Source organism: Manis javanica, chromosome 3, assembly GCF_040802235.1.
Source record: "Manis javanica isolate MJ-LG chromosome 3, MJ_LKY, whole genome shotgun sequence".
Lineage (NCBI taxonomy): Eukaryota > Metazoa > Chordata > Mammalia > Pholidota > Manidae > Manis > Manis javanica.
This window is the reverse complement of record NC_133158.1, coordinates 60,837,994-61,049,261: the sequence shown is the minus strand read 5'-3', so window position 1 is coordinate 61,049,261 and position 211,268 is coordinate 60,837,994. Positions and strand designations below refer to the sequence as shown.

Here is a 211,268-nt window from a genome sequence, read left to right as displayed (position 1 = left end):
GACCATCCTTGAAAAATGTTTTTTGAATGAATGAATGGGTGAATGACTATAATAGATTGTTATTGAGAAACACCATACAGTAAATACCAAGAAAATGAAGGAAGGACTACATGTAAGAGTTCAGGGGATAGCTGAACTGGAGAATGGAATATTCCACTGGCCAGACCTATCTTGCACACCTACTCCTGTGGATAAGAGTAATGTCCCCACAAGAAAGAAGAACCCACTCCTGTGGATAAGAGTAATGTCCTCACAAGAAAGAAGAATTCCGTTATAAGAATTTTTTAAAGGTGAAGGGCTGCACCAAAAGTACGGTTACCTTAGGCCACTATAGGCCTATTTAGTTAAAAAATTTCAGTAGGATATTTGCCACATCCATAAAGTAGCAGGAGGTGCAAGGCCAGTGCCCAAGGAAATCTGGAGCTATATCAAGAGAACAAGAGATTAGCCTCATGAAATGTATCACTAAGCCTGTAAGGATGAATGAAGAATCTGAGAAACAGAGTGTAACTGGAAAACAGAGAATTGAAATGTTGACTCCAACACTTTTAAGGATTGTAAAGAAGATGTGGAAATAGAAGAAAGAATAGTTCAAAAGAGTAAACTAGAGTATTATATCAATTTTTCTTAAAAAAGACTGCAAGATGATAGTATATTTATCATTAGGAAGTCATTAGAGTTCTCTATAACTGTGGAGAGTCAGAATTCAAAAGGTGAGGTCAGGTTGCAGAGCAGTTTTGAACAGATAAAAGAATAATTAAACTAAGGAAATCAGGGGTTAGAGGTAGGCAACAGTACACTAAGAAGATATGGGGATACTGATGTTTATCTTGGAAGAAAAACAGAAATGTCCTGACCCCAACAGCATCTTGGAGGAGAGTCTTGAGGTCAGTATGATGATCACTGTAGAAGCCAAGAGTTGGCACAGCAACAAGAATTCTAAGTGAAGATTTGCACTACTTGCTAATATAATGGAAACTTGAGCAGTAGTTTGGACTCTCCATCATGGACTAATTACTAATGGACAAAATACTAATTAAATTGAGATAGCCCACATGGGTATTTTGTACATTTGCAGGGACAGTGGTATTCTATGGGATTTTGGAAGAAACACACTAAAATATACCTCCAAAGTGAATGAGTCAAGAAATGCAAATTTTAGACACTGGCTGAAGCCTCATCAAGCGATCTAATGGATTTTTTTTTCCTTTGAAAAGTGGCCCAGGACCCAGTGAATCTGGGGACAAACGTGAGTGCTTTTGCCAGATGCCATTTAGAAGACTGTTTCCCTGCCCTGAACTTTAATGCTGAGGCCATAACCCATTGTTGTCAAAGGACAATTCATGAAAGAGACCTCATCATGCCTCTTAAAGAAACAACTTGTTTCCTTGTCAGAATTAGGACTACCTTGTTTTAAAGAAGAGGATGCACACTATGTTGACAGCCAAATGGTTTGCCAAACTTACCAAGCCTCATGGTGCAGGGCAAATGAGCCTCATGTCATGCCGAAGGAAGAGGGTATTAGAGATTCCAGACAGTCGATGAGGGACTTGCTGAAATTCTGTGCTGAAGGCAAAATAGTAACTGGGCATTTAGCTGACTTAATGACCTGACAAATCAGACAACGCCATGGTAAAGTTAAATCCTTGGGTAGGGATTTTAAGCCCTAAGTGTTAAGGCCTAGGGCAGGCATAGAAAAAACGAGGACCCTGTGGCATCTTTTATTCTATTTCTGTAACCATGGAAGACATGGATAACAGATAACTTAGACTCAGGGTCCTTCTCAACCAACACAGCCCTGTAGGTAGTCTCTACCTATTTGTAGGAATTGTTAACTCATTTAAAACTTATTTCCTTGCCCATGGATTGCTCCATGTGACAGATGCCTACTCTGCCTTCAAATGAGAAGATATTGGTCCTGAAAAGCACTTGGCTGTAGGAGGGGCTCTCAAGTCAGAGGAGGTTGCGGAGCATAACCGAGTCAGTGTGCACTTCTGAGGATGTCCCGGAAGTCGGGGATCCACTTTACCGTTCACCTGACTCTAGGAGGTACACTTCCATGCTTCATTATTCATGGCCCACTAAGAGTACCTGCTCTGAGCAGCCAGCAGCTGAGCCAACCTTTCCAGAATGAAATGCTAATGTGGCCAGGCCAGGTTGCCTGAAAGAGTCTGTGGTCCATTGCTTCTTGGCCTTGGCTTAGGACTGTTTCTGTTGTTGGAAAATACTTGGTTTTTGAGGGATGAAGCAAGACAGTATCTGTGAAAACTGTGTGAAAACTAGAAAGGCCTGCACTCATGTAGGGGATATGGGTAACGATGATTACTCAGAGATAAAAAGCAGAGCCTTGATTTTTTCCTTAGGCTTACAGTTTCTTAATTAATTAGCTCTTTTCAATAAGACTGGAGTATAATTTTTTCCCTTCTGGGAGGCCAAAGTAACAAGAAGATGTTCACCTTGACTGTGCTATCATTCTGTATGACACCCCTAACTTCACCCCAATGCATCCTACACACTTTTCAGAATGATCTAACTCTCACGCCACTGTCATGTCATCATGTCACCCAGCTTCTCAGAAACCTAAACTGATTCCCCTCTCTGTTGAAAATCTAAGCTCTATAGTCTGGCATTCAAAATCCTCCTTCAACTATCCTCCCCTACCACTCACCCACCAGCTGCCACCACCTTTCTAATCTCACCTCTTCTTTCTTGCATCACTTTGTAGAAGCAGGTACATTTGGATCTGGCAGTCCTCAAAAAGACAGTGCTCATCCAATCCTTGCATTTCATTTTTTGAGAAACTAAAACCCAGAGAGGTGAGGTGATATTCCAAAGGCCACACACAGCCCTCCCGTTATAGCCAAGACAACATGCTTTCCATTCCCTCAATTTGTTGCTCTGGTCCTAAGCCCTGGGACAGGATGAGCAGAACTGGTACCCAGGGAACAACGTGGCATGAGTTAAATAATGCATGAAGCAATACTGAGAATTGAAAACTCGGTGCTCTTACAACATGCTGTGTTTGTAGCAAATGACCTTTATGTATAATTTGCCACTCTCTTAATAGGGAATTCACTAAAGCTGGGAATTAATCAGCAAACTTTTGTTCTGCTGGGTTTGGGAGGGAAATTTGTGACAATTCCCTTCTATCTAAACAGAATGAATGGTTCAGGTCTAGAAATTATTAATAAGTATATCAGGGATTCCCAGGGAAATGGCCCATCGGGTTATTGTTTGCCAAGAATTTCCTCTGAATTGAAGCTAACACAGTCACTCCAAGGGTAGCTATACTAGGGACCCTGGTACAATGCCTCTGTTACAACTTGCCCATCTAGAAGCTAGGAAACCATATCTTCTTTAGAAGGTTTGTGCAGTAGAAAATAGGAGGTGGTTAGTGATTTAAACCCTACTGATTATCAAGAATGGCAGGAAGAGGAAAAAAGTGAAGGAAAAGCCTAGACTCTAAGAACACTGTTAAAATCAAAGGAAGTTTTATAAATGTTCAAATACATAATGTAGTTTAAAATGAGATTGATCAACTTTCCACATTTGCTTTGATGAGTAGATAAGAATATTCATAACTTGTGTACTAAGTATTTGAATATAAATTACTCCTTACAAAGTGTCTGCAAGTATTTTTTAATACATTTTCTATAGTATTTAAATTATCACCATGGAACTTACAAAAAGTATCTCACCTGATAATGTTTACAAATACACAGACTGTAGTACTTATTTGGATTATTTAAAATTCCAAATAAATAGAGCCTGAATTAATGAAGTTTTAATATACAGACAAGTCATACATTAGTCTGTGTCCAGGTAATGATTTAGTACTTCTCAGAATTTACTAATAAAAAAATCCCTATTGCACTAGGAACTGCTCATAACAAAGCTCAAAAGAGCAGGCTTTGTCCTCTACTCCACAAAATAGAAAATGGTCGATTGTTCTTATACAAATATGCACTCCCCCGACCACATGCACACACACACACGTCCTCAAGTAGTTGACTTTTCTTCAGGAAGATGCTTCATTTCATCCAGGGCTTCCCTTTTCCTGGCATATGGCAAAGGGGTAACAAGAGCTTCCATAACCTAGGGTAAAAAGCAAGGTATAGCTTGGTCTATATTTAGGGAACACTTTAGAGGTCATGTCAGACAATTTGAATGGGGCAAAGTGGTTTTGCTTTGCATTAGCAAGAGCTCAGTAAATGTTTATTAAATTGAATTTATTGACTATTGCAATGAGAACCCTTTGTAGCTGGAAAGGGCTATATAAATATAATGTATTAAAAATATAAAGATCAATATTAGGCAATCAGTCCCTCCTCACAGGTGGACTTTGGTTTCTTCTGTTTATTCTAACCTCTTCAGTAAACACCATTCCCCTGCTTGAGATCAGAGTCATTCTGCCTCCTTTCAATTCTTTATTCATACTACACCACCTCCCAAGAGCAAGGGGGTAAGGGCTATCCCTTCCTGCTTGTTCCTTTTTGCTCCAAACATAGACTAAAAATTCTTTTTCCTTGGCTTGGCATTTTGGGTGTGTTTTGATCCATTCCAGGATTTGTCTTCCTGACACACCAGATGCACAGCCTGTAGTTCTCTCTTACTTCTGGGTTACATGAGTAACCATCAGAATGCACATCAGAGAGGACTCAGATCCTCTGTCTTTGTCATGTCCAAGCCTTTCATACATGGACCCCCATATAACCTCCACCTGCAGGCCCCAGCCTGAGCCTGTGAGTCATTTCTCCCTAAGGACAGAACAGTATCAGCAGCCTCAGCCCCAACAGTCTGAAATTAAGCTTGCTGCCCATTATACAGTGCTAGGAATGAAGAATTGGGGCCTCTGAGGCTTTATCATCACAGCCTCTCCAATCTGTGTTGGCCTCAGCCATTCAACTGGGAAGCAGCAGGGTACAGTGGAAAGAGCAGCAGCTTGGAGCCAGGCAGTCCTGGAAGGTTAAAGTTAGTCTCCCTGTTCTGACCCTTAGCTGTGTGATCTTGGCCAAGTCAGTGACCTTTCTGAACTATTTGTTTCTTTATCCATAAAGAAGAGGTTGTCTCTAATGCCCATTCCCTACAGGGACTCTTGCTGATAACTATATTTAGGCTTTCTATTACATGATTTTCCAATTCAATACAAGTAGAGGCTTCCTTGTTAATTTTATATCTCAAATTATATTTCCCTGATAGGACGACAGAAACTTTACCTAATATAAAATCAATTATCTGCCTTTCTTTCTCTTTTCTGTTAAAAAATTTCTGGTTTCTTCAGACTCTTAAATTATACCTTTATATCCTTGCCACAATCGTATGAAGTAGATACTGTTATTGCCATTGTATAGATGAAGAAAATGAGATATGAAGATGTTAGCAACACAGCCAGGGTCACACATCTAGTAAGTAGAGTGGTATACAGCACAGACTGGAAAAGAAAGTTCTTAGTTAACCCAATAGGATATTCTTTTTCCTACTTCAAGTATTGGTCCTGTCTAATTCCATAAAATAATGAGTGATTTTATGCCCTGGGGTCACATTCATTTACTTGTTGAATATCTTCTGGGTGCAAAGCAATGACTATGGAGCACTATAAAAGGAAGAAGACGTGGCCCCTGCCCTCAAGAAAATCAGAAGCTAGAAGGGAGGCATACAGAAATAGTGAACTCTAATACAAGTAAAATACAGTAAGTTGCTTTAATAGCACTAGAAGCTATGTGTCACTGGGCCCAGAGGAGGGAACAACATATTTCTGTGGTATTCAGAAAGCTAGACTGAGAAGTTTATCGACTTTGAGCCTTGACGGATAAGAAGGATTTTGAGAGGCTGAGAAGTGAGAGAACAACATTCCAGGCAAGGAAACCACATGGGCAAATACGCACACTGAGTCACTATTGACTCACCAACCTCAGTGCAGGGCTTGTTCCTGGAATAGCAAAGAGTTTGGGATTTCTAAGCCTTAGGGTATCTGCAAGGAAGTCCTAATTTGGTAGATGATAGTAGAAAAGTGGAACCATACAATCTTGGAATTAAAAGGTCTCCTAAGGTCATCTAATCCAATAACCTATCCACTGCCTAAATCTGTTCTGAAACCCTCCTGCCAAATGGTAATCAAAGCTAGGTTCACAACAGATATGCTGTCTCTTAAGGCAGCTGATCCCATCACTTTCTGAAGTTATGTTATGTTATGTTATGTTATTTATTTATTTATTTATTCACTTATTATCTGTCAGACTAAAAGTGAACTTCTTTGAGGGTAGGGACTACCTTGCCTATCATGTATTCCCATGGTCAGCACAGAGTAGGCATACAATAAATATTTGTTGAAATGAATTGTCTCAGGAGACAATTCAGACATTTATAAAATTCTTAGGTGATTTCCACAAGATAGTCTTTTATTTTTATTTGTTGTTATTTTTTATTAAGGTATTATTGATATACACTTTTATGAAGGTTTCACATGAAAAAACAATGTGGTTACTACATTTACCCATATTATCAAGTCCCCACCCATACCCCAATGCAGTCACTGTCCATCAGTGTAGTAAGGTGTCACAGATTCACTATTTCCCTTCTCTGTGCTACACTTTTTTCCCCGTGACCCCTCACACCATGTGTACTAAACATAACACAGCTCAATCCCCATCTCCCTCCCTCCCCACGACTCCCTCTCCTACCCCTCCCCTTTGGTAACCGCAAGTCCCTTCTTGGAGTCTGTGAGTCTGCTGCTGTTTCGTTCCTTCAGTTTCACTTCGTTGTTCTACTCCATAAATGAGGGAAATCATTTGGCACTTGTCTTTCTCCGCCTGGCTTATTTCACTGAGCATAATATCCTCCAGCTCCATCCATGTTGTTGCAAATGGTAGGATTTGTTTCTCTCTTATGGCTTAATAGTATTGCATTGTGTATATATACCACCACTTCTTTATCCATCCATCTACTGATGGACACTTAGGTTGCTTCCATATGTTGACTATTGCAAATAGTGCTGTGATAAACAGAGGGGTGCATATGTATTGTTGAATCTGAGAACTTGTATTCTTTGGGTAAATTCCAGGGAGTGGGATTCCCAGGTATTTCTAATTTTAGTTTTTTGGGGAACCTCCATATTGCTTTCCACAATGGTTGAATTAGCTTACATTCCCATCAGCAGCATAGGAGGGTTCCCCTTTCTCCGCATCCTCGCCAGCATTTGTTGTTTGCAGTCTTTTCAATGCTGGCCATTCTTACTGGTGTGAGGTGGTATCTAATTGTTGTTTTAATTTGCATTTCCCTGATGATTAGTGATGTGGAGCATCATTTCATGTGCCTCTTGGCCATCAGAATTTCTTCCTTGGAGAACTGTCTGTTCATATCCTCTGCCCACTTTTTAATTGGGTTATTTACTTTTTGGGTGTTGAAGCGTGTGAGTTCTTTATATATTTTAGATATTAACCCCTTGTCAGATTTGTCATTTACAAATATATTTTCCAATACTGTAGGATGCCTTTTTGTTCTGTTGATAGTGTCCTTTACTGTACAGAAGCTTTTTAGTTTGATGTAGTCCCATGAGTTCACTTTTGCTTTTGTTTCCCTTGCTCGAGGAGATGCACTCAGGAAGAAGTTGTTCATGTTTATATTCAGGAGATTTTTGCCTATGTGGTCTTCTAAGAGTTTTATGGTTTCATAACTTACATTCAGGTCTTCGATCCATTTTGAGTTTACTTTTGTATATAGGGTTAAACAATAAGCCAGTTTTATTCTCTTGCATGTAGCTGTCCAGTTTTGCCAACACCAGTTGTTGAAAAGGCTATCATTTCCCAACTGTATGTCCATAGCTCCTTTATTGTATATTAATTGACCATATATGGTTGGGTTTATATCTGGGCTCTCTAGTCTGTTCGATTGGTCTATGATTCTGTTCTTGTGCCAGTACCAAATTGTCTTGATTACTGTGGCTTTGTAGTAGTGCTTGAAGTTGGGGAGCATAATCCCCCCCACTTTATTCTTCCTTCTCAGGATTGCTTTGGCTATTTGGGGTCTTTTGTGGTTCCATATGAATTTTAGAATGATTTTCTCTAGTTAGTTGAAGAATGCTTGTTGGTATTTTGATAGGGATTGCATTGAATCTGTAGATTGCCTTAGACAGGATGGCCATTTTGACAATATTAATTCTTCCTATTCATGAGCATGGGATGTGTTACCATTTATTGGTATCTTCTTCAGTTTCTCTCATGAGTGTCTTGTAGTTTTCAGAGTATAGGTCTTTCACTTCTTGGTTAGGTTTATTGCTAGGTATTTTATTCTTTTTGATGCAACTGTGAATGGAATTGTTTTCCTGATTTCTCTCTCTGCTAGTTCATTGTTAGTATATAGGAATGCAACAGATTTCTGTGTATTAACTTTGTATCCTGCAACTTTGCTGAATTCAGAAATTAGATCTAGTAGTTTTGGAGTGGAGTCTGTAGGGTTTTTTATGTACAATATCATGTCATCTGCAAACAGGGACACTTTAACTTCTTCCTTACCAATTTTTTTTCTTTATTTTCTTGTGTTGTCTAATTGCTGTGGCTAGGACTTCCAGAACTATGTTGAATACAAGTGGGGAGAGTGGGCATCCTTGTCTTGTTCCCTTGTCTTGTTAAAGGAAAAGCTTTCAGCTTCTCGCTGTTAAGTATGAAGTTGGCTGTGGGTTTCTCGTAATGGCCTTTATTATGTTGAGGTACTTTCCCTGTATACCCATTTTGTTGAGAGTTTTTATCATGAATGGATGTTAAATTTTGTCAAATGATTTTTCAGCATCTATGGAGATGATCATGTGTGTTTTGTCCTTCTTTTTGTTGATGTGGTAGATGATGTTGATGGATTTTCTAATATTGTACCATCCTTGCATTCCTGGCATAAATTCTACTTCATCACAGCGGATGATCTTTTTGATATATTTTTTAATTTGGTTTGCTAATATTTTGTTGAGTATTTTTGCATCTATGTTTATCAGGGATATTGGTCTTTAATTTTCTTTTTTTGTAGGGTCTTTGCCTGGTTTTGGTATTAGAGTGATGCTGGCCTCATAGAATGAGTTTGGAAATATTCCCTCTTCTACTTTTTGGAAAACTTTAAGGAGGATGTGTATCAGGTCGTCACCAAATGTTTGATAAAATTCAGCAGTGAAGCCATCTGATATGGTCCAGGGATTTTGTTCTTAGGTAGTTTTTTGATTACCAGTTCAATTTCATTGCTGGTAAAAGGTTCAGATTTCTGTTTCTTCCTGGGTCAGTCTTGGAAGGTTGTATTTTTCTAGAAAGTTGTCCATTCCTTCTAGGTTATCCAGTTTTTTAGCATGTAATTTTTCATAATATTCTCTAATAATTATTTGTATTTCTGTGGTGTCCATCAGGATTTTTCCTTTCTCATTTCTGATTCTGTTTATGTGTATAGACTCTCTTTTTTTCTTGATAAGTCTGGATAGGGGTTCTTTTACTTTGTTTATTTTCTTGAAGAACCAGTTCTTGCTTTCATTGATTCTTTCTACTGTTTTATTCTTCTCAATTTTATTTATGTGTGGTCTAATCCTTATTATGTGTCTAATCTCTCCTTCTACTGACTCTGGGCCTCATTTCTTCTTCCTTTTCCAGTTTCAATAATTGTGAATTTAGACTGTTCATATAGGATTGTTCTTCTTTCCTGAGGTAGGTCTGTATTTCAATATACTTCCCTCTTAGCACGACCTTTGCTGCATCCCACAGATTTTGGCACGTTGAATTATTGCTGTCATTTGTCTCCATATATTGCTTGATCTTTGCTTATTTTCTCAAAGAACCAGCTCTTGCTTTCATTGATACTTTCTATTATTTTATTCTTCTCAATTTTATTTATTTCTGCTCTAATCTTCATTAGGTCCCTCCTTCTACTGACTTTGGGCCTCATTTGTTCTTCTCTTCCTAGTTTCATTGTGATTTTAGACTGTTCATATGGCATTGTTCTTCTTTCCTGAGATAGGCCTGTATTGCAACATACTTTCCTCTTAGCACAGCCTTCGCTGCATCCCACATATTTTGTAGTGTTGAATTATTTTTGTCATTTGTCTCCATTTTTTTTTTTGTCATTGATTCATTGGTTATTGAGGTGCATGTTGTGAAGCCTCCATGTGTTTGTGGGATTTTTTGCTTTCTTTGCATAATTTATTTCTAGTTTCATACCTTTGTGGTCTGAGAAACTGGTTGGTACAATTTCAATCTTTTTGAATTTATTGAGGCTCTTTTTTGTGGCCTGGTATGATCTATTCTTGAAAATGTTGTAGGTGCACTTGAGAAGAATATGTGTTCTGCTGCTTTTGGGTGCAGAGGTCTGTAGATGTCTGTTAGATCCATTTGTTCTAATGTGTTTTTCATTGCCTCTGTCTCCTTACTTATTTTCTGTCTGGTTGATCTGTCCTTTGGAGTGAGTGGAGTGTTGAAGTCTCCTAGAATGAATGCATTGCATTCTATTTCCCCTTTTAATTCTGTTAGTATTTGTTTCACATATGTAGGTGCTCCTGTGTTGGGTACATAGATATTTATAATGGTTATATCTTCTTGTTGGATTGACCCCTTTATCATTATGTAATGTCCTTCTTTGTCTCTTGTGACTTTGTTTTGAAGTCTATTTTGTCTGATACAAGTAATGCAACTCCTGCTTTTTTCTCTCTATTAGTTGCATGAAATATCTTTTTCCGTCCCTTCCCTTTTAGTCAGCGTATGCCTTAGGGTTTAAAGTGAGTCTCTTGTAGGCAGCATACAGATGGGTCTTGTTTTTTTATCCATTCAGTGACTCTATGTCTTTTGACTGGTGCATTCAGACCATTTACATTTAGGGTGATTATCAGGAGGTATGCACTTACTGCCTGGGCAGGATTTAGATTTGTGATTACCAAAGGTTCAAGGGCAATTCCCTTACTATGTAATAGCCTAATGTAACTCATTTAGTATGTTATTATAAACACAACCTAAGTGTTCTTTTTTTCCCCCTCTTTTTTCTTCCTCCTCCATTCTTTATATATTAGGTATCATATCTGTACTCATTGTCTATCCCTTGACTGACTTTGGGGGTAGTTGATTTGATTTTGCATCTGCTTAGTAATTAATTGTTCTACTTTCTTTGCTGTGGTTTTATTTCCTCTGGTGACAGCTCTTTAGTCTTAGGAACACTTCCATCTATAGCAGTCCCTCCGAAATTCACTGTAGAGGGGTTTTGTGGGCAGTAAATTCTCTCAGCTTTTGCTTATCAGGAAATTGTTTAATCCCTCCTTCAAATTTAAATTATAATCTTTCCAGGTAGTGTATTCTTGGTTTGAGGCTTGCTATTTCATTGCATTAAATATATGATGTCTCTCCCTTCTGACCTGTAGGTTTTCTGGTGAGAAGTCTGATGATAGCCTGATGGGTTTTCCTTTATATGTGATCTTATTTCTCTCTCTGGCTGCTTTTAATCATCTGTCCTTATCCTTGATATTTGCCATTTTTAATTATTATATGTCTTGCTGTTTTCTTCCTTGGGTCTCTTGTGTTGGGAGATCTGTGCACCTCCATGGCCTGAATGGCCTTAGAGACTATCTCCTTCTCAAGATTGGGGAATTTTTCAGTAATTACCTCCTCAAAGACATTTTCTATCCCCTTTTCTCTCTCTTCTTCTTCTGGTACCCCTATGATGTGAATATTGTTCCAGCTGGATTGGTCACACAGTTCTCTCAATATTCTTTCATTCTTAAGAGATCCCTTTTTTCTCTCTGTGCCTCAACTTCTTTGCATTCCTCTTCTCTAATTTCTATTTCATTTGTCATCTCCTCCACCATATCTAATCTGCTTTTAAAACCTCCCATTATATGTTTCATTTCTGATACTGTGTTCTGTAATGATTGGATCTCTGACCAGAATTCATTCCTGAGTTCTTGAATATTTTTCTGTACCTCCATGAGCATGTTAATGATTTTTATTTTGAACTCTCTTTCAGGAAGATTCATGAGGTTGATTTCATTTGAATCTTTCTCTGGTGTATTCATAATTTTGCTTTGATCCAGGTTCCTTTGATGTTTCATATTTGTATATGGCGCCCTCTAGTGCCCAGAAGCTCTACTCTCTGGAGCTGCTCAGCCCGTGGAGCAATGTTGGGGGTCACAGGAGAGCAGTGTTGATGCCTGGGTGGAGAAAACAGCTGTTTCCTGATTCCTGGCTGCTGTGCCTGTTTCCATTGATAGAACCTGTGGGCCAAGCACACAGGTATAAGCCTCTGTGTTTTGCCTTTGTAGCTGCTGTAGGTGGGGCTTCCCTCTGGCTGGCCTAGTGCTCGAGTAGGGTTTGCCGGTTGGCAAGCCAGGTGGAGCTGGCCAGGAGGAAGGCGCAGTGGGCTGCATATCATGGAGGGGGACCTTGGAACTGAGTAGCTAGGCAGGGGGCTGGAGCACCTGAAGATCGTTAAAGTTCCCAACCTGCTGGGCAGAGTGCACCTGGACAATTTTGTCTACATGTCCTTTCTCCTGAGCGGTAAGCTCTGTGCAATTCTTCCCTCTTTAGCAGCCCTCTCGCTGTTAGGAAGTCTCTCAGACTGCCCACTTTTCTTTTGTCCCAGAGCAGCCAGATATGGATCCCTGTTTTCCACAAGTGGCTGGAATGTCAGTCTCTCCAGGCATTCTGTCTGTCTTAGCTTTCCAACCCCTCTAATCACAAGAGCACCATGAAATGTAGGTTTATGCTCCCAGAGCAGATCTCCAGAGCTAGGTGTTCAGCAGTCCCAAGCCTCCACTCCCTCCCACATTTGTTTCTCTTCCTCCTGTTGATGAGCTGGGGTGGGGGAAGGGCTTGGTTCCTGCCTGGTCATGGCTGTGGTATGTTTCCTTGTTCTGTGATGTTTATTCTTTTCTTCAGGTATATGCAGTCTGGTGCAGCCCTCTTTCCTGTTGCTCTTTCAGGATTAGTTATATTAATTATATTTTCATATTATATGCAGTTTTAGGAGGTAGCCTGTGTCTCACCTCTCATGCCACCATCTTTAATCCAGTCTGAGATAGTGTTTTACATATATGAAGACCACTATAATATTCAATTTGTATTTTCTCTAAGTTAAATAGCTCCAATTGAATGTCAATATTGGAATATCAGCAATATTGGAATATCAATAATTCCTCATTGAGATACAATTTTGGTGCCCTTCACTATTCTTTTTACTCTCTCGAATAAACTCAATTTTGTCTGTAGGTCTTTTAATGTGTTGTTGCAAGAACAGAGACAGAACTCCGACTTCGTGACACCCTCCAACTACAGAGGCCCCATAATCCCTCTTGTTAGAGGTCTTACAAGTGACCCAAGATGGTACTTTGTTGAGGTCCACTTCACACTGTTGCCTCCTGTTTCTCTAATTGTCAGCTAACCACCCATTACCTCACTCCCTCTACCCCCTGCTGTGCTCTAATGCTTGTTCACATCTCACCTCTCTTAACTAATACAGCTAGATTTTGAAAACCAAGCCCAAAGCCTTATTTTTAGGAGGCTATTACAATAACCCAGGACAAAAGACACAAGGTACTGTACTAGTGCAGCATGGCCAGAAAGGAAAGACAGAGAAACACACTTGAAGCATTATCAATTGGACTGGAAAACCACTGATTTAGTGATTGCTACCACACTTTGTTAAATGGCTGCTTCTCCCTTCAGACCTCTTATGGATTTTAAGGTGCAAAAGAAGCATTTGTTTAGGGACATTCTGAATTTGAAGGTCTGAGAACATCTAGAAGCAGTTAGACATTTTTTTTTTAGTACTTTGGATTTGGAGCACAAAGCTGAAATGTGGATTTGTGAGTCATCAGCAGAGATACTTGAAACTTTCCCCAGAGAATAAGAATGTTGATCATCTTAACCAAAAAAAAAACCACGGCTAAGAACAGAGCCCTTAACAATGGCCATGTGTGACTGGTATTTGGAGGAAGAATCTCTCCAAAAGAGAGAGGGGTGTATACAGATGATATGAGAAAAACTTGATGAGTTTAATGTTGCGTCAGCCAAAGCTGGACACTATTGTGGAAAGTAGATAAATCAGTCACATCAAATGCAGAAGAAAGCTCCTGGAGAACAAAAATTCTTAAGATGGTAATGAGTTAATCAATGAGGAAGTAGTCTGAGAACCTTGAAGAAAACAATCTCAGTGAATTTAGAGCCAGGTTGCAAGTGATTAATAAATAAATTAAGGAGTAAATTGTAGTAATGAAATCAAAGCAGTAAAAGTAGACTGCTACTTTGAAAGCTGTTTAACAATACATGTAAATCAAAAAGAAACAAATCCATATAAGGTTCATATGATCCACCTCTCTAAAATATGAAGTTAATTATCCTTTCACTGTAATTCCTAAATGACTCTAATATTAGGCACTTTATAGGCCTTATGACTCACCAGGTATTCAACAGATCTTAATATATAAAAGAGACAAATGGAAATAGATTTTTATGGACAGATTTCATTGAACCGAAATAAACCTATATATATCTTCTTGCTTTTTTTCCTTGGTTCCTTTTTAGGTGTCCAATTATTAGGTGCCCAGTAATTTTCTTTGGGACCAGTTCTCACCTAATTCTGCCTGGTGTGGTATGTGTGTGTGTGTGTGTGTGTGTGTGTGTGTGTGTGTGTGTGTGTGTTTGTAGTATGTTCTCATATTATTATTCTCAATGTCTAGAATCCAATAGAAATATACCAGGCATACAAAAAGGAAGAACATTTTAATTGATTGTAATAAGATAAATAAATTAATAAAAATTAACCCAGAACTGACATAGATTTTAGGATCATTGGATAAAAATATCAAATGGCATTTCATAGGTTTAAAAATAGTGGAGACATGGCGATTATAAAAATAGGGTCAAATCAAACTTTTAAAGATCAAAGTACAATGAAAAATACACTGGATTAACAGCTGACTAGAAATTGCAGATGAAAAGATTAGTGAATTTGAAGACAGAGCAATAAAAGCTTCCCAAAATTAAACAAAGAGAGAAGAGAATTGAAAAAAAATATGATGGCTCATCAGTGAGATGTAGGACAACTTCTCCATAATCGGTCATCCTGAAAGATTGAAGAGGAATGTACAGAAAAATATTTGAAGAAATAGTGGTCAAAAAGTTTCCAAATTTGATGAAAACCAGAAACTCACTGGTCCAAAAAGCTCGGCAAACCCTAAGTACACAGCACATGAAGAAAACTACATGAAGACACATAATAAATTTTTCAAAACCAGTGAGTGACAAAGAGAAAAACTGAAAAGAAGTCAGACATATAAAGAGAAACAAAGATAAGGATGACAGGAAATTTCTTGTTGGAGACAATACAAATAAAAGGACAATGTAACAATATCTTTAAGGTACTGAAAGAGGGGAAAAAAATATCTGCCATTCTAGAATTCTACATCAGGGAAAATATCTTTCAGAAACAAAGGTGGAATAAATACATTTTCAGATTACAAAAGCTGAAAGTTGAAAGAATTCAACATCAATATACCCTGATTATACAAAATAAGGGGATTTCTATTTCCACGTTTTCAATCCAGATGCTTTTTATTTCTTTTTCTTGTCTCTTTGCACTGGTTAGAAGTGCCAATAAAGTGTTGGATACAGAATGGACATTGTCTTTTTCTTGATCTTAAAGGAAAAGGCATCTTTGTAAAGAGTTCTTTTATCCATCTCTCTTTTGTTATTCATTTTGAATATACTCTCTCTTTCCTGACAGGATTGTACCAATTTTTTTTCCTTAGGTAAAGGGCAAATAAGAATCAGTGTAGAAATTACAGAAGACGGAATATGACTTGACACTAAAACAAAACAAAAAAACAAAAAATACTTTCTAATAGAAACCATCAAGAAATGGAAATGCTTGCCTTAGGACAAAATGCCTTTCTATAAGTTCCAGAGACCACATGCTATGAATAGTGTGGCAGGGATTTCTCTCTTAAAGGAGGAAGAAACTAGTTGACCCCTCCAGTTTCTTTATGGATGTGATGATTCTGTGATAATCTGAGACTATGAGATGTTGCCTCAAAGAGGAGAAATTATAAACAAACTATGTATTTGAAAGCTTATGTACAGTGCTACATATAGACAATCCAAAAATACCACAACTTTTTTCAAGCTTTTATTAATTTATTAAAACCAAAAATTTTTGTAGTTTTCTTCCTCAGCTTATTAATTAGATTCCACCCTTTTAAAAAAATACTTTACTTTTTTTAGAGCAGTTTTAGGTTACAGAAAAACTGAGAGGAAGGTACAAAGATACCCACAAACTCTCTATCCCTACACATGCATAGCCTGCCGCATTATTAACATCTCCCACCAGAGTGGCACATTGGCTACAACTGATGAGCCTACATCAACACATTATAATCACCCGAAATCTATAGTTTACATTAGGGTTCATCCCTAATGTGGTACAATCTATGAGTTTGGATATACCATTTTTTTATAATAGAAATATGTGATATTCAAATTGTGTTTAAAATGCCTTCTAGAAATCTTTTTCAGGGAATCTTTAGCAGCCAATTCACATAAATCCTCAATACTTCACATCTCAATAAAGAAGTTCCATTGCCAATAAGTATTGGTACCTGTTAGGATTTGTAGTGCTCACTAGAAGAAATTCTGATTGTTAAAAGAAATCCTGGATTGGATGAGACCATAAGAAAAGATGGTGCTGAGTGTGCTGGTGGCACGAGATTCTGAGGTTTGTTTATTTGCTTTGGTGCATGTCTCTCGGACCGCCTTCTATCAGTGGAAAAAGAACAAAAGCCTCTTCTCTTCCTGATTACACCACCAGGAAGGTCCAGGTGGCTGAAATGGTAATGCTTCAAGAGACAGAAACAGATACCTGCTCAGAGAGAAAACAGGTCAAACAACTACTTGAGAGCTGACCACTGGAAGGAAGAGCAACATAAACCAAAGCAATGATGTGAATGAGGTCTACAGAAGATTTGTATTGAGTGTCAAACTTACATCTGAGCTAACATTTGGCAATTATCACTAGTGGATGAAATTTAGGTGGAGTGGAACTCCATTTGTACCTAATTGTTCATATTCTGTCATTTAAAAATTAATACATAGAAAGGCATATAATTAAAAGTCAATCTACCCTTTACCTAATAGCTGTAACCTTCATCAGCTGAGCCTGGTACCCAGAGGCAACTATTGTTTCTAATTTCTGGGGTCTCCTTCCAGAGACAGTCTATGAAAACACAAGCTGGACTGGAGGCATAACTGCAACCTAATGGACACTATTCTGTTCCTCACATTTATCTTTTAACAGTATATCTTTAAGATGTTTCCTATTCATACATAGAATTCTGCTTTTTTTTTTACTTCAAACATACTTTTTTTTTTTTGAGAGGGCATCTCTCATATTTATTGATCAAATGGTTGTTAACAACAATAAAATTCAGTATAGGGGGGTCAATGCTCAATGTACAATCATTAATCCATCTCAAGCCTAATTCTCGTCAGTCTCCAATCTTCTGAAGCATAACGAACAAGTTCTTACATGGTGAACGAATTCTTACATAGTGAATAAATTCTTACATGGTGAACAATCACAGAAACTTTCGGTTTTGATCACACATTATGAACTATAAACAATCAGGTCAAATATGAATATTCGTTTGATTTTTGTACTTGATTTATATGCTGATCCCACATTTCTCCCTTTATTATTATTATTATTATTATTTTTAATAAAATGCTGAAGTGGTAGGTAGATGCAAGATAAAGGTAGAAAACATGGTTTAGTGCTCTAAGAGGGCAAATGTAGATGATCAGATGATCAGGTGTGTGCCTATGGACTAAGTATTAATCCAGGCTAGACAAGGGCAGCAAAACATCCATGGATGCAGAAGATTTCTCCAAAAGCAGGGGGGGTGAGGTTCTGAGCCTCACCTCTGTTGATCCCCAAATTCTCACCTGATGGCCCCCCTGCGACTGTGCTTGTCTTAGGTTGTTCCTCCCTTGAGGAATCTTCCCCGTCTCTGGCTAACCAGTCATCTTCTGGGCCATACAGGGAAATGTAAAGTTGGTAAGTTCAAAGAAGCCATATTGTTTGAAAAGGTTAGCTTTTTACTTCTTTGCAGATTTATGCCCTGTGGCTTCTATGCCCAGCACTTGTCTTGAGGTATCTTTACCACCTGGAGGAATTATGATACTCGGTAAATTCGATATGAGGCACGAATTCTATTTAAGGGTTGTAATTAGGAAGGAAGAAGAAAAGCTATGATGTAGCATATGGAAGGAAACATGGGAGGATTGATTATTTCTTTGACATATCTTCTTGTAGAGTACCTTAAGTATGTATAGGTTTTAAACTACTAATTTGCACACACATATTAACATAATAGGAATACGGTGACATAAACAAAGCAAATCTATAATTACCATCCATCTCCAGTGAAGCCAAGAAAACCATTTAGGCACCCTAGGCATTTGTGAAAATTTGTCTATGATATGATGGATATTGTCCAACTGTACTTGAACAGTCTGAGAGAAATCAGACAAAGAATTCTGCTTTTTTAACAGCAACATAGTTTTCCATACTGTGGAAGCACAACAATTTATTTGACTAGTCTGAAAATGATGAATGTTTAGATTGTTTCTAGTTTTTAGTAGAATTTTTCTGCAGCTTTAAAAAAAAGTATGCACTTTAATGATTACTTTCAATGGGTGTGGTCAATAAATAAATTACCTAGGAAATAGCATTTTATACCTCTCAAGTCAGCTAAGATATAAAGGTTTAAATCCTTTATTAAATAATCTATGGAAAAACAGGCACTCTGATCGATAGTAAGAATATAAATATATATATATTCTTACTACCGATATATATATATACACACTCTTATCCAAGTACCTTTGCAATTATTCTCAAATATAGCTGTTTATCAGAATTTCCTTAGAACTTTTTCTCAAAATACAGATGCTTGGGTCACATCCCTAGAGATTCTGAAGGCAGACTGAATAAAGGTCCCTACACCTAGGAGCGGGGTTGAAAGACCTGTTCTACCATCTTAACCCCAGGTTTGAATGTGCTTGTATTGGCAGCAGCTAACACTCCAGAATTAGTTATTAGGGGAAATGGCATTTATAGACCTTGCCTCATGAATTCAGCCTCTTAAGGTATGACATACCTTACTGTTCTTGTTATTACACACTTAAATAAATTTTTTATGGGAAAAAAAGCACAGAAGAGTTTATTATATTAACACAGCTATTTATGTCTCTTGATCCTTATTTACCATTGCAAAAGTATAATATATAATTATATATAATTTATATATATAAAACACCTGTGTACATATTAGTTTCTTCTTTCACTTAGCTCTGCTTCATATTCACATTTAGATACACAAATATAGATCACTAAGTTATTAATTTGGTAGTTACATGGTTATATTATTTTACCTTGTATTTTACAAAACTAGTCCTTGAATCAGGGCATTTGGGTTGTGCCCAGTTTCTCCCTGTTATAAATAGTACAGATATAGATACCATTATTCAAACAACTTTTTTTAAAAATTATTTATTTATGCATTACTAAAATAAGTTGTAAAACACAGGGAAAAACAGTTTTTATTTGCCTGTATTGCCTGACTATTCTATAGAAGGATTCTAAGTCACTGGATTCTAAGGAATAGACCAGTACACCTATTTTCCCATAGCTTCTCCAGCAAAGGGTTTTATTTATTTATTTATTTAAATCTGATAAGTATTATTTTATCTCATACCTGATAGCTTATTGAATGTATTTAAAAGGCATTATAGTAGATAAGGTCAACCTGGCACCAGACTGCCTGGGTTCAAATTCTTGGTCTGACAGGACTTTCAGTAAGTTACTTACTTTCTTTGTGCCTCAGTACTCGATGTTTAAAATGATGGTAGTAATGGCACCTATATTCAAGACATTGTGAAGACTATATGAGTTAAGTCCTAAACTCACAAAGCTCACAGACTAGCAGGGGACACAAGCAATTCTAATAGTGTATGGCAGGCATGTGATAAGGGAATACACTGAGATGAATGTTTTGAATATTTGATTTTTGCATTAGAGAAGCTACATAAATGTTCTAAATGTTGGTTTGAGGTTATCTTTCTTCTTGTGTGAATTATTTAGTCATAGCCATGTCCATGTGCCCATGGAATCTAAATATTTATTACATATAGGCATATCTATATTTTTCACTTAATAAAAGCAATGCTCATTCTGTTCCAGACATGCTAGCCTCTGCTGTTCTTTGAACAGCCAGCCCAGGGGTATGCTCCTTCCTCATAACCACTGATTTGCTGCTCCCTCTGCCTGGAAAGCCCTTTTCCCAATATCCACATGGTTTGTTCCCTCCCCCCTTTCAAATCTGTTCAAATGTCACCTTCTGTAGGAGGTCTTCCCTATCACACTATATAAAATTGTAACCAGGACTAGCTATTCTCTTTCCCTGATTTATTTATCTTCATTGTACATTTCACTAATACTCAGAAACACTTCTATACTAAGAGAACATTTATTTTCAGTCTCCACTATTAGAACATAAGGCCCATAGAGTCAGGAATTATCTGCTTTATTCTTTGCTGGATCCCCAATAGTCAAAATTGTGTCCAGCACTTAGTAGGTGCTCAATTAGTATTTGTTGACTAAATTGTCATTTATACAAAATTGATACCATAACATGCATATCATTCTGGAACTTACTTTGTCACTGAATGATACATCTTAGATATCTTTTCATGTTGGTACATATAGTTCTTTGTAATTCTTTTTAACTACTATAATTATTTATAGTATGAACCATAGTTTTAGTTTTTCATTAATAGACATTTGAGTCATATCCAATTTGTTGCTATCACAAACGGTGCCATAGTAAATAACATATCTACCTTCATGTCATTGTGGATTTTTTGTAGGATTTATTTGAGCATTGAGCTTTTGTCCATTGCATTTATTGCAATTATTTCTCTATTGCTTACTTTTTCATGTTCTGCATGTGGCAAAAGTTCAAACTAAATGAAAATACATCTTCCTTTTCATCCCCTGGTTCCCTTTGTTTCCATATCCCAGAGATCGTGCATCATTATGTGACTGAAGAAAAAGTTTCATGAAGCATACTTCCCCTTAGTATTCCATATGCGTTGATATCTTCTGTTCTATTCTACTCTATTCTATTCATGTCATTTCATCTCATGTCTTGAAAAAATTCTTGTGGAGATCCTCTAAATTGATTTCAAATCCCTGGTTCATTGAGACACCCTGTTTGAAAACTCTGCACTCTTCTCTCCTACCCCTTTGTTGAACTAGTCCACAGACACAGGCACATATTTAAAATCCCTATTTGGCAAGCTGGTAGCCTATTAGAATTGAAGACCTCTCTTGAACTCTAGCCCAATTAAGTAAGGTGAAATTCTTATTCATCTTTTCCCAAGAGTTGAGGCCCAGCCACCATAACTGCCAAGAGTAAACAGATGGTTTCAAACTAAGCCACTGCTACAGATGGCAACCACCTGACTTTGAATGTCACTGTCTGTGGCCCTGCCTTGTCTACCAGAGTGATATTAGCTCCACTCATACCCCACCTGCCTAGAAAAACAGGGATATCATTTTAAGACTTTTGGCTCAGTTCCATGCTGATACTTAAGGGAGGTCACTCTGTAAGATGAGAATAGTTTTCAGGCACTACTAGCACTTAAAGTTAGGAAGGGACAGGAACATATCTTTCACAGTTCTGCTTATTCAAATCCCTGCCCAACCTGGGTTTGCAGATGCAGAGGTAAAATGGGAAAATGCTGCTAGGATCCAGGTAGAGTTGGGGCTTTAGCTGAATGGACCAGAATTTAGGACAGAACTCTGGGCAAGCAGTAGGAGGTCAAGCACAGGTGGATAAACTGGGGTGTGCAGTAGTAGCACAGTGGACACCTGGGTTGCTAAGGCCCACCAGAGATTAATGAGAAGACTGTGTCTAAGCTGCACCAACTGGTGAGTCTAGTCTCCTGTATTGCTCAAGATCAGCTAGGAACAGGGTGACCCTAAGCATGTAGCTTAGGGGCATCCATGCCTAAAGTTGAGAATGCTGGGGCATGCAGGGACTCAGAGAAAAAAATCAAGATGAAAGACTCCTAAACTCCTACATTAAGTCCAGCTGAGAGCATAGCTCCTCTCTTTGGAGTTTGACCTCAGGACCTGTGAAGAGACCACTTTGGGTAAACAATTTAAAGGCAATTTGATATGACCAGGTTTTTAAGATTGGAGCAGATCAGATAAACAGATTTTTCTGTTAGGAAAAGAAGAAAACACTTCAGAAGAAACATGTTCTAATCCTGGAAAGGATTTTCTGAAGGGTGAGCTCATTCATTCACTCACCCAATTATTCATTCACTTATTATGTAGGACGCACTAATGGATGACTGCCTTCATTCACTCCTACACTGTCAGATGCACACACTCTCCTATTTTCTCTGTCTCTTTAGATGTCACAGTTGGAAGGACAAGTTTAAGATACCTGTACAATTTAAATATGGAGATTTCTTAGGCAACATTATTTTACGTTAGTGTCAGTGGGTCCCTGATGACCAATGAAAACTGCTTAAGAGATCAGTTCTACATGAGAGGTTCATTCATTGAGTTTTTCTCTGTCGGGAAGATGACTCACTATTCTGCAGACATAGTAACAAACTCCTGAAGAAGTAAAGTAGATTGTAGAAGGTGAAAATATTCAATACCTAAACCCTGATGTCAGCAGAGATGACTTTGTTTTTCAAGATTTAAGAACTATCTGGCCCCACACCCCATTTTCTGCCTACATTCTGATGAGGCAGCAGTGCCCTTTGCCATCCTGGGGCAGTTGGAGTCAAAGTCATAGTGTCATGGTCACTCGGCTCCGGTTTTGGTTTCTAACATCTCATTTTCATTTCACCTTTGGCAGCTCTAGTTTCCTGTATTCTGTCTGACCCAACATGGAGCTCAGCTCTCGCCTTGTCCTCTCTCCTTTTTTGCTGATACCTTCCTTCTCTTCTCCACCTCCCCAAATCTCACATGAGATGTTTGAGTGTGCAATAGAGTCCACTGAAGATGTGGGTTGAAACAGTTTTATACAGACATTAGGTATTGCTTACACTACATATCAGCTTCCTCTCCCGTTGGCTGGCAACAGATTACATGTGGTCATAGTCATTATACTATTTGAAAATATAAACATTTAGTACAGACAACTGCAAAGAGGAAAACAAAAATTGGTTCAGAATTTTACCAGGTTTTATCTATTAATGTAATACTCTATCTTGAAGATTTTTCTGTTACTTGTCTTTTTTAGGCTTGCCAGAATTATAGAGTACTCATTGGTACAGGAGACATGGTACTTTGACCTAATTCTTGGCAGTAGGCTCAGGGACAAAGGATCCTGAGCTGGAACCGACAGTGGGACCCAAAACACAAAATCATAAATCAGGAGGTGGCTGAGGCAAGGCTATGGAAAAATTAAAGGAGGAAAGCCCTGAGGAAAGGGTGGAATTAAAGGCAGTCCAGGGTCAGAATTCAAGACAACGATAGAAGATGTCCAGCACAAGAAAGAACAAGTCTGGGAATCAAGATCCAAGGGACACTCAGAGATCTGAGCAGGAAGAAGGGCTGTAAAGAGACCAGGGAGGAGAAGCAGAGTGGGTGTCACAGATCCAGATGGCATGCTCCAGAAAGTGCTTGCCATGGCAGAGCTCCTCTGGAGGCACTCATCGGCCTTCCTGTGGGTGGGCCTCTGCTGGGCCATACCGTCTCGGATTTTGCAGGCAGCCACTGGTGCCACATTCGATCAGGAAGCAGCTACTGTGGTTAGTGGAGTTCAGGACCTCCTGGCACTATGAAAGGATATTGGTAGACTCATAAAAGGACCAGGCAATCCAGGATTGTTAAGGGTGGTCACGAGGTCAGTCTGTACTCTCCAGACTATGGGGCCTAGATTAATGGTCAGGATGCCAAGAACAGCAGCTGTATTATAGACAGTTTGAGTGGACCTTTCTGTTACTTGCATCCAAAAGCACCCTAATTGTGTGTGTTTTTTAATGTATATAAATGTATAAAACAAATTCTGAATGGCTATAGAAACAAAATGTTAAAGGCTGTTATCATAAAGGAGATTAAGAGTAATTTTATTTTTTGTCTTATCTATATTCTTTTTTTTAGTTAAATAATGAACTTGTCATATCAGCCATAGTTCTTCAAGCAATTTAAGCTGATCAGCCCAATTTAAGTGAACTGATTGAAAGAATACTGGGAATTCACAAAACCACCTAGCAGTCTGTACAACCAAGTTTGGAAGGAGGACAGTAACCAGGGAACCCCAACCGCACCTGGAACCATTCTGCTAAGGACATTGCTGTGGTATCACTAACTCCTGGCCACCACAGCTCACCATGGTGGTGGCACTGGAGGCTATGGCACTGCCCATCTTCAAGTGCTAGAGACCAGTACTGCTGACCTGAAGCTCTTCTGCCTTCATCTGTCACCAAAATGGGTACTTGCCCCTTCATGACAATAGCATGTGCTTAAAGTCCAGGTAGTTCACATCTGTTTGACTGAGCTTAGGACCCTTACTTATGTGCAATGATAAAGGAGCTGGCAAGTGGAAAATCTGAAAGTGGAAAAGGCAAGATATGTTCCTGTCAAGACTTCTAGACAGGGAGTTCTGCAGATACAGAAAGGCAAAGTAAAATAAATAAATAAATAATAATAATAATAATAATTTATTTACTTTTGTAATACTTTTGAAAAAGTCATAAAGCAAAACAAAATGAAAAACCTGACCCATACCAGAGCAAATCAAAACAAACTAGACCAGAATAAAAGTCTAACATTGGTGTAAGCACTTTAAGAAAGATTACTCATTTTTTATACTAGGAAAAACAGATGCACGTGTAATAGACACATCTGAGGAAAAGCCAATGTTTATGAGTCATTTGAATTTATGTACCTCTTATCTATGAAGCACAGTTATTTCACATTTTCTGGTTTTTCAATGAAGAGTTTGATTCAGAATACCTGTCATTTCTTTCAATCTTTCTGATGAATGTATTGTTACTAGAAGCTACTTCTTTTAATGTACCAAGAAGTAAATTAGATAGAGTCTAATAATCTAGTAAATTAGGTATAGCCTGATGTTTTAAGCAGCTGAGCTTCCTGTAAGCATGGTTAATGGAATAACAAAGAGTGTTTTTCCACTCAGTTATATATTTTTTGCCATCAAAAATAGAATTTTTAAATTGTCAAGAATAATATGTACTCAATGATACATTTACTAGAATTAGTAATAACTGTATTTAAACAAGCAATTTAGAGAAATTTTCAAATAAGTCCAAAGACCTAGGTATAATTTAGCATATTTACCTTTATCTCCTTCAGATTTCCTCTCTTATATTTTCTGAATACAAGCACCAGAACAATATCTTTAAAATGCCAATCTCATCATGTTATTCACACGCACAAAATCTTTAATATCTGTCTGTGCTTTTAGGAAAAATCTAGACTCCTGAGCTGCCATTAATATTTTTCTTCAATGTGGCAGCGTTAAATCTGTCTTTCCAGCTTCATCTCCCACTGTTTCCCCCACATGAACCTCTAGTTAATGCCAAACGGGTGGCGGAACAAGCCTTATGCTTTCCTGCCACTGTACCCGTGTTCATATGACCTCTACACAAAAAGCTTTTACCAGCAATCCCTGCCCATTTCACTTTTATTTATCTTTAGAAACCAGGCTCATATCTCATGTTCCACGCAAAGACTTCTCTCTCAGCCAGGTGAGTCAATCCTTTGAATTCCTATAGCAAAGAAACATCCAGCTTTCCAGGGCTTAATGGCAGTATCAGGTTTTGAGGTGTGTCACCACTTGTTACCACTAATCATTAAAGCAGGAGACTGTACATTTTAAAATAGTTAACTGAAGCAATTTAAAGATTCTCTTCCACATTACCACCCCCTCCCCATCACTTGCTTCCTGATGGGCCTTCTGGGTGGGGAGGTACCCCCACAGCACTGGTGATTGCATGTAACTGGGGCTCCACCTAGAGTGTGTCCCACTGTGTGATTCAACGTGTGGCCTCATCATTCACTCAGCCTGTTGGTTAGCCAACACTCAGGGGGCATGTTGGAGAACCAGAGGCTTGTAAGACATTGAGAGGCCCGCACAGGATAAAGGGGTGGGGAGGAGCCTTGAGATGACTCTACATCTGTAATGGGCCTGCCAGTTACCTAGAGAGATGGGGTGGAGATGTTGGAGAAGGTGTTACAATTTGGGTGTACAGGCATGCAGGAGGTAACACCAGAGCTTTCAGAACAGGATGAGTGGAGAGTTGGTTGACATCACTTTGTAACAAAAAAAAACACCGTTTGAGAAAACACAAGAGACTACTCCCATCCCCTCGCCTGCTTAGGGGCTCCCAGAAATAGTTGGGTGGAATCTGAGAGTGGTCAGATTTCCCAAAATTGAAGGGGACAGCAGAACCAGAGAAATGCCATTTTTATCATTACTGTGACTCTTACTTCAGACAGGTGTGGCTTGGGACAACATGGGTTATGTTCAGATGTGTTTACTTGTCATTTTAAGGCAAACAGGAATGATGGAAAGATAAAAATAGTTGTATTTAGGTGAAAGAGTTATTGGTAATTTTTGTGGGTACAGCTCATTAAATACATACATAGTTTTATACTAAAACATAAAATTAATATTAAAAATATGAGAAAATGTTATTAAACTATTATCATAAAATTATATATAACATACATATGTCTATATATATATCTATATATCTATGTATACGCATACAGCCAAAGGCGCACATTGCTCACATTGGTCTGGGAACAATTTCTGACTGGACATTTCAACTGTCAGTGATAACTTCTATGCCAGGGATGATTGGCCCCTTCAGATTCTGTTAGGAAAAGCCAATAAGGTTGGAGACAAAGGAATAAAGGGTTCTATTAAGACCTGAATAGGGAAAAGAGAGGCAAGGAGCCACTTCCTGCACACCAGGGAAAAGTTAAAGAAGAAACTAAATGATACAAGCTCTCTAGACATCAAGGTCATCTCCCAGTAAGATTGGGTTGTAGACGGAACAGGTCTTCAGTTCCAATCCCAGCCCATTTTTATCTTCTTGGACTTCATTTCTTTCCATTTCTATTTTGTACCCTTATTAAAGTTTATGAAAGTATGTTTCATTTCTTTCCCTCAGTTCTATTTCTTGGAACTTTTTTTATCTCAGGAACTCATTCTCTGCCTGTTTCCTGAGTGCCAGTCTGGCTTTATTTTCAAGCCCTAAGTGGGGGACCCTGGCCCCCACATGATACTCTGAAGGCCATCAGGAGGTGCCTCCCCATTAAGCTGGCCATGAATACAATGGCTGCCCACTCCCCAGGTACGTCTATGAGAGAAAAGCTTTGACACAAACCCTGGCAATCTGTGCAGTTCAATGAATGACATGGCCTCCTTTCCCAGGTGGATTCAATTCCTATCATCCCAGAGAACATGTTCTGCTCTGAGCTGTAAGTCACAGGCCCCTGGAAGGCCTGGGAACAGTGTCCTGCCCCAATTAGAGAAAGCAGAGTATAGGTGAAGTCAGCCCCAGGCCAGGCCTTGCTGGGCCTACTGTCCATGGAGGGCCTCTGGCATTTAGGCAGGGGCCTCTTCAGACTTTATGAATATCACTCATATAGCCCTCCACAGGTTACACGACCCCCTCACTCCCAGCCCAAGTAGCTTGCTAATTCTCAGACTTCCCTGATGCTATTACTAAGAAAACCTCACCTGGACTGCAGTGGTTCTTCAGAGCCTATGAAAAACCCCTTTATTTCGTCTTTACCTGCTCTATACCCTACCCCAGGCGACCACAGGTGTCATGGCCTGGTTAATGTCAAAGAATCTTCTGAGAACCTAACCGATGGAGTCCAGGTTTCAACCAGTGGAAAGCTGGGACTTTATAGTTAACTCCCAGTATCCTGAAGAAGTATCAGGGCTGTTTAATGCCCTAACATTGCCAGTTAATGGGCTTTCTGTCAAACACTTAAAGCATGTGGAATTTGACCAATCCCACTGTGACCCTGACTTTTGGGACTAGATAGAGCATCCTGGAGTTTACAGAGACACTATACCACTATGAAATACTGTGGCCTTAACTTCACTGGAGATCAGTCTTCTCATACTGTAACATGAATGTGAAGCATCTGATGATTTTATAAAAATGTAGATTTTGATTCTGTGGGCCTGAGATTCTGCATTCCAGCAAGTACCCAGGTAGCACTAATACTGATGGTCTGAGGACCACACTTTGAGTAGCAAGACTCTGAAGGAAGAAGCACATATGGAAAACATTCTAAGACATAATTCTGATTATGTCCTCCTATGGACACAATTTTCTCACAGCTGGAAAGGAAGTCACCTTTAAGACAAATGGAAATGGCCTTCATTCACTTGACCTTTGTAATCTCCTCCCGGACAGATGACATTTCTTTGAGAGCAAGCAGAGATAAGGGAAATGATTAGTGTCTAAGAGGAGCTGAGATGTATCAGTATTTCCACCCCACTGCACATATACCCCTCAAATACTCCCCTGTCCTATTCCCTCCTCCCCCCATCTAGGGACACGGAACCTGATGCAGCTCTTCAGGTGCTAGGACAGGGCAGAGGGATGATGGGAAATTGCTCAGTGACTGGATAACAGTGAGCCCTGGACAGCTGAGATTTTCAGAGAAGGTAACAGGGTTCTCTGCTCTTCACTCTCTACCTGCCATCCAGGTGATAGTTGGCAGATTGCTGGTTGGGCACTGTAGGGATCAGAAAGAAAGAAAGAAACCCTTATCCCTACTCTGTGGACACTTGCCGACTAGTAAGGAAGAGACATGTGGGCAAGTAACAATGGAGCCATGTATTCTTCAGTACTCTTATGACAAATATCTGTTTTGAACATACATGTTGAGAGGATGGGGTTAAGGCTTGGGAAAGGGCTTAGAAAAGGCAGCACTGAAGGGTGGCACAGGAGCTAGGGCTTTTCCAGGTGGAGAAAACAGATTCCTGACGGACTTCCTTGAGAGAAAGGCTGGAGAGAGAGCAGCTGCAAGAGGAGTCCCCAGGACCAAGGTTTTCCAGAGCATGTGACATAAGGAAGGTGACTGTAAGCGAAGGCTCTTGCTTCATATTAGATAAATATTTGGTCAGAAGGAGCTCCTACTAAGGTATGACAGTTTTCTCTTTTAACTTTTAATGTAAAAGCGCTTTTGCAAGTACTTCTAGTAAAGTTAAAGGTAGACAAGAAAGAGTTGATTGCTGTAATGGAAGAGGGTGTATATGAGCTTCATTGCACCAGAAAGACATCAAAGTCAGATCACAGTGCCCCAGGGACAGGCCTGTTGTCTGGGGCCAGATGCAACAGTGGAAAGGGGCATAATTGCCATCTAGTGGCCTAAACCCACAGGTATGAGCTACATTCTAGGTATCTAGTTTCTCTCTCTCTTTTCTTTTGCACTTAAAAAAAACTATTAAGGTATAATTAACATGCAATATTATATTAGTTTCAGGTCTACAACAGTGATTTGACATTTGTATACATTGAGAAATGGTCACAATAAGTCATCTGTCATCTGATGAAGTTAATACAGTGTTACTGACTATATATGATGCTGTATATTACATCCCCCTTGACTTAACTTTATAACTGAAATTTTGTGCTTCTTAATCCTCTTAATTCATTTTGCTCTCTACTCACCAAATTCTCTCTCCTCTAGCAACCACCAATCTGTTCTCTGTATCTATAAGTTCAGGTTTCATTTTATTTTGTTTTGCTTTTTAGATTCCACATGTAAGTGAAATTATGCAATATTTATCTTTCTCTGACTTATTTCATTTAGCATAATAATCTCAAGGTCCATTCGTTTTGTCATGAATGGCAAGATTTCATCCCTTTTTATGACTGGGTAATATTCCATTTATATATGTTCCACATCTTCTTTATCCATTCATCTACTGATGAATACTTAGGTTGTCTCCATATGTTGGTAAATAATGCTGCAATGAATATAGGGGTGCATATATCTCTTTTAGTTGGCCTTTTCATTTTTTTCAGATAGATAACCAGTAGTGGAATTGCTGGATCATATGGTAGTTCTATTTATAATTTTTTTGAGAGACCACCATACCACAGCGGCTGCACCAACTGACATTCCCACCCACAGTGTAGGAGGGTTCCTTTTCTCCACATCCTTGCCAACACTTGTTATTTCTTGTCTTTTGGATAGTGGCCATTCTAACTGGTGGGAGGTGATACCTCAATGTGGCTTTGATTTGCATTTCCCTGATCTTTAGTGATGTGGAGCAGCTTTTCATGTGTTTTGGCCATCTGTATGGCTTCTTTAGGAAAACATCTATTTGGATCCTCTACCCATTTTAAAATCAGACTTTTTTGTTTTTTTGTTACTGAGTTGTATGGTTCTGGATGTTAACCCAAATTGAATATAAGATTTGCAAATGTATTTTCCCACTCAGTAGGTTGCCTTTTCATTTTGCTGATGTTTTCCTTCTCTGTGCAGAAGGTTTTAACTTGATGTCATCCCATTGGGTTGTTTTGCTTTTGTTTCCCTTGCCTTTGGAGTTACATCCAAAAAAACATCACTAACACTGAATGTCATGAAGCCAACCACCTATGTCTTCTTCTAGGAGTTTTATGGTTTACTACAGTCTTCAGTATAGTCTGTTCAGGAATGGAGTCATCTTGGTCTATACAAGTTATTTAGTATAACCTCCTCTGTCCTCTTCCAGGTCCTAGCCCCCTATTGGAGAACATGGATCCAACTATGAAAATATCAAACTGGCATTATTACACAGGAAATTAATTTATATTCAAGTATAAAGAATTTCTCATAAAATGTCAGTGACTGATGCTGCCCCTGGGTCTAATTTCACAGAGGACAGGAATTGATGGAGGAACTATGGAGAGCAGGAAGAGCAGGGGTGGGAGTGGGGGAACGGGTTGTCCCTGAGAGAAGAAACAAATACAGGAAGAGGTGGTTGGAGCAGTAGCTGCTTTTGATTTTACTTGTTTACCTTCTCCTGGGAAGAGGCAAATAGAAGCTGCTCATGATATTATTTTTAGAGCTATTTTCAAACAGAGAGCCTAGAAAGGGCGGTAGTGCTGTTTGGCTATGAAGAATGTTTAGCATGCCTAGTTTCCTTACAGAAGGACTTTGCTCTTTAGCATACCAGCATGTTATATTAAACACTTCAAAGAAAGAAATCCCATGTCAGTGACCCCTGAATGATGTCGGATGGCACTTCTGGCACCCTGAGGGTGGCATGGTCTTCTTCTGCCAGTTGAGGGTGGTCTGTTTCCCTGTTTTCCCACAGGACTCCACTTCTCCAGGATTCCTTGCTATTTGCCAAATTCTTTAATTACTTAGGGAGAGCTGAAGGCTCCTTTTGGACTGTGAAGAAGTATTTTCAGATGAGGGGGCTGACATGTAGCAAGGCAGAGCCATTACAAAGCAGGTAAGAGAGAGAATTAGAAATGAGGCCAGGGCAGATATGCCAGGGAGGCAGAAGGGGCAGGGACCAGGGATTTCACGGTCAGACAGACCCAGTTCTCATCCTGACTTCTTATGAGCTGTGTGACAATTAGGTAAGTTAGCTCATCTCTCTGGCCTCAGTTTCCTCTTGTATAAAATGTTGTTATGAGATATAAAGGAGATAAAGAATGTAAGGCACAGAGTCTGGCATCTGGTAGGTGCTTAGACATTTCCTTTCAATGCCTACTCTCAAATCCCTCTTCTAATTACCCCACTGTTTTCGTCATGTTGCCCCACTTCCTGCTGGAAGGGCCCTTCCTCTTGGCCTCCAGTGTTGCTCAAAGACCTCTCTCTTCTAGAATGGGCTCTCATTTCGTGCAAAACAAAACCACAGTGTGAATATGTCGAGAATGAAGCGTCTGAGTGCCTCACATGGGAGGCCTTCTCATTTCAGAATGCCCTGGGCTCCCTCCCAGGCTCAGGGCCCCGGCCCAAAATCCAGGGGTTGGGGGCTCGGGCTGGTGCTGCTCCAAGTCTGAGAGAGAGGTGCCCTTTCCCTGGGCACTAATTCTTTGGTGCTTCTCTCCAAAGGGGCTCTTCTCACCTTCTGGGTGTTAAGACCTCACAGTTCTAAGTTGAATGTCTAGGCCTGAGGGGAAATGTCCTAGAGAGATTCTTAGCTGCTTTTAGCTTGGGTTGGGATTAGTCATATTTGGTTAAGGTAAAGGCCTCTGTCTGTTTTTGTTTTTGTTTTTGGTAAACTATACATAACATGAAATCTACCATTTTAACCATTTTTAAGTGTAAAAATTCAGCGGCAGTAATACTTATATTGCTGTGCAACCAGCACCACTATCCATCTCCAGAACTTTTTCATCATACCAAACTGAAATTCCAAACCTATTAAATAATAACTCCCCATTACCTTTCCCCCCAACCTCTGGTGACAATACTCTACCCTCTGTGTCTGAATTCGACTATTCTACATACTTCCTCACACAATATTTGTCCCTTTGTGTCTGTACAGGCTTATTTTAAAGGAAAAAAATTATGTATTACAGATTTACTCTAACAATTATTCTGATACTGCACTTGTGCACAAGCAGACACACACGTGTGAAAGTTGGTATAGAATCCTAGGCTTATAGCTGTATTTACAGCTTAGACAACTAGAAAATCAAACTATCAAACTAAACCTAAAAAATCCCCCAAATCCTACATGATTAAATTTAATGTGAGAGATCATATTTTGCTAAAATAAAACCCCAAAGTTGTTAAATAATAGGAAGAATTTTGGTTCTGGTTCTATATTTCATTTTTGTTTGCATTTTCACTTCAAATATTTTAAAGCAGAGAATAACCATTTGCATAAGTATATTACAGAAAATGTCACTAGTAATGAAAAAAGCATGATTTTGATAATGCAGGATAATCAGACAATACACTTAGCCATAACATGCCAGCAAGCAATTCTTGAAGACCAATTTTAATGAGGTGTTACTAGATAATAATGTAAAATTAACTTTTCTTAGAGATAAGATAAACGTTGTAATGTTATTGAAATCTAAATTAAAGGGAGTTTCTAATCTAATTCTTACTAAAGTTGGGAACAGAAAAATCTTTTATTATAATTATCTATTATTAAACTTGTTACTAATAAACTGTTGCAAGTTGGTACACACAAAGACAAGCTCTGAGCAGTAGAATCTAAATATGAAGTCACCTGCTATGGCTAGGTCCTCTTAACCAGCATGCTTATTAAAACTGTTTCAATTATCTAGTGCTATGAAACAAGCCATCCCAAAATTAATGGCATAAAACAACATTTATTTCTCTCGCAGATTATGATTTGGGCAGGCCTTGCTAGGGACAGCTTGTCTATGCTCCACTAGGACTTAATTGGGGTGGCTTAAAGAATGAGGACTGGAGTCATCTAAACTAGAGGTCAGTCAACTGTTTCTGTAAAAGACCAGATAGAAAATTATTTTTGTCTTTGCAGACTGTATGCTTTCTGTGGTAACTATGAAACTCCGCCGTTTCAGCCTAGAAGAAGTAATAGACAAATCAATGTGTACAGTTGCTGCACAAGACCTCTGTCCAGAGCTCCCTTTGGAAACTGTAGTTCAAGGAGTCAGTCTTGGCATCTCTGCATCTCTCCCTCAGAGACACTGCTAACAGTCCTCACTTGTTTTTAACTATTTCTAGCTGCTCTGTGGCTCTCCGGCAGCCTCTTCACAGCAGTATCTGGAATTCTCATTGACCTGTCTTAATTTTGTGGGCCATCTTCCAAAGTCTCTCCTAGGGTTTTGCTTGGTGTCCGGCCTGGAGGACTGGACACGTGCTGCAGTCTGCCAGCTGGTAGGAGAGAAAGCCGGGAAACCGTCCTGCTTACCCTTTGACTTCCCTTTCCTGAAGATCGAAACAAATAGATCTTAAGCATGCTGCCCACTCTGACAAAGCCTCACTGAGCTCTTCATCAATGCTTCCATTTTAAAAATGGAAGAGGAAGTAGATGAATGAATGGATAAAGAAGATGTGGTACATATACACGGGGGAATATTACTCAGCCATAGAAGAAAACAAATCCTACCATTTGCAACACCATGGATGGAGCTAGAGGGTATTATGCTCAGTGAAATAAGCCAGGTGGAGAAAGACAAGTACCAGATGATTTCACTCATCTGTGGAGCATATGAACAAAGCAAAAACTGAAGGAACAAAATAGCAGCAGACTCACAGAACCCAGGAATGGACTAACAGTTACCAAAGGGAAAGGGACTGAGGAGCATGGGGGGGCGGGGGGCGGCAGGGAGGGAGAGGGGAATAAAGGGCATTACAATTAGCACACATAATGTAGGGGGGAACATGGGGAAGGCAGTATAGCACAAAGAAGACAAGTAGTGACTCTGTGGCATCTTACTATGCTGATGGACAGTGAGTGTAATGGGGTATGTAGTGGGGACTTGATAATGGGGGGAATCTAGTAACCACAATGCTGCTCATGTAATTGTATATTAATGATACCAAAAAAATAAAATGGAAGAGGACATGGAAAGCATGTCTTCAGGTATGGAACTCCCCCAGTCAGAGATTCCATATCTGAAGTCTCTAGGGATTAATACAAGTACATGAGTCAGTGAATGTCGGACAGGATGGCAGTAATAGCCCACACCTCTCATACCCACGGTGCTTCTTTCTGAGCTGTTGGATGTTGAGCTTTTGAGCTTTTCACAGTTGGTCCAGGGATAGAGGGGAGAGGGCTCAGCTGGTGTTGGGCTTTGAAGACATTTATTGCACAGCTGTAGGGGAAGTAGTGGCATACCCTAAAGGTGGGGAGGCACTTGGTTAAAAGCTATTGTGCTGTTTCTATTGCATTTGATAACTGTGGGCCACCGTTTTCTCCAGTATATCCTGGTGTCTCTATCTTAAGATGTTTTTCCTCTTTCCTGCTGTTTATTCCCCTCCTGAGAGCCAAACCTTTTCCCTGACTCATGCAATTCCTGTAGAGATAATTCTGATGTCAGAAGCAGAGGCCACTGATTCGAGAGAAGGAAAGCAATGACTGCTTAGAAACAAGTCTCCTCTCATCATGCAAATACCCCTAATTAAGAAATCCAGAGACAGATTCTATGTCATGGAAACATAATTTCCTTTGACTCAGAGTTCCAGGAATTGCTGCAGGCTATCAACCTCACTTGATTTCCTGGGTTAAACGGCTTCATCCTTTGCCCTGAGTTTCCTTGAACAAAAGTGAATTCAATCTAACATCTGTGGAATATTTTCCATGTGCCAGTGTGGTCCTAGTGACTTGAGAAATAAATTTGAACAAGAGTTCCTGCCCTCAAGGAGCTTACAATTCAGTAAAATAATCTTTAAGCAGCAAACCCTTAAATGGTATGTTGATCCAGAAAGAAAGGTAAAAGCCCTTTGAACATTGTTATGGGTTGAATCACGGTCCAATGAAATTCATTATGATGAAGTCTAACCCTGAATCTCATATGTGGCCTTATTTGGAGATAGGGTCTTTACAGAAGGAAGTAAGGTAAAGTGAGGTTATGAGGGTATACACAAGGGAGACAGGCCTGGGGCAGCCCCCTCCCAGCCCTCAGAAAGAGTCGATCCTGCTGACATCTTGACTTCAGAGTAGTAGTCTCCAGAACTGTGAGACAACTCATTTCTCTTGTTTAAGATACTCAGTCTGTGGTACTTTGTTATGATGTAGCAAAATAGTATAGATGCTCAGTGGCTCTGTTTTGCTGTTGTACAGTCTGGTGGTGAAAACCCTGGGTAGATGTAAATTAGATATTTATAGAGTTTGCATACTGGACATCTGATAAATTCATTCATCCATTTATTCATTCATTCCCCATCTGTTTACCCTGGCTTATTTGCCATCTTTTAATTTATATTTGTAGATATTTGTTTTTTATATATCTTTATTTTTTATGTTTTAGCCTTTGTTTACTTGTTCACTGTTTCTGCACCTGCTTCATGATAGATGTGTAATGCATATTTGTTGAATAAGAATTCATCTTTCCTTGTTCCCTTCCCTCTCTCCATTCAATATTTAAGCACCCTTAAGTGTACTGTGTCCACAGCATTCCATGTTCATTTTGGGAGAGAGACGAAGCAGACCCATGTGCGGGCTGCATTCCACTGCCACATAGTGGGTGGGTGCATGGCAGACGGGTGTTGTAGTGTAGCTTGCAGAGGGAAGGTGCAGTAGGATGAGGTGCGCAGGAAAAGGCCTGTGGAGGGACTGACACTTGAGATGATAAAAGGGAAAGGAGAGCATACAGGGGAGTACAGGATGTTCACAGTCTGCCTGCCTTTTCTAACACCTGGCGGCTATGTTTAGGGAGGAATGAGTGCTCCAGGCCAGGGGCGGGCAACACATGGGGAGGGAGACTATGGACCGAACTCAGGAGCTTCATTCTGGCATCCCAGAGGTCACAGCTAAAGCCCAGGGGCCCTCAGCTCAGGCTGCACATGAAAACCACCATAGGAACTTTAAAAAATGTGATGTCAAGACCCTACCTTGATTCAGGATGTCCTGGAAACTGCAGGCAGGTCTTCAGAGGGAAAAAATTCTTTTAGGATGTGAACTGCCAGCAGTGGGTTCTGACCACAAGACCCAGTCGTGAGACTCCTGAGGTTCCAGTGTGACAGGGGTAACTGCTGGAAAGAAAACACCTGGCTGCATTCCACTGGTATGGCCTCCTTTCCCCGAATGTAAAAGTGCCTGCTTGTGATATCAGAAGAATGTGTTGACAGATCTGTATCCTGTTTCAGACTCTACTGTAGTTTATGGTGGGACCAGAGGCGACAGCCGCAGAATTAACTCAGTCTCCCGCTTTTTAGGACCCTCTGACTTCCTGTAGGTGTTCATAGATAAGAACCATCCAGAGAAAGCGTTTTCGTTTTTGCTGGTTTTTATGTTTGTTTAGAAGATGTTGAGGAAATTGAGTCCAGAGTTTTAAGGGTCTTGCTACTTGGGCCCTGTCAGTTTCAGTTTAATGCCTTCCAGCATTATTTATAAGGTCCTGTCATAATGCTTGGCATATAGTGGACTCTCAACCAATGAGACTGCCAAAATGCTATACTTCAAGTACAGTCTGAAAAGAATACTGCCAACTTCCTTTCTATTTGCTCCAGGTACTCTTGGTACAAACAGAAAGGTAGGAGCAAAGAGGGAGTTGACCAGTCTTCAAAATAAACCTGGCAATATTGATTGAGATCTAGGAGGCATCAGGCACTGTGCAAGATACTGTGGATTTGCAGTGACAAATTAGACATGGGTTTTGCCCTCTAGTCCCTGATAATCTAGCTGGAGAGGCAAGAAATGAGCATGTGAAAAGTTAACAGTAAGGGATTTTTTATAAAAGCCCAAGATAATAGCATCTTGTCAGGCTGCATTTCAGGAGTACATGATTTATTGCCAAATTAGTTTTGAGACCATTTGGGAGTGGTCAGAAGAAAGCAAGTTTGCTTCTGGCTGGGGCAGTCAGAATGAGGGGGAGAGGGGCTGGTGTGAAATGAACATGAGAGCTGGAGGTTAAGAACTGGCGGCGGGCCCTGGCCGCACGTGAGTAACAGGGTACCTGTTCAGCAGGAGCAAAGAGAAGAGTTTTAGGCAAGTTGAGAATGCAGGAGGATGGAGCTCCATAACGAAGGGCCTCGAACCCTAAACCAGGGTGAGATTTCACCCTGCAGGAAGTGGAAGCAATATAAGCTTTTCAGCAAAGTAGAGATGACTTGAAGAGCTCCCATGGCCCTGATTCAATCTCAGCAACCAACCGTCGTCTGCACTAGCTGCTGCAGGGTCTTCCAAAGCCCAGCATCTTCCTCCTGTGCCACTTAAAGGGTGTGACACTTGAGGAAAACTTTGCAGCTTGGAGGCCTGGCTATGGGCATAAACAAGGGACTTGCTTGTTTTCAGTATCATGTGTACTTGGCATTGAACTTACTGAATGGGGCGAGAGTGACTAGGTAGCTTTAGAAAGCTCCTGTCCAGCTTCCAGGACACTGTTCACTGACTCTGCATTGGAGTTTTGCTAAAGGCATACAGAACCAGACCAGCTTGCTTTTCCTAAGGAAACCTTGGTGTCCTAGAAAAACCTCAGCCTGGGTCCCGACTCTGCGGGGTTGAAATTCCTTCTGTCTTCTGGTGCCACGCATGTAACACATGCTGTGGAACCAGTTTCTGGGAGTCCAAAAGAGCTCTGGAATCAAGTCAGATTTCAGTTCAAACTTGGTCTGCCTGCCTCTAACCAGTTGTGTGACTGTGGGCAAATTACCTAACCTCTTCCAGTTTGTTTCCTCATTTGTAAAACAGAAACAGTAAGTACTTTGCTGGTGGGTTATAAGTCTTACTGGAGACACAAGTATTATGTAGCACATAGTAGGTCTCCTATATATTTTTCTATTACAAAGTGCATAATATTTCTATAAAGGAAATTAGCTGTGTCTTTTGGCTCTACCCTAGAAATACCAGATTTCCTGACTTTCCAGCTGTACCTTTGCTTCTAGACCTGCCCTAATATTGAGCCCTTATAGGTGGCATGCTCCCCACAGTGAGCCTGATCTAGAAGGGGTTCAGGGAGAGAATTCTGTGGCCCAAGAAGTAAGCTGAACCTAAAGACCATTCTCACTTTGCCAGATCTATTCAGAAGACCCTTCCCTCAGGAACAAGTTGGACACAAAGAAAGGGGATGCTGGTATCAAGCAAGAAAGCATAAAGATTTCTAAATGTAAATCTGTGTTGCCCAAACAACTTTCTAAGACAGATACTCATATGATGTTGACTATGTACCAGCTATAAATTAACCACTTTACAAATATTAACTCATTTATCCCTCAAAGCAACTATATGTAATAGGTGTTATTACCCCAGTTTACAGCTGGAGAAACTCAGCCACATAGAACTTATACAACTTACTGAAAGTCACACAAGAACATGGATGACCTTGTTGCTCTGGCATTGCAGAGGGAAAATCATTGTACAAAAATCAGTGGAGAAGGGAACCCATCTGAAATGCCTTCTTTTGATGAAGGGTTTGGGTATCATCACAAGGGATTTCAACCTAGGTGAATCAACAACACTCTCATTCCTGGTGAGGTGCCTGAGCCCTGCTTCTCAGGGAACCTCGTTCTAGTGAGTGGCCTCACTGGGGTCCCCTTGAGACAGTTCTGGCTAGGCCACTCTTTTCTTGATTTATTTCTTTTAACAAACATCTGCTGAGCATCAACCATGCACCTGGCCTAGTGCTAGGAGCTGGGGACACCAAGGTAATTATAACAAGTTGTAGGCTCAAGAAACTCCCAGTCCAGAGGGGAAAGCCGAGAAATGAACCAGCAGTCACTTTCACGGAAGGAAGGGCTCTGCAAGGCATTCCTTCCTTTCTTCACAGAGCTGAGCCTCACTTTCTCTCAGCCTGGAACCAGAGCCGCACAGTTACTTACAAGACAGGCAGCAGCCGCAGTCTGTGCCCTGACAAAGCTGAGCGGGACGCCTGTGTCCCTTGCCTTCCTCCCTCCCTCACCTCATCGCCCCCATCTCTGTTTCTTGGATGTCTTGCACTCCTTCCCCTTTCTTAACCCTGCCCTTCTGCTTCTCTTGTCCTGTCCAGGGCTCTCCCCAGCACTTACTTGCTGAGTCTCCGTGTCTTGCTAGTATGTTTAAACAACCCAAGGTAAGTCAAAGAATGAGAACAGTTGGGAAACACCCAACCAGATCATGTCAGGCTCATAATGGGTTATTTTGTGTCATGACTCTGGCATTTCCTGTCTCCTTGTGACCTCAACAGTGACCTGAACATTGCAAGACATCTCCTTACTCAAAGGCAGTTTGGTAGGGGATGTTAACAGTTCAGGGAGAAAGGTATCAGAGGTGAGAATGAGCAAGGTCTGAGGACAAAGAGCAACATCTCTCCTGCTGCCAGCTCCTGAATGCCATCTCTGTGTCAGACCTCCTGTTACACAGCCCAGATGGCGTTACTGGGAAAAGTACAGAAGCCAGAGGGAACAGAGAAACTGCCTTGCTGGGTCTCCAAGAAGGGGGACTCAGGAAGGTGATGCTGAGAAAGGTAACTGCCCAGTTAATACTGCTAATGCTCAGCTACAAGCATGGGGAGTCAGCATCTTTAAGAGAAGACCTTTATCACAGTAACTTACTTTCTTCCATTAACTCCATCACTCCACCCCACCTCTTCAGAATTCAATTACTTCTGGGTCATGCAGTGATGTTTTTTGCTCTTCAATCACTGGAAACCAGATGGCTCTGCATTCCTTTGTGCTGCTTTGCTAGTTCTTTGCCTTTGTTTCCTTGTCTTCCTTTGTTTCTTCCACTTAGCTGGCCAGAAATCTGTCCACCACACATTTGTGGGGTTTATACTTTGTGCAAAGCTCTCTGGTAGATACTTGAGAGGACAGAGAGATGCAAAAGACACACCCAGTGCTTTCAGGGGCCTGCAATATGTACAGGAGACACATCTAAGTATAATAGAATAAATACATAGAGTGGAACTTGTTGATTTTTTACCATTTTAGAAGTGATATGGTTCTTTAAAAACAAGCTTTCTGCATCTGACACTTTTTTCTTTTCTGTGGGCTCCAGAAAGGCTAAGTTGATCCTTTGAAGAAAGAAAGTTTGGCATAGGCCAGAAGACAGGGACAGGATGGACACCTCCAACTCCAAGATTTCAATCAGCAGGGTAGCACATGCTTGGGTCAGACTCAGGCCTGACTCCATGCCAGACCTCAGGCCCAGCAGCGACATGCACAGCCCAGAGACAGCAGCAGATGCAATTCTTACTTCTCCAGTTTGCACAAGTTACTGTCCTTTTGTCAAGAGCATAATAATCAAAAGCATGCCAAAGTGATGGCACAGTCATCCCTTCAGGATTTTCATCCCTGGATTAGCTGGTCTTGGGTAAAAGATCTAGGGAATGAGCTGGGAAGGAGTGGGAATGGGGGTGGTGTGGAGCATAAAGTAAACGGTAGATTTGGAGACAGTATTTTGGAGCAGACTATTGTGGTGTTTGGCACATCATTTTGAATGAAATGATAAAGAACGAAAATTCAGGGTAGATTCTCCAGCTTTTCAATTGAGTTTATCTAGGGTTACAAATTCATTCTAGGTAAAATGGATAATAGAATCCTCTATATAACTGAGTTCAAAACATGGACCCCAAAATATCCTTTATTTGACCAGAGGATCAGTCAATTTTATTTGGGGGTGCTTAGGAAAGATGGAAGCGAGAATGCATGCTCCACCTGAATCTTGAGGGACCACTAATTCATAAGGTGCATGAAGTAGAGAAAGAAATTCTAGACGGAAGAGGGATGGAAATGTGGAAGGGTTGATGGTGGGATTGAGGGTATAGGAACGGAGAGGGCGTGAGATTCAGAGCCTGCATGGTCCACATTCAGGACAGCCGTAACATACCAGCAGGAAAGGAGCTGAAGGAGGCAAAGGCTAACCACAGGACCCTCAGCAGTTGAACAGAGTCCAGGATCTCCACCCACTGGGGCAGGTGTTTCTGGGATAAGAAGCTGCACAGGGAGACCACAGAAGAATCTCTCACAAATGCAAGTCTGATAGAAAACACACTTGGAACCTGACTTGATGGCTGCTGTGTGTCGCCTCCTTTGGGTGGTTCAGCCTCCGTCCCCTCCTTCCCAGCACGAGACTAATTTCTGAAGAGACTTGCCTTGGGAGCCATTTCTCTTTTATTAAGGTGTCACTCGGACAGCATACAAACAGTGCAAGCAGAAACTGCAAACCCCCACACAGAATAAATTATGACATTGTATTTAAAAGTAAACGACAGAAGAAGCTATGCTACCAGTAGGGCCTCCCAGTCCAGTGTCTGGAGATTCAGGAGGTGTTGGCAGCCCTTGAGAGTCCATAAGAAATCTTCTGTGGATATTTGGAGCCAGATGCCCCCCGACAAGCTTATCAATCGAGGCCCAAACTCCTGCACACAAACTCGGACACACACTGATGCACACGTGGGGAGCAGGGGCGGGGGGTGGCCTGTAAACAACCCGCCCAGCAGCAAGCCAAGCAGCCTGGCTGTGCTTTCTCTGTGACTCTGGAGGCAGACAATTCCCTGGCTCTCCTGGGAGATGCAGGTAGGCCCCTGAGGCAGTGAGGCAGGGAAAACCAGTTTTGTTAGCCTGCACTGCAGGGTGAGCACATTGCAGCTCTCCTACACTACCCTTTGCTTTACTGGCTGTGGGCAAGCCCTCCTGGGCCACTCTCCAGTAGTGTGATGTTGGGGAAGGCACCTCTTCTCTAAGCCTCATATTCCCCAGAGTCCTCTTGCTCCCCATCTGTAAAAATGGGAACAAGAGTATCTCCTTTACAGGGCTGTCATAAAGAATTACTCAAATTTGATATTACCAAGTACCATGCCAGACTCTAGGGAAATGTTCAAAACTTGTTTCTTTTCCTGCCTTTTTCTCTCCCATTTCTTTCTTCCTTCCTGTTTCTCTATCTTCTATTTCTGGGTTATGCAGCCATTGGTGGTCATGTAATCGTAATGATGCCCAAAGACCCTCTAGTCGTCCCCAACCTCCACAGAGATGCCGGTGCCTGCTTTCCTGGGACGAAACTGCAGTAGCAGTGGAGCCAAAGGAGTGGGCCACAGGACAGTCTGCACCTCAGATGCCCTCCGAGCCCAGGAGAGAGAAGTCGTGGAGACCTGATAATCTCGGATGGTAGCGAGGTGCCGTACTGATGGGAAGACACAAACACCCAACAGTGGCACAGAGGCAGCTCTGAGCTGAGTCTGGCCAGAAGCTGGGACTTGGGGTGGTGCTTTTTACAACCTTCCGCAGAAACAAAACTGTCCCCTGCCAAGAGTGGGACACTCAGGGATGTAGGAGAGTTATCCTCCTAGCAGGTCTTGCCTACCAAAAGGCCAGCTCGGGTCAGGGCCCACAGGTCTGGTTCTGTAGCAATTTCCCTTCCATCCTTCTATCAGTCCGTCCACTCAGCCATCCACCTGGTATACACGAGAGTTTTGTAGAATGGATGACCAGGACAGAAAACTCTCTGTGCTCATTTAGCACCTTTTATCCGAAGGATTATCTCTGGTGGTCACTCAGCTGGAGTCTTTTCCAGGAATGCTGTGAGGTAGTAACAAGACAGGCAATACCCCTCTTTTGACAGACCAGGAAGTGCTCAAGCGAGCATAGCTGAAACATGGTACGGGCAGGTTAAACACAGGGCACTGGTCTGCTCCCCGAAGGCCAGGACAGGCCTTCCTCCTGTAGGGTCCATGTGGCTTGTCCTGTACTGACCTCTACATCCAGACCTGCTCTGTTGCTTTTCATACCAATGTGGGTTTCAAGTCATCTTTGAAGTTCACAATAGGCTTTGAGTGGGCCCACAGCTTCTCCCAGGAAGCCAGACCCCCAGCAGGCTCGGGGTCTGAGTCTGAGGAGCCACTATCGCTGGAATCAGAGGAACTCTGGAAGCAGATTTCACAGTAGGGCCGGTGGCAATGGCAGAAGAACTCATCTGAGCTGCTGGACTCAGTTTCAAGGTAGCTGCATGGACAGTACAGGGAGGGGCAGCCTGGGGGCCCTGAGGCCTGCTGCTCAGGCAGGTCTGGTGAGGCTCTGGACAGGTGTGAGACAGAGGGACACTGTGCCTGGCCAGGACCAGAAGGCTGGTGAGGAAAGGCTGCACAGTTCCCTCCGGCCCCTTGGGGCTCTGTCTGGCTTTGTTTGCTGCCCTCCAGGGTACGTGGCTTGCCTTGAGAGTCTGGGAGTAGTAAAGACTTCCTGGAAGAGGGTCTTGGTACCCTGGAATCAGAAGTTTGGGGATCCAGGCAAGGGCTGTCCTGATTCTGTGCATTTAGCCTACTGTGTGCCCCAGAAACAGTCCTATTGGCCCGGTGCCCCACATACGAGGGCACAGAGCCCTGGAAGTGTGAGCGAGCTCGCTGCGCTGCCCGCCTCCTTCTCACCATGTATGGGCTAAAGCCCAGCTCCTTGGAGAGCGGCACCTTCTGGGTACTGGAGGCAGCACTGTGCTTCCAGAGCTGGTGGGGGCAAGATGGGGAGGAGGAGAGGGCAGCCTCCGGGCCCACACCCAGATCTTGTAAGACTTCTTGAAGCTTCTCCCTGATCACTGAATTGACCCTTGACAGCCGCTTCGGGGGCTCCTCTGAGTTCTCCCCCTGCCCCTGTCTCTGGGGAACAGGGCCCATTCCACCTGCTGTGAGACTCTGGCAGGGTGCCATGGGTACCTGGTCTCTTCTTTCTGTACCGTGGCTTTGCTTAGCTTGTGGCTTCTGGCTGCAGCCCAAATTTAAATGATCAGAAAAGTCTTTTGAACAAGAAATTTTCTCCTTGTGCCCTGTGGAGGAGCTGGCATCCTTCACAGGCCCCTCCTGGGTTTGTACACTTGAGGAGGGCACTGAGGTACTCTGGGAGTCCTGGGCGGCCACACTGGTGTAATTCTGAGAGTCAGAGGGGCATTCCAAAGGCCCTGGAGCTGCTGGTCCATGGGCAGAGGCTACAGCCAGGTCGTGCTTGCTCCAGGCAGAGGCGGGCAGGACAGCCGCCCCTGGGAAGTCATAGGTGCACTCAGTTGACATCAGCCTCACTAGCTTCTCTTTGGCATTGTTTACTTGTTCCTGCAGGCTTTCAATCATAGCATTTTTCTGTAAAATAAAAGCAAAGCCATCAACAAAAGATGCCACTGAGGGTTTTCACACTGTCTCCCATGGTGGAGAAAGTGAGGCTTCAGAAGACCTTGGTTATTTTTTGAATGCCAGTTCCTCTGTCTAGTAGCTGGTGATCTTAGGCTCTGCAGAGGTATCTCTGTGAGGGCAAATCTCTTGAGCTGGTGTGAGTAAAGGGTTTAGCACAGTAATTGACACCTAGTGCTCAGTAAAGGTTAGCCATGATTTATTGTTGGATGACCTAAGTGCCCCTTTATGTCCCCAGACTGTGTGGCATTGTCTGTGACACGGAGGTCAGAAGAGGCAAAGTATAGCTGTTTGCTGGCTGCTGCAGCTCCCTCTCACCTTTCCTCCGGGCTGGGAAGCTCAGCTCATTCTGCAGAATGCCAGTCCGAATAATATTTAGGATGGCCCGACTCTGGACTTAGCACACTTTTGCAAAATACAGATAAATTTGTGGGGACAAATGAATGAGGAAGCAAGTATTTTGCCTCTTGTTAAACAGACTAGAAAATGGGAAGAGCAGAGAGAAGGATGGAGATTCCTACAAGACTGGAGGCAGCAGCAAGGGTGGGAGGGGGTGGCAATGAGAATCTCAGGTTGGTGCTATCACCCGCCTTGGCTGGGCCTCGGAGATAGGAGGCCAGAGCTACTATTGGCACTATCTGCTGTCCACATCTCCTCAAAAGGGCAGGCACCTGAATTACCCATCAGTGGTGCAGTAGCTGGTTCTCTCACTCAGACCTCGTGTCCACCTTCTGGAATTTCTGACACTCGAAAGGCAGTACAGCGAGGAAGAGAGCGGCTGGTCTTGGGGCAGATGACACACAGCTGAGGGTTTGGGGAAGGTCATAACACGAGCATTGTGTTCTAGAAGGTGCTTGTCCAAATACCCAAATGCTGCCTCTTTGTTGCCATCCTCCTTAGAGGCTGAGATGAGCATTTGGACATCCATTTATTATGCCCTAGAAATAAAAGGATGTTCCCCTTCTTTAGGATATCTGATACAAGTTGCCTGTGGACTGAACCTCTGGCTTCTGCTCAAGTTGATATGGGAGAATTGCCCAGAAGTAAACCCTCAAGGGAGCTGCAACTCAAGTAAACTAGTCCCTCAATAGTCTTCTGGCAGCAACTCCAAGGCAGATCTACTGCTCCCTACTTACAAGCAGGAAGGTGCATTTTCTGGTCATTAGTACTCCCAGCTTATTCCTGGTTTAGTCTCCTTTTATCATCAGGAGAGAGCCCAGGACTAGTGAGTAAGTGCTGAATAAGCGGAAAGGCCAGGCAGCTGAGCACCTACCTGCCTGTCCTCCCTCTTCCCTGCTGGCAGAGCAGTCAGGCTGGGTGCTGCCGGGAACTGTGCATGACTCAAGGACTCCCCGGAGCAGGGTGGATGAGTGACAGGGACACATTCACTCAGGCTCTTTGTGGTATCTGGGTTGTGCCAACTATCCCTTTGAGGCGCTCACGGGGTGACTGCAGGCTGCACAGGCAGGCCCCAGCCGTCTTGCTCCCGAAGCCCACCGTGCACATTCGCAGGCTGGCTTCAGGGGGCTCTACTGCCTCAGACTGAGGAGTAAGGACAACTACCCCAGCAATCAAACTCTGGGGGCTGCCTCTTTGTGCCTTATCCACGAATTCCTCTGGGTACACGAAAACAGGATAAACATCAAATTGGGATGAATTTTCTGCCCCCAGCAAACCCGATAGCTGAAGCTCGCTGGCTACAGATTTAGAAAAGTCAGCCTAAACACGAAATTTCCCTTCCTTCAGAAAAGGAAGCAGGGCTCTGTTTTCACATGGCTGCATACTAATTAGAGGCGTGGCATGGGGCACTGCCACTGTGAGACCAAAATCTGGCCTACTAGGGCAGCTGCATTCAAATGAGTTTATTAATCATTGCATTTGATACATCTGGGGTGCAAAATATCCACAGGTGTGATTCATAAGGTGCAGGCCGTAAGGAGAAGTGGAATCACCCTCTTGTTCCTGTGGTTCCGGGAAGAGAAGAGGAGCATGTCCTCTGCTGCAGAGAGGAAGAGGCAGGGTGTCCTGTCTCTGGAAAAGTGCCACCTGCCGGCCTCCATGCAGCCTGGGAAGCCAGTGATAGATGCTGCCCCAAATGACCTCTGGGGGACCCCAGCCATAGGGGCCATGAGAAGGTAGACTGCCCAGATCATGGGAAAGTCAGAGGAGAGCCCCAGGGTGGCAGAGCGCCTGTGTAGGTGGGAACTGCATCCGAGAAGCTGGAGCTGGGGTTTGCATACACATGGAGGCAGGAGAGGTACTCATGTTTATCTACAGGGTAGTGTTGGAGTTGGGGGTTCAGACACGGGAACCCCTCTAGGCCTGCCACAGGGCACTCGGACGAGCTGCTGGTTCTCAGGCCTGTTCTCAGAAAGATGTTCCAGATGGAGGGTGTTGGGTGGAGGCCAGCATTTTACGACCTATGCACCTGCTCCCTCTTAGGCTCTTCCTGTGTAGACTCAAGGCATCTTTTCAGATAAAGCAGATTCAGTCACTGCATGGGAAACAGGGTAGCATGGTGGAAGTACAAAACTCACATCCCAGGTTACCATAAGGGGAAAGAATCAGGCCACTTGGCTGTTCCAACATTAGTTGACTGTGAATAAGAATCATGCTGGCTGTTCTCACCAAGTTTCTGGGCTTCTCTTTAGCTGGGGAAAAAGTGCTTCTTTGAAGACTTCACAGAATATCAAAGGCAATGCTACTCCCTTACCAGACAGGAAGAAAGTAGACTTTGAAATAAGATCCTGAAAGTTTCGTAAACAGTAAGGCAATGGAGAAGTATTACTCTGATGGATAAAAGAGGTCCAGAACTGAGGGTGTGGCGTGAGACAAGAGGGGCCTGGACAGGGCACCTGAGGAGGTTAGCCCCTTCGCTGGCTGTGTTCCTTAGGTCCCCGTCACACCATCCTCTCAAATAGGGACCACGCATACCCACGTGTCAGTTCAGTTACAAAAGAGCATAGTTTTCTAAGTAGCACCTACTCAGGTATGTTCTTTACTGAAAAAATAAGGAATATAATTTAGTGTGAAACATCTAATTCCTCTGGTCCCCGTGCCTCCTTCCTGAGGCAGGGCAGCCCCAGCTTGTCCATGTGCTTTCTTCAAGCCCACACCACACTGCCCGATTTTGGGAGAAGTGCCAACTCTGGCTCAAGAATAGAAGAAAGAAAGGCTGGGGGGTGCCTGGCCCCACTTTGGTGCTACTATGATATCCAGAGGCCCTATTCAACCTTCCTCCCCAACCGTAGATACTTCACTTCTTGACTTTCTGGGTTAATAGGGATGATAAAGATTTCTAGTTAGAACCTGGAAAAGACAGTCAGGGGCCCCAAAAGATATTGGAAATGAGGACAATATATTATGTAAAGAAACATACAGAAGAAGCTAGCATCCACTACCACTCAGGGCTTTTACAAGGCTGTTTCCCCTGCTTGCAGTGCCTTTCCCTGCACTCTTTGCCTGGCCAATTTGTACTTAACCTTAAGCTCTCAGCTCAGAGAGTCTTTTCTGACACTCTAAATTAGGTTTCCTTGCCTTCACCACTCATTATCCTCTCTTATCACTCTGATTTTTTCTTCATAATTCTTAACACAATTTATAATTATTTGTTTACTTGACCAATGTCTATTTCTTCCACTGGACTGTGAGCTTCATGATGGTATGGACTATACTTTTTTGTTCATCAGCACTTAGCACAATGCCTGGCACACATATGTGCAATGAATGAATGAAGTGGGCGAGGGCCAGCAATGGGAGGGCCACTGGGGAGAGGCTGAGGTTTTATCTGCGGCTAAGGGAAGGTGGAGTGGCTAGGAGGTGGGGGATGAGAGGAGAAGAAAGAATGTTAACAATGAGACATCTGGGGCCACTAACGTGTGATGTGTGACGTGTGACTGGAGCTCTTTACAAAGAAACCCCCAGGCAGGGGTCGAGCTTACTTCTGTGAGGAGTCTTTCCATGGAGTTTTTCTCTCCTCTAGCGTGACAATTCTGTTCCTCACCATACTGGGTATGGAAGCTTTTGCTGGGAGTGCTGAAATATTTGGCCATGCGCCTGATTGTTTGGTTTTCCTCTTCAAATGCCTTCCATTGCTTCAGCTGTTAGATAAAAGAACACATGTTATTTATTTAATTACACACCCAGAAACACTCTCTCACTCCTTCTCAAAAACACCAAGGAATGACAGTGTCACTGATCCACATATGTACAAACTATTCTCTCCTCAAATGTCATTTGCTCAGGAAAGTTCATAGTTCATAGACGGTAACGGCAGAAGGCATAGAGAATGTTAAGGTTACATCATTCTAAAAATGCCAAAGGAAGAAGATGACAGGTAGATAAAATAAAAGACTCTCAGCTTAATCCCTCTACCTACCTATTTTGGACTGGTCAAAGAAAACTAGAGTGGAAGTGTACATCGAAAGCCATATTCTCAAGCCAGAGTGTAGGAGATATGACAGGGATAAGCAATCCACACACTGTATATTTCAAATGAAACTGTTTTTAGTTGTATGTAGCTGCTCTTAATTTTTCTCATTTGTTGAGTAATGGTTTACATATTGCTATGGAAAACCCAGTTCCTTGATGGTGGTGTTCTAATCTACGTCAAGAATCAAGGCTCGAACAGATAGAGAACCACAATGTCAGTAAAAAATCAGTCAAAATGATCGCATGTGAGATCGGAGACCTGACCATCTTTTTCCTTGACAAATGAGGAAAGAGTCAGGAGTACGACTTGTCGAGGCCCACACAGCTAGTGCACAGCAGAGCCACAGCTGCACCCAGGGCACCATGCCACACCACATGTCGTCAGCACAGCTGATGGGGAGAGAGAAGGGCAGGGGGCAGGGCTGTCCTAGGGAAAGCTTTTCAGGAGAAGCTGGTTTTGAGAAAAAAAATTCCATGGAAGCACGGGCTGGTTTACTTTAACAGGGACAGAAGTGAGCACAGAACATTCACAGACGGGCATGTTCCCGAGTCTTCAGGATACTGTCTCTACAGGGCGAATGCCAGTGACATGAATGTCCGGGGAGGCCACGGTGCAGAAGTCTTCTCTTGTCCCTTAGGAATTCTAATAATTAGAAGTCCTAGTGGTGTACGCTGGCTACTCTGGCACTCTGGCTCCAGAACTGATGCTGAGGTATCTTGTGGGGACCCTCACAGGGTCTTGGGATTTCCTTGCCATCTCATCAAACAGCTACTAAGCTGTGATATGGAATGTAACCCACATAGGGTGAATCTCAGATAGGATTCTAAATGACCCCACCCATTTCAACCCCATATTCTCACCCAAGTCCTCTTGAGTCCTTCATTGACCTGACCTCTCTGAGCTCTGTAGAAGCATGAGTCCTTGGCAATATCAGGAGTCTGTGAGACCTGTACTGGGTCAGGCACAGGGACTTCCCCTCTCAGACGCCCTTCTTGAAGGCCCCTCGCCAGAGTGCCAACAGCACCCCACCGCACTTAGCACCACAGGGTCCTCTATGGCCCTGGGTGGATGGGGCAGACCTCTAGTGTTGTTCTCTTAGCACGGACCCGACCCTCATGTTGTTGGAGTATCGCTGTGCCCACGTAGGGCCCCTCATTTCCTTAGCAATGCAGTTTTTTCTTTATTCCCTCTGCATGGCTACTGGAGGGATTGGTCAGCACTGGTGTAAGGGCACCTGCAGGTTTTGGTCTCTCTCACTCTAATCTTGCCAAGTGGAGCTAGGGTACCCCTTGACTAAATCTCCCTCCCCCGCCCTAACTTCCCATTTGTCAAGATCCTGGTCCTTGAGCCTTGACCCCTGGTCCCTAACCTTTCTGGAATACAGCTGTAAATGACCCTCAGGTCACAATTTCGGACCTCTGCAGGGCACTTCGTCCAGAAGGACAAGCATATTCTTGCTTTCTCAGCCTCTGGGCTATGTGGGGTGGTGGGCTGAATAATGGCCCCCAAAGATGCTCCCTTCCATCCCTAAACTTGTGAATATGTTACCTTATGTGGCAAAAGGGATTTTGTAAGTGTTACTGAGTTAAGGATTTTGAGATGGGGAGAATATTCTGGATTGTCTATGTGGGCCCAGTGTAATCACAAGGCTTTATAAGAGGGAGACTGGAAGGTTGGAGTCAGAAAGAGATGTGACCGTGGAATTAGAGATCAGAAAGAGAGATTTGAAGGTGCCACACTGCTGTTCTGAAGACAGAGTAAGTGGCTGTGAGTCAAAAATGGAGGATACTCATGGAATCTGGAAAAAGCATGGAAAAGGATTCTTGCTCCCCTAGAGCCTTCAGAAGGAACAGAGACCAACTAACAGCCTGACCTTATCAAATAAGACCCGTGTCAGACTTCTAACCTCTGGAACTGTAAGATAATAATAAATCTATATTGTTTAAGCCATTCAATTTGTGGTAAACTTTATAGTAGCAATAGGAAATAGTGGGTTTAAATCTCAAGTCTTTACCAGGATATCCCCGAGGCCTTTGGAAGTTCACCCTCTGTGCCTCTCTTACCTCCTGCCACTCTCCCTTTGTTTCAGTTTGTGCTTCCAGAAGTTGCAAAGACCTGTAGTGCTCTGAACATACACCATTCTCTTTTACACCGCTCTGCTGATGCTCGTGGTGATTCCCCATCTGAAATCCACCCATTGCCCTTCATCAACCTGCTCAATGAACTCACTCCTCCTTCAAGACTGGGCCCAAGGACTCCTTTTCCTGAGTAAGTGTCACCGAGTTCCCAGACGGACTGAGCACCCCTTCCTCAGCAACGTGTAACGCGCCTTCCTCAAACACTTACCACATGTATTACTATTCCTTTCATCTGCTCCCAAACAGACTTCGAGGTGGGGCCATGGGTTTAACTGCATGCTCCCAGCAGTTAATAAGTGGATGAATGAATACATGAACAAATGTTACATTCTGGTATAAACATGTAGGCATTTCCTGAAGGCCTGCGTAGCAAGCTGCTGGATCCATGTGCCTCTTCAGCAATCCTGCATGTCACCCAGCTATCCAGTGCCGCCCAGCTGCCCTGGGGATCCTGTGCCTTTGCCTTCAGAAGCCCCTCCCATCACTGTGCAGCCGGAAGGTTCAGTAGCAGAAGACAGCCCACCTCCCTGTTCCTTCCCCTCCCTTCCCCTCTCATGGAGCTCTCCAAATCCAAGTTTTCTCAGTGGTCCTACTCTTCTGGGGATACACAGTACAGGTCTCCAGGGAGAATCTTTCCCTTACCAAAGGGCACGGAGCCAGAGGGGAAAATCAATTCAGGGGTGCCTAAAAAACTGACAAACCTCTGTCACTTTTATATTTTGAAAAATAATTTGCCTCCTAAACCTAAAATACAATCAACTATACAATATATTTTTTAGTATTAGATCATGGTCAGTTTAAAGAGGCGAAAAAGCAGGAGACAGAAAACAGAAGAAGAAAGGTAGACTAAGAGACAGGAAGCTCAAGGCAGCTAGGAGGAAAAGGGGGATTGAGACAGCGGGAAAGAGAAAGGCCAACACTGCCCGTCTGCCCATCTGCCCATCTGCCCAGTTCTGGATCCCCTAATTATTCCATTTCTGCCCTGCTTCCACAAACCAAGTGCTCATTGCTTAGCAAGCCTGGAAGTCAGATTTTAAGCTGAACTTCATTTCATCCTGCATTTTGATGCCTTTATGCAGATGGGAGCGTGCCTAGATATCACCACTGATGGTTCAAACACCAAGGATGGGGAGTCATGCCTCTGAGGCTTAGGATGCAAGGGGGACAGAGCCAAGTGTGAAGAGAGGAGATATAAGTAGGACCACATCATGGAGGCTGGTGATTCACTCAGTTTTCAGACAGACATCTTGTTTCCGATCAGGAAGGCTTTCCTCTGATTGCTCCTTGGTGATTTCTTTTGTCCCATATTACCTTGTTCCATTTCAGAGACTCCTTAATTAGCTCTAAATTATATCCCTAGATCTGTTCTCCATACTTTCTTGTCTAGTCTCTCATTTTTTATGTCTCCTTGAATTAATTCACTAATTCAGGAATTTGCCATGTTTAATTGCCTATTCAGTGCTTCTACAGGGACATTGAATTTAACATAATATTTTTCACCCTTATTCAATATTTCATGATCTGTGATTATGTCCTTTCCATGATGAGTCACTTTAGCAGAAGAGAGGCAATATCCCTTGAATCCTATTGACAAGATAAATCAGGTATCTTTTAAAAAACTTCTATTTTACTTCAGAGGAAGGCAGCTTCTCCAAATCTTCAGAACTTTGTGGGCCTCTTCTTGTGGACTGCAGAAACTCTTCATAGGCCCTTTCTCCCTGAATTTATAGTTTTACATGGGAAGACCTATAGTTTCTTAGTATAGTAAATATACTCTCTTGGCTTTTCCCTCATGGTCACAAGATGGTTGCCATCTCTCCAGACATCACAAAATTCACAGTTAGTAAAAAGGTAGAAGAGGTGATGCCAGCCACATCATTAGCTTTTTCAGGAAAGCAAAAGCTTTCTCAGAACTTCCCAGAAAACCTTTAGTGTTCAAAACTGTGTCACATGGGCACCCCTAACTATAACGGAGGCTGACAAGGCAAGTATTTGGCTCTTTCAGCCTATCTAGTGGAGGCAAGCCAGGAAGAGCAAGGTTGGCAATGGCTTGATGGGTCAGCAATCAACAATGTTGGCCCCAGGGTCTAAATAGGTGGACTACTTGAAGGCTCTCCACCAAATCCACTTCCCCATCTCCCAGGGAGGGGCAGCCCTTTGCTGCTACATCCCAGACAAATAAGCCTCAGCTTTCATGGCTTCTTTAAATCCAGTTCTTACAATTGTATGATTCAGCAAAGATTCCTCTAGTTTCTAGCCCAGATGCAATACCCAGCATTGGGTCTTTGTGTTCCTGCCACAGATTTGTCCATATTTGTTTATTCTGTTGGGTATTTTAATGAGCATTTATGAAAAGGAAAAACAGGTAAAGGGCCTATGCCTGTGTCACACTGTGCCCCCAAAGTGAACTCCTCCTGTTCCTCAGCCAACACTTTTAATTACTGATTAGCCCCCTCTATTCGTAGTCAACCAGAAGCCGCAATGGGATCAGGATGGGATCTTGGGGGAGCAGTAGGAAGAGGGAGGCCTTGCGGGGGAGAAAAAGTGAACTAGAAGGGAAATAGGACAAGTGCCTAATGTGGACATCTGTGGTTCAGTGGTAGCCTCTGGCACACCATGAATAATTTAATATCACTTTCCTTTCAGAGCCTATGGATTCCTCTGCCTTCCCTCTGACTCCTTTTCTTTTACTTTGCTTTCTGGGTATTTCTAGTACTTTCCTCTCACATTTATTTTTTTATTGTCCATACTACAAAACATATTTTTATTAAGGTTTTATGTCTCTTTATTGGAAAAGGAGAGAAATGTTCTATACTTTCCTCTGATAAAAGAAAGGAAACACCAGGGTATAGGAAAAGCATTTTAAACTACATGAAGTTCCCTATGAGTTCTTCCCTGTGGATTTGCAATCCCAAATAGGAAAGAAATAAAGGTTCCTCATTCCCAGGCTAGTGAAGGACATTTCTGAGGGGCAGCCCACCAGGGAGGAAAATGGGCTGCTGCTTGGCCACTCAGCCTGCCCCCCTTACTGACCAGGAGCACAGCTGTCCTTTCTTAGGAAAGCGACAAGGGAAGAAAAGAGGGAGCCGGTTCACTAGGAACCTACCTTCCTTCGGACTCTCCAATAAATACTACCCAAAAGTCTTCGTGAAAACATGAGCAAATATTTATCATGCCCAGTGAAGCCCCTGGAGTGAGGAAGAGGATGGGCTCCATCAAATTCTCCCTGGGGCATACCTGGGGAATGAAGATGAAGCAGTTGATTGTGGTTGTGCAAACAAAGATGCCTCCAGACGTGAGTCCAAAGACCAGGTTGGGCCAGGTGTGCAAGTATCTAGTAACCACAAAAAGAAGCCCAGCAGCCAGCACCACGAGGTTGACCCCAACCATGATGGTTAAAGACTGATTCACAGGAGGGGAGCTGACGTGGTCCGTCAGGCCAGCCAGGTAGGCACCATACAGCAGCAGCAGGCCCTGGAGGCAAGAAGAGAACGAGAAGTGAAGTAACAGGTTGGAGTCAAAGAGCAGTAGGGATGGGGCCAATTTCCTCACCTGTAAAATAGGGACAAAAACACTGACCTTAAAGAATTTGCTAAGATGGTGCATGGGAGGCCCTTGGGGTGCCCCCTTATACCTGGGATGTGCTTAAGGAACGTTATTTTCCTCTCTTTTCCTGAGAATTAGTTTATGGCAGGTCAACAAATCGGCCATCAGACAGAACTTTGCCGGGATGAGGGACAGGATGGTGTGGATGGGTGGGAGCCCTGCAGAAAGGGCTGCCAGGCAGTGGGCACACGGGCTGGGGGCGGTGAGCGCTACTGCCGCTGTTGTGTGGCTTTGCGCAGCACAGACCTGAGGGGCACGTGGAAGCTGAAACAGTCTGAAGATGGGCTCTTTCTTCTAAGTTTCCCAAAGGCACCACCTGCTTGCCAAGCCCTGCACCTGCAAGACTGCCTCTGTCTAGAAGGGATGCCTTTTTCTGATTTACACAGAGGACCTCTACAGACTGGCTGTGGCTCTGTGCCAGAGGTTGTTTATGGAAGACAGAAAAAGAGGAGAACAAAGGCAGGCTGGGTCCTGGGCAAGACTGGGGCTGGGCACGGGCAGCAAAGGCTCCATCCACACCCTCCACCCTCTTTGTGACTCTCCCTGCCCCCATCGTCAGGAACCCACAGCTCTATTCTTCCCTTTTTCCCGTGAATATAAACCTGCTCTCAGATATCTATTGTACAACAGAGAACTTGACTCCCAGCACCTTAGAGGGCTGCTCTCCTAGAAGAAGCTGCATTTAAACAGTAATCAAAGCTTTAACCAGTAATATAAAATATATAGATTGAACATAAATTTGCCTGATTCTGTGCAAAGTGTCATGTTAGGTGTAGGGCAGGCAATGGTGCAAAAAGGAGTAAGCCATGGTCCTGGCTTTCATAGAGCTCAGTTTGCTAGGGAAATGCAAGGCACACAAGTGTCCATGTTGTATGACAGAATGTGAAGATGCCATAAGGGATGAGGTGGAGGTAGGGGGCATGGGGACTCAGAGGGAGAACTGATAATCAAAGTAAATATAAGCAGGGTACCTGCCAGTACATAACCTAGCTCCACCTGCAGGGATGGTCCTAAAGATTATTTTTTGGAGGACTGGCTGTGCCTACAGTGAAGGAATCAGCACAACAGAGATGTCTTCTGGGTGCTGCTAATGCCCAGTGTCCCAAAAGAGGCCTGAGGACCAAACATGGCCACCCCAAGATCTTCAATGACTAGAAGACACATAAGTCAGGCCAGTGGGACCTGACTTTTGGGTAACTGATGCTATCAGGTGGCATTTGGCAGAATATTGGATGATTAGTAATTTAATAGAGGTAAATGAAATTAATTCTATGATTTTTAAATGTTCAAATATGATCCTATTAAAATGTTTTCACTCCATTAAAGTCCTTTTCAAAAGGGGATTGAGCATGAATAAAGCCTTTATGTATCCAGGACTCGTGTTTGAGTGACACATATCCAATATGTGTATGTCATTCACCTTCACTGCTGAGCAGTGTGGGATGGGGGTACTTGACAGGCTCAGGCAGGGGGTCCTTGAACTGAATGTGGAGATTTGGGTTCTCTTCATGACTGCATGTTGCCCAGGGAGCCGACAGGGGTCTGGCTCAGGCAGTTTCCTGAAACTCGGTACTCTTTTCCCCTTTTCTTTCTTTGTCCTTCAGAAAGATATTACAGTGAAATAAAATGGGAATGGTTTTATATAAGAGGCAGTGGTGAAAATAAATCAAGTTGAGCTGCAGAGTGAGCTGCCGCAGGGTTAGTGCTGAGTCTCTGTTCTGGGAGGACATGCTCTCCTGCAGGGACCAGACGAGCCACAGAGGCACTTTCCAGAGCTGTCCAGGGCACCAGGGGAAGATTAATACTAACAATAGCTAACATTTTATCGAGCTCTTCCTATGGGCCAGGAGTGGTTGAAATTCTAAACATGCACTAACATGCATTGAAATTCAGAACAGTTCTGAGAGGATGTTATCATCACCTCTATTTTACATGTGTGGGAACTTAAGCTCAGATAAGTTAGATGAGGCTCAGAGTCAGCTAGGAACTCACTTAATCAGAGTTCAAACCCTGCTATATTTGGAAGCTCATTTTCTTAACTATTAGCAAGAAACTAGAGATCAAGAGCTGCTCATTTTCTAGTGTTTCTATTTAAGCATATTTCTACTAAGCTGCACATAGTTAAACAGCAGCAGTTCCCTGTCCCAGTCCTGTGCCTCCCCAGGCCAATTCTCAGAGCAATCACTTGAACACTTTCCTAGTAGTGAAGTGAGTAAAGTTTACCTTTAAAGACCATGTATTTCTTTTCTTTCTTTTTTTAATTAAAGTATCACTGATATACAATCTTATGATGGTTTCACATAAACAACATTGTGGTTTCAATATTCACCCTTATCAAGTCCTCACTCCCTCTATTGCGATAGACACCATGTATTTCTACAAAAACTTCTCTTCTGCTAGCAATCAGTTAACCAGGCCTTTTTGTCCTTATAGTCAACAAGGAACCTCTTGCCACACAGGGCTTGACCTGTTCATTGAAATAAGCCTGCCCTACACCCCTCATAGCCAGATTCTCTGTCCCACAAAGATGAGAACCAGCTAATAGGATACTTGGTTCTAAGAACTTGCCTTGGTGTTCTGGATAGGTATCCTATGCCCTCTGGAAATAATCCTACTTTTGCCATCTAACAGAGACAGATGAAGCTAATAAAGAGAGATTCTGGGTAGTATGGGGACACTCTGAGGCAGCCAGAACTACTCAAAGCACACCCTGATGTGGCCATCTGTCTTAGGGCCAGCCTTGCTTCCAGCCAGAGCCAGAAAGATTAGTGAATGGAAGGCAGCAGGATGCCCTGACCCAAATCTAAAGACACAAGATATAATAAAGGCACTTAAGGGAACAAATTAAGCTGGAGAGACTGGCTCCTCATAATTCCCCGTGCAGGGAGTTAGGAAGGAAACTGGTATTGCCAAATCAATTAAAAAACCAGACCAAGAAATGGGAGAAACAGTGGGTGAATTACACATGATTTGCGGGAGGACTAAATGAGAGAGTCCAAAGAGTTGGGAATGTGATTCTCAAAACAAAAAAAAGTAGAGAAATAATAAGGGTCACGCCTTTGAGATTTATGCATCAACACAGGTCTCCTCTGACTTCAAGATTCTTTGCCGATACCACCTCATTAATTCCAGTAACTCCCTCTTCATATCCATCTTGTTGGCGACAGATAAACTGTATCTCAAGGAGATGTAGTTACCAACCTTGCACACCAAAATAAGAGCAATCCAGACATCAGCATACCGGGAGGCACAGAAGTGTGTGCTGGTCAGAGAGCAGGACACATCTCTCCCTGCCACCTAGAAGGGACACAGAGTTAGGACTGAGTGCTCCTGTGATTACCAGGAACTCACAGCAGATCTTGTGCACATCCATCCAGAGGAGCATGAACACCTCTACAGCACTTGTAACTTCCCCCTTCACAGGTAAAAATTGTAACATTTAATTGACTTCATTAGAATCTAAATGAGAGTGGCTCTGAGTTGAAGAAAAAGATGATAAAGCTGGCTGGTATGTGGACATTGGGTAGTGGCAGGGCTTATTCCTCAGTTATGCGTTTTGTGGTCATAGTGATTTAAATTAGTGTGTCAGCAAAATTACAAATTATTTCACAGCATGTTTCTGCTATTTGTTAGCAGGTGAAGCTGTAAATATTCAATCTGCAATGTCAAGATTCCACTGCATTCCTTGGCCCTTTGTGAGGCTGGAGACAAAAAAATATAATACTTTATATTCACTGAACACTATGTACAGGGCACAGGTGAGTCCTTTAACTGCCTTGTTTCACTTAATCTTTACCACAGCCCTATGAAATTGGTAATAATATTATCTCCATTTTACCAGTAGAAGAAATAGGGACTTAGGCTAAATGACTTTCCCAAGGCAACATGGCTGATACGTGGTAGGGCTGAGAGGTTGACTGACTCTAAAGACCACCTCAAAATACTACCTTTACCTCTCAACACTTAGGGAAAAGCAACTTCCTGTAGCTGAAAATACTCATTATTGACAATCTGGAAGCAAAGATAATTGTCAGGCGGATTCTAGTGTGCTGACATCTCAGGGGATGCTCTTGGAAAGGGACAGTACAAGGGGCTGCGCACCCTACAGACAAAGGGGAAGGTATTCACAACAGCCACAGCTCCTGGCACTCCCTCCTCTTTGGGTTGTTGATCTCTTGTTGGGGAAATGACCACACAGTGAATACTGCTGGGAGAGTAAGCCCCATTACACACAGAAACCAGTTGAGGAACCATATTCTCCAAGGGTTGGGCCCCTCACCGTCATACTGACACTGAGAATCTGGAGGCACTGGATGGGATCAGTCAGCACCCACGTCATGAGCAGGATCACATCAGCTATCACAAGGGCTGCCACCAACCCCAGTAGCTGCAGGTCTTTGATTATCTGCAAAAGAATCAAGGTTACAATTTTCCTTTGCTTGCTGGCTCTGTTACACAGAGGTTAGAGTGTCCTATGTGCTCTGAACTAAAGGCTCCAGAATAAGCCCTCCCAGTGCACTTCAAATCTGGCCATCAAAAATGAAACAACACTAAACATGTGCAATGATTTCTATGTTTGTATCATCATCACAATGAAACATTTCCATTTGTTTATCTTTTCCTTGTCTTACCTTTTTCCACAGAGTCAAGGGGTCTTATAAAATAAACACACTATTATTTCCAGATATGTTTATACAAGCACATAGAGATATGGAAGTTTTCACAAAAAACTGTTAACAACCATTAACCTGAATGGTGGGATTGAGAGATAAGGGTGGTGGAGGAGAGATGACTAGCAATTTATCTGTACATATATGAAGCATTTGACAATATAAATAGGATGTGTTACTTCCATGAGTCCAAAAATAAATAAAGAAACATGTTCTGTGACAGGATAAAAACTTAAAAAATATTAGGGAAAAGAGAAAATAAGGAGAAATATGATGAAAGCTCAGCTGAGGAGAGTACATAGCATTCATGAATTGAGGCATAAATGTAGATCTGAGTTTTTGAAAACCAATGAAAAGAAGGAAGCACAACTGGTTATATAATTCATGATGCGTGTAAGATAAAAACAAGTTAGTTGCTTAATCAAAGTGCTCAAAAACAGTAATGATGAGAAAAAGCTTCAAATCAACCAACAAAAAGAAAGACACAAAGTGAGTAGAAACAAAGATAAGGAGGAAAACTGATTTCTCATCAGATAGAAGGCCAAGTAAGAAAACAGTAGAGGAAATCTTCAAAATACTGAAGGAAGAAAAGAAAACCTCAACTTAGAATTCCATATCCAGCAAAAATATCTTTCAAACACAAAGGTGAAATAAAGGCTTTTTCAGATAAACAAAAGCATAAGGAATTCTATTGTACAAGAATTAGCACATCTGCATGACAATGTTAGATATCCTTGAAACAAAAGGAAAATGATAGAAACATGGAGTTATACAAGGAAATTAAGAGCTCTGGAAATGTTAGTTTCACAGAAAACTATATGATCGATTTTTATTATTTAAATATCTTTAAAATTTAACTGATTGTTTAAATAAAAATAGCAACAATTATATGGAAATTATAATGTACTTAAAAGTAAAAACAGTAACACAAAGATTGGGAAGGGAAAGATGGAAGCATACTATTGTAAGGTAACTATACTACATGTGAATGCCAATCATACAATTATACACAAACTTTACCAGGAATTGAAGAGGAGGGAATACTTCCCAATTCATTCTACAAGGCCAGCATTACTAAAACTAGAAAAAGATATTCAAGAAAAATAAAACAAAAAAAAACTACAGAGCAACATCCCTTAAAAACATAAATGCCACGTTATAAGCAAAATTTTATGAAAGTGAATCCAACAATATAAGGAGAGGATAATACAACATGACCAACTGGAGTTTGTCCTAGGAATGCAAGGTTAGTTACATCCTAAAATCATTTGATGTAATTCACCATGTGAACAAACTAAAAGAGAAAAAACATGATCAACAGACACAGAAAAAGCACTTGAAAAAACCCAACATCAATTCTTCATAAAAAACCCTCAGCAAAATAATTATATAAAGGAACTTCTCAACTAGATAACGTGCACCTACAGTAAAACTACAGTTAACATCATACTTAGTTTTGAAGGACTTAATGTGTTCCCTATAAGATCAAGAAAAACTAAAGAATGTCTTCTCTCAGTGCTTCTGTTCAACACTGTACTCGTGCTTCTAGCCAGTGCCATCATACAAGAGACTGTCTTTATTCACAGATGACATGATCATTTATGCACAAAATCTGACGGAATCTACAAAAAAGCTTCTAGAACCAAAAAGTAATTTAGCAAGGTTGCAGCATACAAGATCAACACAAAAAAATTGATTATATTTCCACATACTAGCAACAAAAAATTGAAAAGTGAAATAAAAAGTCATAACATGTATAATAGCATAAAAATAAAATACTTAGGAATAAATCTGATAAAAGGTGTGAAGGACCTACAATGAAAACTAAAAAAATTGCTGGGAGACATTAGAAAAGGCCTAAATAAATGAAGAAATACACTGTGTTCATGAATTAAAAGACAAAACATTGTTAAGAAGTCAATGGTCTAAATTTGATCTATGGACTCAATCTCAATAAAAATCCCAGGAGAAATCGCAGAAGTTGGCAACCTCATTAAAAAAATTCAAAGGACCTAGATTAGCCAAACAACATTAAAACAGAAGAAAAAAATTAGAGAACTAACACTCCTAATTCAAGACTTAATATAAACCTATAATAATCAAGATAATATGGTATTGATATCAAAATAAGCAAATACATCATGAGACAGAATAGAGTCCAGAAACAGATCCATACATATATGGACAAGTGATTTTCAGCAAAGGTGCAAAGGTAATGCAGTGAAGAAAGGACAGACTTTTCAACAAATGGTGCTGGAACAACTGGATATCCATATGTAAAAATATGAACTTTGAACCATATATCACATCATATTCCAAAATTAACTCAAAATGGATCATAGGCTTAAATATAAAAACTAAAACTCTAAAATTTCTAGAAGTAAACCCAGAAGAAAAACCTTTTGGGGCAAAAAGACATATGCACCTTATGTTTATTGCAGCACTTTTTACAATAGCCAAGATATGAAAGCAACCTAAGTGTCCATCAGTAGATGAATGGATAAAGAAGAGGTGGAACATATACACAATGGAATACTATTCGGCCATAAGAAAGAAACAAATCCTACCATTTGCAACCACATGGATGGAGCTGGAGGACATTATGCTCAGTGAAATAAGCCAGGCAGAGAAAGACAAGTGCCAAGCGATTTCCCTCATTTGTAGAGTATGACAATGAAGCAAAACTGAAGGAACAAAATAGCAGCAGACTCAGAGAATCCAAGAAGGAACAAGTGGTCACCAAATGGGGAGGGGTGTGAGAGGGTAGGTCGGGAGGGAGGGAGAAGGGGATTAAGGGGTATCATGTTTAGTACACATGGTGTGGGGGGGTCATGGGGAAAACAGTGTAGCACAGAGAAAACACATAGTGGATCTGTGGCATCTTGCTGCACTGATGGACAGTGACTACATTGGGGTATGGGTGGGGACTTGATAATATGGGTAAATGTAGTAACCACATTGATTGTCTTTTCATGTGAAACCTTCACAAGAGTGTATACCAATTATGTCTTAATAAAAAAATATTTAAAAAACCCATTTGGGGCATTAGGTTAGGCAAAAGTTTCTTAGATCTGATACAAAAAACATGATCTATAAAAGAATAAATTGGTAAATTGGACTTCATTCAAATTAGAAATGTCTTCTCTTTGAAAGACACTCTTAAGCAAATGAAAAGAAAAGGCACAAACCAGAAGAAAATCTTTGCAAATCATATATCTGATGAAGGATTTGTGTCCAGAATACAATAACTCTCAAAACTCAATAATAAAAAGCCAAACAACTAAATCAAAAAAAAAATGGGCGAAAGATTTGAGCAGATACTTCACCAAAGATACACGGATGTCAAAATATGCATGAGAAAAGATGCTCAGCATTGTGTCAGAGAAATGCAAATTAAACCACAATGAGACACTACTACATATTCTTATTAGAATGGTGAAGAAAAAGACCAACCTAGTCAAATGCTGGAAAGGATGTGGAGGAAAAGGAATCTCATACAATGCTGGTGGGAATATAATATGGTACAACCACTCAACCACTTTGGAAAACAGGCAATTATCTTAAAAAGTGAAAAATACACCTACCATAGGATCCAACCATTCTACTCTTAGGTTTGTATCCAGGAGAAACGAAGGTATATACCTGCACAAAGACTTCTACATGAATATTCACGCAGTTTTATTATTAATAGCCCCAAACTGGAAACAAACCCAAACATCCATCAACCATTGAACAGATAAATGAACTACAGCATGTCTACATATTGGAATATTACTCAGCAAAAACGAGAAAAGAACCATTGATGTATGCAACAGTATGGAAAAATCTCAAAAAATAATTATGCCAAGTAAAAGAAGACAGCTTTAAAAAAATAGTACCTACTACATTATTCCATGTATATAAAACTCTGGAAAAGCAAACCAATTTATAGTGACAGAAAATAGATCAATGGTTGCCTGGAGACAGGGATGGAGGGACGTAAGGGTTGGACAGGAGAGAGAGAGAACAATGGTGCATGAGGAAAATTTGTGGATGATATACCACTTTTCGTGGGTGAATTCATACGCCAAAACTTATCAAATCATACACTTTAAATATGTGCAGTTCATTGCATGTCAATTATGCCTCAGTAAAGCTACTTTTAAAGAAGAAATCAGTGTTCCAGAGGAAGGGTTGAACTTCTTGCCCTTTAGGCAATCTTTTTCATATGTATGGTTACTTACAGCTGAGCTTTTGATAAATATTCACCATGATTAAATAACATTTGCTAAGAACAACAACAACAGCAATCATTCCAGAGAAGTAAACTCCAACTGTCTGGGCAGGGTCATAGCCGCAGAATCTGATGATTGGGCTTTGAGGCTTGGGCAGCTCCACCAGGCAAATGATAAAATGGGGAATGTGGTTAAGATGACGTCTGGTGTCAGGGACATGTAGGTGACCTGGCTGCCACAGAGCTTCTGACTGATTTTATGTGCTGAATGGGCATCCTCTTCCCTGCTCACTGTGCCAGGCCCATCCTTCTTAGTGCAGAGCATGGTCTTCCACATGAAAAAGAACTGGGCTAGTGAAGGAAAGCTCTGCTTACTTGCTACAGCTTCTCTGCAATCACCCTCCCTCCCTCCACTTGCAGCCTACGCCAGTGCCAAGCAACAGTCTCTCTGGACATCTTGTTCTTCCTTGTACTGGTGCCAGATATTGGCCAGCTCACACATATCTAGAGCAGTAGAGGTGTATAGGAAGCGGACCCTTTGTTCAAAGACCCCTTTCCGAACAGCACTGATGTAAGCCTTCCAGGCTTGGGGGCCGATAAGGCCACATGCCTCCAGGGTTTGAAATGAGGAGCATGAACTCCAGGTTGTCATAAAAAGGCCAGACCCAGTAATCTAGCACAAGCTGGTCTAGCTTTTAAGTAACAGTGAAGGTGCTCTCCACCATCAAGCGGTGCGTACTTGTTGCATACTCACCACTCTCTTGTCCGGGACCCTCTGGGTAAACACCTTGTAGAGTCGCCAGCTCTTTCCCAGAATAGGGCCAAACACAAGGGAAGTCCCAATGCATAGCATGGACAATCTGATCTATGGGTGGAAAGGGGCAGAAGCAAGAGGCATGAGAGAAACCTTTGTCATTCTCCACATACATTCTGATCTGCAAAGCCTCAGTCTATAGAGGTGGGAGGCAGAAGGTGGACCAGGGATTGCCTCTGAAAGCGTCCATACTAATTAAGATAAAGGTAATCGCCACCCCAGGAACAGCTGACTTAAAAAGTTATCAAAAGCTGGGCATATATTTAAAACAAAATTTTAAGACTTCACCTACCTGAATGATAGTTTCCAGTGAGCTTCTCACTACAGCATCTCGATCTTGAGTCCCAAAGAGGTAAACACTACTGTAAGTCAGACAGCTGCCCAGTAAGGTCACAATATTCAGATTGGGACTGGACATCTTCACAATCCTAGAGGGAATCAGGAAGAAAGACACTTACAGTCATGGTGCTTTGCCCTGGCAATGGACAGAGTTTCCCCACCAGCAGAATCTCCAGTGTAAACTCAAGAGTGAAGGGTCACTGGCAAGAAACTATTTTAAGGCTCTGTAAAAAATGTTATGACGTATTTAAGTCAATTTTTTTAAGTTTACTATATGTTTTATTTTTATTTTTATTTTTTATTTATTTTTTTGAGAGGGCATCTCTCATATTTATTGATCAAATGGTTGTTAACAACAATAAAATTCTGTATAGGGGACTCAATGCACAATCATTAATCAACCCAAGCCTAATTCTCAACAGTCTCCAATCTTCTGAAGCATAACGAACAAGTTCTTACATGGTGAACAAGTTCTTACATGGTGAACAGTGCAAGGGCAGTCATATCACAGAAACTTTCGGTTTCGATCATACATCATGAACTATAAACAATCAGGTCAAATATTATTCATTTGATTTTTATACTTGATTTATATGTGAATCCCACATTTCTCCCTTATTATTATTATTATTATTATTATTATTATTTTTTTTAATAAAATGCTGAAGTGGTAGGTAGATGCAAGATAAAGGTAGAAAACATAATTTAGTGTATTTAAGCCTATTTTTAAAAGGAATCAAATTCTGGCACTTCTTGTTTGTATAACTCCAAGTCTTTTAAAAGAAGGCCATCTTCTAAAAACAGGTGGTATCAGAGAAGAATTAGGATTTTTTCCATGAAATTTATGGTTGCTTAGAGACTGCTCTATGCAGCCTAGTGAATAAATAACTAGCAGGTAGATACCTCAAGAAATATAGTTTGGAGCCTTTATTTGATATGTAAAATTATTTTCCTCTCTCTGTTTGACCAAGAGAGAAACAGGAAGTAAGGACGGAAAGGGGAAACTAAGGAAAGGACTTTTGTCAAGCAGTTTTAAATGACCTTATAGCGCAATTCAAAGATTAGAAGGAGGTGTGGACACTCAGGGTCTCAGACAAACCCTGGGCACCAACAGCGTCTCAGGACAAGGTGGAAATGTGTGAATTGGTTAATATGAGGGGAAAACTGGGCTTACTCTGGATAGTGACCAAAAACAATTAAGAAGAAATGTAATTGTATTTAAGAGTTTTAGTCTAGAGTGTATTCTACCTAAATGCACTATTTATACTAATAGTCATTTGATAACTATACTTAGTTATACTTTTATTTTTAAGTAATAACCGAGGGGGTAAAGCATTCTTATCTATGTACCTGGATTTCCTGGCTGACCACCTTAAAGGCCAGAGCCAGGGCAAACCGGGTACTTAGCGCAGCTTATTTTAATGACAGGCAAAGCACCCTGGAGGCATTGAACAGTTTGGCAGTACTAGACTGCAAACATCCTAACCACCATCAGCCCAGCTTGATTACCTCGTGGCTGGCAGCATAATTACGACCCCCCCCCCCCCACACACACACAAGCACACCAAACCACTGGCCCAGGACTCAGGCCCCAAGTATATAGGCCTATGAATCCAGCTGGGCTTTTAGCTTGTTTTGGAGCAAAAACCTTGATTTTTTTCCTTCCTCTTAAAGTGAGAACAACTTTAATGTATTCCCCTTGTAAAATGGGGATAATAATAGTACATCCCTCCAGTCAAAGAGTTGTGAGGATTCAACAAGAGAATATAGCAAAGGATGTGGCACAGAGCCCGTCACATAGTAAGCATGTTGCCAACATTAGCTGATGATACTATTAATCTTGCCATCTTTCTGCTTTAGAAACCTAAGAATCACCTTTTCCTTCTCCTGTTCCTTCATCATCTCTACCAAGTCAACTGCCAATTTTTTTTACTTATTTCAAAATCTCTCTGAGTTGTCCCTCACTCTCCATTCCTGCTCCTACTACATTCATACAAGATACAGTTATGTTAGAAGCTATGGAACCAGAGTCAGACAGAAATCTGGGCTCTGCCAATCACCACTGTGTAACTCTGGGCCAGTCATTTAAATACTCTAGGTTCCTGTTTCATTATCTGTGAAATGAAGATGATATTATCTTTCTGTAACCACCCCACAGGTTATTGCAAAGACCAAATGGGGTGTGTGCCAAAACTCTTTGAAAACTCTAAGGTGATGCAAAAAGATTAATTTTTAGATTTTTAATGTAAACTTCAGTCCTAACACCATTTTTTGTCCTAATGCATCCTGTATATCACTTTCCTTTCAGGCTTTTTCTTAAAATTCCACCTTCATAACTTAACAAGAAAGCTACATGCATAAAGAACAATTTTGTTTATCTTAAGTCTCCTGCATCCAAATTTAAGAGCTAGCCCTATCCTACCCATCCATGTATTCATTCAGGTTTGCCTCCTCAGTCACCATGTCTTCAAATTGTGGACTTAGGGAGAGAGAGATTTCCTAGTTTCGTTATCTCTTCCCATAAGAAGAGGAAATATGTGTTGCATATTGAGTACTGAAATAAGAACAACGCCAACCAGCAGCTTCACAGTGATTTAAGAAAAGCACTACATTAGAGAGACCAGTGCTGATGCTCACTTAGAAAAGAGGGCACCACTGACCTGGGACTGGCCACTTGGGGCAGTCAGAAGCTTGGGGAGTGGTACAATTGGGTAGACTCCTGCAAGACCAGTAACGCAGGCTGTTCTCCCCATGGCCTCTCACAAGCTCCTGGGCACAAGTCATGAGGATGTGATGAAGATTCCTCAGGAAGCCACAGCCCGCTTGCACAGCTACACATCTGTGTTGTCTAGAGCACTGATGGGTGGGTTTCTTAATTCTTCTCTGGACCCATTTTATTTGAACACCACTGTATGATCAGAGCCCTTTATGTAATTCAGTACTGCATGAAATCCTGATTTAGAATTCTACCCCCTCCTGACTTAGTTAGGAGGAACTTAATTTAGTTTTTGACAGAATATATTACATAGTACTCGCATCTCAGAAGTTGATGCAAATTCGTTTTTCAAATGGACAAGTTGTGTTATGGATTTATATAGGTATATTTCAACATTTTTCATTAAAAATTCTACTGAAGAGGCGGAGCCAAGATGGCAGCGTGAGTAGAGCAGTGGAAATCTCCTCCCAAAAACACATAGAGCTATAAAAATATAACAAAGAAAAATCTTCCTAAAATAGAGACCACAGGACACAGGACAACATCCAGACCACATCCACACCTTCAAGAACCCAGTGCTTTGCGAAGGGGGTAAGATACAAGCCCCGGCCCGGCGGGACCCAAGCGCCCCTCCCCCCAGCTCCCAGTGGGTGGAAAGAAACCGGAGAAGTTTTTTTTTTTTTTTTTTTTTTGGCAAGTGCTTTTTGGAAGCCTTAAAGGGACAGGGACCCCGTTGCTAGGGAGGCAGGGTGGTGGGACCAGTGAGCGGGTGGCTGGGACCGGCACTTGAGGATGGAGGAAATCGCGCGTTTTTCCCCTTTTTTTTTCCTCTTTTTGGCGAGTGCTTTTTGGAAGCCTTAAAGGGACAGGGACCCCGGTGCTAGGGAGGCAGGGCGGCGGGACTGGTGAGCGGGTCCCTGGGACCGGCACCTGAGGACAAAGAATATCCCGCATTTTTCCCTGCGGGATCGGTGGGTGGGTGCCTGAGACCGGCACTTGAGGATGGAGGAAATCGCGTGTTTTTCCTCTTTTTTTTTTCTCTTGTTGGCGAGTGCTTTTTGGAAGCCTTAAAGGGACAGGGACCCCAGTGCTAGGGAGGCAGGGTGGTGGGACTGCTGAGCGGGTGCCTGGGACTGGCACCTGCGGACAAAGAATATCCCGCGTTTTTCCCTGCGGGACCGGTGGGCGGGTGCCTGAGACCGGCACCTGAGGACGGAGGAAATCGCGCGTTTTTCCCTTTTTTTTCTCTTTTTGGCGAGTGCTTTTTGGAAGCCTTGAAGGGACAGGGACCCTGGTGCTAGGGAGGCAGGGCAGCAGGACCTGTGAGCGGGTGGGTGTTTGGGACCGGCGCCTGAGGAAAAAAAAAAAAAATTACGTGCTTTTTCCTTTTTTTTTTTTTTTTTTTTCTGTTCCTTCTCTCATTGTTGCTGTTGTTGTTTTGGTTTGGAGAGTGCTTTTTGGAAGTCTTAAAGGGGCAGGGAAGGTCACTTAGACCAGAGGCAGGGAATCTGGGGATCGCTGGGCACTCTAACCCCCTGGGCAGCAGGGAGCACAGAGGCCCCTTACGGAGATAAACAGCCTCCCAGCCGCTCCCCCTCCAACGGGGCTCCACCATTTTGGAGGAGCAGCCCCAGCCAGGCCATGCCCACAGCAACAGTGGAGATAAACCCCATAGCAAACGGGGAGGAAGCAGAAGCCCTGTCTGCACACAGCTGCCCAGCATAAGCCACTAGAGGTCGCTATTCTCCCAGGTGAGGAAGGCCACAAACCAACAAGAAGGGAAGCTCTTCCAGCGGTCACTTGTACCAGCTCTGCACACTATCTCTATCACCATGAAAAAGCAAAACTACAGGCAGACAAAGATCACAGAGACAACACCTGAGAAGGAGACAGACCTAACCAGTCCTCCTGAAAAAGAATTCAAAATAAAAATCATGAACATGCTGACAGAGATGCAGAGAAAAATGCAAGAGCAATGGGAGGAGATGCAGAGAAAAATGCAAGAGCAGTGGGATGAAGTCCGGAGGGAGATCACAGATGTCAGGAAGGAGATCACAGAAGTGAAACAATCCCTGGAAGGATTTATAAGCAGAATGGATAAGATGCAAGAGGCCATTGAAGGAATAGAAGCCAGAGAACAGGAACGTATAGAAGCTGACATAGAGAGAGATAAAAGGATCTCCAGGAATGAAACAACACTAAGAGAACTATGTGACCAAGCCAAAAGGAATAATATTCGTATTATAGGGATACCAGAAGAAGAAGAAAGATGAAAAGGGATAGAAAGTCTCTTTGAAGAAATAATTGCTGAAAACTTCCCCAAACTGGGGGAGGAAATATTCGAACAGACCATGGAATTACACAGAACCCCCAACAAAAAGGATCCAAGGAGGACAACACCAAGACACATAGTAATTAAAATGGCAAGGATCAAGGACAAGGAAAGAGTTTTAAAGGCAGCTAGAGAGAAAAAGGTCACCTATAAAGGAAAACCCATCAGGCTAACATCAGACTTCTCGACAGAAACCCTGCAGGCCAGAAGAGAATGGCATGATATACTTAATGCAATGAAACAGAAGGGCCTTGAACCAAGGATACTGTATCCAGCACGACTATCATTTAAATATGATGGTAGAATTAAACAATTCCCAGACAAGCAAAAGCTGAGGGAATTTGCTTCCCACAAACCACCTCTACAGGGCATCCTACAGGGACTGCTCTAAATGGGAGCACCCCTAAAAAGAGCACAGAACAAAACACACAACATATGAAGAATGTAGGAGGAGGAATAAGAAGGGAGAGAAGAAAAGAATCTCCAGACAGTGTATATAACAGCTCAATAAGCGAGCTAAGTTAGGCAGTAAGATACTAAAGAAGCTAACCTTGAACCTTTGGTAACCACGAATCTAAAGCCTGCAATGGCAATAAGTACATATCTCTCAATAGTCACCCTAAATGTAAATGGACTTAATGCACCAATCAAAAGACACAGAGTAATAGAATGGATAAAAAAGCAAGACCCATCTATATGCTGCTTACAAGAAACTCACCTTAAACCCAAAGATAAGCATAGACTAAAAGTCAAGGGATGGAATAACATATTTCAGGCAAACAACAGTGAGAAGAAAGCAGGGGTTGCAGTACTAATATCAGACAAAATAGACTTCAAAACAAAGAAAGTAACAAGAGATAAAGAAGGACACAACATAATGATAAAGGGCTCAGTCCAACAAGAGGATATAATCATTCTAAATATATATGCACCCAATACAGAAGCACCAGCATATGTGAAGCAAATACTAACAGAACTAAAGAGGGAAATAGACTGCAATGCATTCATTTTAGGAGACTTCAACACACCACTCACCCCAAAGGATAGATCCACCGGGCAGAAAATAAGTAAGGACACAGAGGCACTGAACAACACCCTAGAACAGATGGAACTAATAGACATCTATAGAACTCTACATCCAAAAGCAACAGGATATACATTCTTCTCAAGGGCACATGGAACATTCTCCAGAATAGACCACATACTAGCTCACAAAAAGAGCCTCAGTAAACTCCAAAATATTGTAATTCTACCAACCAATTTTTCAGACCACAAAGGTATAAAAGTAGAAATAAATTCTACAAAGAAAACAAAAAGGCTCACAAACACATGGAGGCTTAACAACATGCTACTAAATTATCAATGGATCAATGATCAAATCAAAATAGAGATCAAGGAATATATAGAAACAAATGACAACAACAACACTAAGCCCCAACTTCTGTGGGACGCAGCGAAAGCAGTCTTAAGAGGAAAGTATATAGCGATCCAGGCACACTTGAAGAAGGAAGAACAATCCCAAATGAATAGTCTAACATCACAATTATCGAAACTGGAAAAAGAAGAACAAATGAGGCCTAAAGTCAGCAGAAGGAGGGACATAATAAAGATCAGAGAAGAAATAAACAAAATTGAGAAGAATAAAACAATAGCAAAAATCAATGAAAACAAGAGATGGTTCTTTGAGAAAATAAACAAAATAGATAAGCCTCTAGCCCAACTTATTAAGAGAAAAAGAGAATCAACACAAATCAACATAATCAGAAATGAGAATGGAAAAATCACGACAGACTCCACAGAAATACAAAGAATTATTAAAGACTACTATGAAAACCTATATGCCAAGAAGCTGTAAAACCTAGAAGAAATGGACAACTTCCTAGAAAAATACAACCTCCCAAGACTGACCAAGGAAGAAACACAAAAGTTAAACAAACCAATTACGAGCAAAGAAATTGAAACGGTAATCAAAAAACTATGCAAGAACAAAACCCCAGGGCCGGACGGATTTACCTCGGAATTTTATCAGACACACAGAGAAGACATAATACCCATTCTCCTTAAAGTGTTCCAAAAAATAGAAGAAGAGGGAATACTCCCAAACTCATTCTATGAAGCCAACATCACCCTAATACCAAAACCAGGCAAAGATCCCACCAAAAAAGAAAATTACAGACTCATATCCCTGATGAATGTAGATGCAAAAATACTCAATAAAATATTAGCAAACAGAATTCAACAGTATATTAAAAGGATCATACACCATGACCAAGTGGGATTCATCCCAGGGATGCAAGGATGGTACAACATTCGAAAATCCATCAACATCATCCACCACATCAACAAAAAGAAAGACAAAAACCACATGATCATCTCCATAGATGCTGAAAAAGCATTTGACAAAATTCAACATCCATTCATGATAAAAACTCTCAGCAAAATGGGAATAGAGGGCAAGTACCTCAACATAATAAAGGCCATATATGATAAACCCACAGCCAGCATTATACTGAACAGCGAGAAGCTGAAAGCATTTCCTCTGAGATCGGGAACCAGACAGGGATGCCCACTCTCCCCACTGTTATTTAACATAGTACTGGAGGTCCTAGCCACGGCAATCAGACAAAACAAAGAAATACAAGGAATCCAGATTGGTAAAGAAGAAGCTAAACTGTCACTATTTGCAGATGATATGATACTGTACATAAAAAACCCTAAAGACTCCACTCCAAAACTACTAGAACTGATATCGGAATACAGCAAAGTTGCAGGATACAAAATTAACACACAGAAATCTGTAGCGTTCCTATACACTAACAATGAATCAATAGAAAGAGAAATCAGGAAAACAATTCCATTCACCATTGCATCAAAAAGAATAAAATACCTAGGAATAAACCTAACCAAAGAAGTGAAAGACTTATACTCTGAAAACTACAAGTCACTCTTAAGAGAAATTAAAGGGGACACTAATAAATGGAAACTCATCCCATGCTCATGGCTAGGAAGAATTAATATCGTCAAAATGGTCATCCTGCCCAAAGCAATATACAGATTTGATGCAATCCCTCTCAAATTACCAGCAACATTCTTCAATGAATTGGAACAAATAATTCAAAAATTCATATGGAAACACCAAAGACCCCGAATAGCCAAAGCAATCCTGAAGAAGAAGAATAAAGTAGGGGGGATCTCACTCCCCAACTTCAAGCTCTACTACAAAGCCATAGTAATCAAGATAATTTGGTACTGGCACAAGAACAGAGTCACAGACCAGTGGAACAGATTAGAGACTCCAGACATTAACGCAAACATATATGGTCAATTAATATTTGATAAAGGAGCCATGGACATACAATGGCAAAATGACAGTCTCTTCAACAGATGGTGTTGGCAAAACTGGACAGCTACATGTAGGAGAATGAAACTGGACCATTGTCTAACCCCATATACAAAGGTAAACTCAAAATGGATCAAAGGCCTAAATGTAAGTCATGAAACCATTAAACTCTTGGAAAAAAACATAGGCAAAAACCTCTTAGACATAAACATGAGTGACCTCTTCTTGAACATATCTTCCCGGGCAAGGAAAACAACAGCAAAAATGAGCAAGTGGGACTACATTAAGCTGAAAAGCTTCTGTACAGCGAAAGACACCATCAATAGAACAAAAAGGAACCCTACAGTATGGGAGAATATATTTGAAAATGACAGATCCGATAAAGGCTTGACGTCCAGAATATATAAAGAGCTCACATGCCTCAACAAACAAAAAACAAATAACCCAATTAAAAAATGGGCAGAGGAACTGAACAGACAGTTCTCTAAAAAAGAAATACAGATGGCCAAGAGACACATGAAAAGATGCTCCACATCGCTAATTATCAGAGAAATGTAAATTAAAACTACAATGAGGTATCACCTCACACCAGTAAGGATAGCTGCCATCCAAAAGACAAACAACAACAAATGTTGGCGAGGCTGTGGAGAAAGGGGAACCCTCCTACACTGCTGGTGGGAATGTAAATTAGTTCAACCATTGTGGAAAGCAGTATGGAGGTTCATCAAAATGCTCAAAACAGACCTACCATTTGTCCCAGGAATTCAACTCCTAGGAATTTACCCTAAGAACGCAGCAATCAAGTTTGAGAAAGACAGATGCACCCCTATGTTTATCGCAGCACTATTTACAATAGCCAAGAATTGGAAGCAACCTAAATGTCCATCGGTAGATGAATGGATAAAGAAGATGTGGTACATATACACAATGGAATACTACTCAGCCATAAGAAGTGGAAAAATCCAACCATTTGCAGCAACATGGATGGAGCTGGAGAGTATTATGCTCAGTGAAATAAGCCAAGCGGAGAAGGAGAAATACCAAATGATTTCACTCATCTGAGGAGTATAGGAACAAAGGAAAAACTGAAGGAACAAAACAGCAGCGGAATTAGAGAACCCAAAAATGGACTAACAGGTACCAAAGGGAAAGGAACTGGGGAGGATGGGTGGGCAGGGAGGGATAAGGGGGGGGAAGAATAAGGGGGGTATTAAGATTAGCATACATAGGGGGGAGGGATAAAGGGGAGGGTGGGCTGCACAACACAGAGAGGACAAGTAGTGACTCTACAACATTTTGCTAAACTGATGGACAGTAACCGTAATGTGGTTGTTAGGGGGGACCTGATATAGGGGAGACCATAATAAACATAGTATTCTTCATGTAAGTATAGATTAAAAATTTTAAAAAAAAAAGAAAGAAAGAAAGAAAAGGGGGATTACTCCTTGATAGGATAAAACTGTTGGTAAATCAAAGATCAACGCATGCTTTAAATATCCTTAATGTTGATCACTTAAAGGGTGTCAGATGATCAGCTATGGAGGTACTCTTTTCTGATAATATTCCTTTCTCTTAAAAAAAAAAAAAGCACTTACTGTGTGCTGACCTCCAATGAGTTCTGCACAGTGGTATAGAGGGCATGTCAAAGTGTGGGCAAAGGGTCTGTTTGTTTCTATGCAGAAGATCAAGGCCTAGCTTGGATACCCAGAAAATGAACTAAGATACGATATGAGCAGGAGCTTCCGGCATCAGCACTCTCTGGAGGACTTGTGCCGGGGGATGATCATCAAAAAGCCTCCACAGGGATCTGGACGATGCTGCGGTTGTGGCTGCATCCAGCCCACCATCTCCTGGACTTGCCATAGGAATGAGGAGGGAGATGTCTAGGCTGGCATGTGCATACAGTGAGACAACGAATTTGACCGGATCTGTACTGTTGGAACTCAACCAGGAGGTGGGAGGGGTGCAAGGTGTAGCACTCCAAAATCTTATGACTATAGACTATCTACGGTTAAAAGAACATATGGGATGTGAACAGATCCCAGAAATGGGCTGCTTTAATTTGTCTGATTTCTCTCAGACTGTTCAAGTACAGTTGGACAATATCCATCATATCATAGACAAATTTTCAAAATTGCCTAGGGTGCCTAAATGGTTTTCTTGGCTTCATTGGAGATGGATGGTAATTATAGATTTGCTTTGTTTATGTCACCATATTCCTATTATGTTAATATGTGTGTGCAAATTAGTAGTTTAAAACCTATACATACTTAAGGTACTCTACAAGAAGATATGTCAAAGAAATAATAAATCCTCCCATGTTTCCTTCCATATGCTACATCTATAGCTTTTCTTCTTTCTTCCTAATTATAACCCTTAAATAGAATTCATGCCTCATATCGAATTTACTGATCCTCATAATTCCTCCAGGTGGTAAAGATACCTCGAGACAAGTGCTGGGCATAGAAGCCACAGGGCATAAATCTGCAAAGAAGTAAAAAGCTAACCTTTTCAAACAATATGGCTTCTCTCTCACTTACCAACTTTACATTTCCCTGTATGGCCCCGGAAGATGACTGGTTAGCCAGAGACAGGTAAGATTCCTCAAGGGAGGAACAACCTAAGACAGGCACAGTCGCAGCGGGGCCATCAGGTGAGAATTTGGGGATCAACAGAGGTGAGGCTCAGAACCTCACCCCCCCTGCTTTGAGAGAAATCTGCAACCGTGGATGTTTTGCTGCCCTTGTCTAGCCTGGATTAATACTTAGTCCATAGGCACACACCTGATCATCTGATCATCTACATTTGCCCTCTTACAGCACTAAACTATGTTTTCTACCTTTATCTTGCATCTACCTACCACTTCAGCATTTTATTAAAAATAAAAATAATAATAATAATAATAAAGGGAGAAATGTGGGATCCACATATAAATCAAGTACAAAAATCAAACAAATATTCATATTTGACCTGATTGTTTATAGGTCCTAATGCGTGATCAAAACCGAAAGTTTCTGTGATGAATGCCCTTGTACTGTTCACCATGTAAGAACTTATTCACTATGTAAGAATTCGTTCACCATGTAAGAACTTGTTCGTTATGCTTCAGAAGATTGGAGACTGACGAGAATTAGGCTTGAGATGGATTAATGATTGTACATTGAGCATTGACCCCCCTATACTGAATTTTATTGTTGTTAACAACCATTTGATCAATAAATATGAGAGATGCCCTCTCAAGAAAAAAAAAAAATTCTACTGAAAACTTGCTTCAGAAAAAAAGTGAATGGAAGATGATTTACCTGTTTTGTCTGGCCAAGTTAACACCTGTGAAGTCACTGAAAGGTGAATCATCTCCTATTCAGCAGATTAATTATGCACGTCTAGGGGATGTCTTTGCTACTTTGATAGGAATTAAACCACCAAAGTCATTTACATTTTTTCAATGAGCTAAAAAATGAAACAATGTATGCTGAATATTTTAATCAACCACAAACATAATTTCCACAAAGCAAGATTTAAATATTTTATACTTAATTATACATAGCCAATCCCCTCTAGATTACTTATTTTGAATCTTTTCATTTGAATCTGTTACATTTATGAAGACATAAAGGTTTCAACAGGGTTACTGATAGAAACAAGGTGGGATTTATTTTTTTTAAGGGATTATATGGCTGCCTCACTACCTTTTTCTCTTCACTTATTGATTGCCAATATAAGATAAGAGCTTTCTTAATTTTTCTGTTCTCAAGTAAGGTCTCAATACATGCACATAAATATCTATCTATATCTGTACAAACCCAGATTATCATTTCAACAGTCTTCCATGAGTTCAGATGCTTCAGTGACATCCACCAGCTCATAGGCATGATGCTTTTAAAATTTTTACCAAATAGCAGTTTCTGAACTTTGGGGTTTATTAAACTTGGAATTGAGGAGGACTGAATGGCCATCCTATTTCTTCTTCATTATGGTTCAGGAGTGAGTTTGAAAATACAGGTTGTAAAAGGAGCTGAGGGTACTTCTTGGCTTGCTACGGCTATCAGAAAATTTTCCTAAAATGTCACAGGGTCATGCTTTCCAAAATGCTACATGAGTTGATATGAATGTTATCATTGAGCTTTAAACATATCTAAAACCAAATATGAATGTCTTTCCAAAAGGCTTTTTAACAAAACAATTAAGATTAAATTGTGAAAATATGTTGAATTTCTTCCACTGTTTCTGACCCATGCTACAATGGGATTATAAATCAATTTTATTGGGCTTTATCTTAATGTCTGGTATGTTTCAGCAAATGTGATCATTTTGCTATCATGCTTCTTTCCAGCACTTTAAGTTCAAAATCTGAACCCAATTCAAATTCTGCATACCTCAAAGTAATATTTGCATGACCTCTAACCATATACATCCAAACTTTATATTGTAAGGGTGAGAGCAGCCTGGCCATGTTCTGTCACCTCCAGCTTGGGCCATCATCCTAAGAGATTCCATTAACCTTTCAACCTCCAGAATTCTAAATTCTTTCATCAAAACGATTTCACTTTATTCTACTTCCAGACACCCATTCCCAGGGCCACACCTGGTCTCATGATCAAATTGTTTTACTTCAGAATTTTAAACACCAGTATCTCACTCTTCTATCTCAGTGAACCAAAATTTAACTTCTAGTCTTCCCCCTCAACCTGTTCTTCCCACATTCTTCTCCAGTTCAGATAATGGCATTTCTATTGCTTGGACCAAAAATCTTGGAGTCATCCATAACTCTTGCTCACCACCTACCTCTGCCATAAGGTTCTATTGGTTTTATCCTTGAAAGACATGCAGAATTCCACCACCTCAGCTGCCACCACCCTGATCACAGTCTGCCTTTGCATTTCTCATTGGGATTATTGCAAAAGCCTCCTAACTGGTCTCCCTGCCCCTACTTTAGACTCTCCCTAAGTCTATTCTCAGTAAAGCAGCAATAGCAGCCCATTAAAAGTAATCAGATCATGACAATTCTCTGCTCTAAACCTTGCAATGGCTTCCCATCTCACTCAGAGGAAAAGTCAAAATCTTTAGGGTCTACGAGGTCTATGTATTTGGCCCCCATTATCTCTATACCTCATTTCCTGTTTTTGCCCCTTGTGCACTCCACACAGTCCTCCTTGCTGTTCCTTGAAAACACCAGGCACTCATGCATTTCAAGGCTTTGAATGGGCGATTCTCCTTGCCTAGAATATGTTGATTCACATATTTGCGTGGTTCATTCCCTCTCTCCCTTCATGTCTTTGTTGAAATGTCACCCTCTCACCCCCAGAGCTGTGATAACACCATTTAAAGTCACACTCCTTCCCCGGAATTCCAAATCCTTCTTATGCTGGTCTTTCCTCTCCATCTCCATTCCACCACCATAGTACTTACTACCTTCTAACATATTACAGAATTTACATATTTATTGTTTACTGTCTTCCCCTTCCAATTATAACAGTTAATTATGTATTTCCAGCACTAGAACACAACCTCAAATATTGAAAGCATTCAGTAAATACCTGATGAATGAATGAGTCTCCTACCCTTCAGGCCTCTCATATGCTTATTTCTAACACACTTGCTCACTGCCTACAGATCTCCAGTTCCTTGGTTCTTTAGCTTTCTCACAATCTATCAGTGTATCTTCTTTCCTCTACTCAATTTTAAACCTCTGGTTGGTCATCTGAACAATTCTCTCAACACCTAGTTCTCTTTCCAAACAAGCTGCATCTATCTGAAAAACTCACATCAAAATTACAATCCATTGTCTGCTTTTACATTTAGGCAGCTGAGAACTGGGGGAGAAAATTATACAACCTTTCAGATTGTTGCTACCAAAATCAATGGACTCCAACAGCCATCAGCCAAGCTTAATGAGCCACTAGTCAATATTTTTATTTAATCTATGGGGTGTTTCTTAACATTTTCTTTTTAAGTGACTCACCTCATACGATTAAAAAAAATAAGAGCACTTACCTGCCTGGCCAATGCCCTCAGTCTAGGTTTGCTGCCCTGCTCTATGTCTTCATAACACCCACAGCATATGTTTGTCAATACAATTGTCATGTTATATTACCAGCTTTTCTTGTTTTTCCTACTAGACAGTTTCTACTCCTCAAAAACCAGGCTATTTCTTATTCATCTGTATCTCAGTTCCTAGCACAGTCTTTGGAAGATGGCAAGTGTTCCATAATCGCTTGTTGAATGAATGAATACATTTGTTAATGGACATGGAAGGCCTTTTGTTTCTTCCTTTCTTTGTTCGCTTCCCTAATCTCTCTTTTCCTTAGCAATTGCTCTCCTCTGTTAGGTGGAAGAAGGAGGCTCTCATCCTTCCAGAAGTGTGCCAAATGGCTCTAAAGTGGCAGAGGTCCTTGACAGAGAGCCAAGTGCTGGCTCAATGTCTATGTGTTAAGACAAGGGGCTCATTCTGGGTAATGGCAGTAATTTTAGGGGGATCCCCTTTGTCCCCCCTGGAATGGCTGAGAAGTCCCTGGCATCACTGAACACAAAGCAGCGAAGATATTTTGGGTGCAGTGGGCTTCCACGGACACTGGGCCCTGACCACTTGGCACATGTCCAGATCCCAAACCCACACTGAAAAGCCTTACTATCTGGGTGAGCCCCTCCTTGACGTCCCCTCTCCACATGTGCTGAGTCTAAAAATAAATGAAAGAGAGGATCCTCACAGGGTGCTTGTGAAGCTTTTTGCTTTACCACTGTCTTTGTTTCTAGGAAAGTACAGCATCTTGGGAATATGTATATTGACATATGCATACACACGTGTTTACTTGTCTCCAGTGAAATCAGGCCACTTGAAAGATTCTTTCCCATTGCTGAATTCTTCCTGGGAATTTCCCCAAGAAGTGCTTTTGTCCAATATGTCTCTGACATCATGTGTCGAGGGCTATGTAGGCCCAGTGATATGATGACAGCCCTTGTCAAGCAGTTGATGGATGAGACCTCATCTTCATGACCACATGGATTACAGAATCTCAGCTGACATCTGCTGAGAAGTTAGCAACATACTTCCCATTCCTTGGCTTCAGAAACCTGCTCATCTTGGACTGATTTGCTGCTTACAACTAGGCTAGAACACATGCCTTCTCACTGCATCTTTGCAGCCAGTAAATTGTTTTGCCATGAGCTAAAACACTCAGCCCTGCTTCTTGTCCTGAGTGAGCCTTTTCTCTCTAAATTCACCTGATTTCCTGCAGTCATAAGAGCTGGTGTATCTTTGTTTTCTATGGAGAGAGCAAGCTCCCTATCTACTATTCTCTCAGGTCAGGCCTACAGCCACTGAAGCCAGAGAGGAACTGGAAGAACAAAGATATTGTGGCTGCAGAACAGCTAAATGACTAGCAGCGGTTGGATCTGATAAAATATAAGGTCCCTTCCAGCTCTCCCTTCTCAAATTACTCCAGAGGCAAGTGTCTTTTCCTTGCAACTGGCTTATTAATAAGCCGGTCACGCTTTGTATTTCTGCCTTTCTACCTTAGGCAGGAACAACAGGCTGACCTGGTTACCAGAGACATGCATTAGAATCTACATCCCAATCAGTCAACCAATCATAAAAATATTTAGCTATTAAGTGCAAAAGAAAACTTGCTAAATATCCTGCCCCAAAATTCCCTTTAGCAGATGACCTCAGTATTTCCATGTTTTATTAGTTTATTATCTTTTTAATGATCATCCTGTCAAACATTAACTCAACATTTCTAAATATCTACTTGTCAAGGTGTTAAGAAGAGCTGGAGGCATATGAGTTGTAATTTCTGTCCTCAGCTCATCAGAATACCACCTCCCTTGGAAAGAAAATTTCCCTTTTCTATCATTCCTTCATTTAAAATAGAATAAAATTTTAATTTAATATTAGCAGCTGTTTTCTCAGTATCCCTGGGCCATTTAACAAGATCTATATATATGAATGTATGATTATAGATATCTGTACAGGCACATAAATTTCCTGTGTACAGATTTCAGAATGCATAGCTCTCCTAGACTATAAAACAGGCGTTAAGGATCGATTTAAAACTGCAGTCTTACAAATACTTTTAAAGCTGAAATGTGTAAATTTAGATATGACTAAATGCTTCATTATACCAGCTCATGTGAGGGACACACTGATAGATTCAAGATAAGCTGGTGATAAGGAGGAAGAAAAGCTCCAAGGGTACCCTTGCTGGAAAGGAACTTGTGGGGCTTTAATTGGGAGTATTATGGCCATACTCTACATTGATTTTTATAAAACTAGTTTCCAAATAAATTTCTGCCATGTCTCATGCAATTGTAATATATTTTAAATGCCAGGGAGAAAAACAGTAGAAACACAAAAAATCATCTTCTCTCATATAACTTCAGACCCTGGAGTGTAAGCATGTGCTGTAATTTATGAAGCAACGATTTCAGCTTCCTTTCTCCCCTTAGCTGTGGGAAATGGCCATGAGCACTCCTAGCAGGTGGCTTGCAGCATGTCCCAAAGGGCAGGGCAGATGCCCTGATCCTGAGTAGAGCATAAAGCACGAGCACAATTGGCCACACGCAATATCTGATCACAAGGGGCCCCATGTAAACCAGATTATCATCCACTGGGTGACATGTAAATTGATCTCTCAGGAGCACCAAAGAGTCACCTGCCTTCCTGGGGTGGTTTCCTTTCCCTCTGCCCCTTCTTTCTTGCCCTCAGGTTTATGGCAGGGGAACTCTGGGCCTTGGTGGGTCTGAGAGTAATCCTGAACAACTGCAGCTGCTGCAGTCATTCCCCCTGGGTCAGGGTCTGGGAACCATGAGGCTGGGACTGGGTTTTACTTGGCTGTATCCCCATCACCTTCTACAGGGCTCTGAACCTAGTGGAGACTCTCTAAATGTTGTTATCCTGGATAAATCATTAGGTTTAGAAAACTCTTAGAGGTCCCGTAGTTGGAAGAAATAAATAGGAGACAGACTGCAAGCAGGGCATGCTCCCCCCAACTCTGTCCCTGCAAATTGCCTAGCACAGGATTTGCATGTCAGGGTTCTCAAGAGCACAGCTTAAACCAGTGATGGAACCCAGCTTCCTCATTTTCAGATGAGGAGCCCTGCATGCAGTTTTGTAGCCAGTTAGGGACCATGCCAGGATTGCTTACCCAGTGTCCTGACCCCTGGTTCCCTCTGGTGTGCTTTCACTTCCTCCCTAGTCTAACCTACCCCCGACCCCTCATGGGACCCTGTGTGCATCCTACTGATCAGCAGACTTCTGCTAGGGGCTTCCCATCCTGGTTTCCAGCATACAGCTGTAGCAGTGAGGGGCCAAGGGTTTTCGCCTTCCTCCTCTGCTGAGGCCTCACACGGCTGCCCTTTACCATCAAGAGGAGACAGACAGGAAGTCCTGAGTCCCCTGAAGTGCCTTCTGCTGGGCTTTGCCTGCTCCTTCCAATTCCAATTGCTGGCCAGGAACTTGGATCTTAGCAGGGTTCCCTTTATGACTCTTGGCTTTACCTACTAGCTGGAACCCCAGACTGAATTCTTGCTACAACTGGTTTTGGTCTTTTAGTTTCCATCATTGTACAGTGTCTCCAAGTCTTGGCCCCAGCAATGGCCTGGAGCTGGCTGGCCTGGAAGTGGCTGCCCTAGTCTGTGGCAGGAGTTGTACATTCTGTCCTGTAATCTAATGGGAAAGGAACAACTGTTAGATAATCAGTGTGTGTGTTTAAGCAGCTTTCACGGATTAGTACTGAGTTATCAAGATAAAGTGGAAAAAGCTTGGGTTTTGAAATCAGGCTGACCAGGCTGACTAGCTGTGTATGACGTGTGATTTGCTGACCCTGTGGAGGTGCTTTCTTCATCGGAAAATGCAGAAAACAATGTTTATCATCCTGAGTGCTATAAAAGTTAGAGATAATGTATCTAGAGTAAAAAGCACTGAAGAGGCCTCTAATAGAAAGTAACAACTATCAAGCTAAATTGTCTGTAGTTACATATATAGGGACTAAATGTTTATTTGATGATGAGTTTGAAATACTGAAGGATCCTGAAGTACCTTGGAATCAGCAAAAATTACATTATAGTCAGAATCATCTGAGTGTATATTTTTTCTACTGCTTAGAATATCAGTAATGATTTGGATTAATAATAAAATGAGTAACCAACACTCATTATATATTTAATATGTGCCAGGCAGTTGCTAAGTGCTCTACATATATTATCTAATTCAATCTTCACGGCATTCTGAGATAGTGTCATTTTTTTAAAATAGGGAAATAGGATTCAGCAGAGCTCAAGAAAGGGATCAAATCACATGACTAGTAAATGGTGGAGCTGGGATTTAAGAGGGAGTTTGATTCCAGAGCCTGGGTTCTCATGACATTTAATCTCTCACTGTTCACACTGTTAACTTCTGTGAACATCGTCAAGGAGGAAGCCTTATCTCCCTCTGTTTTCCCACCTGGGCCTACTGAGGCAAGGTTTTCCTCCCACTCTCCAAGTGTGGGAAAACTGTGCAGAGGAAGCTCTCCCCTCGCTCTCTGCCCCAGCACTCTCTCCTCCCCACACAAGCAGGTCGGACTGGAAAGAGAACAGACCTGGGCTAAGTTCTACCAGTTGGTCTCCAAGGCAGGAGATGGCTGCTCTTCTGTCCTCCTTTCCCAATTCCAGCAGGCACTGAGCTCTCCTCCATTTCCTGGGCCCCGCTTTAGCATTATGTCAAGTAGCATTTCCTAATTTAGCTTTCACCAGAAATCCCTGTGCTTTCTTTTTCTCAAAAAACTTTATTTTGAAATTACTTAAGACTCATAACAAGTTGCAAAACAGAGAGTTTTGTTTGCCCCTCGCCCAGCTTTCTCCAAAGGTAACAGCTTACATAACTAGAGTACATTATCAAAACCAGGAAAGTAACACTGATGCAGTACTATTAATTCAGCTTTAGACCATACTCAAATCTCACCAGTTTTTACATGTACTTGTTTTGTGGGTGAGTGTTTAGTTCTATGAAATTTATCACATGTAAAGATTAATGTAACTTATCACCATAATCAGATACTGAACTGCTCCATCCATGCAAACAAAAGAAAACCTCCTTCAAACTACCTCTTTATAGTCACACCCTTCCCCCAACTGTAACCCCTGGCAACTTCTGATCTGTTCTTCATCACTATAAATTCATCTCTTGAGAATGTAATATAAAAGAATCATACAATATGTAACTTCTTGAGATTGGCTTTTTTTCACTCAGCATAATGCTCTTGAGATTCATCCAAGTTGTTGCATGTATTTACAGCTTGCTGCTTTTTATTGTTGGGGAGTATACCATTATATAGATATATCACAGTTTGTTTATCCATTTACCTGTTGAAGGATGTTTGGGTTGATTCTATTTTTTTGATTATTACAAATAAAGCTGCTGTAAACCTTTGCATACAGGTTTTCGTGTGACCCTAAGTTTTCATTTCTCTAGGGTAAATACTGAATTACACAGTGAGCATACGTTTGATTCTGTACAAATCTTCTAAACCAGTTCCCTGTGTAGTGGTACCATTTTACACACCCACCAGCAATGTATGAGACATCCATTTTCTCTATATCTGACACTTGTCAGTACGTGTGATTTGGGTTCGTGTGGGACATGTCAGCCTTCAAGAGTAGAAACCTTGGACATCATTTGATTATCAGTCCTGTGTGTTTGCATACACTCTACCTGGACCAAATCCTGGAGGGGAGGGGAGGATGTTTTAGGTTCTGAAATCTTATCAAGATCTCCCATTTGCCAGACACTGCAGTATTTCCTAATGCTAGGAAATAAACAAAAATATTATATTTGACTTTGAGGACTCAATATGTAGCAGAGGAGATGAATAAGTGAATAGGTAAATGTGATTATGAAACAATGGAGAAAGCAATATAGGTATATGCAAACTGCTAGGGATATTGATAAAAGAAACTGTGCCTTTGAACAGTGGTTCTTAAATTGTATAATTGATAAGAATCACCTGAAGAGCTTGTTAAGTCACAGATCTGGTCATCATCTTCTCGAGTTTCAGATTCTGGTAGGGTAGGGCCCCAAGAATCTGTACTTCTAACTAGTTCCCTCATAATACTGATGCTGTCAGTCCAGGGCCCACATTTTGACAGATAAGAGTTAGTCTTAGAGGATGAATAGGAGTTTATCAGATGAAAAATAAGAAAAGTCATGAAACAAAGAAGTGGAAAATGAAGGCATGGTGATAAAAGTGCATGGTATGCTCAAGGAGTGGGCACTACATGTATGACAAGAGCACAACTTAGTTTAAAGGAAGAACTTGTAGATTAGGGCCAAATTACAGAAGATCTTAAATGCTCACCTAAGGAGCTGTGTAGGCAGCAGAAGTCTATGATTGTCAAAAAAAAAAAAAAAAATGCTGACAATAGTCAAATTGGAAATGTGCAAGACCAGTTAGGGGCTACTGCTGTGATTCAGAGGAAAAGTAGATCTGGTTGCACTTGGGGAATGGAGATGGACAATAGAAACAGGTCTGAGATACATTTCAGAGGTTAATATCTAAGAGTTGGTGACTAACTGCATGTATAGGGGGATGAAGGAATGCAGAATGAGGAATGGATGGATGGTAGTGCTATGAACTAAGACAGGAAATACACAGAGGAAGAGAAAGATTAGTGGTAAGATATGAGTCTGGTATTGGTCAACAAATCTGAATTGACTGAGCAATACCCCTCTGATGATACCAATTATGAAGTTAGAAAATGAGATTTGAAAGGGGCAGGGTTTGAGGATCTGTTGTAGAAGGGATTAAGACCACAGAGGTATCAGATTCAGAACAATAAATTCTGTACTCCCCATCCCCACTACCACCCCCCAAAAATGGGTGGGTATATGTGTAAGAAGTGAGTCAAGGATGGAACCAGGATGATACCAACATTAAATGGTTAGGAGGAGTGCAGAGGCCAAAGTGGCTGGTAGGAAGCAGAAAGGCAGGACCAGACACCCAAGTATGGTAAAGTTAAGAAAAGAGAGGTTTTCAAAAAGGAGGAACAGAGGAGATGGTTAAGTATTTAATGGCTTGGGGCTAAACAGGATAGAGTCTAAAAAGAGATCAGTTCATTTAAAGACGTTGGCAAGGGTCATTCCAGCTGAATCAAGCCATGGGGTGAAGAAGGAATTGGAGTCGAGGAAGTAGAGCTGACTAGTGAAGGCCACCCTTTTAAAAGTCTTGGCGGTAACAGGAGGTTAGAGGGCTGGGCAGCAGCTGCGGGGAGAGGTATGACCAAGGGGAAAAAATTCCTCCAGAGGCCTTCAAAAGTTTCAAGAGGAACGCCAACAGTTTCTAGTGATTGATAAGTATTTTTTTGTCTACCTGACAAAACACAGAAAATTATTTGATCACAACACTGATCTATTCTTAGGGGGCAATCTGAGTGTGGTAATGACTCTGGTATCTTTCTCAATAAATTCAGGGGCATATAATTAGTTTAATCTTATTGTCTCTTGGTTGCTGAGCACTCCCTGTGCCCCATTATTAGCAACAAAACATCCCACTGTTATTCTAGGTTTTTCCTTTTAATAGATTTAAATAATCCTTTTATGTTTTGGACTCTCTTCAAAGGTACTTCTCAAAGTCTTTTTTCCTATTTTGTACGTAATCTGACAAACTCTGTGGGCTCCCTGCTCTCCTCTGGGAAGCTTTTTAAATTCTTTGAGAAATGTCATTTTCCCTGCACTGAGGCTGTCCCATTTTTAAGGGTTTGAGTTTAAAAACTTTTATTCTCTCCTTTCCCTATGCTTCTAATAAAGTCTTGTAAAATAGTTTCATCTTCTCATGACTTTCAAAAGAATACCTTTCAATTTTCTCCATACTTTCCTGTTAAAAAAAGAATACCTTTCAATTTTCTCCATACTTTCCTGTTGAACAATGAATAACAGACAAATTTTCTGGGCTTCTGAATTTAATTGATCACGATTACTCACATTTACTGGCTCCCCACGGTTACCTCCCAAGACTAGCTCCTAGTCACTTAGCAAGAACCAGCCCGGACATTTTCTCTAATTGTCGGTGCTTTGAAACTTCCTGCTACAGGAAAGTTCATCCTATCAAAAATCCTTATGAAAAAGCCACCTCTAAACCCTTAATCTGATTAGGCTTTTTACAATTCACATTCAGTTCAGTTTTTAACACCTGGCATAATTTCAGAGTTTCCAAATCTTTAACACTTCCATATTGGCATCATCAGCTTGGTCATCTAGTCTATAGTGCTGGTTATAAACATTAGTTACAAAAAAATTGCTGCTGGTGTTCTGCCCCCAGATATTCTGATTTAACTGTTCTATGGTGAAGCCTGAGTATCAGGATTTTTAAAAGCTCCCTAGGAGACTCTAATTTGAAACAAGTTTGAGAAATCACTGCTTTAAGTACATTCCCAAGACAACCTAATTTTTAAAAATTGTCAAAGGATTTGAATAGACATTTCTGTAAAGAAGATATACAAATAACCAACAAGGACATGAAAAGATGCTCAACATTATTAGGCATCAGGGACATGCAAATCCAAACCATGATGATTTGAGTAAAGTCAAAAACCACAAAACCACTTTATATTTTGTTATAGTTTCCTTTTGCACATGAATAATTGACTATTATGGGAATAAAAAAGACAGATAATAAGTGTTGGCAATGATGTGGAGAAATTGAAACCCTCATACATTGATGGGGAGATTGTAAAAAAGGTACAGCTGCTTTAGGAAACAGCTCAGCACTTATTTAAATACAGTCACCATATTACTCAAAAATTCCATTCCTAGGTATATATCCAAGATAAAGAAAAACACATGTCCACACGAAAGCTTGTAGATGAATGTTAATAGCAGCATAAATCATTCATAATAGCCAAGATAGTAGAAACCAAGTATCTATCAACTGATGAATGGAAAAACAGAAGTGAAACAACCATACAACAGAACATTACTCAGCCATAAAAAGGAATGGAGTACTGCTTCCTACTATAATGTGGATGAACCCTGTAATCATTATGCTATGATTATGCTAAATGAAAGAAGCCAGACACAAAGGGTCACATGTTATATGATTCCATTTATATGTATTGTCCAAATTAGGCAAATCTATAGAGACAGAAAGTAGACTAGCAGTTGCCAGAGGCAAGGGCAAGGGGGAAAGAGAAGAGACTAACGGGAATGAGGTTTCTCCAGAGTAATGAAAATTTTCTGGACTTAGTGGTGATGATTGCCCAACTCTGAATCTACTAAAATCCACTGGATTGTACACTTTAAAAAGCTGAACTTCATGACACATGAGTTGTACTGTTGTCTTTTATATCTGAGAAATTCTTACCCATGGAGATTTGAGCAAGACTCCCTTTTCCAGTAACATCTCTATTTTATTATTGTTTGTTGTATGTCTCACATAAAATGAGGCCACCTTCTCCCTTTTCTTCTGAAAATCTAAAGTCCAGATAAAGTCTCACAGTATACCAGAATGAAACATCTGGCTTTGGTCATATGAGGAAAATATAAACATTTTAGAGAAGGAAAACTGGAATGAGGATAGAGCATTCTACAGCCTGGATGGGGGGGCAATGGGGATGTAATCAACACTCAATGAGTCACCAAGAGACCCTGAGTACAGCAGAATGAAATCCTGGAATGTTTGAAAGAGAGGAATAGCACTTAAAGGTTCAGATATGCAAATTTAGGATGTGAGAAACACAGTAACACCATTACAAAGCAAGTAGTGATTTAAGAATGATCATTATCCACCAAGAAATGATGTAGACAATAAAACAGTTTTAAAGAAATGGTCCCATGATAGATTACTTGAATAAAAAGAGCTACTACCAATAGGAGGTTCTGTTTCTCTATAAAATTTAGAAAGTTATTAACTGTGGTAAAATACAATAAAATTATATATAATAATATAAACATGACCATCTTAACCATTTTTAACTGTACAATTCACTAGTGTTAATTATTTTCACATTGTTGTACAACCAATCTCTAAAACCTTTTCATCCAGGAAATGTGAGACTAAATACTTATTAAACAATTAACTGAACATTAACTGAAACTCTGTACCCATTAAACAATTCCTATTTCCCCCTCCCCCAGTCCCTGGCAATCACCATCCTATTTTCTATTTCTATGAGTTTGACTATGCTAGATACCTCATGTGAGTGGATTCATACTCATCTTTTGTAACTGGCTTATTTCACTTAACATAATGTCTTCAAGGTTCATTCATGCTATAGCACGTGTCAGAATTTCCTTCCTTTTTAAGGTTGAATAATATCTCATTGTATGTATAATACCACATTTTGTTTATCCATTTATTCGTCAATGGATACTTGCTTTGCTTGTTTTTCTTTTTTTCTTGAGTTGGTCCAACCATGAAAGTTGACATTCAGAGAATGTACCTGTCTTCTCCTAATCAAGTGCTTGGTATCACTATCAAAAACAGAGACTGCCAGAATCGGGGCTCAAAAAGTAGCTGAAGAGGTTAGAACAAAAGAGTTTAAATTCCGGAGTCTTGGCAGACTCATCAGATTAAGACACGCAAGCCAGGTGCTGGGAGCAGGGAAGTAAGAACAAGCACTGGTGACTTAGAGATTGACATGCATGGATGTCTAAAACCGGAGCTCACTCTGAAGTAGAAAAACTCAGCAAGTGTCCACAAAGACGTCTTTGAGTGAGGACCAAGCAGGATCAGGGAGTGCAGAAAATTAGCAGAGGTCCCAATGAGTAAGGGGTGGTACCAGGAAGGCCCAGGCTGGTGTAGATAGCTAAAGCCAATGTCTAGGATTCTGGTAGGCAGTGAGCTACCAGAAAGGAATGAACAGACTCTGAACAGGGCTGGCTGCTCCCCTTCAGCCTCTGCCTCAGGTCATGCTGACCTGATAAAGAAGAAGGAAAATGAAAATAGACCAGACCCAGCAAATTTATACTGGATTTTGGAGCTGAGTCCTAGCATCCAAGAGGGTGTGGCTACTTGATTTCCATCCAGGCTGGTATCAATAAGGCCAGGGGCTGGACCTGGTGAGACTGCACTTATATCTACAGAGTACAGATGTTTGGGCCCCAGAAAGCATTGGTTATGGTCTGAAGGCTGCAATGGGGCCTGCTATAATATAAATTCAGTACTAATTTAGAACACTTATTTTCTTGTGGCCAAAGCCAAAGTATGTCCAGTTTCTGCGGGTGGGACTAAACTGACAGGTTGGGAGTTAAGGGGGGCCAGCTGCAAAAAGAAGAAGGGTACAGAGGTTAGAATACAGTTCTTTACAATACTAGGACACTGTTCCAGTGTGAAATTTCTCAGGGTGAGAAATAACTGTTCAGATGTTGCATAAATAGTATTACTGGTTTGTTTTTCTTTTCTTTTTCTTCTTCTTTTAAAGAGCTCAGAGTATTGCAGGTACAGATGGATAGGGAAAAAACATGTTTCTACAAAATTATATTCACAGATAAGCTGCCCTAATTTTCCAGTTCTTCTGTTGCTGTGGTATGTTTTCTAGCAAACAAAACACACTAATAAATCTATCAGAGGCAGAAAGGCAGTGGGGGACAGCTGCAGCCACAGCATCCAGGAGTGACAGTGATTAATTCCTACATCTGTTCAGGCAGACAGAAACAAAGGTCACTGTGCATAGATTAACATCCTGATCACCACCTCCTCCCGACACGCACATGCACATGCACACATGTACGCAAGAATCTTCTTTCACCATTGATAATGGCAAAATTCAAAACGCCTGAAAAATGTTTACTAAACATTTTTAAACATTTACTAAACAAGCTCTTTAGTGGGAGTGAGATACAGTAAAAAACTAATTAATGCCAGGTTACTGTCTAATCTTCTTAGCATCCAAATTAAGTGAAATTTTGATCTCAGCTACATTTATGAAAGCCAAGGGAACAGAAAATTTAAGAATAAATCTTGATTGAGTGATTTGATCAAAGAAAGAAAGACTATTACGGTGAAGCAGTTGAATACATGTGGACATTTAGTATTACATAAAGAAGGCATTTGGAAGCTGAAGCTGTCCTTCAATAGCCCTCTGAGGACATTGTCACTTCCTATTCAATGCCTCTTACAATTGCAGATCCCTGACAGGTTGGCTTTTTTCTTTTTTAATAAACTTGAGCTAAGAAAGCTATTTTTTTCAATGCACAAATTATAAATATTTGGCTCAGTGAATTATCACAAAGATATCTACGTAACTATCACCCAAGTCAAGAAAGAGAACATTACACCACCTCAAAATCTCCACTCATAATTATCATTATTACTACCCTTTCCTTCCTCCCTAAAGGTACACCCTTATCTTGACTTTTAACACTATAGTTATGGCTGGTTTTGAACTTTATATAGGAAGAATCATATAGTACATGCTCTTTTGTGGCTGGTTTTTTAATTTTATGTTTGTGAAAGTCTCCCTTGTTGTGTGGGACCCTAACTTGTTCTTTTTTATTGTTGTATAGAAATCCACCCCAAGACTATATCATAGTTTAATTTATTTATTCCTTCTACTACTGAAGGACATTTGGGGTGATTACAAATAATGCTATGAATATTCTTTATACAATTCTTGGTATAAATGTGCATATACTTTTCCTGGGTATAATTTAGAAGTGGATTTACTGGCTCACAGGATGTATGTTGTTAATTTGAGATGATATGCCAAATTATTTTTCAAAGTGGTTGTATCAATCTGCACTCTCACAGTGAGTAGAAGAGAGTTTCATAGCTTCACATCTTTATTTTAACATTATCTTTGAAAATTTAGGCCACTTGCTGTGTATCTTATACTCTTCCCCAGCATAGGCAACCACTAATCTACTTTCTATCTCTATTGATTTATCTATTCCAGACATTTCATATAAATGGAATCATATAATACATGGTCTTTTGTGACTGGCTCCTTTCACTTAACTTAATGTTTTGAAGGTTCATCCATGTTGTAGCATGAATCAGGATTTCATTCTTCTTTTATTGCTAAATAATGTTTTAATGTATGGATATATCATTTCATTTATCCATTCATCAGCTTATGGACATTTGGATTGTTTCTGCTTTTGGGCTATTATGAATAATGCTATGAACATTCATGTATGCTTTTTTTGTGTGTACGTGGGCATATGTTTTCATTTTCTTCGCGTTTAATTACCGGGTAATATGGTAACTCTATGTATAACATTTGGAAGAACTGCCAAATTGTTTTCCATACCATTTAACATTCCTACCAGCAGTGTACGAGGTTCCAATTTCTCCGCATCTTCAAAAATGCTTGTTATTCTTTTTTATTCTAGCCATCCTAGGGTGTATAAAGTGGCAACTCATTGTGGTTTTGATTTGCACTTCCTTTGTGGCTAAAGGTGTCATTTTTCATGTGCTTATTGACCACTGTGTATCTTCTTTGGAGACAGGGCTATGTAGATTCTTCATTTTAGAAGTGGGTTATTTGTCTTTTTAATATCAAGCTGTAAGCATTCTTTATATATCCTAGATACAAGTCCTTTATTAGATATATGATTTGAAAATACTGTCTCCCATTTTGTGCGTTCTTCAAAGCACAAAAGTTTTTAATTTTGAAGACATCCCATGTATTTTTCTTTTTTGCTGCTTGTGTTTTTGGTGTCACTCAAGTCCTCTTGATAAAGAGAAATTATTTTTTTACTATTATCAATGTTGCTATAAAAAGTCTTATGTGATTCACCTTTGCATTATAGTAAGTCTATCAATTCGATCATCTAGTGTCCATGATATAAAAACTTCAGAAAATAATATTAAAATAGCTTTGTTTCTACTGATATACTGGCATGTATCCTCTTTGGATGTTTCCTTTTCATCTTTTTAGGAAACTCAGAGATACATTTTAAAACTTTTATTGAAGAAAAATATTCATGAAAAAAGTGAATATAAGTGTACAATTCATTAAATTAAAAAAAATGACACACCTGTGCAACCAGCAATGTAAGTCAAGAAATGAACATTACCAGCATTCCAGAGCCTTTCTGTTGCTCCCTTCTGTCACTATATCCCCCCCATATTCCATATCAACCTCTAGGATAACTACTATCCTGACATCTAACATCATTAGATTTGCCTGTTTCTGTACTTCATATAAGTAATACCATATAAAGTATAATCTTTACACCTAGCTTCTTTTATTCAACATTATTTTGTGAGAATTATCCATATTGTTGTATGCACTTGTAGCCTGTTTATTCTCATGGTGTGTGGTAGCCAATCATTAAATAAACCATGATGTATTTAGATATTAAACTTTTGATGGACAGTTGGGTAGTTTCTAGTTTATAAATAGTGCTGCTCAGAACATTCTAGTAAATGTATTTCAGTAAATATATGTATGCAATTTTTGTTAGAATTGCTGAGACATAGGGCATGAATATGTTCAGGTGTAGCAGATTCTGCTGAACAGTTTTTTAAAAAATGACTGCAACAGTGTACACTTCCACACAATCCATGAGAATTCCAGGTGCTCCCAATCCTTCCCAATATTTGGTTTTGTCAGTCTTCTTTTTATTGTAAACATTCAAGTGAGTATGAGTGTTATTTCATTGTTTTTACTTTGCATTTCTCTGGTGACTAATGATGTTGAACACTTTCTCATTTATTTATTGACTATCTGGCTATATTCTTTTGTAATGCAGCTATTCTTATAATTTTTGCCCATTATTAAAAAAAAATGTGTTCTCTGAGTTTTTCTTTTCAATTTATAGCCCTTTACTCTGGATAAAAATCCTGTGATGACACATGCATGTGAATATATTAACCCACACTATGGCTCTCTTTGTGGTATCTTTTGGTGAAGAGATGTTCTCAATATTTACAAAAAGCATTTAACAATCTTATCTTTTATGCATAGTGCTTTCGTGTTCTTTTTAAGACATGTTTTCCTGCTGCAAGTTCATGAAGATATTCTTCTATATTATCTTCCCGAAGCATTATTGTTTGGCATTTGCACTTAGATTTGCAGTTAACCTACAGATGATTTTGTTGAGGTAGGATTCAAGTTGCATTTTTTTTCTCCATGTGGATAGCCAGCTGACCCAGCACAATTTATTGTAACATGTCCATACGTGGTTGGCTCTGTTTCTAGATTGTCTTTATTCTGCTCCAGTGGTCTATTTGTCTATCCTTGCTCCAGTCGCATAATTAGCATCTCACTACATGACTGACTATAAAGTAGTGAATTCCTCAGGCTCAGGTTCCTTTCCTTTAATGGGAGACCCCTGTGTGTACAAGCCTCCATCATGGGCCAGGCATCATCCTCATGAGACCTGAAGGCATGGGAATCAGCACAAACCCAACAGGAAGCTCTGACTATGGGCTTTTGCCATGAGTAATGAAGTACTTTGTCTCTAAACCAAGAATCTCGTATCTTTTGCTAGCATCAGTAAAACAGTAACAGGTTAACTTACCTTGCAAGTATGGCAAAATCTCATACCCTATCCAATTCTTACTATTAAGATCTCTTAATTTCCCAGACAGTAAAATCCCAGATATAAGGGATTATTATTATTGTGCTATTTAGGATTTTGTGAACTAAAAATATGTAAATAACAAGTAGCTTCTATAATCATTAATTCAAGTGAGAGAAATAAGCTCTCAGAAGAAAAGATAATCTCTGTTGATTAGAAAAGCTAATCAAGTTTAGCTTCATGACTTTGTCCTTATTTTATGCATTACAGAGAAGGCACCAGGAGAACTTCCATTTGGCCTTGAAATACCTGCTTTGCTCCAAGAGTTAAGTTACTATGGTCCTTATTAAGCTGCTTGAGGAATCTAGAAAAAAAAAGAATGCATTCTCCTATGTCCATCACTAATATCTAACACAGTTACCAGATGGGTGTTTGGTCACCTAGCAGGGCCCTTTGGAGGTCACCAGATATGGTATATTTTTTTCCCTCATAAGAACCCTCTCAGAAAAATAAGAATGTTTGTAGACTACATTTTTAAATAGCTTTAATGAGTATAACTGACATGCAATAAACTGCACATATTTAAGGTGCATGATTTGGCAAGTTTTGACGTATGTTTACACCTGTAAAATACCACAATCAAGGTAATGAATATATCCATTACCTCCAAAAGTTTCCACGTGTCCCTTGGTAATTCCTTTCTGCCCCTCTGTACCATCCCCCATCCACCTGTAGGCAACCACTCATCCAATTTCTGTCACTACAGATCAGTAAACAACAGATTTGTTTAATCTTCTAGAATTTTGGATAATTGGAATTATATGTATATAATCTTTTTTGGCTGGCTTCCTTCACTCAGCAGGGTTATTCTGAGATTCATCCATGTTCCAAGTATCAATACAGTCGACCCTTGAACATGTGTTCCACATGAGTTTACTTACATATGATTTGTTTTTCAATAAATATATTGAAAAAATTGTCAGAGATTTGTGACAATTTGAAGAAACATGTTCCTTTCTCCAGCTTACTTTATGTAAGAACACAGTTTGTAATATATATAACATACAAAATATGTGTTAATTGACTTTATGTTCTTGGTAAGGCTTCTGGTCAACAGTAAGCTATTAGTAGTTCAGTTTTGGGGGAGTCAAATGTCATATGCAGATTTTCCACTGGTTGTTCAAGTTCATATCCAATTGGACCAGCACCATTTGTTGAAGACTGACTGTCCCTTATCCATTGAATTACCTTTGCACCTTTGTTCAGAAGCACTTTCCCATATAAATGAACCAGTTTGTTCAAGGGTCAACTATCATTCATTCCTTTTAATGATGAGTAGTATTTTATTGTATGGATTAGTTTATCCATTCACCTATTGATGGATATTTGTGTTATTTCCTGTTTTGGGTTATTAAAATAAAACTTACGAACATTGGTGTACAAATTTTTGTACAGACATATAGTTTCGTTTCTCTTGAGTAAAAACTAAAGAGCAGAATGGATGGATCATATATGTTTTCCAAAGTGGTTGTACCATATTACATTCCTACCAGTAGTGTATGTAAAACTTGATTTGGTCAGTTTTTTTAGCCATTCTAATAGTTGTGTAGTGGCATTTAATTGTGGTTTTAATTGGCATTTTCTTACAGACAAATGGTGTTGACACTCTTGCCATATGTTTATTTGCCATATCCATATATCTTCTTTGGTGAAGAGTCTGTTCAAATCTTTCATTCATTTTTTTATTAGATTGTTTTCTTAATTATTGAGATCTTCTGGGTGTTCTGCATATATTCTGGATATAAGTTCATCAGATACATGATTTACAAATAATTTCTTCCAGTCTTCAGATTTCATTTTCTTAATATTCTCCTTAGAAGAAAAGATGTTTTTAATTTTGACTAAGTCCAATTTATCAATTTTTTTTATGGTTTGTGCACTTGTGTGTTCACCTTTGCTTATTCCAAGGTCACAAAATGTTTCTCATATTTTAAGAATTTTGCAGTTTTAGATTTTAAAGTTAGGTTTATGATCTATTTTGAGTTAATTTCTGGATATGGTTCAAGATATAGCTCAAAGTTCATTTTTGTATGTGAATATCCAATTGGACCAGCACCATTTGTTGAAGACTGACTGTCCCTTATCCATTGAATTACCTTTGCACCTTTGTTGAGAAACACTTTCTCATATAAATGTGAGTTTGTTTCTGGATTCTGTTCTATTCTCTTGATGTATATCTCTCTCTCTACCCAACACCAAACTGTCTTCATTACTACAGATTTATAGTGAGTCTTGAAATCAGGTGCTCCTAGTCCTTCAACTTTATTCTTTTTAAAGTTTTTTTGGCTATTCTAAGTCCTTCATATTTTCTTTTCTTTTTTTAATGAAGTATTGTTGATATACAATCTTATATTGGTTTCAAATAAACAACAGAGTGGTTCCAGAGTTACTCATATAATTAAATCATCACCCCCACTAGTGCAGTTACTATCTGTCAACATAGGAAGATGTTAAAGAATCACTGAATATATTCTCCATGCTGTACTACTATTCCCATGGCCAACTTATGATTGAGAATTTTTGTGCTCCTTTATCCTCCTCACCCTTCCACCCACTTACCCAAACCTCTCCCCCATGGTTACCACTAGTCCCTTGTCAGTGTCTATGAGTCTACTGCTGTTTTGTTCATTCTGTTTTGCTTTGTTTTTACATTCCACAAATAAGTGAAATCATATGGTATTTGTGTTTTTCTGTCTGGTTTATTTCACTGTGCATACATTGTTGCAAATGGCAGGATTTCTTTTTTTATGGCTGAATAATATTCCATTGTGTATATGTATCACATCTTCTTTATCCATTCATCTATTAATGGACACTTAGGTTACTTTCACATCTTGGCCACTGTAAAGAATGTGGTAGTAAACATAGGGGTGCATAAATCTTTTTTAATCGGGGATTTTGTTTTCTTCAGGTAAATTCCTAGGAGTGGAATTACTGGGTCAAACAGTATTGCTATTTTTTAGTTTTTTGAGGAATGTCCATACTGCTTTTCACAGTGGCTACACCAATTGACATTCCTACCAACAGTAGAGGAGGGTTCCCATTTCTCCACATCCTTGTCAACAGTTGTTATTTCTTGTCTTTTGCATAGTAGCCATTCTAACTGCTGTGAGGTGATATCTCTTTGTGGTTCTGATTTGCATTTCCCTGGTGATTAGTGTTGTGGAGTATCTTTTCATGTGCCTGTTGGCCATCTGTTTTTCTTCTTTGGAGAAATGTCTGTTCAGGTCTTCCACCTGTTTTTTAATTGGGTTATTTGTTTTTCTGGTGTTGAAGTGAATGAGTTCTTTATATATTTTGGTTGTTAACTCCTTATTGGATAAATTGTTTACAAGTATATTCTCCCATACTGTGGGTTGCCTTTTTCTTCCACTGGTGGTGTCCTTTGCTCTTCAGAAGTTTTTTAGTTTGATGTAGTCCCACTTGTTCATTTTTTATTTTGTTTCCCTTGCCTGAAGAGATGCATCCAGGAAAAAAATTACTCATACTTATGTTCAAGAGATTTTTCTCTATGTTTTCTTTTAAGAGTTTTATGGTTTCATGTCTTACATTCAGCTCTTTGATCCATTTCAGTCTACTTTTGTGTATGGAGGTAGACAGTAATCCATTTTCATTCGCTTACATGTCGAAAAACCTAGAGACCATCAAAAACTATTAGAGCTAGTAACTGGATTCAGCAAAGCTGCAGAATACAATGTTCCCAATACCAGTTATTGAAGAGGCTGTCTTTTCCCCATTGTATATTCATGACTCCTTTATCATATATTAGTTGACATGTATGTGTGAGTTTATAGCTTGGCTATCTATTCTGTTCCATTGATCTATGCGTCTGTTCTTGTGTCAGTACCATACTGTTTTGATTACTATAGCTTTATAATATAGCTTGAAGTCGGGGAGTAAATACCCCCAGTTTTGTTCATCTTTCTCAGGATGGCTTTGGCTATTTGGGGTCTTTTTGGTTCCATGTGAATTTTAGAAGTATTTGTTTTAGTTCACCGAAAAATGCTGTTGGTATTTTGATAGGGATTGCACTGAATCTGTAAATTGCTTTGGGCAGGATGGCCATTTTGACAATTCTTTCTATCCATGAGCATGGGATAGATTTCCATTTATTTGTGTTTTCTTTCTCTCATGAGTATCTTGTAATTTTCAGAGTACAGATCTTTCACCTCCTGCGTTAGATTTATTCTTAGAAATCTTATTCTTTCTGATGCAATTGTAAATGGAATTTTTCCTCATTTCTTTTTCTGCTAGTTTGTTGTTAGTATATAGGAATGGAAGAGATTTCTGTGTATTAATTTTGTATCCTGCAACTTTGCTGAATCCAGTTACTAGCTCTAATAGTTTTTGGTTGACTCTTTAGGTTTTTCTATGTATAATATCATGTCATATGCAAATAGTGATGATTTAACATCTTCAATTTGGATGCCTTTTATCTCTGTCTTGTTGAATTGCCATGGCTAAGGTCCTTCATATTTTCATATGAACTTTAAAACCAACTTGTCAATGTATAAACAAAAAATGACAGCTGGAATTGTGACTGTAATTGGGCTCAGTCTATAGATCAATTAACAATAATGAACAATATTGAGTCTTCCAACCCACAAATGCAATGTCTTCCCAGTTACTTAGGATTTGTTTAACTTCTTTCAGCAATGTTTTAGTTTTCATCATACAGTTGTTTCACATTGTTTGATTAGCAATGTTTTATAGTTTTCAGTGTACAAGTATTTCAGATTGTTAGATTTAATCCTAAATATTTCATACATTTGGTGCCACTGTAAATGCTATTGATTTTAATTTCACTTTTCAATTGTCTGTTTTTAGTATACAGAAATACGGCTGAGTTTTGTATATTGATCTTGTAACCTGAAACCTTGGTAAACTCATTTATGAGTTCCAGTAGTTTTTTTTTAAAGAATAGAATCCATTGAATTTTCTACCTGGGCAATCAAGTCACCTGAGGGCAAATCATTTTAAGTTCTTCTTTTCTAAACTTAGGTGCACTGGTTGAAATATCTAGTGTTGAATAAAAGTGGTGAGAGCAGACATCTTGCCTTCTTTCAATCTTAATGGGAAAGCAATCAGTCTTTTACCATTAAAAATGGTTAGTTATAGGTTTTTTCATAGATGCACTTTGTTAGGTTGAAGAATTTCTCTTCTATTCCAAGTTTGTTGAGACTTTAATAGGAATGGATATTGAATCTTTTTAAATGCTTTTTTCTATTAAGATGATTATTTTTTTTTAGTTGGTAAATATGGTGAATTATATTGCTTAATCTTTTGATGTTAAACCAACCTTGCATTTTAGGGTAAACTTTACTTTGTCATGATGCATTATTCTCTTGATATTTGGTTGGACTCAATTTGTTAAAATTTTGTTTAGAATTCTGGATTCATAAGGGATATTAGCTTATAGTTTTTTTTCTTCTAATATCTTTGTTTTGATATTGGGATAATACTGCTCTCATAGAATGAGTTAGGAAATACTCCATCATTTTCAGTGTTTTAGAAGATTTTTTGTAAAATTGATACTATTTCTACAATAATACAGGCACAGATTAGCTGAGTGTCTCTGGTTCAGGGTCTCTCACAAGAACGCAATCAAAGGATCAACTGTGGCTGAGCCTCCAAGACTCAGCAGGGGGAAAATCTGCTTCCAAGCTCATTCGCATTGCTGTTAAGCAAGCCTCAGAAGATCTATTTTCAAGTTCATTGACATGGCTGTTAGAAAGTCTTAGGTCCCTCCTGGATGCACAGTGGAATTGGTTCCTTGCCATGTGGGCCGCTCCAAAAGGTAGCTTATAACATGGTAGATGGCTTCCCTCAGAGTGAGCAAGGGAAAGCATGAGAGAGATCCAAGATGGAAGATATGATCTTTTTGTAACCTTAGCCCAAAAGTGGCATCTCATTAGTGTGAATATTAAGAGGTAGGAATCACTGAAGAACATGTTAGAGACTGCCTACCACAATTGTTCTTAACATTACTTTATTATCCTTCTATTGTCATAATCTTAGCTGATGTCACTACTCTCTTCCTTATTTGGATAATTACATCTTCTCTCTTTTTTCTCCTGATCACTTGAGCTAGAGGTTGGTCAATTTTATTGATCTTCGTAAAGAACTTTGGTTTCACTGCTTTGTTTTGTTTTTTTTTTTATTTTATCAATTGCCACTCTGATTCTTATTATATCCTTTCTTCTGCTTGCTTTGGGACTCATTTGCTCTTTTTTCTGTTTTGTAAAGTGGATCTCCTTTTTTTTCTAATATGGATGTTAGTGCAATAATTTCTCCCTAAGTACTGCTTTAATGACATCCAACAAATGTGGTATGTTGTATTTTCATTTCATACAGTTAAAAATACTTTCTGGTTTCTCTTTTGATTTTTTTCTTGACCATAAGTTATTTTAAAGTATTCTATTTAGTTTATAAATATTTTAGGTTTTTCCAGAGATCTTTCTGTTACAGATTTCTAATTTAATTCCATTATGGTCAGAGAATATGACTTGAACCCTTAATGAGACTTTTACTATGGTCCGGAATATGATCTACATTGATAAATGTTCCATGTGTATTTGAAAAGAATGTGTATTCTACTGGCGTTGGGTGTAGGATTATATAAATGTCAACTGGGTCAAATTCGTTGATAATACTGTTCAAGCCTTCTCTATCTCTACTGATTCTTTTGCAGATTACATTTTAAAACTTTATCAAAAATGGAATATATGTGGCGGGAGCCAAGATGGCGGCGTGAGTAGAGCAGTGGAAATCTCCTCCCAAAAACACATAGAGCTATGAAAATATAACAAAGAAAAATCTTCCTAAAATAGAGACCACAGGACACAGGACAACATCCAGACCACATCCACACCTGCAAGAACCCAGCGCCTTGTGAAGGGGGTAAGATACAAGCCCCAGCCCGGCGGGACCCGAGCGCCCCTCCCCCCGGCTCCCGGCGGGTGGAGAGAAACCGGAGCAGTTTTTTTTTTTGGCGAGCGCTTTTTGGAAGCCTTAGAGGGACGGGCCCCCGTTGCTGGGGAGGCAGGGTGGCGGGACCGGTGAGGAGGTGCCTGGGAACGGCGCCGGAGGACAAAGAATATCCCGCGTTTCTCCCTGCGAGACCTGGGGGCGGGTGCCTGAGACCAGTGCCTGAGGACGGAGGAGGTCGCGCGTTTTTCCCCTTTTTTTTTTTTTCTCTTTTTGGCAAGCGCTTTTTGGAAGCCTTGAAGGGACGGGGACCCCAGTGCTAGGGAGGCACGGTGGCGGGACTGGTGAGCGGGTGGCTGGGACCGGCGCCTGAGGACAAAGAATATCCCCCGTTTTTCCCTGCGGGACCGGTGGGCGGGTGCCTGAGACCGGCACTTGAGGACAGAGGAAATCGCGCGTTTTTCCCCTTTTTTTTTCTCTTTTCTGCGAGTGCTTTTTGGAAGCCTAAAAGGGACAGGGACCCCGGTGCTAGGGAGGCAGGGCGGCGGGACTGGTGAGCGGGTGCCTGGGACCGGCACCTGAGGACAAAGAATATCCCGCATTTTTCCCTGTGGGACCGGTGGGTGGGTGCCTGAGACCAGCACCTGAGGACGGAAGAAATCGCGCGTTTTTCCCCTTTTTTTTCTTTCTTTTTGCCAAGTGCTTTTTGGAAGCCTTGAAGGGACAGGGACCCCGGTGCTAGGGAGGCAGGGCGGCGGGACTGGTGAGCGGGTGCGTGGGACCAGTGCCTGAGGACCAAGAATATTGAGCGTTCCTTCCCTGCGGGACCGGTGGGTGGGTGCTTTTTGGAAGCCTTGAAAGGACAGGGACCCTGGTGCTAGGGAGACAGGGCAGCAGGACCAGTGCACGGGTGCCTGGGACCGGCACCTGAGGAAAAAAAAAAAAAAAAATCGCGTGTTTTTTCTTTTTTTTTCCTTTCTGTTCCCTCTCTCATTGTTGCTGTTGTTGTTTTGGTTTGGAGAGTGCTTTTTGGAAATCTTAAAGGGGCAGGACAGGTCACTTAGACCAGAAGCAGGGAATCTGGGGATCTCTGGGCACTCTAACCCCCTGGGCAGCAGGGAGCACAGAGGCCCCTTACGGAGATAAATAGTCTCCTGGCTGCTCCCCCTCTAACGGGGCTCCACCATTTTGGAGGAACAGCCCCAGCCAGGCCAAGCCCACAGCAACAGTGGAGATAAACCCCAAAGCAACTGGGCAGGAAGCAGAAGCCCTGTCTGCGCACAGCTGCCCAGCACAAGCCACTAGAGGTCGCTATTCTCCCAGGAAAAGGCTACAAACCAACAAGAAGGGAAGCTCTTCCAGCGGTCACTTGTACCAGCTCTGCAGACTATCTCTATCACCATGAAAAGGCAAAACTACAGGCAGACAAAGATCACAGAGACAACACCTGAGAAGGAGACAGACCTAACTAGTCCTCCTGAAAAAGAATTCAAAATAAAAATCATGAACATGCTGACAGAGATGCAGAAAAAAATGCAAGAGCAATGGGATGAGATGCAGAGAAAAATGCAAGAGCAGTGGGATGAGATGCAGAGAAAAATGCAAGAGCAGTGGGATGAAGTCCGGAAGGAGATCACAGATGTCAGGAAAGAGATCACAGAAGTGAAACAATCCCTGGAAGGATTTATAAGCAGAATGGATAAGATGCAAGAGGCCATTGAAGGAATAGAAGCCAGAGAACAGGAACGTATAGAAGCTGACATAGAGAGAGATAAAAGGATCTCCAGGAATGAAACAACACTAAGAGAAATATGTGACCAATACAAAAGGAAAAACATTCGTATTATAGGGATACCAGAAGAGGAAGAAAGAGGAAAAGGGATAGAAAGTGTCTTTGAAGAAATAATTGCTGAAAACTTCCCCAAACTGGGGGAGGAAATAATCGAACAGACCATGGAATTATACAGAACCCCCAACAGAAAGGATCCAAGGAGGACAACACCAAGACACATAATAATTAAAATGGCAAGGATCAAGGACAAGGAAAGAGTTTTAAAGGCAGCTAGAGAGAAAAAGGTCACCTATAAAGGAAAACCAATCAGGCTAACATCAGACTTCTCAACAGAAACCCTACAGGCCAGAAGAGAATGGCATGATATACTTAATGCAATGAAACAGAAGGGCCTTGAACCAAGGATACTGTATCCAGCACGACTATCATTTAAATATGATGGTGGGATCAAACAATTCCCAGACAAGCAAAAGCTGAGGGAATTTGCTTCCCACAAACCACCTCTACAGGGCATCCTACAGGGACTGCTCTAGATGGGAGCACCCCTAAAAAGAGCACAGAACAAAACACACAACATATGAAGAAGGGAGGAGGAGGAATAAGAAGGGAGAGAAGAAAAGACTCTCCAGACAGTGTATATAACAGCTCAATAAGCGAGCTAAGTTAGGCAGTAAGATACTAAAGAAGCTAACCTTGAACCTTTGGTAACCACGAATCTAAAGCCTGCAATGGCAATAAGTACATATCTTTCAATAGTCACCCTAAATGTAAATGGACTTAATGCACCAATCAAAAGACATAGAGTAATAGAATGGATAAAAAAGCAAGACCCATCTATATGCTGCTTACAAGAAACTCACCTTAAACCCAAAGATAAGCATAGACTAAAAGTCAAGGGATGGAAAAACATATTTCAGGCAAACAACAGTGAGAAGAAAGCAGGGGTTGCAGTACTAATATCAGACAAAATAGACTTCAAAACAAAGAAAGTAACAAGAGATAAAGAAGGCCACTACATAATGATAAAGGGCTTAGTCCAACAAGAGGATATAACCATTCTAAATATATATGCACCCAATACAGGAGCACCAGCATATGTGAAGCAAATACTAACAGAACTAAAGAGGGAAATAGACTGCAATGCATTCATTGTAGGAGACTTCAACACACCACTCACCCCAAAGGATAGATCCACCGGGCAGAAAATAAGTAAAGACACACAGGCACTGAACAACACACTAGAACAGATGGACCTAATAGACATCTATAGAACTTTACATCCAAAAGCAACAGGATATACATTCTTCTCAAGTGCACATGGAACATTTTCCAGAATAGACCACATACTAGCTCACAAAAAGAGCCTCAGTAAATTCCACAATATTGAAATTCTACCAACCAATTTTTCAGACCACAAAGGTATGAAAGTAGAAATAAATTCTACAAAGAAAACAAAAAGGCTCACAAACACATGGAGGCTTAACAACATGCTACTAAATAATCAATGGATCAATGAACAAATCAAAATAGAGATCAAGGAATATATAGAAACAAATGACAACAACAACACTAAGCCCCAACTTCTGTGGGATGCAGCGAAAGCAGTCTTAAGAGGAAAGTATATAGCAATCCAGGCACACTTGAAGAAGGAAGAACAATCCCAAATGAATAGTCTAACATCACAATTATTAAAACTGGAAAAAGAAGAACAAATGAGGCCTAAAGTCAGCAGAAGGAGGGACATAATAAAGATCAGAGAAGAAATAAACAAAATTGAGAAGAATAAAACAATAGCAAAAATCAACGAAACCAAGAGCTGGTTCTTTGAGAAAATAAACAAAATAGATAAGCCTCTAGCCCAACTTATTAAGAGAAAAAGAGAGTCAACACAAATCAACATAATCAGAAATGAGAATGGAAAAATCACGACAGACTCCACAGAAATACAAAGAATTATTAAAGACTACTATGAAAACCTATATGCCAACAAGCTGGAAAACCTAGAAGAAATGGACAACTTCCTAGAAAAATACAACCTCCCAAGACTGACCAAGGAAGAAACACAAAAGTTAAACAAACCAATTACAAGCAAAGAAATTGAAACAGTAATCAAAAAACTACCCAAGAACAAAACCCCGGGGCCGGACGGATTTACCTCGGAATTTTATCAGACACACAGAGAAGACATAATACCCATTCTCCTTAAAGTGTTCCACAAAATAGAAGAAGAGGGAATACTCCCAAACTCATTCTATGAAGCCAACATCACCCTAATACCAAAACCAGGCAAAGACCCCACCAAAAAAGAAAATTACAGACCAATATCCCTGATGAACGTAGATGCAAAAATACTCAATAAAATATTAGCAAACAGAATTCAACAGTATATCAAAAGGATCATACACCATGACCAAGTGGGGTTCATCCCAGGGATGCAAGGATGGTACAACATTCGAAAATCCATCAACATCATCCACCACATCAACAAAAAGAAAGACAAAAACCACATGATCATCTCCATAGATGCTGAAAAAGCATTTGACAAAATTCAACATCCATTCATGATAAAAACTCTCAGCAAAATGGGAATAGAGGGCAAGTACCTCAACATAATAAAGGCCATATATGATAAACCCACAGCCAGCATTATACTGAACAGCGAGAAGCTGAAAGCATTTCCACTGAGATCGGGAACCAGACAGGGATGCCCACTCTCCCCACTGTTATTTAACATAGTACTGGAGGTCCTAGCCACGGCAATCAGACAAAACAAAGAAATACAAGGAATCCAGATTGGTAAAGAAGAAGTTAAACTGTCACTATTTGCAGATGATATGATACTGTACATAAAAAACCCTAAAGACTCCACTCCAAAACTACTAGAACTGATATCGGAATACAGCAAAGTTGCAGGATACAAAATCAACACACAGAAATCTGTAGCTTTCCTATACACTAACAACGAATCAATAGAAAGAGAAATCAGGAAAACAATTCCATTCACCATTGCATCAAAAAGAATAAAATACCTAGGAATAAACCTAACCAAGGAAGTGAAAGACTTATACTCTGAAAACTACAAGTCACTCTTAAGAGAAATTAAAGGGGACACTAATAAATGGAAACTCATCCCATGCTCATGGCTAGGAAGAATTAATATCGTCAAAATGGCCATCCTGCCGAAAGCAATATACAAATTTGATGCAATCCCTCTCAAATTACCAGCAACATTCTTCAATGAATTGGAACAAATAATTCAAAAATTCATATGGAAACACCAAAGACCCCGAATAGCCAAAGCAATCCTGAAAAAGAAGAATAAAGTAGGGGGGATCTCACTCCCCAACTTCAAGCTCTACTACAAAGCCATAGTAATCAAGACAATTTGGTACTGGCACAAGAACAGAGCCACAGACCAGTGGAACAGATTAGAGACCCCAGAAATTAACCCAAACATATATGGTCAATTAATATTTGATAAAGGAGCCATGGACATACAATGGCAAAATGACAGTCTCTTCAACAGATGGTGCTGGCAAAACTGGACAGCTACATGTAGGAGAATGAAACTGGACCATTGTCTAACCCCATATACAAAGGTAAACTCAAAATGGATCAAAGACCTGAATGTAAGTCACGAAACCATTAAACTCTTGGAAAAAAACATAGGCAAAAACCTCTTAGACATAAACATGAGTGATCTCTTCTTGAACATATCTCCCCGGGCAAGGAAAACAACAGCAAAAATGAGCAAGTGGGACTACATTAAGCTGAAAAGCTTCTGTACAGCGAAAGACACCATCAATAGAACAAAAAGGAACCCTACAGTATGGGAGAATATATTTGAAAATGACAGATCTGATAAAGGCTTGACGTCCAGAATATATAAAGAGCTCACACGCCTCAACAAACAAAAAACAAATAACCCAATTAAAAAATGGGCAGAGGAACTGAACAGACAGTTCTCCAAAAAAGAAATACAGATGGCCAAGAGACACATGAAAAGATGCTCCACATCGCTAATTATCAGAGAAATGCAAATTAAAACTACAATGAGGTATCACCTCACACCAGTAAGGATAGCTGCCATCCAAAAGACAAACAACAACAAATGTTGGCGAGGCTGTGGAGAAAGGGGAACCCTCCTACACTGCTGGTGGGAATGTAAATTAGTTCAACCATTGTGGAAAGCAGTATGGAGGTGCATCAAAATGCTCAAAACAGACCTACCATTTGACCCAGGAATTCCACTCCTAGGAATTTACCCTAAGAACGCAGCAATCAAGTTTGAGAAAGACAGATGCACTCCTATGTTTATCGCAGCACTATTTACAATAGCCAAGAATTGGAAGCAACCTAAATGTCCATCTGTAGATGAATGGATAAAGAAGATGTGGTACATATACACAATGGAATACTACTCAGCCATAAGAAGTGGAAAAATCCAACCATTTGCAGCAACATGGATGGAGCTGGAGAGTATTATGCTCAGTGAAATAAGCCAAGCGGAGAAAGAGAAATACCAAATGATTTCACTCATCTGAGGAGTATAGGAACAAAGGAAAAACTGAAGGAACAAAACAGCAGCAGAATTACAGAACCCAAAAATGGACTAACAGGTACCAAAGGGAAAGGAACTGGGGAGGATGGGTGGGCAGGGAGGGATAAGGGGGGGGAAGAAGAAGGGGGGTATTAAGATTAGCATGCATGGGGGGGAGGGAGAAAGGGGAGGGTGGGCTGCACAACACAGAGAGGACAAGTAGTGACTCTACAACATTTTGCTAAGCTGATGGACAGTAACCGTAATGTGGTTGTTAGGGGGGACCTGATATAGGGGAGAGCATAGTAAACATAGTATTCTTCAGGTAAGTGTAGATTAAAAATTTAAAAAAAAAAAAAGAAAGAAAGAAAGAAAAGGGGGATTACTCCTTAACAGGATAAAACTATTGGTAAATCAAAGATCAACGCATGCTTTAAATATCCTTAATGTTGATCACTTAAAGGGTGTCAGATGATCAGCTATGGAGGTACTCTTTTCTGATAATATTCCTTTCTCTTAATTAAAAAAAAAGCACTTACTGTGTGCTGACCTCCAATGAGTTCTGCACAGTGGTATAGAGGGCATGTCAAAGTGTGGGCAAAGGGTCTGTTTGTTTCTACGCAGAAGATCAAGGCCTAGCTTGGATACCCAGAAAATGAACTAAGATACGATATGAGGAGGAGCTTCCGGCATCAGCACTCTCTGGAGGACTCGTGCCGGGGGATGATCATCAAAAAGCCTCCACAGGGATCCGGACGATGCTGCGGTTGTGGCTGCATCCAGCCCACCATCTCCTGGACTTGCCATAAGAAGGAGGAGGGAGATGTCTAGGCTGGCATGTGCATACAGTGAGACAACGAATTTGACTGGATCTGTACTGTTGGAACTCAACCAGGAGTTGGGAGGGGTGCAAGTTGTAGCACCCCAAAATCTCATGACTATAGACTATCTATGGTTAAAAGAACATATGGGATGTGAACAGATCCCAGAAATGGGCTGCTTTAATTTGTCTGATGGTTCAAGTACAGTTGGAAAATATCCATCATATCATAGATAAATTTTCACAAATGCCTAGGGTGCCTAAATGGTTTTCTTGGCTTCACTGGAGATGGCTGGTAATTATAGATTTGCTTTGTTTATGTCACCGTATTCCTATTATGTCAATATGTGTGTGCAAATTAGTTAGTAGTTTAAAACCTATACATACTTAAGGTACTATACAAGAAGATATGTCAAAGAAATAATCAATCCTCCCAAGTTTCCTTCATATGCTACATCTATAGCTTTTCTTCTTCCTTCCTAATTACAAACTTTAAATAGAATTCGTGCCTCATATCGAATTTACCGAGTATCATAATTCCTCCAGGTGGTAAAGATACCTCGAGACAAGTGCTGGGCATAGAAGCCACAGGGCATAAATCTGCAAAGAAGTAAAAAGCTAACCTTTGCAAACAATATGGCTTCTCTCTCACTTACCAACTTTACATTTCCCTGTATGGCCCCGGAAGATGACTGGTTAGCCAGAGACGGGTAAGATTCCTCAAGGGAGGAACAACCTAAGACAGGCACAGTCGCAGGGGGGCCATCAGGTGAGAATTTGGGGATCAACAGAGGTGAGGCTCAGAACCTCACCCCCCCTGCTTTGAGAGAAATCTTCTGCATCCGTGGATGTCTTGCTGCCCTTGTCTAGCCTGGATTAATACTTAGTCCATAGGCACACACCTGATCATCTGATCATCTACATTTGCCTTCTTACAGCACTAAACTATGTTTTCTACCTTTATCTTGCATCTACCTACCACTTCAGCATTTTATTAAAAATAAAAATAATAATAATAATAGGAGAAATGTGGGATCAACATATAAATCAAGTACAAAAATCAAATGAATATTCATATTTGACCTGATGGTTTATAGGTCATATTGCATGATCAAAACCGAAAGTTTCTGTGATGACTGCCCTTGTACTGTTCACCAGGTAAGAATTTATTCACTCTGTAAGAATTCGTTCACCATGTAAGAACTTGTTCGTTATGCTTCAGAAGATTGGAGACTGACGAGAATTAGGCTTGAGATGGATTAATGATTGTACATTGAGCATTGACCCCCCTATACTGAATTTTATTGTTGTTAACAACCATTTGATCAATAAATATGAGAGATGCCCTCTCAAAAAAAAAAAAAAAAAAAAAAAAAAAAATCAAATGAATATTCATATTTGACCTGATGGTTTATAGGTCATATTGCATGATCAAAACCGAAAGTTTCTGTGATGAATGCCCTTGTACTGTTCACCATGTAAGAATTTATTCACTCTGTAAGAATTCGTTCACCATGTAAGAACTTGTTCGTTATGCTTCAGAAGATTGGAGACTGATGAGAATTAGGCTTGAGATGGATTAATGATTGTACATTGAGCATTGACCCCCCTATACTGAATTTTATTGTTGTTAACAACCATTTGATCAATAAATATGAGAGATGCCCTCTCAAAAAAAAAAAAAAAAAAAAAAAAAAACATAAAAAAAAAAAAAAAAAAAAAAAAAATGGAATATATGTAATTGAACATTACTGCATTATTTTTTTTATTAGAATATTTTTCTTCCTCTGGCACACACACATGTACATACACACACACAATAAAAAATTTAGAGATTGCAGAACTGGAATGAAATGCATCATCTAATTGTGATGTTGAAACTCTGAGCACATTTTATTATTTAAAAAGCATTTTTGAAATTACATTATTTTATCTTTCCTTTTCTAAACTTGTATGCTACTTAATTGCAAAATGAGTTTTTGTCCATAGTGCTGCTTAATATTTCCTTCTTTATGCCATGTCATGTTCCCACTGCAAGCAAGACAGGCAGCAAAATCTTTAATAGAATGTGAATATAGGTGTTTCTACTATAATACTGTATACAGGTGTTCCTGTTTTAACAGGTTATAAAAATGCTTTGAAAATCTTGCATTCTATAAAATTGTGTAAAAAATAATGGGTTATGGAAAAAATAGTATGGGGCCATAACAGTAGAGACATATTTAACTTTGAACCAGGGTACTAATAAAAATAATTATCCCAATTAAAATACTAGCACTCAGCAAATATCCATTACTATTTGTACTCAGGATCACAGATGGATTTTGCAGTGTTAATTCTACAAGATATAGTTCTCAAGGGCATTCACCTCCAATAATAAAATTGTCATCAAAATTAAAAATCTTCTCTGGATCTGTGCTTCAACTATCAGTTTTTTTTAAATACAAGAGAAATGTCTTCTTTGCTTTATCATCTAGTCATACAGCTTCATCAGAGAGCTTCATGTCGCAGGAAGGACACCAGTTCTTCAAGCCATTAAACCAACTACAAATTGTACTGACATAGTATCTTTAGTTTAAGTTTTCCTTCTTTAACTATAAGAAAGCTTGTGCCTGAATACTTTAAACGATTGATTTGCTGGGGAAAATACGACATATGAACCAATGATATTATTTTCTTATTTTCCAATCAGATATGAATTTGTATTATAGAAATATAGTGCAGCTGAAAATACTATATGTACTCCATAGTTTTATAATCTTGAAATGCATGATTTTCTTTGTCATTTTCTTGACAGTGGGATTTAAATATTCTTCTTCACAGGATAACTAAAGCATATTTACTGAGCACCTTTTATGTTCCAGAGTCTGTTCTAAATGCTAGAGACAGTGGTGAGCATGACAGACAAGGTCCCTGTGTTCAAAGACTTTACTTTATGGTGGGGGATACAGACAATAATCAGGTAAACTGATAAATATGGTAATATCAGAGAGTTATACTTACTATAAAGAAAATAAAATGGTTATGGTATATGGTATGACATGTGGGGATTAGGTGACCATTCTGTAGTGAGGCTACTTTAGATAGGGTGATCAGGGAAAGCTTGTCTGTATAGGTGACATTTGAGCCAAGATATAACACAAGAGGGTACTAGTCACAGGAAGATCTGGAGAGGACTGTCATTCAGTAGAAACAGTAAGTGAACAATTGATCAAAGGCCTTGAAATGGGTGTGAGCTTAGCGTATTTGAGGAACAGAATGGAAAGTAGCAGGGGCAGCTTCTGGGATATATGCAGGATGGAGTGCCACACACCACTGCCACACTGAGGTTGATCCAGGAGGTCAAGTCACTGCTGCCTAACAATTCCACGTCCTCCACCTCAAATCGCCAATGGCACCCCAAAATGCCTGCTAGACAAATCCAAATGACTGACCCTTATCTGACAGCCAAACCTAGACAATGGAGCACCACACACTTGATTACCAGAAAATATAAGGCTGGAGTGAGGCCAGACGAGTTACGCCTCTTTGGGGGAGTTGCTGAAATCTGATGGGACTCCATCCAGAAGTCAGCTGTGGGCCAGAGAGAGAGGGCTGGAGTGGGGCTGTCTGGAGGCAGCCTGAGGGCACAAAATGTTGGAGTGGGAGACATGTGGTGGGCCTTGAGCGAAAGGATGAATAACAGTAAAGGCAGGATTCTGCAAGTCCTTTCCAATAAAAGGTCTTCATTTTGTTCCTTTTGCCAGCCCCGGGAGCCCTCAATACTTATCTTGATGAGCTAGAGATTCTCCAACCAGCCAGTATTATCTAGCAGAACTAGCCAGGTAGTAGGGCCACACTATTTTTACAGAAATTATTTGAATTTTATTTTAACACTGCCTCCAGACTGGCTTAAATTGTACCATCCATAAACTTTAATGTTACTTTGGAATATATTGTTTTACATTCTGTTTTTAATACAAATACCTCATCTTCTCAGAAGAATCAAACTCTCCTTTATGAAGAGTGTCTCATCCACTCTCCTCTTTGGGTGTCCTTGAGGTACTTAGCACAATAGCAGGCTAGATCTTTCTCCTTCTCAAGAAGAAATTATACTGCAAGGCCAGGACTATTTCAGGGGGTAAGTTCTCACATAGCTTAATGCCACATAGGACACTAGCTTTGCTGATACCACCTAGCAGCTCTTGGTGCCAAACTGATACTAACATTCTGAGTTTCATGATTCAGGCTATAAGAGACAAACTAGGCATGGGCTGCTTACCTGTTCTTCCTGAAGCGAATTGTGAAGCCAAGAAAGAAGGCTATCAGAAGAAGTCCACAGCTGTGAAAAGTCCACACAATACCCAAAAGGACAGGAGATAATGAAGAAATGGTCTTACTGCTGTGATGGGAAGAGGTCTGAGAACAGAATAAAGAGAAGCTGTTAGGAATGAAGGCTCTTCTACAGATCAGACACGAACTGGTCCATCATCATCAAAGCCGGGAAATACATGTCCTGTGCGAGCATTTCCTCCCCCTCTTCTTCCGCCTCCTTCACCTCCCCACCACCATCACCACCACCACCATGTACCTCTGAGCAGCCCTGACCCACCATGGCTGCTCACTTACAATTGTGGTCCTGCAGAGATCATGAAGCGATCTCCGATCTAGCTCCTGGCCAGAAAAACCATCACACAATTCAGAGCAGTTTATTTCAGGCTCCATGTCATCACATGCTCTTCTTGGTGTGTGCTTATTCACAGTCTTGGTTACCCTCTGTTCGGTAACCAGCAGCTCCTTGACTAAAACACAAGAGCAATTCAAATCTTTTCTTCAGAGGCACCATTTTGGAGCTGTCTCCTGCCTCAGAATCTGGGATGAACAACCCGTTTGTATGGAAGCAAAGGGTTATTTCACTAGGCTTCTTCATCAGATACCCTCTGGCTTTCCTTGTGTTCTGCCACCGAGTCACACCATGTGAGTCGAGGGGGCATCTTAGCAATCATTAGGGTACATGAAGTGATGGTTCGGGCTTGCCACCAGATGGCAGTCACTGCTCCAAGCACTCATGCAGGTCCCTAAGGAACAGAAAACAATTAAACCTGGTAACACACATAAACACAAACATATATATACATATATTCTAATGGTTTATTACAGTGGTTTAAAAATATCTTGTACATTATAATTACATATAGTTGTATTTTTGTTAAATATAGCTATATGCTTTATTACCTATAACAAAGTTTTAAAATAGAATATATACTAAATGAATATATTTTTAAACCTTTATAATAAACAATACTTAAAAATAAAGCCAAAACTCATCGAATAGTTTATAGATATAAAGCTCTACAGTCTCTCTTCATAACCCTTTCACAGTCCAGCACTACTACAAAAACTTTAGTTTACATATGTAAGGAGCATGTTCCTTTTATACCTACTAGGAAATCCCCTGACCTTCCAAGATTTTTCCACACTACTCATGACTTAAGCTCTATCAGTTCCTTCATGGCAGTGGGCTCAGGAGCCCCATGCTATCTGCATGCAAAGTCTGTCAGTCACATGAACACTTGTTCACTCAGTGAGCAGAGGAACATTCTATGTCCAGTCAGCTGGGGTCACAGAAGTACACACAACCCTTTTGTCAAGAGTTTTTTGTTTGTTTTGAAGCTGTAGACTACTACAGGTGAGACATTGAAGTAGACATTATCTCCCTATTACTCGGGTAATAGGGAGAGAAACTGAGGAGATCTGGGAATTCCCAGAGTGAGTGGCCAGAGGATGGTGTTATTTCTCTCAGAAGATGCTTGCAATATGAATACTGCAATCTTAAAAGAAGTTCTACCTTGCAGAACAAAAGTAGAAATGCAGAAAAGCTCAAATTAGCCCCAGCATAAAAGGTAGACATGTCTGTAATTTTTTTTTTTGAGTAAGCCATCCCTTAATAGAGAAAACAGATTGGAAATTTTACTAGTAGGAATTTAAAAGATGCCACTTCTACTTTGTGTTTTTGAAACAGCTTAGAAGTTTTCTTCTAGCATGGAGGAAAATGGAAGAGAAAAATATCAGTTATTATTATTTCAACAACCACTGAACACCGGACTAGTGTTTAAGCCAGAATAATAGTGACAGGTGTAGAATGCCATCTTTGGATTCTGCATGTTTAGACATAAACAATATAACACCAGGTGCTGCCCATTCATTGGCCTCTCATATGCTCCTGAATTATTTACCAGGCTCATTACAATGAAACCCCAAGAAAACTAAAAGCCACTGTCACCTATCAATACATTTAAATTCATGTGCAGTTTAGTCAGATTACTGAATGAAAAATTAAGAAACATAAAAACATGACTGCATCCTAATTAAGTTGAAGTTTCACTTGCAGAAAAGAAAATCTTTTTCTTGTTTTAAGAGTAGGCCCCTATGTCTCTTCTCTCACACAGCGATATTAGAAGCCACAGGGAGGAAATTCAACATGATGGACTGGAAGACATATTTTTCCTGTATTGCCCTCTAATCACACTGCCAAATAGCATATTTATATTTGAACTGTAAAAAGTCCATGTTTTTGTATCTTTAATTCATGTAGAAGAACAAATCAATGTATGTGTGTGTATAAAACCTCATTTCATTATCACAACAGTGTCATGTGAGGTAAACATCACCATTTTCAAAAAAGGAAACTGAAGAGCAGAGAAGTGGAGAACCTTGCTCTAAATAATGTAAAGGTAGGACTTGAATCCAGGAATTTTAATTCCAAGGTCAATGTTCTTCTAGTATATTTCAAAAAAATGGGGCAGACAATCTGGACTGATCTCTCCCAAGAAGACACCAAATGGACTGGTAGGTTTCTTCATGTTTAGTGCCCAGAAATTCATTTCTTTGGGTTCCCTGGAGTGTGGGACACAATAGTGTATCTGTACCAGTAGTTCTCAGTGGGGCAATTTTGCACCTCCAGAGAGCATCTGGCAATATCTGGAGACATTGAGGAGGGTGTTCCGGACATTTAGTAGGTAGAGGCCAGGGAGGCTGCTGAACAGCCTGCAAATAACAGGACATTCTAAATAACAAAGAATTATCCAGCCTGAAATGTCAATAATGCTGCTTGAGAAACTCTGGTCAGAATTGTGGATCCTAGAAGGGCTAAGTCCAAATCATCTTTGGGAGATTCTGTGAACATGGTGGGGTTGTCCATCTGAATATAAACTCCCTGGGGGATAAATTTCCGAGTATGTGCCAAAGGTCCCCTTGTCCGGACTGAACTCACTGGCATGGAGCTCTAAATGCTAGCCCTGCTTCTTCCACAGATATCCAGCATAGGCATTTTATATACCACGATACTTGGCTCCCCCATGGGACAGGCATGTGACTACAATGTTAGCACACATTCACAGAGGTTCAGTTCACACCTAAGAAGCTGATGAAACAGTAAATGGTTTAGTCATTGAGAGGAGAATGATTTCAAAAGTGTCAAGTGATTGGGAAAGTGGGTGGGGAGAAGTGTGTCAGAGAAGGTAATGGTGAGGCATCTAAGCACAAAATAGATACAGAATCCAAGGCGCAAAGAGGAGGTCTGCCAGGTCCCTCAAAGAGCAGATTCTGTCCCCCGACCCCCTGTACACACAGTGCCCCTGGAGATAAACTGTCTAGACCACTGACAGTAGCAGACCCAAGACCATGCAGAGTGGGACTTAAAGTTCATTTGACAGAGACTACAGAATCCAGCCCAGTTATTAGGATCAGGAAAAAACCTATTGCATCAGCTACACTGTTTCCAAGTACAAGATGGTCTTTCACTGGTTATGACTCTCAACAGTCCATATCTTTCTGCAACATCTCCCTATTCTTCCACACATTATTTCTGCCATTGAAAAACTAGTCCTATAACTAGCATCTTTTTAATAGTTGTTTTGCCCTTGGTAGAACTTCTGCTTCTGTTCATGAAAAATTAACTGCTATAGGAATTACCGTCCCATTCTAAACTACTTGAAAACCAGATAAAACCTATGAAAAAACGTTTTACAGACATTGGATAACAGTTATTATAGGACTGTGGAAATGAGGTGAACCCTATAATCGACTGATATATATAAAATGGGATACATATAAATAAATAGTATTTCAATTATTATAACTGACCCCTAGTTACTGTCTAGAGGCAGTTGCCAGAAAACAGAATAAGGAAGAAAACCTAAACAGTGTCTAGAAGTCTTGTTGAGGTATACAGAACAGACTGGAGTTAGGGATATTGAAGGAGACAAAATTTGTGAGGCAGAGTATGGAAAAAAGGGAGATACAACAAGAGAGAATGATTTGGAAATCTGCAGGGGATGCCCTCAATCTTTTCCTGAGTACTGATCTAGGTATGAGTGAAAGGAAACAATATGAAGTAGAAAAAACAACCACTAGCAGCCAGTAGGTGAACAATTCCTGGAGTTTACACAAGGCTGGGAATAGTTTGTGTTCTCACCAGCCAGAGTGGAGAGATCTCATAACTTGATAGAATTCTCCAAAATATCAATATATTATAGTGAAACTAAATGAACCCTATACTAGAAACTAGTCTGGACCTGCCCTAATAATGCTTAAAAGAAAGCCTCAAAAGGATCAAATTATTTTACAAGAAACTCAGCTGCATTCCAGAACACAATGCAACACCTTTTCAAAGAATACAAGATCCAACACTCAATAACATAAAATTCAAATGTGCATCATCCAATAAAAAATTACCAGGTGAGCAAAGAGGCAAAAGATATTACCTATGACCATATAGTTTTAAAAATTCAATAAAAAAATACAAAAATGATATATGTAGCACACAAGGACCTTAAAACAACTATCATAAATATACTCAAAGATCCAAATAGAACATGAACAAAATAAGGAGACAGATGATAGAAAAAAGACCCAAATATAATTCTAGGCATATTCTGTATATGCTGTATATTCAAGTATATTCTGAAATTTAATATCTAGGCATATTCTGTATATGCTATATATTCAAGTATTTCTGAAATTTAAAACACACTAGACTGGAGACTGCAAAAACAAAGTATCAGTTAACTTAAAGACAAAGAACAAAAATTATCCAAAATGAGACAAAATGATTGGTAAAAATGGACATAATAGCCTCAGAGACTGTGGCACAACAGCAAATGCTCTAACATATGTGTAACTGGAGTAATGGAAAAAAGGGGGAAAACAGAAAAAAATTTGAAATAAATTACCAAAATTTTTTCAATTTGATGAGAAACATAAGCCTACAGTTCCAAGAAACTAAAGCAACCCCAGGCAGCATAAACATTATAACACACACATACACACCATGGTACATCATAATGAAATTACAGAAAACTAGTGATAAAGCTAAAGTATTAGATCCAGCCAGATTATGTAGAGAAACAACAGTAAGATTTACAGCAGATTTCTCATTTGAAATCATGTGAGAAGAGAATGGAAGAACACTTAAAGTGCTGGAAAAAAAAAAAGTCAACCCAGAATACAATATCCAGTGAAAATGGCAAATTCTGAGAGACATGTACTACAAGAAATGTTAGAAAAAAGTTCTTTGGGCAGAAGAAAATGATACCGCACAGAAATCTGGATCTATACAAAGGAATAAAGGGTGCTGGAAATGGCAAATATGTGGGTAAAGGTAAGATAATTGTTTTTGTTATTTTTTTAAAGTTATGCTTATAAGCACATACCTATTGGAAAAATAGACATATGGAATTCCCCTTTATACCTATATCACCTATGTCCTTTCATTTTCAAACACAACTGCCTTGGTTCATATTCATATTCTCATTGCCAGTCCAGTTGTTGCCTGAATTACCAACAATAAAGCTGAATCATAAAAGCTTCCAGAGCCATGAAGTGATGAGATGAACATGTTAGGGGATGATGCATATACATTAATGCAGAACTTCATAGTTACACATTTCCTTTTCCCCAAAAACTCTGTTGCTGCTAATATTCATTCACTTAACTAAAAATTTCTGAGCAATAATAATGTGACAGGCACTGTTCTAGGCATCTGGAATACACAGATGAACAAAACAAAAGATCCTTGCCTTTACAGAATTTGTATTATGATGGGGGGAGTCACACAATAATCAGTGGGCATAATACATAAGTAAATTAAACAGTATTTTGAAGGTGTTAAGGACCATGGAAGAAAAAGTAGATCAGGGCAAGAACATTTGGGAATGCCACAGGGGGAGTGAAGCAGTTTTAAATGAGGTTGTCATATGACCCAGCAATTCCACTTTTGGGAGTTAACCCAAAGATACTAGGCTAAGTGAAATAAGCCAGGCAGAGGAAGACAAATACCATGTGATTTCACTTATATGTGGAATCTTAAGAACAAGACAAATGAACAAAACAGAAAGAGACTCTTAGACACAAAGAAGAGACTGAGTGTTGCCATAGAAAAGGGGTAAGGGAGGGTGAAGGTGTTAAAGAGGAACAAAATCCCAATTACGGTATAAATTAGCCACCAGGATGAAAGCACAACAAAGGGAATATAGTGAATAATACGGCAACATCATTTCATATTGAAAATAGTAACAACACTTATTGGGGTGAGAATTTCATAGATAACTGTCGAATCACCATGTGGTACACCTGAAACCAATATAATATTGTATATCACTTCAGTAAAGATAAAAAGGAACAAAGTGAAAAAATATTTGTTGGATAATTAATAAAGGCTCACTGTGAAATAACAGGATGTAAATAAATAAGATTGCCAAGTTTGGTCATATAAAACTAAAAAATGAAGGGCTAATTCTATAGTGAAAATTATAATAGTTTTCAACATTAACGTATCTGTTGATATTGCAGGGGATGAGTGGTATTGATGATAAAAGAATGCCTCTAGTCAGAGTCACCTGAAAATGACCAGTTAAGTCAAACTAAATTGAGGGAGAATTTACTTCTTCACTTCTCTTCAGCAATTTCTTACATTTCAGGTGACCTTCATGGAATATTTAGAGCTCTCTGTTTGCGCCCAGGTCTACCATCTAGAGAACCTGTCCATGCATGTGTTCATCTCAACTTTCCCTCTTTGACCTAATTCTATTAGATGTTCACATTTCAGTGATTCCTGAGAGTTTAGCTTTGTTACCTTGGTGTGCAGCTGTTACTTAAAATTGTTTTATAATTCAAAGGTAGTTTTGAAACTCAAAAAAGTACAAAGAAGAAAATAACCCAGAATTAAGCATTAACCCCTTGGCATATTCACTTCAGATAACCCTTCCCACTCACCAGTACCATCCCTCCAAGAAAAATCACCCTACTGTTTTAGCATAAACAATGTTTGGTTTTTAAAAGTTAGGAATATCTCAATGTTTAAAAAAGAATGAAAAAATATCTATATACTGGTATGATTTACAGGGCATATTGTTTAAAAAAAAGCAAAATGCAACTTATGCATATAGTATGCTGCCTTTTGTGTAGGAAAGGAGAGGAAATTCATATAGGTCATTGGTTTATTTTCAAAAAGAAACAGTGGAAGAATAAAAGCATTACTTATCAGAGGAGGAAAAGAACAAGGGGGAGAGGACAGGGAGGCAAAATAGACCTCTCAGTGTTTATAGTTTTGACTCTGAAACCGTGTAAATATTTTACTTGTTTTAAAAACAAAATCCAATCAGAAAGAGGAAAATCAATCTCTAAAAATTAAAAACAAATTAAATTTAACTATATCAAGTTGATGGTATAACCACATAGAAAGGAATTATTTTAAGTGGCAGTAATTTGATTATGCATCCTAAGGAGAAAAAATAGCCACAAAAAAATCTTAAATGGCAATACCTGGATATTGTTCCTATTTTATATATATGGAAACACACACATATTTATATATGCATATAACTGCTAGATAAAGCAAATGAGTAATTATATTCATATCACTGGGAACTGAGATACTAAAGTAAGACAAAAGAAATGCACATATAAAATAAAATAAGTAAAAACCTTTCAAACTTTAATTTAAAAGGGAAATACCAGTATGGACTCAATTAATTTTTTTTCTCAAAACATTCATTATTTCCTACTCTGTTAACTGAGCTTGGAAGTAATTATGACTCAGTTACAATAAACACTCCAAGAGCCAAGGTCTCCCAAACCATTTCACACTTAAAAGAACCAGGCTTCTTTAGCAAAATAGCCAACTTAAGTTAGGGAGCTGGAAATATACAAGATGAACCTGGGATATCTTGCCATACTAGAAAATAAAAAAGTTTTCAGAGAAATACAGAATCATGTCCAAAGGATACAGGAGTCAGCTGGCTCCCAATGGCCAACGACAGGATAATCTGAGCATCAAAAATAAGAATACAATGCACTGAAACACATATGGCACATAGAAAGCATGCAATAAATGCTTTTTGAATGAATGAATAGATTTAGCCTTGTAAGCATTAATAGCATATTGTTGAGGATGTGGTCTACAGTACTGACTTAGTGGCTCCTCCTTGAGTACTCCTGGTATAAATTTGTCTTCCTCTCAAATACCACGAAATGTTAACCTTTTTCTAGAACATTTTTATGTCACGAATAGTATGTTTCTCTCTTTTGTGGCCACTGGGAAGTTCAGAATCCAATGTGTGGCTCACTTACAGCAACTGTGCAGTGTTAAGTATCTCTGGCTCCCTTCATTATCCTATGCCTATTTTCCTTTTGTCCTGATTTCTTCACCTCTTTATTTTTCATCCCATTATATGTTTTATATTAAATGCAGAAGATGGGACGATTGGAGTAATGGGGATGTTTCTACCCATTGTGAGCAAACAGGTATTATTTGAAGTACCTCAGCCTCAGGTTGCTCACTAAGTGAGATTAAGAAAGAACCACATACAAATGAATAAAAAATATGTCTAGTCAAACCACCACCACAAACAGCATTGTACTAGATGTTTACTAAGGTTCTTCTGGCACCAATGTTGTCTGAGGTATCAGGTCTCCATTAACTATGTTAGTGTAGGCAGCAGATACACAGATAATTATAAACAGCAGGGAATGTAAAATGCATTTTTCATTGCCTTTCAATGCATTGTGTTGTGTTCTGGTAAATTTGCAAGCATCCTAAATATGGGTCACTTACAGTGAATCTCACTTCTGTTCCCTGAGCATACACTATTCTTTGTGGGAAGAGCAGGCAGAGGGGATTCAGGCCCCCCTAAAAGACCACCTGTCATATAGATCCTCAACACAAGATAATGGCTCACAGTTGTAAATACTCCCTAAGGGGGCATGAGCATGAAATAAGGGTGGGAAAGTATTGCGTATATAGGAGCAGATAGTTCAGTCAGGGAAAATAGGTGAAGTCGCAGAATGGTGGGGCTGAAAGCAACCTTAGATATCATAAAATCTAATCTGTTCATTTTATGGGTAAGGAAACAGCCCCACAGAGGCTGAGGTTCAGGATCACACAGTAAGTAACAGGAGCAGAGTTCACTGCTTTTTTAATATTACTTTAAAGGACCTTTAAAGGAAGTATGGTTGGCCTTTCACACATTTGGGACAGAGGCCTGGACCTGAGGAAACAGGCAGGGTCATGGGGTAACAGCTCCAGGGTTGTAGGTAAGCAGTCTGTGGAGGAGGTCCAAGAAAGAAAAGGAACACAGTGGAAAGGGAACAAATACTCCTTTGGGAGACTACAAATTTTGGAACTTACACATTTTCTCCCAAACAATATAAAGTGGACTGAATTAATCTGCTTCTCATAACCTCACATTTGCCTTATAGAAGAGGGAGAGATGATGAAAGTTCTCTTCAAAGCCTTTGACATACCTCCAATTAAATTTTCAACATACTTGTATAGTTTCTGAATAATCATCCAAGGACCCTGCGGCAGGGTCTTTCCTCACACAAGGCATCTTGACTCACCAGAGGGAAAAGCAGGGGAAGGGAGAGGCTGCTCCAAAAACATCCCTCTATTTTAAAAGCAGAACAGAAACACTGAGTGTCCCTTGGCAGGGGTGGGAGGTAGTTGGGGTTGGAGGAAGGAGAGGGGACTTGATTCACCCACTTAGTTTAGTAGATCTCAGAGAAAAGAAGGCTTCAGGATCCTTGCGCTTTGTATGAATCCTTGAACTGTACCACCATTCTTTCCTAATCTCTGTGTTCCACAGCCTCTCCCCTCCTGAGCTTGCCAGCCCACAGTTAGTGATCTTTCCACAATCTGGAGAACATGTTTGCTCGACATTATAGAAGGCTATACCCAAGTTTTACTGTCATAATCCTTATAACTTTCTTCCACTAAAACCAGATTTCTCCCTTTGCTATACAGTGCTTAAATTTTTCTCGCTGCTTGGCAGAATCATGGTGAATCAGACTGACTACTGAATTGGGTTCCCCACAGGACCTGGGAAACAGTGCTCTAAGTAGTAAGTTTACTGTCAACAGTAGCTCAGCTGAGTACAGGGCACATTCCAGGGCCCCGGGGCCAATCAGCACCCCATCCCAGTGCTTGGAGTTCAGCTTCACTTAACCAATTTGAGGAACCCTGGGTACAACAAGCGGCACTGAAATGGACACAGCCAAAGCTGAATATAAGTTTTAGCTCCAACATTTTCTTTCTGTGGCACCTTAGGTTAGTCACTTACTTTCTCCAATTCTCACTGCCTCCTCAATGAAATGAGGATAATATGATCTACACCTCATAGGTTTTGCTGGTGATTAAATCATATGATGAACAGGATGTGTGCAAGTGCAAATGTAACTAATGCGTACTAGATTGTCAATAAATACCAGCTTCTTTAATTTCCATGATATTGAAGGCTCATCTATACAGAAGACATGGGGCACATAACTGAGGTTATGCATCTTATTTCTCTAAATTTCCTAGCAGAATCCCAAGTTCTGAACCATTAATGTATCTTCTAACACAAAGAGCAATTATCTGTGTACTGTACTTAAAATCAGATTTTGTAAGAATAATGAATTATAGATCCACAATGGTTAGAGACCATGTTCATTAATCCAATAATCAACTATTATGTACTAGTCACTGTGCTAAAAGCTAGAGATGCAGCAGGGAACAAGCCAACATGGTCTTGCTCTAGCACCCAGCATAGTGCATGGTACATAGTAGGTAATCAATACATATTTGTTGAACCCAGAGAGATTAGAAAGCATTATATAGTATGGGAGTCCGAGACTTCTACGAACAATCCTCAGGACCATACAGATATTCCTATAACCCAGGAGAAGCAGGTTTGATTCATGAAGGAGGGCTGGACATCCCCTTGACTACAGTGGGAGCATCTCCTGCTCTAAGAGCCCTGCCCTGCAGGGTTTTGCTGACTCTGTACTCTCAGGTGTAAGCTGGCACAACCACAAGAACTGGGCTGTGAGTCACTACTGCCTTATAGACAGATCTCAGAGACCTATTAATATTCCATACTATTGCCAGGAACTGTAGTTAGGAATTTAAAAAACAATAGCACCAATATACAAAACCCTCACCAACTTCCCAGAGTTGCACTTTTACATAAAAGCACTTAGGTACTATTATGCAAATTATACATGCATGATTTCCATAAAAACCAGTCACAAATGTCAATTAGCACTCATTTATATGCAATAAAATTCTCATTTGAAAATTATTGAGAGCCAAAAATGAATTCCACTTGACTGCCCTCCTTTAATGAGAACTGCTGTGGAGCGCTCTATGCCATTACTCATCAGTGAAACAGTAAGGTGTCAGGACAAATCAAGCTTCAGGCAACAGAAGGACCAGAGAGAATGATCATTTGAAGGTTTCAGTGGCTGGTTTTAAACAGCTTATTTTATGTTCTACAGCTGAGACCTCTGCCCTATTGGATACTCAGAGCACAGGCTGAGTGAATTCATTCATCTTGCAAACAGAGCTACGGTGATATTCAGCACTCCTTTAAAGGATGCTTGTGAGGTTTCCACAACTGGAAAAAGGTAAATAAAATTTCTCAGGTTCAGTCTGTTCAGGAGACTGAATGTTCTACTCCTCAAAGGAAGCAGAAATCCAAAGCCCTTGGAATTACTGGGGCTCATCCCTGAAAAGCCTGGTTTGCTCAGAATTTTTATGAGCAAACTTAACATGCTGTGTCCCTGAATTCCAGTTTCAGTTGGACACTGGCTTTCTTCAAACTGTTGTTCAGCATTGCTGTGCAACCCAAGACACCTTTGTGAAAGCAATTTGGGCTCTGTGAGGATAAAGAGATGAAAAATGTAAGTTATCAACACTAGACTGTTTATTCTGTACCCACGTCCTTAACTAATGGTCCTAAACTTGGCCTGGAAGCAGAGGGTAGAGAATAGGGTTTCCTAAGTAGAGTTTAACCCAGTGATTATCACACTTCAGGGCACATCATAATCACCTGGAATGCTCCTTAAAAAAAGCTAATTGCTGGCCCTCACCTCCAGGCTTTCTGATACACCAGGGCCTGAGAATTTGCATTTGTATTAAGTTCCCAGGTGATGCTGTACTTAATGATCTGGGAATCATACCATGAAAACCCCAGTCCAGCTAAAGGAACCAAACATAGGGCTTTCATCAGAGTTTAAACCACACAAACTCTTGGAGTAACTTTTGTCACTCCAAGCTGCTGTGATGAACCTCAAGTACACATGTATAGATCAAGGCATTTGACTCTTTCATTAGAAATTAATTTCTGAGAAGCATTACCCAGAAATTAAAACAGCATTCAACTTTTTCATTCTTCATACCATGATTCTTAATACTTTTTGGACATGAGGTACTGATGAAAGCTATGGACCCTCTTCTGAAAAAACAAACAAGTATATAATATTTTATCCAGAGTGGGATCACAAGCTATCCATCAACCACGCTCCCCCTCAACCACCCTACAAACACCAGTCATCCCAAGTGAAAAGGATCATTTCAAACCACAACTCACCTGAAGCCAGGGATAAAAAGAAATTTCAATTATTATTCTTTATATTGTTATCATAAGTTAAACATTTCTTTGTGGCTACCCACATATAAAGCATGGGGTATTAAGATACTAAAGGTTATGCCAAACTCTGTATCAATTAGAACATTTTAACAATCACTTTTTAAAACTATTCACTTTTTAATATGTTTATTCTTTAGTGTGTCTCACCTGAAAGGGACTGCCCCCAGGCAAGTTCACTCTGGATTCAGTGAGATGGAATAACAATGGAATGTTAGGGGCAAAAGGGTTTATACCAAGCTTTATTCCAACAGTGGCAGGTCAGCAGGTCAAGTGCTGGAATCCCGTCTGCCTCTGAGGTGTTCGCAACCAGTTCTGTCTGCCTCTGGGCAGAACACTGGGCGGAGCTCTTTATATAGTAACACCATCAATAATGGCTGATTGCCAAGGGTGTGGAAGCAGTTGCCTAGTAGTAGGCCAATTACATGATCAAATAGTTCAGGGTCAGGTGAGGATCCTGGTCATTGGAACTTTCATTTTACCTACAAGGGCAATAATCTTTGTATTTTAATTGGAACAGTATATTTGTTCTTAGGATCATCACTGACAGAAATGAGTTAAAAATCTATTATGTCACTATTTATCTAACCTGTTTTAGTTCCTTTTCTTATATTATTTACTCTCTCATTTTCCTATGTTTTCTCTTTTTTAAAAACAGCTCTCTTGAGGTATATATTCCATACAATATGTGGCACATATTTAAAGTGCCGTATTTCCTATGTGTTTCAGTCCCAAGCAAGTTCACTATGGATTCAATGAAACCAAGGAATGACAATGGAATATTCTTGGGCTGAAAGGGTTTATACCCAACTTTATTCCCACAGTTACAGGTCAATCACTAGAACCCCACTCAGAGCAAGTCTGCATGCAGCGAGCCAGTCTCTGCCTCTGGGCCTCTCTGCCTGCACAGCCATCTCAGTCTCTGTCCTTGGCGCTGCCAACACTCCATTCTGCTCTCCTGAAGCCTTGCAGCTGTGCCACTGTGTTGCCCAGAGCACTGGGCAGAGCTCTTTATATAGAGTTAATAACAATGAATTGCCTGCATGTGTGTAGCAGGCAAGCCAACCAAGGCCAGGTGAGAATCCTGGCCATAGGAACCTTCACTTTATCCACACTCCACCCCTCCAGGATTCTCACCTCTCAAGCTATGTGCCCTCACTCCTCTGCAATGGTCCCTGTGCAAGGAAGCTGGAACATTGTAACCAAATTCCATAATAACATAATAACAACAGGGCTATGACAATATGCAAATAACAAAAATTATGACAAATTATAATAACCCTCAAGCCTGAGGAGATCCATTGCCACCAAGTGGTCATCCTGACTGCCTTCAAACCAGTTCTATTCAAATGAGTTAACCAAAAGGGCCATGGGTGGGCCTTATAATAACCACCTTCTCCAGCCTCTCCAGCAGAAAGTCTTGCAGACACATAGGCCAATATCGTTGCTTTGTCTCTGGCTTCTGCTTCATCCTCACAGGCCAGAACCACTGCTCCAGTCTCAATTGTTGCCACAGCTCCAGTTAGAGTCTATATGACTTTCCATGCAATTTCTGTCTGTCTGCTCCTGCCTCTATCAAATCAACCCACATTTGGGTCCTCGTGACCTTCACGGGGCCCTTTAAATTCTTTGAGTAGCAGACCATATTTCCTTTTGTGCTTTCACTGATTGAGCCTGAGGATAGAAGCAGAGCATGGAGTGCTCCATGACCTGAGGATGGGGCTGCACCTCTCCTGGAGGAACCCATAGTCGCCAAGTCTTTATTTTCTTTTGGGCTTTCCAGCAACTTTCAACTGGTTGGGGTTTCAACCAAGGAGGGGCTGATGCCTTTGGCACTGGCAGGGCCTCTACTCCCACCTGTTTGTCAAACCTTCACTCCTCCATTTCTGGGGCTGACGGCTCCACTACATCCTTCACCTGCCCCATGGAACGTGGCAACCTGCACTCTCGTGGTGCTCCTTCTTGGGCCTCTGCTTTTTCTCGTGCTGCTTCCTCTTGGGCCACCATTACATCCTTTACTATTTCCACAGCACCTCATAATGATGCCATTTCAGTCACCAACAAATTTGGAAAATTTGACTTGGAAACTGTGGGTTCCACCAGGAAATGGTTTGAATACAGCCAGGATGACCACTTGGTGGCATGGATCTCCTCAGGCTTGAGGGTTATTATAATTTGTTGTAATTTTTGTTATTTGCATATTGTCATAGCCTCTGTTGTTATTATGGAATTTGGTTACAGTGTTCCAGCTTCCTTGCACAAGGACTATTGCAGAAGATTTAGGGTAAATAAATTGAGAGGCAAGAATCCTGGAGGAGTGGGGTGTACATAAAGTGGAGGTTCCTGTGGCCAGGATTCTCACCTGGCCCTGCTTGGCTAGCTTACTACACACGTGTGGGCAATATGTTGTTATTGACTATAAAGAGCTCTGCCCAGTGCTCTGCGTGACATGGTGGCATGGCTGCAAGGCTGCAGGAGAGCAGAGATGAGACTGGAGTGGTGGTGGCAGCACCAAGGACACAGATGGAGACAGCTGCCAGGGTAGAGAGGCCTGGAGGCAGAGACTGACTTGCTGCATGCAGACTCACTCTGAGTGGAAGGGATTCTAATGATTGACCTCATGGGAATAAAGTTGGGTATAAACCCTTTCACCCCAAAAGTGTTCCATTGTCATTCCTCAGTCTCACTGCATCCATAGTGAACTTGTCTGGGGCTGAAACCCATTGGCAAGACAAGATATTATAGAACTTTTATCACATCCATCCCTAAGTATTTCATATTTTTTATGCTTTATGAATTATTTTACTTTCAATTTTGATTACTTAATTCTACTATATTAATGCACAATTGATGTTTACATATTGGTTTTGTATTTTATAACCATATTAAACTCATTCATTAGTTCTAGTGGCTCTTTTGTAGATTCCAGTCAATCTTCTATATAGATGACCAAGTCACTTGCAAATAAAGACACTTTCATTTCTTTCTTTCCAAACTGGATGACTTCCTTTTTTTAATTTTTTTTTAAAAATCTTATTGCACTGGCTAGAACCTCCAGGACAATGCTGAATAGAATTAGTGAGAGCAGACAGCCTTGTCCTGTTCTTGATTTTTGGAAGAAAATATTTAGTCTCTTATCATTAAATGCAATGTTAGATGCACGTTTTCCACAGATTTCCTTTTTCAGTTTAAAGAAGTTCTCTTCTATTGCTAGTTTGCTGAGACTTTTTTATTAACAGGTCTGGGCTTTCACATTCTTCAGTATTTCTTCTCTGTTTTTTTTAAATTAAGGTATTATTGATATACACTCTTATGAAGGTTTCACATGAAAAACAATGTGGTTACTACATTCACCCAATTATAGAGTACCCCCAACACACCCCATTGCAGGCAATGCCCATCAGTATATTAAGATGCCACAGAGTCACTATTTGCCTTCTCTTTGCTACACTGTCTTCCCCATGATGACCCACACACCATGTGTGCCAATCATAATACCCCTCAATTTCTTTCTACTTCCCTCCACCCCCACCCACCCCCACCCCTCCCTTTGTAACAGCTAGTCCCTTCTTGGAGTCTGTGAGTCTGCTGCTGTTTTGTTCCTTCAGTTTTGCTTCATTGTATACTCCACAAATGAGGGAAATCATTTGGCACTTGTCTTTCTTCACCTGGCTTACTTCACTGAGCATAATATCCTCCAGCTCCATCCATGTTGTTGCAAATGATAGGATTTGTTTCTTTCTTATGGCTGAGTAGTATTTCATTGTGTTTATGTACCACCTCTTCTTTATACATTCATCCACTTATGGACACTTAGGTTGCTTCCATATCTTGGCTACTGTAAATAGTGCTGCAATAAACCTAGAGGTGCATATGCCTTTTTGAATCTGAGAAGTTGTATTCTTTGGGTAAATTCCTAGGAGTGGAATTCCTGGGTCAAATAGTATCTCTATTTTTAGTTTTTTTGAGGAAGCTCCATATTGCTTTCCACAATAGTTGAACTAGCTTACATTCCTAGCAGCAGTGTAGGGGGATTCCCCTTTCTCTGCATCCTCGCCAGCATTTGTTGTTCTTAGTCTTTTTGATACTGGCCATTCTAACTGGTGTGAGTTGATATCTCATTGAGGTTCTTATTTGCATTTCCCTGATAATCAGTGATGTGGAGCATCTTTTCATGTGCCCATTGGCCATCTGAATTTATTCTTTGGAGAACTCTCTTCATATCATCCACCCATTTTTAATCAGGTTATTTGCTTTTTGGATGTTGAGGCGTGTGAGTTCTTTATATATATTGGATGTTAACCCCTTGTCGGATATGTCGTTTACAAATATATTCTCCCTTTTGTTCTGTTGATGGTGTGTGTCCTTTGCTGTACAGAAGCATTTTAGTTTGATGTAGTCCCATGTGCTCATTTTGGCTTTTGTTTCCCTTGCTCAAGGAGATGCATTCAGGAAAAAGTTGCTCATGTTTATATTCAGGAGATTTTTGCCTATGTTTTCTTCTAAAAGTTTTATGATTTCATAAGTTACATTAATGTCTTTGATCCATTTCGAGTTTACTTTTGTGTATGGGGTTAGACAATAATCCAGTTTCATTCTCTTGCATGTAGCTGTCAGTTTTGCCAGGACCAGTTGTTGAAGAGGCTGTCATTTCCCCATTGTATATCCATGGCTCCTTTATCATGTATTAATTGACCATATATGTTTGGGTTTATATCTGGGCTTTGTAGTCTGTTCCATTGGTCTATTGGGTCTGTTCTTTTGCCAGTACAAAATTGTCTTGTTTACTGTGGCTTTGTAGTAGAGTTTGAAGTTGGGGAGCTTAATCCTCCCAGCTTTATTCTTCCTTCTCAGGATTGCTTTCACTATTCGGAGTCTTTTGTGGTTCCATGTGAATTTTAGAACTATTTACTCTAGTTCGTTCAAGAATGCTGTTGATATTTTGATAGGGATTGCACTGAATGTGTAGATTGCTTTAGGCAGGATGGCCATTTTGACAATATTAATTCTTCCTATCCATGAGCATGGGATGTGTTTCCACTTATTGGTATCTCTTTAATTTCTCTCATGAGTGTCATGTAATTTTCAGATTATAGGTCTTTCACACCCTTGGTTAGGTTTATTCCTAGGTATTTTATTCTTCTTGATGCAAATGTCAATGGAATTGTTTTCCTGATTTCTCTTTCTGCTAGTTCATCATTAGTGTATAGGAATGCAAAATTAATGCAAAATGTATTAATTTTGTGTCCTGCAACTTTGCTGAATTCAGATATTAGATCTAGTAGTTTTGGAGTACATTCTTTAGAGTTTTTTATGTACAATAGCATGTCATCTGCAAACAGTGACAGTTTAACTTCTTTACCAATCTGGATGCCTTTTATTTCTCTGTGTTGTCTGATTGCTGTGGTTAGGACCTCCAGAACTGTGTTGAATAAAAGTGGAGAGTGTGGGCATCCCTGTCTTGCTCCCAATCTTAAAGGAAAGGTTTTCAGCTTCTAGTTGTTATGTATGATGTTGGCTGTGGGTTTGTCATATATAGCCTTTATTGTGTTGAGGTACTTTCTCTCTATAGCCGTTTTGTTGAGAGTTTTTATAATGAATGGATGTTGAATTTTGTCATCTTCAGTATTTATTGAATGAACTTTGGTAGTTTGTGTCTGTCAAGGAATTTATTCATTTCACCTAAATTGAAGAAATTATTTCAATAACATTTATAATATCTATACAATTTCTAGTGATGTCACCTCTTTAATTCATGGTATTAGTATAGGATGTCTCCTTTCTTTTTATTCTGATCAGTCCAGCTAGAGGTTTATTGATTTTATTGATATTCTCAATGCTTTACTAATTTTCTCCACTGTTTTTTTTAATTTGCAATCTATTTTATTGATTTCTGTTCTGATACTTACTACTTCCTTTCTTCTGCTTACTTTGGGTCTCATTTGTTCTTTTTTTGTTCTAGTTTCTTAGAATGGAAGCTGAGAATATTCATTTGAGACTCCTTTTTTAAATTTTTCTTTAATTGAAAGTTGACATACAATATTGTTAGTTTCTTATAGTAAACAGTGATTTAACATTTATATACATTATGAAATGCTTACCACAATAATGCAGTTACCATGTTAGCATACAAAATTATTAATTACTGATTATATTCCCTATGCTGTACTTTATATTCCCATGACTTATGTATTTATAACTAAGTTTGTGACTCTTAATCCTCTTCACCTATATTGTCCAATTGTCCACACCCACTTGCTCTAGCAACCACCAATTTGTTCTCTGTATTTATGAGTCTATTTCTGTTTTGTTTCATTTGTTTTATTTTTTAAGATTCCACATATAAGTGAAATCATACAATATTTGTCTTTCTCTGTCTTATCTCACTTAGCGTAATACCTCACTTAGGTCTGTCCATTCTGTCGCAAATAGCAAGATTTCATTCCTTTTTATGGCTGAGTAATATTCCATTATGTGTTTATACGTATGTGTATATACACATATATGTATGTATATGTATATGTATATGTATATGTATATGTATATGTATATGTATATGTATATGTATATGTATATATACATAAATATATATGCCTATCTCCTTTATCCATTCATCTGTGTATGGACCCTTAGGTGGCTTCTTAGGTACTGTAACTGCTGCAGTGAACATAGGGATGCATATATCTTTCTGAATTAGTGTTTTCATTTTCTTCAGGTAAATACTCAGAAATGGAATTGCTGGGTCATATGGTATTTCTATTTTTAATTTTTTGAGGAAATCCCATAATGTTTTCCATAGTAGCTGCATCAATTGACATTCCTACCAATAGTGCATGAGAGTTCCCTATTCTCCATATCCTTGCCACCATTTGTTACTTCCTGCCTTTTTTATTTTAGCCATTCTAACAAGTGTAGGGTGATAGTTCATTGTGGTTTTGATTTGCAATTCCCTGATGATTAGTGATGTTGGGCATCTTTTCATGTGTCTGTTAGTGAACTGTATGTCTTCTTTGAAAAATGTCTATTCAGGTCCCATTTTTAAATGATTATTGTTTTTTTTGGTGTTGATTTGCATGAGTTCCTTATATATTTTGGATATTAACCTCTCCTCAGATATATCATTTGCAAATATCTTCTCCCATTCAGTAGGCTTCCTTTTCACTTTGTTGATGGTTTCCTTCACTGTGCAAAAAGTTTTCAGTTTGATGTAGACCAAATTATTTTTGTTTTTGTTTTCCTTGCCCGAGGAGACAGATGCAAAAAAGTATTTGCTAATGCTGACAATCAAGAGTTTAGTGTCTATGTTTTCATTTAGGATTTTTATGGTTTCAGGTCTTATATTTAGGTCCTTAATCCGTTTTGAGTTTATTTTTGTGTATGGTATAAGAAAACGATCTGGTTTAACTTTTTTGCATGTAACTGTCCAGTTTTCCTAATACATTTATTGAAGAGAGTTGACTTTTTCTCATTGTATATTCTTGCCCCCTTTGTTACAGATAAGCTAACCACATAAGTGTGGATTTATTTCTGAGCTGGAGAGCTCATAAATCTCTGTTTCATTGATCTGTATGTCTATTTTTGTGTCAGCACCATACTGTTTTGCTTACCATACCTTTGTAGTATAGTCTGAATTCTGCACTACCTACAGCTTTTTTCTTTCTTCAGATTACTCTGGCTCTTTAGGGCCTTTTGGATTCCATATAAACCTTAGGATTATTTGTTTAGTTTTGTGAAAAATGCTATTGTTGTTTTGAATATGTAGATTGTTTTGTATAGTATGGACATTTTAACATCAATTCTTTCAATCCATGAGCATGGTATGTCTTTCCCTTCATTTGTACCACCTTCAATTTCTTTCATCAATGTTTCATAGTTTTCTGAGTACAGGTCTTTCACCTCATTTGTTAAATTTATTCCCAGGTATTTTATTGTTTTTGATGCAAATGTAAATGCGATTGTTTTCTTAATTATTTCTTCTTCTGGTTCATTATCAGTGTCTAGAAACACAATAGAGTTATTATTGTGAATGATCCTTTTAATATATTGCTGAATTCAGTTGTTCATTTGTTAATATTTTGTTGAGAAAGTTTGCATATATGTTAATCAGGGATATTTGCCTATAATTTTCTTCTCTTGTCTCATTTTGAGCTAAAAGTAATGCTGGCCTTGTAGAATGAAACTGGAAACATATCTTTCTCTTCATTTTTTTGGAATAGTTTGAGGATAGGTATTAACACTTCTTTAAATGTTTCATAGTATTCACTTGGAAACCTGTCTTGTCCTGCACTGATTTAATTTGACTATGTTTCATAGTCTGGTCTATTCAGATCTTTTGTTTCTTCATGATTCAGTCTGGAAGACTGTATGCTTTTAGGAATTTATCCATTTCTTCTAGGTTGTCCAGTTTGTTGGAGTATAATTTTTTGTACTAGTCTCTTATCTTTTGTATTTCTGTGGTGGTGTCACTTTTAAATCCTCCCTCATTTCTGATTTTGAGTCCTCCTTTTTTTCCTGATGAGTCTGGATAAAGGTTTATCAATTTTGTTTCTCCTTTCAAAGAACCATTGATCTTTTTTTAAAACTGTTATTTAGAGACTTTTCTTCCTATAAGCCTTTAACACTATAAATTTCTGCCTAAGTACTGCTTTTGATACATGACTTCATTTTTATTCAGTTCAAAATATTTGTCATTTCCCTTTTGATTTCTTTGACTCAAGGTATTTTGAAGTACATTGTTTAGTTTCCAATCTTTGAAGATTTCTGTTATTGACTTCTTAATTAATCCCATTGTGATCAAGAACATACTTTGTATGACTCGAATCATTTTACATGTATTGAGAATTGTTCTATGGCCCAAAATATTGTATATCTTGATGTTCCATGTGCACTTGAAAGGAGTGCATATTTTGCAGTTGATGAATATAGTGCTTTATAAAGATTAATGAGGTCAACTAATTTTGTTGGTTCCTTCTTCTGTATCTTTAGTTATTTTATGTCTTCTTGTTACATCCATTACTGAAAAAAAGCTAATGAAATTTTGGACTACAATTATTGATTTGTCTATTTCTCCTTGAGCTCATATCATTCCTAGTTCAAGTATTTAGAAACTCTGTTATTAGGTGCATTTATGTTTAATATTTTGTATCTTTCTGATGAATTGACTTCTTTATCATTATGAATTTTCTTTATCCATGTTAATCTTTTCTCTGCAATCTACTTAACATTGCTACTCAGCTATATTTTGATTAGTGTTAGCATGGTAAATCATTTCCATCCTTTTTTCTAAACTATTTGTGTCATAATATTTGAAGTGAGTTTTTTGTACATAGTATAAAGTTGACTTTACTTTTTTATCCTATCTGGCAATCTCTGGTTGAAGGGTAGAGATAATTTACATCTAAGGTAGTTACTGGTATATTTAGGCTTAAGTGTATCATATTGCTTTAATTTTTAATTTATCTCATCTCTTCATTGTTCCTTTTCCTCCTTTTCTGCCTTTTCTTAGGTGAAAATTGAGTGTTTTATATATTATCTTATTGTTGGATTACTAGCAATACTTCTTTATTTTCCTTGTGATTGTTTTCATGTCTATAAATACATCTTTAACCTATCACAGTCTATCCTCATGTAATATCATCTGCTTTCACATGCAGTATAAGAACTTTACAATATACTTCCATGTCTGCACTCCCAGCCTTTGTGCTGTCACTGTTATACATTTTATTTTATATGTATATTAAAAACCCCACTATATGTTGTATTTATTTTTCTTTAAAGTGCCCATTATACTTATGTGAGGTTTAAATAAGAAGAATCTTATATATTTTACAACGTAGTTGCCATGTCTGATACTCATCATTTTTATCATACAGATCCATATTTTCTACTGGTATCATTTTTCTTCTGCTAAAAGAACTTCCTTTTATCATTTCTTATAGTGAACATCTGCCAGTGATGAATTTTTTCAGCTTTTTATATCTGAGAAAGTATTTTGCTTTTGTTTTGAAAGATATTTTCACTGGACATAGAATTTGAGGTTGAAAGTTCTGGGGATTTTTCTCCCTAGTACTTTAAAGATGCTGTTCCACTGCCTTTTTGCTTGCATTATTCTGATGAGAAATGACCTTATCTTTGCCATCCTTATCTTTTTTCCTCTGGACATAATGTGGTTTTCCCTGTGACTGCTTTGAAGATTTTCTGTTTATCACTGACTTTGAGCAATCACATTGATGTACTTCGGGACTGGTTTGGTTATGTCTTGTTTACTATAATAATATGTGCAATTACATAAACAACATGGTTACTAGACTCCTGCTATTATCATGTACCCACCACATACCACATTACAGTCACTGTCCATCAGCATAGTAAGATGCTATAGAATCACTACTTGTCTTCTCTGTGCTGTACTGCCTTCCCTGTGTCCCCCACCCCTACATTATGTGTACTAATCATAATGTCCTTTTTTGCCCTATCCCTCCTATCTGACGCATCTTACCCAATCCCTTTCCCTTTGGTAACTGTTAGTCCATCCTTGGGTTCTGTGAGTCTGCTGCTGTTTTGTTCCTTCAGTTTTTTCTTTGTTCTTATACTCCACATATGAGTGAAATCATTTGATATTTGTCTTTCTCCACCTGGCTTATTTCACTGAGCATAATACCCTCTAGCTCCATCCATGTTGTTGCAAATGGTAGAATTTGTTTTCTTCTTATGGCTGAATAATATTCCATTGTGTATATGTACCAAATCTTCTTTAATCATTCATCTACCTATGAATGTTTGGAAATGGAAACACTTAGGTTGTTTCCATTTCTTGGCTATTATAAATAGTGCTGTGACAAACATAGGGGTGCATCTGTCTTTTTTAAACAGGGCTCCTGATTCTTAGGGTAAATTTCTAGGAATGGAATTCCTGGGTCAAATGGTATTTCTATTTTTAGTTTTTTGAGGAACCTCCATACTGCTTTCCACAATGGTTGAATTATTTTACATTCCTACCAGCAGTGTAGGAGGGTTCCCCTTTTTCCACATCCTCGCCAACATTTGTTGTTGTTTGTCTTTTGGATGATGGCCAACCAACTGGTGTGAGGTGATATCTCACTGTGGTTTTAATTTGCATTTCTCTGATGATTAGGGATGTGGAGCATCTTTACATGTGCCTGTTGGCCATCTGAATTTCTTCTTTGGAGAAGTGTCTGTTCAGCTTCTCTTCCCATTTTTTAATTGGCTTATTTGCTTTTTGTTTGTGGAGGTGCATGAGCTCTTTATATATTTTGGATGTCAACCCCTTATCAGATATATCATTTATGAATATATTCTCCCTTACTGTAGGATGTTTTTTTTTGTTCTACTGATGGTGTCCTTTGCTGTAAAGAAGCTTTTTAGTTTGATGTAGTCCCACTTGTTCATTTTTGCTTTTGTTTCCTTGCCTGGGGAGATGTGTTCACAAAGAAGTTGCTCATGTTTATGTCCAAGAGATTTTTGCCTATGTTTTTTTCTAAGAGTTTTATGGTTTCATGACTTACATTCAGGTCTTTGATCCATTTTGAGTTTACTTTTGTGTTTGGGGTTGGACGAAAAACCAGTTTTATTCTCTTACATGTAGCTGTCCAGTTTTGCCAACACCATCTGTTGAAGAGGCTGTCATTTCCCCATTGTATATCCATGACTCCTTTATTATATATTAATTGACCATATATGCTTGGGTTTATATCTGGGTTCTCTAGTCTGTTCTATTCTCTGTGGGTCTGTTCTTGTGCCAGTACCAAAGTGTCTTGGTTACTCTGGCTTTATAGTAGAGCTTGAAGTCAGGCAGAATAATTCCCCTCTCCCACCCCCGCTTTATTCTTCCTTCTCAGGATTGCTTTGGCTATGCAGGGTCTTTTGTGGTTCCATGTGAATTTTTTATCTATTTGCTCTAGTTCATTGAAGAATGCTGTTGGTATTTTGATAGGAATTGCATTGAATCTGTAGATTGCTTTAGGCAGGATGGCTATTTTGACAATATTAATTATTCCTATCCATGAGCATGGGATGTGTTTCCATTTGTTGGTATCTTCTTTAATTTCTCTCATGAGTGTCGTGCAATTTTAACAGTATAGGTCTTTCATTTCCTTGGTTAGGTTTATTCCTAGGTATTTTATTCTTTTTGATGCAACTTTGAATGGGATTGTTTTCCTGATTCCTCTCTCTCTGCTAGTTCATTGTTAGTGTATAGGAATGCCACAGATTTCTGTGTGTTAATTTTGTATCCTGCAATTTTTCTGAATTCAGATATTAGATCTAGTAGTTTTGGAGTGGATTCTTTAGGTTTTTTATGTACAATATGATGTCATCTGCAAACAGGGACAGTTTGACTTTTTCCCTGCCAACCTGGATGCCTTTTATTTGTTTGTGTTGTCTGATTGCTGTAGCTTGGACCTCCAGAACTATGTTGAATAAAAGTGAGGAGAGTGGACATCCTTGTCTTTTTCCCAATTTTAAAGGAAAAGCTTTCAGCTTCTCGCTGTTACATATAATGTTGGCTGTGAGTTTGTCATATATTGCCTTTATTACGTTAAGGTACTTGCCCTCTATACTCATTTTGTTGAGAGTTTTTATCATGAATGGATGTTGAATTGTGTTGAATGCTTTTTCAGCATCTGTGGAGATGATTGTGTGGTTTTTGTCCTTCTTTTTGTTGATGTGGTGGATGATGTTGATGGATTTAGAATGTTGTACCATCCTTGCATCCCTGGGATGAATCCCACTTGATCATGATTGATGACCTTTTTGACGTATTTTTAAATTTGGTTTGCTAATATTTTGTTGAGTATTTTTGCATCTATGTTCATCAGGGATATTGGTCTGTAATTTTCTTTTTTTGTGATGTCTTTGCCTGGTTTTGGTATTAGAGTGATGTTGGCCTCATTGAATGAGTTTGGGAGAATTCCCTCCTCTTCTACTTTTTGGAAAACTTTAAGGAAGATGTGTATTAGGTCTTCACTAAATGTTTGATAATTTCAGCAGTGAAACCATCTGGTCCAGGGGTTTTGCTCTTGGGTAGTTTTTTTATTACCAGTTCAATTTTGTTGCTGGTAATTGGTCTATTCAGATTTTCTGTTTCTTCCTGGGTCAGCCTTGGAAGGTTGTAGTTTTCTAGAAAGTTGTCTATTTCTTCTAGGTTATCCAGTTTCTTATCATATAATTTTTCATAGTATTCTCTCATAATTCTTTGTATTTCTGAGGGGTCCATAGTGATTTTTCCTTTCTCATTTCTGATTCTGTTTATGTGTATAGATTCTCTTTTTTCTTGATAAGTCTGGCTAGGGGTTTATCTGTTTTGCTCATTTTCTCTAAGAACCAGCTCCTGCTTTCATTGATTCTTTCTGTTGTTTTATTCTTCTTGATTTTATTTATTTCTGCTCTAATCTTCATTAGGTCCCTCCTTCTACTGACTTTGGGCCTCATTTGTTCTTCCTTTTCTAATTTCATTAATTGTGAGTATAGACTGTTCATATGGGATTATTCTTCTTTCCTGAGGTAGGCCTGTATTGAAATATACTTCCTTCCTTCTTAGCACGGCCTTTGCTGCGTCTCACATATTTTGCATTGTTGAATTATTGTTGTCATTTGTCTCCGTATATTGCTTGATCTGTTTTTATTTGGTCATTGATCCATTGATTATTTAGGAGCATGTCATTAAGCCTCCATGTGTTTGTGGGATTTTTCATTTTCTTTGCATAATTTATTTCTAGTTTCATACCTTTGTGATCTGAGAAGCTGGTTGATACAATTTCAGTCGTTTTGAATTTACTGAGGCTCTTTTTGTGGCCTAGTATATGATCTATTCTTGAAAATGTTGCACGTGCACTTGAGAAGAATGTGTATCCTGTTGCTTTTGGAGGAAGTGTTCTGTAGATGTCCCTTAGGTTCATCGGTACTAATAGGTTGTTCAGTGCTTCTGTCTCTTTACTTATTTTCTGTTTGGTTGATCTGTCCTTTGGAGTGAGTGGTGTGTTGAAGTCTCCTAAAATGAATGCATTGCATTCTATTTCCTCCTTTAATTCTGTTAGTATTTGTTTCATGTATGTAGGTGATCCTATGTTGGGTATATATATATTTATAATGGTTATATCCTCTTGTTGTACTGACCCCTTTATCATTATGTAATGTCCTTCTTTGTCTCTCGTGACTTTCTTTTGAAGTCTAATTTGTCTGATACAAGTACTGCAACTCCTGATTTTTTCTATTAGTTGCATGAAATATCTTTTTCCATCCCTTTACTTTCAGTCTGCATAGTCTTTGGGTTTGAAGTGAGTCTCTTGTAGGCAGCATACAGATGGGTCTTTTTTTTTTTTACATTCAGTGACTCTATGTCTTTTGATTGGTGCATTCAGTCCATTTACATTTAGGGTGATTATCAACAGGTATGTACTTACTGCCATTGCAGGCTTTATATTTGTGGTTACCAAAGGTTCAGGGGTAATTCCCTTACTATCAGTCTAATTTAACTCCCTTTGTATGCTATTACAAATACAACCTAAAGGTTCTTTTTTTCCTCCTTTTCCTTCCTCCTCCATTCTTTATATGTTAGGTATCATATTCTGTACACTTTGTCTATCCCTTGATTGTCTTTGAGGGTAGTTGATTTGATTTTCCATCTGCTTAGTAATGAATTGTCCTACTTTGCTGTGGTCTCATTTCTCCTGGTGACATCTATTTAGCATTAGGAATACTTCCATGTATAGCGGTCCCTCCAAAATGCACTGTAGATGTGGTTTGTGGGAGGTAAATTCTCTCAGCTTTTGCTTATCTGAAAAATTTTTAATCCCTCCTTCAAATTTAAATGATAACCTTGCTGGATAGAGTATTCTTGGTTCGAGTCCCTTCTGCTTCATTGCTTTAAATATACCCATGCCACTCCCTTCTGGCCTGTAAGGTTTCTGAAGTCTGATGATAGCCTGATGAGTTTCCTTTGTATGTGATCTTTTTTCTCTCTGTGGCTGCTTTTAACAGTCTGTCTTTATCCTTGATCTTTGCCATTTTAATTATTATATGTCTTGATATTGTCTTCCTTGGGTTCCTTGTGTTGGGAGATCTGTGCACCTCCATGGCTTAAGAGACTATTCCCTTCCCCAAATTGGGGAAGTTTTCAGCAATTACCTCCTCAATAACACTTTCTCTCCCTTTTTCTCTCTCTTCTCCTTCTGGTACCCCTATAATGCGCATATTGTTGCGTTTGGATTGGTCACACAGTTCTCTCAATATTCTTTCATTCTTAGAGGTTCCTTTTTCTCTCTGTGCCTCAGCTTCTTTGTATTCCTCTTCTCTACTTTCTATTACATTTACTGTCTCTTCTACTACATCTAATCTGCTTTTAAATACCTCCATTGTATGTTTCATTTCAGATATGGAATTCCTTAATGATTGAATCTCTGTCTTAAATTCGTTCCTGAGTTCTTGAATATTTTTCTGTACCTCCACGAGCATGTTTATGATTTTTATTTTAAACTATCTTCCAGAAAGATTGGTAAGTTCAGTTTCACTTGGTCCTTTTCCTGGGGTTTGTGAGATTTTGGTCTGAACCAGTTTCCTTTGACATTTCATAATTCTGTGTGGTGCCCTCTAGTGCCCAGAAGCTCTAGTCTCTGGAGCTTCTCAGCCCCTAGAGTGAGGTTGGGGGTCGTAGAGGAGTGGCACTGGTGCCTGGGGGGAGGAAAGTGCTGTTTCCTAATTCCCGTCTGCGGTGCCTGTCTTCAGTATCAGAGCCAGTGGGCTGAGCACACAGGCGTAAGCCTCTGTGGTTGACGTCTCTAGCTGTTGTAGGCAGGGCCTCCCTCTTGTTGTCCTGATGGAGTGTAGTGACTGCTGGTTTGCCAGCAGGCTGTGTGTCACAGTGGGGGGCCTCAGAGCTGAGTAGGCAGCCAGGGGGGTGGAGCACCTGAAACTCCTCAAAGTTCCCAACCTGCTGGTCAGAGTGCACCCAGACAATCTTGTCCACCTATCCCTTCTCCCACTCAGCTAGCTCTGTGCAAACCCCACCCCTTCAGCAGCCCTCTCACTGCTAGGAAGCCTCTCAGACTGCCCGCCTTTCCTCTGTCACAGAGTGGCCTGATGTGGATCCCCGTCCTCCACAAATGGCCGGAATCTCAGTGTCTCAAGCACTCTGCCTTTCCCAGCTCCCCAACCCCCACCAACCTCCAGAGCACCACACAATGTAGTTTTGTGCTCCAAAGCACACCTCCAGGGCTGGCTGTTCAGCAGTCTTAGGCTTCTACCCCTTCCCTGCTCCGTTTTCTCTTTCTCCTGTCAGTGTGCTGAGGTAGGAGAAGGGCTTGGGTCCCGCCAGATCAAGGCTATCATATGTTAACCTGCTTTGTGAAGTCTGCTCTGTTTGTGAGGTCTGTATGCAGTTTGGTGGAGCCTTCTTTCTTGTTGCTGTTTTAGGGCTATTTGTATTAACTATATTTTCACACTATATGTGGTTTTGGGAGGAATTCTCTGTCTCACCTCTCACACCGCCATCTTAAATCTTGGTTATGGTTTTTGATTGTTTGTTTTTGGCTTGGAGTTTGTTGAGCATCTTGGATCTGTGAGTTTATAGTTTTCATTAAACTGAAACAAGTTTCACTCATTATCTCTTCAAATATTTTTCTGTGCCCTCCCTTAGGGCATTCCAATTACATATACATTAGTTTCCTATTCCTCTAAATATTATTAAGCTTTGTTCTGAGATGCAGTTAAATTAATTCAGAACAGTTTGGTCTTTTTGTCTCAATCTAGAGCTAATTATTCCCCACTATTAAGGCATGATCTTTCAAAGCATACTACCCAATACTCCATAAGCTATTAGTTTTTCCAGTACAACTAGTGGGAATGAGCACTATTCCCACTCTTCTGTGACAAGCAAGTACTGTTCCCTCTATCCTTTTAAGTGGTTCTTTTTTCATACCTAGGTAGTTTCCTTATAGGCATGTGCTGATCAGTTCTCAGCGTTATAATAAAGGTGCACTTTATATGATCTCTGGAGTTCTCTCTATGCAGCTCTTCCCTTTCTAATACATTGTTCTGCAAATTTCAGCTGCTTTGGTCTCCCTAGACTCAAAACTGTCTTCTCAACTCAGGGAGATTGCATTCTCTCTTTCTGCACCATCTTCTAGAAGCTATATCTTGGTATGCTTGCTTTTGTTTCATTTAACTGAATATCAGAAACCATGTATTAAGAATATAGAGGCTCTGGATCATTTTCTCTTCTCCAGTAAATATGTTCTTTAGCTTCTGCTAGGGTATTAGAATAAAAACAGATTATTTTATTCAGCGACTGATCTGATTGGGAACTGGATTTCAATTGTTACAAGACAGAGTCTATTTCTGAGTGAACTGAGGCACAGTCTTTTAGGAGTCCCAACTGAAAGCTTAGGGTATTTGTATTAGTCAGGGTCCCACAGAGAAAGAGAACCAATATCTTATAAATAAATAAAAGTGATTTATTGTAAAATTTTGGCTCATTCAACTATGGAGACTGAAAAGCCCCATGATCTGCCACCTGTAAGCTAGAGAGACTCAGGAAAGCTGATGGTGTTGCTCAAAGGCTGAGAGCCAGAGAGCTAATGGTGTAGATGACAGTCCGAGTCTGAAGGCCTGAGAACCAAGGGGCCCAAGGACGGGAGAGAATCAGTGTCCCAGCTCAAACAGTCAGGCAGAGAAATTCCAACCTTCCTCTGTATTTTTGTACTATTCAGGTCCTCAAAGGATTGGATGATGTCCACCCACATTGGGGAGGGCCTACTGCTTCACTCAGTTCACTAATTCAAATGCTAATTTCCTCCAGAAACCCTGACACCCAAAAGTAATGTTTAATGAGATACCTGGGCATCTGTAGTTCACTCATTGACATATAAATTAACTATCACAGTTGTTTTCAGGCCCCTTAAACATTGGTGGACTCTATACTCCAATTTTTATCTCCTCAGCTCATAAGACTATAAGTAGCTCTGATTAGTTTTTTTTTCAGCACCTGCTTTCTGTTTGGCTTCTTCACCTCTTGGTCTGTGCTGCTTATAAACTGGTGAATGGCTTGGGAGGAAAACTTCTCAGATTATTTGGCTAATTTTGCTGTGCCTCTTATCTTTTCACAATCATGGCCTCTCATGTCTTGGCTCATTTAGTATCCGTGAATTCCCTCTTTTTCTTTTTTTTCTCCCTAGCCCTATCAGACTGCTGAATGTTCTGCTCAGCTTCTCTAACTCTTAGCATCTGCTTTTTGCTTCAGTTCTTAGAAGCTCTACTTAGACAATGGCAAGTATCTAAAGGGAAAAAGCACCCCAAAATGTGCAGGCACTCAATGAACTTTACTTCTTTCTGAGATTGTAGTTCTCAAGACCTGGCTTCCTTAGTAGGTCCTTTTGACTTTACATAGATTTTTTAAATCTGGCCTTACTAGATGTCCCCTATGGGAGCAATGGTCTATATCAGGTAGTTCATTATAGCCAGAAGCAGATGCTCAATGTCTGGTAGTATATTTAACTTTAATTTTTTTTTTTTACTGACAAGACCAAACTGTTTAAAATTAATCTTTAATCTACAGACACAAATGACAGTGCAAACAGTATAAGACATAACTATCTTTAGTACTATGAGACCAGTTAAGATACCTTTTAGAATCCCTAAGTTATAAAAGAAAAACTTACTACAGGGACTGGTTTTACAATCATTACTGACCAGTGCATATTTGAAAATTAAAAGTTTCTGTAAAAGTATGTATTAGAACAAAGACTAATGCTTATTCTGCAGGTTTATACATGTTCAAACTAAAGTTAAAATTTATCCTTAGAAATTAATTGCAATAACTTCTATCCTGACTTTCTTTTTCTTCCTTTAGTTTTCAATCTAGGACATAGAAATCTTTTTCAAAGCTACTGAGTAAAAATTGCAGCAAATGTTATAGAAATCAATAGCAAAATGTCTGTCACAGAACTCCATAATTTCTTTCCCTCTGCTTTGCTAATGTTTGCATTCTGAACACAGATTCACAGTTGGGTTTCTAATATGGATTAGAGATCACAGATATCTATAAAGTGTCCATGAGCTCCCAGGCTTGCTGATCACACAGCCTTCAGCTGATGATTGTAAAATCTCATTTACTTTTTGCTATTTTGTCAGTTCATTTTTTACATTTCACTTGTCTGTACTCACCAGCTTCCCTTGATGCTTCTCTGATATTTTCTCCAGCCCTGGTGTGATGGGGAATCCCTCTCCTCTCTTGTCTGGTGGACTAGGCTGAACTTTTACATCCAAACAAGAGCACACTGAAAATGAAAGCCAAGTAGTCCTGGGAAGCTCATTCCTAATACAAGGTTTGCTAAAATCATTTGTTTAAAAATGTTCGCATCTGTTGCTTGGCACTGATTCTTAAGCTCCAAGACCCCTCCCTTCTTAACTAATTATCCTCATGTTAAATAATCAGTTATGGTTGATTTGACTACATACTCATAAAACTCCCTAAACCCAAATCCCTCAAAATAGAGGGAGAAGACTGGAATGGAATTGAAGAATTTTTCTCAATCCAACTATAACAGAAAGGGCATAACAAAAAACAGCAGATACAGCATTGTGAGAAAGCACCGTAACAACCTATTCTCTCTGAAAGCACGCCCCGGTCCTGCAACTGATTACACTGCTCCTGCCATAGATGAAGACCATGTATAATTCCACAGCATGGAATAAATGAGCAAGGGGAATTGTAAACAGTCTGGCCAACCAGAAGCAATAGACACACAATGCAACCAAGATACAGCAGATCCCGTTCTCCACTGTGCTACTATAATCCACACTTGGCAAGGACGAGTCCTCACTGCGTGGTTCTTAAACACGCAGGCTTCCCTGGAGAAAGGTGGTGGGAGAGGGGTCAGAAAGACAAAAGGAGGGAGGGAAGCAACTGCTCTAGGGAAGACCCACAGTGAGAACTTAAATTCGGTGTATTCCCTTTGACCCAGAAATGCCAATTTGGGGAATCTCCCTATGGAAATAAACCCAAAGTAAGGGTAGGTGTAGAATGTTTATGGTGGCATAATTTGTTGTGTAAAAAAAAAAAAACTGGAAGAAACACTGGGATATTTATCAATACAGAAAAGATGGGGAAGATTTTGGAACTTCTACAAAGGAATATTAAGTAGCTTTTTAAAAGATTTGGACCAATTAAGCACAGATATATAGAAAAATGTACATATTATCAATGAAACAAATAGATTAATTGCTATTACTTGATCCCACTAACATATGAAATAGAAAATAACTACATATGTTTGCTTGACCATAAAGAAGGAGCTAAGGAATTCACACTCAACTTTTAATAGTAGTTTTGTCAGGAAGATGGAAAGGACAGGAAGTAGAGATTAACAGCAGTTTCTTTATATGTTGCTGTCTTATGGGACTTGTTACAATGAATATGTTTTACTTTCACAATTTAAAATATAAAAAGGAATAGTGTAAACTTTATAATTACAAGTAAAGCCAGACACCCCAGTTCAGCAGGGTGTGCAGTTCTCTAGCATTTACTCTAAGTTGATCCTGGTAGGTAAACAGCAACTTCTGCTCTGGGAAAGAGGCCTCACCTTGTGTCCCTCAACAGAAGCCAATTAAAGCACAGACTTGACAGTGCTTCTGGAAAAAGCTGCTGGTTGTAAAATGAAAACTACATTTACCTCCAAAGCCTCAGTCACAGAGCTTCCCAAGGGGCTACCTGAGCCAGTAAGCGGCCAACAAAGACATGGATGAGAATAGAACAGGCTTTTGTCTGGAAAAATCCTACTACAGCTATTGACAGCCTTTGTTGGCTCCATACACAAGGCTATATTAACTCCAGGTTTGAAATGTTCTGTGTTAGCACTTTTGTGGAAGGTTCTTTGAGAACCTCTGGAAGCCAGTTGTGGGCCTTCCAATTGTCACCCCCAGGATGGCATTAAGGCCTTGGAGATATGACACTTGGCTCAGCATTTGCAATTTGGTTTCATGCTGACAGTAAGTCCCAGATCTCCTGGGGTGAGGCGGAGCAACAGATGTATGATATTCAATAATAAAACAACATTCAGAAGCTAGCAGCTTGTAAAGAATCAACTTCTTGGATCATTCATTCACCTTCTAACATCTTTATTTCTTATTGTACAATTCCTTCACCCATGCTTCTTCTTCTATCACCCTACTTAACTTCTTTAATAGATTATTTATTTATTTTTTTTTAATTTAAATGCTTACTATACCAATCATGGAGAATATAGATAAGTTTAAGAAAAGGTAAGTAATCACTTATCATCCCACTGCTGGTGATATTCTGGAATAGTTTCGTCTTGTCTTCATGTTGACTTTTTAAAGCAGGTCTGCATTTGTGTATAGCTTTGCAAGGATAGATCAATGTGTCACATGTACACCTAATATTACAAATGAGTATGAGAGAGCATGTGCAAGTGTGAAAGGGGGTTTGGACGGCTGTTATCCGCATGGCTGTGGTGTGCCTATGTGTCTGGTGTGCCCAGCCTGTATTAAGAGTCCTCAGACTGACTGTGACAGCAGTCTTCACGTCTCGGTCCTTTTCTCCTCATGGCTGCCTTGGAAATTGGCAATATTTACATGCGAAGATTCCCTTGGGTGGTTATTTGATCTTCCTTCATGCTAGTTTTTCACTGGCAGATAAGTGGATACCTGGGATCCCACCAGATCACTTTTCCCTTTCCCTCCTCCTGCTGTCATCTTTCCTGCTCCCTCTTTACTGGATCCTCTGGGTTTATCCTAACAGCATCCAAAAGCAGGCAGCCCTCACCAGCCTGGGCATAATCACAGAATCATCCAAATGTCCATTTGGAAAAGACACTCAAGTAAGATGCATTCTGTTCACCTGCTCAGAGGAAATACTACAGCTAATGTGGCCCTTGGGGAAACTCCACTTTAGGCAGAAAAATCAGGAATTTTTGGATTAGAGCCAAGATGGACCTTGTTGGTCTGCAGTCTTGTCAGACAAACACTTCAGGCCTTTGCCACATGTTCAGGCCCCTACGATTTTCCTAGTTAAGACGTTTTCTTCTGCCTTCTCTCTGTAGGTCTCCCCAGTTACCTTTGGAAAATCAGAATGGAGAGCTGGCAGTGCCACCTGACAGTCTGACACTCCAGCACAGGCAAACGGCAATGGGATGGCACAACACATTCTTTCCTGGGTGTTCTCACTGTTACTCTGGAACACGACCCAGAGCAGCTAGGGAGCAATTCCAACAGGAAAGCCCTGGGCAGAACCATGAAGTTTCCCCAAGAGGCCCTCCCACGCCCTTTCCTGCCACTATACCAAGAAATCGCTTCTCCCCACCAGAACTCCAGAGCTTTCTGGCTAATCTATAAATACGCAAAGCACCTCACTCTAGCACTAAAGACTGACTTCCCCATAGCCATCACTTCCACAATTCTCTCTCCCTTATCATAAACATCATGAAGTGAAGATGATTGACAGGCTTAACACCCCTCCTTATTTTCACTGTGAGTTAAAAAACAAACATCCTGGGGTACTTTTGAATAGAGACCTGCAATTTGAAGGGAGAACACATGCAGAAGGTGGCCAGGCGGTTCTGTCTGGGCTTATCAGTCCGCATGACCTCAACTCTCTACCATCTGCCTCTCTAGTCACTGCCCAGTGGCCTGGTCAAAACAGGCCTGAGTTCTGCAAGGAGGATCTGCCAGCCTTACTGCTTAGTCCTCAGTTGCCTGGCAATCCTTGTCTGAGATATACTAACCCAGATTTGGGTTCAGGTGATAAAGAGGTACCTAGACCCTCTCCGCTCCCCTCACTGGGACAAAGTGGCCACGATGGGGATCTGCAGATGGAAGCACACAACCTAGGAATCCACTTTGACTTGGAGCATTCCGTGTATACAGGAGAATGGGGGGCAAGAAGGTAGTTGGTGACATCTGTTTCTGGTCAGTGCCAGGAGTATACTGAATGAATCTGACCCCTTCTTGTTTACCACTCTTAGACTGTACAATATCTCTTGACTGGATATGGAAGAATATTCTGGAAGTGCCTTGGGCATAAATAGACCTCAACGCCTTGCTTCAGCTGGAGGTACCTCCCAAGAATTGCTCAAAATCTGACCCAATCTCTGGTCAAAAGTTACATGGTTCCCTACAACAAATAGACTAAAGTCCACACTCTTGTGTCCTTGACAATCTGGCCTTTATCTCTCCTGCTTTATCTCTTACTGCAAACCTGCCCTGACCTAACCCTTCCCTCATCTCTCCACTGTATTCAAACCACACTGGCACTTTGGCCCTGACTCAAATATCTGCTCAAGTTATTCTGTCTTTCAGGAAATGTTTTTCCACACCACACTTGCCACTCAAAGAGCTACACCTCTTCAGAAGTTGACTCAAAAGACACTTCTTCCTTGAAAGAAAATAAAGTTTCCTCGGGAATAGCTAGCTCTCTACCCTCCACTTGGAAACCCTGGCCAGTCCCCTTCCCCCACAGCTTCACAGCAGGTGTGATAACTGAATTCTAGCACTCAGCATAGTTGTGTTGTATAGGCCTTGTCTACATCAGTGCCGAAGGAACTGTATCTTTCACAAGGCTGATTCCTTCATTCTTCTATTCGGAATGAATGCATCCCACCTTAATTAACCCCTCCTCACTTTAACAAGTTCTTTCCCACAATCCCCCTCTGGATTTACACCTTTGGGTGCTATATAAATGGGCACTCCTTTTTTCAAACCATTTCCATCAGCACATGCAGTCTTTCTCCTGATTCAGACACTCCTAATGACCATTTTTCTGTGTGCTCATTCTTTCCCATTCCTAGAAAGCAGGGTGCTCTGCAAGTGGGGTTCAGTAACAGAGGCTGTCCTCTTGCCTTACCATCCATCTCTGAGTATCTCATGATTATGACAAGCATCTCAGAAAAAAGCCTTGAGAAGTCTAGATGGAAACCAATGCCCCGTGGAAACACATAAATATTTTATCAGGCTCTGAACAATACTCTTATTCATGAATATTTAAACTCCCTGATAACATAATGTTCAGTGGCTGATTAGAGTCAGCTTGTACCCGGTAGGGAGTTGAGAGGAAGGGCATACAACAGCGATGGCAGCAGACATTCCAGAGTCTCTGTTAAAGATCTAAAAACACTGAAAATGAGGGCTTCCCAATTCACATGGACATTCATTTTTTCAAGCACTCTCCATCTGGAATGTGAGGTAGGTCAGCACCCGGTGGAACTGTCTAGGGAAGATTATCTCTGGGCTGTAGGAGGCTACCACATCAGTCACAACCCCCCACAACTGTGTCACACCTGTCTCACCACTGGTGGCACATAGGACTCAAAATAAGACAGATCCTATAATAATGCTCATGGCCACTTTATTCCAAATAGTCCCAAACTGGAAACAACCTAAGTGTCCATCAATAACAGAATGGATAAACACATGGTAGATATTCATACAATGGTATACTATCTTGGAATAAAAATAAATGAACAACAGATATACTCAACGACATGGATGAATCTCACAGACATGATATTGGTTAAAAACAAGCCAGACACAAAAGTACATAAGTGTGAATGCATTTATATGATGTTCAGGAATGCACAACTAATCTATGAAAGCAGAAATAAAAAAACGTTGCTTCTGGGGTAGGGGTGACTAGAAAGGGACATGAGGGAAATTTATGGGACTGAAATTTTTAATATCTTGTTTGCAGTGTGAGCTTATCAAAATCGGCCCAGCTTCTAACACAGGATTCAGCTTAGAGGTCACTGATCTCCAGGATCACCATTTACCTATGAAATATTGATTGACCTGAATTGCCTCAAAGGACTTCTAGTATTTTATCAAGGGTTCTGCAACCTTTATGGGAGTCAGTGTTTTGTTTGTGTCATTTAATAATCTAATATACTCAACAATTATTTATTAAATTCCTTACAACGTGCTAAACAGGAACATAGCCATGACTACAACAAAAAATGTCTGGTCCTTATGTAGCTACTGGAATGGGGGGATATATGGACAATTAACAAAGAAACAGATACACTATATAATGCCAGGTAATAAGTGCAATGAAGAAATAAAGCAGGGTCAGAGGACAGGGAGTGACAAAAGGTTGTTTTGGGACAGGTGGTCAGGGAAAGCCTGGTGGAAGAGGTCACATTTGAAAACAGACCTAAATGAACAAAGGAAAGAAGCAGTGCAAGTATCTAAGAGAAGAGTGTTTAGGCAGAGGGAAGAACAAAAGAAGGGAGAGTGAAAGAATATGAGGTAAACCAGGCCAGATAGCATGGGGCTTTGGTAAGCCCTGGAGGTGGATTTTATTCAAAGTATGAAGGGAAGCCACTCGACAGTGCTACGCAGCGATGTGATATAATACGACTGATGCTTCCAGAATGGGGCAAAAGGAGGGAATTAAGATATTTGCCTGGGTCTTAGAGAAGATCCAGAAGAATAAGAACCATATATACTTCTCTATCTTAATATCCTTCACACATCTTTCTTTTAACAACCTTCTGATTAAAACTCCGTCCAGGGTCAGATCACAGATATCTGGATTTCAAACTCAGATTTTTATTAACAAGATAGTTATAGGTTTATAAAAAGAGAGGTAGGTAACTTTTCTGTATGTCAAAGTTTTCCTAATACTGGAGGGAAAGAAATGAGGTAGGGATTTGCATCCTTCATCAGGCAAAATTAATCCGCAACTAAGTATGAATGTTATAGCTTTCAACAATTTTCTATGAAATAAAGGTTCTGATTTTTAACTAACTAAATGTGGAACATTCTTTTCGACTTTCAAATCCTTGTCTGCCTGCCAGTCCTCGCTCCATTGTCTCTGAAACAGGTCCCAGCCTCAGTGTGCCTTTCTCCCCTCCACCCATCCACCACCCCAAGTTACTCTCTGAAAACCTACAATGGAGTGGAATAAAATGCAAATTCAGGGTGGGGGTCACTTTTTGGAGAAGTCCTTATACTCCCTCAATTCACTCTGGAAATGCCCTTATTTTCAAACCACAGAAAAGGAAATATTAATACCATCAACAGGAAACAAACTGTTAAGCCCCTATTGTCCTCCCCATCATTACTCTCCCATTCTTTTGAGAGCCCTCTAGACTGGAAGTTGGGGGGCTTCATCCCACCCACCCTCTGGTTCTCTACTAGGCCACAATTCTGCTTTCACTAGACTTGAAGTTCTCTATCCCCAGGCTACCACAATTCTGCCCCTGACCAGACTAAACTCTCGACTTAATTGGGGAAGAGGGAGAAGCTAAAAGCTAGTGGTAAAAGAGAAGGGGAAATACAGGAGGCACTCCAGAGACAGCGGTGGCCCTGAAGTGGCATTCGGTTGGCAAAACAGGGACCACAGAGCCATCATCCCGCTCCCGAGAGATCCCTAACTCAAGCCAAGACTGCAGAAGCTTTTTATTCTCCAGACTCCAACTGTCTCACACCATATGCAATCACCTCCTAAGCCATTTATCTCCACACCCATTTGCTCCAACCGCAGCAAAGGAAGAAGCTACTGTTCTACAAGCCTGGCTGCTTCCCAGCCTGCAGGGAGGCTGTCTGGGCTGAATTTCACCATTGTTGAAGAAAAATTAGTTTTCCTTTGCAGGCCTTGCTGCCTAATGCCACGTAACAACAATTTTTCCAGCTTTCAGCCCGGCTTGAAAAGCTTTCACTTTTATCTAGGGGTGCAATAACTTAATGTTATCCTCTATATTCTGGTTTAAAGGGCTGCACCAGGAAAGGCATGTCATTATAAGCTAGGACATAATTTGCCTATTGTTCATGCATGTATACCTAGAAAACCAACAAAGGGAATAAGAGCATGCCATGACTTCTCTCCCCACAGATTTCTACTTTGAACTGGTAATAACAACACTCGATGTTAGAGGAAAACAAAGTTTGTATTCCGCAGCAGCGCATGGACACCTAGACACACACCACTTAAACACCGAGTTCTAACAAGTGGCCTCTATAAGTTCTGATAGAGCTAAGTTGGAAATGGGTGCTGGCCAGGGTACGAGGATGCTGCAGTTCCCGGGCAGACAGACCGCAGAGCAATAAACTTTCTCTATTCAGAACTTCACAATCCCAGTGAGGGAGCCCGTCCTACCCTCCTGACCCTTGGGGTGAATGTGCCCCTGCAAGGCAGATTTGGGGACAGGCTCGGCGACGAGGCTCTGGGATGTCCACATGCCGTGGAAATCTGTCTGGCATCTCTCCATTTCAGCAGTCTGTCGCTCATTCAACAAAACGGAACGGCCATAGCCCCTCTCCCCACCTAATAAAGGTACTGTCTCCCCCTGCCCCGCTCTCATGAAATTGCCACTGGCATTCCTGATGCGTGACCCCGGGCTCGCCTCCAGTTTCTAAGATAGTTTCTTCAACGTTTCCAAAGTAACCGCCCAGATACTGGAAAGGAGAGACAGCCCTTCCCCCCTTTCCCCTTTCTGTAGAATTTAAGTGTTTGGTGTTTTGTGGCTAGATAGTGTCCACAGAGGGGTCCTACACCATCCCGAACGGGGGCTCCTCGAGGGCGCGCTGCTCACCTCACCAGGTCCCCGACCGCCGAGAAGCGCCAAGCCCGCGGCGGGCGGCAGGACGCCCAGGATTCCCGGGTCTCTCGCGGGTTCGCGGGGCTGGAAAGCACGGGGAGGGGCGGGGCCAGGGCCAGGGCCAGGCCGGGAGCCGCGCCCATCGCCGCGCCGGGATCCCGGAGCCAGGCGCGGAGGCGGCAGGACGGCGGCCTCCGCCGCCGGTGTCTGAGCCGGGTGCACGTGCCCGGGAGGCCGCCTCGGGTCCGGGTCCCGGCCGGGCCGCGCCTCGCGCCCCTCCCCTGGCGCCGCCCCGCGGTTCCCGCGCGGCTCCGCCACCCGCAAGCCCGCCGCGCCCCCGCGCGTCCCCCTCGCCCCGCCGCCGCGTTCCCGGGCAGCCCCGCCCTCGGCCGCCGGCCTCCGAGACCCTCCCTCCCCCGCGCCTTCCCTTCGCCGCCGCTTCCCGGCCGCAGAAGCCGGTAACGAGACTGGAAGGGCTCCCCGCGAGTGTTCTTTTTTAGTTCCTAGTATCCTCTCTGGGGTCTACACATTCTTTTCATTACAATTGTCCTTATTTCAGAATCAAAAAGGCAAGAATGTTACTTTTTGCAGGAATACTAAAAAGCCACAAACAAGATGCCCACCCATTAAAATATGCTTGAACCTTTGTATTTAAGACCCCTTGAAGTCATAGGGTGAGGGGAGACGTGGAAAGGGTCATGGGAATCTATCTAGACTTTTTACATTTTCATTTACTTGAGTTCAAAATCTCACACTTTTTTATGCTGCTTGGGAAATGCCACATTTTTACTACTGCCTTGAGGAAACCTTCCGCTGACGAAGGGATAGCAGAGGAAAGCCACGTGGGCCTTCTCCCTCTCCAACTGGACAGTAGTGGCATTCTGGGATGTCTTACACACGATATTACCCTAAAGAAGTCTTCTCACAGAAAAGGTTCTGCTGAAGGGAAAAATAAGAGGAAGAAAGAAGGATAGCCAAGGGTTCTCTCAAGCCAGTGAGCAAAAAGCTGGGATTCCCAAGGGTAAGAATTGTATGTGAGATTTTACCCCGGACTGCGTCCAGACCCCTCATTCCCTGGGAACATGCAGAAACAGAGGGGAGGGATTTGATCCTGCCCCTTCCCTACTGCTCTAGTTAAGAAGGCTGGTGGGGTCATCTTTTCCTGAGGACACCTGACTTCAGAGTCAGAATCAGATCTTGGGTTCTGTGGTTCTAGAATGAGGATTGGACCTTGTGATCTCTGTAGGGCTTTTAGTATAGCTGAGCATTTCTCTATGCCCTTAACTATCCTAACCATCCCGTCTGTATTCTGCAAGATATTGGAATCATTCTTTGAATGTGGTTCCCACCTCCAGTCCCCACCCCCTCAGTTGCCAGGATCTTCCATCAAGGCCTCCCCTGTTTACCTCAGAAATGTTTCTGGAATCTCTCCCCTCCTCTGCATTCCCACATTGCTGCTCTTGTTAGACTTTGATTACCTTGGGCTGAATCATTTTAATCGTTTCCTAACTCGGTTTCATGCCTCCTGTATCTCCCCACCTCCAGCACAGACCCAAGAATGTCACTCTTCTGCCAAAACAAAACATTCTCCCCACTCCTGGCCCCCCTCCACACAAACCTGCGGTAACTCCCCTCAGCAACTGGAATACAGTTTCAACCACTTTCACGACTGTTGGAGCTTACCTTTCCAACCTTCTGTTCAATCAACACCTGTGTTCCAGTTACTAAAGCTGGGCCAATTGCCATTATTTGAATACACCCCAGGTTTTTTTAAATGGCCCTGTTTATTTTGTTCATTCTGTTCCTTTACCCTGGATTTCTCCCCATCTTTTACCTGTTGAAGTGCTCCCAAGCTTTCGAGATCCAACTCAAATGCCTTCTCCTTTAATGAAGTTCTTCCAGATTCTCCCAGTCAGATCTGCGAGGTCAGTTAATGTCTCTTTCCCAGCATGCTGTGCTTCTGTTGCAGCTGGCTGTGTCCTCCTGTCTCCCCACTGACTGTCAGGGCCTGCAAGGCAAGGTATGTTTCTGACTCATCTTCATCCCCTGTGGCAATTGGCCACACACACATTTTAAAATGAATAACCATTCTTTGGTTGTGTATAAACTGTATTATTGTAAAAATTCATATACATAAAACTATAAAGGAGGAAATAAACCCCCATACCCTGAAATAACCACTGTTCATGTTTCAGTGATGATATTTCCATGAATCTCTTTATGTATATGCCCATCCATATATATATACCCACATGGAATCATTTCATGTAGGCTGTTTTCTTTGAGACACCCTCTTTTCTAGTCTTGTCTTTTCTTACCTGACCTCTTCCCCTCACTATTCTCCCTCACTCTCAACTATTTAAAAAGTTAAGCATGTTAGCATAACTTTATATACTTACACACATATATATGTATACATGTTATCTTATTCTTATTTTACAAAATAAGTTATAGCATATATACTTCTCTGCTTCCTGCTTTTCTCATTAAACAATAAGTCATAAAAATCCTTCCAATTCAACTAGTATTGCTCTAATTCTTTTATTTTAGAGGTTGCACAATGTTTTGGATGTATTGAATTGATTCAAGAGTTCCCCTATTTATGACATTCAAGCTCTTTTTAAAAAAAATTGCCACTGCCATCCCTGTTTCAATAAACATCCTTATATGTGTATCCAAATGCCCTGGAACTTTAATTTCTGAGGGACTGAGTCCTAGATATGAGATGGGTCTATTTAAAATGATAATAGATTACCTTCTAAAAGGCTGTAACAATTTGCTCTGTGTAATATTAGCCATTCCAATATGTGAATAGTGGTGGGGTGTTGTTCTTTTAATTTGTATTTCACTGACAACTAACGAAGCCGCTCATGTTTTCTCTTTTTCCTTTTTGGATTTTCTGTTCTGTAAATTGCTTATTCATATACACGTTGAGTTACTGGTCTTTTTCTTTTCAAAATGTAAGAATTTTCTGTATATTATAGATAGTAACTCTTTACTGTGTTGAATGGATGACAAGTACTTTCTCCAATCTCATTTATCTCTTAGTTTTGTTTGGCATTTTTTAAACCAATTACAATTTATTCAAGCTGACATCAAGTTAATTTCACATGCTTTTTTATGAGAGTCAATACAGCACTTAAGAAATGAAAATAGCTTTTGCAGTTTCAAACTTCCTTGGGCAACCAATCTTCTATTTCAGTATTTCACAACTTATTCCAGATTCTGACATACCATCCTACTCCTTCATTCCATACTTAGTCACTGTAAATCTACATTGCCCCATTCACAAATATACTTGTGTTTGTAGTATAGTACACATTTTCTATATATTATTATTGGGCAGAGTCACATTAAATAGACCATTTTGATTAATCAGAATTCTGGTTAACAAATTGTTAACACATTTAGTGGTCATCATTTATTTTTTTCTGCCACAAATCCACTCCTTTAGGAAAAATGCCTCTTGCTGTCCCTCCGATGCAATTCTAGAAGTCTGCTAATCTTAGCACCCCACTCTTCTGACTATGATAGTGGGCATGACCCACACTCAAACAAATGTACTCCCCATCCCAGAAACTTGAATCTTGACTTTTAAGTTGGGAGTGTTTTAAAATGATTGTCCTTAATCCCTTTTAGTCATAAAAATTCAGCTATTTTCTAAATTGTTGCCCTGGGCAACATCTGAATTGTAATTAAACATCTAACTCTAAAATAATCTAATTTGGAGTAATATCAATTTCAATAGCATATACAAATTTTGCTCCAGAATACTCCATGTCCCCCTCCCTCCTCTGTGCTATTATTTGCACACAAATATTACCTGCATTATCTTATACATTATAAATCCATCAGCTCAGGTTTATAATTAACTTCCCACTTTATGCAGTTGTCTTTTTAATCAGATAGAAGAGTTGCAAATGAAGTACAGATTTATATCTCTTATATAATAACCTATGCAGTTATGTTTACCAGTGCTCTTTAGCATGGATTCTAGTTACTGTCTAGTATCCTTTTATTTCAGCACGAAAAACTCCCTTTAGCATTTGCTGTGGGTCAGGCCTGCTAGCCACCACCTCCCTCAGTTTTCCTCTTCTTGAAATGACTGAATTTCTCCTTCATTTTTGAAGGAACGTTCATTCAAAATAAAGCTCCAGAAGTTTTACCTTGAAATTGACTTGAAATCAACTAGAATACCCAGACCTCACCCTCTTTAACCAACTAGTAACACTGGGCATTGAGGTTCAGTATCCAACTCACATTCCTGATGCTCCCTGCCTGGCCTCAGACTCCAAAAGCTGGCTCCAAGTTATACGGGTATCTAGAAGGTATCAGTAGCAGTTTTTGAATGACCCATTCTAAGAATGCACTGTTGTCAGAATGGCATTTATTCTTTTGTTATTATTTTTTCAACAAATACTTAACAGATGTGAAGGGATACCAACTTCTTGTTTTCCTCATTTTCTTATCTTGGTCCAAAACATAGTTCTTTGCTTTCTCAGAAGGGTTAGGGAAAAAGCATTCTTGATTTCAGCTCCCACTTGTTTCTTAAGCAAGTAGAATGGTTTGTATGATTGTTTTAGGAAAAATATCATTGCATTCACGTGGCCAAGCCCTTCCTTGACTTTCTTTTGGAATGATGCTACCCACAGAAGATATGCATTTTTCTCTTCTTTGTACAGTAGATTAGCTGGAGCAGCACCTGCTCCTATAGGTAGGCTGGGGTTGTACAAGTTCTGTCTGTATTTGGTGGCCAAGTTCAATATGGGGAGGCATAAGATACCATTTTGCCTCTAATCTGGTTGTATTCTCTAATCCAGCATTACCATAAAAAGCTGATACTGGTTATGCTTAGTGAAATAAGGCAGGTGGAGAAAGACAAGTACCAAATGATTTCACTTATCTGTGGAGCATAAGAACAAAGCAAAAACTGAAGGAACAAAACAGCAGCAGACTCACAGAACCCAAGAATGGACTAACAGTTACCAAAGGGAAAGGGACTGGGGAGGATGGGTGGGAAGGGAGGGAGAAGGGGAATAAGGAGAATTATTATTAGCACAGATAATATAGCGCGGGCACGGGGAAGGCAGTATAGCACATAGATGACAAGTAGTGACTTTATAGCATTTTACTATGCTGATGGACAGTGAGTGTAATGGGGGATGTGGTGGGGACTTGATAGTGGGGAGAATCTAGTAACCACAATGTTGTCCATGTGATTTTATATTAATGATACAAAAAAAAAAGCTGATACTGGGACTATTGCCTGATTGTTGCATTGCCATTTCTATACTTTAGAACTCAGGGGCAATAGGGATATGATTCCAATTCTCAAACTCTAGTTATTGGGATTCACTTTGGACAGTACATTGCTGGCAGCTATGAGGGAGTCAAAGAATTATATATGTGGTTCCTGCCCTCAAGAAATTTGTGGTTTTGTAGTGCAGATAAGACATTTACACAAATAACAATTCAAATGAGAATATTATCATCAACTATTTTGAAATCATTTTCTGACTCAAGGTTTTGTGACAGATGCTAAGGATATAGAAATACGCAATGGTTTCTGCATTCAGGGACCATGCAGAGAAATCTTCACAGAGAAAAGGGAACTTGACCTCATCTAAGAAGGGTAGGATCTCAAGGGACAGTGATAGGGAAAGATGCTCCAGGTAGAGGAAGGAGCATGAGCATGAGCTTGGAGGCAGGAATCAAGGCAAGCAGTCTGTTTTGATAGAACAGAAGGGGTCTTTTAGGAGAACAATGACAGATAACTGGATAGGTATACTGAAACTAGATTGCGTGGTTTCTCATTTGCTGACATAATGAGAGGCAGTAGAGTCTAATGGTTACGTGTCAGTAGAGAACAAAAATGGTCCTTGTAGAGGCAAACCTCCCTAAGAAAAATAAAATGTCCCCCCAAACAAATACTTTTGTCTATAATTTACTCAGTATACCATCACAGAACTATAAAGACCTTGGAGGTATACCAGTTCAATTTCTCATTTTAGCAATGAAGAAAGAAGTCCAGAGAGATGAAGTGACTATTCAAATGAACACTAGGCACATGCCTTAAAAACGTAAAGATGATGCCAATGAGAAGAAACCCCTCCCAAGAAGTAAAAGCAGCATCAGCATCTTTGAATGAGACAGGCAGCTGCCTCCAGAATTCCAATAGCACAGCGGGTAAAAACTGCCTCAGAAACACAAGTAAATAATTTCCTATAGGTGAGTGGGAAGACTTCTGGTCCTTACATGTGTGGGTACTGGTCTTGTGTGAACCAAAGGCACTGAGTCACAGTAATTAGTAGATTATTGTTAGGTCATTTTTTTATTTCTTGTTACAGTCATGCACCTAAATGACTCTTCACCCAACTTTTCAATTCCCCAGCAAGCCTTTAAAAGGTAAGAGACATCTTTTGTTGCTGCTTCCTGGGATGATGGGAGGCCGTTGAAAGGGTTGCCATTATGAGACTTAGCAGGGAACTGTCTCCTTGGCCTCACTTGTTAGACAGTGAGTTCCACAAGACAGGCAGGAACAAGATACAGAGGGGAACACCTGTGGGAAACAGAAGTAAACTATTAAGAATAATTAAATTAATAAAATGGACATTCTCCAACCCACTTTCGTCATCAGATGTTTAATCCACTGTGGCTCCGTGCAGCCAGAGGGAGAGTTTTAGTGATCACCAGACTCCCTGAAACTAGAATCCAGCACATTTAACACAAACTGCCAGTCCCTTAAGGTTGGGAAACTTGCTCGTTGTCCAGCCTTCTTGAGGATGGATGTCAAGAGGGGCTCAGCCTTAGTGCTCTTAAGCAAATGTCATTTTTGCTTAAAAAAAAAGTTTATTTATTCAAATAACATACAATTCATCCATTTATTTTACAATTCAGTAGATTTTAGTGTATTCTCAGATATGTGAAGTCATCACCACAGTCAATTTTAGGGTAATTTCATTATCTCAAAAAGAAACACCAACTGGTGAGAATAAAATTTGTAATTACCACATGATCCAGCAATTCCAGTTCTGGGTATGCCCAAAAGAATTGAAAGCAGGGACTTGAACAGGTATTTGTTTACCTATGTTCATAGCAGCATTATACTCAACAGGCAAAAGGTAGAGGCAACCCAAACATCCATCATCAGATGAACTGATAAACAAAATATGGTATTTACATACAATGGAATATTACTCAGCCTTAAAAAAGAACAAAGTCTGACTCATGCTAAAACCTGGACTAACCTGAGGACATTATGCTAATGAAATAAGCCAGTCACAAAATGACAAATACTGATGATTCCACTTATGGAAGGAACCTAGAGTAGTCAAATCCATAAAGACAGAAGTAGAATGCTGCTCAACAGGGGTTGGAGGGATAGGAGGGAAGAATGGGGAGTTAGTGTTTAATGGGTGTAGATTTTCAGTTGGGGAAGATGAAAACATTCTGGAGAGGGATGGTGGTGATGGTTGCACGGCAATGTGAATGTACCAAATGCACAGAAAGCTACGCTTAAAAATAGTTAAAGTGGTAAATCTTGTTATATATATGTTCTTTGACAATTTTTTTATAGAGGGAGGAAAGATGGTTTCTAGCCCATCCCCAGCAGCTAGTGCAGAAAGGGCATGGACTGCGGCAGCAGACATCTTGCCTCCACTTGTGAGTCATGTGACCAACACACTCTACGTGTTCTCTGATTTCTGTTTCCTCTTCTGAAAAATGGGAATGATAAAAAAGTATGGCTCTGGTCATTCTTGAGTTTTCTTGAAATATAAAATTCTGTGAGACCATTATATTTATAGAGAATGCATAGCATATATTATCTATAAAAAATAAAAGAAGACTTTTTTTAAAAAAAGGAAGAAACCCTATTCCCTTTAACTGTCAATCACCCACTAGCCCTCTTTCCCCTCTGTGCCACCCCTAAACCCTAAACAACCACTAATCTATTTCCTATATAAATAAATTTCCCTATTCTGGGCTTCCAATCAAATGGAATCATAAAATATGTGGACTTTGTGAATGGTCTTCTTTGTCTTTTTTGCTTTTTAACTAAGCTGCCTCTGTCTGTGAGAAGTTCCCACAGTGGGAACCTAGGAGCTGAGGGCAAGCCCTGGGCAGGGCATTCAGGATCATTAGGAATGAGAACTAAATGAAAGTCCTAAAATTTAAAGTAGTTTTAATTTTTATATTATAAAATAACATTTATTGTAAAAATCTTTATTATTGAATATCAAAAATAACAAAATAAAAATCACCAACCCAGAAATAACCACTGTCAACATTTTGAAAAATATTCTTTTAGATTTTATACTATGCACATATGTATATCATATTAAATGTTTTTGAAAGTCTTTTTATTCTGATTATAAAATTTATAGATGCTTATCATAAAGCTATTAAAACACTATAGAGATATAGAATTTAGAATGTACTTCATAATCCCTCCATACAGGTATATTTTCACTTAAGAATATATCATGATGTTTTTCATGTTAGCTCATAGGAATTTATTTCATTCTTTTTACAGTTACTTAGTAGTACCTTATATGAATGTGCCATTGTTTGTTTTAGCATTCTCCATTGATAAAATTTGTGTAGCTTCTAATTTTTCACTAAAATGACACAGTCCTGATATTTACATTTGTTTCTTTTTTTTCCCTAGAAGTGGAATTTTGGGGTCAAAAGGTATGGAAATGCACTGTTCTGTAACCTTCTTTTTTCTTTTAACCTATTAATATATTATGAACCTCTTCTCAGGTCATTAAATATTTAATTTACTTGCCTAATATTATAAATTATGAATGTATTAACATTAAAGAAACTTTGTAACACTAGAAATGAGTTATTTCTAGATTTTCACTATTACAACTTTTCAATAAACATTACTTACCTAAACCTTTGCACATTAAAGTTATACTCTTAAGATAATTCCTAGTTATAAAATTGCTCATTCAAGAGGTGTGCATGTTTTTTCTTGTTTCAGAAATAATACATGGTCATCCTAGACTAGAAAATAGAAAAAAGCAAGAAAATAAAACATGCATTCTCTCACCACCCAGAAATAACCATTGATAATGTTGTGAAGGTAACCATTGGTAACTATAATTTCTGCAAGTTTTTTTTAACATGAATGCAAATATAGAGTAGATGCTTCTTTGAACCACCTATAATTTTTCATTTTTCACCGTTACGATTTTTTAAAATATCTACATAGTATTATAGCTTATGGATGCACCAAAATTTATTTGTACAGTCCTTATCTCTGGGCATTTAGGTTGTTAATGTACATATTTTGGAAACTTTTCGTGTGAATGCAGTACATTGGGGGAGTCAACTCACTGTCAAGAAGCCCTGCCTCTTTATGGACCTGTGGACCAGGGGAGGGAGAGAGAGGGAAGGTAGAGTAGTGGAAAGGTACTGGGTCGGGGTGGAAAAAAGTGACTCAGCCAAGGTCCCCAGTAAGGAGGGATCTGAGTGGTGGCAGGTAGATGAGGAATGTAGATATATATACAAACATAGCTGGTGAGGGTGGGGAAAAGAAGGGATGAATACTTGACTGCAACTCCCTCCAGAAAATTGCAGTGCAGTGGCAGTGCATCAGGTCTGGTATGGAGAGGGCGGCTGCTCCCCAGGAGGCCTACAGGGCAAATCCTTATAATTTCCTATGACTGGGTCTGAAATTTCATACATAGGATTTTGACCTGAAGCTGGACTCCTCAATAAGTAATGACAAATTGCCAAAATGTGTCCAGTTTCCCTTCCCACCAGAGTATGTGAGAGTGCCAGTGGAAATGGAAGTTTGCTGGGGACTCAATAGGGAAAACTGATATGATTTCTTCTGGGGTGTATAAACTGATATTCGAGGGCAGGACCAAGAGTTCCAGCATGACCTGACGATTGGATGAGCCCCAGAGAGTCCTAAACAGGCTGAACTGAGCATCTGATGTAATGGGTCCCCTCCTTTTGGGAAATGAGACTGAGTCATCCCCATTAACCACTCGACTGAGGGTTCTACTTTTGGAGTGAATCCTCAGCACATATTGTATGAATGCTTGGCCCTGTTCCATGACCTCGGAATTATGATAAATCCCCTAAGTGCTTACTTTTTCTTAAGCATAATTGATATTGGTTTGTCCCTCTTGAGTTTCCTTTAAACCCTTTTGATTTTTTTAACTTACACTATTTCATTGAGTAATAGATTCTCTCAGTCCATATATCCACTGCATATACTGCTTGTATTAAATTTTCCTGCTTTAAGATTTAAATACTTTGACATTTAATGGAGAGTAAGCATTCTCTGCTTACCCTGGGCACACCCTTCATGATTTCACAAACTTTTATCACATCTCCTTTCACTCTTCATCGTTTTGGCCCAGTCTATTCATTTTTAACCCATAAATTGATGATTCTCAAGCCACCATCTTTAGCCATTATATAGGACCTTCCTGAGCTTCATTAAATTATTATTATTATAACTACTACTATTAGTATTTTGAGTATCTATCATAGGGAAGCACTGTTGTAGTTTCTCAGAAAAGGACACAAAATTGAATAACTTATAAACTTGATGAACCTACTGTTCTCTTCCCCTGGACTGTATAAGTAGTCCCATGGGGCCCAGTCTTCAGAGCAGAGATGGGATAAGACATTGCAGGTGGATAATCTATTTGCTAAGCTACAGGGCTCTTTGACTCTTCAATAATGAATTGAAGAACTGATGGAAAGTAATTTTCTAAACTCTTTATGGCATGGAAGTAGACTTTTCACAACAGAAAGAGTAACTGGACTTTAGAGTTCCAACTTTTACCTAAATATTCTCTCTCCCTGTATGAGTTCTGACACTGACTACAAAGAGTTAGGTCAAACTTCACTGGTTAAGGACACAGTCCTTCACGAGACTGCCCTCACTTCAGACATGAGCTAAGAGTTCAGGGGCCCCCAGCTACATTCTAACCTGCTGGCTGCAAATTTAGGGGTTCCTACTGTCCTCTCAGGTTTGATAATGCTCTACAATGACTCACAGAATTCAAGAAATACTATACTTAAAATTACTGTTTTATTATAGCAAAAAGAAACAAATCAAAACCAGTTAAAGGAAGAGACATGCAGGACAATGTTGGGAGGACCTCAAAAGCAAAGTTTCCATCATCCTCAAGGACACATTGACTTCCTGACTGGCGTGTGATAATATGCAATGCATAGGAAAGCTTACCAGCTTTGGTATACAGAATTTTATTGGAGTTTCATTACATAGGCATGATTGATTGAATCACTGCCCGCTCAGTCTCCAGATCCTTCTCCTTCCTGACATTGAGCCACATAACCCATCCTATAAAACCCAACTCTCTAATCATACGGTTCGTCTTTCTGGCATGGCTAGTCCCCATCCTGAGTTACTTCATTAGCATAAACTCTAGGTATTTTCTGAGGGCTGACCATGAATAACAGACACTCCAGTCACTCAGAAAATCCCAAAGACTTTAGAGGTTGCCTCCCAGGACCCAGCAACAAAGGCCAGCCAAATATGTTATTGTACACTCTGCTAGCGTCTCTCCCTAAGCACCTCAACACTGGCCTCGAGGAATGCTCGTTTCTCCTCCACCCTCCCAGCCCCATATTCACAATAAACCACCGCCTTCTGGTAGCACCTGCTTTTGGACTGGCAGAAGCAAGACATCATTCTGTAGCTAATTATTAAAGGTCAAGCATTTCCACATGTAATAATCCAACGTCTACATAAGAAATAACCATATGATAGCAGGGGGATTGGAGTTCTGCGTTTCCAATCTGGTTTCATGTTCTTCCTGCTCCTGCAGAACACAAAGTAAACTGAGAGGTTTGGTTCTGCAGAAAGCGGTCTGCAGAGAGATTGGAAGGGGTGTTAGGGAGGGCTGGGGCAAACCCATGGAAGGCATTCCCATATGCTGTTGATGGTGTTACTTTTGGAGAGTAATTTGGGAGTAGTTAAACGCATGTAACAAGAAATTGAAAGAGACTTTTCTGGTCCTGAATTATATTTAAAATCCAAAGGGGACACCACAAACCACTAAATAAGAAAACCCAGATATGTATAAATTTTCAAGACAGCCATCAACTGAGTGCCTTGAGATGGGGTCAAACACTTCCCTAAGGCTTCTGGAAGGAAGCATAACTGGCATGACTACTATCAACAGCACTCTAACGACATGCTAAGTCAATGTTAGAAGAATGGGGAAGAATGGTCAGTGTTGGTCTTGTGAGAAAAGACCACAGTGGTCACAGTGAGAGGCTTTCCCCTTCTTCTCTGGGGGAAGGAGGGAGGGATGCTTTCCCTTCCCTGAGTCCAGGTGAGTGGGATGCCAAGGTAATCACTAATAAAGATTAGGGATGCTAGCAGGAAAGGCGGGTAGACATTTCTTGCCCTAACGGAGACAGGTTTGTTTTCCCCTGTGCTTATCTGATATGGGGAAAAGAGCTGAAGAAAGCACACAGCAGGCAGTTTCCCTTGATATGGTGTGGCAAGGACACCTGACCGTCCTATGGATTGAGGGGACCCTACAAAAGGAATCTGGGCTTGAATTATCTTGCTGGTACTCCATCCAAGAAGATCACCCAATCAGAGAACAACAGCTGTGAAGTGAAGAACACCAGTGATAGAAGCTAAGGTGGGGGTACAAGAGGCTGAACTAGAGCCGCATGGTGCATGTCAGGGAACTGTGCAACAGAGCGGGAGGCCTCCCAGGACACCTTCAGAGAACTCACAGTCTGAATGCCTGCCACACAAATAACATCACTCATCGGCCTGGGTTAGCCAGAGAAGCAGCACAGCCAGCAAGAGATGTTTAAAGTCAGGTGCTTGCCTTTTCCCCCATCTCTGTTTCTATCATTGAAGGAGTCCCTCTGAGTCTCTCAAGGGAGAACTTTGAATCAGCTTTGAAGTTTTAAAGGGATTGGAAAGTTATAGAATCTGCTCAAGATTCCCTTAAGAGCCCAAAAGGTGTTCAACATAACATAGTTGAAAGCCATGAGTGGAAAAAAAAAACCACTTCACATTTGTACTTTACCAAGAAGAGAGTCTTAAAATAAACCAGTTACATGCACATTCCCTTTGATCTTGCAATTCCAGTTAGGAATTGAAACTACAGATATAATATAGTAGCTAATGTATGATAATCATATATACAAGGGTGGTAATTGCAGCTTTATTTGTACTAGCAAAGCAACAGAAACAACAAGAAAAAACTAGCAACAAAAAACTAGGAACAACATGATGCTCTCAATAGGATACTGGGTAAATGAATTATCTCATAATCACACATTTAAAAACAACAAGATTGAGGTAGAACTCTTATGTGTTGACATGATATTTTGTTACATGAAAAAAGCAAGGGGCAGCACAATGTACATCAACCCTTAAAAATAAAAAACTGCTTATGTAAGTATTTTGAAAGTTTTTACTGTATAAAATGTAAACACTGATATAGACCAACAATATTGTTGGGAGGATCCACAAGAAACTTAAGAGTGACTTCCTTTGGAATCAATGACTGGGAGACTATCATTTTATTTTGATACCTTTAGGTGCTATTTGAATTTGTTCTAATGGCATGTGGCAATTTTTTTAATGTAAAAAGTTAATAGGTTATGCAATGATGTGAATGTATTTAATGGTACTGAACTGTACACCTAAAATGGTTAAAATGGTAAGTTTTATGCTTTGTATATTTTTGCACAATAAATAAGTATATAAGTATATGTAAATTCATTTTAAATAAAAGAAGTATCAAGAGGAGAATAAGAGGCTTCAGGAAGAGAGAGTGAGTGTGTGAGAAAGCTCTGAGGGGGTAGTAAAAACAAGTTCAAGGCCTGGTCTTGTGACTCTTACTGAAGGCTATTGCACAGAGGGCCTTCTGAGGATTTTATGGGGGTTCAGAATGGAGCCAGGACATGCATATTTGTCTGGAATAAGTTGGGGAAGGGAACCTGGTAATTTTTTCTTTCCATATGAATTGTGATTAGACTGTACAGTTGTGTGAAATTAAAGAGAAGAAGGATTTATTGGGCAGTGTGACCAGTTTTCTGAGTGACTGAGGGTTTGACTTGCACAAAGTCCTGTACAAACCCCGGACTGGATTCTTGGTGGATGAGACACTGTCCTAGCCTCATGGACTTCCAGGATAGCAGAGCCAAAAAGAACGTTGGGTATGCCCTCCTTTTCTTGAGGACACTGAGACCCAGGGACTGGCACATACTGGTCCAATCCCCATAGATACAAAGTGAACTAGGATTATAACTCAGGTCTCAGGGCTCCTGGTCAAGTACTTTTTTTCTAAAAAAGTGACACCAGTACTGTTCTAGTCAGGGCTTGACCACCTTCACTCAATTTCTCTTCCTGTTAATTACCCTACTACTCCTAAGACGTGAGAGTCTGTGTTCAATCATTATTCTTTTGATATATTGCAAGATTCTGGTTGCTAATAATTTATCTAGAATGCTTGCACCTGTGACTTATCTGGAATGCTTGCACTCACAGTCTATAGTTTTCTGTTTTTGTACTATTTTTCACCAATTTGGTGCTACGTATTTTTCATGTTTTCATATCTCTGAAGTCAGGATGCAGCTGACAATTGCTGTCAGTCAGGCCTAAGTCATGACATAGCTGTCGTTGCCTGCACCTGTGTGGGCTTGTCTGAAGCCTTCCATTGGCACCTGCAGCAAGAGCAAGACCTGCCAAGTGAACGTCAGCAGTTTGGGATAAAAACAAGACAATAATGGACCCTCCTTTCAGGAAAGGCGGTATTACCAATGCTTTGGATGGCATAGAGGACAATAGTATATGGAAAAACACAGACATCAGCAGCTTTGAATTGAAGAGTGACTCAGAAGAGCTTGAGTATGAGTATGAAGATGTTTTCCATGAGTTCACAAGAGTGATAGAAGATAAGCAATCTTTTAAAATAAGCTTAAATCAATGCTTTCGGTAAATTCAAAATAAACATTCTAAGTGCTAAGTATTTTGTTATGTAAAACAATGTGAATTTTATAATCATTGGCATCTCAGATTAGGTGAAATATGTCAACTATATCATGCTTTGATATTAAATCTTAAAACGAATTGAGGAGAGTATTTTTTTCCTCTAGGCCTTGACCATTTAAAATGACATCAGAATTGTCTAAGGGTTAACTAACACTCAGCTATGAACCCATGTAATCCTGGGGTCTTCTCTAATGAAAGGCTTTTAAGTACCATTTCAAGCTTTTCAATGCCAAGTGGTCTATTTATATTTTCCTTATTTCAAGATCCATTTTGGAAATTCATATTTTTACTAGGAAATCACCCATTTTCCTTAGGTTCCAGTTTGTTGTCATAGGTTTCTTTTGTAATACTTTTAATTTCTCCTCTACTTGTCATTTCTGAGAATTCTTAATTTTATCTACTCTTTTTTTGTTTTTTTTTTTCTGAATCAGGCCAGATCTTATTTATCTTTTGCAAAGGAGGGCTTTATATTTGTTTATACTTTCTACTTCTTTTCTATTGCATTCAATTTAGCTTTAATCTTAATTAACTCTCTTCCTTATTTCTTTGATTTACTTTGTTGCTCTTTTTCTAAATTTTTAAGATTAAAAACTACTTTATTTTTTATAGTAGTTTCTTTAATAATGAAAACATTTAAGTTATATATTTCTTCTAAGTACAGTTTTCACTGTGACATTTAGTTTTAAGAAATTCTCTTTTTCATTGCTTCATAGACACTTTGGTTTGATTTACTCTGTGTATGGATAGTTGTTATCTTTACAGTATTTATTTTCAACTTCAATGGAAAAAGATCAGAGAATGTAGGTTTTAGAATCTTTTAAGGTTTTCTTTGTGGTCAAATATGAGTGACTTTTATAAATATTCTATGAATACCAAAAAAAGTTTTGTTCTTTGAAGTATATTAAGATTCTATACACAGCTATTAAATTTATTGATTGTTTTATTCAATTCCTATATCATTCCAGATTTGCTATATACCACATTTGTCCAACTCTGAAATAAAGTATTAAAGTCTTCTACTATAATTGTTTTATCAAGTTCCTCTTGTGTTTATCATTTTTTGTCATATATTTAGCTATTATGTTCTTTGATATATACACTTTGTCAAAACTTCATCAGTTATAGAAGTAAAGCCAATGCATCACTGAATGGAAATTAGTAAAAGTTTGTTATGCACACACTGAAAAGATAGTTTGCAAACTGGGAACACTCAAACCAAAACATACAGTGAGAGCTCCAGGGTATGTGCTTATAAAGCAACTTCTTACATAGTGAGAGAGCATTGACTGTTCATTCTTCACAGTGTTTGGTTATAATATTAGCAAATTGGGAAGTGGTTACCTCATATCAACCTTGGGACACAATTTATGTTTTACCTATGATATCCAGTGGCATAAGCAAGAAATGACCCAGGTCAAGTTAGTATTGCAAAATAAGCTAAATTAAGTCTTGTTTGTATGACTAAACTGGTTTTGTTTGCTCAGGGAATTTTCAAGGCTGGTCTCTATTGCTGTTGATTTTAACAATTTTTCTCTTTTCATCATTCTCTTAGCAGGCTGAGGATATGACCAACCATATAGCATTACTCTTGTTTTCCACTGTCAATATAGTCAGGCCAAAGATTCACATATTTGCAATTTCTATTAATTGAGTTATCAGGCTGGAAGACCTTATTATTTGTGTGTTTATTGTTGATTCCATTCAGTTGTCTCATCCTAGTGGATACCATTCAGCATATGAGTGGTTGGCAAAAGACATTTAAAACCCTCCAGAGTATGCAGTGCTTTAGAGGGGTTAATGTGATAACTACAGGGAGAATAATAGCCAAGGATTGAAAGAGTCCCAGGAGCAGACATTCCCAGGAGGCAAGATTTAACCAAGTAAATAACTCAAATGGGCTATCATCCATCTAAAAAGTCATTTACATAGGCACAACATTGCTATATTAGCAAACATATCCTCATGATTATTTAGGAGAGGATGTACAGGAGATATTTTATTTCAGGAAGTACATTTGTGGGTAAATTTTCTCCCAACCAGGCCTAGATACAATGTGAGCAGTCAGATAATTTAATGAGGGACATATCTATGGAATCAAATAAACAAAGATTAATAGTTGAAGCAAATTGTAAATTCAGTTTCTGAATTTGGAGACCACCAGTTCTAGATGTCAGGTGGGAGGATTAAAGATGGTGGCATGAGAGGTGAGACAGAAGCTTCCTCCTAAAACTGCATTTAATACAAAAATATAATTAATACAACTAATCCTGAGAGAACAATAAGAAAGAGGGCTGTGTCAGACTTCATACACCTGGAGAAAAGAGGAGACCTCATGGAACAGGGTAACGTACCAAAGCTGTGGCCCAGTGGGACCCAAGCCCTTTCCCCACCCCAGCTCACCAGCAGGAGGAAGAGAAACTGAGCAGGGAGGGAGTGGAGGCCTGGGACTGCTGAATACCTAACTCTGGAGATCTGCTCTGGGAGCACAAACCTACATTTCATGGTGTTTTCATGATACTCTCGTGATTATGGGGTTGGAAAGCTAAGACAGGAAGAATTCCTGGAGAGACTGAGATTCCAGCCACTTGTGGAAAGCAGGGATGCATATCCAGCTGCTCTGGGACAAAAGGTTATACCTGTGTGCTTGGCCCACTGGTTCAAGCAGTGGAGACAGGCATAGCAGCTGGGAAGCAGGAAACAGCTCTTTACTTCCCCCAGGCACCAATCCCACTCCCCTGTGACTCCCGACATTGCTTCAGGGGCTGAGCAGCTCCAGAGAGTAGAGCTTCTGGACACTAGAGGGTGCCATATACAAATATGAAATGCCAAAGAAACCTGGCACAAAGTTAAAATTAATATAGACCCTGAGAAAGATGACATGGACCTCATGACTCTTCCTCAAAGGGAATTAAAATAAAAATCATTAACATGCTAATGGAGGTACGGAAAGATATTTAAAAACTAAGGAGTGAATTCCAGTCAGAGATCCAATCATTGAAGAGCACAATGGAGGGTATTAAAAGCAGATTGGATACAGTGGAGGAGACGATAAATGAAATAGAAACTAGAGAAGAGGAATACAAAGAAGCTGAGGCACAGAGAGAAAAAAGGATCTCTAAGAATGAAAGAATATTGAGAGAACTATGCGACCAATCCAAATGGAACAGTATTTGCATTATAGGGGTACCAGAAGAAGAAGAGAGAGAAAGGGATAGAAAGTTTATTTGAGGAGGTAATTGCTGAAAACTTCCCCAATCTGGGGAAGGAGATAGTCTCTCAGGCCAAGGAGATCCACAGATCCCCCTACACAAGGGACCCAAGGAAGACAACACCAAGACATGGTAATTAAAATAGTAAAGATCAAGGAAAAGGACAGACTATTAAAAGCAGCCAGAGAGAGAAATAAGATCACATACAAAGGAAAGCCCAGCAGGCTGACATCAGACTTCTCAGAAGAAACCTTACAGGCCAGAAGGGAGTGGCATGATGCATTTAATGCAATGCAGCAGAAGGGCCTGGAAACAAGATTACTTTATCCAGCAAGATTATCATTTAATTTGAAGGTGGGATTAAACAATTTTCTGATAAGCAAAAGCTGAGAGAATTTAACTCCCACAAACCATCTCTACAGCGTATTTTGGAGGGACTGCTATAGATGGAAGTGTTCCTAAGGTTTAATAGCTGTCACCAGAGGTAATAAAACCAAAGTAAAGAAAGTAGAAGAGCTAATTACTAAGCAAATGCAAAACTAAAATTAAATTAACTATCCCCAAGGTCAATCAAGGGACAGACAAAGAGTACAGAATATGACACCTAATATATAAAGAATGGAGGAGGAAGAAAAAGGAGGAGAAAAAGAAAAGAACCCTTAGATTGTGCTTGTAATAGCATATTAAGTGAGCTGAGTTAGACTCTTAGATAATAAGGAAGTTAACCTTGAACCTTTGGTAGCCCCGAATCTGAAGTCTGCAAAGGCAATAAGTACAAGTACATACCTGTCAATAATCACCCTAAATGTAAATTGACTGAATGCACCAATCAAAAGATACAGAATGGATTAAAAAAACAAGACCAATCAATATGCTGCCTACAAGAGACTCACTTTAAACCCAAAGACACACACAGACTAAAAGTGAAGGGATGGAGAAAGATATTTCATGCAACTAACAGAGAGAAAAAAGCAGGAGTTGCGGTACTTGTATCAGACAAATTAGACTTCAAAAGAAAGTCACAAGACACAAGGAAGGACATTACATAATGATAAAGGGGGCAATCCAATAAGAAGATATAACCATTATAAATATCTATACTCTCAACACAGGGGCACCTACATATGTGAAACAAATACCAACTGAATTAAAAGGGGAAATAGAATGCAATGCATTCATTCTAGGAGACTTAAACACTCCACTCACTCTGAAGAACAGATCAACAAGACAGAAAATAAGTAAGGAGACAGAGGCACTGAAAAACACATTAGAACAGATGGACCTAACAGACATCTATAGAACTCTACACCCAAAAGCAGCAGAATACACATTCTTCTCAAGTGCACATGGAACATTTTCATGAATAGATCATATACTCCACCACAAAAAGAGCCTCGGTAAATTCAAAAAGACTGAAATTTTACCAACCAGTTTCTCAGACCACAAAGGTATGAAACTAGAAATAAATTATGCAAAGAAAATGAAAAATCCCACAAACACATGGAAGCTTCACAACATGCTCCTAAATAACCAATGGGTCAATGATCAAATAAAAACAGAGATTAAGCAATATATGGAGACAAATGACAACAGTAATTCAACACCGCAAAATCTGTGGGATGCAGCCAAGGCCGTGCTAAGAGGAAAGTATATTGCAATACAGGCCTACCTCAGGAAAGAAGAACAATCCCATATAAGCAGCCTAAACTCACAATTAATGAAACTAGAAAAAGAAGAACAACGGAGGCCCAAAGTCAGTAGAAGGAGAGACATAATAAAGATTAGAGCAGAAATAAATAAAATCAAGAAGAATAAAACAATAGAATCAATGAAAGCAAGAGAAAATAAACAAAATAGATAAACCCCTAGCCAGACTTATCAAGAAGAGAAGAGTGTACACACATAAACAGAATCAGAAATGAGAAAGGAAAAATCACTACAGACACCACAGAAATACAAAAATTATTACAGAATACTATGAAAAATTATATACTAACAAACTGGATAACCTATAAGAAATGGACAACTTTTTAGAAAAATACAACCTTCCAAGGTTGACCAAGAAAGAAACAGAAAATCTGAACAGACCAATTACCAGCAACAAAATTGAACTGGGAATCAAAAAACTACCTAAGAACAAAACTCCTGGACAAGATGGTATCACAGCTGAAATTAGCAAACATTTAGTGAAGACCTAATACCCATCCTCCTTAAAGTTTTCCAAAGAGTAGAAGAAGAGGGAATACTTCCAAACTCATTCTATGAGGCCAGCATCACTCTAATACCAAAACCAGGCAAAGACACCACAAAGAAAATTACAGACCAATATTTCTGATGAACATAGATGTGAAAATACTCAACAAAATATTAGCAAACAGAATTCAAAAATACATAAAAAAGATCATCCACCATGATCAAGTAGGGTTTATTGCAGGGATGCAATGATGGTACAACATTCAAAAATCCATCAACGTCATCCACCACATCAACAAACAGAAGGACAAAAACTACACAGTCATCTCCATAGATGCTGAAAAAGCATTTGGCAAAATTCAACATCCATGATAAAAACTCTCAACAAAATGGGTATGGGGGCAAGAACCTCAACATAATAAACGCAATATATGACAAATCCACAGCCAACATCATACTTAATGGTGAGAACCTGAAAGCGTTTCCTTTAAGATCGGAACAAGACAAGGATGCCCACTTTCCTCACTTCTATTCAACATAGCACTAGACGTCCTAGCCACAGCAATCAGACAGCGCAAAGAAATAAAAGTCATCCAGATTGGCAAGGAAGAAGTTAGATTGTCCCTGTTTGCAGATGACATGCTATTGTACATAAAAATCCCTAAAGAATCCACTCCAAAACTACTAGATCTAATATCTGAATTCAGCAAAGTTGCAGGATACAAAATTAATACACAGAAGTCTGTGGCACTCCTATACAGTAACAATGAACCCGCAGAAAGAGAAATCAGGAAAACAATTCCATTCACAACTGCATCAAAAAGAATAAAATACCTAGGAATAAACCTAACCAAGGAAGTGAAAGACCTATACCCTGAAAACTACAAGACGCTCTTAAGAGAAATTAAAGAAGATACCAATAAATGGAAACTCATCCCGTGCTCATGGATAGGAAGAATTAATATTGTCAAAATGGCCATCCTGCCTAAAGAGATCTATAGATTCAATGTAATTCCTATCAAAATACCAACAGCATTCTTCAATGAACTAGAGAAAATCATTCTAAAATTCATATAGAACCACAAAAGACCTCGAATAGCCAAAGCAATCCTGAGAAGGAAGAATAAAGCAGGAGGAATTCCGCTTCCCAACTTGAAGCTCTACTACAAAGCCACAGTAATCAAGACAATTTGGTACTGGCACAAGAACAGACCCATAGACCAATGGAACAAACTAGAGAGCTGTGATATAAACCCAACCATATACGGTCAATTAATATACGATAAAGGAGCCATGGATATACAATGGGGAAATGACAGCCTCTTCAACAGCTGGTATTGGCAAAATTGGACATGTACATGCAAGAGAATGAAACTGCATTATTGTTTAACCCCATACACGAAAGTAATCTTGAATGGATTAAAGACTTGAATGTAAGTCATAAAACCATAAAACTCTTAGAAGACTACATAAGCAAATGTCTCCTGAATATAAGCATGAGCAACTTCTTTCTAAACGCATCTCCTCAAGAAAGGGAAACAATAGCAAAAATGAACTCATGGGACTACATCAAACTAAAAACTTTCTGTACAGCAAAGGCCACCATCAACAGCAGAAAAAGGCATCCTACAGTGTGGGAGAATATAATTGTAAATGACATATCTGACAAAGGGTTAACATCCAAAATATATAAAGAACTTACACGCCTCAACACCCAAAAAGCAAATAACCCAATTAACAAATGGGCAGAGGATATGAAGAGACAGCTCTCCAAAGAAATTCAGATGGCCAACAGACAGATAATAAGATGCTCCACATCACTAATAATCAGGGAAATGCAAATAAAAACTACAATGAGATATCACCTCACATCGGTAAGGATGGTCAGCTTTAAAAAGACTAAGAACAACAAATGCTGGCAAGGATGTGGAGAAAGGGGAACCCTCCTACACTGCTGGTGGGAATGTAAGCTAGTTCAACCATTGTGGAAAGCAATATGAAGGTTCCTCGAGAAACTAAAAATAGAAATACCATTTGACCCGAGAATCCCACTCCTTGGAATTTACCCAAAGAATACAACTTCTCAGATTTAAAAAGACATATGCACCCCTATGTTTATCACAGCACTATTTACAATAACCAAGATATGGAAGCAGCCTAAGTGTCCATCAGTAGATGAATGGATAAAAAGGATGTGGTACATATACACAATGGAATACTATTCAGCCATAAGAAAGAAACAAATTCTACCATTTGCAACAGCATGGATGGAGCTGGAGGACATTATGCTCAGTGAAATAAGCCAGGTGGAGAAAGACAAATGCCAAATGATTTCCCTCATTTGTGGAGTATAACAATGAAGCAAAACTGAAGGAACAAAATAGCAGCAGACTCAGAGACTCCAAGAATGAACTAGTGGTTACCAAAGGGGAGGGGTGTGGGAGGGCAGGTGGGGAGGGAGGAGGGGATTGAGGGGTATTATGTTTAGTACACGTGGTGTGGGGGATCACGGGGAGAACAGTGTAGCCCAGAGAAGGCACATAGTTGGATCTGTGACATCTTACTACACTGATGGACAGTGATGCATTGGGGTATGGGTGGGGACTTGATAATATGAGTAAATGTAGTAACCACATTGTTTTTTCATCTGAAACCTTCATAAGAGTGTATATCAATCATACTTTAATAAAAAAAAAAAAGCCTAAAAAAAGATTTCTAGATGTCGGGTTCTTAGCATCTTCAGATGGAGTGAGGGCAAGGAGTGGCCATGGGCTGTCTCTGGTGATCTTTCTGAGTGGCCAGAAAGATTGTCCATGAGAATTGTCCATGCAAGAGCTGTTGTAATTCTCTGAAGTTTTTATCAGGTTCCCCAGTTTTAACTTTCAAGGCTTTTAGTTTCAAAGTGATGTCAAGTCAAAAGAGAAGGAGAAAATTGAAAATGTGAATTTGGAGAGTTCTAACCAAATATTGGAGGAAACTAGAAGAATTTAGGATCTAGTCCCACTTACAGGTGGAAAGCAAAACCTAAAAGACAATTAACAATAGTAGAATTTGTTATTCACAAAGGTGTTTTCCTGAAACATAACTTTTCTATTAACATCCCCATTTCTATCAAGGGATAACCACACAAGACTAATTTGTTTGCAAATTAAGTCTAGTTTCAATAAATTTGGCCGATTTATATAATGCAGCAAGAATAGTGATTGACCATACAGGCCCTTTTAAATCTGCTTTGCTGGAACATTTCATAAGGAATCTCAGATTGGGCTTGTTAAAGTCTCCTAAGGACTTGCTAATTGTGTCCTATTACAAGGAGAACAGATTCTTATTGAGCTTTTGTAAATACATATATTGTCATAAAAATAAGAATATTTAATAAGGGTTTATGAATTTTGGTGGGATCAGGTAAGGAGAAAAAGATAAATGTTTCAACCTTTGTTGCAAAGATACACTTTACTAATTTCTATAAGTTACTGATAACTTTAAAGAGAAGAGAAAAAGGGAGCCTTTACACCTGGAAAAGAAAACATTAAGTAACCAGCAATATTCTAAAGAAAGTCATAAGAATTATAATAATCTTCATCAGTTCATTTATTGTTTTGCTTGATCTTGGGTTTGTAGCTTTATGGATCAATCCATTTTCCATTAAGATGTTAGAAATTCTTACCCAGTTCAGTGTTATGAAACATGCATTTTAGAATATTTGTTAGGGTCCTCTCTATGGATCTCTTTGAAGATGAAGCATTTTTGCAGGAACACTTTTGCAAAAGTATCACAGTAAAAAAATTACTTGTTTGTAAATTACTTACAAAAAACTTAAAGATAGCCATGGGTAAAAATCTAGTGAGAGTACACACACACAAAATGATGCAATTTACAAGCAAACTTGGTTATTTCTATGACATACATTCAAAAATTGTGACTGTTTACATTATGCTAGGGCATGTCAGATTTTAGACATTTCATATAAATATACCCTTCAGAAAATTTAGTACCGCTTATTTGATAAAGCTTCCCATGAAATTTAACACATATAAAATATTACGAAGTTGTTGAAAATACAGCTTTTAATAGAGAAAACTCAGTTTTCCTAAGTAATCAGACTTGATAAAGACAAAACATAGAATCTTAGTTTTCTAGGCAGACTATATTAAAGACAAGGAACCTTTATTTCTTATTAAGAGGAGACCAATAATCTAAAAAATGTTGTGATTTTAACAGAAATCCAAATTCTAACTTTGTACCTGTGCACTTTGGATATTAAAATCTCCTTTCTTTTCTCTTCAACTTAAATAACTTCATTGTCTTAACCACACTAAAATTTATTTCTGAAGATTCTTCACAAACCTTCTACAACTTCTAAATCCACTTAGGTTTCTTTCCTATCTTTTTCTTTCTTATTCAGTAATAATAATTTTACTTTAAGACAAAATTACTTTCTTTTTTCCCTTACCAAAAACAAAAGCAAAACAAAACAAAAAGCACACATCCTTCATAACCTTTCCTTATCCAAAAAACACATTCTATTTTCCTCATCTGTTTTTCATATATAGTCATTTTCTTTCACCCTTATTATTTCTAGTAGTTTTATTATTACATATTGATTATAAATGTTACCTAATCTGTGATTTCCAGTGAAAACTATGAAGGAGGCAATTGTGAACTATCATATATTAGCATCCTGTACTAGGTTAGCAAATGTATACCTTTCATAATTTCTAGCGTTATATTCTTCTTTATAGTAAAATTTTCAGTGTAGCACAAAACATGTTTACTGAGACCCAAATACCTTTTGTCTTGCCAAAAGTAGAAAAACTTATTTTTAGCATTTAATGCTTACCTTATGTGGAAATGATTTAGATAATTAATGAATATCCATGATTTAGTTTAACAAAATAAACTCTTATATTATTTACATTTATTTAAATTACTTGCTTTTAACAATTATGCTTGGATTAGACATTAAACAGCTAACCATCAATTTAAGTTATTTTTCTTGTTGAGAAATTTTGAAGACATAGAGATAGCATAAGGTTATTTGACTAGTAACACAGGTTAAAAGTTATGTTTGTACTACATTTAATATTGATTACTCTGAAGACATGTCGGTTTTTATTAAGCCAATAAACTTAAGTTAGCTTTTACATATCAAAGATTACTGTAGATCATGTGACCTTGAAAAATATTTGGGTTAGTTTTCATATTTGAGAGCATACTTGACTTATTTGAATGCTTCATTTCCTTTGAGCCAATTAAATGTAAATGTTTACAAATTAATTTTGACAATACCATCCAGAAGTAGAAAAATATCACATATCTATAACATACATACATACACATAATAATCATACAGACACAGAGATCCGGTTGCTCTTGTTTTAAAAATTTAAGCCATGTCACTGGTACAAAACTCAAAATAATAGTTGGATCCAAATTGTATTTCTGGTAGATAGACTAAGTTAAGTTTACCTGCTCAGATGGCCAAGTTTTTTACTGATGTTTTCATTTGCATGCTGTAACGATCTTTTTTGGAGTTGTTATTGGAGTCTTTTTGTCTTTTAGAAGCTTCTTCATGCCAAATAATTTGTTCTGTTTCTGAGAGGTTCTGAATTCTATTTTTTAAGGCTACTCCCTAAGGTAGACTTATCTGAGTTAAAGTGGCTCCAAAGTGGCTACTGTAATTCTGAAACTTTGCCCATTTTCCAAAAAGGCACAAGACCCTGGTCCAAATCAGACAGAACCCATCTTTGCTTTCAGATTCTCTGTTTAGATTTAGATTAGTTTAGATTAATTATGAGGAGCCCTGTTTTCTAACAACTGTTCCAAAACACTGAAAATCACGTTTTCCCCCTTTTAACAGAATAGGGTGACTTACTAAACAAAATATGGGTAGGCACAACGAAGTCAGAGAGCTCAGAATGCAAAAAGTGTGGTGCTCAGATCCAAGAGAGGGTTACCCTGAAACCCTAGGGTCAGCAAGAAAGCAGTGAGCTCAATGTATCAGCATTAGCCTTGTTGGGGGTCTTCTTTGGGTCCTGCTTCTGACACCATAAATGTAAAGAGTTCCGAAATAACAAAGTAAAACTAATGAATCACTGAAGTAGTAATTAATGAACATTTATCATGCAAACACCAAAAAAACAATTTGCAAACTGGGAGCACTCAAGACAAAATATAGAATGAGGCTCAGGGGGATATGGTTATATAGTGGGAGATCAGTGACTGTTTCTTCTTCACATCGATTGGCTCTAATACTAGTATTTTCTTAAATGATAGGTTACCTCATATTAACCTTGGGTAACAGTTTAGGTTTTGCTCATGATTTCCAGAGACATAAGCAAAAAAACGACCCAGGTCAAGGTAGTATTGCAAAATAAACTAAATTAAGCCTTGTTGTATGACTAAACTGGTTTTGTTTGCTCAGGGAATTTTTGAGGCTGGTCCCCACTTGTTTTTTTATTTTAACACCTTACATACTCAGTCTGTGGTTATCAGTATCTTTCTTCCTACTGACTTATTCTGAATTTTGTTACTACCATTTCCTTCCTTCTTCATCATCGTGGACTGTGTTAGGGCTAATCTGCTGTTTGGCTGAGCCCTTTCTGAAGTATTTTCTTTAGTGGGGAAACACAGGTGCTAACCTCTTACTTCTTACATATCTGCATGTATCTTTCTTTCACTATGATGACTGAATGATGTCTGAGCTGGTCATGGAATTCTTGAGGTGAAGTTATTTTCAACCTGAAGTCTTTAAATGTTATTCCGCTAACTTCTAGATGCTGGTGATACACATAAAAGGTCTGACTTATTTTCTCTATAATAGGGCAACATGTGGGAGCTTGTTAAATTTTCTTTTTTCCTTAGAGCTCAGGAGTCTTACCAGGATACTCCTAAGTGTATGTGTGTGCATGCATTTATCAATTCAGCCTGGAATTTGGAGAGCCCTTTCAATCTATAGACTCCCTGGCACAAGAAAAATTTCCCAATTTATGTGTTTAATTACTGCCTTTCCTTCTTATGTGACTTTTTCTCGATTCAGATTTGTTCATATTGTATATGAAGCCTCTTGAATCTATCCTCAAGTCTTTTAGAAGCTTCTTCCCTCATTATTTCTATTCCCTTTTACCTTTGCCCTGTGCTTTGAGATATTTTCTCCATTTGATCTTCTAGCCCACTAATTTAGGTCTCAATAGTGATCATTCTTCCCTTTCATTTATACACAGAATTAAATTGAAAAATCTTTCATTTCTTTTTGTTTCTTCCCTTCCTCTTTCTTCCTTCCTCCTGGCCCTCCCACCATCTCTCTCTCTCTCTCTCTCTCTCTCTCTCTCTCTCTCTCTCTCTCTCTCTCTTTCCCTTCCTTACTCTCTAGATTTTTTTTTCTTTCTTCTTAGCTCCAGAGGTCTTTTTTTTCCCTGCACCTGTTACTTCTTGGTATATGCTTTGTCTGTCCCGATTGATCTTCTTCTCTGCTTCTGTCCCTTTAGATATATGGTTATTAAACGGCCCATCATTCAGTTCCTTCTTGTCTCCTTGGGACCAGGAAAAAAACACATGTTCATGTAGGGCTGAAATCAACCTTTCTGTTTAGGATCCACAAAATCTCTGAGAGCCAAGTTTTCCCTGGATTTATTTGTTTTTGCCCTGGGCATTCCCAATGATGGTCTTGGTAGGGGGATCCTGGCACCTTTTTTTCCCTCCAGTACCATACAGAGCCCACAATCTCACTTTAATTCACACAACCATAGACCTGCCATTTGACACAAGATTGGAGTTGATAGTTGGAGAGAAGGCAGGTATATTAACACTGCCACCTCAGGGTTCTACTTCTCAACTACTTACTACACCCTTAGAAGCTATGACTACTCCCTGTATTCTCCATGTCTAGTTCTGTGACCTACATATTATTATAATGAAGATGGGGGGGGGGAGAATAAGAGAATGAGGAGGAAGAAAAGGAAGGAAAGCGAGACATCAGTGCCAAAATTCTTCAGTTGGTGCAGGAATCTTTTGAAGGCTGGTTCTTAGTACCAAGGGTTTCAGCATCTGCATCTAAAATGACCTTCTCACCTTTCTAACTGCCTAATTTTGTGAGGACGTGCACCTATGGGCCTTTATTTCTGGATCTTTAAGTATACGAACGATTGCCTAATCTTGTCTTGGTGCTCATGGTTGCCTAAAGAAAACAGATTAGATGCTGGCTACTTGGGGCTGAAGGACATATGTAGGAAAATCACCCTCATCAGGGCAATAGGCTCACTAATGATGAGCAGATTCCACCAAATTTTGAGTTGAGGAAAAAGACATCTGCTTTACGTTAGATCAAGGACTTGTCCTTTGCTCTAAGATGGCTTCGGTGCTGCATCTCTCAAAGGAGAAAAAATCAATCCTATTACACAGTGAGCCCAGTATGGCCTGCAGTGTTGCCTAGTAGCTCATTTATTTCTCTCTGGGCCATGTGGTCAGGTAAACATTGACACGAACATTCTGCTTTCTGTGCCCAATGATCAAACTTTAATCTTTGAGTGTGCATGTGTATATATTTGAGTGGTGTATGTTGTGTGTGTGATTACAAAAACATTTGGGCTTTTTTGAACATAAATACTGATTTGACTTAATTTAAGTTCCTGTCCTTAGTAGTACCTTGAATATTACCTGAGTTCGTAAGGACAACCAAAAATAAGTAAGAGAGGGAATCTTTTCTTGGGGGCAAGTTTATAACAATTAACAGGTACACGCATGTATGTGGCAGTTTACAAACAATATGCATATATGACTTCACTGTGGTTCAGGCATTTATCAGCCTTCTTCGCTGGGGCATCCATGAAACACTCAGCCAAGAGTTGCTGGGGAAGCATCTTGTCCTTTCTTCCTCCTAGATACATCAGCTCCTGTGTCTACACTACTCTGGCTGCTTCTTGATGTCAAGATTGAAGTTTCACTGTCAGGAATTCGCTTTCCTTATCACAGCTAGATGTCCAGTTCTTATATAACTATATTTGTTTCAACTGCATAGCACTGTGATCCTGTTGTTCCCTTATTTTTCTCTCACTAAGAGGTGTTGCACAAACACAAGGTAGGAACTGTGTCTCCAGTGTGCAGTGACTTTTATAGCAGCAGGAGGAATTTTGGATTGGGAGAAAGGAAAAGGTAAAATACTGAGAGGAAGGGAGCAACATTTGGAGCCAAAGGTAGAAAAACAATGTAATGGGCAGCACATGTGTGTGTGTGTGTGCATGTGCACATACACATATATACAATTACTTTTGTCTTTGTGCCTCTCTGCTGACATAATTTCAAAGTTGCTTCCATATGTAATCTAGTTAGCACAAATTACAAGAACTTTTGGAAATACTTTCTCTAGTGACAACCATTAAACCTCAGACTTGCTGAAGAAGTAAAATCTTCTCTGAAGTACTTAAAAATAGAATAGGTTCTCACCCTGATAGTTGTCTTGTGTGAAGTGGTGTGATGATGACTTCTCAAACTATTGCTGCTAAATCTTTTATTCAATTACAGAACTAGAGAGAAATTCCATAGCAGGCTACAGTTAAAAATGTAATCAGTTACACCACAACTTCAGTCACAGGCATCTTGTAGTAATTGTCTGATTCGGTCTTACCCATTGGTTAATTACACACTTGCCTTTTTTGTATGAGAGGCTGCCCTCAGCAGAAAGAGAAAAGAATGTCTCAAAGCTGCCCACTGACATGTCATCCACTACAGCAAACCCTTGCAAGTGATATAAAGGGTGGAATTTTAGCTGTAGATGCCAGGGCAAAGTTCTCATCACTCCATGAGCTCTGCCCCTAGTTGCATGCACTTTGGCTTAGAAGGAAAGATTAAAACCTAAATAGAGATGACTAAAAAGGATATAGTGAGTGATGCAAGAACTTATGAATATTTGAAAGCACCAAAATAGGAGCTTTGAGCATAGATAATAACAGACACTTGAAGTTAGGAAAAACCTTGGAGATCATTATCAAGTTTACAAAGAGGTTAAAATTAACAAAAATTCTAAGATCATAGAAACTTTCTAATTGTAACATAAGCTTAATTTCCACAAAGTTAAACTTAATTCATGTATCTTTAGTTTAGCTTTTAAGACTCCCAAAGCAACATTTTAAATCCAGTCTTTACTTGCAGGAAGAAATGACTGTTAATACATTAAAAATGTTTTCTTTTCCATGAATTTCCATGGCATCATGAACAAGTTTTCCACTTAAATCTTCCATATATTTATAGAAATCTTAAAACTGTATTATTATTCAGATTTAAACAGTAAAATAATTACATAATCTTCATAGCTACATGTTAAAAGAAACTGGGGTAGAAATTATGCAGAGTGCTTATAAAAATGTAGTTATCTTTTGTTTCATATCATGGGAATCCATGTTTATGAATTAACTACAGTGTTTTTTTCTGAGCAGATGTCTACATGTCCTTTACATGTCCTTATCTTTCCTGGTAATGTCAACTGGTTCATCCCTGCTGCTTAGGATGTCAGACATGTGTTTATATGGTCATAAAAACCAGTGAATGACTTGACAAGGTTTTCCTCACTCACCGAAAGGCTATCTCCTGCCTTGTAGTTACGATTTGACATATTTGACCAAGCCATCCTTTCATGATTGTTTCTGCTCTAGTTGATCTGTTTGCTGCTTTTGTTTTCCATGATTTGGCAGCTACTCTTAAGTTGAAGTTGGCTTCAATATGGCAAACCCACTTGAATATACCATCTTACATCCTGAAAACACTTTCAGTTTGGAAAAAAAGTTGACAGGGAGAAGCAAAGATTAGATTAGCAATTAGTGCCTGGTCTAATGTAGGCAATTAAAAAAAAAACTATTTAAAAAAATAGATGAATGATTCTAGCCCCAGCTCTATCACCATCTAAGAGAACTTGGACACATCCCTTAATCACTTTGGGCCCGTTTCTTCATCTGTTTAAAACCCTTGTCCATTGACCTCAAGTTACCATGAGGGAAACCTTCACTACAAATTATCCCTGCTGGCAGGTGAGTCACACCTATGGAGCTTCTACAACTATTGATGTCTAGACTCCACCTCGAGAGATCAGGTTTTAACTGGTCTGGGGATGGCACGCATGCATTTATGTATTTTGAAAGCTCCCATGGTGATCCTACCACGGAACTGAAGTTGAAAACAGCTGGAGATAGAAAATTGAAGTAACTTCAATATTCTTTTCAGAGCATTTACCATTACAAGATAATATATAGATCTGACACTTGTCCCAGCTTTCTCTGTTGGACAGCACTACAGGGCTGAAGATTTGATGTGACTTTGGATCTGTGTTCTGGTAAGCCTGTGGAATGCTATCCAGGGGTAGACAGGCCATGTAGGGCAACTGTGACTTGGGTTGGTTACATTAAATTTAAAAATATAAGAAGCTCAATGCCAAGTTGATGAAGAATCCTGACCCCTTTCTCCAGTCATGTCAATTTCCTAATTATATCAAACTCAGAAGGAAAAGATGTGATATAAACTATACCCACAAACTGCACCAATTCTAGTGGTACATCACAGCATCATGATTAAATAACACAGGTTCTTGGTGTTTTGTAAACAATAACAAGCTGTCCAGATATTTCCTCTCATCTGAAGTTTCCCCCTGAATTCTGCAGGAATTCTGAATACACTGAGATGTATCACCTAGATGCCGGTTGGCCAGTTTGAATGTAGTACCAATACTGTTATTGATTTTTAATTAAATAGATAATTAAATAAATTAAGCAGATAATTAAAGAAATTATATAGGTAATTAAATAAATAATCAAAGAAAGCAAGCAGTGTCCTACAGTGGAAAGAGCATTGAAGTGGGAATCCAGACGTTTGGAGTTAAGGTTCAGCCACCTGAAGTCATAAGTCTTCCTGAACTTATATTTTTTGGTCTCTAAACCGAGTGAACTGATTGCAGACCTTTAAGGTTTCTTCTAGTTCAACATTCTAGGAAATGCGAATGGAATGGCTCAAGAAGCTGGCAGTGACTGGGGTGATGGATGGGACACGGCCAAGTCTCACACATCCTCTAAGACATTCTGGCTTCCTATTTGGCATCTATGGTTAGAAAAACCATTAAAGAAGACAATTTTCTTCTGACACTTGTTCTAATGAGAACATCCCCAAGTAGGCAGGTTAGGGAACAGTTTTATCTTTAGGAAAGAGATCAGAGTTACACACTATGTTTTTTCTCTTCTGCCATCAAATTTCTGAGCCTATCATCAACTAAGAAGCCTTCTTAACCAGGTATGTGCTGATATTTTTCATCTCAGCAAATCTGAAACAGCTTGTTTTGCAGTGTCTTTCATAGCCCCTCTGTTCAGCTCAGCTCATAACCAACCACAATATTCTTCCAAATTTCAAAATCTAGAAAAATTGCATGTCTTTGGGTCACAAATATAATGTGCCAAAGAATAGTACTAAGCATATAATATTAATGTGCCCAGTTAGTATTATACTACCGTGTTAACATTGATTCTGGACTAAATGCAAGAACTAACTGACCTTTGTTAGCAAAATGACCTCACCAATTTCTCATGAGAGCACGCATCCGTAAGTCTGTTAAGACTGTGGAAGCATTAGGAACTCAAGTAGAAAGGGACTTGGTCTAATTTACCTTTTATCCTTTGTATCTAGCAAAGAGAATAAATGCTAACACATGCTTAATATGTATTTATGTATTGAAAAAATTCAGTGAATAGATGAGTAACGGTACAAGCAATCAAGCAAACACCAACATTATAAAGACTTTAGTTTTTTTTTTAAAGTAAATGCTTGTCAATTAGAACTAAAATACTAATACAGAATCAGATTCTAACAAAACACTTTTAATAAAATAAGGCACATTGTTTGATTAAGGCAGAATTCAAACAGAGGGTTAATATAAGATCACATTCTTTTGTGTGTCCTGGGGGAAGAAAGGAGATGTAAAATTGAAGTAACTTCAATATTCTTTTTAGAACATTTACCATTACAAGGTAATATACAGATCTGATGCAATAAACTGTATCTTCTCTTGAAAAATAAAATTCGTTGAATCATGTTGCTGTATTACATTTAGTGTTATTATTAAGTTTTAAATATCTATATACCTACAGATGTTCCTAATTCAGAAGATTTCAGATACAGAAAATTAACAAATCAGATCATAAAAATTGGACTAAAGCATAAGTGCATATATTTTGTTGATACTTTACATTCCCAAACTTTGAAAGAAGTTAAACTACTGGTTATTTAAAATATTTCTTCCATTACTTTTTAGAATTCATGTATTCTCATGAATACAAAGTGGATTCAGAAATGTAACAAATACCAATTGCAGGCACACAGGTCTCTCTAGGATTGTTGTAAAGTGACTGCTGAGGTTAATATTCCTTCTCAATAACATAGCACATCACATTAATGATCCCATCACTGTCAACCATTAAGTTAGTGAGAGGATTCTCTTAAAACATCACCTGTAGACAGAAGGACTAACTAGCTTAGTAATGTTTTTGTAGTACTAACAACAGCAGTGCCAATCTTATCACAGTTTCTTCTCCTAACTGGAATTTAGAATAAAACAGCTTTCTCCAATTTATTCACAGCCAAAGGAAGAAAGTTCTGTGAATGGAGATATGCAAGTATGACTTTCTGGTAGGATGGGTATATAAATAACCTTCATTAAACTAATACATTTTAATACTTACTAGATTGAATACTGCCCCATATGATAAATTGAGACCAACAAATGCTCAGTAAAAATCTATTAGCACCCAAATCAGTATTACCCTGTGACTGTTCAGTAATGTATGTTTGTTGTTAGTAAACTGTTATCTTCTACATCAATTCTTAGCAAATATGGAGCAAGGAGAGAAAACAGAGGTTTCTATATGCAAAAATACTAAAACATAATCCCCCTTTCAACCTAGTATTACAAAGAAACTACTCACAAAATATGCTATACCTCACAGCAATACCTTTATATGATGCTATTAATATGAAATTGGTTAGGAACTGTTGCTATCTCTTAGTGGTAGCAAATAATTTTTCCTTATAAAATAATATAAAAGAGGATATGCCATTTTACTCATTTTGTTTCAGGGAACCCTGGTCCTTACGGCTTTGACTTACTATGACAATATGCATGATTGGGATTCATTCTCCAGAAGCCCTGAACTCACTGATACTAGGACCTGTTTTAGAGGAAAGAGTCCCTCAGGGTCAGTCTTCCTCCCTCAAGTCAAATCCAAGGGGCTTGAGGCTGTCACAAACAGTTCCCCAAACTTTGAGTCTAGGATGAAGGATTTAAGTAAGGCATATATATTAAAAATACAAAATTGAATGTTATTAAATTCATTAGATTAGTGTTATACATAGTGTTTAATACAGAAACAGTGAATGTCAAGTAGTTCTTATCTATGGAGGGAAACAGAACTATGTATTACAGATCATATTGCCTAAAGCCTACACAGTAGCCTTTACTGTTGTTAAATGCCCAGCACAACTTAAAACCTGTTAGACTAAATGAGGAACAGTATTTATATTGACAATATAAAGTCTCTACTCTGGCTGAGAACAAAGGGGAGGTCACTTAGGTAAAAACTAGGTATTTCTAAATAAATGCAGCTTAAATAATTTTATATGTATATAGTATAACTGACAAAAGTTTGGCCTCCATAGTGTTTTTATACAGCTTTCTATATAAACAGCTACTGTTGAAATGCTTTAAAAGATCAAACTTTATTTGCACTGATTATTTGCTTAGTTATTTTTTTCCTCTTTACATAATGAAAAGGTAAACGTTAACCAAGGCTGTACCACAAATTCCAGGTTAATGAGGTCTTACTTTTTCCCTTTGGAAAGAGCAAGGTTAGCTTCCATTACTTGCTGGCGCTTCATTATGGAGGGATGTGGACAATCTGCCAATAGGAGAAACTGAAGAAATTTAGTGATAAAAGTTTTCAGATGGTAGTCAGTGAGTGGGTCACTTAATTTTAAAACAATTCACTATTACTAATGAACTTTCTAGGCTCAGGAATATCCCTGCTTGCCCAGTGACTTCTCTTTCTCTGTCCTTTGTTACTTTTAAAGATTTCTTCCACTTAACACTCCAGCAATTAGCCTTTTCCTTCTCTTTTTTTGTTTAAAGTTGATATTTACAATATTTGGTAGAATTGGTCTGCAGCAATACACTGAGCTAGTGTGGACTGCCTTTAACTTCTATTTATATCAACACAAAAATCTCTCAAATTTGAGGTACAGTTTACAATGCTAGTCTTCACTTTTACATTTACTAACTTAAATTTCCAAATATCAAGAAATGTAGAATGAGAGACTCCTCCAGTACACATTCCCTCTGTAACAGCAGACTTTCCCTCCACAACTCAAACTCAGGGAATTCTGAGAACCCTGACTAGCCTATATTTAGGTCAGCCAATCTCTGGCACCGTGAAAACAAAATATTGTATTAGCTAATCTTCCTATTTCCTAAAATCCTATAACTATTTCACCAACTCAGTTGGGTGACACTAAGAGAACTGGATTCTAGGAATAAGATGCCTAAGAATACTCAATGTAACCATTTGAATTTCAAATATTAGCACTGAAGAATTCCACTCTAACCACATTAATGCTTTGGTTAAGTAGTTTTATCTACAAAAGTACTGGTCATTAAAATTGCCCAAGCAGGAGCAATATCAAAAATCCATTTCACTATGAAAATTAGTGCAGATTCTGTAAATCTCAAAACATACTGGTAAGGTTTATCAACTGTAACTTAAACAGAAACAAGTAACTTAGCAACTAAAGAGACTATCATTTTAAACACATGGTCAGCTATATGACTGGGGAGCTGATCATGTTTTTTAAATACCAAGTTCCTTGTATCCCATCTTCTGGTTAATTTCTACAATCATCATTATGAAAAAAGGGAAAGTAGGGAAAAAAGAAACAGGGAAAAATCATAAAAATTATTAGGAGCTATTATACTGTAAAAGTTTAGGTCAGAGTAAAAAAAAGAGATAAAACAGCTAAAATTTCAGCAAAATTTCTCAGTAAAACAGATTTCAGTAAACGTCACCAAAAACAATCGCACACTGACCTCAGATTTTCAAATGTACATATAGAGAACCTCAACAAACATTTTGTTTGAAGCGATATTTTGTTGTATACTGTGATATACATTCTACATTATACAGTAAAGGACAGAAGCTCTCTGGTTGGACCTGTTTATATCTGTAAAAGATCAATCCCTGTATACCTTCTTTCTAGGAAGCCAGAAATATGTTACGTAAAAGTAAGTACTGCATTTACATACCTACCCATTTATTTTACAAAGACTAACTCTAAGATGATTATACCCAAACTGTTACTTAGGTCAAGCTGGTAATGAATTAGGAAGTAAACGGAACCATTTAGGACACAAAAATTTGGTCCTATCAATTTCTTTAATATAAAAGTGTTATTTATTTTCTATAAAAATATTCTATGTTTCTTAACTAAGCCAATTAACTTACAAAACATTTTGGGCTTGTCACTTAGGCATTGCCTAAAGTCATTGTTACGTTTTGTAATCTTGCAGGATGCAGTCTTGCCATGGCTCAAATGGGAAGGTAAACAAAGACTCTATTACTTCTGTTTTATGATATAACCACCCATATACTACTTTCCTAGGTCAAAGAAACATACTAGGTTACTTCTATAGATATAGTTAGAAAATTTCTGCATCAGAAGGAAAAAGGATTCTTATAAATTTTAACAAGGTGAAGGGATTCACTCTTATAGCAGCGTTTCACAACTGCAGTCATGAAACTCTCATGATGTTTCATGAATTAACACATATAATAAACAAACCCTGAACTATTCTACAGTATATTTTGCTCTAAAATAAAAAAATAATATGTGATAAAAACCCAACACATGTACACATAAGATTATTACACAACAATCTGCTTTTAAGAAGTGATGTGCCAGTCATGAATGCCACGAAGTCAGAGGGAAATCATCTGATGTGCCAATGCATTTCTGACCTTATTACTGTATAGGTAACATTTAGTAGTGAACCATCCTTTTATCATAGCTTACCCAATGATTGCTAGTATGTGTTGTACACTGTATAATGTGAACTTGTAATTGTACTATTATTCAATTTTTATTGCAAATTAAACTATTAGTAAAAATTTGGTCATTTTTAATAGCAACTAATTTGAGAAACCATTTTTCTGCTATACTTTAAAGATATATTTAACAAATGTTTATGTTATCAATACATTATTTTCATAAAGTATTCCGTGGTTAAATTAATTTTGGAAATTGCTTTATTTCACAATTTAAAGACAGCTTTAATCTTTACACAAATGACAGCTGCCCCCAATTTTATTTTGCTTGTAATGCTTTCCTAGTTTTTTAATTAAAATGTAGAGAAAGTTACAGTTCAGTACACATAGGTAAAGGTGCCATACTTGACTCAAACATTTTAAAATAATTTTTCCACTTCTTTAGTGTAAGATAAAAGAAAATTTCCAAGCTTACATCTCTTTTCTGTCAAAAGAAATCTGACTGATTTATTATTTATTATTTATTATTCTGTCTTATGCTAACAGGTTCATCAAGACTGTGGCCTCCCATTAGTGCAAAAGTGATTTGCCTACAGGGGATCACTTCATGTTTAAATAAACAAAAAATGAAATTAAGGTAGCCGTCAGTTTAATATACAGTTGTTTACCTAGTTCTGGTAATGGATATGTCAAAGTGTTCTGCATAGCATGTCAGGTTATAGGCTGCTCTGGCATCATTTCTTAAATAAACTTTTAAATCTCTGTTAGTGTTAAGGCACCATAATAGTCACTGCTCGATTATATAAAGGTAACAACAACTACATAGAACAAAGGAGCAGAATCAAAGGCTTTTAAAAGCCCACACAGAAGTTATAACCCTTGCTTTACCAGTTGGTAGGTCAGAAAGGTTTAGGTCCTCTGTAACCATCTTTGAACTTATCTGAATAGCTCTATAACTTAGACATCTAGGCAATACAAGGGAGGGTTAATTCTGGTATGGTGCAGTGTTCTACCTAAACACAAGGACAACTGTGGCAATAATTAGAGCTTTGATGATTTCTTCATCTCACTGTGACAAGCAACACCACCCATGGTTTACCATAGCACTACTCTTCTGAACATTCCTCTCTGCTGTGATTCACACAAAACTTGAGTGAAAACTGTACACAGTCAGTCAAATTTGAAACTGCCACTCAGAGTAAATTATAACCAAAGAATCCAAATATGGGACTGGACTCAGTCCTACTAAGTCGGTACATGAAACACAAAATCTTTCACATCACCTTGGTTCTTTCATGAACATTTAAGATGAAGGTAAGTTTTCCAATAACCTTCATTGTCTATTTTCTTTCTAAACACCCTTGCTCAGTCCTGCAGTGTTTCACAGCACCCTGCACTCTTTCAACCAAGGAGAACCTTCTGCATTCTGTGTGCGTCAACACTAGCTTCGTCCTCCGAGTCAGACTCACTCTGGGATGTGGAGCTGTGAGAGGCGGAACTACAAGGGGAAGAGCACTCAGGTGAACACAGGTAGTGCATCAGTGGGAGGCGGTACTTCCCACAGAAGTCCACAAATTTAATCTGTCTGACACAGCAGTCAAAGTAGACTCCTAGAGAGAAGAAATAAGTACAAAGTAATCATTACAAAAGCACAGAGCAACAGTTTCTTTTTCAACCCTTTTTCCAGCATTCTGAAGAAATGCATATACAGTCTACTCTTTTGTTAATCTTAAGCAGAAACAGTAATTGCTTCTATGGCTGCTTACAGAAATATCGGAAGGTCTAGGGATGGCAATTTGGATGCAAAGAGAAGGCCAGGAGATTTAAAGGAAGATGGCATTAACAGGACTGTTACTCAGCTAGTTCATCTGGGTGACCTGGGGGTCAGTGGCTGATGGAGAGATTAGAGAACACCTCAGGTGCCCTTCTTTCATCCCACAAGCCACTCCCTAGTACCACTCTGAAGTCAAGAAACAAAGAACCCACAAAAACTCCTCTAGTCTTATCACTTCCCTGGAGGGCAAACACCTATCCTCTAAGTTCCCGCTGACCAACTACTCTGTATGTAATGCACAGGGGACCAAAATACTGAGATAAAGCAGTTCAAGTAAAGGAAAAATAGTGATTTCTATTTATTTGTTCTGATACTCCCCCATTAACTTTCTAATTTTCTGAGCCTATAGTAAGTATAATTCATAGTTTAAAAAGGGAAATCCATGGTATGTTACTTTGAACAATTTAGTAAAGTAAATATAATTTAATAAACTGGTCAATTAGTATTGATAATAAATCTCCAAAAATGTCTTAGCTTCCGGAAAACAGATGGAAGTAATAAAATAAAGTATTACAGTTACCATGAGCTAAAAATAGTATACCACTACTTTGTTATTTTGAGTTCAATAATTAGTAAGTCTGAGGGGGGAAAATGTCAATTCACTTAATATATTCTAATATTTTAAACTATTATTTTTATTGTTCTTAAGATAAATAACATCAATATACCAAAGAAGCCACTAAGAACCATTGAAGATAAAACAGAGAATTCTTCTAGAGGTCCACTTCTAGAAAGGGATAGATTAAAAAAAAAGATCAGATACAGACTGAAGGCCTGGTATGAATGTTGTCCCTTAGCACTTTAAGACAATTTAGGAAAAGAAAACCACTGAGAAAAACTTAAGTACTAATTTGCCACAGCACAGCAACCTCTTCTAAGAGTGAGAAGCCACATGAGGATGTGGAGGATGGGGAACCCTCCTACTCTGTTGGTAGGAATGTATTAGTGAAGCCACTGTGGAAAGCGGCATGGAGATTCCTTAAAAAACTAAAAATAGAAATACCATAGAGCCCAGTAATTCCACTCCTAGAATTTACCTGAAGACAAAATCTCTGACTTGAAAAGATATATGCACACCTATGATTATCACTGAACTATTTATAATAGCCAAGATATAGAAGTAATCTAAGTGTCCATCAATAGATGAATGCATAAAGAAGTGGTACATATAACACACTGGAATATTACTCAGCCATAATAAAGAAATCCTGTCATTTTACAACACCATGGATGGACCTAGAGGGTATTTTGCTCAGTGAACTAAGCCAGGTGGAGAAAGACAAATACCATATGATTTCTCTTATTTGTGGAATATAAAAACAAAACAGAACAGAATGAACAGAATAGCAGTAGACTCACAGACACTGAGAAGTAACTGAGAGTTATCATGGGAGAAGGGCTTGATGGGTAGGTAGGGAAGGTAAAGGGAAAAAAGGGGAACAAAAATTCTCAATCATAATATAAATTGGTCTTGCGGATGGTAGCACAGCATGGAAAATATATACCCAACGATTCTGTAACATCTTCCTATGTGGATAGATAGTAACTGCAATAGTGGGAGTGAGGATTTAATAATGTGGGTAACTGCTGAACCACTGTGTTGTATACTTGAAACCAATGTAAGATTATATATCAATGACATGTCAATAATAAAAAAAAAAGGTTGAGTAGCCACAAATGGCCTAGAGTATTGCCTCTTTTTTTACTCTTTAATCCAATAGTGGGTTTTTTTGTCTTTTATCTGAGAAACTTAAATAATTTTCTCCCTTTTTTAACTTAACAGTTTCAAGATACAATTGATGGGGCTTCCAGGGAAAATCTCACTGGGCTCTGATCATCATTATGCAGTATTTCCTTAGAACCTACATTTATCTTACAAACAGCAAAAACTTTCCTGTATTCCCATTAAGTTAGATTTTTTAAAAGTAGTTTCTTATGTGGGAGCCAAAACAAAATGACCTGTTACAAGGCATGATCTCCCACTCACACACCCTGGCACTTCAGGCCCTTCATAACCTGACCTCAGTGTATCTTTTACTCCTCTCTCATCACTCCCCTAAGTGTTTATTTGAGCCAAATTATTACTTATCCAACATTCTGCCGCATATTGTTTTGTCTCCAATTTTGCTCTCTCCATCTATAATTTCCTATCCTCAATCTTACCTATCAAAATCCAACTCATACTTTAAGACTTGATCATCTCATTTTTCGCAGATCTAATTAAATGTACTCTCTCCCTCTGATTTCCAATAGTACTCTGCCATATATTCTATTATTTGTTTAATTTCCTCCAAATGCTGTAAGCTCAAGACGTTTTGAACCTAGGATTTCAAAGAATAGAAAACTCCAGAGTACATTCTGAAACTGGTGCATTCAGCCCATTGTCCCACATTCTGAATCATACTCTATGAAGGTACCTGATACTCAGAATGGTGAGTCTAAGAAAGTGTCCTAATGTTTAGGTGGCCAAACATTTTAGAAACTCTTTTTAAACAATTAGGACTGTTTATGCTTCCTTTGTGCTTCCTCTTATTTTACCATCTTTACTATCTTATGATGGTTCCAAGGCAGGATGAGACTTTCTGGGTATTTTCCTTCTGTTTGAATCCTGAAGTACTATGAAAATAATTTTTTAGAAAAGCAAGAAAGGTAGGGAGGGAGGAAGGGAGGGAGAAATGTCTTACTTTCCATTAAAAGAGTGAAAGGATGAGGAAAACAGGAATAGACTGACTGCTTTACTTTGAAAGAAGTGAGCTAATTAAAACAATGCTTAGAACATCAATTACAAAATAGCTAACCAAAAGGGAAACATGTACACTTACCTCCACACTTTGGGTTTGGGCAATTGCTGGCTAAACTCAAGTATCTAAGAAGGTTCCCAGGAAGGTCGTAAGGAGTGTAGGAGATATTTCGAATTTTAATGGTCCGTGCAGCTAATTCCAGAAGAGTTGGAGGGTCATAGGTCAAATCTCTAACAAAACGAACAACCAATGGATTTCCTCTCAAACTCAACTCTTCCAAATGAATAAGGTTAAGGATCTCTCGAGGCAGATATGTCAGCAAGTTATTGTGAAGGCTGAGGGAACGAAGTGAATTCAACCTGGAATGGATGCAGTACAAAAATCAACAGCAGTAAGCAAGGTGACTACCAAGAAAGTTAAGTGAAGAATGTAATTTTCCTGTGAGTGATTAAGATTAAAGTCAATAGAAGTAAAATAAAAAGCAAATGAAACTAGACTGAGTGTGTAGATTTGTAAATGTCATGAGGGACTTTTCCTCATGGAATCTAGTCAACTTAGAATAAGAGAATATTCTCATATGTTTGCTGATGTAAATGCTACATTTAAAGATTTTTTTTTAGCATGCTTTATCACTCAGATTCCGTAAAAAAGGAAAGATTTCTGATCTAGGTGATGGTTACATGAGTGTATATATATGTCAAAATTCACTGGGCTGTACACTAAGATTTGTGCATTTTATGTTATGTACCTTTTATTTTAAAAAAGATAAAAGAGGGAAGATTTCAAATGTAACAGGAATCAAGATCCTTCACATCTCATTAGAATAAGGCTACTCATGTCAAATGTAAAATCAGTATAATCCCACAAAACCTGAAGAAATCTAGCCAAATTAATGCTCTACTTTTGATTAATCAGGCTAAACTAGTATTTTGAGGAAAAAACAGACCATTTAAGAGTAACATTAAAAATAAGCAATTCAACTCACAGCCAACATGAGAACTGTAATTCTCATGAACCACTTACTTTGAGAACACCTAATTCATGTCTACGTATAAAACAGGACATGTGAAAAGTGGGGTGAACGCAGGACAGTAATTTCTAAGTAGGGATCTCTGTGTGTACATAAAATGCCTGAAACTACTCACTGTGAAAGCTGAGGAGGCACACTCTGGATTTTGTTGTCACATAATACCAAGTAATTCAGACAAGGCAGATTTGCTAATTCTGGTGGGATTTCTTTGATGAAGTTTCCTCCAAGATATAAACACTCTAAACTGCAAAAATAAATGAACAAAACAAAAAAAAAGTAAATAAGCAAAAATTAGGCAAGATACACCACTGTCCTTATTACAGTGAACACACTGCACTTATTCATTCAGCAAATGTTCTACTTAGGGATTTGCCATGCAGTAAACAGTCTCTCGAAAAGTAATGCAACAGGGAGCATGTATTATAGGTAAGCAGACAAGATATGTCAATGTTAGACAGTATTATAATTAAACACAAAACAAGTGCAAAAATAAGCATAACGTGATTAAAATACTGAAAATAAGTGGACAATCCATAAATGATTCCGGAGTTTAAAAAGCAGAGAAGTAACAAAAGGCCCAGTACCTGTGACTTCAGCTGGACTCTGAATTTAGCCCCTTTAGATAGGAGGAAAGAGGACACCTCAGGTGGGAAGAGGGGGCTTTGATGGGACAATGGGTGTATCTTTTAACATGAAGAGCATTCACATTGAAGAACTCAGATATAAGGAAGGCCGGTTTACAGGAACCCCGAGGTCTGCTGCTGGTAGGCTTGGATCAGACGCACTACTGGCAATGGGAAAACGACTAGCTTTTCTTTGAAGAGTAGAAAAACATTGCCAAACTCTAGGCTTTTATTTCTTATTTATTTCTTCTTTGCTTTTTATTATAGCAAATGCATTCTTCAGCAGCTAATAAATTACATAAAACTGACTTCAATCATGAAATTAAAGTTACAGATAATTATCTTGTTTTCTAACAACAACTTAACATTTTAGACACAGCATACATTGCACTAAAATGTAGTGGGACTCCTTGTGGTGATGACTGTAGAAAAGCTCTAAGAGATTTTTGCAGGGAGTGGCAGAATCTGTTCATACAATACACATCAATATAAATAAAATGTATGTACACAGACCTTTCCCGTTACTATGCTACTTTTGTCTTCCTGTTAAGTCTAGTAACACAATAGACCCTATCATTCTTCTAAGACACCTTTAAATGGGAGAGAAGATAGCCTAATAAACTATTAATTACCCAAACTTCCAGGGAAAGAATTACCTGGGATACTTTTAAAAATAGAAAATTCAGGCTCTATCCAGATCCACTAAATCAGAGTCCCAGGGAACGGCCAATTGTACATCTTTAAGATAATGGCCTATTTTCTATCCTTTACCCATTTTTCTGATGGGTTATATGACTTTCATTAATTAGTTGGAAGCTTTGGTGTTGTTAAATATGTATTTTGCCTAACCTTGTTCTTCTGTGGCCTATATAATGGTCTATTTTTGTTTACACTTCATGTGTGTAAAAAGAACGTGTAGCTATTAGGATTGAGCTTACAAACTGTGAGCTTTAATTTTTCATAGTATCTCTTACTTCGCCTTCTTGCTCCAGTGGTTAGTCCAGAACCACAGTTTTTTCCCTCTTCCATTTATAGTTCTATCAATTTTTGCTCTATCCCCCTGAGGGTTACAGAGGCAGGAGAGCCACGGTCAAAGAGGTAGCGTGAAGTGCAGATCACGGAGGGCCCAAAGAGCCTCAGTAAGGATTTCAAATTTTATCCTGGGTAGGAAGGGTTTTGAACAAAGGCTGGTTTTATAACTTGACTTACAGTTGGCTATAGTGTGGAAAATACCTGGGGAAGTGGTGGGGAGAGAGTGCGATAGCAGCCGCAGAAGTAGGAAGGCCAGACTGGAGCCTAATGCAGTAGTCCAGGGCTGAAATGACAGAGATTGCCTGCTACATCTTCTACCCCTTTACTTTTCACTTATTGGGATATTTCTATTTTGAGTATTAACTCACGTAAACAGGACTTGAGTTTGATACAACTAGCCTTGTGTTTCCTATTGCCATGAGACAGCTCAGTATCCTTTTTCCCTTCAGTGCTTTTGTTGTGCTGCTCATCAAGTTTCCTTTCATCCCATTTCCCCTCTACTGTTTTGAACTGTATACGTTATTTCTAATTTGCTTGTAGTTACCTCTTCAACTTCTTTGCTCTCCCCTCACTTCCAAACACACATCTATACTTCCTTCTCTTTTTCTCCATACCATTACCTAGAATTAGTTCTACCTTGAATTGAAAATAAATTTATTTCCAACCAATAATGATGCAGATTCATCAGTATGTTTTACCAATTCCTTTGTTCACCATTGTTTCTGGCAGCTTGCTATTTCTTTTAAAGCTTCATTTTTCTTGTAGTACATCCTTTCAAAGTTCTTTCAGCCAGGATCCCTGGTTGTTAACCTTTGAGTCTTTTGTCTCTGATGTTTTTATTTCTTTCCCTTACTCTTGAATAATAGCTTGGCTGGGCATAAAATTCTAGGTTGCCAGTTACTTTTCCTTAGCACTAGCAAAATACCATTCCATTATATTATCACAATGAGTATTACTATTGTTCTTTTGTAGGTAATCTGTTTTATTTTTTCTTACCAGTTTTTAGGATCTTTTTTCTCTATCCCTATTTTTCTGACGTTTTACTATGATGTATCAAAATATCTGTTTGGAGTGCTCCCTTTAATTACAGGAAATTCTTAGCTACTACTACTTCAAACATGCCTTTCCTACATTCTGTCTATTCTTCTAGAATTCCTAGTAAACAAAAATTTGAACTTCAGGATCAATTCTCCATATCTTTTAACATTTCTTTCATATTTTCATTTCTTTATCTTTTTGTGCTGCTTTCCAAGAGATGCCTCAGTAGTATCTTTTAGCTTAACTCATCTAACTTCAATCTACCATTCAGCCCATTGAGTTCATAATAATATTTTTCATTTCTAGTGAGTCTAATTGGGGTTTTCATAATTGTCCATTTTTAAACTTCTTACTCTTGTTTCACTGATGAAGTTCCTCTTATACCTCTCTAAAGTTAGGAAACCTATGTAAAACCCTTTGCAGACTGCCTTATCATACATATTTTCTCAGCTATGATTTCTTCCATTTGTTGAATTTCTTGTGTGATGATTCAAAAAGCCAACTTGAATGTGAACTTGTCATTTAAAAAATATATTAATACTCTTGTGTAAATCTTTTCAAGATTGCATCTCTCTCTTTAGAGTTTGTAATGCTTAGTAAAAGTAAACAGATAACTTTAATTCTGTCACATTTTCTTTTTTCTTTGAAAGATTACTTTGTAGCAAAAATCAACTGTCTGGTCATAAGACTGAATTCACCCACATACAATTAACTGTTAATTTAAAGCACTGGTGAAAAAGGAATTTTTTGATTCTACTAAATATGGTTTAAGTTAATGTTCAGTTATTTAGAAATCTCTATATTTCAAGAGCTACCAGGATAGGATAGGACAGAATAGAATGAAATAGAAGAGAATATTTGGAGTCAAATAACAGAAACTACCCTGGTAAAGGAACTATTTTAATAAGAAGACTATTTGGGGAAAAATTTTAGCAAACTTGTAAGTCATTTTATAAAGGATTCAATAATTGAATAAGAGCTTGCTGCATACTCTAACAGGGAAGAAAAGAAAAGAAAATGAAGAAAGGGAGCAGTGAGTCTGAAAACAAACATTATTCTTTCAATTTATTTAAGTTAGGAACCAAGAAAAACTAGTGTCTGGTGATAAAGTTACTACTCAATGTCTTCTCGCAATGCTTTGGAGTGGGGTGGGGAGGTATGCAGACAGAGAAGATGCCAAACCTTAGTAGTTACTGTGTCTTTGGCAGAGGAGGATCCTGTGGTCCAAAATATAACCAAGCCCACGATTTTTGAAATTACGTAAATTCTCTTTTGTAACAGATGGGTATCATCAATCAGAATACACAACCAGCACTGAATTTACACCTTCAGGTTTATTTCTCACTTTGAAATAATTTCCCAAGTTCTAGAGACTTAAAGCCTTTAATGATTTGTGGGAATTAAATTTCTAAAACCTATCTACCCTTTCCAAACATTCTTTTGCAGGAGAAAGGAAACTATTATTGAATTTAAAGCAAACCTGTAGTATTTAAAAGTTTCTTATGCTTATCAATATTGCACCTCTGTTAATCAGGCTTTAAACAAGTCTACTCTTTCAGTGTTGACAAAAATAGGGAACAGAAAAACTATTCACAGAATTTATTATACAAGAATTCTTCCTTTTCTTTCTGTTTATCATTAACAGAATCCTTAAGCTTGTTTCTTAAATGTACTTCATTTCTCCACTCCTTAGGGATACTTAAGTGGGTGCCTTTTCTCTAGTGAGGGCCGATGAGCCACTGAAAAAACACTGGGTGCCTTAATGTCAATCAACTTTACCCACAAGTGTAAGTAGAAAATATTTTGCTTCTCTACCTAAATAAAAATGATATTAAATGTAACACAAATATACATTTGTCCTGTGTTATGGATGGCTAAAGGGAGATGGAATTAAAGTGAGACAGATTTGTATACAAAGGGGCAGAAAACACAGAGACACAAAAAATAAGAACTATACATTTGTGAAAAACAAAGTCATTTTCTTCAAGCAGCATCCCATACTGAATCGTTTTCAAATAGTATCACTCACCATAGGCTAAGTATATTATATGTTCAAAAGTAGAAATTCAAATGGAAGAATCATCTCTTGGTACTCACCCCAAATTAAGGCAATAAAAGAAAGAAATCAGAAGGAAGAACCCAGAGAAGAACTCAGTGTGTCACTCTAAATGGGAAAAAGGGTTTTATTAAACACTATCACATTCTAGTCTATTTATCCTATTATCTGGTCCAGTCCCCATTTGTAAGGTATCAATCTGTTGCACAATACCTTCAAAACATTACAGGGCATTAATATTTAGCTTTTGTTTCTATCACAATATTATCTTCAATTTCTAAAACCACAACAAGCAGCTAGTGGAAGAGGGGTTATGAACAGAAAAAGGCAGGCATTACTTGAGAAGAAAAGATTGTGGGGAATGGTACCGACAAAACCCACCTATGCTCAAGCCTATCTTCCAAATGCCTAGCACCCTGGATGCCAATCAACACTGCAACAGGTGCTTTTCGTTGGTGCGTTTCGTTGGTTTTCTTTCTTGTCTGTTGCCCACTAGGTGGTAAGTTATTAAGCCCTTCCCCAATTAATGTCTAAGCTAACTGAGAGGAATAAAAGGTAAGAGTTCAGAAAAAAAGGTCAAAATACGAATTACATCTACTCTTCCAACATTACAAAAAGAAAAACTATACTAAACAATGACTATACCTATTTGTTGAAGAATACCTTATATTTTAATGGAAAGAATCTACATCTATAACCTCAAGGTTCATACTGAGCCTTATTTACTCCGGGGGAATGAAGTTAATCATAAAAGCAAGATTCTTAGCATCTATTTATTTGTTATACTTCAAAATTATATTTCTGAAACCATTTTTTAAAAATTTTGCCACTGGGGTATAGAAAACATACATAAAGACACCCTTAAGAGGTGTCTTCTAAATCTGAAGAGGTCAATTACACTAATTAAGCAAAGAGTTATTTGTTATTCCTTCCTGGAATGATGAAGCATAGGGAGAGAGGGGACCTTCATTATATACTCTGCATTATTTTTAAAATTGCTGTTAAAGAGGATAGGTATTTTCCTAATCACAAAAACACCTGGTTTTAAAAGCAACACGGCATAGTATACAATAGATGTCAGGGTCATCAATGAGATTTAGGGGGTCCCTGATATTCTAAGAGAGGATAGTTTGGTCCCTGAACAAGTAATATTTGATGAGCTTTTGAAGTCAGAGTAAGAAGTAGCTAGGAGAAGGTTGGGTGGGATGAGTCTAGGTAGAAGGAGCAGCACATATGAAAGCCCAGAGGCAAGAGGTACTGAAGGCCAAAGTTTCTTGGGCAGGTACTTCAGGATTTAAGTGACTGAACCTCTACATTTTCAAAGCTGTAACACATTATTTTAGTACTGAGTAGTAATCAGCCTTTGAAGGTTTAACCACATGAATCTCAATGTCACTATCTGCCTCAAAGAAGTCATTGATACTAAATCTCAGTTTCTTCATCTATAAAAAAAAGGGGGGGTGAATTAGGCCACTGACTAGGCTGTTTCTACTTCTAAGAGCAGATTTCTACATGACCTTTTGAGCCTACACTCAACCTGAGTTCTTATTTGAAGCATGACCTAAACCTTTTTTGATTCTTATCTTTCTGAAGCACACCATTTAAAAATGAAAACTCTGACCTAAAAAAATCCCAATACATGATTGGAGCCAAAGGCACAATGACCAAAAGACATAGTCATTTTTTGGCCCAGAAAAGCAGATTAACCAGGCAAACAGCCTTGACCAATCCTTCTGATCACATATGCAAAGTAACAGAAATCAGAAGAATGAGGTTCTAGTCCTATTGTGTCACTGTGGGATATTCATGGGTTTGGAGTCATGGAACCCAGAGGTCAAATCCAGTTCTATCACCCACTGGCTTTGTGACCTTATGACTTAACCACTCAGACCCTGTTTTTTTCCTCTCATCTCAGAGTCATTGTGAGAATTAACAAACATATTTAGAGCCCTTACAACAGCCCACTGCATTTTAAGTATTCAATAAATAGTATTTTTGCCTACCTTTCTCCCCATGTAATGGGCATAATACTTCCTCTGGGTTTTTCTTAGTATACTGAGAAAATTCAAATAAGAAGGTTGGAATCGTACAGTTTCAAAATTAGAAGGAATCAAAGATGCCAATTTTACACCTAAATCTCTCTCCAACCCTTCTATTTCTTTCTATCTCACCTGGCATCATTCTGGTATAAGCTACCATCATCACTGACTCTACTATAAAGGCCTCCTAACCAGGCCTCAAAATCTCTTCTCATCTCTCCACCCTCTTCCCACTACCTTCTTGTGCAGCAACGACAGCTTAAAATTCCTGTGTACTTAGAATATAATCTAAAACCACCACCTTCAAGATCTGACATGTCTGGGATCTGGTCCAAATATGCCACTGTTCTTCTTGGTCACTTCCTCACTACGCTCCACTGCAAAGTCCCTTCATTACCTCTTGCCTCTGGGCTTTCATATGTGCTGCTCCTTCTACCTAGACTCATCCCACCCAACCTTCTCCTAGCTAGTTCTTACTCTGCCTTCAAAAGCTCATCAAATATTACTTGCTCAAGGACCAAACTAAGTCTCCCTCCGCTCTTTTGTTTCAAGGCACTCCTATGTCTTCATAGAACTTATTACAGTTGTAATCAAATAATGAGGTTTACAGTTAATAGTTTAATGTTTCTTGTTAGTATATTAGTTCCATGGGGTCATGGTATGTTCATGATTGTATCCCCAGCACTTAGGACAGTGCTTGACACATGGTAGGTACTCAAGAAATATCTGATGATGAGTAAATGAAGGTAACTCTTGTCCAAAAGCCTCATTCTGCTTATTAGGAAGCTGTAGTCAGGATATGTTAAATGGCTTGCCTAAGGTGGGACACCGTTCTTTTCACTACGCTTAATCTGATGTCCTTTCCAACTCTAACACTGCTATCTCAGAATTTTCAATAAAGGATATGAGACTATTTTACAGATGGAAGATATTTTTTCCCCCCACTTGTAACAATACACTGGCTCCTGCTCAATTTCTCACTTCCCTGCAGAGCACCTTAGAAGACTTTTGCTATCTTGCTTCTCTCTGCTTCCTCCCTCCATTTAATTCAACATACATTTTACTGAATAATCTAGTGGGTGGGACAGACCTGTAAACAAAGTATAATCAACAAAATATAATGAATGCAGTGGCGGGATGAATGAGGTACAGAAGATTATTTAAGCAATAATTAATTGTTGTCCGGGAAATAGTAAAGGAAAAAAACCAAAGAGATGACCCTCGGGATAGGTCCTGAAGGATGAACGTTAAGTTCAGCCATGTGCAAACGTTCCAGGTAAAGGGAACAGCACAGATGTACACATAGTGAGTGCTCATAAGGTGCTAATGAAGTGCACGGCTCGCTGAATTCCACAAATAATACTGTTGGTATAGCTACAGAGAAGAGGAAGCAGAAAATGTACCGAGAGGAGACAAATCAGAATAAGTTGTATGTCACGCTAAAAGGCATATAAACTTTGATCTGAAGGCGTAGAAACCACCCAAAGACTTCGCAGGGAGGAGGTAATAACCGAGATTTACATTTGTTGTAATACCTGCTCAGTTCAGATCATTCCCCCAGACCCAAAAAAGAATTGCATCTAAAATCTGCATTTGGCAAACGTAACATCCCAAACGCTGTCTCAAACTGGATCGTCGCTTCCAACTCTAAGATGGCCGGGCAGTACTCACTGCCAAAGAGTTAGATAACCCGCAAGAAGTCCTGTGGTAACTGAACGGCGCCAGGGCCAGGCCCGGCACGCCGAATCTCCTGGACAACGCCCCTGGCCTCCCTCCTCGTCTGGCGGGGCCTCGCTCACCTCTGCAAGTTCTCGATCTCGGCCGGGATGCTCTGCAGCTGGTTTCCGCCCAGACAGAGGGTCTGCAGGCCGCGCAGCTCCAGCAGCGAGGCGGGCACCTCCTGGAAGCAGTTCCCGCTGAGGTTGAGCATTTGGAGGCTGCGGCAGAGCGACGACTGGGCCAGGCCTTTGGGCAGCGCACCGGGCCCGCCAAGCCGGTTGTTCTTGGCCAGAAGCGTGCGCAGGCCCCGCAGCGCGAGCAGCTCCGGCCCGAGCTCAGTCAACGCGTTGCCGCTCACGTCCAGCTGCTGCAAGTGCTGGAAGCCGTTGCCCAGCGCCCGCGGCAGCGACACCAGACGGTTGTGCGAGAGCAGTAGCCGTTGCAGCGCCTCCCGCGCGCCGCGCCGCTCCTCGCCCCAAGCCTCCAGCTCCAACTCCAGCGTCTCGGGGGACACGCTGAGGCGGGACAAGTTCAGCTCGGCCTCCCCGCCCGTGGCTACCGTCGCTCCGGCCTCCTCCATCCTGGCCGCCGCAGGGCCACTCCGGAGAGCGCCGCGCGCGAGCCGCAGGCCAAGAGCAACGCGGCGCCCCGGAACCTGAACCAACGTCCGCGTCGGAAGTGGCGAGGTCCGGAGCTCACCCCGCGCGTCCCCGCCGAGTCACGCGGCGCGAAGCGGCGGGTGCGCGCGCCGCTCGGGGCGGGGCGGGGTTGCGCGGGGCGGGGCCTGAGAGCGGGCGGCTACCCGCTCGCCTTCTGAAGTCAGTAGGGTTTGGGCCGGTGGGCTTTGGAGTCCTTGGCTGTGGTCACCTGTCCCGGGAGACCAGCTCCGCCTTGGTAAACAGCCAGAGGACGGTTTGGCTGTCTGGCCTTGAGGGACGCGCGTCAGGGTTCGCTACCCGTTTGGTTCCCAGTTTAGGCGTGGAGCCTCGCTAAATTTCGTGGTGATTTTTCTCCATTACAGCAAGCCCCTGGGATTTAAAGTCCCGGGATTAAGCAAGCCGACTTCGAAGTGCCAAAACAGCTGAACTAAAAACGAGAAGCCCTGGACCCTACCTCAGGCTCTGCGGTTTAATAGCCTGTATACTTGGGCAAGGGATTGGCTTCAGTTGCTCCATCCATAAAATATGAATAGTACTTGCCCTACGGGATTTTTTTTTAAACATGGTAAAAGCAACGTTATCAGTTAAAGGCGTTTCGCGATTTGAGCTGTACAAGCACTTACGTGGTTTTTGGTTTAAGTTGTAATGGCTAGCAATGAATTTGGGAGCCATGGAGGAGGTTCGTTAATGGGAGATGGCTCAAATTAAGTGATCCGTTTAAAACTCCAATTTAACTTGGAAAACCCTGGCTTTAATTTAGTAATTCTAAGTAATAGATTTTCCCCTGCCTAACTCAGTCTTTTCTGAAATTACTTTTTATAATTCTGATAAGTCATGAATAGAAAGGACAAAAATATTTAGCATTTTTAAACAACCGTATGCATAAAAATGTAAGATTGTGCATAAGCAATGGCATTAAATTGCTTTCCTTCTAAAACAGAATAACAGGTTTTTCTTGCCAGTCATTTGTGTGAGAAACTTTATGCCTCTTACTGCCAAACTTTAATTTCTGGTTAATAGTGATAGGAGGATATACTTTTGTCAGTTTAAATGGGATAGAATGCTTTTAAAACCAGGAGAGTGTCCTGATTTTGAAACCTGTTTTGAAAAGGGCCTTTTTAAAAATAGTCTTTGTCTTGGATCAAGATCACATTCTGGCAGGAACCCGAATATATGTAAACCGCAAATATTTAACTTGTGTTCTCTGTGCTGTACTGCCTTCCCTGTGACCTACCTATATTGTGACTGGGAAAGCTTCATTCCTTTGTGGAATATAAAAACAAAGCAAAACAGAAGGAACAAAACAGCACTAGACTCAGAGACACTGAGAAGTGATTAGTGGTTACCAAGAGGAAGGGGCAGTGATGGGTTGGGGGGAAGGGGAGGAAGTTAAAGGGGCACAATAATTTGCGATCACAATATGAGTTGGTCACGGGATGGTAGTACAGCATGGAGAATATTGTCAATGATTCTGTAACATCTTTCTATGTTGATAGATAGTAGCCGCACTAGAGGGGGTGAAGATTTAATAATATAGGTAATGGTTGAATTACTGTGTTTTACATTTGAAACCAATATAAGATTATATATCAATGATACTTTAATAAAAATAAAGTGCTTAGTGTAATAGCACAAAGTAATGTAAGTAGTGGCAATTATTAGTGGTAATAGTAATAGTAGTTACTGTTATAACTATTACTCTCTTCCACTTATTAGATCATGATCAGAGTAACGAGGTAATGAGAAACAAAGTTGAGAACCATCTTTACTCGTGATGACACACTTCACGATGCATAAACTGGTTGTCTGTTCTGAGCCATGCCGTGTTTTGGGGATTAAAATTGGAGAGGTTGGTTTTAATCTCTTTGCCCCTGAGTCTTGATTCCCAACTTTCTATCTCCATTCCCACCATCTCTGATTCAGATAGCCTTTCTGAAGCACTGCTTTCATTGTTTCAGTCTCTCTCCCACTTCGCCTGACCCCATGTCTTGTCATTAGTTAGCAAATGGAAGTCAGATACTTTGCCTGGCATTCAAGGTTTTGGGTTAGTTTCCATGCTTAGTGCCTCATAGTTTGGCTTGTCCAGTTTGCCCTGGGATGTTTTAAAGTTCTGCCATCTTCCTAAAAACTGTAGTCCAAGTCTCAAACAACCAGTTACTCTGTTTAAGGCAGCATAGAAGGCACAGGGAACTGTAGTCTTTCAATCCATCATGAAGACCAGTCAACCTCTATTTCTAGGGGACTAGAGTGAGTCTGCAACCAGTATTGTCAGTTAAGGTCTACCATTTGGTTATCATTAGCAATGCAATTCCTTCCTCAGCCTCAGTGTATTCTTGCTGTAGATTAAGATGCTTTCCTGAATATCTTTCTCCAAACCAGTCTCCTTTACTGAAGTTTGGGATCTCTTTATTTTGAAGATTCAAATAATGACATGACATTTTTGGATCTGGATGTCTTTGGCCAAGCATTTCTCATTGTTCCCATTGAATTTACTCCATTTAGGATTTTTTTTCTCACACCTGGTGAAATGTTTTCTTTGGTGATTGTTTTGAGAATTTGAGTGCCTATGTATCTTTTTAATTTTATCCACTTGTTCAGCCTATGTTCCATAATTGGGTTGTTTTACCTTTTCATAGATAGATAGTCATAACAACAGCTATAAAAAAGCTAAAATACCTTTAGTCCCCAGTTTATTCATTTGCAAATACTCATTGAGCACCTCTTGTGTTTAAGAAATCGAAAATGTGAAAATGTGGAGATAACATTGGAGATGTGGAGATAACAAAAATAATGGCTAATGTTCACTAATTGTTATTATAAGGGATGACACTGTCTGGGCTTTATAGTCATTATTTCATTTAATCCTTATCTTCATTTTATAAGGTAGATATTTTTTTTATTAAGGTATCATTGATATAAACTCTTATGAAGGTTTCACATGAAAAACAATGTGGTTACTACATTCACCCATATTATCAGTCCCTCCATACTCCATTAAAATCACTGTCCATCAGTGTAGTAAGATGCTACAGCGTCACTACTTGCCTTCTCTGTGCTACACTGTCTTCCCCATGACCCCCCCCACACACACCATGTGTACTAATTATAATAGCCCTCAATCCTCTTCTCCCTCCCCACCCCTGCCCCTTGGTAACCACTAGTCCCTTCTTGGAGTCTGTGAGTCTGCTGCTCTTTTGTTCCTTCAGTTTTGCTTTGTCTTCGTTATACTCCACAAATGAGGGAAATCATTTGGTACCTGTCTTTGTCTGCCTGGCTTATTTCACTGAGCATAATACCCTCTAACTCCATCCATGTTGTTGCAAATGGTAGGATTTGTTTGTTTCTATGGCAGGATAGTATTCCATTGTGTATATGTACCACTTCTTTATGCATTCATCTGTTGATGGACACTTAGGTTGCTTCCATATCTTGGCTTTTGTAAATAGTGCTGTAGTAAACATAGGGGTGCATATGTCTTTTTAAATCTGAGAACTTGTTTTCTTTGGGTAAATTCCTAGGAGTGGAATTTCCGGGTCAAATGGTATTTCTATTTTTAGTTTTTTGAGGAACCTCCGTATTGCTTTCCACAATGGTTGAACTAATTTACATTCCCCAAAAGGTAGGTATTATTATTCCCATCTTACCAACAAGAAAACTGATGTGTGGGAAAATTAAGTAACTTGTCAAGTTACAGTCAGGGCCACAGATGGGGCTGGATACCAAATTAGTGGAATACAACTCCAAAGTTCATGATTTTGTCCAAATACTATCACTGCCTTCAAGAGACTTATAGTAACAGAGATTAAACATGAACCCATAAAAAAAAATCCAATTTAAAGTAGGTGGAGGACCTGAGAGACATTTCTCCAAAGAAGATACACAAATAGCCAGCAAGTACATGAAAAGATGCTCAATATTACTAGCAAATATAATTAAAACCACAGAGATACCCCTCACATCTACTAGGATGGCTAAACCTAAAAGGTAGATAGTGAGTGTGGTGAGGATGTAGAGCAGCTGGACCCCTCCTACACTGCTGGTGGGGATGTGACATGGTATAGTCGCTTTGGGAAACAGTCTGGTAGTTCCTCAAAAGGTTAAAAAATAGAATTACCATATGACCCAGCAATTCCACGTCTAGATATATATCCAAGAGAACTGAAAACATGTCCACACAGCTTGAATGCAAATGTTCACAGCAGCATTATTCATCATAACCCCAAATTGAAAGACCACATAGTGTATGATTCCATTTATATGAATGTCCAAAATAGGCAAATCTATAGAATCAAAACAGATTTGTGGCTGCCAGGGGCTAGGGGGAAGTGGGAGTGAGGAGTGGGCACAGACTTCCTTTTCGGGGTGATAAAGATGTCCTAAAATTGATTGGGTTGATGGTTATTGTAACTCTGGGGGGAAAATATTTTCCCGGCCTGGGGCAAAAATACCTTTGAAACCAAAATCAGTCAAAGGGAGAAATTAAGTGGGAGAAACACATTTATTGCTTACAAGCAGTTGTCCACTTCTGCTTGCCCATGTCTCTTGCAGCCCAGCTGCAAAAAGGGACCCCACCCAACCTCTGCAGTCCAGATATGCCCTCACTCCCTCTTGCAATCACCTACTGATCTGGAGATGGCCTACTCTCCACCCCTTGGAAACACCTACTGATATGGAACTGCACTAAGGCCAGGCGAGAGATTCTGGAAATACTGCAATTTTACCCACAGTTATACAACTCTATGAATTTACTAAAGACATTTGAATTATATACTTTTCATAGATGAATTGTATGATATGTGGATTTTATCTCGAGAAAACTGTTATAAACCCAAAGTCACCAAAATATAAAGTAGCGGTTGGTAACTACCATGTCGAAGCATAACCAAATACTATGAACATTCAGAGGGAAGAGACCACTTCAGGCTGTTGCAGCTAGGAAAATGTTCATTGGATAGTAGGCTTTAGGTAGAGATGGGATGAGGCATGTGAAATTGGAGGAAAGGAAAAGAAGAAGGTATTTCTTGAGAAGGAATGGCAAAAACAAGAAGGACAGTATAGCTGTGGGTAAAATTGTAATATTTCCAGAATGTCTTGCCTGGCTTTAGTGCATCTGCATCCTCAGGGGTGGAGAGAAGTATGGCTTTAGTGCATCTGTAGGCATTCTTCAGGGGTGGAGAGAAGTTCACCTCCATATCACTGGGTAATTGCCTGGGCAACAGAAGGCTTATCTGAACTTGAGAGGTGAGGGGAAGTGCTTGTTTTGCTTCTGCTGAATCAGGAAAGATTGATGGCCTGGACTGCAGTTTGTAAGCACTAAATGGGTTTTAAACTTTATTTCTCCCTTTGACTGATTTCAGTTTTAGAGGTATTTTGCCCCAGTAGTCGACAGGATCTCTGATCCGAAAATCTGTCAAAATGGGTGCAACCCTTGGCAGGCCTTCCCTAGAGATGATGAGGAGAAGTAGCGCTTGCACCAAGGGATGAGGAGAAGTAGCGCTCGCACCAAGAGATGTGTGTCTGCACTCATGTGGTCATGGAAATGCCACCACTGCTGCTGG

At 39.5% G+C, this 211,268-nt stretch overlaps 2 protein-coding genes across 6 annotated transcripts; both read right to left on the bottom strand.

Moving 5' to 3' along the window:
* Positions 1-41,751: 41,751 nt before the first annotated feature.
* On the bottom strand, positions 41,752-155,456 carry GPR156 (G protein-coupled receptor 156). Of its 3 annotated transcripts, none has more exons than XM_037013243.2 (10): positions 153,453-153,740; positions 113,558-114,006; positions 113,211-113,347; positions 64,937-65,072; positions 64,585-64,695; positions 59,239-59,352; positions 58,149-58,244; positions 54,579-54,815; positions 48,713-48,871; positions 41,752-44,723 (listed from the first exon to the last, which is right to left on the bottom strand). In XM_037013243.2, the coding sequence occupies exons 2-10, from the start codon at positions 113,651-113,653 to the stop codon at positions 43,383-43,385; spliced, it is 2,427 nt and encodes an 808-aa protein (XP_036869138.2). In that variant the 5' UTR covers positions 113,654-114,006; positions 153,453-153,740; the 3' UTR covers positions 41,752-43,382. The 3 variants fall into 3 exon arrangements, with proteins under 3 accessions (XP_036869138.2, XP_073087685.1, XP_036869137.2); XM_073231584.1 differs by lacking the exon at positions 153,453-153,740 and adding an exon at positions 155,293-155,456 and having other exon boundaries at positions 41,753-44,723; positions 59,227-59,352; XM_037013242.2 differs by having other exon boundaries at positions 41,753-44,723; positions 59,227-59,352; positions 153,453-153,739.
* Positions 155,457-159,787: 4,331 nt separating this feature from the next.
* On the bottom strand, positions 159,788-205,774 carry LRRC58 (leucine rich repeat containing 58). Of its 3 annotated transcripts, XM_073231582.1 has the most exons (5): positions 205,132-205,772; positions 196,660-196,788; positions 195,596-195,873; positions 192,409-192,549; positions 159,791-160,017 (listed from the first exon to the last, which is right to left on the bottom strand). In XM_073231582.1, exons 1-5 carry the CDS (start codon positions 205,629-205,631, stop codon positions 159,959-159,961), a joined length of 1,107 nt encoding a protein of 368 aa, XP_073087683.1. In that variant the 5' UTR covers positions 205,632-205,772; the 3' UTR covers positions 159,791-159,958. The 3 variants fall into 3 exon arrangements, with proteins under 3 accessions (XP_073087684.1, XP_073087683.1, XP_017500912.2); XM_073231583.1 differs by lacking the exon at positions 192,409-192,549 and having other exon boundaries at positions 159,788-160,017; positions 205,132-205,774; XM_017645423.3 differs by lacking the exon at positions 159,791-160,017 and having other exon boundaries at positions 186,638-192,549; positions 205,132-205,771.
* Between the last annotated feature and the right edge of the window lie 5,494 nt (positions 205,775-211,268).

Coding starts and splice junctions, on each gene's coding strand:
- GPR156 (XM_073231584.1), bottom strand. CDS start 113,653: ATGGAGCCTGAAATAAACTGCTCTGAATTGTGTGATGGTTTTTCTGGC. Junction 54,816..58,148: donor CTCTTATTTTGGTGTGCAAG/GTTGGTAACTAC, acceptor TCTTGCCTCCAG/GGCCTGCTGCTGCTGTATGG. Junction 48,872..54,578: donor GCTTCATCTTCATTCCCCAG/GTATGCCCCAGG, acceptor TTTATCTAACAG/CTGAAGCAATGGAAGGCATT.
- LRRC58 (XM_017645423.3), bottom strand. CDS start 205,631: ATGGAGGAGGCCGGAGCGACGGTAGCCACGGGCGGGGAGGCCGAGCTG. Junction 196,789..205,131: donor GAGATCGAGAACTTGCAGAG/GTGAGCGAGGCC, acceptor TTATTTTTGCAG/TTTAGAGTGTTTATATCTTG. Junction 192,550..195,595: donor CCCAAACCCAAAGTGTGGAG/GTAAGTGTACAT, acceptor TCTTCTCTCTAG/GAGTCTACTTTGACTGCTGT.